This window comes from Podarcis bocagei (assembly GCF_964188305.1).
Source record: "Podarcis bocagei genome assembly, chromosome: 11".
In the NCBI taxonomy this organism is placed as follows: Eukaryota; Metazoa; Chordata; class Lepidosauria; order Squamata; family Lacertidae; genus Podarcis; species Podarcis bocagei.
In genome coordinates this window covers 62527996-62754926 of record NC_138136.1, presented here as the reverse complement: position 1 = coordinate 62754926, position 226931 = coordinate 62527996, and the positions used below count along the sequence as shown (strand labels likewise).

The 226931-nt window shown below is 46.0% G+C and overlaps 4 protein-coding genes and 2 long non-coding RNA genes across 10 annotated transcripts; 2 read left to right on the top strand and 4 right to left on the bottom strand.

The window, feature by feature from the left end:
* Positions 1-1414: 1414 nt before the first annotated feature.
* On the bottom strand, positions 1415-11627 carry LOC308597444. The gene is made up of 2 exons (XR_014012992.1): positions 11488-11627; positions 1415-2310 (listed from the first exon to the last, which is right to left on the bottom strand). It is a non-coding gene; the product is annotated as an uncharacterized lncRNA (long non-coding RNA).
* A 22789-nt stretch (positions 11628-34416) lies between these two features.
* On the top strand, positions 34417-98700 carry UBAP2 (ubiquitin associated protein 2). 4 transcript variants are annotated; one of them, XR_014012839.1, is made up of 28 exons: positions 34417-34550; positions 35755-35832; positions 36310-36420; positions 41356-41509; positions 42314-42391; positions 44581-44635; positions 47642-47742; positions 49064-49116; positions 51222-51289; positions 52900-53089; positions 54370-54583; positions 54745-55025; positions 57094-57266; positions 59503-59713; positions 61382-61421; positions 64818-65007; positions 65532-65598; positions 67146-67344; positions 70455-70546; positions 72525-72575; positions 82105-82183; positions 82918-83132; positions 85421-85520; positions 87578-87685; positions 88763-88830; positions 90439-90630; positions 90889-92733; positions 92966-98700. XR_014012839.1 is itself a non-coding variant. In XM_081212685.1 (27 exons), exons 1-27 carry the CDS (start codon positions 34452-34454, stop codon positions 90982-90984), a joined length of 3360 nt encoding a protein of 1119 aa, XP_081068811.1. In that variant the 5' UTR covers positions 34417-34451; the 3' UTR covers positions 90985-98700. The 4 variants fall into 4 exon arrangements, 3 of the variants coding, with proteins under 3 accessions (XP_081068811.1, XP_081068810.1, XP_081068812.1); XM_081212685.1 differs by having other exon boundaries at positions 72528-72575; positions 90889-98700; XM_081212684.1 differs by having other exon boundaries at positions 90889-98700.
* Positions 75126-82093, bottom strand: LOC308597343 (interferon type A3-like). The gene is made up of 3 exons (XM_081213251.1): positions 77945-82093; positions 76703-77588; positions 75126-76584 (listed from the first exon to the last, which is right to left on the bottom strand). Exons 2-3 carry the CDS (start codon positions 77083-77085, stop codon positions 76344-76346), a joined length of 624 nt encoding a protein of 207 aa, XP_081069377.1. The 5' UTR covers positions 77086-77588; positions 77945-82093; the 3' UTR covers positions 75126-76343.
* On the bottom strand, positions 84397-88752 carry LOC308597467. The gene is made up of 2 exons (XR_014013014.1): positions 88087-88752; positions 84397-84840 (listed from the first exon to the last, which is right to left on the bottom strand). It is a non-coding gene; the product is annotated as an uncharacterized lncRNA (long non-coding RNA).
* Positions 91601-148375, bottom strand: UBE2R2 (ubiquitin conjugating enzyme E2 R2; the record flags this gene model as incomplete). 2 transcript variants are annotated; one of them, XR_014012889.1, is made up of 6 exons in its annotated part: positions 91601-93115; positions 94815-99188; positions 100975-101109; positions 102132-102229; positions 103741-103827; positions 148199-148375. XR_014012889.1 is itself a non-coding variant. In XM_081213223.1 (5 exons), 5 exons carry the CDS (start codon positions 148373-148375, stop codon positions 98966-98968), a joined length of 720 nt encoding a protein of 239 aa, XP_081069349.1. In that variant the 3' UTR covers positions 91601-98965. The 2 variants fall into 2 exon arrangements, 1 of the variants encoding a protein (XP_081069349.1); XM_081213223.1 differs by having other exon boundaries at positions 91601-99188.
* An 8148-nt stretch (positions 148376-156523) lies between these two features.
* NOL6 (nucleolar protein 6) lies at positions 156524-223951 on the top strand. The gene is made up of 26 exons (XM_081213297.1): positions 156524-156635; positions 158111-158344; positions 159687-159803; positions 161111-161290; positions 162294-162462; positions 164143-164277; positions 165962-166125; positions 167008-167128; positions 167334-167392; positions 168661-168762; positions 169817-169932; positions 170923-171100; positions 173819-173941; positions 175882-176030; positions 178783-178858; positions 181397-181537; positions 186550-186667; positions 188637-188791; positions 192329-192492; positions 193932-194084; positions 195322-195419; positions 205101-205225; positions 208234-208323; positions 212833-213033; positions 221201-221302; positions 223492-223951. Exons 2-26 carry the CDS (start codon positions 158111-158113, stop codon positions 223639-223641), a joined length of 3420 nt encoding a protein of 1139 aa, XP_081069423.1. The 5' UTR covers positions 156524-156635; the 3' UTR covers positions 223642-223951.
* The last annotated feature ends 2980 nt before the right edge of the window (positions 223952-226931 follow it).

The window sequence follows — 226931 nt, the reverse complement described above, 5'->3', positions numbered from 1 at the left end:
TAGTCAGCTGAAGAAATCCACATCTTAGGCGAGACTGGCTGATGCGTCCCTCTGTGTGATTTAATGCTCTGGCCTGACATTCTTCCAAGCAGCTTCTGTTGGTTCTGGATAATGTTAGCCCCATGTCTGCACTGGGCCTGGTGCAGAGCTTTCTGCCTCTCCTATTGTAACGAAGGAGCAAGAGTATTGGCTTTCGGCTGTGGTTGTCCATTGTGTCTTCGGTTTCTTTGTTATGGAGGCCTGTGTGGAACACAGACTCATGCAGAAGAAGGAGCTGTGCTCCTCTGAGCATTGAAGGAAGCCCTTTCTCTGAATGGCATAGTCTAAAAGTCAGCCTGCTTTTACCTCTGGGGTTAGGCAAAGAGATGGATGAAATATGCCTCCAATTTCTAATTTATATGATGGGTTTTGGCGGTCTAAGATCTAAAGAGAGCCACTGCCGTGATACTTTTTTGGCAAGGGGCAGCAGCTGGCATTGAGTTGCGGCTTTAATACTGTGCAAGCTTAAAGGGTTCCTTCGAAATGCAACTGTGCTCCTGGACTTTGGTCTGGAGCCTGAAGAAAGCATATTTCATGGTAACATTAGCTTCTCTCATTCCACTTACGATCTGAGATTCTTTCCTACAAAAGGGGGAGAGAACTTCTAAAAGCACCTGTGGTGTCAAATGTTGAGATCCTTGTTAAGTCCTTATTTCATCTTCCATCTTACGATTGAGAAAAGCGGAGGCCGCAAGAAGAGCTTATGCCTCCAGACATTGAGGCTGCATCATGTGTTCCAGGGCAGCCATTTTAACAGCGATGTTTTTGATCCGTTTTATATTTGTTTTGTGGTTCTCTTTTGCAGGCTATCTTGAAAACCTAGATTAATAAAATTTAAGAAAAGCAAAAAACCACAGTGAGCCAGACACACGATGTGATGCTTCCTGTCAGCGCCAGCTCCTAGGTCTGCGTCCCTTCGTCATAAACATAGTCATAAACATGAATGGTACAGTTTTACATGTGTACATGTAAACACACTCTATAGGCACATGGCTGCAAGGGCCTTTGTTCATACATTTATGAGAGTTCGTTGAATAACTGCCCCCCTTCCCCGAATAAAACATTTTCCAAAAAATCATTTCCACTCTTAAGTGCCTGGACACACAGGAAACACTGAGGGCTGTTTCACAGATGATGTGTCGCAAAGATGGGCCTGCTAATGAAACATGGTCAATAGGAGGTCTTAGCCAGGGTTGGACCCCCAGCTAACATCTATAACGGATATACCAGTTTGCAAAGGGTCTGCCATCTGTATGGCATGTTTTGAACTTTCTGCTTCCAACATCTTAGACATAGGGTTGGGTCCAGTGGCGGTGCTCAATTGGTGGTAAAACATCTATCAGTGGAGCAGACCTGAAGCAGGGTTTGGTTTTGGTGTTTTTTTTTTGTAATTCCCCTTTCAACCCTACACTATGCCTATTAAATTCGTTGCACAGCAGTCAGGGCTCCTCTAGAGCAGATTTAGGGGAGGCCCCGCCCCCTAAATTCCACTGATGGATACCTGAGTGTCAGGTAAGCTACACTGTTAGATACATACCCTGGGAAAATTGTGAGTCCGCTCGTAAGTCAAACCAAGTGGGGTGTTTCTGAGACATAATCCCAGCAGCTTTGGAGACTGTAGTGTCCTTCCCAGCCTTTCACAAAGAATGCCGTTTCCTTCCATTCCCTTGAGGTGAAATGAATGTCATCATCTGGGTGCTGGATCTTAAGCCTCCTTAAACTTGTACTTTTAAAAATGGGCCTGTGCACCTGGTCAACTCTTGCTCATAGCCTCCCACAGTCTCAGGGTTATATGTCACTACAATTTTCATCCAAATGACAGCACACAGGACCAATCAGAGGTTAACGTGCCTTTCTCCTACGGTACCTTGATCTTTGCAAAGCTGCCTACAACAGGATTTGCTGTTTGTCACAGTCTTTCATCTGGATATTGTTTTGTCTCTTTTTCTAAAATATACATATATATATATAATGATAATGAAATGTTCTAAGCTGCAACCAACCTGTTCAGTGAATTGTAACTTTTTTAATTTGATGTTCAAGAGTGGTGTATAAAATCAAATGTGTGGATTTGTCTGAAGTGCGAGTTTTTCCGCTGCCACGCTTAACTTGTTGAGGGGACGGTGGTGCACCTCTTTATTTCCGGATGGTGGTTTGCAAACTGCACTGCTTGGGTCCAAATAGATGCTTATTCAATCCAAACAGATGGTTTATTAGGCAGATAGTCTAAAGCAAAGTCTTTTTATTTCCTCAAAAGCTTTCTCTGTACATCTGTGATGGAGACACACACACACACACACAGAGAGAGAGAGAGAGAGAGAGAGAGAGAGAGAGAGAGAGAGATTTGCAGAGTTTTCAGAAGCTTCTGGAAAAACCTGGCTTTGAACTGACATGCAGGCTTGAGAGAGAGGTAACATCACAGTTACAAAAAATAGAATAGCCCTTGACAATATATAATTTGGAAACTGCGTATTTGAAATTGCATGCAGTTTGCATTTTTAATCCTCTTGGAAGCCGGTGGACTGCGTGAGGAACCAATGCTATGGGATGCGCAGAAGACGACTTGGAAGTGTTGCTGCATTAAAGCAGTGAGTGGAGTGGGATGGCGGTAAACTAATGACTAATAAAGCCAGAATTGCTTCTGCTGCCTTCTATATTTGAAAGCACGATATGCCCCATATCAGTCAGTCTTTGTTTTCCAGGATCACATTAAACTGGCTGTTTGGTGCTTTCCAAAGTAAGGTCTGTAGCTGAGTGATAAAACACATGTGATGCATGCAAGAGTCCCCAAGTTCAATCCCTGATATATCTCCAGGTGTGGTTGGAGAAAACTTTGCTGTTTGAGGCCCTGGAGAGCTGCGGTCAATCTCTGGACAATCCTGAACTAAAGAGAGCAATGGTCTAACCAGGCGGCTTCCTGTGTTTGCATGTGACAGAAACAATAGGTTCCTGGAGTGGGTAACTTGTATGTAGAGGTGGTCAAAACTAAGCATGGCTTTTACACTGCTGGAACAGCTTCTTACTATTAAAATCTGCATACCACCCTGTACCTATAGATCTCAGGGCAGTTCTCAACATAAAATGACAATATAAAAGATACATAATAAAAATAAAACAAAGACAACCCAATAAGAATATGCACCTGCCTGGGACACGTGAAATTATTATTATTATTATTATTATTTATACCCCACCCATATGGCTGGGCTTCCCCAGCCACTCTGGGCAGCTTCCAACAAAATATTAAAATACAGTAATGCATCAAACATTAAAAGCTTCCCTAAACAGGGCTGCCTTCAGATGTCTTCTAAAAGTATGGTAGTTGTTTTTCTCTGACATCTGGTGGGAGGGCGTTCCACAGGGAGGGCGCCACTACCGAGAAGGCCCTCTGCCTGGTTCCCTGTAGCTTTGCTTCTCGCAGGGAGGGAACCGCCGGAAGGCCCTCGGAGCTGGACCTCAGTGTGCGGGCAGAACGATGGGGGTGGAAATGCTCTTTCAGATATACTGGACCGAGGCCGTTTGGGGCTTTAAAGGTCAGCACCAACACTTTGAATTGTGCTCGGAAACTTACTGGGAGCCAGTGTAGGTCTTTCAAAACCAGTGTTATATGGTCTCTGCGGCTGCTCCCAGTCACCAGTCTAGCTGCCGCATTCTGGATTAGTTGCAGTTTCCGGGTCACCTTCAAAGGTAGCCCCACGTAGAGCACATTGCAGTAGTCCAAGCGGGAGATAACCAGAGCATGCACAACTTTAAACACCCGTGGCTTCTCACCAGCATAGCAGGAATGATGGGAGTTGTAATGCAGTGCCTTCTACTTTCCTTCCTTGCACCGTGAATTTAGTTTGGATACAACCTAGGGTTGGTTCACTTCCAGACAGCTTTGTACATTTCCATGGGTACAGCCGCAATGCTTCCTAGAGGTTTGCTAAGGGCATGTTTGCTCAAAAACACATTTTGTCCTCTCCCAGTTGCCCAGTTAAAGGTAAATGACTCCTGACCATTAGGTCCAGTCGTGACCGACTCTGGGGTTGCGGCGCTCATCTCGCTTTATTGGCCGAGGGAGCCGGCGTACAGCTTCTGGGTCATGTGGCCAGCATGACTAAGCCGCTTCTGGCGAAGCAGAGCAGCGCACGGAAATGCCGTTTACCTTCCCGCCGGAGCAGTACCTATTTATCTACTTGCACTCTGACGTGCTTTCGAAGTGCTAGGTGACCGAGCAACGGGTGCTCACTCCATCTCGGGGATTCGAACCGCCAACCTTCTGATCGGCAAGTCCTAAGCTCTGAAGTTTGACCCACAGTGCCACCCGCGTCCCTGTTGCACATGCTACTAACCCCCAAAAGTCAACCGAATCCTTTCTACTGTGGCTTGCTTTATAGCAGCCTTTCTCAACCTTGGTTCCCCAGCTGTTGTTGGACTACAACTCCCATCATCCCTGACCGCTGGTCTTGATAGTTGGGGACGATGGGAGTTGTAGTCCAACAACATCTGGGGATGGAATAGTAATAATAATAATTTATTATTTATACCCCACCTATCTGGCTGAGTTTCCCCAGCCACTCTGGGTGGCTCCCAATCGAGTGTTAAAAACAATACAGCATTAAATATTAAAAACTTCCCTAAACAGGGCTGCCTTCAGATGTCTTTTAAAAAAGGCCGAGAAAGGCTGCTCTATAGAGTCATTGTTCTCAAGTGCAGTTTGTTTTTTGTTTCTCCCCCTACTCACCTCTCCCTTGAGTAATTGAAGTAGTGTGAACTGAAATCTGGTGAGGGAAAACATTTCTGCATCTTAGTATGGGTATCTCAATAAAGTGTATTTGCACCGTGATCCCAAGTGCTTTTTTTCACCTGTTTCTCTACGAATTTCCCAAGAAGCATGCTGGCCATACAGTACTATACTAGAAGATGTGGATGGCATCGAATTATTATTGTATGCTCTTAAAAAAAAGAAACACAATAAAATAAATTGCAGCAGAGCAGAATAAAACCCAGTGTGAAATAAAACTTGCACGTTAAAACGCCTGAATGGCCTTGGCAAAAATAATAATATGAGTTTTTTATCTGAGAAAGTTGGTGCCTGACATATCTTTTTGTTGGGGGGGGGGTGTGTGCAAATTTCAGAAGCAGGGCACCAGAATAGAGAAGGCCAGGTCTGCAGTTACTGCCTGCCTTCCATCAAACAGAGAGGCCTAAAACTGGGTCTGCAGAGGCTGGTCTTACCATCTAGGCAGGCTTGAGTGCTAAAATACAGACCTTCAACCTGTGCCATTTTTCTTGGCTGCGTGCATACCGTATTTTTCGCTCCATAAGACACATGTTTTCCTCTTAAAAACTAAGGGGAAATGTCTGTGCGTCTTATGGAGCGAATATGTGGTCCCTGTAGCTTAACTCCCAGAGTGTGGCATGCTCCTGAGCTGTTCTTTGGGGCTGGCGGGGAAAAGCCCGGGTGCCGGCAGAGCAGCCGGGGCTTCCCCCTCCAGCCCCGGGAGCAGCGGGCAGGCTGCACGCAGATGTGCACTCCTGAGCCGCTCTTTGGGTCTGGCAGGCAAAACCCCAGGTACTGACAGAGCAGCCCGGGCTTCCCCCTCCAGCCCCGACAAGCTCTTGCTTAGCCGCGCGCAGCCTCCCCAGCCTGGGAGAGGCTGTGCGCGGCTATCGCATAAGCCAGGACAGCAAGTGGGATCGCTGCTGATTCCGCTTGCTGTCTTGGCTTCTGGGATTCAGAATATTTTTTTTCTTGTTTTCCTCTTCCAAAAACCAGGTGCGTCTTATGGTTTGGTGCGTCTTATAGAGCGAAAAATACGGTGAATGTCACACTTATTGGATTATGGCCTGTAGTGCAAATGTAAAAGGCACAGAGCTTTTGCTGGGCAAAAAGGTGTCAGCTCTATATGGAAGAGGCTGAGAGATCCACTTCTCTGTCTCCTAGGCTGCTAAAACCCATCATTCACACTGGGTTGGGCAGGTGGCTCCTTCGTACCAGCAAGAAGCGAAGCGGTGACTCACTTTGGCACCAGTGTGGGCAGGCAACTGTCTGCTTCTGCTGATGAGCGAAGGTGCACATGGAGTTCCTTACCTCTGCTTGGCAGGCTGCTGCCCACACAGCATACAAACAGAGAGGGTGGCTTCAGGCATGACAGTCCTTTGCACCCAGTCAAACCCATGCTTGCTTGCTGCAGCTATGCATAGCATCTGAAAAGGATTTTGCAAAGGGATGTGGCTGTCAGGAATTCAGCCTACACTCGAGTAGGACCGTGGCAGAGACACATGCCTGACTGGCATGTTACCTCTCTCCTGGTCGATCGTCTGGGAGCTTCAAAAGCTTTCTTCAGCCCAAACATCACAGCGACTGATGCCAACTGACACCGGCACACTTAGAGGTCCGCAGAGTTTGTGCAGTTGCATAAGAGACCTCAGCAACTCAGCATTTTGGCTAATCTACTTTATTTACATATAAACACACATGGAGCACTGCAATAGTCCCACTTCACGGAACACAGTAACACAAACATCCTGTCTCCATCACTTCCCACTCTGGAGTCAAAACACACACTGTCATGCGATGAACAAAAATCCCATGACTGCAATCATAGATCAGGAATTCCAACAGTGGCCAAAGCTATAGGGGGAGATTCTTTAGAATTCCAGTTGTAGGATCATAGTCCAAATGGGCTAAGTAAGCTGTGTGAGGCCTGTAATAATATCATTTTCTGATTGCTCAGCTATCGCTCAGCATAATCCTCTTTGTAGCATTAAGCAAAATACGAGTTGGGCTTACAACAAAGCATCACAATGCATCCCTAACGTGTAGCTGTAGGCAGCTCCTCCCAGATTCTGTTTTACTCATGAGGAAGGAAAGGTTGATGTGCTGGTGTTTGGAGTAAAGAAAAAAATCAACAACAACTCAGCAGAAGTTGGATTTATTAGTGAATCCCTTTTGGGATTTGCAACGTCACATTCGAATCGTGTCTCTCTAGTATCAGCCTAAAGGCATCTGAAACTGCTGCCAGTTTTGCTCCACAAAAGTACCAGGTCTAGGCCTCTCCGAGACACCCTATACATATGCATATACAAATCTATGCATCACATTTGCTATGTCAAACAATTTAAAAAATGACTTTTGTTAAGACTGCACTCTTCCTTCCAATACCTGGAGCACACCCAAAATCAGTTTCATAGCCCCTAATAATTAAAATTCACAGGGCTGTCTAATTATTGTTTTTAAAAGGAAATGGCACCCCTCAAAAAAAGGAATAAAATAATTGATATGCTGCCAGTTTGCTGTTACATCACCCATACGTGACTCAACTTTTAGCATAAACTGGCCACCTGTCTTTTGTAGAAGTCTTGCACAAAATTTGGCCTGTGCAGAATTCCTCTCTGCTCCAAAGTTCTTAGGGAATCAAGGAGCTATAGGGCTTTTGTCCTGGAAAGTGGCAGCCCTGATTCACCTTTTCCAGGAGGTAGTGATGCTGCGACATGGACAAGTGACCCCCAACCGCAGCTCCCACCAGCGTGATGAAGCACTCTCCTCTTCAGCTTCTATCTTTGTTGCTGGGTGCTGGTTGCCAACAAGCCATCTTCATTAGAAGGGGGATGCCAAGTCACAATTAGAAGATGCTAATAATAGTCATTAGCAGTGCACAGATTAAGAGAGCACAGGCACTTGTTTGTGGCAAAGCGGCTCTGAGACCTGCAATTATTCCCCCTCCCTGGTACAGAGACAATGCAAACGAGTGGAGCCCGGCTCATTTAGGCCTGCGTCTCGATCAGCTTGGGTCTCCTTCGCACATCATGGAGCAAAAGAACAGGGTGTGTACAGAGTGAAGAGACACAAGATCCATAGCTTGGTAATGGAGCGTGTATGTGCTTTGAAAGCAGAAAGGCCGGGCCTCACTTAACCAAACCCATCTGCGGAAGTGCAACGCAAGGACTTCTGCTAGTGCAATGGGGTTTCCTCGTCTCTACTCACTCAGCGTCCCCTTAAATTGGCTCTGGAGGGTGTGGTGGGGCAGCCCCTGAACACTGCACATGTGGAAGGTGTGCTGCGCTGGTGCCGGTTCGCCGGAGCAGCTTCGTCACGCTGGCCACGTGACCCGGAAGTGTCTGCGGACAGCGCTGGCCCCCGGCCTCTTAAGCGAGATGGGCGCACAACCCTAGAGTCGGACACGACTGGCCCGTACGGGCAGGGGTACCTTTACTTAGCTGTTACTCAGTCAATAAAAAGATCGAAACAACTAAGGACTGCTTTATGTTACCTTATATTATATGTTTATATTAGTCTACATTTATATATCAAGTTCATATTGCATAAAGCATATAATATAATATAATAATAATAATTTTTATTTATACCCCGCCCTCCCCAGCCAAGGCTGGGCTCAGGGCAGCTAACAAGCAATAATAAAAACAAGTAGGATGAATACAACTTAAAAACAAGATTAAAATGCAACATTAAAATATTGAAACATTAAAATATTGAAATGCAGCCTCATCACAGGAGGAGAAAGGAAAAAGAAAAATATATATAATACTTTAATATTGTAGGTTTTGGTGTCTTCGGGTGTCTTCCCGTGTAAGAGTTGGGGTGTCTAGGCGACGTTTCGACGAGGTCTCACTCGTCATCTTCAGGCTGGTGCTTTCGGCTTCTTGTTACTAGAACAGAGCAGGATCTCAGTGTTTGAGTTCCTATAAATACTGTTGAGGGGGTGTGGTGTATAGCCTCCAACGTTCTGGGCAGAGAGGAAGTTCCTAGGTTAATGTGCCTTTTCTTCTTTTGTTCATTAATTACTTGAGGGATATCTTGAGTGATTACTTGAGTGATATTCTGAGTACCACTTAGGAGGGTCATTAGGTGTGGATTAGTTGCTAAAGCTTTCGTGTCTTGACCTCTTGACCTTGTAAAGAGTTTTTCTGAGAAGATGGCTGTACTGCACTTAGTTGTGCTCTGGCTTGGCTTCGTGTATAGGGGCGAGCTGTGGTTTTGTGCCCTGTGCCAGCCAGATCTGTGTAGGGATTGCAGGGGGGTGCAGCATCCGGAGGTGCCACTATGGTTTGGCTACTGGATGGTGTCTGTAATTTATCTGTGGAGAGGGTCTGGGTTTGGGTCTGGTGTGGTTGATTGGAGATGGCGTTCTGTGTGCCTCTGGTTCTGGTGTCGGTTTTTGTGGGGAGGGCTAATTTCCAGATGTCTGGCAGGCGGGACGTGTCGTCACGCTTGTTCATGTTGTGAGGGTGTTTCTCTATCTCGATGGCTTCCATGATTATTCTCTTGTGGTGATGTTCCATGTTAAAGAGCAATTTGGAATCTGCAAAATTAATTTCGTGTCCTGTTTCTTTCATGTGTTGGTAAAGAGAGGAAGTTTTTTCTTCTTTTTTGACGGCATTCTTGTGTTCTGCGATACGTGCATTTATTCGTCTGTTTGTTTGTCCAATGTACGTGGCTGGGCAGACTTTGCAGGGTATTTCATAGACCCCTTGGTTTTCTAACTGGATTTTATCTTTTGGGTTTCTGAGGATATTGGCTATTTTTTGGTTGGTGCAAAAGGCTGTTTTGATATTGTGTTTATGGAGGATTTTGCTAATTTTATCTGTAGTGCCCTTGATATAAGGAAGGAGGGCCATGCCATTGTTTTCTTCTGTGTCTTGGTTTTTGGGGGGTGTTTCTTTTTGGATTAGCTTCGTAACCCTGTTTTGCTGGTATCCGTTGGCGATTAACACATTTGAGAGATTCTGTAACTCAGTTGTCAAGTGGTCTTTGTCAGCCAGGCGTTTGGTTCTGGAGATGAGAGTCTTGGCTACGGAGTTTATTTGTGCAGGGTGGTGGTGTGATTGTGCATGTAAGTAGCGGTTGGTGTGTGTTTTTTTCCGGTAGATAGTGTGTCCTAGGGAGCCATCAGGTTTTTTGTAGATTAGGACGTCAAGGAAGGGAAGTTGGTTGTTGGCTTCTATTTCCATAGTGAATTGTATTTTGGGGTGTAGGCTGTTGAGATGTGTGAGGAAGCTATCTAGTTTTTCCTTCCCGTGTGGCCAAATTACAAAGGTGTCGTCAACATATCTGAGCCAAAGTTTGGGTTTGTGTTCTGACTTGTCTAAAGCATTGGTTTCAAAGTGTTCCATGTACAGATTTGCGATGACCGGTGAGAGGGGTGATCCCATAGGTGCTCCTTCTATCTGTTTGTATCTTTGTCCATTGTGGATGAAGTACGTGTTGGTTAGGCAGTGGTTGGTCAGGTCCAGGATGTATTCGGGGGGATTGTATTTGTTTTGAATGGCTGTCAAGGCTTCATTAATGGGCACTTGTGTGAAGAGAGATACAACATCGAAGCTCACAAGTAGGTCATCGGGATGTAGGTTTTGCTTCTTTATTGTTTCTATGAACTGGAAGGAGTTTGTAACGTGTGAAGCGATAGATTCTGCATAGGGCTGAAGTTGCTTAGCGAGAAATTTAGCGAGATTTTGTAGAGGTGAGCCTATGGAGCTGACTATTGGTCTGAGTGGTGTTCCTTCTTTGTGTATCTTGGGGAGACCGTAGAGTTTGGGGCATCTGGATGATTTTTCTCTGGGGATGATTCTTAGCTGGATTTCTTCACTGATAGGAGAGGCTTTTATTTTGGATTTGGTGGTTTTTTCCAGATAGGTGGTGGGATCTGTTTTTATAGGTTGGTAGGTAGGGTCTTGGAGTAGATTTGATAGTTTTGCTTGGTAGTCCGATGTGTTCATCACAACAGTGGCATTACCTTTGTCTGCTGGGAGAATGATTATGTTGTTGTCTTTCCTCAGGTTGGTGAGTGCTTTCTGTTCTTCTTTGTGTAAATTGCTTCTGGGTGGTTTGCTGGAGCAGAGGATGTTGGTGACTTCAAGTCTGATTTTATTGGCTTCATCTGGGTTGATTTTGGTTAGGCTAGCTTCGACTCCGCATATGATGTTTTCCGTGGGGATGCGTCTCGGGGCGACTGCAAAGTTGAAACCTTTGGAGAGTACTTTGGTTTCAGTTGAGGTGAGGATCCTGTCTGATATGTTATGTACTGTTTGTTTCATGGGTTGTTGTGGAGGGTGGCTGATATTATATATAAATATATAAATATATATTATATATATATAATTATATATATTAATATATTAATATATTTCAATATTATATATATTATATATATATTATATATATATTATATTATATATTATATATATATTATATATAAATATAAAAATATAATATATATATTAATATATTATAATATGGAACAGCAACAAACTTCGCTGCTTGCCTCTTTAAGGACTTTTAAGTATTCCATAGCGAATATAACCCACGGCGGGGCGGCGACGTCACCCTTTCATCTCCGACACGCCCCCTCCCAGGCCGCGCCCACTCATGGTGACGTATGAGGCCCGCAGCGACTACGCCACACGCGCACTCTCTCTCTCTCTCTCTCTCGCTCTCCTTCTAACCGTAATTGAAGTGCCGCTGGAGGTCACGTGCGAGCGGACGTAGCCCGGCTCCTCCTCCATCTCCTCCGGAGGTAAGAGTCACGTGGGGAGAGGAGAGCGGCAGCAGAAAAGAAGCTTCTTACGAGAGCCTTTCTCTCTCTCTCTCTTTCCCTCTCCCCTTGCTGCGATCACGTGGGAGGGAAGGAGCCGGCGTGATTGGCGGGGGTCGTCGTTGTGCGTGCATGCGTGCGTGCGTGCGTGCGTGAAAAGGGGAAGCGGCGTGAGGCTGCCGCCCGCCGTACGGCGCACGCGCGGGGGGCCGGCGAGAGCGAGCGCGCGCCTGCGGCCGCGTCACGTGGTGAGGGCGGGGCTGCGCAGGCCGCAAGGGAGAGACAGAGAGAGAGAGAGAGAGCGGGCGCGCGCGCGCGGGAACGCGGGGGCGAGGCGAGGGGAGGGCAGAGCCGAGGAGTCACGTGACAGTGGTGGGCGCCGCTGCCGCCGCCGCCGCTTTGTGAACACATTGGCAGGTAACGAGCGCGCGACCGCGGGCGGGGGAGAGGCGGATTCGGCGGGCTCCCCTCCCTTCACGGGGGAAAGAAAGAAAGACAGACCGGGGGGGGGCTAATATATTAGTCCGTGTGGGGGGGGGAGGGAGAGAAAGGAAGGAACAGGCGCGCGCAGCCTCTCAGCCTCCCCTCAGGGGCCAATGGGGGGGGGGAGGGGGGGAGACCGGAGACGACGACAGACTCCCCCCCCAGCTCCGCTTAAAGGAGGAGGGGGCGGCCTAGAAGGTTCCCTCGCCCCCTTTTAACTCGCGAGGGCGGTGGGGCCCTCACTCCCCCCCCTGAAGTGAAAACGTGAGAGGGAAAATGGCCCCCCACCGCCTGTGAGTGCGTGTGAATACCGCCCATGGAGAGGGGGGGCTGAGGGAGAAGGGTGCCCCCACTCCTGTTGTGAGGGGAAGGCGGACGGTGGAGGGGGGGTTGCTGGAGTTTCCCTCCCGTGTCGGCCACGCGCGGGCTTCCCGAAACGTTTTTTGAGGGGAAAGTGGGTGTGTGGTGGTGGGGAAGTTGGCGCGTGGGCCCTGGGGGTCCCTTTCTCCCCGCCCCCCGCCCCGTAACACACACGCTCCCAAGAGAGTCAGGGGTCGGGACAAATAAAGCTTAAAAACTCCTGGAAAGTTGCTGAGTTGTTTCTCACTCTCTCTTGCTCTACTCCCCCCCCCCATCTTTTCACGACTATTTGCTCCGTTTTGAGGTGGAAGTGGTGGTGAGGACCCCACCCTACAGGAAGCTCTCATGCCCTTCTCTCCTCCAGCCCCAGAAACCTTTTGTTTTCTCCCCAGGGGGCAAGAGAAGTTCGCAGACTGCCCCACCCCAGTGCACCGTCATGTTGGCAATGGAGAAGGAGGGGGAGCGTGGCAGCAGGAACTCTCACTGTGGAGAGGAAAGGAAAAGTTCAGGGAAAATGCCCCCCCCCCCAGTCCCCATTCCCCGGGATAAAGGCGAAATGATGGATACCAGGCCCTGGGACAGCTTCTGCCTTTCAGTATCCCTGCTATGCCAGGGACCAAAGCCAGCCAGCCTCCTCTCTTCACCCCCACAACCCCTCTAGTTTTATTTTGGGAGGTTGATGATCCCTTTCCCTGGGTTTGGTGCCTTTCTTCACTTGGACCAGCGTTGGCTGCTTTCCCAGTAGGAGCAGTTGCCAACCTGTCTCCCACCCTTGCTTCCTAGAAAAGGGTCTCCTGATACTTGAGTTTCTCTCTCCCCCCCCCCAATCTGCTTGCAGTGTGGTCTCAACTCTTCCGCCTGATCTGATTGTATCACCCTGTAGGTGCATGTGAGGGTCTTTGGTATGACCCTCTGAAAGGGGATTTTTCCATCGCTGCTTCCTCCCTCAAACAACCTAACAGGGTATGTTAGGGTCAGCTTCAATTATGCCCCCCTTTTAAGAAATCATTGATACCTGAAGGGTCTCTATAAGCAATGGCACCACCTAAGGAGCTAGAGGAGGTTACTTGAGGACAAGACCTGTGAATAGTTACCACTCTGCTTGTTGCCCTTATACCTTCCCTGCGTTGTCTCTCTCCTGTGTTTGGGCTTGTGAGGAAATGGAAGCTGGGGCAGGGTTGCGTTCTTGGAATTGCATACTTAAAAAACAACAACAAATAATTCTGTCTTACATTGCTGCTGTTTGTGAAAGAAATTGCAGCAACAATAGTGACCCATTTTCTTCAAAAAGTGTTGAGCGTTCTAAAAGAGTCACTTGCTATTTCAGGTCTGACTGCAGTGAGCTCTGGGATTCAGGGGATCATGGGAAGTTTGAGGAGTATTGCTAAGTATTGAACTAAGCATGAAACTGTTTTGGTTCGGTACATCTTCCTTCTTAGCTTGCAGGTAAACAGTTTTAAGGTCAGCCTCAAGTCTGTGTTTACAATTCACTTACACCTTAAAAAGGGTGATGATCCTGCAGAACTGAAACTAGTACCTCTGTGCTGTGAATTTCCTGGTGGTTAACTTGGTCTCCTAGACTAGTTCAGTCCTGCCCTCTTGGTGCCAAAGAGCCACCTGTCTTCCTCTTCTCTATTGTCTGTATTTGAATTAGTGATGAAAGGAGTTATAATAATGTAGCACAATTGAGGGAATATTCTTTTGGGTGGTTTAGCCAGGAAAAATGGAGGGCCTATTCTGTGTTTGGAACGGCTGCTTTTTTCACCCAGGAAGGGAAGTAGGAGCTGGATTTAAATATGGAGAAAAGAGGCAAGAAAGAGCAGACTTAGAACAGCAATGCTTCTTTCCTAAAATAGCATCATAAAAGGTGTTACTTGCTTTAGTATCCTTAGCAGCTGTTTATAGTACAGTGGTGCCTCGCAAGACGAAAATAATCCGTTCTGCGAGTCTCTTCGTCTAGCGGTTTTTTCGTCTTGCAAAGCAACCCTATTAGCGGATTAGCGGCTATTAAAGGCTTAGCGGCTAAAAGGCTATTAGCGTCTTAGAAAAAGGGGGGAAAGCGAAAAAAATCGGAACACTCGCAAGACGTTTTTGTCTTGCAAAGCAAGCCCATAGGGAAATTCGTCTTGCGAAGCAGCTCAAAAACGGAAAACCCTTTCGTCTAGCGGGTTTTCTGTCTTGCGAGGCATTCGTCTTGCGGGGCACCACTGTAGTTCCTCAAGTCACATCTTTCCCTGGAGTCTCTGTTTGCACATTTACCTAACTAGCTTTGCTTGTAAAAGCCATACATTGTTTGTCTGCTGCCTTTAGCTTTGTGTGAAACAATATACCTCCAAAGCTAAAATCAGCTTGCAGTACTGGAGTGGTCTTTTTTTACTCCAAATGTGCTACTTGAAGGTGTTGTGTTAATTATTGTAAACACATGTTAATGTACAGTCTGGGGGAAGTGAAGGTGTTTTAGGTTTAGGTTTTTGTTTGTTCTCCCAAATATTTGTGAATTTTAACTTAAGCTGTGAATGGGTCTTTTTTGTATCTGGCACGTTTTACAGTATATGTAGAAAATGCTTTTTTAAACATGCTATTTCCTACAAGTTGGGTGAAAGCCTGGAATTCAGGTTAATCTCTTTTTGCCCTTTCCACTTGAGAGATAAGTAGATATGTTCCAAGTTGTTGTTATATCTTTAAATGTATTTGAGTTAGAATTTAAGAGTGGTCTAGGCAGAGTTCAAAAATCTTAGGTTTCCAAATGTGTTTTGTCTTGTATTATCTTTCTTTAAACATAAAAATACGGCATCTTGGAAATAGGCAGGCTGAGTTTCATATTGTTTTTGCAGCAAACTTGTTCAGTTGCTGTTTAAAGGTTCTTTGTGTTGCTTTTGCTGGCAACCATCCATATAGGTTTAGCTGAATTGCTAGGCAGCCTCCTACATATCTTTATTCAGAGCTGCTGTATGCAGTGTTTGTCAAATACAGGATTGAGAAAATCTTCACTTTAAAGACTTAACTTTCAGTGTCTTCTCTTCTGGATCTCAGGCACCTCTCTCTGCAGGTCTGCCAAAGTCTGAGCTTGTGCATTGTCTGTATACTATATTAAATGCGAGGTTATAAATGGGGCGGCCAGTGTTTGGTGATAGTGCTAATACAAGAAAGTGAAACTGCCTAAATCTTGCAAATAGGAAACTGCAGAATTGGGTGGAGTAAGAATTAATATCTGAGGGCGCACTTCTTCCGAGCTCAATTTCACTCCTAATCCCTTAGATGGCAAAAGAATAGAAGAAAGGGTCATTGTTGTTGAGTGGGCAGTGGATTGGGTTTGGTGGGAACATGTGACCTCTATTCCCCCATTGCCCTCTAAGCTTTAGTATGAAAGGCATGTGCACCACTAGGCGGGAAAAGGGTGTTGTGATACGGTGCTATTTTATTTTCAAGGATGATGGAGCGTCCTTTTGGACAGGCCTCTGCAACATGACTTTTCTTTTTAATATAATCAGTACTTATTGATGTTTTCAGTGATGTTTTTATGAATACCTTTGTTAAATTTACTATTATATTCTAATGCTGAGTTTGCGGTATTCCAAGCTGCATAAGAGACCTAGATTTTCATTGTAGGAAGAACAAGATGTGTAAAATTTTTGACAGCAGCAAAAGAACTGGAGCACAGAAAACTTTAGAAAACTTGTTGCCTTTTCTAATGTTGGCAAACTACCTTTGGCCTGAATCGCTGCTTCCTCAAGAGGCTCTTCTGTGTGCTCCAGAAATATGTTCCCTCTGGCTACCTTTTTATTCCTTACTAGTATGAAAGTACCGATAAGCTCCAGTTATGTTTTTCTGAGCTGTGAAGTGGCATTGAGGCTGTGTCTGTGTGTGTGTGTGTGTGTGTGTGTGTGTGAATGTGAATCACAAATGTTCTAAATTCTTATAAATTCTTATACTGTACAATGAGATGGAAAAGCTGCAAGCTATACAATTATTATAATCAAGGCATGATTAGAGGTGACCTAGATGTACTCTATTTTTCATAGTCATTTCCAGCTTTACTTGTCCTCAGTGATTGGCTACATAATACTGTGATGTCATCCTGCCACTGATTAGCTGATAGCCAATAGCAACTGGTGGGCCACAAGTGGGGTGTGGGCTATATAAGTAAACCCAAAATAATTATTGCTTTCAATTCTTCATTGGTATGATGAACTCTCCTGCAACTTTTGTTGGCATGTTAAAACGCTGTGTTGATGTCACTTGTAACCAAACGTCAGAAAGGCTTGAGTCTTTACATTTTAACAATTGGGACCGCTGTGTGGCAGCTGATGCGAAATCCAGTGACAGTTTGTCACAAGGAGCTTGTACAGAGTGTTCTTTTGAGTGACTGTGCAACAGAGGCAAACTGTAATAATCACTCAAAACAACCCTGTACGAGCGAGCACCTTGTGGCAAACTGTCAATTGGTCTGCTGCCAGGGTTAGTTAATAGTTTAGGCCAGGGTAATTTGGAGTTTGTGTAGACAAAATTTGCCGACAGCATTTCTGTTGAAGAAATAGTAGTTTGAGTGGACATGAAACCTGTTTGCAACTGAAGTCACAAAGTTGTCTTTGTGCAAAAGGAGCAGCTGTTGTGTCCTAGGACCCTCAAAGATGAGCTTTTGGAAGTGAGGTTGTCTGAATTTTGGCTTCATGTTAACAAAATTACCCAGTTACTACTGAGTATCTTGACTTTGCTGCTGCCATTTGGTAGTACATATCTTTAGGAGACGGGTTTCCCACAATGATTGCTATGAATACATAATACAGTAGCGGGCTATGCATCCACATGGATCTGCTTGTTGGCAAAATGCGAGCTTGGCCATCCCAGTGATACTTCCCCTAATGGACTTCATTTTGAATTAAAATATTAAATATATTCCTGGTTTGTAATATCGAACAATGCTTGTGTAACATATGTTTTTAGAATAAATTCTTATAGCTTATATAAATCAGTATCCTCATTGCTTCATTTCATTTATCCTACACATTGTTTGCCCATGTATATATTGCATTGTGCGTAGTCTGTGGTTTGATCATATATCTGTTGATTGGTGCCATTCTTTGTCGTGAGCCAGTGCCCCAAGACCCGGGACACCTCCGTCTCCTTTGTTTAGCTGAGTAGCGGAACTTTGGCAGACACGTGGATTCCAATAAGACACAGAATGCAGGAAATGTCGTTAGTAGAGTTTACTAGGGCATAAATCATACAGTTCATTGCTAGATCCCTAGCAAGGCAAAACTTAGTTCATTTAGAGCAAATCCAGTTTCCAGCAGTTAAAAATCACACCACACAAATATAAATGCAAAAATGAAAGTAAAAACAGAACAGCAGTAGGAAAGAAAGAGAATAACGAAGCAGCCTTGGCAGTCAGTTGATATAGTCAACAGCCTTGAAAAATAGAGATAGCACGGTAGGAAAACAACATCTGTGCTCTTTCTGCTTTCCAGAAGACCTGAAAACCTTTTAAACCTTAGAATATACCAGAATGCTTCTGGTGGCTTCTGTACTTCATTCACTGACATTATTGTAGGAGGAGGATTTCCTATCGTGTGCTGTTGAGATTTTCCATTTGTGTCACTGCAAGAAATGCTTTGAGGAATACTGGACAGTGGAACCCTTCTTACAACTTAATTCAGTCTTCTAACAGATTAGCTGGAGGAGATGCTAACCTGCTTAAGTGGAACAGCTTGCATTAAGATCAATGGAGTATTGAAGGAGCTTTGATCTTTCCCTTTAAAAAAAAATATAACTCTAAATATTTCTTTTGAGAGGGTGGAGATTTTTTCTTTGTTCTACTTTTTTAAAAAAGTTTAAGATGAGTTTTAATCTTGTATTGTGCTTTGTGTACTGTTTTATCAATGTTTGTAGGATACAACTACTAAATGAATCTGGTTACTTGGATAGAACAAAAACATTTTCCTGATTTATGTGTCTGGGCCATTGAAATAACTTGACTTAATGAGGAAAAAGACTCATAGTTCTTTAGATAATTGGTGGTAAGATTAGCTTCATACAAGAGTGGCTGTTCTCTTTGGCAGCTGTTAAACAGAAAATCCTTATTAATGCAGTTCTGCAACAGCATTTCTCGCTGAAAATGTTTAATCTGTTCAGCACTACAAGGTTACTTAAGGAGAAGGGGGAGTTTGCCATAGGGCCCCGACTGATATTCTTTTGTGACTTACCAATTATGGAATATATACATTTTGTTGGATTAAATGGTGCTGTTGTGGTTATTAGTTTAACTCTTTACAGTGTTAGAAACTCAGATATATAAGCTAATTGCCAGATGACACCTTAATTTAGGTTATAGTCACTGCAGCAGAATGTCTAGGAGCTTTTTTTTGTAATGGGGTTTATTATTATTGTTGTTATTCATTTCATTTCTATACTCCTTTATATATAGGTTTGCCGCCTAACATCTCCATCTGGCTGGCTGGTGTGGCTACAATGCTGCAAAAGTCAGCTGGTCTGTGGGGCAGCACAGCACCAGAAGACAGTCCCCACCCCAAACATTTAAGTTTAAATCTAGCACAATACTTTACATAACAGATATATGTGATCAGTTTAGAATGTGCCTTCCAACTAAGCTAAACTAGATCAGATGTTAATGTTTAATTTATTTTAATACTGTATCAAGGTGGAACAGAGGCTAGATGATGGCTGAGTTGGAGTATAGTAAAAGAGACTTAAAGGAATAGAGTGGTATGATTTTTTTTTAAATGTTTTGGTAGACTTCAGGTTATATTTTAGTGAGTAAGATCTAATATATATATTTTAACTGCTGCTATACTGTACTGTCCCTGTTATACTGAACTGCCGATTTAAATGTATCCCTATTGTGTTTCATGACTTCCCTGATTTTGTATGTGAGCTGGAACTAGTCTGTGACCGAAATAATAAATTCATTCAATGTTTTGGTTGGAACAGTTTTCCATGTTGCTTGACCCATGTATGTAATCTGAAGTTGTTGTTTTTAAAATTTATTCTGCTATGTTTGAACACACAACAGATAATGGCTAGGAATCTTGCCTTTTTTCTGTCCTGTCTGAAAGTCTGTGATACCTTCTTGTGCATAAGATATTGTTATGTTGATTGGTGCACATTATAAAGTGGTTCACTGTTCCAGGGGCTTCAGCAGGAGCTATAGTGTACTGTATTTAACCAGAAATGGCCATTTTGTCTTGTTTAGAAAATGACTGCATCTTTGGGTAGTAATAACTGGCAGTCGTGTTACTATCTTTCTTTTGTTACCTACGAGAAGGGTTAGAAAGCTTTGTACGAAATTAAAGCTGTTTTAACTGCTGAAATTTCTGTTAAGAACCCACTTTGATACCTGAAATGTTATCAACAACTGCCTGTTTCTTTTCCAACTTATGTCTAGAGTTGCAGCAGCTAGAAGATTATGTAGTTAGATCATACTTCATCTTTTCATCCAGGTGAAAGAGAACTTAGTGTGGGATGGGGGCAAGGAGAAGTTTGTAAACCCTCACACATCTGCTTTGCGCCTTGAAAATCATGTGAATAACAAGGACTTATCAAGGTTGCTGTTGCATTCTTTATGTGCAGTGAGCCATGGTGCCCCAACCTTTTTTTGTCAGTGCAAGTGATTTTCAAACATAGCCAATGTATGTGGGACGTTTCTTCCTGCTCATGATAAGAATAGTTTTGTATCTGCATGCACAGACTTGGAACCTTTGTAATTTGTAATATAATTCAGCACCAAGTTAAATGTACCAATATATTTATTTCAATTAATATGGCTTGAATATGAATACTGAATTGTGCATAGCATCTTGGGAAATCAGCTTATGGGTTGTATCCAACTAAGTTCAACTTAAAATCAAAACACTGAAATTAGTGGAAGATACTAACTTGAGTTCATTATTTTCAGTGAGTCTGTTTCATGTACAGTACAGCTTGCTTAGATACAACTGCAAGACACTAAATCTATTTTGTAGTGTATTTCCTGGTGCTGTTTCTTTAAGTCCTCTTTACAGTTACCTATGCACAATTGAAGGACTGAGTCTCACTTTGCATTGGGCTATATATGCTAAAGTACAAAAGACAAAGCTGGAGGATGCACACATGTGCAGTTAGATGAATGGTCTTCAATAATAATAATAATAATAATAATAATAATAATAATAATAATAATAATAATAATAATAATAATAATAATAATAATAATTTATTATTTATACCCTGCCCATCTGGCTGGGCCTCCCCAGCCACTCTGGGCGGCTTCCATAAAAACCAAAAATACAGTAAAATATCACACGTTAAAAACTTCCCTGAACAGGGCTGCCTCTAGTTGTGACTGGGAAAAGGATCTAAACCTCCAGATTCAAGTCTGAGAGTTATCTGCATGCCTTCCACACTTGATAGGTCATGTGTGTATTTTGCATTGGGATTGTGTACCTGCGAGCAAAAATGTAAAATGAGAGCCACCTTTCTTGTGGTGCGTGCCACATCTTAAAGTTTTAGGGGCAGCCTGCTTTTGAAAATGTAATGAAATGGTTATGAGAGTTTGGTGCCATCCTCAAGACTCATTGAATGGGGATTATCATAGGGAAGTTGGCCTTGGATTCATTTAACTGCTTTGATATAATGCCTGAAATCCTTGGTCAATATCTATTCATGTAGAAAAACTGCATATTATTTAAATACGACATCTAACGTTTCAGAAACTTCTGGAAAGTCCTTTTTCTTCAGGGTTCCCATGGCACTTTAGTATGACTTGAAAAAAATGCTAGTACTCTGGGAGAAACAAAGTCCTGTGAGGTTCTGGATATTTTCCCTTCCAGTCAGCTGTCAGTGAAGGAGGAAAATTCTGCTGTCTCTGTATAGGAGTCAGGAAGTGATCTAATCACACTCAGAACAGATATGCTCAAGAATTTATCTCTCAGCTTAGGGAACACAGTTCTCCTCTCCCTTTGAGCCTGGGTGTCCAATTTCAATTTTCTTGTCATTTCTATGGTAGCTAAGTAGCTGTAGAATAGAACTGGAATCTTAGACTTTGAAGGGACCCATAGGGTGTCTCGTCTTTTTGCCTAAGGAAGGAAGTCTTAAGTTTACAATATCCTTGACACATGTTGTAAAGATATGCAAGTCAACCATCTCCAGGGGCGCCTCTTCATACTGAACCCCTCTTACAGTTAAAAAGCTTGTCCTTTCTAACAAATTCCCTGAAATGTACTGTACCAGTTTTTAATTTATTGTTGCCAGCTTCATTCTCTCATGTACAGTGGTACCTTGGGTTACATACGCTTCAGGTTACAGACTCCGCTAACCCAGAAATAGTACCTTGGGTTAAGAACTTTGCTTCTGGTTGAGAACAGAAATCGTGCTCCGGTGGCGCAGCAGCAGCAGGAGGCCCCATTAGCTAAAGTAGTGCTTCAGGTTAAGAACAGTTTCAGGTTAAGAATGGACCTCCAGAACGAATTAAGTTCTTAATCCGAGGTACCACTGTATATAGGAAACACAATTATATTGTGCTAGTGCTGTCATTTGGCCTGGTCAGTGTGTTCTGGTACTAACCTTTAAAGCCTAAACAGTTTGAGTCCAGTTTACTTGAAGAAGGGGGAAAGGTGTGTTGTGGCTGAAATGCCTTTTAGTATCCCATATACCTTTTGGGGCCAAGTTACAGGTGAACTGATTGCCTTTACAGGTGAACTGCCCACAATGAAATCAGTTGTGATGGATGCTCTGAAATCCCAAAGTTGGGGTGTCTAATTCATACAGGGCTTTGCAAAGAGCCTTGTATGGTGCTTTAAAGCAGTGTTTCCCAACTGGGGGCCATATGCCCCCCCAGGATATTCCAAGGGGGGCACAGGTGAAAATTACATAAATGGGGGCCCACAGAGGGAAGTGAGAAGAAAAGAAAAGAAAAATATTTTTTAAAAAAAATCCTGATTGGCTGGCTATCTGCTTGGCAAATCACAAGCAGGTAAGGGGGTGGCCCACCAGGGGGCGGCCTAGCACTTCATTTTATATTGAATTTGTATAGTCATGGTTTGTTTACAGTAGGAGAGGGCTATCACTGAGGCTCCCATTTTGACCACTGCTTGTAGCTGCCGCCAGTGCTGGGCCAGGTGGGAGCCTGGGCCTGACTCTGCAAGGCGCGGGGTGCAATCCACCCCAGCACCTAACCAAGCAGGGTCATCTAGTGCTGCTGACTTGTATCTAGTAAATAACTAAGTGTCATGAGCTCAGTGGGCCTCACTCTCAGGTAAAGGTGGAGGGCTATGGTGTTTTATCCAGGCAGCCAGGGCTCCTCCAGATGACAATATATTTTTGCACCAAGTCAGAGAGGACCACTTGTTTTTAATTCCCCCCCTCCCCATATATACAGAACTCCCTTTTGCAGACCCTCCAAGTGTCCCTATTTTCCAGGGACAGTCCTGGATTTAGAGAAGTCCCAGTTTCTGATTTGATACCAGAATGTCCCACTTTTCCTTAGGACGTTCCTATTTTCAGCAGAGAAATGTTGGTGGGTATGGAGTTATCTGACCCCCAAGCCCTCTGAAGTCAGCACTGTATAGGAAAGTTATTTCAATGTTTAATATTTTATTACGTTTTTATATAAGTTGGAAGCCTTCCAGAGTGGCTGGGGCAACCCAGTCAGATGGGCGGGGTATAAATAGTAAAATTATTATTATGGTATATGATGTCCTTATTTTCATTGGAGTAATGTTGGAGGGTATGCTTTTGGAGTGTTATTTGTAGTTTCCCCCCTCTGTCAAATAACTGGGGTCAAATAAGTGTTGTTTACATTGAAGATGGATCTCCTTCAGGAGGTTCTGGCTTCTCCTTCCTTGGAGGTTTCTAAACAGAGGTTGGATGGCCATTGGTCTTGGATTCTTTAGCTGAGTTTCCCACATTGCACTAGAAAGTTGCACTAGAAAGATGACTCTTGGGGTCCCTTCCAGCTATGTTTTTCTGCTTCAACAATTTTTTTTTATTTTTCTATCATTTTATGTAATTGTATTTTGTATAAATTATAGAAATTATGAATAAAATATGTTCTGTTAACAAACAGAGCATTTAAATTGCTACCTTTCTACCGGTAGGATGGGGTGGAAGGCCACAGGAAGGAAACAAGGTCAGAAGGGGGCCGTGATCGGGAAAAGGTTGGGAAACGCTGCTTTAAAGCACTTGAGGCTTCAGAGAACTCACTAGCAGAGCCAACCCAGCAGGCTTTGACTCTACCACCCATCAGCTCAGGGGTCTTAAAGCCAAAGCCCACTTTCCCTTGCCAGTGCAATTTTAGACTCCTGATGGTGCCTTGGCAGCCACATCTACCTTCCCCATACTTGATGACATATGATGGCAGGTGGGTGTGGTTTTGGGGAAACGGCTTTGCAGGCCAAGTTTGGCCCATGGTCCTGAGGTTCCCCACCCCTAACTGCTTTTTCAGCACCTCCTAGTGTCATTGGAAATCTATTCAAATGCTAAGCAACATTGATGGCAGAAAGTGAGCAGGAATTAAAGAACCTTTTAATGAGGGTGAAAGAGGAGAGCGCAAAATATGGTTTGAAGCCCAACATCAAAAAAAAGAAGATCATGGCCACTGGTCCCATCACCTCCTGGCGAATAGAAGGGGAAGAAATGGAGGCAGTGAGAGATTTTATTTTCTTGGGCTCCATGATCACTGCAGATGGTGACAGCAGCCACGAAATTAAAAGACGCCTGCTTCTTGGGAGAAAAGCAATGGCAAACCTAGACAGCATCTTAAAAAGCAGAGACATCACCTTGCCGACAAAGGTCCGTATAGTAAAAGCTCTGGTTTTCCCAGTAGTGATGTATGGAAGTGAGAGCTGGACCATAAAGAAGGCTGATCGCCAAAGAACGGATGCTTTTGAATTCTGGTACTGGAGGAGACTCTTGAGAGTCCCATGGACTGCAAGAAGAGCAAACCTCTCCATTCTGAAGGAAATCAGCTCTGAGTGCTCACTGGAAGGACAGATCCTGAAACTGAGGCTCCAAGACTTTGGCCACCTCATGAGAAGAGAAGACTCCCTGGAAAAGACTCTGATGCTGGGAAAGATGCACAAGGAGAAGGGGACGACAGAGGACGAGATGGTTGGACAGTGTTCTCGAAGCTACCAGCATGAGTTTGACTAAACTGCGGGAGGCAGTGGAAGACAGGAGTGCCTGGCGTGCTTTGGTCCAGGGGGTCACAAAGAGTTGGACACGACTAAACAACAACAACAACAACAAAGCAACTTCTGTGGTGTGAACTCTGCCAGGGTTTCATGCTTCTGTAGTAATTCAGCAGTGAATAGGCTAGGCTGAGTACAGTTAGAGAAAATAAGGCTTTCAGGGAATAGAACGGAAATTTTAACATCCCTGTTTGCCGACTTAAATCCAGTTGCATTTGTATTTGTATGGTCTGATTTGCAGTCAGTGGTCTCTCCTGCCTTTGGCAATATTCGGTCTTGAATTTGAAGAGTATTCTGCAGTACTGACCTTGTGCCAATTACTGTGACAACAGAATGATGTCACAAATCCAGAGTTATGGCTTTGGCATTGTGCATCAGGTTTTGCCTCAAGTAGGTCTCAAAGAATAGAAAGGAAGGTAAATGTTTTTAGTCTTCAATCTTGCTGCTGAGGAAGATGGACGATAGAGAGGTTAGGGTAAGGACTTTGGGGGTGGGGATGGGGGCTGGCTTTCAAGGGCTGTGGTGATTAGGCTGCTATTGTTTACATCTAGAGTTTGAGAACAAACAAAGGATGTTGTACTAAGTGATACTTAATATACATTTTTTTAAAAAAGTGTATACATTATTTTTATCTTTTTAAATATATATTTGGATATTGAATTGGAGCGGAATAAAAATCTTAATAGCCTAGTCCAAGGGTCAGCAACCTTTTTTAGCTGTGGGCCGGTCCACCGTCCCTCAAACCATGTGGTGGGCTGGACTATACTTTGGGGGGGGGGGAATGAATGAACGAATTCCTATGCCCCACAAATAACCCAGAGATGCATTTTAAATAAAAGCACACATTCTACTCATGTAAAAACACACTGAATCCCAGACTGCCCGCGGGCAGAATTGAGAAGGCAATTGGGCCGCATCTGGCCCCCGGGCCTTAGGTTGCCTACCTCTGGCTTAGAGCGATGAATGGGTCACCATGTGATTCAAACTTCCTATGAAGTTGCTTTTTCAACTCATTTATGATGACACCTTGAGTTACAGCAACTACCGTAACTTACAACTCATTGCTGCTCTGCCAGTAAATTGCATGAGACTGTCCAATAAATGATTCCAGGAATTTCTCAGTGTCCGCTGCAGATGAAAATTTGATCACCAAAACTTTGAAAAGGTGTAGGGGGTGATGTCTACACCTGGTTTTATATTATCGATTTTTTGTGTCAGTCCTCTCTCTCCCCAGAGCTATGTGTGAGAGAGTGAAACATGTTTACATTTATTTATTTATTTGCAAGAGAGCTTTAGTGTGAGCAATTGATTTGCTCTTCTTTATTACATTGATGCGTATCTTGCTTTCTTCAGTGATAGAACTCATACATTGTGTTCTTGGACATGCTGCCATCCAGGCAATCTTTAGGCCAGACCTGCTTAGTTTCAGCAAGGTTGTTGCATCATTTGCTTTCAGCCCAAGGCCTGGTATCTTCAGAAGGTGCCATGGTGATAAGAATGAGCAATGTGCACTGCAATGCTCCATTCAGTAGTCATAGAATCATAGAACTGTAGAGTTGGAAGGGACCCCAGGGGTCATCTAGTCCTACCCCCTGCAGTGCAGAATTCTTTGCCCAACGGGAGATTCGAATCCGTGACCCTGAGATTAAGAGTCCCATCTTCTGTCCATTGAGCTCTGTGTAAAGCAGGATGATTATGAACAACTAGTCTGGTTGAGCGCCGCAGCCGCATAGTCGCCCTTGACTATACTTAACCATCCAGGGGTCCTTTACCTTTACCTTTTAATACTAATGTAAACAATGGCTTAGCAGGAACAAGCAAGTGTCCCTTTGCACATTGAGAGCATTGCAAGCAAGCCGTTCCTTTCCTGCTTCTGCAACCCTGCCAACACCTAAACCCTAGTTTAGTTCAGCATAGATTGTGATTCAGGATATTGTCTTGAGTTCATAAAGTAAGTATTTGGATTTGGATTGTATTTGGATAAAGATCCTAGGTGGTGGTGCATGTTCTGCCTTGTATAAGGAAATTTCCAGTGGTAGCTGGAGTTTCCTAAAGATTTATTCTCCTTTGTTAGCTTCATGGCAAGGGAAATCTTTCAACTCAAAAGCATTTGCACAGGAAATGTTCTAGTGGGCATTTTGTGGATTTCAAACTACTCAGAAAGGAAGTTCCTGAGGAAAAGTGTTCCTAAGACAATATATGTTTTGATACTTTGATATTCTCTGCGGGAATGAATGGCAACAATGAGCTGTACAGTGGTACCTCGGGTTACATACGCTTTAGGTTACGGACTCCGTTAACCCAGAAATAGTCCTTCAGGTTAAGAACTTTGCTTCAGGATGAGAACAGAAATCGTGCTCCGGCGGCACAGCAGCAGCGGGAGGCCCCATTAGCTAAAGTGGTGCTTCAGGTTAAGAACAGTTTCAGGTTAAGAACGGACCTCCGGAACGAATTAAGTACTTAACCCAAGGTACCACTGTACTACATTTTGAGCAACGTGCAACTGTTTGAAAACCCCTTCCCTCCAGTTTGCCCCATTTATTCCACTGATGAATTCAGAAGGCCTGAGGCTTCGAAGCAAGACCTCATGCTTGGCAAGAGGGCTGCACCTTTCCTTTGGAATGAGCACTCTCACTCAAGTAGTGCTTATTGGTCTGTAGCTCTTAAGATGATTGCTAAGTAGTTCTTTGAGGATTGGATTTCATGCACTTACAGAGTTGCAAACCCCATCAGCACAAAGCTCATCCTAACACTTGGCAAGATGTCAGGCTGTCTGGAGTGGTATTGGGATGATTCACTGTCATGGTGCCATCTAGGCTGTGTCGTACCAAAACTCCGTAAAGATTGAAAGTACAGGTGTCATCCCACTTATGTGTGCGTCAGGTCAGGAAATAAATAAATAGAGTCAAACAAGGAAATGGTGGGAGAGAGCTGGAGAGTCCTTCCTAGTGGCTTGCGAGGAGACCCTCCCTGGAGCCCGAAGAGGACTTTTCATACCTTATTGTCTTATTTTAAGTCTTCCTAGAATATTTTATAACACTGAGTTGACTAGCAGATGACTGATTAGTCATGCCCAGCTTCCAATAACCATGGGTAACAACCAGATGCCTAAATAAGGGAATGCGACTTAGTGAGATTCCTTAACATTATACATTCTGTCGGTCATATAAAGCAAGACAGCATAAAAACATACCTGGGATTTGCTTTTGGTAGCAATAAAGCTAGAAACCCAAACTTTATTAAATTACCGTATTTTTCGCACCATAGGACGCACCGGACAATAGGACGCACTTTGTTTTAGAGGGGGGAGAACAAGAAAAAAATATCTCCCCCTCTCTGCCCAACGCCCCTTCAGTGAAGCGGCAGGAGGCGCTGCACAGAGAGGGGGAGAACTTTCCCCCTCTTGTTTTCCCGCTCTAAAACAAGGTGCCGTTTAAGGTGCGTTCAGGCGGCTACCTTGGAAGCCTGGAGAGCGAGAGGGGTCGGTGTGCACTGACCCCTCTCGCTCTCCAGGCTTCAGGTTCCTTTCGACCTGCTCTTTGGGGCTGGCGGGGGGAAGCCGGTCAGGGAGCAGCGGAAAGGCGCTATTGAGGCTCCTGCCATAGCCGGGCGTCACCTCTCCAGCCAGGAGAGGGTCGCGGGGGGCTGCTTTAGCCCCGCGCGCGTGCTCTCCCGGCTGGAGAGGTGACACGGGGCTGTAGAGGTTCCTGCCATAGCCGCGCGTCACCTCTCCAGCCGGGAGAGGGTCGCGGGGCTATGGCGTCTTCGCTCCATAGGACGCACACACATTTCCCCTTCATTTTTGAAGGGGAAAAAGTGCGTCCTATAGAGCGGAAAATACGGTAGATTGCTGGTTTCCATCAAATAATTCACCAGAGGTGTTGCCTTTAAGCTTGGGACCAGTTTGCCCACTTCTGTCTGCAGAACTGGCATTGTTACAAGTGCCGCATAATACCCGTTCCACTTGTTCTTTCATTGTGGCATCACCTACCCTTTGGAACTCCCTGCCTATTGATACCAGGCAGGCACCTTCACTGTACTCTTTTTGACACCTGCTAAAAACATTTTTTGTTTAGGCAAGCTTACCCAGATACAGTGGTACCTCTGGATGCTAACGGGATCCGTTCCGGAGCCCCATTCACATCCAGAAGCGAACGCAACCCGCGTCTGTGGGTTGTGATTTGCTGCTTCCATGCATGCACGTGACATCATTTTGACTGTCTGCGCATGCGCGAGCGGCAAAACCTGGACGTAACGTGCTCTGTTACTTCCGGGTCGCTGCAGCAGGCAACCCGAAAATACTTATCCCGAAGCTACTTCAACCCGAGGTATGACAGTATGTAGAATGCTTATGTGTGTTCTAATTCATTTTTAGTTTATTGCTGTTTTTATGTTTTAAACAGTAGTTTTTAACTGCTACTGATAATATGGTTTATTCTCTTTGCAAACCTCTTTGAGGTTTTATTTTTTTACAGTCAAGTGGTGTATGCATTTTACTGAATACTGTAAATAAATAACTGGAAAATGTTTTATTTTTTAGGGGGGAGAGGGAGCTGAGGCTCCTGTTCATTCCTGTGCCACTAACAAAGCAACAGTTCCCAAGGTTCCTTAAAAGTTTAATGTGTATGTAGCGTATACATGGCCTGCTAACCTTCCTAGCATTAGTCCCTACCTGCTGAAATCTTTTGTTCTTTTTTGACATTGGCAGTTGGGATCTCTTGGTCCCTTCCTTCTTCTGTCCTTCAACCAGCTAATGTTGCCCATTACTTTTGTGCATTAGGGGCAGATATATGCTTCTTGGCCAGGGGCATTGGGAGTCTGGTCATCTGTGATCTCCCGATTAACTTCTGAGCCCTCAGCTCGGCTATTTTTAGCAAGCGTTGCTTCTCTGCTTCTATTCTGGGGAAATATTTGAAACTTGTTCCAGGGGGAGGTGGAGCAGTTTAGAAAGTTCAGGAGAGTGCAGTGTATGAGCTTGTGTGTAAGCAGAACACACACAAATTGCCCCCCCCCCCAATCTGGCAAAAGCATGCAATGTCCTGGTCTTGGCTCACTGCACTTTGTTTCCTTGTACGTTGTTAGGTTTATAAGAATCTTGCTCTTAAATGTAAATTCCTAGCAACTGCATGTAGCTGTTGGGCCTTAGGCTTCTTGAGTAGGATTCAAAGCCGAGTGCTTCATCTAGCCTTCCCTGATCCGGTGCCTTCCAGATGTTTTGAAGAACAGCTGAATGGGACTGTTTGGAGACATGGTTCAGAACATTTGGGGGGCATCAGACTGGGGAACACTGGTTTACTGGCTCACTTGAAATCTAAAATGGTCTGGTGGATCTGGGTTCAAAATATGAACGTTAAACAATAACCACATCCACCTTCTCTCCTCACAATCTTTAGTCTCTGGCTCCATAGGCACAGGATGGGCTAGTTTGCATGTTGCATTAAACCACAGTTAAAAAACAACACATGCCCACATACACTGCTGAAAAGTTATTGTGCTCCTTGCCTATTCTTGCTGCTGTTGTGATGCTGGGAAACAAAGCTGGATTTTGTCTTGTTGTGAAGTCCAAACCTAGACCCATGGTTTAGCCATGAGCGGTTGGCTAAGAATAAACCATGGTGACTGCTCATGGCTTGTTTGGAGAACAACACACCATCAGCCTCAGCTTGGACACCACTACAAGCCAGAGTGTGGCTGGGGTAGGGGAGGAGTACAGCAGGAGCGTCTCAGAAGTGTTGCACCATCATACTGTTCGTTCACATTAAGCCAACCTATAGCTGGTTTTTTTAAACCAGAACATTTTAATTGTTTGGGGACTGTATGAAATGTTTCTCATTTCTTCACCCCACTTTTCAACTCGTACTTTTGGTTTTTCTGAAAAAAAATCCATACCATCCTTGAAGCCTAAAGGAAACAGGCTAAGCAGACCCAGCCATCTTAAAAGTATAAAATAGCCAGAACTTGAGTTCTAGCTGAGATTTTAGGTCTTAACTGATCCTCTTCTCCTTCCACACACAATGATTATCTTCTCTTCCCTCAATCTCCTTCCAGTGTGCCACCCCTCTCCAAACTCAAAAGCTCAAACCCTGGGTATAAGAACACTATTACCTGCTTATTCCTGTAGTAGGCACACTACTGAGTTGCATATTAAAGTAGTCTTTGGTTGAGTAGACATGGACCTTTAATAATAGACTTTTAGTCTTCCATCCTCTAGTAGGAACATCACAATGCCATTTATAAACATATTTTAGGAGTACAAAATGCTGCCCTCTGCCACATCACTATTGTAAAGGAATTTTCTTCCTCCAGTTCAGGAGGAGTATGTGTCTTAAAAAGAACAATGGTTATAATGTTCAGTTCTTTGCTTCTACTTGACCTAGACCTTGTAACAGGGGAATCTTCCGCAGTTGTTGTTGTTGTTGTTGTTTTTAATTCTTAAAGCACACAACTGAACTGGAGGCCTGCATTCTGAGACCTGGAGATGGTGTTATGAGTGCAGCAACCCCCATGTTCCCCAATTATTCCTCTTCATATGGAGTCAGGGGAGAGGAAGAATGCATTTCTGCGCTTCTCTTTTCTCTAAGGCAGATGTTTTCAACCTTTTTGAGTTCATGGGTCCCTTGACCAACTGCATTCTTTCTGTGGGACTCAGGAGCCCAGTTATGTCACCCTTTGCATGCAGAGCTGGCAGCCTCTCACCCTTTTTCGAACACCCCTTGTGGAGTGTGCCCTCAGCCTCCTTGCAGCAGGGAGCAGCAATGTCCCTCTGGCCTCCCAGGAGCCTTTTAGCAGTTCTGGGCGAGTCTGGACCACGCCTCCTGGACCAGGTAGAAATTGGGAAAGGTTTCTCCAAGATATTTTCATTCTGTAGAGGGAATATTTAGAGTTATTAGGAGAGCCAAGGTGGCTTTTTCTGTGTGCTGAAATTATGTGTAATTTTCCCAGGGAATATTTCCTAAAATTTGAAGGGTGAAGGATTGGTTTCTGTGGAGTATGTGTCTGCTGTGTGTGTGTACCCTAAAATTTTATAACAACCTTGTCATAAGCAGATTGCCTCTGCTCCAACCTGAATAAATCAATTCTAGCTTTTAAAGATGCCTTTCCAGTACAAAAAAGATTCAAAACAAAAGAACGGGAAAACATCCTTACAATAAGAGAGCAGACCAGTTACATGCTAATAGCCTTGGAACTGTTAGATGGTTGCAGATAACGGGTAAGAAATGTGTGGACGCTGCAGTGAAGAAATGGCACAATGAAAGGGAAAACCTGGCTCCTTGTAAGCCCTTATTGCATCAGAAATCTTGAAAGGTCTTGGATACAGAATCTAGGCATCATTGCAGATTTTTAGGGAGCAAATTTCTAGCCCTTTCAGTGGAAGGTGAAGATACAACAAAATTTATCTGTGAATAGTTCTGGCAAAAGAATTGGGGCCAGTTCATAGGGCCAGTTTAACATTCCAGTGGCGGCATAAAGTTGGTATTTTGTGACCTTATGAATGCCCTCACTTGCCTTAAAATGAGCAGTCACATTGGGTGTGCTTCATGTCTTAGATTAAGCAGTACCTCAGAAAAGCTTGAGCTATAGACTTTCTGCACATCATATTGCACAAGTAGCACTTTATGCATCTTCTTTTCCATACTGCTATCACATTATATGGCTTGTGCAAATGGGCCTCAAGTAGTGAAAAGTCTGCTGAGTAGCTGATCTTTGATCATCTTCAAAGTTGCAGACAAGCTGGGCTTTTCCAGGTTTGGTCATAATGGAATGTGGTCTTCTGGGTCAGATCCTGCAGCCATTTCCAGGTACAGGACGCTCTCTTTAGTTAACTATGCAAGAGCTCAAGGAAGTGGTGGTTTGATTGTTTTGCCATATCTCTGGAGTGATTCTTTCCTTATTGCATTCAACGTTTCAGTTGCTGGGTATATAGGCTTGGCCAGTAAAAGCTAAATTTGTTAATAGCTGGAAGAGGAGGTTAAAATTAAGACTGTGCAAAGCTACACCCAGCTTTGTCGGAGTTTCCTTCTAAATGGTTTGGGAGAAATTCTCCGGACTTTAAGGTGGGGTAGTACTTGCCTGTCATCGTATGAGCCAGTCCAATGACTTCCTTCCTTCTCTACTTCCTTCCATTTTTATTTTAAAACTGTGTGGGCCATGGTATGGATGCAGTACTATTACATAGTGTCTTCCCAGGGACATTAGCAGCTGTTAAAGTACAAAGTGTGCAGCAGCTGTGATGCCAGGGGCACTTAGCCGACCTGTGGTTTCGCTTTAAAAAGAAAAGAAGAGGAGTGGGTAACCGGGACCCAAACTCTAAGATCAGCCCATTCTAAGATATGCAGGTACTTCACTCCCACACTTTGGGTGGGGTTTCACACCCCACCTATGATCCATGAAATGTTGGGAAATTGAGGAAACTAAGGCATTTGGGTCAGCCCTAGTTAGAATGCTGGTGAGACTGCATGAGTCAGCAGTGAAATGTCAGATGACTCTGTTGAATGCTGTGTAAGACTTCTTCAGATAGCTAAAATGTTACAGGTTTGTGTTTGCAGTTGTTACTGTTTGCATATGGCAACATCCGCCAGGTTGCTCATTTCTGGTGTGTTGGTTTGACCCAAGCAATCACTGGGACCTCCTCTCTCCCAGATATTTTTGATGAGCTTGTGAACTTGTTGTGTAAGTTCAATTCCACCCACTTTGAAGATTTCAGCAGATATCCCATCAGGTCCGCTGGCTTCATTTTTCATTTGGTTAATAGCTGTACACGACTCTCCCAGATTTGGAGATACTAAGCCACTTGGTCAAAGGACCCCTGTGACCAGCCATAGCCATGATTACACCTATGTTCAGATGAATGGAGGCAGCCCCCCCATATGAGCACATGAATTTATAATTAGAAAAAGTGGAATAGGAGTAGGTAGCTCTTCTTAAATCACATACCTTTACTCTTACCTCACTTTTCTCTACAGTCATACCTCTTGTTACATTTGCTTCATGATACATTTTTTCAGGTTGCGTCCCATGGTGACCCTGAAGTATCAGAAAGGGTTACTTTGTGCAGTCACGCAAAATGATGTCATGCGCATGTGCAGAAGCGGCGAATTGTGACCCGCGCGTGCGCAGATGCAGGTTGTGTTCCTTTCAGGTTGCAAAAGGGGCTCTGGAACGGATCCCGTTCGCAACCAGAGGTACCACTGTACTTGCCATTTGAACTGATATTAAAAGGAGTTAACGCCTTGAAGAATGTAGAAACAGCGTGAATTCAGATGTGTCCCCCCCCCCCTTGTGGTGAAGAACCCTTGATGGGAGTCATCTCATTAATTCATGTGGTAGCAGCTGATATGGACCACATTAAAGGAAATCTTTAGGTACAAAAGATGCAAACAACCCATTTTCTGTCTTCATGTGGATTTTGGGCTTGCAATTTCTAGACATCTCTACTTCTGTGCTGCACGGGAAACCACTTTTAAAGTTGGGGTAGGTTCCTAAAATAGCTTGTAAAATGTCACCTGAGTCTCTTATTCAAGGAAAGGAAGTCTGAAATCTCTCAGTGTTCAAGCAAAGTAGCCTTTTGGACCCTGGCCCCGACCTGCTCTGCAGATAGGAGTTTTGAGGTAGCATCTTGCCAAACCTTTTAGGAAATGCATTTCTACTTCCCATGTGTGCTAAAAAAAAGAAAAAAAGATTGTCACATTGCTACTTGGGATATGAACATAATTAGCTCTCTTGTGTTAATCTGTATACCGTCGTTTATGCCAGTTTTTCATATTAGGAACAGTGCTTAACTCAACTGGATTTTTCCTCTCTCTTTTCAGATTTTCTATTTTGTACATACGTTGTTTTGTATATACTGTATATGATGACTTCGGTGGGCAGTGAACGTACCCGGGGCACTCGAGACAAAGCGCAGATTTCAGCCACGCAGCTGACGCAACCACAGAAACCAGTAGTACAGGTAGGGATGTGGACATTCTGGATCCATGTATCCGTAATTCTTAACCTGTAAGAATTAATCAAGATCAAGCAATGATGTCGAAAATACCATTGCTCAGTGGGTTTAAACACATGACAGCCCATAAGATTCATCTTATCTACTTGAATTAGGAGTGCTTACCATCCAACCTAGGATTGCAAACCCATAGCCTTTCAAATTTTGCTCTAACTAAAAGTTCAAATTTTACTCAAATTTTAAATGAATTTTTAAAACTTTTTTTAAAAAAAGTTTTCTGTAGCTCACATTTCAGAACTGCCAATGGTGAATGACACAATGCCCAGTAATGTAACTGGATCAAAAAATCATTATTCATTACTTACACTGGCAATATCACAGCTTGACTTATTATTTACTAGATTTTTTAAATGTGGGTTGTAAAACTGGTTCTTACGTTAGAATTTACAGTTTTGGGGGAATATTCTCTGGAGAATTTTCTAGCAGGGAATATTCTCACATCACATCACTATGCCTAACTGTTTAAAGGTTGCTTTCTTAGATGTATTGGTTAAAAGAACACCAGCCTTTATTTCTGGTGGCTTTTTCCTGTTTGGGCAGTGGGGGGAATACCAGTACCTTGCCCTATTCCACCAGCCAGAACCATGCCAGTGCTCTGAAATAAACACTTTATTGAATTAAATTGTGTGCAGAGATTGAGTGACAGAATTAGGCAAAAAAATGGGCAGGAAATTCAGGGTTTGTAGTTTTCTGATTAGGGCTCATAATAGGCCATGCACCTGAACAGTGGTTCCTTTGATAACTTAGATAAAACTTAACAACTTTGTCTTGTGTTCAATGCTAAATTATCTGCTCTAAGAACTGTTCTGTGAGGGATCGGCACTGGGTTTTTTTCTTTCTTATATTTGCCTGCAATCTGGAGTTTGGACTTGTTAGATAAGAAAGGATGCCTCCATGTTTCTTCCCCTTGGAGTTAAAAATAAAACAGGAGGGGGAACCAGTAGACTTCCATGTTTTGTTGGACTCCAATTCCCATCCACCCTAGTCAGCATGGCCAGGGGATGATGGGAGTTGTAATTCACCTGTATCTGGAGTGTCGCAGGTTCCACACCCGTGGAACAAAAGAACAAATGACGGGAGACTCAAGCAGTTGGGAAAAATTTTGGCTTTGCGTGTGTATTTCTATAACCGATCTGTTTGTGCTTCCCAGGCAACAGCGGAACAGATTCGCCTTGCTCAGATGATCTACGATAAGAACGATGCAGACTTTGAGGATAAAGTGAAACAGGTATGTGTTTTTCCCCTGTCCCTGGTGAGAGGGCGGGTTGGCTTTCATGCACTGGTGGAGAATACCCTTTGCTAATTCAAGCCTGTTTCAAGTCCACTTGCTTACTAAAACTTCAGCTTGAATAATAATAATAATTATGAACTGTATTCAGCTAAGTTTCAGTCAGAGTAGACTCATTGAAATTAATGGCCATGATTAACTTGGATCCATTCATTTAACTTGGATCCATTCATTTCAGTGGGTCCACTTGACTGAAACTTAGCTGAATACAGTGCTATAACCAGGCCCATGCAGAACTTGTCTGAGGCCTGGGGCAACTTGTATTGCTACCCACCCAGTGCCTTTGGGATGGTGTGTGTGTGTATATATAATTGTAGGTATATTTTTAACCTATTTTTCCGCTTGTTGCCTAGACTCCCTTTGTCGTGTTATCAAGGTCTTTTTTAACGTGACTCATGTATTTGTGTTTTTTCCCAGCTTATGGAAGTGACTGGGAAGAATCAGGATGACTGCATAGTGGCTCTACATGACTGTAATGGAGATGTGAACAGAGCAATCAATATCTTGCTGGAAGGGAACTCTGACACAGTAAGGACTCTAGATCCTTTTCTTAAGCCTTGAGGGTAGCCTTGCCTGAAGAGTTAAAACATGGAGACTTCCTGCTTTTCATTGGGGAATGAAAAGCTGTGGCCAAGCTAAGAAAGATGTCAAATACTTACGTTTTAGAAACAACTTTGTTATATGTAGGTTTCAAAAACCTTTAAAACTAACGAAACTCTGAAATTGGCCCCCAGCTCACTCAGTTAATATGTATCTTAACTGGAAGAAATTCAGTTGTCTATCACTGGCAAAAGAAATTATTTCTAAACAGATTTGAGCCCTGCTGTCAAGAACTTTCCAAGAAATTAAACACTGGAAAGAGCTGGTGAATTTTAAGTAGCCTGAGGTTATTTTGCTGCGTGACATCACAGTCACAAAGTGGTGCCTTGACTTGTCACAGCCATAACATCTCTGTGTATCAATTTCTGATGCTCTTTAGTCTTAGGTAATAACATTATCCCATAGCACACCAATAGAGGTGATCAGAATGGTATAAACAGTATTCTAAATGTCGTTACACCATAGATTGTATAACAATATTATAATATTGGAAGTTTTATTTTTCAGTTGCTTTCCTAACGAGCCCTGTTTGGATAGGTTCTTTGGGAACATTTCAGTCTTTTTGTTTTAATATCCCTGAACAGTTTAGTATTATCAGCAGACCTGGCCATCTCACTGCTCAACCCTAGCTCTAGATTGTTTATGAACAGGTTAAAAAGCACAGGTACCAATACTGATCCTTGCAGGACTCCCACTTTCAACGTGTCTCCTTTTGGAGGACTGTCCATTTTTTCCTACTCTGTTTCCTGTTACTTAACCACTCACTGGTCCACAAGAAAGCCTCACTTCTTAGTCCATGGCTGCTAAGCTTACTCAGTCAGGAGTCTTTGGTGAATTATTTTGTTGAAAGCTTTTGGAAAGTCCAAGTCCACTATGCCAACTGTATCACCTCTATCTATATGCTTGTTGATACGCTCAAAGAATTCTGAATAGGTTCGTGAGACAGGACGTGCCATTGCAAAAGCCGTGCTGGCTCTACTTCCTCAAGGCTTGTTCTTCTCTGTGCTTGGTTATTTTATCTTTACCAATACTTTTCACCAGTTTTCCAGTTAAGTACCTGAGGAACAAGTTACATTTTGTTAGAAGTTCAGCAATTACAGTGGTGCCCCGCAAGACGAATGCCTCGCAAGACGGAAAACTCGCTAGACGAAAGAGTTTTCCGTTTTGGAGGTGCTTCGCAAAACAAATTTCCTATGGGCTTGCTTCGCAAGACGACAATGTCTTGCGAGTTCCTGCTGGTTTTTTTCCCTCCCCCCCTTTTTCTAAGCCGCTAATCAGCTGATCTGATCAGCAGATAAGCCGCTAAAAGCCGCTAATAGCGCTAATCCGCTAATCCTTCAATGGGCTTGCTTCGCAAGACGAAAAAACCGCTAGACGAAGAGAATCACAGAACGGATTCTTTTCGTCTTGCGAGGCACCACATTTGAGTTCTTTGATAACTCTCAGGTGGATGCCGTCTAGGCTGGTGCTTTGTCAGTTTTTATTTTGTCTGTTAGGCCTAGAACTTCATCCCTCATCACCATTATCTGCCTCAGTTCCTTAGACTTGGTTCCTGCAAAAGTTTGTTCAGGTACTGGAGTCCACAGACCAGGCTTGTGAGGTTCTAATTAATTTTACTAGAACCCTGAGATCCACCAGCCAAAGCCAGGTATAAAATAGTGGCGGGGAGGGGGGCAATAACCTCATAATTCAGGAAAAGGATTCTTTGTATGGGATTCCTCATTTTGAGCCCAGGAAATTGTTTTCAGTACCAGGACTGAGCTTACACTAAAATCTCCTCTCCCCCATCAATTCACCCCCCCCCACTTTACTTCAGCTCAGCAGCCTAATTTAGAAGGGAGGAAAAGGTCTTGTTGTTCTTATTAAATAATTTGGTGTCAGAATCCTTGCTGATCCACTGCAAATCACTGGAAATTTACTGGTAGAACCCTAATCTACTTTCTGCACACCCCTGTTTTACTATCTACTTTCTGCACACCCCTGATTTAGAGTGCCACATGCTAAAAAGCAGTCCACTGTAATTATCACCTAGATTCATTTTTCTGTCCTGCTACCGGTTAGAATTTCTGATGCAGTTTTCTTCAAACAAACAGGATATTGACCCTGGATCTGGAGAGCCTGGAAGTCTCTTAAGTCTAAAGGAGCAGGTGAACTGGAGGTCTGCCCTGGAAAACTGGCAAAGCACTTAACTTGTGTACCTGCTTAGGATGAATTATCCCTGACCCTTGATACCTGCTACCAGGGTTCTGTAATGTGAAGGTGTATGCAAATAGGTACTCAAAAGTAATTTGGACTACTCCTGCATAGGACTGTGTTTGAGGTTTTAAAAAATAAGGCCCCAAGAAAACTAAAGCTTCCAAATTTATCTTTTCCTTTCTTCCCTAATTCCAGTTTTGCTAGTTATGGAGGACAATGAATTGTACGAGATATTTTAAGCTGCTCCCCCACCTTTATTTTGGGAACTGTTAGAAAGTGGAACGGACTCCATAGGGAGGTTGTGGACTCTTATTCATTGGAGGTTTTAAAGAAGATGTTGGATGGTCATCTGTCATGGATGCTTTAGTTGAGATTCCTGCATTGCAAGGGGTGGACTAGATGACTCCCTGGGTCCCTTCCAGCCCTACAATTCTGTAATTTTTCAGCCACCTCTCTGGCTTCTGAAATATTAGCAGGCATTGCCCCCACACACTCAAGTATCTGTTTGCAACATAAGGTGTAGGAACTTGCTGCTTTCTTGAAAAATAGGAGCTCAGATTCTCTGGAAGCTGAATTCTGTGTTCAGCAGCTTATACTCCTCTACTATTTCTTCTGCCCTGTAGAATTTCGATAAGAAATCAGCCCCACTTCTGACCTTTGTGGCTCACTGTGTGTGGAATGAGGGTGGAGAGCTCTCTGCCTGCTTTATTACGATAAAACAAGAAAACCTATCACTATATGTTTGTGAGGGACTGTGATGCCCTCTTGAGCTTACTATCTGCCTTGCGAATTGGGACAACAGAGACATAAGTCTTCTTCATAGTCTCATATCTGGAGTGAGACTGTACACTACCTAAATCAGGACTTTCTAGAATAAAAACAGCTGGTATTTCCTCCCCGTCATGTTCTGGGCTGATTTGCACACTGTTAGGGGATGGAACCTAAACCTCATCCCCCACCCCAACTGCTCCATGAGCCAGCGTCAGAGGGGATTCTCTTTCCTTGGAACATAAGAAAAGCAAAAGTTTTTTGGGCCTCTTAGTGGGTGCAGGAAAGATTCATTTAGGTTCTCTCTTGCTTTCTGGCAATTTGGCTATTGAGTTGGGGGTTGACATTGGTGGAAAGCATTTTGGTAGTCAAGTCACTTTGAGACGTGCATATATTTTTCTTGGTATATTTTGCTAGGATTTATGCTTTGCTCTTTGACCAGTCCTGTTTGGGCCAGGATATTCCCCTTGTAATTCAGGTTAATCTATGCAGATCAAGCAAATACCTGTATGTTACATTCATTCAGAATTAACAATTGAGTGACAAAGCTCTGGGCGTGTCTTTCTCAAGGGAAGACCAGCCTGGCACCAACTGGATTTTCAGTCGTTATTTATATACCACCATTGGCATTGTCAGACTGATCTCCTCCTTCCACCTTCTCCCTCTGCTCCCTTCTCATTTGTGTCTTGTGGAACAGCATCTCGTTTTTGTTTGAACTGATATGAGACATTTTTGGAGACAGTATTTGCCTGGAAAGTGGATAAAAATGAAGTACAAATTAGTCCAAAAAAGCAGCAAAACTCACCTTCCCGCCCGCCAATTCTTGCTGCTTAACCAGCATACGCATGTGCCACAACTCAAGAACCAATAGACAAGATATTCTGGGAAATTTCCCCCTTTATCGTTGAACATTGTGAATGTTGGCAGTTCTTGCAAGACTTGAGCAGTAAAAAAAATCCCCACTTCCACCACCCATGGGGGCCACATGAAATGAGACAGCAGAGTATAACGGTAGGGTTTTGTACCCTAATCAGTAATGCGGGAATGTCTCTCAAGACTAGTTGGGATACAATACCAAAGTCAGTCATGAGATATTAGCATAGCCCTGATGCAGGTGGGCTACACCCCCATGCCCCTTTTCCACTGGCCATGCTTGCTGGGGGATGTTGGGGGTTATAGTCCAACAATATCTAGAGACCCAAGGTTAGGGAAGGCTGATATAAGAGGGTGGGGAGGCAGATTTCAGTTCTGGGTTCCAACCCCTTTTCAGACACAGTTGTGCTGGTGATCGTGGGCAAGTTGATACCTTCTTATGAAATGGGCCTAAATATGTCCTGCCTTTGCCATTAATAGTAAGGAAAGAGGCTATGAGCCAAACACCTACATGGTATTAAACACGTGGCTCAACATTGTATGGACTTTTTAACAAAGTAGATAACCAGGCTTTTGCCAAAAAACCAACCCACCTCTGATAATATTTGGCATGAGTGATAGCCTCACTCCTGTGCCAAATAGCCATGGATGAGAGGGGTGATTTTAATCAGGACTATAGTATTTTGGGTGTGTGAGGTCTGGATCTTGATTTGCCTATTTACAGTTTAAATAAATAAGTAAATAATGTTAAGACCCTGTTTTAATGCCACAAAGTTTGTCCTGTAAAAATACTTTGCCATTAAAATGCCACAGGGATTAATTCCATTCCAAGGATGCTGGATTAGTGTTGATGGTTTCTAGGCTTTGCAGGTGCCCCCGAGGGTTTGTTTGACAATGGACCTTGCATGTCTGACGGGCTGTAAAGGGTTCCCATAGAGCTTAGAGGTTTTACACTGGAAGATATTCTCAAGGCAGTCTTTAAACCCCTTTTGAATTGTTCTGTGTTTTCCTTCTCCACCCAAATAGACTTCGTGGGAGACAGTGGGAGGAAAGAAGAAAAGTCTTGGAAAAGAGAGTTCAGAAAACAAAGAGAACAGAGAAAAGCGAGGGGACAGAGAAGTGAGCCGTGGACGGGGAAGTTCCAGCAGACGAGGAAGAGGGGGCAGCCGTGGTCGAGAGTGTAAGCGCAGGCACCTTGCTCCTAGGAACGCGGTTGCCTTAGTTTGCCTTTGCGTTCACAGAGGAGCGTGTTGTGCTTGAGTTGCTTTGTTGTATGTTTGCAGTAGAGCACTGGGGGAAGAACCACAAACCGTGCACGCAGAGCTGTTTCTCTTCAACAAAAGGATTTGCCTAGTTTGGGTACAATTTACACAGCCGTGAGAACCTGGTACTGGCTTGGTTTAATGACACTTTTCTCCTCTTCAAACAATAATAATATTGGGGGTGTATTTTCTGTATTGAGTATGGGCACATGAAAAATGTCTGAAAGCTGATCAAATATTTTAATTTTGGGCACTTATAGCCCACTCACTCTTCAACCTCAAAGGAGCTGTTAGAGCTGCTCACAAATATTCAAAAACAGCAAACGCTCATCACTCTTAAACACACACTCTAAAACAGCAACACAGTATAAAAACAAGGCCAGTGATGTGCATATTGAACACAGAGTCCTAAAATATATAGCTTGATAAAAGGAAAGACACTTTATATTCAAGGCAGGAGCTTATGGAAAGATTTAGGCATGGTATCATCAAACCATTTATCTCTGTAGGCTTCTCAGTGAACCAAGGCTTCAGCTAACAGGCAGAGTAGCACCTGCAAGTCCAAATCCTTGTGTCTTGTTAGGACCCCTCACCCTTTCCATTATTGCTGTGTGATTCTGTCTCCTGCGCAGTTGAAAAAACAAAAAATCTGATTGAATGGGCAAGCATTCATATTGTATATAGTAACGTTTTGCTTTCTGTAACTCTCCTCCCACATCTAGTTAGAGTAGAGGAGAATGGAGTGGATAACAGCCAAGGAGAGAGGCCTTCTGATCGTGGGAAACGTAGCAGAGGGAGAGGTAAGACAAACCTATGAATATTTTTGTTTTCCCTTCTCCTTGAAAAAGGAACCTTGCAAGAAATAGCTTCTGTTAAGAGCCCTCCACCCTCCAACCCCGTGCTCTACTTGCCTGATAATTCTTTTTCTTGCCCCTAAAGGGCTGCAGGACTTGTGAGCCATGCAGGCAACCATCTAGCCCAGTAGTCTGTTCTCACAGTGGCCAACCAGTGTCCAGGGGAATCCCGCAAGCAGGACCTGAGTGCTGTCTGCATTTTGTCCATGTGAATGTGGCCTAACTACTGGCATAAGCACTAGGATCTTGGTGCTTCCTGCTTAAGAATAGTCTGGGACATTGCTGAAAACCAGCATCTCCTTTGCAGTTGATGCAAGATAAGCCTGAACTACTTTCAGCTCAGGGAGTATCTTAAAAAAAAAAACATGCAAAAGAATACCATGCTGTCTTTCATAGCTGAAGCATGCCATTACCCTTTCACATGTGGTTTGTATTGTAAACCATGTCCATGTTGAGGGCATGGCCAAATTAAATGCTGAGGCTTGAAGACCGATAGCTTCTGCCTGCATTTTTAAGCTTGTACCTGCACTTTTAAACATCTAATCCATTTTGTCCAGTTTGTCACCCTTGGTTGGTGTGATGGTGGCTCTTCCAGACCACATGATTAAAAACAGTCATTGTAGAATTCAGGAAGCAGAAATGTGTTTGGTTAGGCTGTCTTCAGTTCAGTGTTTCAAAGTAGTGCAGCTGTGAAGATGTTGTCCTTGTAGACTGGTGATAACAGTGTAGTATTTTAATAGATGGAGAGATTGTTTTGCTGGAAGGCTGCAAAAAGAACAGGCAGGTGGGTGGGAGGCTTGTGATGAGATTGTGGGTACAAGAGGAAGGGGTTTGTTTGAAGTAAGACTTTTCTTATCCTTTCCTAACCTGCTCCCACCCCAGCTGGCCAGCAGTCTTCTGTTATTTTAGCTGCCTGTTTGCTCATTAGTACCAAGCTTTCATGCAAAGGGGCCAACATTATAGTAAGAGTCTGGAGAGAGTGTATAGTTCCCTAGCTATAGGACTGAAGACCACATAAGTCGGTTCTGGGGACTAAGGCACAATGGGTCAGAGTCATTGGATCCTAACCTGCAAGTTGTGGAGAGGGCCACCTTGGAAAATAGGTTTCAGGGCCTGGCTGAAATCTCATATACTTATACCTTCAGTACAGTGGTACCTCGGGTTACATACGTTTCAGGTTACATACGCTTCAGGTTACAGACTCCGCTAACCCAGAAATAGTACCTCGGGTTAAGAACTTTGCTTCAGGATGAGAACAGAAATTGTGCTCCGGCGGCGCGGCGGCAGCAGCGGGAGGCCCTATTAGCTAAAGTGATGCTTCAGGTTAAGAACAGTTTCAGGTTAAGAATGCACCACCGGAACGAATTAAGTACTTAACCCGAGGTACCACTGTATTGACATACAGTCATACCTCGAGTTGAATGTGCTTCGGGTTGAGCGCGTTTGAGTTGCGCTCTGTGGCAACCCAGAAGTAATGGAGTGTGTTACTTCCGGGTTTCGCCGCTCGCACATGCGCAGATGCTCAAAATAACGTCACGCATGGAAGCGGTGAAACGTGACCCGCAGACGTGCCATCACTTCTTGCGTTCCGTTCAGGATGCGAACGGGGCTCCAGAATGGATCCCTTTCACATCCCAAGGTACCACTGTATAACAAAGGGGTTTGTTTTCAAACTGGATCTAGCATCTTTAAAAAATAACTCTCCCTCAGTCTCCTTTTCTTGCAGCTGCAGGGTAAAAGAGTAAGTTCTGCCCCATCCCATTTTATCCCCACAACAACCCTGTGGGGTAGGTTATGTGAAGAGACTGTGGCTGCTTCAAGGTCACTCTTCATGGCTGAGTGGGGATGTCAACTCTGGACTCCCAGTCTTCTAACCACTGCACCACAATGCCACTATCTGGGTTTCCCTCTAGGTATTTATGAAGAGGATAGAAAAAGAGTTTCTTTTCTGCTGTCATGTTGTCTTGCTTCCTTGTTTAAGAAGAGAGTGTGCTGTTTCTGAAGGAAATGAGAAGAGGAGAAATGGCTGAACCCTACTATCTCAAGTTGACACCCCCCCTCCTGAAACCTTGGGAGCTGAATGTTCAGCTTATCTACCTTTCACCCTTTTAAATGAGGCTCTTTCCTTCCCACAGGATTTGGACGTGGCAGAGGAAGAGGAGCAGGGAGGTTTTCAGCCCAAGGCATGGGGTAGGTTCTTTACACCATGTCAGTGAAAGAAAATATATCAGCTAAAATAGGACCTGTCAACACTGCTTAACTTTGTATTAAAGAAATTACACAGATCCATGTAATGGAGAATCTGTTAAATGTTTGACTGTATTGAAAGGACTTATTGACTCCTTTCATCCTGATATCAGGAAACTTTATAAAAGTAAGGCAGTGGAAACACCCAAGTCCTTGTGAAATAGGTGCCTTCACTATTACAGCCTGAATAACTTCTGTATCTAAACAAAATATTATGCTATTAATATATTCATAACAGAATTATAACAATCACTTAGGTACACCTGTAAAATTATAGTGCATTGTGAGACTCTAACAAGAAAACCTCACAGGCGCTGCATTTAAGACATGTACTATTTGAGCAGCATACGCACAATTGCATTTCGCAACTTCATGGATAGCACAAAATGGTTGTGCTATATTGCTGCTAATATGGGGAGGGTGCCCTTGAAGATACTTTGTAGATATCAAAATAGCACTTGCAGGTGCCAGATAGGATTTGGAGATGCAAAATAAAAGTTAAGGGGTTTAAGTAATCTGAATGTAAAATTTAACCTGGACTGCAGTATCTGTTGGCCTTGTGTTAAGAATTTTTAGGACACCATGGAAGAAATTGACATCCAAATCAAAGAGTGTCAAATAAAAAAACAACCAGCATTGCCTTAGAAAGTATGAAGGCTTCCTAGCTTTGCTCTTGAGATATTCATAGGCACGGCTGTCGTGTTGGTAGCCTTTTTTCTTAGCCTCAGAATTGGTGACTAATGGTGGCTGTTATATTAGCTGCCCACCCAATGCACATCTGGTGAAGTGGGCTCACCCACTGAGGTTTAAGGCATGATAAATATGTTTGTCTTTAAGATGCTGCAAGACCCTTCTTTGTTTTTGGCGCACCATGCTTACCCCCTGGGAAGTCACAATCTCAGCACTGTTGGAGCCATGAGCAGAAGGTGTTTTTGCCATCTAACGTAGGCAGCAGGGCATGGCGGATAAGGAGTTAAAAGGACTACTGGCGCTCATTCACCCCAACTATACTCCAGCTGAGAGTTTCTGAAATTACATCCTCTGCTGGCAGTAGGTGGTGGTTGCTCCTTGGCACCATCTGGCAGTGTCAAATTAATCGCACATTTGCTCATTCACTTGCAACGCCTCTCACTGTGCAGTTAAAAACTTACCAACCTTGGCAGTCTTTCCTGCTTCCCTCATGGTACACTACAACATGAGCACAGTCAGTCTAAAGGATAGTTTTGAGGCACAAGCAGACATGCTTTTAAGAAGCACAGTAGTGACTAAATTGCCCCTCCCCTCCATGTTTTCGGAATGCATTGAGATCAGGGATTTGTTGGCCTCCTCACTGCGCATAGAAGGCACATCCAGCTGTACAGGTTTATTCAGTACAAGGTTGCTCGTGCTTTGTTATTCCATCCCATGTTTCCTCAGCCATTGAGTTCTCCTGTTCAGATAGCTGTGGGATCTCCCAGTTCAGATATTGCTGCCTTTATGTGACGAGAAGAGCTGGGTGGGAGTGTGCAAGGTCACAGATATTGCTGCACGCAGCGAGGAGGGAGTATATTTTATTTAAACTGCTTTATAGCCTGCTGTTTTACAGTATAGTCTGCAAGGTGGCAAGCATATATATAAAATGCAATTCAGATCAATAGAAGACCATGTGGAAACACCATTGATGTGACTATACCAAAATAAACAGCTGCTATTATTATTATTATTATTATTATTATTATTATTATTATTATTATTAAATTTATATACAGTAAGGCTGCAAATTTAACTTGTGCGCATTCAGCTTTGTATATGTGGCAAAAAAAAAGTTTAAAAATTGGAAATAAGGTGGGTTTCCAGGACAATTGACTTTGACCATCCCACCTGCTGAGAGGTTCTCAATGTTTGATGTTTTAGTATGTTCTGATGTATGCTGTGAGCCACCCAGAGTGGCTGGGGAAACTCAGCCAGATTTGGGGGGGGGTATAAATATTATTATTATTATTATTAGACTATATGTGATTTTGGCTTTAGATGTGATCCCTGGAGCATAACACTTGCATAAGTTGCATGCTTACAGTACTGCTTACATGCCCAAATGGCTTCTAAGCCATTTTATAATATAAGCAGAAGGACCCTCAAGCTGTCTCTCATTAAAATTAATTTGTTATAAATGTTTTAATGTGTCTCTGCAGTCAACAAAGTGGTAGCAGGATGGAGGGGCAAGGGAATGTCTCTAGGAAGGTTTATCACAGCCTAGGTACTGTCACTGAAATGGCCCTTCCTTGTTATCTGTCTGACCTCCCAAGAGTGGGGTATAGGATGATTATTCCAGCGAACAAGTGAACAAGTCAAATATGTTGACCATATAACCAGCCTTCTGAATCCCACCCAGAAGTGCACTGGCAGCTAGTGAAGATGTTTTTAGTTTCCAGACCATTTTATAAAACAGTACAGTGAGGTTGCTGGCCTAATGTCCATAGGCAGGGAGTTCCAAAGTGTAGGTCCTGCCACCCTGGGAGACAGGTGGAGAACAAATATTACATGATACTGGCTAAAAGTGCAAGTTCTGTACAGTCTGCACAAACTGCAGTTTCCAGACCAACCACAGGGAAACTTTGACACATTCTATTTCGTTAGTAATAACCATTTAAGAAATTGATAGGAAGCAGTTTCTTCCCATTTACCTACCTCCTAATCCAGTTTTAGTGATGCTAAGGAAGGGGTTTCTTTTATGATTGCTGGGTGTGCATGTTCATAGTGGTGCTTCCCTATTCCAGACGTCTCTGGAAGAGCACATGGTTTGCCTGCCCAAGACCCTAGAGTCAGTGCCCTCAACTTCCCAGAGAAGTGTTGCCTGTTGGAAGAGGCAGTGTTAGGCTAGAGCAGCCAATGGTCTTACTCTGTCTAAGGCAGGTACACAAGCTCATCTTTCTGTATATTTCTGACTTTCTCAACTCTCTTGACCTGTAGGACGTTTAACCCTGCAGATTATACGGAGTCTTCTGCTACAGATGGCTTTGGAACAAAAGAATCTTGGGAGTCTGGGCAGAATGAGGCAGATGATGGAACAGGTGAGGCAACACCGCCGAAGATTTGAGAATTACAAATGTGCCAGAGTTAACATTAGCAAAAATATTACTATGCTTGTTCATAATGATAATGTGCTTCACCTGGGTTACAACATTAAAACACAACATTGTAGTGTGCGCATGTGCATGTCCTCACAGGATATAGATAAGAGGTTTGGGCATCCAAAACTGAAGGCAGGGGAGTGCCTTCGAATATTGTTGCAATTGTGTTGCTGATTCTGATCCTTTATCTTAAAAAGGAGGCTTTCTGTGGCCACCTTTGTACTACAGTTGCAGAGGAAGGGATTGGGACCACCTCAGTAAGAGAATTCTGGGGGTTTGTGTGTGGGGGTGGGGGTGTGTAAAAGAAGCTCCTTAGATTTTGTGTTTGCTACACATCCCGCCCTTCCACAGTGTTGGATCGGGCTTTGCTCCTGTAGTCACACTGGGCTTCAGAGGTGCCCCAGTGCAATGGCAACCTCCCTACTCCCAGCTCTCAACTGATTTCAAAGGCTCAGGGCAAGTCATTATGAAGAAAGTAGATGGTCTGTGCTCTTTTTCTAAGATGTTGGCAACAGGTGGGACCTAGCTGTGACAGAAGACAATTTTACACATGACCTGAATAGAAACTTAGAGGGCACTGCTTGAACTGTGTGGTGCAATCTGGCCTATGTTGCTGTTGAGTTTTCCTTAAATGCAACAGTGGGGTTTTCAAAATACAGTGGTCCCTCGGGTTAAGAACTTAATTCGTTCTGGAGATCTATTCTTAACCTGAAACTGTTCTTAACCTGAAGCACCACTTTAGCTAATGGGGCCTCCTCCTGCCATTGCACGATTTCTGTTCTCATCCTGAAGCAAAGTTCTTAACCCGAGGTAATATTTCTGGGTTAGCGGAGTCTATAACATGAAGCGTATGTAATCTGAAGCATTTTTAACCTGAGGTACCACTGTAAATTGTAGGGAAAAAACGTTATGCTCCCTAATCTTTACTCTGCCAGCCTTCACATCTATCCTAAAACACTGCACCATTGATGACAGCACCAGCAGATGGATGCCCTGAGCATTGGGAGGCAGTTGTGGGCTTGTTTTGAGCTATTTCAGAAAATAATAATTCTGTTGAATTTAGACAGTGTTAATGGAGGATTCATTAGGTTGGCTGAAAGCTATCATAATAAGTATGGTAATTAATACCTTGCAAGTTTTACCCTAAACTTCTATTTCTTTTCACATGGGTTTCCAGTTAGGGATGGATCTCTCAAAGGGGATGTATGGCACCAGGAATTGTGGGTTGATTGTTTGCCTTTTCTCTCTTTTATTGCCATAGGAGCATGGAAGAACACAATAGAAGAATGGACTGCTGAAGACTGGAATGAAGATGTAAGTCTGTAATTATTGGGTAGGCAGGAACACTGAATTCATTCTCTGATCAGCCAGTGCCACATCCTTCTGAATGAGCTACCTAGAACGTTTTGCTAGTTTTTGGGGCACCTTGTCTTGAACGTTGCCTGAACTTTGACTAATTTTAATCCTGATATATTGTTCAAATGTCTCTTTTCAAAAGAACCTTTGCTGCAGCAGGGCTGGCCAAATCTCATCTAAGCTGCGTTGCAAAGATTCTTTGGAAAGAAATGTTTGAACAGTATCCCAAGTTCAATGGTAAAAGCAGGACTACACAAATTCTCTCATTAGTTCTGTTGACTGAGCTACTTCAAAGGCAAGTGTGGGATATAAACTGAGCAAATAAATTAAATGTGAGAAAAACATTTCCCACTTTGCTCCATCCCATCCACTCTACTTCTTCCTTCATGGAAAGTACACAAGTAGTGTGTGAAAGGGGCACCTACCCCTTGATCATCCTTGGTAACTGATATTCTTAGGTAGTTTGGGGCAGCGCAGAAGCTTTTTGGTTCAAATACTCTGTGAATTTGATGAATGATGGACACATTTAAATCTGCAGCCTGCCCCCGAGTTTGTTTCTGAACAGATGATTCTTGCTAAGAGGGGCTCAGTGTGGCAATGAGACTCTTGCAAAGCAACTGGCAACCACAAGTCATCATCTGTTTGTTTCGAGGAACTTGCCAAAGTGCCAGTGAGATATTTTTTTTGTTGTTGTTTGCTTTTGTGCCATGATTGGGCTCGCCCAGAAGCAGATTAAATTGCTTCCCAGAAGCCTTATTGGATTCTGTGTAACAAAAAACTTTTCAGCTGCTGGGAACATCATCTGATCTGATAAATGCCACCGTCCTCAGCAGGCTCTCTGAGCCATCACCCGTTTGAAAATTATTCCCAGTCTGTAGCATCAGTTCTGGCCACAAGGACAGTGCAGTCTGTAGACTGATAAGGTAGCTGATCTTGCTGAGAAGAGACTCTTCTGCCTTTTACTGCTTTTGGAGGGGTTGGAGCTTGCTTGACACAACCCAGGATTTATCCCAAGAGACCACTGACCCACCTATAGGTTAACCTGAGCTTCAGAAAAAATAAGATCCTCACGGGAAGCGTCCTTTGTCCTTCTAGGCTATCATTAAGTGAGGCACTTTCAGTCTTGGGAGTGAGCGGGATCTGTTGGATCCTGAGCAGGCCCCACTGCTGTCATGTGATGGCATTGGCCTGATCGCTTCAGGCTAGCATAGCATTCTGCCTCTCACATCCCTGCCTTCTCCTTGGCCGGCATGTGCCTTTGGTTCCTGTTATGTATTGGCCACTTAACAGTAGTCTGCAAACCCTCTTTACTGAGAGACTCTTCTGCTGTAACTTCCCTCGATTCTTTAATGTGTTTATGTGCACCCCTTCTTCCCAGGAGCTCAGAGCACTTTGTCATGGCACCAGACAATCTCCACCTATATATACTGTAAAAGGTAAAGGGACCCCTGACCATTAGGTCCAGTCGTGGCCGACTCGGGTTGCGGTGCTCATCTCGCTTTATTGGCCGAGCGAGCCGGCGTCCAGCTTCCGGGTCATGTGGCCAGCATGACTAATCCGCTTCTGGCGAACCAGAGCAGTGCACAGAAATGCCGTTTACCTTCCCGCCAGAGCGGTACCTACTTATCTACTTGCACTTGATGTGCTTTCGAACTGCTAGGTTGGCAGGAGCTGGGACAGAGCAATGGGAGCTCACCCCATCGCTGGGATTTGTACCTCCGACCTTCTTATCGGCAAGCCCTAGGCTCTGTGGTTTAGACTACAGCGCCACCCTCGTCTGTATATGTGTGTGTGTGTGTATACACACACACACACACACACACACTGAGAGGAGGCCAATTTTCTATCAGGCTTGAGAACCCCTTTTTTTGTATCAGTTTCCTTCCTGAAATCCGTTTGTGCGGGCCATAGTTCTGAGGCAAGCAAATTGGCTAGATGGAACACTTTGTCTTGCTCAGCATGTCCCTTCTTGTCTTTCTCGTGAATATTGTCTCCTGAAAAAGAATTGTGTGTTTAATGTGGCTAAAATTCAATTTCTTTCTCTCTCCACCCCCATGTCTCAGCTTTCAGAAACAAAGGTCTTCACTGCTTCATCTGTCCCAGTGGAGAACCACGTTGCTGCTGGCCAAAGGTATACCTTTCCCTGCGCTCTCTCTCTCTCTCTCTCTGTTCCACATCTAGATGAGCCATTCACACAAACTAGTTCCTGCCGTGTTTGTGCTTTGAAGTGAAGTAGGTCACCGTGCGCACCAGTGAAATGGTGCATATTTGAAATCCCATTGAAAAAGCCTGCAAACACCCCATTTAGCCCTCACCCACCTCTGCCCCCTCTCGCTCTGCCCCATTTTGTGACGTTTTCAGGTTACTTCTGTGTTTGGCATGTATGTGCAATCACACATACATTGAATATGCATAAATCGGGGGTTGCGTGCATTGGATGTTGTTCTAAACTTTTAGCTTAAGTCAGATAAGTTTTATCTCAGATGATGGAATAGTTGACTTACAATCAGTTTGGTCTTTTAAGAAATTGAATCTCTTTGTTGTGGTGGTGGTGGTGGGGGGTGTGTTTGTGTTTGTGTGTGTGTGATATATTACACCCACAAATAATGTGGACTTGTGAATGTACACGGATGCAACACAGATGAGAAACCACCACTTTCAGTTTGTATCTGAAAAAATGAAGGTGGAATCAGGTGTCAAGAGTGTGGACCATTTCTTGCTCCTCGTGTATGTAATTTATTTGCGCTGGCTTCAACTCTTCTTTCAGTTTTTCTGGCCATCCATCCATTATCCTCCTTTTTGCTGCCTCCTGGAGCTCATTTATGACTAATTCTAAATTCTCTGAAAAGCCGGATTATGGAAGAACAGTACACCATGCGAAGAAGCTGGCCAATTACTTGACTGTGCTGTGTTTGAGATTTTTTTGTGAAGTGTAATCCAGCTCCCCCCCCCCCAAAGATTTGACTAATTTAAGATTTCATATTTCAAATTAAGATAATGATTGAAGTGGTGCCAGTATCTGGTGATTTGTCAGCAGTCAGGTCTGCAAATATGACCTGCAACTTAGAGTAATTTACATGCTCAGAATATCCAGATTGGGATCTGCCTCTGTCCTCTTTCTCTGACAGGGCATTCATTGTTAAAACAAATCGCCTCCCTTGCATTCAGGTTTTGGGTGTCTCTCAGGCAAGATAACTTGAAACCGCTTAGGAGTAACTTCTTACCACAGGCAACATTATAACATCAGAAAATGACCTAATCTCTTTGGACGGTGTCAATAAGAATGTTGGACAAATACTTGTCAGGGGTGCCTCAGGTGTACAATACCCTAACTTGCAGCATTGAGTAGGGGTGACCAGAGCTACTTTTAAGTCAAAATATGGTTTCCTCACATCTGTGCCTCCTTTGCGTCTTGACCATGGGTAGGTAAACTAAGACCCAGGGGCCGGATCTTGCCTAATCGCCTTCTCAGTCCGGCCCACAGACTGTCCAGGAATCAGTGTGTTTTTACATGAGTAGAACGTGTCCTTTTATTTAAAATGCATCTCTGGGTTATTTGTGGGGCCTGCCTGGTGTTTTTACGTGAGTAGAATGTGTGCTTTTATTTGAAATTCATCTCTGGGTTATTTCTGGGGCACAGGAATTCGTTCATTCCCCCTCACCCCAAGGTCTGAGGGACAGTGGACTGGCCCCCTGCTGAAAACATTTGCTGATCCCTGGTCTTCACATCCTGTCTTGTAGCATCGACCTGGTGACGCTGCTTCAGAAGTCTGTAACGTCTGGCCAAGAAACTGAGGCAAACTCCTTCGAGACTCCTCAGCAGCAAGGCTTTGGTCAGGCTTTGGTCTTCACAAATTCCCAACACGATTCTCAGATGGCCTTGGGAGCAAGCAACACAAGCACTGTGAACTCCTATTCTCCGCAGAGCCTGGTAATGTTGCCCTGGACGCTATTTAAAAATGCCAGGCAGTGCTGTGCCCTGAATAATGCTTGCCGTCTTGCCCACGTATTTGCAAAAGTGAAGTTAGATTGCCCTGAAGTATGACATGGGTGCGGAAGCGAGCCTGTTCTTGCAAAGGATAACCTTAGTGTTTCCAGCCTCGCTTGGGGAGCCCCATCTTTGGTATACTGACTTGTTCCTTGTCAGTGGCTGAAGTGACCTACTTGTATTGATTCTTGAAAGTACAGCAGAGGATACTCTGTGCATATTAATTAAAATAAAGCAGTTTTGCTCGTGAAATTGAGAGCGCTTCCAGGCTGGAGGACTGTGATGCATTCTTTCCAAGCACATATCTGACTGCTGCATGTGGAAATGAAAAATTTCTGAGTCTTCTAGCTCTGTGAAAATTGCTTTGCTAGTACAGGCAGGTATCATTCTCCAAACAAAGAATGTTTCACTATATCTGGCACAGCTTCATCCTTCCCTCCCCCTAAAACTATCCCATAGGCATGAATGTATAAATTTGTTTGTATTCATTTTCTACTTTCTATGTCATATTTACTACTACAATGATTCCTATGGGAGTGTACAGAGTAATGTAAGCAAAAAAGCAGATTTCTCCTCCAGGGTGTTCACAAACCAAATACTGACAGAGAAGAAGGAAGGGAGAAAGATCACAGGGTTCTATGCTCAAGAACAGTTGCATGCGCTTAAGCTTAGTTTCTATACAGCAGAGATTGGGATCCTATAGCCTGTGGGCCAATGGCGGTCGGCTGGAGGTTCTGTTTGGCCAGAAAGACCATTTCCCCTGGACCATGTCCATATGTCCATGCCCTGAAGATACCGGGCAACATCAGCTGATGGGCAGGGTTGAGTCCTGCTGGGTGCTCCTTTGCCAGGGCATTCCCTGTAGGGAACGTGTTGGTGAAGCAGACCTGTCTCCCACACCTCCACAAGTCAACTTTCGCAGTTGGGTGGGACTGCCCTCCTGTCACTCAGCTGATGTCATGATTTACAGTTGGGCTACCCCACCTACCAAAGTTGGCCCTCTGCAGGGTTGATAATGATCTGGCCTGCAGGGCCAAAAATATTCTCATCCCCTGATGTAGAAGGTGAGCACTAAAGATATCAGATATTCCCACAGACATTTGCGTTTTTAATAACTGTGTATAATGTATTTGTATTATTCTGTAATATATTATAAAACAGGAATTGCTGTGTATTAAGCCTAGTGAACCTTGGTGTGTTTTTCTTCTCCCCGTTCTCATTAGTCTTCAGTCCTCTGTTCAGGGTTTGGAGAGCTTGGGTCTTCAAAGCTGGCCAATTCCACTGGATCTCAGATTTTAGACCAGTTGAAATCTCCAGGCTTGGGCCAGTTCCCGTCGCAAGGTTCTCTCAGTACAAACTCCCCCATTTCCACAACCACAACATCATCCTGGGATGTAAAACCGTCAGTTTCACAGCCTTCTATCCTCAGTCAGTTTGGTAAGTGTTCATTGACCCCTTGGATTAAAGCGGGATGGGGTGGGGGGAGGGAACAAGCAGCAACTTTATTGCTGTCTAGTGAAACCTGCTGACCAAGTAGCAGTTTCTGGAGCAAGGGATGATGTCATTGTTCATTTTCTCCCCTTGGTCTTGGTGCTTAGACTTCAAATCCCAGCCTGAACCATCCCCAGTTCTGAGTCAGCTGACGCAGCGGCAGCAGCAGCAGCAGCAGCAGACACTGGCAGCCCCCGCCCCACCTCCTGGATTGGAATCCTTCACCCCACAGAAAGCCCGGGAGCCATCACCGGTTGACAGCTCAATGGCTGCCAGCAAAATGCTGCACCTCCCCAACCTGTCTGCGGATAGCCAGGTGGCGCCTTCCCAGCAAACGCAGCAGAAACAGATCAAGCCGCCAAAACGGAGGATACCCCCAGCTTCAAAGGTGGGTAAAGCTGCTGAGCTCAAGCACTGGCAGTATTGCCCTTGCTAGACATAGGCGAAGGCCGTCAACCCGTGAAGGAGCTTCACTCAATTTGTTGTTGTTGTTTAGTCATTTAGTCGTGTCCGACTCTTTGTGACCCCATGGACCAGAGCACACTAGGCACTCCTGTCTTCCACTGCCTCCCGCAGTTTGGTCAAACTCATGTTCGTAGCTTCGAGAACACCGTCCAACCATCTCGTCCTCTGTCGTCCCCTTCTCCTTGCGCCCTCCATCTTTCCCAACATCAGGGTCTTTTCCAGGGAGTCTTCTCTTCTCATGAGGTGGCCAAAGTCTTGGAGCCTCAGCTTCACTTAATTACCTGCCTCCTAACAGATTAAATTCCTGCCAACCTAGCAGTTTGAAAGCACATCAAAGTGCAAGTAGATAAATGGGTACCGCTCCCGTGGGAAGGTAAACGGCGTTTCTGTGCGCTGCTCTGGTTTGCCAGAAGCGGCTTAGTCATGCTGGCCACATGACCCGGAAGCTGTCTGTGGACAAACGCCGGCTCCCTTGGCCAGTAAAGCGAGATGAGCGCCGCAATCCCAGAGTCGGTCACAACCGGACCTAATGGTCAGGGGACCCTTTACCTTTTAACAGTTTAAATAAATGTACAATATCACCAAGCCTTCATATAGGTGTCTTTTTGAGAAGCCTATTTTGGCAGTAAGCAGTATATCTATTAGTATTATTTAGGTATAAAAGTATTTATATACTCCTATTTCACAAAATATTGGGAGGTTTACAACTATATGTAAACAATAAAACACTTTAAAAAGCCCCTATTAAAAACAGTACTTTTATGTTAATAATAATGAAGGTGTGTGTATGTTCACTTAACTATTTAAACAGAAGCTGCTTCTCATGGTTGTGGGGAGAGGTGATCTTAAACATTTTCACCAGAGTCAAAATATCTTCAGAAACAAATGGGTGCCCTTAACTTGCCATCCTATAAATTAAAACATGCTTTCCATTAGCCTAATTTTGTACAGTTGCACAATGCATTTGCACTTGGGCTGTACTCTTGTTTTAGAGACAGAAGAACCTACATTGATAGCTCTTCCTCAGAATGTCCCTTAGCTGGCTGCTTGTTTTGTTTTGTGCAAGACGGTAGTTTGGCTTTTGTAGCTGGATGCTGGAGTTTAAAGTTTAAGCTGCTTAAGAAACTTAGCAGGTGTTGAGTGCTGTGCAGATCACATAATCTTCAAAACGTTAATGCAGCTGCCTATGTAGCTTTCAAAATAAGGGTAAATTTGAACAGCATGCACTTGTTGGCATTCTGTGTGCAAATCTGGGAATTCTTAAGATGTTTAGAAGGTGGGAGCTTGGTATTTTCCCAGCGACATTGTTGTCCAAATCTGTCCCAAACTCTGTTTGTGGGGGTGTGAATGCTGCTTGCAACTATGAGATGAAGTTTTTATTTGGCTGAATCTGTTTTACGACCAGTGACTGGCAGCAAATACATTCCTAAATGTCAAGGTCTCCTTAACCTGAAATCAAGTTGTTTCCCTGTTGTTGTTTTTGCATCCCATTTTGTTTCCTGGCACAAATGCTGTGTGTCTTGGCCCATAAAGCTGTTATATGGTTTGGGACCAAGGTATAAACCTGCCTGCCCTTTTTGAGCTCTAGTCTGAGGACCATTGTCCCTGCCTTTTGGAGGTCACGTGACTGGAGAGTGGGGCCTTTTCTGTGTTGCCGCTGCAGCTTTGGGATTCCCTTTCCTAGGACCCTTATATGGCACATGGCACTTTCGACTGTCAAGTTGAGACTGTTTTCTTCTCTTGAACTCCTAATGTCTGCTGAATAGTATTATTCTAGCTTTTGCTGTTAAATTGCACCACACTGTTTTTCTGGTTGTAGGGATTTGTGGGGGATACATTTAATTGCATTTGGAAATCTTTTTTATGAGCGGGATATTCACGCCTTAAATAGAAATAAAGTAAATATATTGTACAAAGCAGCATCTGTGCGGCAGAAATTATTCATTCTGGTGCCAAATCAACAGATTACCAACATGTTCCTTCATTTTCAGATCCCTTCCTCTGCTGTGGAGATGCCTGGATCCACAGACGTATCAGGGTTAAATGTGCAGTTTGGCGCTCTTGAGTTTGGGCTGGAGCCCGCCCTCTCGGAGTTTGGAACTGCTTCCAGCTACGAGAACACCAGCCAGGCACCCAACAACATCCTGTACCCAAAGCCCATAAAGTACGCACACTCTTCCGCTTCTGTCCTCTGGTCTGCTGCTCACCAAGCTTGATTTTGTGTCAGGGAAGATGTCTGACGATAAAGGCGTTTTGTTCTAGGGACTCTGTGGCACAACCCTCCGGGGGCTGAAACAGATCTACTTGTAAATAAGGAAATCCTGGGTGTAGAGTTCTAAATGTAAAGAGGTTTATTACTTGCTAGCTGCAAAGACCTGCATTGAAAATCAGGCTGGAAGTGGAAATGGATGCTGTGAATGCCTTAGCTTTCCTATGAACTCCCTAATTATGTAAACTCTCACAGCTGTCTGTAGTACAATACAAAATAATAATAATTTATTTCTTATACCCAGTGCATCCGACTGGGTTGCCCCAGCCGCTCTGGGTGGTTTGGCTTTCCATTTATTCCTTGGCAGCATTGGGCTTGGGTCTTAAAGTGCTACATGAGAAGACTTAAGAAGGGAGTAAGAGTTCAGGAAGGGACACGTTTTTATTGAAATAAGCCTCCATAGCAACAAAAAACAACATCCTTTTCAGCCATGACTGTTGCAGAGGACTTGGGCTAGAGGTGAGGAATTAGCTGACCTGAGGTCCAGGTTTATACCCTCAGTTCAAATTTTCTGACTGCCAAACAAAGCCATAAATTGCCATAAAGGAGAATGCACCGGAAGAAGAACACAAGTCAGTATATGAAGAAAGTGCACCACATCTTGTGTGCCCTGGCTCTGTGCCGCTACAAGCGTTGACAGTTTTGTCGCTCAGAGATGATCATCTTAATGTACTGACAAGAGTACTGTGCAAGAGCATTTTGTAGCTCAGGGTTACAGTGATAAAGCAGATTCGTACAGCTGTGGCCTTGTGAGCCTACTGAGTAAAATGACAGCTGAGTTTGTGAAGTAGGGAAGTTGTCCTTATGGTGCACATAGGAGTCCTGCTGGATTAGGCCAAAAATCCAGCTAGCCAGATGCACACAAAGCGGGGCATGGCAGTATCTCTTCCCCTTTTCTGTCCCCAGCATCTCAGGCTGCCTTTAACAAATGGAGGCTCTGTTTAATTAACCTGGCTAATAGCCTCAGAATAGAGCTATTTTCTGTGAATTGCCTAGCGATTCTTTTGGGCCACGATAGTGGTCATCATCGTGTCTGGTGGCAGTGAGTTCTGTTAGTTAAGTCTTCTCAGTGGCTTAAGTTTACCTTGGTTGCATATATTATAATTGCTGGTCCTCAGTCTCTCTAATTCTCAAATACAGTGTTTGCAGAGATGGGGGATCAGTCATTTTTGTGTCCTTCCTGGGAGGCCTGGGTGGAACCTACAAAGCCCCTGAAAGGGCCACATGTGAATGTCTGCTACCTCCTCCCACATTCCATTTTAAGACTTGTACCAGGTGCAGGCATGGATGTCTTGAAAAACAGCCTTTTTTCTCTCCCCTCCTTCCCCCATATTTTTTATTATCTAGTTTGATTATGAGGTTTTTTAGGGCTGAACAAACGCTTGCACACTAGTTCGGGACTTATTAATTGGCCTAATAAAGGCATTGGCCCAATAAGGTATTTGGGTTTTTCCTAATGGGCCAAGAAAGCCACTATTTGGTTTTCTGTGTTTACCTTTGGTAGCAAGCTCAGGCAAAACCAGCCCACCCATGTGGCAGGGTGAGGTGACTGCCTCAGACGGCAGGATCCACTGTGATAGCAGACCCCAATGTAGATCTTTGTTTTCCCTTGCTCCTGATGCAGATCTTCACTCACCTCTTCTTTCCTAGTGGGGAGGGGGAGTAGCATTTTGTGGTTCACCTCAGATGCCCAAATGTCTTGGGCCAGCCCTGAGCTCAGGACTGCCCAACTGGGTTTTTAATGCTGCAAGAAGGGGAGAAAAAACATTTCCCCTCTTGACACCACTCACAACTATTATGCCTTCCCTTGGACTTCTCTTAAAAGCCAGGAGTAAAGTCTTTTTACCTGGAAACAGTGACGCAGAGCCATGGGAAACAAGGGGTGTCGATTTACTTCCAAGGTCGTCTCAAATTTTTGACTTCGCCCTTGTGGCAGGACTCCAAAACCTCATTTTAAAGGCCTCTTTGTTTTTGAGTTGTGTGAGCATCCAGCATAGGCCTTTCCTTATTTTAAGCTGTTGAAACTTGCATATCTGGTTCAAAGCAGCTCTCTTGAGAGCTGTTTAACTTCATGATGATATCTGAATCCGTGTTAACCGTGATGTCAAATGACTTTTGTTTTTTCCCCCAGCGATCCTTTGAATACCTCTTTGCCAATGTCCAATACAGTGCAGGAGCCCACATATGCCACCCCTGCCATCACTTCTGCCAGCCTCAGCGGCTCCTCCCAGAGTGCTAGTCCCATAACAACCACGTCCTCCTTTGACCAGGCCTCTGTGCATAGCAGGATAACATACCAAAGTTCCGTGCCTCTATCAGAACCAATCTCAGCTGCTGTCACGGTGAGTAGGCTTTGCAAAGCATCCGTTGTGGAAATGTCACCATAGTGCAGCTTGCTTATGGAGGCCAGGGTTGAGATAAATGACCTAAGGCCTAATTCATCCATACTGCTCACAGTATCTCAGGCTTAGCTTCAGATATCGTTGACTGAAATATTTTATTCTGTTTATTAGACTTTTGTCCTTCCCTTCTTCCCAAAGGAGCCCAAGGTGGCAAACAACAAAATGATGCATTGTAAAAGAACACATTTAAGAACAAACCATATTTTATCAGATTTATATCCCACTATTCTTTACATCCCAGCTGGGCACCATCTAGCAGCAATGCCATGTTGATTGCTTTGTCTTTTCAAATGAAGCTACAATGTTTTGGAGTCGATGCAACCTGAAAGTCCTTGAGCAGTCAAAAGGGCTTTGCACATATGCTCAGTAATCTGCAACAACCCTGCAGAGTAGGCTGGCAGCATTATCAAACCAATGCTGGGAACCACAGTCTTTCCTGAAGACTGTCTAATGAGTTGGGGAGTAGCATAACTGATTACAAAACTTTAAACAGTACCAGTGATGAATTGGCAGGAACTGTTCAAACTGCAAAGGACTTAATAAGCTTAAGAGACAGTCACTTGTCATAGCAGGGGATGTTTGGAAGTCTAGGTATGCTTGCTCAGACGCAGGTAGCGCTGTGGTCTAAACCACTGAGCCTCTTGCTGATTAGAAGGTCAGTAGTTTGAATCCACACAATGGGGTGAGCTTTCTTTGCTTGGTCCCAGCTTCTGCCAACCTAACAGTTTGAAAGCATACCAGTGCAAGTAGATAAATAGGTACCACTGTGGCAGGAAGGTAAATGGCATTTCTGTGCACTCTGGCTTCCGTCACTGTGTTCTGTTGCACCAGAAGTGGTTTAGTTGTGCTGGCCACATAACTTAGAAAGCTGTCTGCAGACAAACGCTGGCTCACTCGGCCTGAAAAGTGAGATGAGCGCTGCACCCTGTGTACACTACAATGTACACAAACCAAGACATGCATTTGCAGAACTTGCACTTTAAAAGTGCCAAGCAATAGTTACTTACCTTTGAAAATCCCTGCCTGTTAACAAGCATCCTCACTAAACTCTGGCCAGCTTATCCCCTCCCTCCCTCTGACCAACCTTACATTTTGCATCACTCATTTTAATACTTAAAAGTGTAAGCCACCTTGGCAGAAAGGTGATATATGAAAGAAAGAAAGAAAGAAAGAAAGAAAGAAAGAAAGAAAGAGAGAGAAACATACATACATATGTACGTACATATGGAGGGGATCATTAATGACCAACCATAGTCTTATTTGTTTTTTCGCCTGCTCCGTCACACAGGCTAACAGAAAACAGCAATGACTTTGAAAAAGTGTTTGTCCGGTTAAAGCTGGATTTTAAAATATAACATTGCTAAAAACCTGCCACACTTTAGATGGACTACCCCCAATGTGTCGCAAGGTTCTTTGAGTTAGTAGAATGTACCCCTTAATGTACGCCCCTTACACATATTTCTCACTGTTTTTGCATGTTAGCACAAAAAAATGACCTGAGCCGAATTCCTTTCCTTTCCTGCTGTGTTAGCTGGGATTTGGCTACCTGTTTCATTTCACTTTTGGAGAGCTGATACGCTAATTAATATTATTTGATTACTCTTCCAGAATGGACACAGCAGTGTGCGAACACAGCCAACCCTTGACAGTAAGTTCATAAACCTTTGTTATGCATGGAGTTACGAGTTTTTTCTTGCTGTTAGTATGAGTTGATCGCCTTCTGCTCTCAGAGATCAGGGTGGTGAGGACCGTATTTTGTACTTGGAGCACTTATGCTGGTTTTCCATGCAGGCCTTAGTAGTTCACAGTCAAGCCAGCTGTGTGCAGCTTGCCACCTGGTGTACAGATGGGTGTTAGCAGTCAACCATATTGAGTTCAGGCCATTTCCTTCTTCCTCTGCATGCACCCTGTGCCCAAGCCCAGACTTTTGACAGGGCTGACACTGCATCCCTTTAAAAAATCATTCACTAAGAATACCTGCGGCAATCCTGCAGGGAGCTGGCATCCTGCGTGAGGCCAGCACATTTGGCGGCTCTTTTTGGTCTCTGTGCAGTTGCATATGTGAGTTCAGCCTCATTCGGGATATTTCCCAAGCTAGGCTGAAGTTTAGTCAATCCTGGACTGAGTTAGCATTCTACTGACTGCCAGCACTTGATTTGTTGCTCTCCTCTTTTGAGGCGTGGTTATCAGGTCTGATGGCAGATCGCTAGGCTAGTCTACTTCCACTGAATAACAGTTACTTAGGAGCACAAGTGGGGAGACCTCTGTTGCCCTCAGGTTCTGCTCTTGGGGTTTCCAGAGGGGTCTGGTTGGCTGCTATGAAAATGAAGCTGGACTAGATGGGCCTTTGGCCTGATCCAGCTGCAGGGCTTTCTTCTTACGTTTGCTTCAGTTTTCCCACTAATTCCCTTGTTCTCTCCCAGCATTTTGCTTGCCTGTTACTCTCAAATTCACATTCCTGGCAAGTGAAGCTGCCTGGACCAGCTCTCAAAAGGAATACATTGCTTTAAGGTCCTTTACGTAGGTCGACTAGTTAAAGCTTCAGACTAGATTGTTAGTGAAGTGTTTTGTTTTTTCTTCAAGTGCCATGAGCTCACAACTGTGAGTGCCTAATTGTTCTCTGATGTGTTTGGATGTGTCTTGCCCCCTCCAACTGTTGCTTGGGTTTTTTATTTCAATCACTTCACCTTAAATTACTTGCTAGGCTGTCTGGGGGAACAAGTCCTGCTGGAGCAACTTGGTAACCCTCTGGAATCTAGCAAGCCGCAATGAATAGACTATGATGTTCACCTTCCAAGCACATATCTGATACAATATGCTGTGGAAAATCCTGTGACTGAGTCTTTTCTGCTAACGTCTAGAGAGTTATGCTGTTACATTTTGTGTATTTTTAGAAAATAGGGCTGTTAAAATATTACAAAACCCAGAAGCAATTTTTTCAGCAGTGTCCTAGGGATGGAAAGCAAGTCAATTTTTAAAGCTTATAGCTTTCCCTTGGGAACCTCCAGACTTTTCCAGCTATTTTTGTACAAAACAGCTTTACTTGGTGGGATTTTTGTTGTTGTAATTAATGTACCAAGAGAATCTGACCAGCTGACTGACCTACAAGACACTCCTTACCCTTACTGCTGGGTAAGGAAATGGGTGAGGCTTATCAGGAAGGAAATCCACTGGGATAACATCACATTTGGGCCAAAGAATTAAGTGGTCCATTGACATCTTGGAAGTTTGCATTGCGTGAATCGTTCTGGGTTTTTTCTTTCTTTGTAGTACCCTTTGATCTTAGCAGTCATTTTTGGGAGGCTTCTAGAATTCTCTTTTAAGCAGGGATTCTTCATGAGACACATTTTGCCATAATAAAACATAGATTTATATATTAACACGTTAAAATAATTCTACTTGACACTTAGAGGCAAAATTCGTGGTTGTGATATGAGTGCGTCAGAATGCGGGTTTGAATGCTTCTATATATTTTGCCGCCTGAATAGATTGTTTATTTGCTTGGGTGGCTGAGCTCTACCTCTACCCCTTGCTTGTTGAATTGTCCTTCCTGGCCAGTAGAATCTGCCAGGACCAGGCTGTCAGTATGGACTTTGGAGATGATAAATACTTAACTGAGGGAGAAGGTAGTTCAGCCTCTCTAAAGGATGCGGTGGTAAAGATTTTGCTGTAGAAGCCAGATGGGAAATCTGTTTTGGATGGGGTTCAGTTACTCCTGAAGAATCAGGTGCACAACCTGGAGTTGCTCGTGGCTTCACCTCATTCAGTGAAAGTGCAGGTGACACCAATGGCAAGAATTCCTTTAACCAACTTTGACTGGTTTTCCAGCCGCTGACAATATCTAGAGTATATTAATCTTGCCTCTGTGACACTCAGGTTATATCCATTGTGCTTCATAGGGCTGCCTTTAAAGACCATTTGGAAACTTTAACATTTCAGAATATGGGAGCAAAAATGCCAGTAGGGGCCAAGCATGCAGAACATACGACACCAGTTCTGTAACTGTTACACTGGCTGCCTGTTTGTATCTGAGCCCAGTTCACAGTGCTGCTTGTGATCATTTGAAGTCCACAATCGTTTGGAACCAGGTTGTCTGAGGGGCTGCATGGTCCCATACAAGCCTGTCTGAAAGTTGTAATCCATCACTGAGACCCTGCTGTCTGGTCTGTCCATAAGAAATATTAGGCTGAAGAGGGCCTTTTTAGTGATGGCCCCACACTTACGGAATACTCTTCCCTGGGAAACAGGAGCCTTTCCAAATTAATAGCTGCTATTCAGTTTTAAGGGAAAGTAATACAGTGTGGTTGTACTTTGATTGTAACTTTATCATGTTTTATTGCTATTCTTGAATTTGATAAAATACCACCTTGAAGGGGCAGTTGTATGAATCTTACACAATCAATAAACTGTGTGTGCGCGCGCGTGCACACACACCTCCCATTCCCACTCCGTTGTCCTGTGCACAGATATCTGAATCGCAAGATAGCTCGGCTCTTTTAACGATTTCTAGAAAGATGTTGCTGGGGTTTTTTGTGTTTAACCTGTGCAAAGCCGTGTGGACTATTCCTGGAGGTTTGTTTGTTCTGCGCACAATAGAGAAAACTATGTTGGCTGGCTGTTGGCTCCTTGGAAGCATAGATCATCGTTCACAGACGCCACCTCTCACAGCATCATCTCTTGTTCTGCTCTTTGCCCCTTCCAGATCTCCTGGCGGTTTTCAGCTTGGCTGAAATAACACAGCCACACTTGCTTGTTGGGGAGCTGAATGGGCTGAGGGAGAGAACCATGGTGTGGCAGAGGCATTACTTTTAGTAGTAGATTTACAGCCACTGGGCAAACCAAGTCATGGTGTGTGGATAATGAGAACCGTGTGGACTTGTCAGTGCGCAGAGTTGCTGATGCTTTCCTAAAGCCATTATGGCCCAGTGATTGGATATATGTTTTTATCACGTGCGTGCCATTTTACACAAAGACCTTCCCAACCAGCTTGGTTGTGCTGTGCAGCAGGCCCCTCCTCTGAATTGCTTTTCCCGACTTATTTCAGCCACTCCATCAATTCCAGCCTCTAAGACAGAAACCTCTCCTCCGGCCCTGCCCGCCAAAGGCTGCTCCTTGCCTAGCACCACGGCCACCACAGCTTTGCTTCTACCTTCGGCGCCACCGCATACAGCAGCACTTCCCAGCTTGCCGCAGTCAAATGACTTGGTCAGCAGCTCACTCTCCCAGTTAAGCAGGTACAGCAGGGTGGTATGGGGTGGGCGTGAGTTGGAGGTGGGTGGGTGGGCAGGCGCACAAGTGGTGCTCCTCTGTGTCTCCTTAACCTGCACAAGGCCAACATACTCCAGTTTTATTTGACACACGTCCACCAAAGGCCCAAGTTGCACAATGATGCAGACACATGGCTCGCCCACCACCACTGGTTACCAAAAGGAAGCCAGTTAGACCGCTGGAAATGCCGGGTTTGTGTGGCGCTGGTGACCAGCTAACTCTTAGCACCTATATTTGCACCTGCTGAAGCTTCTGGTTTACAAGTCTAGCCTTTAGGTTACAAGACGTGGGTGGCTTTCTTTTAATGGTGAGAAGTGCCCAATGACCTACCAAGACAGCTCTTAAACCACCTGCCCACTCCAGTGCTGGTCATTGTTGCTTTGAAAAAACCCAGATATGTCCCCAGACGACAGTCTCCTCCCTCCCTCTAGGTACTCAGATGTGAACTGACCCTCAGTTATCTTATCCCTCACACTTGTTTTCCTCCCAGTTCTCTCTCAAATCATCAGAGCAGCCTCTCATCTGCCTCAGCACTGTCTTCATCTACATCGCACACGGTAAGTTCCTTGCATGTTTCAAGAGCTTAAATTATCTACCCTGACTGAAATTAGGCTCTCTTGCAATGGAACGGGTGTCTTCCTTTTGACTTGGAGTGAGGAATCGTTACCCTTATACACAATCTTTTTGTCACTCGTTACCTGCCAGAACTAATAGTTCTGAATAATTTTTTCCCTTCTCTGTGCCTCAAGACATTGAGGTTTGCCTGCTGTGTAGCTTCCACCATAATCAAAGGGGGGGGGAATGGCACAGCCTTGGAGAAGGATGCTACTTGAAATTGGTAGAAGCAGCAGCCAAGGTGATTCAGCAGCGGATGTTGTTGGTAGGGGAGATATCCAAGATCCACTTGTATGTGCCAGCTGACAACAGAGAATTTATAATCTTGTAAATGATGATGGCAGAATTTTGGTGGCAGCTGGCAGAACTTTATCTTGATGCTTTGTGCTTGAAGTAAAAACTCCCAGATGCTTGAATAGCTTTTAGATTCATATTTCACAGTAGGCTGGTCACCAAGAAGTGAGAAATCCTAGAATCCCCCTGTTGTTAAAACATACTGTTTAACATCTACATGAAACTGAGTGGGGTTATCCAGAGGTTTGGAGCATGTTGTCAGCAATATGCTGATGACACACAGCTCTACTTCTCCTTTGCATCTGCAGGTGAGGCAGTGGAAGTGCTGGACCATTGTCTCGCCTCAGTTACGGACTGGATGAGAACCAGTAAACTGAAAAAGACTGAGGCACTGTTAGTGATCAGTTCCCCTGGCTGGTTGGGAGGTGGCGTGCTCTTGGTGGGGTTACCACTCCCGCTGAAGGAGCGTGTACATAGCTTGGGGTACTTCTGGGTCCTTTGCTGTTGCTTAAGGCTCAGGTGGCCTCAGTGTTATGGAGTGCCTTCCATCAGCTTCAGCTAGTGGCCCAGCTGTGCCCCCTTCTGCACAGGGACAGCCTAACTTCAGTTGTCTATGTTCTGGATTACTGAAACACATTATGCATGGGGATGCTTCTGAAGATGGTTTGAGCATATGATGCCAATCCTGGCCCAACTGCATTGGCTACCAGTTAGTTTCCAGGCCCAATTCAAAATGCTGGGTGGCAACACAAGAAGGGGCCTTTTCTGCGGTGGCTCCCCATTTGTGGAATGTTCTCCCAGGGAGGCTTGCCTGGCACCTTCATTATATATCTTTAGGTGCCACACAAAAGCATTTCTCTTCTAATGTGACTAATTAAACAGCCCATGGCCTTTTAAACTGTGTATTGGGGGTGTATTGTTTTGTTTTGTTATTATGGTATGTATTTTTATGTTTTCATATTGATAACTGCCCTGTGATATAGGGTGGTATAGAAATGTAAGTTAATAATAATAATATACTGGAGAATGTACTATAGAACTTTAAGAATGATTTTCGGGTGGCAGTTCAAGACCCCCCTCTCCAGCTTCCCATGCTGCTTGCTTACAAAGTTTAGCATTTTTTCCAGCCTGCCAGCCCCCTTTGCTTGCTCTTTAACCCCCTTTCTTTGTGTGTGTGTTTGTCTTTCCTTTCCAGCACACTAGTGTTGAGAACTCCGCTGCGCTCCAGCCTTCTGCTGCGCTCCAGCCTTCCACCACCTTTTCCGTTGCTTCAACCTTGGCCACCACCTCTTCGGTCTCCAGCATGGCCAACTCTACCAACAGCCTTGGCCTGAATGTGACCAGTGTCTCTCTGCCGGCTCCCACCACGCGGGCAGCTCCCTTAGTGTCTTCAGGTTCGCAATATTAACCGATCGTGTGGATATAGCGAGAGAGGACGTTTGTCTGCCTGTTGAGCACCTCTTGTCCAGCCGTAAAAACTGTGTTGAGAAATTCTATGCCTTTTCCAAAAGACTTCGCCTTTGCAGCATGCTTTGCACAGTGGCCTGTAAAATAAAAGTTGCCTGCCTTTTTAACGCGTGGGAATATTTGATGGGGGAAACCGCTACCAAGCATTTAACTTGCTACCTTGTCTATATATATGTATATATATATATCTCCCCACCCCCACCACTGGTTGTAAGGAAAAACAGAAAAGTGTCAGGTTCTTCAGCCTTGCCAAAAACATTTCCAATTATCTGAAAATTTTAATCATGGAAAGCGAAATGTGTAATTTTTTTGTGGGTATGATTTTCACAATTCTTTTAACAGAAGTTCCCCTGATCTCCACCCCAGCCTTTTTGTCTAGCCAAGTAGATTCTATTTGTGTTCCAGCAGGCTCTGTTCCCTGTGAGTGCATAGAACAGGAATGGAACGGTGGGTGGGTTCATTGGCAAAAGAGACAAGGAAATACTTCCTCACCAATCCCAGGGGATCTTAATGGTCTCTTGTGCTAAGTATTACAGGGAGAGAGGGTATAGCTTGTTTCCCAGGTGCATGCATTGCCTCCCAAAGGTTCATCATCTTTCCTGGCGTTTCCCATTGAAGTGTCTTGAGTGACAGGGCTGGGAAAGACCTTCCTATCCTCCAAGACATTGGAAAGCTGCTTTCAGTCAGAGGAGGCAGTTGCGGACTGACTTTACAGCTTTAAAGGCCTCAGTCATAACCACCCTGGCCTTGGAAGTAAGACACTCTGGATTACTTCTAAGCAGGCATGGCTAGGATTGTGCCGATAGCCCTTAAATTCTTGGGCTTTAAGGAGTCAGATCTTGCATACTAAGAAGTCTCAGTTGAATGTTTCCACAAGGAATGGGAAACACAATAAATTACCAAGGGAGCTGGCAGTTAGCTTGACTGAGTCAATCTTTATTATTTAGCAGTGGGAAATCTGTGGCCCTCCAGGTGTTGGAAGCATGGAATTGTAGAATTGGAAGGGGCCACAACAGTCATCTGGCCCAACCCCCTGCAATGCCGGAATCTTTTATCCAATGTGGGGATCAAACCCTCAGACCTGGGATTAAGAGTCTCATGCTATACTGACTGTTGTGGACTATAACTCACACCAGCCCTGACTGTGGGCCTTGTTGACTGGGCCTCATGGAGGTGGTAGTCCAACAACATCTGGAACGTCACAGGTTTCCCATTCCCTGGTTTAGATGCAGACAGTTGCAAGCTTGGCTTAAATTTACATCCTGCCCTGTCACTTAAAACACTTGGCAGATCATATTTACCAACACTTTGTTGTTTAAATAAAACAGTTTAAGAAATATTGAATTGCCTCGCAGCTACCCTCGGATATTAAACACTTTCCCAGATAAGACTTGTGTCACTTCCAGAAAATTATGAGTTCTGCACTTTTCTGACTGCGCCCTCCTGCTTACACTGTCTACGATAAGAGCCCTTTTTTCTGTCCTTAGAGTTAGCTCTCCTGAGCCCTTCAGGACAGAGTTGCAAAGTGCTGGAAAGTGAAATGGAATGTGGGGGGAAAATTAAGACCTTCTAAATTGGAATGTTCTCAGTTGGGCGGTTCCAAACTCTGGCAAGAGTTTAGCCAGTCTATATTTGGAGACGTTTTGTGACCAAGGTCGATGTAGGTAGACGTTACTATGTCGAAAGGAATAGAAAATGGGTGTGAGAGTCTATCTTAAGATTCTAGCATCCTTTTGCCTGAGTAGTTGTCCCTTCTTAAGCATAAGCATGCTCTCACTGGAGACTGTGCTCTACCAATGTAGTATTGAACTGATATTTCTTAGCTAAGTTTAATAGAACATCTAAGGGTGCATCTCTAACCAGTTTAAACAATGGTCTGCTTTGCACATCATGTTCAGCCAAACCATGGCTTCGTGGGAGCATATGGGTTCCCAGAGAGGAGATTACAGCCACATTGTTCCTGGTGGTTCTAGTACAGGACTGCACTGAGCAAAGCTTTGGTTTGGCTTAATGTACTGTATTGTGCAAACTCAGTCTGGTGGTTTAGCTTTCCTGGAGAACCTGAGTTGTAAATCGTAGGACAAACCTTGATTACAGCTCATGATTAGTCTGGAGGGAGCTTAGATCACAAGCTCAGGGAACCGACAAGAGAGCTTATTGTTTCTCCCCACCAAGGAAGTGTAAAAAGCTGGCTAGCAAAGAAAACCTCTTCTTAATAACTTTTCTTGTCATGCCTGCTGGTCTCAGAATTAAACTACTGCACGGTATAGAATTCCAGTTGCAGAGAGTTTACCTCCCCGGACAAAGACAAGAAGTTGAGGAATGGGGAGGAAATGAGACTGCTGCAGTCCAGAAGAAGGCATCAGTGGGAAGATGGAAGAGGCAGAAGAACTGGGGTAGGGGTATGGGAATAAGGTGGAGGCAGCAGCCTAAAGGAGCCCCTTCCTGGAACCCTGAAGAAGTTGCTGCCTGAAGTGTAGACAAAGCTGAGCAAGATGGACCATTGGCAGATTCCTATGATAAGCGGTGACTGAAGCTTGTCAAAGGGTGCCTCCAGACTGCCAGTATTTTGCAGGAGAGATTCGGGCACCTGCTGGAACATTAGGTTTGCTCATTTAAAGTGGATTGAAGTGCTCTGCTATCCTAGCACAACAAACCCCCACAAAAAACCAAACAAACACAACCTGGACTACTTACTGTTTGGAAACGCATTGAAAAATGTTGGATAGATGAATGATAAACAGGAAGACGTGTAAACAGCCCGCAAGCAAATTGGGAGGAATGCAGAATGAATGCTGTTTTGGCATACTGTATAACCACCCCACCCTAAGATGAGAATAGTAAGAACTGAATATATAGTTATCTCCATGTAAGCAAATCAGGATGCATGCTGAGTAAACACGTCGTCTGAAGGAGCCCAAAGAGCATATTTCAGACCCCGAAACTTGTCTCTCTCTCTTTCTTTCTTTTTCTTTCTTTTTTGTTGGTATTTTTGTTTTATATATTATATATAAAAACATGTCTTTTGGTTCTGCAGGCAAAGCACCCCCCAACCTGCCCCAAGGTGTACCACCCTTGTTACATAACCAGTATATTGTTGGACCTGGAGGACTTCTGCCAGCCTACCCAGTAAGCGGTTTCCTTGTGCCTCCCGCAATGAACTTGGCTTCCACCTCCATGTTGCAGGCGTCTGGGGCAGTGTGTGTGTGTGTGTGTCTGTCTGTCTGTCTGTCTGTCTGTCTCTGTCTGTCCCAGCCAGGTTGTGTAGAATGGGCTGTCTGTGGACCACCGACTTGTTCTGTGGCTGACTTCTAAAGATGATAATGAGAGTTGTACTGCTTGGGTTGCATGCACAGCTGGTCCCAAGAGACCTGAAAGATAACCCATTTTGCCGGCCTGGGGCCTTCCAGATGTTTTGGATTGCAACTCCTGCCAGGCCCAGCCAGCAAGAGCCCTTATTCCTCTGACCTCTGAATTTCAATTGACTTAACATCTAATCTGGAGTATAGCAACAGATTAGCCTGTTTAGCCTGGAGAAGAGGAGGTTAAGGGGTGATATGATAGCCATGTTCAAATATATAAAAGGATGTCACATAGAGGAGGGAGAAAGGTTGTTTTCTGCTGCTCCAGAGAAGCGGACACGGAGCAATGGATCCAAACTACAAGAAAGAAGATTCCACCTAAACATTAGGAAGAACTTCCTGACAGTAAGAGCTGTTTGACAGTGGAATTTGCTGCCAAGGAGTGTGGTGGAGTCTCCTACTTTGGAGGTCTTTAAGCAGAGGCTTGACAACCATATGTCAGGAGTGCTCTGATGGTGTTTCCTGCTTGGCAGGGGGTTGGACTCGATGGCCCTTGTGGTCTCTTCCAACTCTATGATTCTATGATTCTAACAGTTTCTGAACTGGCTTTTTGTTTCATAGAATCAAGAGTTGGAAGGGATACTGAGGTTCATTGAGCCCCATCCTCTGCAATGCAGGGATCTCAGCTAAAGCATTCATGACAGAGGGCCATCCAACCTCTGCTTAAAAGCCTCCAAGGAAAGGGTGGTCAGGGATGCTTTAGTTGAGATTACTGCATTGCAGAGGATGGGGCTCAATGATCCTTGAGGTCCCTTCCAAACCTACAACACTATGAGTCCGCTCCGCTGTTGGAACAGCTCTTACTGTCAATTGTCCCCTGACGGTTGTCTCACAAAGTCATTCACAAGCATCTTAGAAGTACAAAGCTTTGCTTTCAAGCCATAGCCTTGGAACTGATGTTGGGAGGAAGGTGGAAGTCTTGGTTTCACTGTAGGCTCGCTCTTTCTTTTGACAGCCACAAGTTAAAAGTCCAATACAGGAATTGATTGGGGGGGGGGCGCGAAAGTGAGGAAAATTGTATGTTTATTCAGAATACATTGTCTGATCCTGGCTGTACCTGCATTTTTTGTCCCTTATAGAGTTAACTGCAGCAAAGCTTAAGAGGGCCTTAAGCCAGGGCTAGAAAACCAGTCTGATGCTACTGAACTAACACTCCACACACACACACACACACACACACACACACACACACACACCGGGGGGGAAAACAAAACATTCCTGACCATTGCCCATATTGGCTGGAGCTGATGGGAGTTGCAGTTCTCTAGATGTTGATGGACTCCACATTCCCCATTTCAAAGCAATATTCTCTCAGCCTGAGAACCCCTTCCCCCAATCTACAACAGAAATACAACCATGCTTGCTGACCTACCTTGCTGGGCTGTTGTGTGCGTTATAATAAGACTGTGTGGATGAGCTCTATAAATGCTAGGCACTTGAGAATGTGATGCTGCTTCTGCTGAATACTACTGATTGCATTTTCATTTAGCCAAAAGCACCAGGCTACTGTGCTTCACAGGGTAGTGCAATAAGCAAACTCTGTCCTTCAAAAAGTGCAGCAGTTCCTCCAAAGGATGCTGTTCAGCCAGCATGACATTTGACATAACAAAAACCTGGTGGTTTTAAAATGCTGCTTGCTTTATGAGCCTGGATTGAGAATTTGCCAATCGAAGTGGTTCCCTGGGAGTGCTGCCTTACAACTTCTTTCTGTATTTTCTCCCTCCTCCTCCTCCTCTGTCTTCAAGCAGATTTATGGTTATGATGATCTCCAAATGCTGCAGTCCAGGCTGCCTGTGGTAAGTAGAATTTCCTGTGCTCTTGGTTTTTTCAAGCTGTAACTGAGCTGGTTTCATTTTTTTGAGGTTTACACTGGTCATAGAGTAGTGAAATGTACATGGGCTCTGAGGTGTATTCTGTCTTGCTGTGATGTGTTTATTTGCTCTGCAACTGCCTGTCTCTGTTTCATTGTTTGTTTTAAACAAATTGCCCCTCTGTGATGTGCCTGCTTTTGGAGACCTGTGTATCCTGTTGGATTCCATTATGCCCTACAGCAGCCTACAGTTGTTGAACCTGCTGCCCTCCAGAGATTTTGGACTAAATCTCCCATTGTCCCTGACCATTGCCCATGCTGGCTGGGGCTGATGGGAGTTGTAGACCAAATATCTGGAGGGACTGGGTTGGAGAAACCTGCTAAGTGTTGTGGGAAAAGGAGGGTTAATCCAGGACGGGATTTTGTTGACATACTCATGCTGCAACATTATATAGCAGCGGTTCTCAACCTGTGGGTCCCCAGATGCTGTTGGACTACAACTCCCATCATCCCTGAGCTCTGGCCTTGCTAGGGGTGATGGGAGTTGTAGTCCAACAACATCTGGGGACCCACAGGTTGAGAAAGGCTGTTATATAGTATCTTGTGGCATGACCAGCCTCCTGGGAAGAGACCGTGATGCTCCCTGTTTTGAAGAAGCCCCTTTTGTCTCTGCACTGTGTAGGAGTTAAGCAACTCACAATGGTGGCGCTTAGATGGGGTGCTGGAGGTGTAAATGACTATCAGACTTTGAAAAGCTGATATCACCAGATCAAGTTCATCAATTTTCTTGAATTAATGAGAGTTTTAATTGGATTTTGAGTAAATGTGCAATGAGTTGCTGCTGCTTTGAATTTTATTGGGCGGTTATCTTCCTTAGTGGGTCATGGAAACTGCTATTCTGAACCATGCTTTTTAGAGGCTGGCTGGGCTGAATTTGGGGGGGGGGAACCGCTGTTCTAGAACTGCATCGGCTGAGGTTCACGCCAAGGTTTGGCAAAAGAATGGAGTAGCCTTGGTGGGGCAGTATTGGTCTTGAGATTGATGGGGGAGAGGATCACTCCTGGTGGGGATTTTGTCGTAAGTGATCATCGATCCCTTCTGACCTCGACAGATGGATAGATTTTCTTTCCTGGAGTTGAGGGCACATTCTTCAACAGTCCTTCACATTCTGCCATTCTCTGAAATATTGGTTCACAAAGTTCTATCTTGTGCTCACACTGTTTAATATCTTTGAGTAGCCAGAAGGTGCAGCCAGCCAAATTGATTTTGTCGCCAGCAAACACATGCCCAACTCTGTTTAGTATTTGCATCTGATCCAGGAGTAGCAGTTGGTTTCTTTTGAATGAATGCTTGAATGTTCTTATGGGCTGGCTGAGGATCAGTAAAATGAATCCTGCCAGGACAAAGTGGTTGATGGCCAACGGGTCTGGGAAATTTGGGTTGGGGGTGATATTCTGTACAAGGTTCTCCTCTTTATCACCCTCGCCCTCAAAATGATGTTCAAAGTTTAGGGGCGCTCCTAGGCACTCTTGTGCTATTTAATTCACAGTTGGTGGAAGAACCTGGGAGTGTCGTTTACTAGCTTTGGTTGGAAAGAAAAGCTGCAATCAGGACCTTGTTACTACAGTCATAAAAGTTAAAGGTATCCCTGACCATTAGGTCCAGTTGTGACCGACTCTGGGGTTGCGGCGCTCATCACTTTATTGGCCGAGGGAGCCGGCGTACAACTTCCGGGTCATGTGGCCAGTGCGTTACTTCCGGGTTTCGTCGCTTGCACATGCGCAGACGGTCAAAATGACATCACGCACATGCGCGGAAGTGGTGAAACGTGACACGCGCAGTCACGTCTTACGTTCTATTCAGGATGCGAACGGGGCTCTGGAACAGATCCTGTTCGTATCCCGAGGTACCACTGTATTCTTGTTACCTGCCTAGTTACAGTGGTGCCTCGCAAGACGAAATTAATCTGTTCCGCGAGTCTCTTCGTCTTGCGGTTTTTTCGTCTTGCGAAGCACGGCTATTAGCGGCTTAACGGCTATTAGCGGCTTAGCGGCTATTAACGGCTTAGCGGCTTTAAGAAAAAGGAAACAAACTCGCAAGAACTCGCAAGACGTTTCGTCTTGCGAAGCAAGCCCATAGGGAAATTCGTCTTGCGGAACGACTCAAAAAACGGAAAACTCTTTCATCTAGCGAGTTTTTCGTCTTGCGAGGCATTCGTCTTGCGGGGCACCACTGTACATTACAGTATTGTAGCATCCTTAACCGGGTCTACCTGTGAAGATGGCTTGGAAACCTCTGTGAATTCATAGCGTTAATTTTGCTTGCTGGTTTGTGAAAGAGAGAGTTGCCCAAGTGCATTGACTGCCTGTGAGTTTCTGGACACAATCCAAGGAACCAGTGAAAGCACCTCGGATCCTACACACTTCCTGGAGCCCCTTCTCCCAAAGTGCCTTCTGCTGCACTCAAATCATTGAGAGAAGCCTCCCTCCTTCCTTCCTTCCTTCCTTCCTTCCTTCCTTCCTTCCTTCCTTCCTTCCTTCCTTCCTTCCTTGTGGTTAGACTGGAGAGGCTGCTTGTATAACCCACCCCATATTTGTCTTCCAGCAAGTGAAGACATTTCGATTTGCAAATAAAATGCCAGGTTCTGTAATGTGTCAGTTCATGTGTTTGAGGCTGTCTGTTTTGTTAGTGTTTTATGGTGGCTGTATTATTTGCAGGTTTTTGCCCTATCAGTTTCTGTCCTTATTTTAAAAAGGACCATCTGATCTAAAACTTGTGTAGAAACCTGCCTGGAGCACTATACAGTGGTACCTTGGTTCTCAAATGCCTTGGTACTCAAACAACTTAGAACCCAAACACTGCAAACCTGGAAGTAAGTGTTCTGGTTTGTGAACTTTTTTTGGTAGCTGAACGTGCTCCGTTTTGAGTGTTAACGTTTCCGTTTTGAGTATTACACTGAGGTCTGTCTGGTTTTGCTATTTATTTTGCGTTTTTGTGGCTCTTTTTTGTGACTGTGTGGAACCCAGTTCAACTACTGGTTGATTGATTGTGTGACTGCAGTACATTGTTTATTGCTTTCATTTTTTGGATCAATGGTCTCGTTAGATAGTAAAATTCATGTTAAATTACTGTTTCAGGGGTTGTTTTTAAAAGTCTGGAACGAATTAATCCATTTTACATTACTTTCTATGGGAAAGCGTGCCTTGGTTTTGGAACGCTTTGGTTTTGGAACGGACTTCCAAAACGGATTAAGTTTGAGAACCAAGGTACCACTGTATAGCAGACTTTAATAACTAACTAACTAACTAACCTACCTTATAAATAAAGACATCTTTGTTGTGTTTTGGTCTAAGTAGTTTTAAGGGATTCAGAAGCTCTTTGTTTTATACATTTGTAAGTCACTTCAATACTTTTTTTCTAGAAAGTGAAGAAAGATGCAATAAATAAACAATTAAATACTTAAAATTGTTTTAATATAAAATTAACAAAAAATACATAAATCTGCATCACATCAAATAAATAAATAAATAAATAAATAACACATATCAAGCTTCATAAAAAAATAAAACACCTATACAAAGTCTGTACATTCAATATAATAAAGCCCCTTTAGCTCTTCCCATTTCTTTGGCAATTTAAGTGAGGTGGCTTGTAGCTTCCTTAATTTGTCTCTGTGAATGTTTCACAAATATTCGCTGTCAGTTTGTCATTTCTCCGCTCCGACGGTTCCTCGAGCGATGGTTGCAGAGGTTTGCTACCACCTCATTCTCTTTGTCAGTATGTCAACGTACATGAGTCCTGCTTGGACCTCCTGTTGCAGGCTCTTCCAGCAGCAGGTGCTGCCTCCGTTCCCTCTGAGAAAAGTTCTGATCCTTCGAAAATACTTCTTCAGCACCAGCTTGTTTCTCCGTTCCTCTAACTTCCCCGGTGTAGATTTTTTTCCTCCGAGGCAACTCTTGAGGACTTCGGTGTGCACATGCAGCATCTGGAGAGACCTGCAATAAAAGCGTGGCAGTTTGAAGAGAGGGAGCAGACACAAATCTCTCTTTCTGCTGCCCCATCCTATCCCAACCCTTACCACCCACTCCTGCATCAGGGAGAGCAGAAACCCACCTCTCTCTGTGTGTGGCCTTCCAGACAGTCTTCAGTGAATCATTGCTCAAGATGTTAAAGAACCCACGGAGAATTTCGTAGATTGCTTCCGTGGCAGGATGCGACTCGCGTATTTCCAGGATCTTTGTAGGAAAGGTGAACGTGGTCGATTTCTTCAGGCACTCTGGAGAGAACGTTGTGCTCATCTCTCGCCACAGCTCCAGGCTCTGCAGATTAAATACTTTTTGCCGGTGTTTCAGAAAGTTGCAGTCCAGCGCTGAGACTTGAACAGAAGACAGGAGCACCAGGCAAACGAGCCCCGCATGCACACGCGTTTCGATTTTCATGGTGGTTCTCAGGCGGTTTCTGCTGGGGCTCACGTAACTTATCCACTTGCGATACATCTTTGACTATGTGCTGATCCTCCTGCATCTTCTATTTATCCTGCAGGACAGCTTTCCTTTCATCATTTGGGTTTTCCAGGTTTCATTTTCACTTTCCACTTGCCTGTTCAGCCATGCAACTGAATCTAAGGAGCTGGCCTGTGGTGGGTCCTTAAGACAGTTTTTTCTTCTCTGGTAACCCAGGATATAGTTTACATGATTTCCTCCTCCCCACTCCTCAAATTTCAGGAAGACCACAGGGCTATTTGTTTGCCTAATTTGTATACCAAATACACTCCTCAGAGCCATGGAGGCTGGCATGTATGCCATCCCAGGCCACCCTACCCGCTGGAAAAAAATCGGATTTGTGAACCTCTTGTTGAAAATGGGGGTCTCATGACCCTCATTAGGTAGGCGTCTCCCAAAATCACCTATAAAGCTGAAATTTGGTGTGCACAAAATATGAAGGCTATTGGTTTACAAGGCATACTGACTTATTTCTTTAAATGTTTTAAAAACCCTTCCTTTTTAGAGTGGTGCCTCACAACACAAAATTAATTCGTTCCGCGAGTTTTTTCATCTAGCGAATTTTTTGTCTTGCGAAGCACGGTGTCGGAAAAGTTTTGGAAAAGCTTCAAAAATCACCAAAAACCTCAAAAAAGGCTACCACGCCGCGTTCTATGAGTCGCTCCTCGAAGTCAAGTCGCAACTGTATTAACGGTGTTAAGAAAAAGGAAACAAACTTGCAAAAAACGCAAGACGTTTTCGTCTTGCGAAGCAAGCCCATAGGGAAATTCGTCTTGCGAAGCAGCTCAAAAACCGCAAAACCCTTGCGTCTAGCGAGTTTTTCGTCTTGCGAGGCATTCGGCTTGCGGGGCACCACTGTATTGTTTTCTGGTTTGCCACCCTGCACATCTTTAGGCGTAAAGGCAGGATAAAAATCAAATAAATAAAAGCATGCTTTTTTGCATGCAAGTCTTCAAACCCAGCATATCATTGCCCTCTTTCTATGCCATTGAGACCTTGGCAGCATGTCTGGAAATAATCACTAAAGGTTGTGTGGTGTTAAGGGATGAGTACCACCTCAATTCAAGCAATGCATTTAATAAAAGCAATTTAAACATTTACTAAAAAGATGTTATCAACAGCGTGCATTAATGTAATGCAAGCATTGGAGGGTTGGAGCTAGTCATTCAGTCTTAACAGCTGCAAAAGGCATGGAGAAAAGGTGTGAGGCAGGTACAATGTGGTGGAACTGAGTATGGGAAAAGGGGAGGCGAGGGCAGGGGAAGACTCTTGGCTGAACCAGAGGGAGAAAGGGGGAGAGAGAGACCCTGAGTGTACAAATAAATCAGGAAGAGAGGGGAAAGCTGCAAATTCTGGATGGGATTTCAGTGGTTTGTTGGTTTGTTTGTTTTGTGGGGTGGGGGTGAGGCTTCTAAGCCTATATATCAGATGTGGTTTGAAGGTGGTTATAAAATTGTCCGGGAAGAAAAGGAAAATGTTTTGGGAGTAGTTAGTTTGTGGGGAGGGAGAGAGCAGTTGGTTCACAGCGAGGGAGAGGGAAATGAGTAAAATTCTGAGGCAAGGATAAGACCTCCTACCCAATTAAAAAGCATGAGTCAGAAGAGTGGATTGCATGGCCCACTAAGATAATAACACAATGAAATTCAAAGCATTAACAATAAATGGCACATTTTCCCAAGTAAAGCTCAACAATTTAATTAATTCAGCAACATGGATGAACTTGATTCAGTGGTCATCAGCTTTTCTAAGTCTTGATAGTTATTTCAACCTCCAGTTCCTGCCCGCTCCCACTCCCCCTCGGCTCTTAGCACCCCCAGGTGCTCCCACTGACCCCCACTTTGGGAATCAGTGGACTGGACAAAGGAGCGTTGGTGCCTCTGTGGGCATAGCTTAGAAGCAGGGTGGGTTTTTGGGCTGCTAGTGGAAGTGGGCAGGAAGGGGGGGAGGCAGGTAGTAGCCCCTGAAATTTATGGCTTAGTGGGAGCTGGGAAGGGGGGGGAGAGAAGCAGGAATGTGGCAGGGAGGAGAAAGAATTTGAACTCTCCTGCCCTCGCCTCTCATACCTGACAGGCCTTTACCTAGTAGATATCACAAAACCTTGTTCCTTGGCCTTAGCATCCACCAGTCACCGAACATTTTGACGCCGCCTCTTCAGAGTTGGGCCTCTGCTCTGGCAGCTTCCCCCTCACCATTGCTTACCATTCTTGACTGGTTAGCGGCTCTCCAAGGTTATTACTATCCTGTTCCTTTTAAGCAGAGGCGCCAGGAGATGAGGCTTGCGCATAAAAGGCACATGTTTTGTGTCCATCTGGCTGCTGCGCCCTCCTGGCCAGCGGCGCATTTGCCGCTGCTTTCCCCTTTTTTGCATTGCACCTTCGCACAGCCTTCTGCCCCTGCCTTCCTCCGCTGCCCATGAAGGCTGAATCCCACTTGCCATGCCTGGTGTATTTTGTTAATATGCAGCATTTGCACATGGAAGCTGAAATAAATAAAGGGGTTCAAGAGGAGGAGGTTAGGGAGGAGAGGGCTGCCAAAGATCGTCTACTCCACCCCTTCCGTAATGCAAGATCCTTTACTCCTACATGTGTGTTGGGCACACACAAACACAGACTTCCCCACGAATGAATCCATCTAACTCATGGGTAGGCAAACTAAGGCCCGGGGGCCGGATCTGGCCCAATTGCCTTCTAAATCCAGCTTGCAGACGGTCCAGGAATCAGTGTGTTTTTACATGAGTAGAATGTGTCCTTTTATTTAAAATGCATCTCCGTGGGACATAAGAATTCGTTCATCCCCCCCCAAAAAAAATATAGTCTGGCCCCCCCACAAGGTCTGAGGGACAGTGGACCGGCCCCCTGCTGAAAAAGTTTGCTGACACCTGATCTAACTGCAAACAGAGAGAGACACAAAGGCGACTAAGTGTCCCATGTATTCAGAGCCTTCGGTGCTTAATCTCAGGGTAATGGGTTCGAGTTCCATGCTGAGCAAAAGATTCCTGCATTCCAAGGGGTTGGACTAGATGACCCTCGAGGTCCCTTCCAACTCTGTGGTGACATTGGTGATGGTGACGCTCAGATATTTGGGGCGGCTTTCTTAAATGCGTACGCCAGATATCTTACCTGTTGTATGGGCAGTGAATAAAGCCAGGGTCGCTAGCAAGTCTGAAATGGGAGTCTGAAGCTGGAGACCAAGGCAGTATCCCATCCCTTGGTCATCTCATGAGTCATTGAGTCATTGAACATGTTTACATGTTCTCAAGGGCTCAGGGCAGATAGGTCAAAGCCCAGCTACTCTGCTCTGGAAGTTAGAAGAGGCTGTGAACCCCAAATCGAGAAGAAAGGGGTGGTGAGGGCAGCCCATTCAGGTGCAGAAGAGGAACCAGAAATCGAAATTTTGGCTAGGGAGGATTAGTCTCGCGGGCATTTTTGTAGCCGCTCCTGGGAGCATATTGCAATTGTCAGTTTCAGTTTGGAGAGCTCATGGGTACTTCCCCTCCAAAAAAAAAATTTTCCCCTCAAACATGATTGCATCATTTCAGTATCAAAATGTAGGATTTAAACAGAAACAGTGCAGACATCTGGATGACTTTTTGCACCAGCGACGTTTTTAAAAAAAGAGTTTTTGTTGACTTCCGTTACCCTTTGCATCGTGTTGGGGTGATCTGCCAAGAAACCAAAAAACCCAACCGTGGTAAAACTACGAAAGTGGCACATTTAGATGAGCCAGAAAGGAACGTTCTAATTGTTAAATAAATGCCGAAGTCGTCTTGTGACTTGTAGAAAAGTGCTAATGCCGGGTTCTTTCGGTTTACGTCCAGTCTTCTGAAATCTCCCCCCCCCCCCCGCAGTCAAAGTGTGTGTTAAAGGAGCCTTATGCAAACAATTATGAAGCCGTTCTGTATTGCTGTGGGTTGAAGCTGTGTCCCCATCCTTACTTCCTTGGCTGTGAGCCATCCTTCTCTGTTTTGGAAACCAGAAAACGGCAAGGGGAAATCCAGCTAAGATATCGAAAGTAATATTGGCCGGAACCAAAAAACAGGCAGGGCTGCTCCCAATATGGGCACAGAAGGTGTGGGCTGAGTTGAGATGTGTCGCTCCTCAAAGTGTTTTGCTGCTGCAGCCAGAGAGAAAGAGTCATGGGGATTAAAAAATAAAATAAAAAGGAGTCCATCTTCTTGCAATATTTTTGGATTGGACATATCACTAACTGTCTAGGAATCATAACCCTTTAAGAGAAGTAACAGAACTTGAAAGATGAATTATAGAAGGAGAGAAACAAGAAGTAGCAAATGAAAAGTATACCAGTGCCACTGTGGCAATGTGCGAAAATTCGGGTGGGGGGGGCAGCGGATGACAATTCCCATGTTAGAAGGATGAATGATAACCGTCTGGCACCCATGAGAAAATTAACCAATATTGTGAAAGTGAGAGAAGGCAAGGAATCTAATTATTTATTGAAAAGTGGAGCATTTTCATTATGCACTGATGTAATAAGGCACAGGAAAATATCTACATACCTTGCTGAAAACAGTTAAGGACTGGTATGGCATATTTATATTTTCTTTTTTGCTGATGATTTCTATATGCTAATTATTCACAGAAAAACAACCCTGTACATTATTATGCATACACATATTTATCTCTCTCTGTGTGTATAGATAGATATAGATCATTTTGTATCATGTATAGCATAGTATGTATATTACATTTTCTCTGCGCCCTGGAGAAGCCCACAAGACTTCTAAGAATCTTTCCAATAAGTGTGTTGCTGTTCTTGTTTCTTAACCCTTGATTGGTGCATTGTTTGTGCTTTGCTGGAAAAGACACTTTGGCCATGTTCAAAGAAATGTCTGCTTAGGAGTAGCCCCACGTGGGGCAAGATGCACGTTAAGGACACTTGTTTATTTTCCTTGCAAAGTGCTCTGGCTAGTAACACTGAACAAAAGGCTGTGCAGAGAGATCCTAGCTGGCTTCACTGTGAATCTAAACATTGCTGATGTTGGTTTCTCCTCAGGATTACTACGGAATTACATTCCCTGCTCCAGCAACCTTAACGGGCAGAGAGGGGAGCCTTGCTAACAACCCTTACTCAGGTGAGTCTGGATCCCAAAACGTCGCCTGTGCCAAGTGAAGAAGGTGGTGCTTTGCTCATTGTGGCTGCCAGGTTTGCTGGTTCCATCTTTTAGGAATAAGAGTATGTCTGCACCTGCAGAATTCATGCTGCCAGACCTATGACTTAATATGGACGTTTACTTTCACGGGGGTGGGGAGGGACATGCTTGTGAGCTTGGTGGAAGCATTAATTAATTAATTAATTAATTAAACGTATATACCGCCTTTCATCAAAAGATCTCAGGGCAGATTCACGGGAGCTTTCTAGCCAGCGTTAGGAATAATAATAATAATAATTTATTATTTATACCCCGCCCATCTGGCTGGGCTTCCCCAGCCACTCTGGGCGGCTTCCAAAAGAATATTAAAATACATCAAACATTAAAAGCTTCCCTAAACAGGGCTGCCTTCAGATGTCTTCTAAAAGCCTGGTAGTTGTTGTTCTCTTTCACATCTGGTGGGAGGGTGTAGATCTCTGGACTTGATCCTGTTTGGCTGCAGCACTAAGATGAATTGAGGGTTGAGTATAAGATGCGTACGCTTAACAAAACTCACCTGTTCTATAAATGCAATTCAGTATTGCTAAATTTATGAAAGCGGAAAGATTTGGGCTTCACCCCTCTGTAAGGTCCTCTGGTGGCCTCTAGGTCTGCCTAGATCCTTGAGTTTAGACAGCCACCCGATCTCCTAATGGGCTTTTTCTTTTTCTTCCCAGGTGATGTAACAAAATTTGGCCGGGGAGATGCTTCCTCGCCTGCCCCAGCCACCACTCTGGCCCAGGCTCAGCAGAACCAGGCGCAGACTCACCACACGGCTCAGCAGCCCTTCCTCAACCCCGCCCTGCCCCCCGGGTACAGCTACACTGGGCTGCCCTATTATGCCGGTGTGCCAGGAGTCCCCAGCGCATTCCAGTATGGGCCCACGATGTTTGTAAGTCACGGGGGGGTCGGAAGGGGTTGCACCTCAGCTTTGGCTTGGATTCCTCTGAAATGGTGCCTTGGGGATTCCACAGGGTGGGTGAACAGACTTTGCAAAGAGGGATTTTGTCAGAGTGTGTGGGTTGTGGGTGTACAAAACCACACCCTCTGTGGCAGTGTGATTTGAGAGGCACCACATCGGGCAGTTCACCCCGTAAAGTTTTCTCCCAGGAAAGCTCTGAGGATGGGATGGCCTCATGTTTGGCATGCAAGGATTCACATCGTCTCCTGGTCAAAGAAGTCCTGTCTATGTCTGTGGTCTCCTGGAGCTCTTTGTTCTCTGGTCACCTTTGGGCAAGGGATTTGCTTCTGTCTCATTCCTGCATTGCAGAGGGTTGTATGATCCTATGGTTCCTGTTTGTCTAGATTGCCTACGTTTGTGAGGGAATGTCCCTGCCAAGAGGGGTGACCTGCCATGGCTTGCAAAAAGGCATTGCCACCTGTGCTGTGAGAACCCAAGCATGTGTATTTCAGCCAGAAAAGCGGGGCAGTTGGTCAGCTTTTTCAAGCCTGGGAATTGCCTCGCACCTCAGAATGAAGCATGATATTCACTTTAGGATATTTTGGGGGGTTTTCCCCCACTGTACGCCTCCCCTCCCCAAAAAGCCCCCCAATTTTTTAACAGCAGCAGCAATTGAAATGGTGTTGTTGCCACTGGCGTGAGAAGCAGTAATTCATGGTGCATCTCCAGAGCCTGCCATTTGAAGACGAGAATGTCGGGAGATGGGACAGTATGTCACAGGATGGTTTTTGTAGAGGACAGATCTCAGGAAGTGCTGGATGAGCATGCCTGAGGAGGTCTAGAATGAGCTAGAAGCGAGTGGGAAGGCCCTGAAATGCCTGCGAAGAACACTTGGAAGTTTGAATTCTCTCAAATTTAATGGAATTCAAATTGTAATATGATAAAATGCAATATAAGAAACGAAAGAAGCAATAAAAATCATAATGCATTTAGCAGAGCATAGTTAGCAGTTCCTAAAGAGGCAGGAAAATCGTTAAATGTTCCTTGGGTGGGTGGGAGATTGGGAACCACTAGACTGGAAATAAGCAAATGAATTACGGACTCAGGAAAGAACTGAGTTTTGCTGCTACAGAAAAATAAAGCACCAGTTCAGGAGAGATAGCTCTTGCACAGACCCTTTAATTTTATGGATTTTGTGCGTGCCATATTAGGTACCTTATATTTGTCAGGACACAGGTTAAGAAAACACATCGACCCAGGTGCATAAAATGCTACGCCCGTTTTATTTGTGGTGGATGCTCAGTTCACGCAGAAAGGCAGAACAGAAGGTGGGAATAATAACTTTTGCTGGATGTTACTGGGTCCAGGAGGAAAAAAAGGTGGATCTTGCAGAATCTCCAACAAGCTCTTGATTTTAATTCTTAGGGTTTGGGTGGAGAGACATCAAGCTCCATGCTACCACTATGATAATGGTTCACACCATTTATCAGGATAAATATATTTCCGAGTCGGATCCAGAAAGATTAGTGCGCCCACCTTGTGTGTTCTTTCCTTTTTGCAAAGCTGGTTAGCAAAGCATGCCAGCACAGAGATCAGATCAAACGAACGTTGGTGATACTTCATGGGGTCCTTTCCAATGCTAAAACTCAATGATTGTAAGTGTCCTCTAGTCCAACCTGCTCCAATGCAAGGATCTCGGCTAGAGCAGATGGCCATCTAACCGCTGCTTTGAAACCTCCAAGGAAGGAGAGTCCACCACCTCCCAAGGGAGACCATTCAACAGTTGAACAGCTCTTACCTGTGCTGCTCCTTAGCTTATTGCCCTTTAGGTATACAGTGGACCCTCTGGACACGGGTTTAATGCATTCTGGGGGTCCGTGCGCACCCCGGAAAATACATAACCAGAGGTGCCACTTCTGCGCACACGTGCAGCGCGATAGAGCACTTCTGCGCATGCACACGGTGCTCAGAGCGCTTCTGTGCATGCAGTGAAATGTGGAAAAATACTTCTGGGATTGCCACTTTCACAACCCAAAGATTACCTATCCAGAGAGGTACGTGACCTGAGGGTCCACTGTAGTTTGGAGCTGCCGGCTGGGCACTTGGTCTCCTCCCGTGTGTTCTCTGCTTTCCTGCCTGGGGTGAGCTCTCCTGCTCCCTGTTCCTTAGCCAAGCGGCACGGCCCCTTGAAAATAGAGGTGCCTCTTTGACATGCCCACCAGGTGGCAGTCAAGGCTTTCAGCTGCCGCCACCTCACTCCTTTATCTGCCTTCTTCCAGGTCCCGCCAGCATCGGCCAAGCAGCATAGTGTCAGCTTGAACACGGCCACGACACCCTTCCAGCAGGCGACCGGCTACGGTCAGCACAGCTACGGAGCAGGTAACCAGGGAACACATGCTGCCAGTTCTCTAGAACAGTGTTTCCCAACCGGTGTTCCGCGGCACACGAGTGTGCCGTGAGACGTTGCCTCGTGTGCCGCGAGATGCCTGGAGGGAGGCGGGCGAGTCGGGCGGCGAGAGGCGGGGCGGCGGCGGCGAGGAGAGGCCGCGCCTCCTGCTGCTGCCTGGCGCTCCTCCTCGCAGCCGGCAGCGCTGCCTGGGCGCCTCCGCGCGACTCTGCCTCGCTGGGTTTGGTCTCCCAGCAGAGACGGGTCACACGCGCACCTCCCTCCCTCCCTCAGCCTGCGCGGAGGGAGAGCCAGAGAGAGGCATCGCTCCTGCGCGGTGGGAGAGGGAGCAGCCGGAGCGATGCCCCAAACGAACGCATGGGACCGGAGGGGAAATCCTCTCCGAGGCGGATTGAGCGCAGCTGAGAGAAGCCTTTCGAGGAGCTGCCGTGTCCCCTGGAAACCCCCTTCCCACCTCTGCCTGCCTGCCTGCAGTGGGGCTCGTATCGCCCTTTAAAGGGCGCGGGAAACTAGAAATGTGGGGACTTGGGGTTTTCCTCAGGCTGAATTCCGAGCTGAATTCCGAGCGAGGGACTGAGGGACGGCGGCAACTGAGGCGGCGGCGAGGATCCGCATCGAGCCGGGGGCAGCTCCGCGGTGGTGGTGCCGAGCGGCGGGGCAGCGCGTGCAAAAGGGAGGAGCGCGAGACAGCGGAGGAGGAGGAGGCCGGCATGTCCGGGCAGCAGCAGCAACAGCAGCAGCAGCAACTCCCGGCGACGGCTCCTCAAGCCCCGCCGCCGCCCCCTCCTCCGCCCGCTATCGCCGCCACCACCACAACAGCCGCCGCCTCAGTTGCCGCCGTCCCTCAGTCCCTCGCTCTGCTGCCTCCTCCCACCCCCAAAGCTTGGAGGTTCCCCGGCAAGGGGGAGGGAAAAAACTTTCACTTTCGTGCGTCCCTCCCGGCGTGACGCTGCGCGCTGACGTCACGGGGCGGGGCTTTAATGGTGGTGTGCCGCGAGATTTTTTTTCAGTAAACAGGTGTGCCGTTGCCCAAAAAAGTTTGGGAAACACTGCTCTAGAATGTGCAGAGCAGGCACAAAACAGCAACTGGACTTGCTGTCTCTTTCTAATGCTGCTTCTCTTAGTTATGGGGAGAGGACCCCCCTGGAATGAGATACTGCTGCTCCCACCCCCCTCTGGGATGCAAGACTTTGGAGACTTCTATAAAAACTCCATGAAGTTGGTGGGCAGGAGCCCCGTAAGAGTTTGTTGTGATGCCCTGCTGCTCTTGAAAGCATAGGGTGGGGTGAAGGGAGGCTGGAAGCTTTTATGGAACCAGAGTTGCCTATTTAGGCATTTGGAGGGAAGGCTTCTTTATTTTTCCAGCTCAGAAATGCTTGGCTCCAAGTCCCTCATAGTTCCCCGCAACCCAGTATCTTCCAGATATTTTGAACTTCAACTCCCATCCTCCCTGACAGTTGGCCACACCAGATGGGACTGATGGGAGTTGTAGTTCCAAGCCATCGAAAGATGGCGGAGACGTGTGGTGTAAGTGGGGGAGTCATCTCTGCTCATGGGAGAGGGTGGCACTGTGGGTTAAACCACAGAGCCTAGGACTTGCCGATCAGATGGTCAGCGGTTCGAATCCCCGCGACGGGATGAGCTCCTGTTGCTCAGTCCCTGCTTCTGCCAACCTAGCAGTTCAAAAGCACATCAAAGTGCAAGTAGATAAATAGGTACCGCTCCGGCGGGAAGGTAAACGGCGTTTCCGTGCGCTGCTCTGGTTCGCCAGAAGCGGCTTAGTCATGCTGGCCACATGACCCAGAAGCTGTATGCCAGCTCCCTCGGCCAGTAAAGCGAGATGAGCGCCGCAACCCCAGAGTCGGCCACGACTGGACCTAATGGTCAGGGGTCCCTTTACCTTTACCTAAGGCTTGGCTTATCTCAGAGCCACCAGAAAGCAACGCCTGCACAAGATGTGATTGTACTTTAGGCACAGATGTGGTCCTGCCAGGAATCAACACATCCCACTTCTTGTGTTTTCCTCCAGGCTATGATGACCTGACGCAGGGGACGGCAGCTGGAGATTACAGCAAAGGGGGATACGCTGGGTCGGCGCAAGCACAAAACAAATCCTCTGGCAGTGGACCAGGAAAAGGTAATGTAGCCGTTGATGTAGGTACCTTCTCTCCCTCTGTTGCATCAGGAGACCCAGAGCAGGGATTTTTATGCACATTATTACTTAATGTTCCATCAGGCTCCCCCATCAGCTGTCATCTGCAGCCACCGTTCGTCAAGCTGTGGAGGGAGCCTGATTGCAGAACCTTTTAATCGGCTCTGTTGAAAGACTAGCATCTTTTGGCTTCACCTCTCCCTGAAATTTCGATAGTCGGCCACTGGGGGAAGCCCTTTGAATGACATACAGTCTTACAGTTTTTGAAATAATTACATGTAGGCATTGTTTTGTAGTTCCCATTCAGAGAGCTTTCTCCAGTTCCTTCCAGGCGGAAGAGATGCACTTTATCTTTTCTCAACTAAGTGTTGCAAGATTAAACAAACCTCAGCATGCCTGGCCCAGAGGAAAGGGTCGAGGAAGACGACCCGGCCACTGCAAGCAGGATGTGAGAGCTGAATGGCCATTGTGTGCTCCTGTCCATGGCTGCTGAGAGACATTTTATGACGTGCATGGCCACTGACATTTTATTTTACCCTCCTCTCCTCCTGCAGAAGACACAGATATGCACATGACAGGACACATGCAAACTTTATGCAAAACTGTGTCCTCCTTTGCCAGTGGTTTGGAGGGCTCAGTCCACGTGTGGATTCTCTCTTCCCCTCATGAAACAAGTCTTGCCTCCCATCTTGGCAGTTGCATTTTGCTGCCACAGCTAGCAGTTGCCTTCCATGAGTCTGTCAACAGATATTTTAATTGCAGCTTGAAAGAGCAGCAGATCCTTCTGGGCTTTGGGAGGAAGAACCGAGCTCAGTGCTCCAAAGGGTGAATATCACCAGAGACAGTTTTTGGGTGGTACAAACAGTGCGGCGACTGCAGGGGATGCCACAACTATGCTTTGGAATGGAGCGTTCTCGCGAATTTTCGCATTGCACAGGGCACCCCTGATGCTTGAGAGCCCAAAGTCCGCCACTGACATCAACTGTGAGGCTTGAGAGATCCCGTTGCCTTTGACAGTTTTGATAACTCATTGTTCTCTTTTTCTTCCCTCCACCCCCTCAGGTGTTTCTGTGACCTCAAGTAACACAGGTGTGCCTGATATTAGTGGTTCAGTCTACAATAAGACTCAGGTGAGGAACTGCCATGTGTCCAGCCGCTTTTGTGCCTGGGGTTCTGCTTCTTTTGACTCTCCCAGCCGTTGGCATTTTGACATCCCTGTTGGTGGGTTATCTTTTGGCTCTCTTTAGGTGCTTCTGCACAGAGACCTTGGTGGGAGTCAATGCTGAGGCAGAGCTGACTTCTTTCTCTTGAAAACATCTGGGGCTCTGTCTGAGCAGCTCATCTGCCCACTCCAGCCCCAGACAAAAACACTGATCCCACAGTTACACCCTTGCCCATGTTTCTGTGCTCCACACAGGTGGGATCTGATAGTGACAACTCTTGATGGCCCCTTTCAAGCTCCATGTGCAGAGAAATGATTGTACTGTACATATACACAATTCTACAGAAATAAAGCAGAATCAGCATAGGGGTACAATTCAGCATAACAGATAAAACCATGATCAAGGTGACTGGAGTCACGTTCCTAAATTGGACAAATAAAAATGTCCATCACCAGGCACATAAATGACATCAAAGGGGAGGCCTCCATCCACAGACCAAGTGCCATTGCTTTGAATGTTGCTCTAGCCCAGAGGTGGTTAACCTTTTTTAAGACTGGGGGCTGCATGCACCCTTGGCCAGCCTTCAGGGTCTGCTTGCGCACGCCTCCTTCCTCCAGCTGGTCTCTACAGATCTTTCCATGCGCCTCCTCCACAAGGTGGCAACGCGGGAAAGGGCCTTTTCCATGGCGCCTTCATTGCAAATCGTTAGGCGCCAGGCAAAAACAGGCTTTTTAAAAACTGGGTACTTGGAGGGTATTGTTTTCATTTGTTACTATGTTATGTATTTTTATATTAAAAACTGCACTCTAATTCTAGGATGAAGGATATAGTATAGAGATTTAATTACTCTCTTTTTAAAAAATCTCCAACGGGGGTGGGTAAAGAGGCATTATTACTCACTCTGCTCATCAAATGATTGACATGGTAATTGTGGAGGGGGCAATGTACAGCACCTTTTTTTTGTTTCCCCACTGGCAGCATACATGATCTGGTTTCTCCCATAGGAGCCTTTTCACTCCCTGAACCTGGGATCCCCCCCCTCCCCAGCTGTATCTGCCCCAAACTGAGCCTTGCCAGTGGAACATTTCTGAAGTGGGGCCCTGGTTGTTCCAAACAACCTTCAAATCAAAACTCTGGTTGCAGATAGGTAAAGGTACCCCTGGCCGTTAGGTCCAGTCACAGACGACTCTTGGGTTGTGGCGCTCATCTCGCTTTCCTGGCCGAGGGAGCCAGTGTACAGCTTCCGGGTCATGTGGGCAGCTTGACTAAGCCGCTTCTGGCGAACCAGAGCAGTGCACGGAAACGCCATTTACCTTCCTGCCGGAGCGGTACCTGTTTATCTACTTGCACTGGTGTGCTTTTGAACTGCTAGGTTGGCAGGAGCTGGGACCAAGCAACAGGAGCTCACCCCATCGCAGGGATTAGAACCGCCGACCTTCTGATCGGCAAGTCCCAGGCTCTGTGCTTTAGACCTGGTTAGATCTCTGGTTGCAGATACTGGTTCTGTAATAAGGGTTCGGAGAGAGTTCCCTTTCTGTGTGTCAGAGTGCCCTTTCTTATTTCCTTCTTGTGCAGACTTTTGACAAGCAGGTATTCCATGCCGGCACTCCGCCCCCCTTCAGCCTTCCGTCAGCCCTGGGCTCTGCAGGGCCCCTGAACCCTGGTGCTGCCCCCGGCTACGCTCCGGCTCCCTTCCTGCACATCTTGCCTGCCCATCAGCAGCCTCATTCCCAGATGCTGCACCACCACCTTCAGCAGGACGGGCAGGTGAGTTGCCCTGGGGGCAGAAATGCAGTCACATCGCCCTGAGAGGCACCTGAGAAGAGAAGCACAAGACTGGGGAAATAACTCTGCAGCAGATTAATTTTGGGGGGTGGGGGGGAGAAAAAGAGGGTGTCCCGTTGCACGAGCGGAACCACGTTTGCCCAGCACGGAGTGCAGCCCCGAGGGATGATGGGGAAAAGGTGGTCAAAGCCAGAGCCCCCTCTGACCTGCCCAACTTCCCCTCCCCTTCTCTCTTTCCAGGGTGGATCTGGTCAACGCAATCCACCAAGCGCCCTGCAGCAGAAGTCTCAGGCTACCAAAACCGCCTATGGAACGTCTCCATACTGGACAAATTAACCCAACACAGGAGGAGGAGGAGGAGAAGGGAGGGAAGACTCCCACTTCTCGGACTCCCACACCTGCCAGGAGACAATCCGCTAGGAAGGGGGGTGGGCTTGAGACAAGGCAACCAAGCGCTCAGCCCAGGCAGGGCAGATCCACACCCCCTTCCTTGTGCGCGCGACTCCTTACCTGCTTCCTTTATGATTTGCTGTTGTATGTAATATATTTATGTATGTATTTGTAAATGTAATAGAGCCTAATGGTGGTTTCTGCATTTTTTGAAGCCTGTTTATTTCCTTAGAGGTAGCTTGGACACAACACTTACCCTTTCTCTGAACTTTTTGTATTTTTCTGAGGATTTTTTTACATTTTCAAAGGACACAGTGTGCCATTTTCTTTCCTTTTTTACATTTTGGAACCAGAGGCTTGATTCAAAAGCAGGTCTTAGCTCAGGCGAGTTCGTCAGACTCACAGGAAGAACCAGGTGCTGGGTTTTGTCTCCTCCTAGCTTCATACCTGACATCTTGCTTTCTGAAGATTACAAGGAGCCGCCCTCCTTCCCTTCCTGCCAGCACAAGGATTTAACATTCACAAGAAGTCCCATTGCAGGTTGCCGCATCACCCCTTTTGAGTTTTTAAAACACAAAAGCTACAGTGCTGTCTCCGCCACTGTTCGTTTTTGCAGCCACCGCATACGGATTCTCCATCACATCCCAGAACTTTGTGTCTGCCAATTGGGCACAGCAGTGTAGCTGTTCTGTAAATAAGAAGGTGCGAAATAATTGTGTTTTGTAACTTGGCCTTTGGCTTCATGCCACAAACCTGAACTGGCTTGGCAAGAAACCAGTGATGTCTCCTCCTGCCCCTCAATTTTGGGAGTGGGGGCAGGGAGATCAGAGGGGTGTTTGTGGGAAGACGCCTCATTCTTCCTGTCCTACACCAACACAAGTGAATGTTTTAGAAAATTTCATTTTTTATTGGCCTGAACTCCACCTAATAAAAGTTCTGAGCGTGTCAGTAGTGTTTGCAGCATCAGTTGTCAAAAGTCTTCCCCTCCCACCATTACCCTTAGCAGTTCTTAAGAGCAAGAGAGAACCATGACACTCTTGGCATCCTATTAAGTCTTCAAGGTGCCACAAGACTCCTGGTGGTTTTAATCTTTAGCAGTTTTTCATCCTGGGTTGCCAGTGTGGCACCAGATCAGAGTTATAGTCCTAAATGTCTGGAGAGGCAACAAATTGAACTCTGGACCCACCAAGTAAGGCTCTAGTCTAGCTCAAAATGGGCACATTGGGAGTTTATTCTACTTTGGCTGTCTGGGTATCAAAATACAATGGAACCTTTGAGCAAGGAAGGGTAAGGAACATTAAAATGCACTTAATTTTTTATCACACCCAAGTTCCCTCTTGTTGCCTTTAGGTTGCTGTATCTTCCTTCATAGCAGGTATGGCTATTAACCCATCCAGCCCATCAGTCTACTCTTGCACACTGAGGTCTTTCCCATTACTTGGCTGCCCAGTCCTTTTAACTAGAGATGAAGTTCAGCTATTCCTCCACCTCCGGGAAGGATCCAGTTCTGGAGAATGCATGCATCCCTTTACTGGGCATGTGGAACCAGTGGCCCTGCACATGTCGGGCTTCTGATCCCATCAGTCAAGACAGATTCAACAGTCGGGGATGATGGGTGCTGAAATTCAGTAACATCTAGCAGGCTGCAGGTTCCTTACCCTGCCAAAGAGGGTTTCTTTTATTCCTGTTTTGCAGGTATGAAGCAAGTAGAGAAGGAAGCTTTATGTTAAGAAAGCTTACGTTCTTAACCAGCTGTGAACTAAAGCACCAAACTCTAGCTTTTATTTTACAAAATGCATTGCAAAGTGCTTTCAGATGCTCAACAATGACACACCCACCCCCTTTGCTGGAATTAGGCTTGAACATATGCTACTGGGGATGGTGTGGGGGTCAATAGAAAACTGCTGTCAAACCTAAATAACATGAGGGCAAGGCCCCATGGGGTTGCATCCAGTCTCTGGGTCACAGTTCCTCACTCATTATAAATTAGGCCCGTCACTTCTTCCCCAGCATAAGGCTCCCTCTTACCTATGTCTTGGGTGCAAAATCATGCTGGTAAATGGAGACATCTGCAATCCTAAAATGAGGAAATTTACATAGCTTTTATTTGTACAATTTATTCTCAAGAGGAAAGAAATCGGGCTTCCTTTGCATTCTTTCTGACACGTGTGCTGTGTGACCTGCCTTCTGTACATGGATCCACTAATGGTCACACTTCAGTACTGAAATCTACTGAAACCGTTTCAGCTAACTTCTGTTTAGAATTTTAACCCACTAATGCCATCTTTAACTCCCTAAAGTGCAGCCATTCGTTTTTGTAAACGCACTGTTACACAAAAGAAGTTTTTCCATACTGTACTAGATGCAATCTCTGCCTTTCTCGGAACATAAGATAGCAAATTTCTATTTAGGGACATTTTCAATTTAAGTAATAATTTATGAGCAGATCCGCCTGAATTTATGTAACCAGAATAAGGATTTCAAATAGCAGCCTACTGGTGCCTTGTGTGGGAAAATTATCCTGCATAGGACGTTTACCTTACGAGCCATCACTTTCCCAAGTTCCTCTTTTACCTGCATTTTATTCCATAATTTTGGTTTACAGTAGTATTAGCCCTGGAGATGCTCTTATCAAAGCACACGAGACCCCTTTAATCCATCTCCTGATGTAGGTTCTGCCTTCCACAAGCTTATGCCATAATAAATTAGTATTTAAATGTGCTATGTTAAGATGTATGCAGTTGACCCAACATAATTGGTCAATACCTCAGTGGTAAGTTTAGGTGGTACTTTTAAGAAAACACATTTCTTTCACTTTGCACCTGAATAAAAGGAAAAGGTAGGATCAGTGCCCTAGGATCTCTTTTTCTGCTGTCACAGAGAAAGCAACTGTTGGGCAAAATCAGAACTTTTATCTCCTGGGTCAAGAGAAAGGCAGCATAGCCAGAACCCTCTGCAATGGTGTAATCACAGCAGCAGGTGTTGCGGACTCCTGGGCTACAAACCACGTTTCCAAAAGCAAGGCACATCCATTACTAGCCCAATATTGAGGTTGCAAAGGCATAAAACGGATCATTCATGCAGCAGAATTATATCATAGAATGGTAGAGTTGGAAGGGGCCACAAGGGTCATCTAGTCCAACCCCCTGCAATGCAAGAATATTTTGCCCCATGTGGGACTCAAACCCACAACCCTGAGTCTCACACTCTGCCAATTGAGCTATCCCCGGTAAGCTAACGACTATAAACAGGATGCACACAGGGAAACCCTAGATGGGATCTATTGCCGAGGAGAGGTTTGCAACAGAAGCCTATAGTAGGCAAGTCCAAAGTCCATTTCGGGGACCTAATCTGGCCCGCCGGTCGGTTTAATTTGGCCCCTGTGGCAGTTTATTTCTTGGGGTAAAATCTCCACGGCCCTTCACTTCCATCAAATCTGGCCCTCTTTGAAAAAAGTTTGGACACCACTGGCCTATAGGCTTCCATACAACTATACCAATTAGCAGGCCAGGTTGTCTCTATGGAAAAGGAAGCTCTATTCCAAGTATCTTGGAGTAGCTGCCAGTAAGGATGCTGGGTTCTTAGCCAAAGGCCCATAGAATCTACTTGAAAGCTTGCTATTTTTGTGGTTAAGGGAAGTAGAGGGTTATAATACTGTACCTAACCGCATGAGCATGTTCTCTTAACAGATGGGCCATTCTCAAAGATTTCTTTAAAAGACCAGTGAAGAAACTTAAAAGCTATCCACATCTATTCATTTAATTTTAGAAAAATACCTGAAGAACATGAAGAGGTCTACTTAAAAAAAAAAAAAATCTTTTATTACAATTCCTATAGGGGGTCAGTGGAGAGACTGTTCCTTCTGAAATGGCAAAAAAATTGAAAGCATGAGCTATCCTGGTGTGACTTCTTCTAATATCCTGCTATAACCTTCATGGCACTGAAACATTGCTTCCTAAGTAGAAGTTTCCCAACAGCCCCTACCCTTTGCCTATTTTTCCTGTTGTGGTTATGGCGCACATGGCAGGTGGTTTGATTGCTTCGATTTCCACATCAGTTAAGGGGCAAGGCCCTGAAACACTCAGGTAATGCCTTCTTGAGTTCAGAGAGGATTCTGGCTTATATTTGTGTGTTGGCTGTTCTGCAGATTGCTGAAACCGATGCTACCCTGCAGGCCACAAGCTGGAGGGATGGAGCCAGCTCCTGGGTTTGCTCTTACCCATTTTCTCATGAAGGCAACACCCACCTTCGGAGAGGGGGGGGAAATACATTTGAAGAGTACTGTACTATTATGGCATGAGCTAGTACGCACTGCTGCTACCACCTCATTTGGTACCCGCTCCATCAACATGCAAACCCCAGGTGGGTTCAGAATGCAACATCTGTGGGCAGGGGGGAAGCAAAAAAGGGGTTAAATGAGAGAAGCTTCCTTGTGTGAGTTCCCCTGCGTGTATGAGCAGAGAAGTGCTTCATAGACACCATACCTTAGTTTGTGTTTTAGAAACGCATGCAGGGAAAACACATGGCTGAACATGCACAGAAGAGACCTCTCCACTCCTAGTGAGACACGTCTGTAGTGACAATAGGAGCCACTAGAGAGAGGGCTCTCGTCTTTTGTCACAGGGAAGGCCACATTCTGGCTGTTTCCAGGCGATCACTTTTGCAAAGCAGTTGGAGAAGCAAATGGAGTGAGGGCCAGGGGGAGAGATTACAGGAGGTCTCGCCTCATGTGAGACAAGTAAGCCTGTGTTAACTAATAAAGGTGGCTTTCGAAAAGGGAACTAACAATAGAGGTGTACTTTATTTCACATTTTATTAGTAGACAGATGTGCAGAAAGAAAACAAAACTAAATTACCAAAGGAAAGGGAGACAAAACACAAAAAGAAAAATATGCATTAGTTAAATCTGGTCTGGTAAGTTGCATCAACCAAAGTGGGCGAGAGGGAGAGGGAGGAAGAAAAACATCCAGGATTTTAGCACTGAAAAAAAGAACATATCAAGATAGAATTCTAGTGCTCCCTGCTGGTTTCAGAAGGATTTAAGAACTGCATCTGAATTGGTTTCTGAGTTGGAAATGTAAACGCAGACACGGGTGGGGTAGGAGAGAACCAGGCGACCGACCGCTGGCTCCAGTAAACATTTGTCCTCAATCTCTTTACGTAGCTTGATAGTTGCATTTCGGTGTGTTGGTTGGATCTCAAGAACAAGGAAGCCAGCAAGTCAGCAGGCAGTGACATCGTGATGGGTTGGGGAGAGTCTGCCTGGCCAAGCAAAGAGGAGAGCACAAACTCCCAGAAACAGGTGCTCCCCACCCCACAAAAAAAGTGTTACGGCGAGGGGAGGGCAGAGGTATAACAATGCATCTCACACCACCAAGCTTGAGAATACAAGTCACTGGAGAGCATACAGTGAGAACGGTCAAAGTACAAGAGAGAAATAGCTGAAAGACGCAGTATCCGCATTTCAGGTTGAGCCAAGAGCGACAACCCACTCCTTCCTCTCATCGCCCAACTCAGGACAAGGAGCCACCCACAAGCCTGAATTTGAGCAAAAAATGGTAACTTTCATTGGCTGCCCTGTTGGGAGAATTGGTGGCTGTACTTGCAGTGCCCATCTACACACACACACACACACACACACACACACACACACACACGTCCTCCAAAGCATACACACAAACACACTCCGGATTGTCTTATGGCTAGTTGGAAGGGCTATGCATTTCAGTTCCTCTGCTTACACGCCAACTGTGCCCAGGATCATGTCCTCTTCCCATCTCTCTGGCTTCGCTCTAGTCCCCACATATGAACTCCACAGCAGCACCAACAGCTAACGCAGTCGGCCACCCTCCGATCACAGCTGCAACGGAGTTAGAAAAAGCACAGATCCTCGCCCCAGGCAGCAGGAGACTGAAAGATGAGCTGCCCGTGCAGAGGAACCAACAAGTTATCTGCTGGGTGCTGGGCCACCACGAGAGGTGCATGTGAGGCACTATTCAGTCCACAAGGCCTCCCAGAATGGCGAGCTATAAAGCAGGATCAGCCCCCTGAAGTCCCGGCAGTGGGGTCATGGTGAATACCTGGGGTAACTCATCAGACCACCTCAGATGGAACTGGCTTGCTCCCTTTCCTGTAGAACCAGAACATTCACAGCAGGGATCCCAACATTCAAGAGGCAAGCTGAGCTGGAATGGGGGCAGAGGAAACGGCCATGATGGGGGCACCACTTGGTTTCTACCTCTCTTCTTGCGGTCGTCTCTCATCACAGAGCTTCCCTTTCCTCGGTAAATTCAAGGCCTAGCAGAAATATGTCACAGGAGCACCACAGAAGCTACCATACAGCCAATCCTTGTCTACTGAACCCACCACTGTTGCAGGAAGTGGTCATGAAGCCCTCATTAATCCCCAAGGCTGTGAGCAGCTAACTTTCTCCACTGGAACACTGTTGTTGTCTGAACTGTGCACAGTCCCAGGATGGTGGGCGCATTTCAGGACAAGCATCGAAGGCAGCAGGCGAGGCTGACACAATTCTCCACAGCAACATCATCTCTCCGCTCCAAATGCCATCATGCAGCAAAGGGAATGTTTGCATGTGTCTAACTCATACTGGCTCATCCAGACATTTAATACAAGGTGTGTCTACGGCCTCTGGTATCTTTTAAGACAACCAAGGTTGAGCAATTAGAATCTGCCTTTGAGAGTCTGATCTGGGAGCCTGGAACCCCTCAGGGAATCCCCCCCCCCGACCCAAGGACTGTCCCTGCCAAGGCCCAGCCCCCCATCACCTGGCAAGAACGCTCTCCCCTAGACAGCATGACAGGCACCCATCTGCCTTCATGGCGTTATGAATGCCACCTTCACCCAAGGATCCTTCGGCATCCTGCCCCAGCTGGGGCTCAGAGAGCGCTTGCCAGGGCTGGGGCCCCTGCAGGAAAGTGGCAGGCCACAGCGGTTCAACTACCTTTGCCCAGAACTAAGAAGCTGCTGGGGCTCTGCATTCGGAGGGGCCACAGCTGCCAGCGTTTATCCCCTACGGAAGACCAGCAACTAAAAGGGCTCAGTGGGACAAGAATACAGAGAGTTTTGAAGTGTTTATTGGAAGGTTCATATCACAAGACAACCACCACCCTCTCCCCACTCCAAATCTCTGGGTGGGGAGGGGGAGCAGATCCTTCCCCCCAACCACCCGTCTGTCCCCATCCCCACACGCACTTAGCAGAACTGAAATGGAATACTGGACCTTTCAGCACCAAATCTTGTCAAGCTCAGTACAATGGAGCATAGGCTCTCTGCCCAACACCTTAGAAAGGGGGGGGGGGAGAGAGAGGAGAGAAAAACCACCACCACAAGGCTAAACAAGTGCGCACGCGGTCATCGTCAACGGAGCAGCAGCGAAACCTCGGGAAGTGCTCTGCAGCAGAGTTGCATTTGTACTTGTCCCTGTTTAAACGCAGCTCGTGGGGCGCAGCCCCCCACAGTCTCCGGCGTTAAATACATTAAACATCTTGATCAAAGACTGTTTAATTCAAGATCCTAAAGACAGAGCAAACCTGTTTTGAGTCAGGTTGTGAATGCTCCTGGAAAAGGCGGCGGGGAGAGTGAGAAGGGTGTGTGTGCAGAAAGAGCATCGCTTTCTTCCTTTCCTCGAGAGAAAAACAAAAACCCAGAACACAAGTGACGGGGGGTGGGGAAGAATGCAAGAATGGTGACGTTCTGCAGAGGGGCTTCCTTCCAAACAGAACAGGAAGGGGTGGCGGGAAAGACCGAGATCCATACAACAGGAGAAAGCAGGAGGCGCGGGCTTGGTTGGTATCCCCCCCCCCCATGTATATATGTAATTTTTTTGCTGAACTGTCACTAGGTTACCGCTGCTCCTCGCCCCCTCTGGCACAGCAGGCGGAGCGGGGCGGGGGCCGGAGGGAGCAGGTCACGACTCCTCGTTGCCAGAATCATCGTCGTCATAACAATCGGCGTCCTCCTCCTCTTCCTCATCCTCGTCGTCAATGTCATCGTCGTACAAGTCGTCATAAAGCAAATCTGAGCTGTTGTCACTGGAAGGCACTTTAGTTTTGATGCAATATTCCGCCAGCGTGGTGGGAACCTTCACCCCGTCCTTTTCCGCTTCCGCCTTGGTGGCCTGGACTTGTTTCCTGGGGGGCGGGAGAAAGGAAGGTGCCACACAGTTAGGACTGCCCACCAGGCGGCCATGGCAGGCAACCTTGTCTCCACCAGGCCTTCGCTGTGTGCACCCGAATTGCACATCCACCCAGTTGGCCCTGGGCAGAACTAGGAGCCCCCTTCGCCTGGTTGCAGGGCAGAAGGTAAGAATTTAAGCAGAGCCTGCTGGATCATCTAATCCAGCCTCTGTTTTCACAGTGGGCCAACCAGATGCCAATGGGAAGCCAGCAAGCAGGATTCAAGCCCAAAAGCAGCCCTCTCCTCTTCTGTGATTTCCAGCAACTGGTGTTCAGAAGCATTACTCTGCCTCCTACTGCAGCATAGCCACTGTGGCTAGTAGCCATCAATAGGGCTCAGCGATTTTGTCTAATCTCCTGTATACCTGAAGGAGCGTCTCCACCCCCATCGTTCAGCCTGGACACTGAGGTCCAGCGCCGAGGGCCTTCTGGCAGTTCCCTCACTGTGAGAAGCAAAGCCACAGGGAAGGAGGCAGAGGGCCTTCTCGGTAGTGGCACCCGCCCTGTGGAACCCCCTCCCACCAGATGTCAAAGAGAACAACAACTACCAGACTTTTAGAAGACATCCGAAGGCTGTTTAGGAAAGTTTTTAATATTTAATGCTGTATTGTTTTTAACACTCGATTGGAAGCCGCCCAGATTGGCTGGGGAAACTCAGCCAGATGGGCATATAAATAAATTATTATTATTATTATTATTATCATCATCATCATCATCATCATCATCCAATTTGGTGGCCATCACTGCCTCCATAACTATGTGCTGTGTGAAGAACCTGTGCAAATCTGTGCCACATTTGAGAGCACCAGACATACCTGACAGCCCCTCTCCCTTCTGTGGCTGGCCGTCTCCTGAACCCCAAAGTCGGCGTACAGGAAAAAAACAATGGCCACCGAGTCAGACAATAGTTCTGGGGCATAGCAGGTCAGGCTTTGCTGGTATTGTCACAGGATCCCTGGCTACTGCCTCCAAACTCTGCCTGTGTAAGGAAGCTTCTATAGCAGGGCTAAGGGATCTGTGTCCCGTCCCGTCCCCAGCTGTTGCTGGAGTGCAACTGCCATCATCCTGGACCACAGATTGGGGACCAGCAAAAGCTGGAGACACACAGGATCTCCACCCACTGCTCCGATATCTTAGTTTTTCCTTAGGGAATTGTTTTGGTCTGATGGTGGTGAGATTTAAGAGGTCTCTGAATCTGTTCACAGAACACAGAAAGCGTGTTAATGCTCTTGTCCATTTGCCTGGTGCCAGCACAGTCCCACTGGCTTGCCTGGACGTAGCAGCCAGAGATGGAGAGACAAAAAAGAGGAACAGCTTCCCCTTTTAGGTTTAGGTGCACTGCGACTCTCTGGGAGTTCTGCGTCCAGCAAGGAGGGGAAACTGCAAGCGAAAAGGCAGAGGTGTCACACAGAAAGGCCATGTGGAAGGAGGAGGGGAGCACCGGTAAGAGAGGGAGAGGAGGGGCATGTGAGGCCACAAACACCCCAAATGAAAATCTGGCTCCCAGGCCAGGCTGCTGGGAGAGGGACCAGAGCAGAGGCCAAGATCTTCCAGTTCATGCTCCCACACAGCAGAGGTGGGAAAGGCCTCTAAAATATTGCTGAGGCCAATGGTCTGGACCAGGAGGGGGCTTTGCTCTTCTCACACATTCCTCAAGATTTGGCCCCAGAAAGGAGAGCCGACCGCCCCCGTTGGGATATCCCACCCAGCTGGAGTGAGAGCCGGGTTCTGCTTGGCTTACCGAATGATCTCAGCATATTCTTTGTCTTTGCCTTTGCTGTCCCTCCATTTCCTGAACATGACCGAAGCATCGACGTTCGCCGGAGAGAAGGTGTTGGGCTCATTAAGCAAAGAGATGACGCTCAGTAGGATAGTCCTGGGAAAAAGCATGAGGAGGAGGAGGAGGAGGAGGAAGAAGAAGAAGAAGAAGATGGTGAAGGGGAAGGGGAAGAAGAAGGAAGAAAGAAAGAATCAGGGCCACAGCATTGGGCAAGTCTGCACCTGCAAGGATGAACAGCAGGTTGTGATTCTGAACAGGTTTTGTCACAGAGCAACCACACTGGAGGGGAATTTCTCACTGGCAGGGATCAAGTGGATTCTAGCCTGCCATTTAAAGCAAGGGCCCTTTAGGTATTGTTGGGCTGCAATCCCCATCACCTCTGGCCACCTGGTCACTTTGCCTTGAGATTGATGGGCATCTCACAACATCTTGGGGGCTCATCCCCAATTTGAAGCTTGCAGCCTTAACCCCAACCACTATTTTTGTACGTTCAGGACAGGCAAAGCAATCTTCCATGGAGACTACAGCTGAACTTCTTTGTGGGGTGCTGGCAGGAGTTCTTACACAGCAATGAGGTGATGAAAATCTCTGCACCCAGGACACAGATGTCGGGTTCCTCAGACCCGATGCTTTACTTTACTATTCTGCTGGTGCATGACCCTGTCAGCTCTCTCGTGAGCCTCACAATAAATAATAACAGCCACCACTGCCACACTAAACCCCCCATGAGCTTCTGGACTTGTGTGTGACCACAGCTCATGCTTAAAAGATAATAAATAAATGAATGAATAATAAAAAAGATGGAACCCAAGTGTCTGCTGCAGATCTGGGGTTCAGGGTTTGAAGAAGCAAAGCCAACACGATGCCCCCCCCCAGCTGCTGCTAGACTACAGCTCCCATCAGCCCTCAGCCAGCACAGCCAACAGGCAGGGAGGATGAGAGTCGGGGTCCAGAACATCTGGGGAGCATCACGTGGACAATCCAAAAAAGGTTATCTGGTGGTACCCAACACTTCTTATTTGCAGGCTGGAAAACGTAATGTCACTAGAGAAGGAGGACCCCCAGCTCCAGAACTGAGTTGTGCATTGGTCCAGAATCCTCTCTCTGAAGGGCCTTACCTGACATTCTGGGTTGGGTTCCACCTTTCAGATGGCAGCTCTCCACTTTGAGGGTCATCTACAGGTGGGTGAAGGATTGAAATACATACATCTCCATTCTACCAAAAGAGAACACACACACAGGAGGTCAGCTGATGCAACGGACAAAACACCTTCTGCAGAGTATACAGAGCAGGGCTGAGCAATATATCAATACAGTCCAGTCCATATTGCGATATTGGCTGCATATTTTTGACCTGGCAATATATCGCGAATCACGATGCGTATGTGTGTATGCTATGCAAAAACCACAATGAGGGGGAAACCGTGAAGCCAGCCATTGCTTCTCTCAATTTCTACAGCCCGTTAAGTCTGCCGGCTCAACTCTCCCCTGCCTCCTGCAGGGGACAGCAAATCACAAGAGCTTGCAGAAATCGTGATACGGGAAAAACCAGGAAGCCAGTGCTCCATCCTTATTTCAGACATCGTGGTCTAATGTGATGTTTAGCTGGTGATGTATCGCAATGCTGAAAACCAGATATCGCCCAGCCCTAATACAGAGTGGCCCACAATAATACAGAAAACCCTCGACCACACATACACACCTCTACTTATCTGGTTATGTCCTGAACTGAACCTTTTTCACTAGAGGGAAGGGTGCACTTTCAAATGTTAGCCACCAAGAAAATATACACTTCCAACCTTAAGAATACAAAATATTAACCACTGCTTAAGCAACTCTCCTCAAAGTGCTTCCTACAACCCCTTGTAAAAATATACATTTATTTCTTTAAGCAGTGTTCCCAAAACCACAGTATTCCAGAAGGGGGAGCCAGAGCTCTCCGAAAAAAGGGAATAAAGTTGCCATCCGCACTTCCTGATTTAGGAGTTTCCTGCCTAAACAGAAAAAAACCCTTTTGCTCCAATAAAAGGGGGTGAGAGAGCTACTAGAGGCCAGCTGGCAAACCTGATATTAAAGAAGAGTTTAATTCTGCCATTCTGGCTCTGCAGATGAACACCCCTTTAAAAAGAGCAAAACCCAGAGGCTCTGGTGCTCTGCCATATCCCCTGCTAGAGGGAATGGAAGCAAGAAATGCGAGACTTGTTGGGGAGATGCAGAGCAGCTGGGCGGTTGCCCTTCTTAAAGAGGCCAGAGACAAGGTTAAACATGCAAGTCCACAAGTGGAGAGTGTTTGGCCTCTCTGACCTTAAGGCTAAGTTCACACATCCAGTGCAGGTCCTTCTGACGGGCCAACCCATCAGAGAGCACACAGGTTAAGAAGCCCAGGACAGCAGAATGGATGGAAACAAAGAAACAGCCAACCCCTAATCCTGCTTTTGCAGGAGAGAGAAGAGGAAGCTCTTGCAGCAGGAGCAAGAGCCAAGTGTGTCATGGAGGAGAAAAGGACCAGGCAAGGCTACCGCTTGGATCTCAGTCTCTTTCTCGCTTCAAGTGCTCCAGATAGTCCCATTTATCTTCATGGCGGTGAAGAAGGATTAAATATGGGGAGGTGGGGAGAGAAGACAATGACTGAGAGAAAGAGAAAGGAGGAGAAAAGGGAGGTTTCAATGCCCTGGTAAGGAAGGAGGCCACAGCAGTTGAAATTTTGACACCACGAAAGACACCTACCTCATAAATGTTGGGATGCCACATTTTGGTCAGGAATCTGAAGGTAGGTGGTGAATATGGGTAGTCCATAGGAAATTTAATATGCGCCTGGAACAGAGAACAAAACCCCAAATTTAAACACTTGTTAAGCTCAGCAGAGCAGCAGCAAAAAATTCACACCCATGCTGTTCCACTACCTCCACATTTGGTGACCCTGAGTTTGGAGCTGGACAGACCGAGTGTCATGGGAGTGAGGACCTCGCCTGGGGATGGTGGGCAGCAAGAGAGAAGGCAGCTGACCATGTTGGAAGGGGGAGCTTTACGGTAAGAATGAAGCGACAACCACAAGACGTTTGCAAGCAAGAGAAGGCATAGGAGTAGTGGCTACAGAAATATTTTGCAGAGTTGGAATTAGAAAGTAAGAATCACAGGAAGAGGGGGAAAGGGGCAAGCCGCAGAGCTCAAGGGGTGAAGAGCTGGAATAAGTTGTAAATGCATGGACTAAAAACTTGAACTTGAATGTCGAAAAAGGAACAGCTTGTCTAGTCCAAGCCCTAACAAAGTCCACTATTACTGCATCCATGAAAAATGTGGGAAACCTCCAATTATTAGATAACGGAGCCTCAAGAAGAGGGGAAACTGTATCCCAACATAAGATTTTAGAAGTCATACACAACGTCCTAAAAAAAATAGGCAGACTTGGACTATGGAAACCTGGGTACAAAGTTCAGACACAAAGTTCACAGGTTGGCCTTAGGTTAGAATAAATGGTAGTGATTATTCAAGGAGGAAATGGGGTATATATAGCCTTGTGTGCCATCTCAAGTGCCTTGGAGGAAAGGCAGAACATAACAATGTAATATATGATAAATAATTTCTGGGCAAGACCAGGGAAACTAAGCTTTGTGTGAGTCCAGGGATAGAGCAATGACATTTCATAACTTTTAAAAGCATTATAATATTAGAAAACTACTGTGGCCCAATGCAGATAGTTTTGGAGACGTTTGAAGTACAGTACTGGTAATCTGTGAACCTAGCAGTTTAGTGCAGCTTCAAGCAACACCTTTATATGCAACAGCTGGTGTTTCAAAGTGGCACCACGTGGCATAACCAAATCTAGTGAGACCAACTCCATTCTGACCTTCAATAAATAAATAAATAAATAAATAAATAAATAAATAAATATTTTATTGCTTATACCCCGCCCATCTGGCTGGGTTTCCCCAGCCACTCTGGGCAGCTTCCAACCGAATATTGAAAACAATACAGCGTCAGACATTAAAAACTTCCCTAAACAGTGCCACCTTCAGTTGTCTTTTAAAAGTAAAATAGTTGTTTATTGCCTTGACATCTGCTGGGAGGGCGTTCCACAGGGCAGGCGCCACTACCGAGAAGGCCCTCTGCCAGCTCCAGGTTATTAATGGCTTCTGGAAGGTCTATGTGCTAACACAGACTTCTCATTCAGCAGCTGCCCCCAGCTGAGTTAATGCACCTCCCATGCACAGCTTTTTAAATGCACAACTATGAAAAAAGGCAAATGACAAGGTGGACAGAATTCACCAGAAAAGGCCACTACAGAAATGTTTAAAAGGGTTAGCGCAACAGCAGCATGGCCAATTCTCTGAGAACAGGATTCCCCTTGGCTTTTGCCTGAAGTAGGTTTGCATGACGGGAGAACTCTCACGTCTCCTAGGAACACACCAGCGGCTCTAGCAGGCAAGGAAAACCCTCCAGCAGGCCTGGCTCAGGAAGTGGTAGCAGCAACTAGGCGACTGCATGAAGATTAAAAAACAAAAGGTGTGTGTGTGCTTAGAAATAACATACGTGAACATGGCTTTGATATTTATAGCTGAAGGAGTTTCCAACCCCAAAAGTGGCAGATTGTGATTTGGAGTGAGCACTGGACATTTCAGCCCGATGCATTTGAAAACAAGCAGATGGTAACTTTCTTAAAAGGACAGCTGAAGAACACAGGGAGGGAGGCAACGCCTCATGCAGAGACTGGCCACCAACCCCTCCAGCACCATCCTGTCCACAATGACCAGCACCAGAAGCCAACTCATCCAGGCCCCCCAATAGATGACCTCCTTTTATTGAACCAGAAGATGGGGAAATAGGATGGGTGCGTGTGATGATGGCGGTGATTCACCCAAAGCTACCAAGGTGGGCATAACATTAACACATGATATTACGAACAGTTTGAAACAACTCACAATCACAAAAATAAGATGGCTCCTAAAAGCACAGACCTCAAGTGTCAAGAGCAAGGAGGTGCTTCACCGGAAGCTATACAAGGAAGGTGGCAGCTGCACCTCGTAGGGAGGGAGCTTCCCAGCGCAGGGACCACCACAGAGAAATGTCTTCTCCTGGGCTGCCACCTCCCTGAGCCTCTGAGGGCAGAGGAACTCCCAAGAGGGCCCCCTCTGCTGATCTCAGCACCCGAGAGGGTCCGTAGGAAAGGAGGTGCTTTTTCAGGTATTTGGGGCCTAAGCCGTTTACGGCTCTCAACACGAACATGAGCACCTTGACTTGGGGCTGGAAATGAACTGACAGCCAGCACAGCTGTTTTAAACTGGGGGTTATATGTAAACAGAACACCAGCCAGCAATGGCACATCTGTGGCCCCGTCTGAAGAGCCACAGAAGTAGACACTCCCTCGGACAGCACTCTCCATGGGCCGGTTTGCAGGTGACAAAAACTCACCACAGATGTCACGTCTCGTTTTAAATGCATGCCATGCTTTTGTGTTTTAAACTGTTTCTAATTATCTCATGTGCCATTTGCCTTGAGACGGATGCTTAGAATGCAATTAATAAATCGATGGTGGTGATAATAATAGAACCACCAACATGTTTTTCAGCGGAGGCGGTTCAGAGCGACTTGTGAGTAAAAGAGCAACAGCAGGGTGATGTAATCGATGGGTGAAGTCAGCAGGCAGTGTACAGCTGAAGGCTATTTTGAGGAGAAGAGTCCTGATCAAGCAGCTCTTTATGCAAGCAAGGGATTCTTCGTCCACTTCGCTGTCTAGGGCATCCCTAGCTCTCCCCGGGGCACCCAGGGGTGCTGCTAATGGTCACACCAGCCTGGCAGGAACATGCTTGCACATAAGCGTTCCGGCAGAGCTCCAGAGCAAGCTGCGGGGCTGATATATCTTTGCTGGGGGAAATCCTCAGGTTCCTAGAAGGCACGGCAGCAGCCAATAGTCGGTTTCACATTTGCAGTCTCTCAAGCCAGTTAGAAACTGAGCAAAGAGCTGTTTCTTTCATCTCAGAAGACACCCACATGACCTCACATTAAGAAATGTTACATAACCACCACACACACACACACAATATCAATTTAGAAGATTGGGTGTGGGTGGCTAGGAAGATCAGAAATGATTACATTACAGAAAAGGAACACAGAGAAGTATATTCAAACCATATCAAATACGGTTTTTAGAATCAATGTACCATTACGAGATGGTTGGACAGTGTTCTCGAAGCTACACACATGAGTCTGACCAAACTGCGGGAGGCAGTGGAAGACAGGAGTGTCTGGCGTGCTCTGGTCCAGGGGGTCACGAAGAGTCGGACACGACTAAACGAAAACAGCTTTCTGGAATGCACAAGCACCCCATGTTTCCACTTGCAAAAATGGCAGTGTGAGGCCAGGCGATGGTGTTGTGGTGGAGGCCCCCTCCTCCCTCCAGATAGGCTTTTCCAGCACTAAGCACAGTGGCGGTGCGTGACATCAATTGCATAAGCCGTGGGATTCCCTCTGAACTTGCAACAGCAGCAGCAGCTGGACCTTGCTGGCTGAGGACATCGTGGCTTTGACAAGGATCTGAATTTGTGAGTTTCCTTTCATTTACCAGGGAAGATTCCCCATTAATAATAAAGGAGGGTGGGAGGACATTCCCAGATTGTTTCCATGGCAACAGCTCAGAGCTGGAGGTTTCTATTCTGGTTCCAGGAGATGCACAGGAATTTCTTCCCATGAAATTATTCCTCCTCTTTACCACCTTAAGGTAACAATCAGGGCAGGATTGTGAGCCCATTTTCCATGGAGGAAGAAAAAGAGGGTAACTCTTTTCCAGACAGACATTTATGGGGATGGGTGAAGAACAGATTCCGGTGCAGCCTGATGGTGCCAGTTTTTACCCCAAAACAAATAATGCCTACAAATGCAGTTGACCCATAGGAGGGACACTCATCGGGTCTCCTGCCATTTACACCTGCCATTTCTGGATGCACGCACATCTTGTGGCACACCCAGGCAGTGCATTTGAGGCAGCCAGGCAGCTGATGAAGCTCTGGAGCGCTCACTCTTTGTCAGTCTCCTGAGTCAGCAAAATAATAAAAAAAGAGGTTCAATTAGCCTCAAGTAGTGAACAGGACACACCAAAACAGTTGGCAAAAGAGAAAGAAAAGGTAGAAAATCTCTACATGCCAACCTAGACAACTCCAAGCATTCTCCTTTTGCAATGGCTGCAAAGCTGAGCAATGCCAGATGCTGGAAAGGTGATCTGTATGTTCCCTTCAGCCCTCTGAAGAGGTTTGCATCAGGCTTTGATAACAGCCTGTTGCCCCAGTTGTGGTCTCCAGTGAAGGGTAGGTGTGAATGGTGGGGAAATCTGAACTAGTTCACAGCCAAGATGCAGGGGCACAAGGACCCTAGCTTTCACGGCCCAATGTGGACACTGTTTAAAATTCTTCTTAACACTCTCTCTTCCCGAACCAAGCTCAAAGTAAAGGGACCCCTGACCCTTAGGTCCAGTCATGGCCGACTCTGGGGTTGCGGCCCTCATCTTGCTTTACTGGCCGAGGGAGCCGGCGTACAGCTTCCGGGTCATGTGGCCAGCATGACTAAGCTGCTTCGGGCGAACCAGAGCAGCGCACAGAAACGCCGTTTACCTTCCCGCTGGAGCGGTACCTATTTATCTACTTGCACTTTGACGTGCTTTAGAACTGCTAGGTTGGAAGGAGCAGGGACCGAGCAACGGGAGCTCACCCTGTTGCAGGGATTCGAACCACCAACCTTCTGATTGGCAAGTCCTAGGCTCTGTGGTTTAACCCACAGTGCCACCCGCACCTCTAGAAGCTCAAAGTACTTCCTCATTAAGCATCCATTAGGAAATTAAAAATAAAGGAGCCAGCATATTCTAGGGGATGATACTTAGGGGCGGCCAACCCACATTGCACAATTGGCTACCCCCATTTGCTTTTCATTCTACCTACGCTACCCTTCCTTTCCATACCTAAAACTGGAGAATCAGGTGGTAGTCCAGGTCTTTCTTTCAAAGTCTGCCTCGACACTCTGAGATCTCTGCTTGCAGGATGAATTTCAGCTGTTAGGCAATCTCAGATACCGGAAGCTGGCCTGGAGCAAGCCTACCTTCTTGCCCTAAGTGCTGAGGATGTTATTTTAAAATTAAACGTCCTTATCAACATGGAAAGGCAACGTCCTGCTCAAATCACAGCTCAGCTGCAATTCAGCCACCAGGCTGCAATGAGAAGCCAGCAAAGTGGGTCACGGGGCAATGGCCAGCCTTGAAACGAACCGTGCCCAGTGCCACGGCTGGCTCATCGTTCACCATCTCTGCACACTAGGTGGTGTTTGGGCTGAGACTCTGGCAGCCAGAAGCAGAATCTCGTGGCTCCGCTTGTGCTGGAGCAGTTTTTTTCCCCTTTTCTGTAAATGGCAGAGACGTGATGAAGCAGAGTACAGCTCCTCCCTTGGCAACGGGCAGGCTGCATGTTCTGAAGCAATCCTTTCCCTTGCCAGGCAGGTTTTGCTGTCTGCTGCTTTGTCAGCACAGGTTGCCAGTGTCCGCCTGCAGCAGGGCCTGAACACCACAAAATGAGGAGGGGAAGGAAGCAGAAGAGTAGAACAACTGCTGCAATTTTCACCCTGGTTCCAAGCGGAGCTGGACCTTAGGGTGGGCTAGTGAGCTGCACCACACTCAGCAGAGAAGCAGCGGCAACACTTTCAGAAGGAAAAAGGAAGGAAGTGAAGGAAGAACGGGACAGTTCTAGGAAGAAGCTGCAGTTCCGTGTCTGATTCAGGAGCATCTTTTGGGGTGGGGAGCCTGTCTCAGCCCACATTTCATCCCGAGAAACCTCCCAGGGGCTGCACACCAGGTGGTGGGCAGGGGCAGAGCCAGGAGTGAGTGGGTGTGAATCTCTGCACATAGAAGCCAGAGGCTTCTACACACAAACACCTCCCTCCATCCAGGCAAGCAAGACACGTTTATCACGTACAAGCACACATTCTGCCTAGAAACAAGAACTTAAGGAGGGTACGGTGAGGGGTGTGGTCTGCAGAGAGTTCCAAGGGCCAGACAGAGAAGTATGGGGGCCATATTTGCCCCATGGGCTTGGGAGTTTCCCCAGCCCTGCTTTAGGAGACACTGCAAATATATTCTGCTGTCTAATGCTGTGCACAGGTTTGCTAAAGCAGGTTGGGCTTGGACAGGTGTGAAACGCAACTGATGGAGATTATAAGATTGGAAGGATCTCCCCTCCCATCTCGTTATCTCTGCCCACTTTGATGGAGGGGCCACCACATATATTTTGAGCTGGCAGAGAGAGAATGGAAAAGCAATTCAATTGTAGACTAGAGGAGGCAATAAGGTCACTGTTGGGGGACGGGTATCACTTGGTCAGAGGTACCACCTCCTGCCTCGGGCTTCTTAAAGGAGCAGGCGGGGCACAAGACCACACACCTTGCAGCGATTAGCACGGTGGGCTGCATGCCACACCACAAAACACCACCTACCATTATGCAAACCAAGAATTACTCTGAAGAATAGACTGAAACACCCCTTTTGTTGTATTTTTGCACTGGGAATATACTCTGCAGAGGTATGTATATTTCTTTCACAATTCTTTATATAAGAACTGAAGCACGCCAAATATTTGTGATCAGGATGATCCAGTGTTTACCTGCATCTAGGAAAGACACCTTCCACTCCCAACTGTCAGCGCCCCTGGAGAGTCAAGATGCGCCTCTGCTTCTGCTGCTCCCAATTTGTAATGTGGGAATAAGGAATAGCCTCACAGGGCAGTTCCAAAAAGACAAACAAAGGAGAACGTGCCAAGTGCTATACAGTTTAACAGGCTCCATCCTCGTGTTATTCAAAGGCATAAACATGTAAAAAGAGGAATGAACTAACAATTCAGGCATGGTTTGCTTGGCACAGACCAAAGCAACCTGAAACCTACACCCACATTAGCTCCCGCTCAGCAGGCAGAGGCGCCATCACTACACATGAATACTGTACGGACATATTCTATACTAGGAAGTATAGAATCTATGAACAAATGGTAGCAGAAGATTTGGCCTTTGGTTCTCCCTCGCCCCCCTTACAAAAACTCACACTATTAGCAGACTGCTAAGGTCTTCTTGAATTGCAAAAATCCACTAACACAGGTGTTTTGTGTGCTAAAATTATGGCCATGCTATTTTTTCCAGTTGTTTGCAATAAGAGAAACTCACATGCTCCTCTGCTGCTGCCTTTTCGGTGAAGCACAGACATATGGTTCAAAAGGTGCAACTTGAAAACTGGATTTCCAAGTTAAAAAACTGCAATTGAACATGGATTCTGGAGTTTCGGGGAAGCACATGTGCTTCTTGATAGGCCTGAGAAAGGTTCTCTGACGGAAACTCTAGAGAAGTACTGCCAGTCAGTTTAGACAATACTAAGGTAATGGGCCAAGAGTGTAAGGCAGCAGTCTATGTTCGTATAAGTTCAGTCTCATGACTGCCAAAGGTAAGATTCCTCCACTCAGCCATAAATTCAGTGCAGGACCTGACATGTTTTCTTAGTGCAATCTCAAGAGCATCTGAAACCACACAAAAAATGGGACCAGAGGATATACTGCTAACATTGCTTTTAGGCACGGTGGTTTGTGTGCAAAAAGGAATCCGATGACCGACCAGCCACTGAATGTTCATTTGGGTTTAACAAGAGGTGGCAGCGGCAGCAACAACTTCTGCCAGCCAAGAGCAGAGAAGTGACTCAGCACTTTGAGGTGTGTTACAATCTGGAACTTGCCCTCCTCACAGAGCAATTAGCAAGAGCCGTTGCTGCACCAGATGGAGCCGAAGGGTAAGCAGATCCTCCTTCCCCCAATAAAAAACAGCACAACACTTCTTGCTGCCGAGGAAGAATTGGCCAGAGCAAGCTTCCAATTAAGCAACTATTTCTGCTAGACTAGGAACCACTCAAGGCTTTAAGCAGCCCTGAGTATCAACAGGCTGTCCAGGTTGGGAGCCGTCCATGTCAACAATAGCAACTAAAACAACCTGGGTTGTGACCTGGGGGGCCAGCCACCGCCTCTCAGCCTAACCTAACCCTCAGGGTTGTTGCAGGGATAATAAGGGGAAGGGGAGAACCAACCTGAGGTTCCTAATAAGGAAAAGCAGGATGTGAAACATAGGGGAGGCAGCATTCCACCTACGCAGGCAAGCAGCCCCCTAGAATAAACACTGGGGTTGGAAGTGTGTGGGAAAATAATAGAATCACAGAATTGCAGAGTTGGAAGGGACCCCAAGGGTCATCTAGTCCAACCCCTGGCAATGCAGGAATCTCAACTAAAGCATCCCTGACAGGTGGCCATCTAACCTCTTCCAGGTGCGCAGCCTGAGAGTCGTTTTGGACTCACAGCTGTCCATGGAGATGCAGGTCAATTCTGTGTCCAGGGCAGCTGTCTACCAGCTCCATCTGGTACGCAGGCTGAGAACCTACCTGCCCACGGACTGTCTCACCAGAGTGGTGCATCCTCTAGTTATCTCCTGCTTGGACTACTGCAATGCGCTCTACATGGGGCTACCTTTGAAGGCAACTAATCCAGAATGCAGCAGCTAGACTGGTGACTGGGAGCGGCTACCGGGACCACATAACACCAGTCTTGAAAGACCTACATTGGCTCCCAGTACGTTTCCGAGCACAATTCAAAGTGTTGGTGCTGACCTTGAAAGCGCTAAACAGCCTCGGTCCAGTATACCTGAAGGAGTGTCTCCACCCCCATCATTCTGCCTGGACACTGAGGTCCAGCACCAAGGACCTTCTGGCAGCTCCCTCATTGCGAGAAGCCAAGCTACAGTGAACCAGGCAGAGGGCCTTCTCGGTGGTGTCAACCGCCCTGTGGAACGCCCTCCGACCAGATGTCAAAGAGAAAAACAACTACCAGACTTTTAGAAGACATCTGAAGGCAGCCCTGTTTAGGGAAGCTTTTAATGTTTGATGCATTACGGTACTTTAATATTTTGTTGGAAGCCGCCCAGAGTGGCTGGGGAAGCCCAGCCAGATGGGCGGGGTAGAAGTAATAAATTATTATTATTATTCCAAGGAAGGAGAGTCCACCACCTCCTGGAGGTGTCTGTTCCACTGTCGAACAGCTCTTACTGTCAGAAAGTTCTTCCTGATTTTGAACTGGAATTTCCTTTCCTGTAACTTGAATCCATAGGTTCGGGTCCTACCCTCTTGAGCAGGAAAAAACAAGCTTGTTCCCTCTTCTAAGTGGCAGCCCTTGAGATATGGAGAGTAGCACAGACCGTCAGCAACGGGAAGCCACAAGGGGAGCTTTACATCACAACTTTACATGAATGAGCATAAGGAGCAAACAGAAGAATTATTATATGTATTTTTAAACCACTTTTCAAAAGTATTCCCATGGTAGTTCACAAGAACTAACAAATTTAAAAAAATTTAGATACAAACAACCCTTAGACTAAAAGGCTGCAAAATTACCAAGGTAGCACGAAGGTGCTAAAAAGGAACGGTTGCTTGAACATCACCACTCTCTTCTTTTTCAGAATCCTTGAGATTCCATTTCTCTTTCTTGTTTACATCACTGGGTGCCTCCTGTTTTTTTGTGCATTTCCACAAGATAACAAAAGCAGCGTTAACAGCCACTAGGAATGAAATGTCATCTAAAAGCTTGGGGGAATTAAAGAGTTATTCTCCTGGAACCCGAGAATAAGGTGCCTCTTTGAGGGAGTGTGTTCCACTACGGAGTGCCACTACCAGGAAGGTTTCGCCTCAAGGACAGGGACATCTACAGGAGGCTGGTGGCAGAGCCAGGAACTCCAGAATTCCTGCTGGCCCTATGCGGGCTGCCCTGTAAGCTGTGCAAAACTTGTGCAAGAATCTCAAGCAACACGTTGCAGAGCTTTGGAGGGGTCTGCCCTCTGCCTGTTTTGTGGGGAGATGGGGAGCCGTTTAGGCATTCGACAAACAGAGCAACATTCTCTGAAGAAATAATCGCTTGTGATCAATGCTCCCCCCTGCTCCTCTTAAATATTTTAGGCAGCGCATTTAAACTGGAATGCCAGCTATACCCTCCAGCTAACGGAGCGCTTGTGAGCCACTGGCTGACAGATCCACCTTGATTCAGTGCCTCCTCCTCCTCCTCCTATGGAGTTCAATCTCTTATCAGCTCAGATTCCCCCCCCCCCCGGACACAAACACCCTCCCACTTCTCCCTTCCGTCCACCCCCTGCAGTCACATGCTCTGTTAAAAACACAAGGCAGTCACCTCTATCGCAAGCAGTCATCGCCCCACTGGAAGCAGCAAGGCGAAGAGAATTATTTATAGACTGGGAAGTGTAAACCAAGGCATTGCTGCAATGTTACACAACTCCCTCTGCCTTCTCGCCATCCTTCCAGGCAGCGATCCCTCCCAGAAGGGCACAGCCCAGACCCTGCCGCCTTTCCAGAATCAAGAGCGTTTTGTCTGTCAGCTGACAGGCCACTTTCTAAGCCATGCAGATGTAATAAATGGCACGGGGCAGACTCCTCTCTCCCCCCCCCCCAATGCCACCCCATCAATAAGCATGTCTATTTCTCACTGAGCCACTCCAGGCTTAGAAAAAGGATGACCAGGAAAAGACCTGGGGGGACTGGGACATTTACTGTTCCCTCCACACACACCCCTGTTTTTTTCCTGGGCCTTAACATCTCTGTTCAGGCTGCAGGAGAAAATTTAAATGACTGGGGAGTTTCTTCCACACAGAAAACCAGCATGCTGGAGAGAAGGGCACCCTAGACTCTTCCCCCAGCTTTCCATATGGAACGGAATTCAAACAGCAAACTGTCCCCTCCCTGCACGTTAGGTGTAAGCCAGTAAACTCCCTGGGTCAAGCCTCAGCTTCACCATGAAGCCAGCATCTGATCTTAAGCAAGTCACTGTATCTGTTACAGCCCTTTCCTATCGGCAACATCACCAGCTTCCCAGTTGTAGCTGTGACTGCCATTGTGGATTTTAAGTACAGAACTAGGATCAGTCGCAGAAGCTTCTCTGCAATTGTGCAGTTCGGAATCTCCTCTGCCTGCAAGTGTGGGGCAGAATCCTGCAATACCAAGAGGCCATATTTTGCAATTGAGAAATTCTGTTTTAGAAGCAAATTATAAATAGTTCCTTAAAAAACCCCAAAACCACCTTGCAGTTCTGGTGTAATTGGGATAAAAGAATCTCTCCCCTCTCCCCAGATAGTCCCCCAACTAAGCAACCACCAGCACCAGGTTTTGGATTCCCTTCTGGGCTTAATCAGTGACTCCAGTCTCACTCTATCCATGCCCTGCAAAACACAGTCCCATTTTTAAACTGCTAAATTGCAGTTTGGAGAGCAGCACACTTGGTAATAAGCAGGACGCTGACCCCAGATTCAGTTTTAACTGAAGAGTTCTGGAGGAGTCTCCATCTGTACTGGAAAAAAGTAAATCACTGCCTTTCTGCCCTCAAGTTCTTTTTAAAGGGATTTAAACTGCAGAGGATTGTGCTATTTTAAGTTGCTTCTAGGGTGCAAAGCAATTGTCTTCCTTACCTTTCTTCAGTTTCTGAAAGCCCAGATTGACTTCTTCAAGCTACACAAAGAGGGTCTCTAGTGCAGCAGCAGACAAGAGAGCTAATGGCCAGAGTGAACCACACTGATTGGGCACAGAGGATCAAGTCCCAAACATTTGGGAGAAATAGCTTATTTCGGAGATGGAATTTGGCTATTCAAAATGTTCAGCCTGTGTGCTGGATTCCTTAAGATCTGTTACCTTGGGTCTGGCTGCTTTCTTATTCTTGATGTGCCTGATTTTGCATTTAAGCCTTTAGCATTGTTATTAACGAGTAGTTTTTAAGTTTATTTTAATATTGACTTTTGATTGTATACATATATGCTGCAAGCTGCTTTGTTAAGAACGTGCCTGAAAAGCAGATTATAAATTCCTTAAAAGACCAGTGTCTTTTTATTCCTTTTTTAAAAATCAAGTTTAGTTCAGTGCAAAAGCACTTGGGGGGGGTACACACAGTACAATCCTCCCTGGATAGTGCAAAATGCAAGTGGGGCTTTGCATCTCTGGGCGTTCCCTTCACCAAAGATTCCCTTCATATGGAAAGCATAAGCTTATCTGGATGGAAGCAAGTCCTTAGCTCTGGGGGAAAGCTTGGCTAGAAAACTCTCCTCCCAACATTCTAGAAACACAGGCAGCTAGCTGTCTTACTACTGATTCACACCACAAGTCCATCTAGCTCAGTATGATTGACATTATCCGGCAGCCACTCTGCAGGAATTCAGGCAGGGCTCTCTCCCAGCCCTAAATGGAGATGCTGGGGATTGAACCTGGAACCCTTGGCACACAAGGCAGACGTGCTGCCACTGAGCTGGGGGCCTTCCACAAGCTATTAACATGCAGAGTGTATTGCAAATACTAGAGTTCTCCCCCAACTTGCAAATCTTCCCACTTATTTGGGTCACACCTGTGAACGGACACCAAAGTCAAATCTGTGGACAAGCAGTCCAAGAACACTAGCCGTATACCATTCAGTACCAAAACCATACACCATTTTGCACTTCTGCTGTACAGAAAATAGGCAACACGCAGCCCCTTTCAGCAAAAGGCTCAGGTGGGAACTGCTGCAGGTAAGGTAGCTCAGAACTCCATTTGGCATCATCAGATGAAGTTGGTGCCCAAAAGGAAAACTTGCTCAATTTTATTATTACATGGAATATCTGCATTCTCTTTTATTTACATAATTTGTGGCCATCCAAGCAACATGCAAAGCTAAAGATTACTGGGCCAGAAGCTTCCATCCAACTCATGAGAGAAGACAGCTGCACATCAAAAAGGTGGGGTGACGGCATAGCTGGAAAGGAGAGGGGGTGAGAACTGGCAGAGAAGGAGTCTTATTTTAGCAGCCCAAGGCTTAAATAAAACACTACTTACAAGACTACCTGCAGTGAGACAAATTGAAAGCTCCATTTCACACCAGCCTTAAACATCCCTAGAAATGGGACAGTGACACATGCCTTTGCGAGAAGCACCTGACCCCTGCTAACACAACCTCCTGACACTGCTCTCCGCAAGTCTACAGGACTGAACAGAGACGAGTCTTCCTAAAGTACAGAAGCTGAAACAGAAGAGAAAATCTCATGCCACCTTTCAGGCCAACAGAATTACCTATTATGGTTTGCGGGCTTCGGGTCTAGCTAGTGAATTGAGCGTTATCCTCAGTTAAAGTGTATATTCTACAGCTGATGGGAAGGAACTGTAAGCAGTGAGGTCAGAATGAAGTGCACAAAAGTTACGATGGTGATACCATATTATTAAGGATGGCCATTACATACACAAAAATTGGTTAACCAATTAACACAAGTACTGCTCCAATACTTTGGCCACCTCATGAGAAGAGAAGACTCCCTGGAAAAGACCCTGATGTTGGGAAAGATGGAGGGCACAAGGAGAAGGGGACGACAGAGGACGAGATGGTTGGACAGTGTTCTCAAAGCTACCAGCATGAGCTTCACCAAAATGCGGGAGGAAGTGGAAGACAGGAGTGCCTGGCGTGCTCTGGTCCATGGGGTCACGAAGAGTCGGACATGACTAAACGACTAAATGACAACAACAACTGTGATTAAAATTGCAGGGGGTGCCTACTCAGAGTAGACCCACTGAAGTTAATGCATGCACCTTAGTTATGTCAATTATAGTTTCAGTGGGACTACAAGCCCTTTTGCCCTGTTTCAAGCCACACTAAACTTCTTGATGGTTTCATGTTGCAGCTTCCCTTTGCAGTAAGGTCAATTAAAAAGTGAACTGGGGTGGTTGAATGTTCTCCCCCACTTGCTTTTTGGCTCTTGCTCTGCGACCTGCTAGTGAAGGAGGATGATGATGATGATTATTATTATTATTTCTGGTGTCAGGTGAGCAAGTGAAGATAAGCAAGTGATTTCCTGATGTTGTGGATGACAAGTGTCAGTGTCTCTAGAGAAGTCACGGTGACAAGTCTGGCTTTGGGTCTACCTCAGGACCTGGTCCCTGTTTCCATATCTGTTATATGGATTGTTGCTGTTAGTGAGTACCTATTTTAGGTTGGGGGACTATTTGCCACCCAAGGCCTGAGAGGCGGAAGTTATCATTGTGCAGTGAGTAGTTTCAGCTGGGAACTGTTCTGGCACTCAGGAACAAAGGAAGGCCTTCAAAGAGAAAGGTTTATGCCCTAATAAACATGTTTAGTCCTTAAGGTGCCACAGGACTATGTTGCTTTTGCTGCAAAGCCTCTGAAAACTATTACAGAGCACATCCATGAACTTCCTTTTACTAGTGCATTAAGTTGACAGTCTTGCACATCACCCATGCTCTGGCTGGCAAGGAAGCCAGATCCAATTGTTTCATTGCCAGCTTCTCCTCTTCACGGCTTTACCACGTGAATGCCACCTCCCATATTTTTGCATTCCAGAACAAGGCTTCAGGGCCAGTGAACCTGGCTCCTCTTAACTTTTGTTTTAGGAAATGGAATAACTGGTTGCTTGTGTGAGCACAAATCATGGCACTTTGTTTACCGGTTTCCACTGTGGGAGTCTTACTTACTTACAAGCTCCTTAAATAAGATAGAAAACTGTGAGACGAGTTAAGAAATCACAGTGGAGGGAAAAACTCATCCAAAGGAAAGAAATGTGGAAGCGAAATCTAAGGCAGACTTCCCCAACCAGGCACCCACCAGATGCCCACCAGGCCAAACCAGCACAGAGCTGTAGTCCAGAACATCTGGAAGGTGCTAGGTTGGGAAAGGCTGGTCTAAAGAAAAGCAGCAGCCTTAAGCAGCCACCCTTTGGGTGTGTGAGCATGCGCCTTATCAGGACAACCCAGCCATGATCTCTTGCCATGGTGTCTCAGTCTTCAGAAAGGCTAAAGAACTGTTGTTCCAGAACTACTCCTTCAGCCAAAGGGTTAAGGAAAAGGGAAAGGAGGGGTAACTCCTCATTAAATAGGTCATTTATTACTTGCAAGAATGGCATACTGCATGTACAGCTTCTACACACAAAAACCCCCATCCCCAAACAGCTAGCCCTCCGCTCCTTATTAACAACAACTGAGGGGGAAGTAGTTAAAAAGCAGCGAATGCTAGGAGCAGAGGCTGGCTAGAAATGCAAGTTCAGAAACACTGTTCAAAGCTGAAATCCTAGAAAGCCAGAATGTCTGAAGTACTTATCAGGTTTTAAGATCAGCTACATATAAGATGAGATGCAGCAAGCAGTTTTGAGGTAGGAGACGTGAATTCAAGTCCTCGCTCCACAGCTTACAAGGCTGAACCAATTTGCACCTGCAAGATACAGATACAGGATGCCGACCTTCCCTCATACTTAATGCTAACAAGATTACGGAACAGCACTCTGAATACGCGAAGACAGGTATCCTGGGGTTGCAGGCTAAGCTCTCCTGCTCCACACTTTAGCAAATATGCTGGATGCGTTTTCCCCCTTGGGTCTCATTTCAAGTGGTCTCACCATTGATGCTCAGTGTGTTTCTCTTAATTCACAACGTGCCATCAACGGAGAGAAGGTGGAAGGATCTCCCTTGCACCTAGAACACAGCACCATCACCATTCTGCTTCGTACCAGAAGGGAGATCAGACCAGACCCTGCCCACTACTGGCAGCCATCCCCACATTTCTTCTCTATTCTGAAAAGCTTTTTCCATTCTTGCTGACCTCAGCAACTCTTAACTTGTGAAATTAACAAAAGCTACGTGTTGGCAGTGAAGCACTGCATTAACACACAATTGGACACTTGTCAGCTTAGCAGGGGGAAAGGAGAGGTTCAGAGTGAGAAGGCTGGGGAATTAGAAAGTATGGCAGTGCTAAAATGGTTTCCTTCCACCGTTTCTGAGATGCGTTTGTTTTGTGGTGAACCACTTCACACTCCTGAGGTGAGTTGCCATCTGCTAGAGACAATGTGGAGGGGCACCTGGGAGATATTCCATGGCACTACCAAAACAGCAGGGAATATCCACTGGTTTGACTGTGACTGTAACACTAAACCACAGTTTAGCACTATGAGAATAAGCCTAGCCTTTACCGCTGTCACCTCCCACCCCGGAAAGCTTATAGTATTTGGGGCTTTTTAATTTAGAGAAAAGGGAAGTAAGAGGTGACATAATATAAGTGTATAAAATTATACATGGCACAGAGAAAGTGCGTAGAAAACCTCCCCCCCCTGCCCCTCATGACCCTAGAACTCATTGTAATCCGAAGAAGCTGAAAGTTGGAAGATTAAGGCCAGATCATAGAATCATAGAGTTGGAAGAGACCACAAGGGCCATCGAGTCCAACCCCCTGCCAAGCAGGAAACACCATCAGAGCACTCCTGACATATGGTTGTCAAGCCTCTGCTTAAAGACCTCCAAAGTAGGAGACTCCACCACACTCCTTGGCAGCAAATTCCACTGTCGAACAGCTCTTACTGTCAGGAAGTTCTTCCTAATGTTTAGGTGGAATCTTCTTTCTTGTAGTTTGGATCCATTGCTCCGTGTCCGCTTCTCTGGAGGAGCAGAAAACAACCTTTCTCCCTCCTCTATGTGACATCCTTTTATATATTTGAACATGGCTATCATATCACCCCTTAACCTCCTCTTCTCCAGGCTAAACATGCCCAGCTCCCTTAGCCGTTCCTCATAAGGCATCGTTTCCAGGCCTTTGACCATTTTGGTTGCCCTCCTCTGGACACGTTCCAGTTTGTCAGTGTCCTTCTTGAATTGTGGTGCCCAGAACTGGACACAGTACTCCAGGTGTGGTCTGACCAGAGCAGAATACAGTGGCACTATTACTTCCCTTGATCTAGATGCTATACTCCTATTGATGCAGCCCAGAATTGCATTGGCTTTTTTAGCTGCCGCGTCACACTGTTGGCTCATGTCAAGTTTGTGGTCAACCAAGACTCCTAGATCCTTTTCACATGTACTGCTCTCAAGCCAGGTGTCACCCATCTTGTATTTGTGCCTCTCATTTTTTTTGCCCAAGTGCAATACTTTACATTTCTCCCTGTTAAAATTCATCTTGTTTGTTTTTGCCCAGTTCTCTAATCTGTCAAGGTCATTTTGAAGTGTGATCCTGTCCTCTGGGGTGTTAGCCACCCCTCCCAGTTTGGTGTCATCTGCAAATTTGATCAGGATGCCCTTGAGTCCATCATCCAAGTCGTTGATAAAGATAATAAGGAGCACTTCTTCACTTCTTCACTCTGAGCACAGGCAAACTTACTCCCACAAGAGGCAGCAATGGCTACCAACTTTCAAAGAGGATTAGACAAATTCAGTGACAATAAGGCTATCAGTGACTACTAAGCCTGTTGGCTATGTATTCCTCCACATATACTGCTGGAGGCAATGCACTTCTGAATAGCAGTTGCTGGAAAGAATAGAAGAGGAAAGTGCTGCCGCACGCAGGTCCTGCTTGTGGGCTTGCCATGGGCACCTGGCTGGAGACTGCAAGAACAGGATGATGAAACAGATGGACCACTGGCCTGATCCAAAGGGCTCTTCTTAAACTCCTATGGTCTCTCCTCCACAGGCACAATGAGGAATTTGCAAACTTTTCACTTACACTTTTTTCAGTATCTACAGATTTCCATGTCATTTGAACCTGGACATGATTTATCTCAGCTACAGTTAGTGGGAAGAAGTTGGCTTGTTTCCAGTGAGGGTTATGAGATAAAAATCAAAGTTTTGAGTTCAGATGACATATTAAACTGTGGTTAATCTAAAATGGAAACAGAAGCATTTGATTTCTGTTTAGAGTAAGAAGGTCAGAGGAGGATAGTCTTGTTCTAGGGTTTAGCATTATGTCTAAACAGACTAGTTACCTAGTTCCTACAGCTGTTCAAGGTTTTAAGTCCCGGAAAAGCATTAAGACACCAACTTTGCTCACAAGAGACTTTTCAAAGATGCAACACAAATATTCCACATATCTGCATGTGTAGCATAAGTGTTGCATATGAACCCACTACTATGTAATGCCAACATCCACTTACGTGCCAAATAGGAAGCAGCAAGTGACAGAGGGAGAAGGCTTTATTACATAGCCTGACCTCTTGTAAGGGGGCTAAGTCATGCAGCAAATAGACTTTCTGCCCTCCAACCACAGTCTGGAGGGACTTCCGCCCCCAAAGAGGGAATTGGATCAAGGACGTTTGCAGCCAAATGGAGTTTAAAAACCTCTGTGCAAGAATTAAGGGGAAGAAGCATTAACATTAGTGAGAAATCATTACTGCCTATTGGCTCGGATCCAGACAACTGTAAGCAGAGGGAGAAAACTTAGTTGTCCTGCAACACACCTGAACCGTTCACTGAACTGTTGAGCAAACACGAGTGGGATACTTCTCACAATTGAAAATCACAATGTCTTGCAACGGTGCTACATGTTAAGAGAAACAGTAAATAAAGCACAGATTGTAGAATATAAACTGGATATGTGCAAAATATTGTCCCCAACATACGCAGCCTTTCAGAGGACCCAAGTATTCCCTCAGGCCCATTAGTGGTACTTCCCCCACCCCACCCCGGTTTAGCTCATACTGAAGACCCATTTCTCTCCAAAGTGATTACAGCCCAACAGTGATCACAAAAGTTACTACATCCTGTTGTTACATCGCTAGACTAGGCTACATGACAAAGTCACAAATCCAATCTGAAGGAAAGGGATTGTTCCCGTTCATGGCTGGTCAACATTTTGGCAAAAACACCCTCTCTTCCAGCTCAGAACTATTCAAGGCAACTACAGTGGTACCTCTGGTTGCAAACAGGATTTGTTCCGGAGGCCCGTTCGCAACATGAAAAGAGCGCAACCTGCAGTGGCGCGTCTGCGCATGCACAGGTTGCGATTCAACACTTCTGCGCATGCACGTAATGTCATTTTGCGCTTCTGCGCATGCGTGAGCAGCAAAACCCGGAAGTAACCCTTTCTGGTACTTCCGGGTCTCTGCGGGACGTAACATGAAAGAACGTAACATGAAGCAGATGTAACATGAGGTATGACTGTATCTGAGAAGGGTGTATTGACCATACAAAGCAAAACCTGAACCACCCAATTAATAGAAAAAGGGAGCCGGGGTGGGAGAAGAGATGTGTCTGAACAGAGACGGCCATATCGGAAGGTTTCTAGAGGGTACTTTCAAATATAGCGAGGGCTTATACTGTCAAGGACACCACTAGATCACTGCTTGTGGACAAATTCCAAGCTGCCCTGGTTTGTCTCACCCATGCCTCCCAAGCCATGGTTTAGCCTCTTAATTCCAGCCAGGATAACAAGGAATCATCATCTCCCTCTAGGTCTGATGGCTCATTCGACACACATTCTTTTCACACCCTGCTCCAATGTTAAGGACTAAAAACAGCAAGACACGCAGGCTTTTAAAAGCAGCATGTTGGACACATAAAGCCCAGGGCCTCGAAATTCACCCACACTTGTTCTGACGAAAGCAGCAGAAGGACACAGTTTTTCAGTCCCTGCTGATCACTTCTAGCATTTAAAGGCTTATGGGATTAATGGACCACCCACCTTTGCATTGAACAAAAGTGCATTCTCCCCACCACCACCCCTCTGAATTCAAGGCCCTTTAGACCACAGCACACATTTATGCCTTCCCCATCCTCTCCCCTCCCCATTCTCCTATGAAGTAGCTCATTTGCAGAAGCCCACTCACTCCTTGCAAAGCCTCAAACTGTAGCCCCAGCCTTGCCTACATAACAACTCCTTTGCTCCCCTCCACCACATTCCCCAACCACCGCAATGCTAGCCTGACCCTTGAGGTTGGGACGGGCAGCTGGGGTAGCTAGTCTGCAATAGACCCCCTAGCAGAGCAAAGCAGCAACAATATGGTGCACTCTCTCTCACTTCAGTGCTTAAAGGGACTAAGATGCAATACTGGAGGGCGGCGAACAACAACAATGGTGTAGGGTTTTCCCAAACTTGGGTCTCTAGCTTTTTTTGGATTGCAATTCCTATCATCCCTAACCACAGGTCCTGCTAGATAGGGATGATGGGACTTGTAGTCCCAAAACAGCTGGGGAGCCAATTTGGGAAACCCTGGCATAGAACATCTTCCCTGGGGTGGCCCAACCGCGATCATGAGAAAGTAGGCAGACAGGCAACACTGGCATACAAATAAAGATGGCCGGTCACTTTTGTCAAATGGTGCCGTCAAATTAGAGGCTCTGGAGACTCAGCTCTCCCAAATTGGTGCATGTGGAGGACACCAGCCTGGGAAGGCTGCTTTGTAGAAGAACAAAGATTTATTTACTGTATTTTTGGTTTCTATGGAAGCCGCCCAGAGTGGCTGGTGAGGCCCAGCCAGATGGGCGGGGTATAAATAATAAATTATTTATTATTATTATTATTATTATTATTATTATTATTATTATTATTATTATTATTATCTCAATCCTATGCTGGATTGAGCTATGCTAGCAAGCTCTAAACATGTATTCCCTTAAAGCAGAACAATAACCCACCTAACTGGAATACAAGGCGGAATGTGCTACGGAACCTAGTGCTCACACCAACTTTGCTGGGAGGTACGAAAAGTCCCAACGGATCTTTGGCATCCCCAACCAATATCTCATTTTCCAGGTCTTTACCGGAAGCACTACAGCACAAAGCAATAGTTAGGATGTTATTGTGATGGTTAGAACTCTTTCAGCAATCTAAAAAATAGATATAGAATAATGCTGGATTGCTGCCATGCTTCACACTCCAGGGCGCAAATGCAACCATGAAGGTTTTCCCAAGAGAGCCTGCAACCTATTTCTATCACTCATTCCATCTTCAAAGCTGATAAGCAGAATTAGCAGCTGCTTTTGGCACCAGCAATATCAATTAGGTCAGCATAAATCAAGTTTTTCTTGGCACATTAAGAAAATGCTCTCGCACACATGTTTTGGTACAACATGTTTTTAGGAAAGCCACTATTGCTGGGTGTCTTTTTAAAAAAATCAACACTTTTCAATCTAGGTTTACCTAGGTAAGAATTATTTTAACTCCAGTAAGCTGGTGAATAATGGAATGTGAAGCCTGGAGCTTACATGCCCCATTATTATTACAAAAGATGCAAAAGATAGTAAAAACTGGCCTCTATCATGGTGGTTATGTTGTAAATTCACCCCCTGAAACAGTCTCCCTTCCTTCAACCGCTTGTCGACATGAAGCTGAGGTTTTGCAATATGTAAATTTGGATTCCACTGATTAGCTGGGTAAAAGCCTGTTTAATTAGAATTGCACTTACTCATATGTACTCTGCTTTTATTTCTAATCAGCCTACTTTAGTATAGTGAGGCCTACCTTAAATTTTGCAAGCTGCACCCTTAGTACTTGGGATTTATAGCACTTCTATGCTTAAATCATTCAGCTGCTTTGGGAGCCTTTTTAGGGCCAAAAAAGTAGCTTAAATTATATTATAAATACAAAAACAAATGAGCCAAATCACTGGGGCATGTTTATGATGAGGGGCAGGCAGACCTCAAGCTTTTCAGATCAACTTTTGCTTTTAATTGCCCCAGCTAGTACCCCAACTAAAGCAAGGTGTGAAGACAGTCAAAATTAAAGAGCAGAGAGCCCTGTCCCCCCCCCAAAAAAACCCCACATTCTGCGCCTTGGAATTTATTTTCAGAAACAGTTCGCCCATGTTATATTGTACAGTATATTGCCTTGAGTTAACTGTGCAGGAGATTAATTAAATAGTAATAAATAATAACAATCCATTCCTAAATAATAACAATCCATTCCTAAATCAGCTTTCATTTCAGCAGTTTACTTACATGACAGTAATTTTACTGTTAAACAAATGGAAGTCAGAAACCCTTGCCAATCTACTTGCCAACCAAGCAAGAAACCTACCAGTAGAGTGAGTTCGGCTTTCTTCCCACTCCACTTACAGCCACCTAGCAGATTCAGGTTTGAGCGGAAGTCTGAACAAGGGGACTCTATAGCTCAAACCTTACACCTATATAGTGTCCTCTTAATGACTGTCTATGGAAGACATAACAACAAACACATTCTTTAATTTAACGCTAATAGGCTCAACTTTGGCAGAGATGGGAATTTCTATTTTTATGGTGCCTTACTCCAATGCAGAGTGACTACCTAAACTTTCTAGTGAGGACCAGACACACAAATCTGCTATGTGGAGAAGATCCTGTGTGCAGAGATGTAGCTCATCCTTTATTTCCCAGGTCACCTTTCCCCCTTCTGTGCAGGTTGGAGATAATAGAATACAGTAAACCCACAACTTACATGGAGGTTACATTCCAAGGGTTGTGCCTAAAGCCAAAATCGTATGTAGTCAAAACACAATGGGTGTAACAGCGGGTGGGATTGCCAAAGCCATTTTTCCCTAGATACCTGCCCTCTTTCCTTCCCCTTTTTATTTTATTTTAATTTTTTTGCCAGGCATGTAAATCTGTATGAGCACAAGTTAACTGCATGTAAGTTGCAGGCTTACTCTAGTTCAAAACAGCTGGAGGGTTGGCATATGTCCTGCATTTTAAGTTCCAAGCGAGAATGGCAGGCAGGATTCGCTGGTGCTTCAACTATTTTTTTTTCCTGGCTGCAATATTAATGTTCTTGTGTGGCAACACCTATTCTCTTTAACTCCCGCCTGTTAATATTAGGCCAGTGCAATTGCTGTACTGTTTTGATGCCTGCTAAATATTTTTTTGTTTAGGCAGGCCTACACAGACATGCAATTTAATTAGGTACATCTGTTTTTAATAAAGCTGATTTCATTTATATTTAGGTCATGTTACTAAGTTTTTATTGCCACCTTAATGAATATTTTATCTCATTTTATCTAAGCCGCTTAGAGATATTTTATTAAGCAGTGTATAAATTTTGCTTAATAAATATTTGGAATTTATCTAATGGTGGGCTACTTAGAAAGAATTCACTGAAAGTTCCAGGCTGCTATGCCCAGTCAGACCAGCTACAAAACACATTTTGCATTATCTGTCTCTTAGGTGAGGTAAAGCATTTACCCCACAGTATTTTAGGAAATAATCTGAACTAGTCAACTGCTGGGACACCATGTGCAGATTTTCAACGCAAGATAAGGAATCTACACGGAAGCTGCCCAACAGGGAGGTAAAGAATTCCTTGCAAAAAAAAAGGCTGCTTTTGCTGTGACACCTTCAAAGACCAGAGGCTACAAAGATGCAGCAAGAGCAAGGTGGCTGTAGAAGATACCGGCCTATTTTAGGGTTAATCACTGCTGCCTCCAGTTTTCACAGTATGTACACTTGCTAGCTTGTGTGTGCATCAAATGCCACGTGTGCTTTCCTCCTCATGATGGTAAACATCACTGCTAGAAGCTAGGAAATGGTTTGCCTCCCAAATCATAGCCAGGGAAGTAAACGTTAGCCATAGTTTACTCCTAACCATCTTTAATATCAGTGCAGCAGTAACCAGGAAAAAAGGGGGGGGCAAGCACAAGCTCTCAGCCCAATTTCTTAAGCACAGTTAAGGTAATGCAGGTTGGATGGCCACCTGTCAGGATCCTGCATTGCAGAGGGTTGGGACAAAATGACCCTTTGGGTCCCTTCCAACTACAAGTCTGCGCTGCGCTACATCTGCACCAACCCTTGGTGTTCAAGCAGTTATCCCATAGGACAAGCTGCTGTAGCCAAAATCTAATCCTACCTCAATTTTTTAATACAGCAAACTACTTATGCAGGGGAATCCTCACTTTCACTGGTTAATATTCTATGGCCTTTTAAATGTGTTTGCGGCGGGGTGTGTGTGTGTGTCATTGTTTTGTTTTAACTATTTAATTTGTGCTTTTATTCTGTATTTTTATCTGGTGAATTGCCCTGAGATCGATGGGTGAAGGGCGGTATATAAATCATCAATAATAATAATAATAATAATAATAATAATAATACAGTGGTACCTCAGACGGTTCAGGTTACAGACTCTGCTAACCCAGAAATAGTACCTCGGGTTAAGAACTTTGCTGCAGGATGAGAACAGAAATCGGGTGGCGGGGGCACAGCAGCAGTGGGAGGCACCATTAGCTAAAGTGGTACCTCAGGTTAAGAACAGACCTCCAGAACGAATTAAGTTCTTAACCCAAGGTACCACTGTAGTAGTAGTAGTAGTAGTAGTAGTAGTAGTAGTAGTAATAATAATAATAATAATAATAATAATAATAATAATAATAATAATAATATAGTAATAATAATAATGGGCTCCATTCCAGGACATGTGTGAGTGGGGATTCCCCTATTCCCTCCCCAGCCCCATTCTGTTCTGTTCCACCCAGGCCTCTTTCGGCACCGTTTACAGCATTTATGTTAGTTGGAGCATGTGTGCTGATTGCACAAAAGCGGGGAGACCCCTGTAATGTGTATGTACATGATGCCTACACCGTACAAACATCTATTCAATTAATCCTTGAGTAATGCAGCACCTCTCTGGGGGACACAGTGACTGACCACCGCAGCACCCAAGCTATTATGTGCATCTGAGCAATGACTACCTCCCACTTTTGCATTTTAGCTGCCAATCCCTACTCTTTATAATAGAGATTTTTAAACAGAGGTGTACAGAGGGCAACTTGCAGCTGATTGGGCAACCGCCTGAATAAAATGCCCTGTGTCAGCAGCTTTGTTTGGAATATTCTACAACAGGCAGACATTTAACTATCTGGTTCACAGTATCCCAGGAAACCAGAGATAGTCGCTTGCTCAGCTAGCAAACTAGGAGAGCAAGGCCTTGCAATTCTCCACTGGTTGCAACAGCTTGTCTAAAAGCCTGAGTTAAGTAGGACTCTCTCAAATGTATTTCAACACTTTGCATACCACTTAATCACACTAGTTTCTAACCGATGTACAGGAGACAAAAGATACTAAGACTAAAAAGAAACTGAAGTATAAAAGATACACCTCTTCCTAACACAGCTCCTTCATGTGAAATAAGGGTAGAAAGTAGTTTCTGCTTTATCAGTCAAGCAAGGTACAACCAATTTCTATCATGCAATAAGAGTGATTTTAGCTAGGCTACACTACTGTGGAGATACTGTCTACTTTTCACCAACAGAAACTGGACCACTTGTATACTTGCAACAACCTCATAATATCAAGGGAGGATGTGTGTCCACACATACACTGCCCTGAAACTTCTTCTCCATTCATTAAATTCATTATTGTTATTATTACTAATTAAATTTCTATACTTTATCTGAGGATAACAGGAGTTTAAAACACAAAATATATAGCATAAAACAACCCCCCCACCCTACAGTTTATAAAGCCGTAAGATTGTTTAAGTAGAATGTTTTTGCCTGGAGCCTATGTAATGAACAACAAACCAACCATAAATATATACCCTCATAAACCAAATAGACATGAAGCCAAATAGATGAATTTGGCTTCAATTGATCATTTGGCTTTGCGCTTCCAGCTAACGACCACTTGAAGAATGATTTCTGGCAACCGCTCCTACGTTTATTGCTTTGTGCGTCCAGTGAACGACTATTTGTTCCAGCTGTGTTAAGTTATATTTATCGCATACATAACCAGTACAGCATCGAGAGAGACACTGGTACATTCTATGTTTATGAGTATCTCTAGGCTTGGTTAGGCACACTGCACTTCAGTTTGCTCACTGTCTAGTTGGTTTATGAGGCTATATACTTATTCCAGTAAAATTGTTTTTTATATTCATAAGCCAGTTCTGGTGTTGTTGGTTTGTTGTTCAACTATTGTTATAACGCCTATGTAATGAAGGCACCAATTGGGCTTCCTCGGGGAGAGTGTCTAGGGCTGGGCGTTGCTAGGTTTTCAACATTGTGATGTATCACAGCCGAACATCGCAATCTGGCAATGCATCCGGATGTTTAAAAGGAAGGGGCAAGCTGCCTTGTCCCTGGCCCCATGAGGTGCGGGGATGAAACCACCTCGGCTTGGAGTTGAGGTGGTCCCACCCCACCGCACACCCGTGCTTCTCAAATGAGAAGTCTAACGGAGCCCCCACACCATCTCTGGCTTGCACAAGCCAGAGAGAGGCAAGGTGGGGACTCCTTTAAACTTCTCTGTTAAGTGGCACACGGCCGCCTGTCTGTGCATGACATGCCGTAGTAGTGTCCATGCTTGCAATACACACTGATGATATACAATAGCTTCCCGAGGGCTTTCTCCCACTCCTGCCATTTCACTCAGTTACCTGCCCCTGCAGCACGCAACAGGAAAATTAAACTTTAGACACCTCGTGGGGAAGAGCAACATGAGAGCCTTAACAGCCACCCCAAAAAATGCAGGATAGGAGCAGGGACTGCTAGAAGTCATAAGGCATATAAAATGCAGTTTCTTTCATAAGCACGATCAGCATCAGTGTTGCTGTTGGCACAGAACAGTCACAGAAACAAGATAATCTGATTCTTCTAGTCGGCGACGGAATCTGTTATGCACATCAACATCTGCCCGTCTCAACCAGTTGCCACCTTTCGACAGCACCTTGCCAGGATCCCATGCTGTTTGATGTGCAATGCATCTCATGCAACTTTCTTGACCAGCTGCTGCTACTGCAGTGTGGTAGCTGCCAAGGGAATCTCGGCACGGGGAAAAGACGCATTAGCAGAAGCTCCTTTCAATTTAAGGAGTTCAGCTCTGCAAACAAGGGCTAAACCCCCACCTGGAATATCTGAGAATTTGGCTTGCCTGCTGCTAAAGTGTAAATGATACTGGGCCTATTTTATGGTTGGCATCCATCTGTCTTGGTAGACAATAGAAGGGTGTGCCGTTGGGGGTGAAGTCAAACTGTTGGAGAGTTACAGCGCCTGTTGTAGCTGTAGACACCGATACAGGAGGTACATGTTTTGTTGAAGCTGGGGCAGATGAAGGTTTACAAGATCAGTTATGCTGGAATAAGTCAGGAGCCAAGTTAAGGAAGCGGCAGCCTGTTTTATATCTGAGCGAGCCTAGGTTGAAGGGTCAAGTATCCCTGGCAAAAACTAAAGGCTTTATTCAACATTCTTTGCTTGCTAGTGGAAGACCCCCTTGCCCTAGCGGTCGGGTGAGTTTTAACACTGCACAACAGAGGAATCCCAATGCAACAACAGCACTAGCAGAAACTCATTACATAGGGTTGCACGACAAATTGTGCAACAAAGTTATCAGGAACCTGGTTGTGCATTCCTTTGTGAAGTAAAGTCCCCCGGCACAAAACTTTTTGCCAGTGGAACAAGTACACTGCCATGTGTCTTTAACTTGGAGCTACATTGACTGCAACCCTCTCACTCATGGGTAAGCAGTCATGAAGAGTACAAGAGGGCTGTGTGTGATACTCACAAGGGGGCTGAGGCTTGAGTCACAGGCAGGCAGGTAGACAATGAAGTGAGGTGGCCAAAATGCCATGGAATCAGTGTCCCTGCAAACAGAGGTTGCCACTTCATGGAAACAAGTCCACAAATAACCTCAATTGCTTAACACAAGATCACTTAAACTGGCATAAAAACCCCCAGCTTAACATCCATTTATATCTTACAATGTTTCTATTTATGGGCCATGAAAAGTTGGAAGGATTTAAAATATCAATTCAAAACCATTTAAAGAAGAAAATACTGCCTTGTGAGAACAGTGGAAATCAACAGCATGCAATATTGTAGCCTAACATGAAGCCACAGTAAGCCTCACGGCTGTGAGATTTCCTCATCTCCTTTGGTGTGGCTGCAAGGAGGAGTTTGGAAGTGTTCAGTTCTGGTTTCAATTATCTACTGTCTATCCCAAATATAGTCAATGATAAGTATGGTTTGTTTAGGCAAGCAAACTTTGTGCCCCATTGTTTAAAGTTGGCTTGTTTCAAGCATAGTTAATATACCAGAGTTTGTCAAGTTTTGATGTGACAAACTGTCGTTGATCTCAAATGGAAGAGTGAGGTTTCCAAACTACCCCTTGAGAGGCCATGCAAGACTGAGGGCTTCCTGCAGATCACTCTCACCACCATAACATGACATCCAAATACAGCCTAGGTATCAACAGAAGTCAATCAAAATGAGGTAGTCCATCAGCATCTGCTTATGGACACAATCCAATGTCAATTCTTCATGTGCAAGACCCAACAAAACAGAATGGACTAGAGTACAATGTCATTGGATTGCTTTGGTGCCCTCAAAGGTTTCTGATGCAACTGGCATTTTATACCTTTGATTTTTATGGTTTGAGTTTTAGCATTTCAGACATTTCTGTCGAGAACACATCAGCTTTAGCTGCATTGCACACAGAGTAGCTTAAGAATGCATAGCCAAGGGTGAAGAGCTTTTGCAAACACACACTAGATAAAGTTGAGAGGGTTGTTATTTTGGTCTTGAAATGTTCATTAAGCAGAAAAAAGGCTTAATGTGAACAGCACATGAGATGATTCTGATGACATCTGTGACAACACCCAGTTTCCTATGCTACTCCAGTCACACAATTTAAGATCTATGGGATAATCTGGGAGATATATCAGGGCAGGTGGTTTGTGACTGGAGCTTGAAGCCCTAGCATACAGCAACTGCAGAACTTCTCAAGATGCTAACATATTCAGGCCTGTGGTCAGCCCAGAAAGCTTATCTAAAGCACCAAAAGCAAACTGCTGGAACATGAAAAGGCAGCATGCAGAGGACACTGAAGTCTGTGTGTGTTCACTGCCACTAACTTTTGCTTTGGGACAGTCTTAGTAAGAGAGGTTAGCTGTGTTTGTAGTGCACACAACAACCCTGACACAAACTTGATGGGATGCCAGGTTCCCAGTAGCCTGTACTTCCCTAATATGGAAACTGCAAAGTCATCAGATGTTTGGGAAATGACCTCAGGGGGTATTACAGTACGATCTGCTCAACATTTATGGAAAGGCTGCCTGATGTTTCACAAGAGCCAGCTTGCGTTTGAATAAAGGTGCTTAAAAACGTTCTGTGCAGTTTGTGCATCCTGAAAACGCTACAGGAAGTTTCAGGCACAGGGCATGGGAATTTTCAGACTCCTATATGAGCATGATAAAAAACCCTTTTGCATTAATTGCACTAGTAGAATTATTCTAGTAGGCTGGCTGGTTTCAATGTGTGGCAATCGATTATGGATGGAGGAGTTGCAGCATGTGGAACAGCCCAAAGTTTTACAGATTACAACAGAAGGCACACACTCCAACACAACATGCGTAACAGGGAGCTGTTTTTAATTTGACAGAGGGTGATATGACCTGCACTGAGTAGACAAAGTTAGGGGTGTCATTCTGCAGAGAGACAAACAGGTCCAAGGGTGGATTTGGACAGCTTAACACATTCAAGCAGCTACACTCAGCACGTGAGCAACGGCTGAGGATTTTAGATTCAGATACCAGCTGCCACATGATGAAATTTTAAACAAAATAAACTCATCCAACACCCAAGACTCAACACAATTTGTACAGGGGTAATTTAAAGCAAACGATCCTGGATCTAAGAGAGAATACAAGCATTAATATTGCTTATTTCTATGCACTCATTAGCTTAGAAGTCTGTTCTGCCTCTTCACTAATCCTCTTCATTTTTTTTTTTTAGTTTGACAGTGTCCCTTTATTTTTTTTTAATAAATATTTTTATTCAATTTTCAAACATAGAATAAGAGATCACATAGTAAACACACAAAGTCCTTTCACCAGGGAAATAACCAACAGAAAAAGACAACTACAATTACATCAACGAACAATTTTAAAAAAAGAAAAAAAAAGAAAAAAAGAAAACAAATCACAACTATTCATAACATTCCTTATATAACTAACTGGACTTCCTCACATCTCCCTTACCCTGCGTTCTCTGTAATAAAAATACCAGCAAATTATTACCTTGTTTCATTTCTTATTTTATACTTCTCAAATATTATATTTCTAAACTTAAAGTAATTTTTGTCAATTAATTGTAACTTAGATTAAACATATTATTGCTTTAAGTTTCGACCTTTTCTTACATATCACTTAATTTTCTATATCTCACAGTCGAGTTACTGGAACCATACTTTTCTAGATCGTGCAATTTCTTAGCATTCATACAGTTTGTACTGTTTTTGTAGATAGTCCTTGAACTTTTTCCAATCCTCTTCCATTGTCTCTTCTCCCAAGTCTTGGATTCTGCCAGTCATTTCAGCCAGTTCCATATAGTCCATCAATTGCGTCTGCCACTCTTCCAGTGTGGGCAAATCTTGCGTCTTCCAATATTTTGCAATGAGTATTCTTGCTGCTGTAGTCGCATACATAAAAAAAGTTCTGTCCTTCTTTAACACTTTCTGGCCGACGATGCCCAAGAGGAAGGCTTCTGGTTTCTTAGTAAAGGTATATTTAAATACCTTTTTTAACTCATTGTAGATCATTTCCCAGAAAGCCTTCACCTTTGGACAAGTCCACCAGAGGTGAAAGAATGTCCCTTCAGCCTCCTTACATTTCCAACATTTATTATCAGACAGGTGATATATTTTTGCAAGCTTGACTGGGGTCATGTACCACCTATATATCATTTTCATAATATTTTCCTTCAGGGCATTACATGCCGTGAACTTCACACCGGTGGTCCATAACCGTTCCCAGTCTTCAAACATAATGTTGTACCCAATATCCTGAGCCCATTTTATCATGGCTGATTTAACTGTCTCATCCTGAGTATTCCATTTTAGCAACAAGTTATACATTCTTGAAAGTACCTTAGTCTTTGGTTCTAACAATTCTGTTTCTAATTTCGATTTTTCCACCTGGAATCCTATCTTTTTGTCCAAATTAAAGACCTCCTTAATTTGAGCGTAATGTAACCAGTCTCGCACCTTATCCTTTAGTTTCTCCAAGCTCTGCAACACTAATCCTCTTCATTTTAGACACACTGAGGCTTCTGCCAGTTCAAGGGAACATTTGTAGCAGTGCACCGTAGTTCTCACTTTTATCCTCCAGTATTACTTCTAAATATCCTGCATCCCAAAACAAGCCATCTTAATGGCATGAATCATGAGCAAGAGAGTCCTATTCAAGTAGGCCAAGGAAGGTGCAAGATTTGCATCTGAATATTTAAGCTTTCAGATGCAATATAGCTTCTGTCCCCTGTACAGGTTAAAGTACTATTACACTTGCAATTAAGGTTGCTACTGATGTAAAAGGACCTGGCTAACAGTTCAGCTCTGTGGAACAATGTGTTCTGCTACCCAATTCAAAAACCTGTGTGCACCTCACTCAAAAGAAGGCATCACTGCAACTTTTTTCAAAACATGTTCTGCAAGGTCAGCAAAGCAACTAGACCACTATTTCCCAAACTTGGGTCTCCAGCTGTTTTTGGACTACAATTCCCATCATCCCTAGCTAGCAGGAACACAATGGTCAGGGTCCTGTAGTTTTGCAGTCCAAAAAACAGCTGGAAACCCAAGTTTGGGAAACGCTGAACTAAACCAAGAGCCTTTATCTCTAACCCACCCTCCTCCCCACTTGGTAAGGAAAGGGGGCATGGGGGAAGAGAGAGAGAGAGTACAATATCTGCTTTGCCCCCAGGGGATAAGACACAAGACAATTCTTGGTTGAAATAGTGTCCACCACCTTCATGCCTTCCATCATCCTTGACTATTGACCATCCTGGTGGGATCTGATAGGAGTTTTGGTCCAAAACATTTGGAGGGCCACAGGTTGGGGAAGGCTGGTATAGGTCAATAGAGTGGTGAATAACTTCACAAAGAGTTTTAGCATCCCATCTAACAAATGACCAGCCAATCCTTAGTGTTTTTTCACATGTGGTTGGAATTAACTTTTGCATGCACCATTGCTTGGTTTCATAAACACTCCTGCAAGAATCTTTACAAACCAGGATCCACATACAATCCTTGGAGTTGCATCACCTCCTTATCTACCTACACAAACAGAACTCAAGAGCATTTCACTTACAAGCCTCTACTGCCTAAACTGGCTGATTCTGAGAGGTATGTAAAGCCAAGGGCTCCAACAACCCAAATCCCACACACTGAAAAGAACACACAAGGGGGCCTGATGCATGCGTGTGGAGCTGTTCCATATGAGGTAGACCCCAAATGTACCAGAATCATCCCTCACATGGAAGAGCTCCATAGGTGTACATTAGAATACCTTAACATGCAGCATGGATGGCATGCTAGTTCATGCAATCTCACTACCCCTAAGCCTTCTTTCAGTGCATGGAAGCATGCGGCTCTTAAGTCCACCAACTCCCACACCAAAATGCTAGGTACAGAGGATGCTAAATGGTTTTTGCTAATAGCGCATGTACTGCAACACAAAACGCACTGGAGGAAAGAATTAAAGGAACACCTAATAGGTTTTTGAAATTAAACTTTTAGCTATTTACACAGATCACTTCCCTACATCTCACTAACTTGGGCAAAGTTAGAGTGGCTTTGAACAGCTCCCAGCAAGTTAGAGAAATGACAAAACTGCACTTGCTTTGTGCATCCCAGAAAAAAAGTTCAATGAAGATAAGAGCCTCCACTTTTATATTTGGGCTTTAGACTAACAAAAAGCTACTTCTTCATGCTTCTAAGGACAGATAGATTAGAGAGCTTTGTAATCAGGAGTGTCTTAACATCACTTCTGGCATGAAAGAGAAGGGCCACTCACTACATCAGGGGTGTGGAATCTCTACCCCACAGGCCAAGTTAGGCCCAGACAGCAGATTCTGACTGGCCATACTCACCTGATGCCATATGACATCAGGTGAGAGCAAGTGAAGCCATAGGTCACCCCATAACTTCACCTGGTGTCAAAAGCACCACAGCATAGGTGCCAGGTGAGTCTGCTGTGGGAGGACATCTCAAACCCTGGGTGTCACAACCAAAATGGTCCTCTTGGTTGCAGCCACCCACCTCACCTCATTTGGCAGGGACACCCAGAGAAAGGGCGAGACCCCATACCATTTAGAACTTAAAGGTGAGTTGTAGCACTCTTATTGGGCCTGGAAGTGGACTGTCAGTGCAAGGTGAAGGAGCAGAGGAATAATATGCCTGTGAGTGGCCAATCCCATTTAATCTTGCTTCCCTGTTATAGACTCTCTTCAGATGTCTGGACAGCTTTAAAAGGCAGCCCTGCACAAAGCACATTGAAATAATAAAAAAGGAGGTTACTGACAAACTGGAACGTGTCCAGAGGAGGGCAACCAAAATGGTCAAAGGCCTGGAAACGATGCCTTATGAGGAACGGCTAAGGGAGCTGGGCATGTTTAGCCTGGAGAAGAGGAGGTTAAGGGGTGATATGATAGCCATGTTCAAATATATAAAAGGATGTCACATAGAGGAGGGAGAAAGGTTGTTTTCTGCTGCTCCAGAGAAGCGGACATGGAGCAATGGATCCAAACTACAAGAAAGAAGATTCCACCTAAACATTAGGAAGAACTTCCTGACAGTAAGAGCTGTTCGACAGTGGAATTTGCTGCCAAGGAGTGTGGTGGAGTCTCCTACTTTGGAGGTCTTTAAGCAGAGGCTTGACAACCATATGTCAGGAGTGCTCTGATGGTGTTTCCTGCTTGGCAGGGGGTTGGACTCGATGGCCCTTGTGGTCTCTTCCAACTCTATGATTCTATGATTCTATGATTCTATGATTCTATGGAGTAGAGATAACTGTAGCAAGCCTATCTGTATGGACAGGTCACATGGGGTCACAGCTGGTAAACCAGTCTAAGCTGTTAAAAAGTATTCAGAGGCAGAGGTCACCTGTGCTTCCAGCACTAGTACGATTAAACAAATCAACACTAAGACACCAAATAATAAAACCACAGATCAGTGCTATAATAATAATAAAAAAGCAAAGCTACCTTAAAACCATGGCTTCCCAAAACTAGAGGAAAAAAGTAAATAAGTTTCAACTGATGTTGTCACCATTTGAGGTTCCAGGGGGAGGGAGTTCCACAGATGAAGCACCAGTAAGAATGTATCCCTATTGTGTTTTATGACTTCCTTGATATTGTACGTGGGCTGGAACTGGTCTGCGACTGAAATAATAAAATTCAAATTCAAGCACCAATAAGGGTAGAAAGGTCTATTCCCGGTCCCAAAGAAGTCTTCCACCCCACTGACAATCTCAGGCTGAGAAATATGGGACAACCCCATACATGCAGTCCTGGAGAAAAAGTAGTCTGGAACACTTCAAGGCAGCTTGTGCATATACTTGTGTATAATAAAGATACACCAAGTCTGGGTTTCTTGAAGTAACCAAGTTTGAAGGCAGAATATTCACATCCTGGGTATAAGTAGCTCAAATGGCACCTCCTTGCAAAACACCAAGCATCCGCGTTAATTTTAAACTGGTTGTCGTTTAGTTCTTCGGGCAGAAATGGGCTGTGTTAGACTGACAATGAAACTTAACAAAGTCACAGCTGACCTTGATAGAAACGTGAAAGTCATTTTGAGTTTCACTTTCCCTCCCCAAAACGTGAAATAATAACAGTGATAATCAGGGGCAATCAACAGCCCGCATTATGGGTGATTTTAGGAAAGCTGCTGACTATTCCACCACAGATTTGAGTTGTCTCATGGTTTTACTATTTGTGCTTAAAACAGTAGCATGAGCCTTATGAGCCATTTGGTGAGCATAAAACTTGGGAGCCAGAAACTTGCAGTACACCTCCCTTTTGCACTGCTAACAAAATTACTCAGCTGTCCATGCGATGTAAGTTTCCTTAGGAGTTCAGTCTTGGGTGGTTGGGACTGTGCCGGTAACCCTGCAGAATACAGTTCACACAGGGATCACCTATGGTTTTGCATCCTACAGCTGAGAACATGAAATTTACTTTATTTACTTAGACCACAGGAAGCTGCCTTGCACCAAGGAAATACCACTGGCCATTCTTCTTCTTTACCCACCCTTCACCCTAAGGTCCCAGGATGGGTTACCTCTCTCTAGCCACACCTGCAAAAGGCATTATTAAGAACATTCCACCCAAGCAAAAACACAGGGTCCCCCAGCCTGGTCTACACTGGCTAACAACAATTATCCAGATTTTCAGACAGGGAACCTTCCCAGTCTTTCATGGATATGTCAGAAGTTAAACCCAGTACCTTTTGCATGCAAAGCAAATGCTCTACCACTGAGCTATGACTGTAGACATCAGTATTGTCCTACCCTAGTCACACGCTGCCACCAAGATCTGCAAAGAAGGGGCAGAGACAACTCTGGCAACATAGCACTGGTGGACAGGAAAGCAAATGGTGGCCCTCAGATTCAGGCTGAAAGCTCTGCTGCCATGGCCAGGGTCAAGTCTCAGTCTCCCAGCTGCCTAGAACTGAGCAGCTGTAGCATATGATCCTCTCTAGTGAGCTGTATGGAGTTGGACTCAATCTTGGGTTTCTTCCAGCCTCGCTGCTGTAGAGGACTACAATTCTCGGGGGACAATGCGGTGGATCAAGTTTCATTTCCCAGCAACTCCAGCCTTTCCAAGATGCCAGTGTTATTATCGGTACATGCAATCTTGCACCTACAAACTACTAAGAGGGGAAAGAACGGGAGGCAAATGCTAAGCAGGAGACCAAATAGTGCAATGAACACTTGCCCTGCAGTCTGACTCCAGCCACTCCAAAAGTCATGCTACAGAGGGGTGAGAGATACTGTCTGACTGACCCCTTATTTTTATTACTTTTTACCTGAGCATTTGCACTGCTTTTTTAAAAATCTCAGTGTACCTTTAAAGCCACAGTGTGTTCCACAGGCAGAAGCACTTTATACTAGAAATACATGGTCTGAGCTTGCAGCTTATATTACTTCTCCTGACTGGCTTGGGGAGAGGGAGTAATGCTTTGAGCCATATGCCACATGTACCAAACCAAATACTGACAGTGCCAAGGAGGCAGCCTGTTTTGCTTTCTGCTCCTCGTGGTCTGGGGAAAGGGATTATGTGGTGCTGCAGTGCGCTCTGATAGACGACCTTAAAGCACTCCGCAGCCTCGCATAATCTGGCTTCCAGGTCAACGGCGAAGGGAAGGCAGCCAACAGAGCCACCTGTCTCGCCCAACCCTTAGAAAGGCTTACAGAGCAGACCTCCTCAACAGATGCCAATATCTGAATAATCCTGTTATGATCACGAAACCTTGGAATGTTTATCCACACCCCTTCATCCCCCCCCCAAATAGTATGCGAGATGTAACATTGCTCATGTGACAGGTCCCAGCCAAAAAAAGAAAAAGGAACAGCAGTGTATACTCTGTGCTATAATATTCCCTGTAGTTACATATATTTTAGTCCTCCGGGGTTTACAATCAAATTAGTCTTCCCAATTCTGGAGTTTTGAGCAAAACTCACCATAAGCACATTTTGTAGGCCCAGGAAACAAACCCCACAAACAGAAGGACACTCCTCATGGCCCCGTGGCTGAAGTGCCTGCAAGTGATTTGAGTAACTTGGACAGTTAACTTGGACCAGATCCTGTAGAATTTTATTAGTTATCAGCACAATCAGGATGAATTTCAGGAACCAAAATCCTTTTTTTCTGTGTAGCCTGAGCAGGAGCAGAGAACAATGTTATATTTAATTGTTGTAGCTTGTCTTCACTTACCCCACCTCACCGCCCTGTTCACAGTTGTGAAAAATATCCTTACGTTATGAATGGTCTCTCTATATATGGACAGTCCCTGGATAAATTGACTTTTCTTCTTTGCCTGTGTCCTTTTTAAAATGTGGCTCTTTTGCGGAAGGGGGGTGTTATTGGGTTGTTTTTATTTTGATTATATATATTGTGGTTTTTATGTTTATCTTTTCTGTGAACCGTCCTGAGACCTCCGGGTATAGGGCAGTATATAAATTCAATAAATAAAAAACTAATAATAATTCTTTAAGCTCTCAAAGTTAATAAGCTAGCTAAAGGTTGTCATCTGAACTAGCCAGATGTTTAACCGAGAATCAATCAATCAGTCAGTCCATCATTTGAAAAACAAGACTTTAGAGCCATCTTGCTCCAAAATGGCAACTACACATTCCATTTTGGCAACTGTAACCTTGGTTTAAGGAGCCATTTGGCACCTAAATTCTATTATCTGAGTCTAACACTGTTTTTTGCGCCTGAAACCCAGGTTCAGGGTGCCATGTTGCAAGCAGCCTTTATATCCCAGTTTCTAACACTGTCTAAAGGGAGTATTGTAGGAGGCAGCCTTGCCAATAAAACCACGAAAGTCCCAAGCCCATGAACACCGCCCCTGCTTGTCACTTGCAGCACTCCAACAGAAGCAGCAATTGAAACTACATCCCCATCTGAAGAGAGCTTCTCTCTTTTACCACAGTGTTCAAGGCAAGTAGTGCTTTTCAAACGTGTACTTAAAGCAAGTTAGATATTACACATTTTTTAAAGCTAGGTCCTTAAGGCAGTTGGGGGCCCTTACAAAGCATGGAGCACTCTTTTTATGCCTTCAACACAAGGACCCAGCTGCTAACCAGGCTCTGCGCTGCCACTGAGCTACAAAGAATTCATTGTTTTGATAGCAAAAACATGTTCAAATTTACTGCCCTTGCTCCTTTAATACTGTGTCTGGAGAGGTTTTGTGATCAAGATGTTAGCTCTTGCTTTAAAGGCAGACTTAAATTGCAACATACTGCGGAAAAAGGTAAGATACAAGTAAGATCCTAAACTAGAGGAAGTGTTTGCCAAAAGGGGTTGGCTGTGTGGTTGTTTTTTTGCATTTGTTTTGGTTTCTGAGGAGTTGCCATTGCAGAAGATCATGTGTTCTACCCAGTTTGTCAGTGAGTGTTGGAAGGTTAAGATTTTCCTAAAGTTTATCCCCACCACAAGGTTTTCCTACAAAAGTCAAGGAGTTATTGCCACCAACTCACTTTAAACGAGCTAAAGTAAGCGAAGACAGGAGGCAAGGGTGCTTCCTTGTTTTTCTGGACTAGGGCAGGCCAGTAAGCATCTAACTAGCTTGCTTGGTGATTTTATGGTACAGCAAACATCTAGGCATACTGTGCCAGAGCCCAGATTACATTTCAAGTAGCCATCTCCAAGTTTCCATTCCATTCATGCATAAAACTTTGTCACCAGTCATCTCTCATTAATCCTCAAGAGCTTAAAGGGTTCTGAATTGCAAACTTACCCATGATGAGGCACAAAGGAACAGCAGCACAGAAGGTGCTCCTCCTGCTCTTAGTTCTCCATTAAGGGGCAGTGTATAACAAGAGGCGTCAAGAGGTAAAGCTTTTGCCTTCTTTCAAGTGCAGGCAAGGTGTTCCTAACAGACGAAACTGCCTCTACATAGAATTTATTGGCAATGTAGAGGTCAGCATAGCCTTCTCCCTAGGGAAACATGCAACTCTTGTCACCCACAGCTTGAAGTGCTAATTGGGGAAAAGCTTTATCAAATGCCAAGTGGCACACTGACATCCCTAGCTCTGGAGCAAGAACCAAGCAATTATTCAGGCCTTGCTGCCATTTCTTTGTAGACTTTAGGAGAGAGTTTTAGAATAAAGCCAGTTTGTTCACTGGGGCAAATTGGGATTTATAGATAGGGCAGTTGGTGTAAGAGGTTTCTGCCACAGCAGCAGCACCTTTAAAAGCTGGTACCGGTAATTTGGGAGACTGGGAGTGGAAATGCATATCCAACCCATGCTTGATCACCAGCCATCAGCCAAATCCTCCTGGCACGTTACCACTTGCCAGGCCTTCTGTGGCAACTGATAATTGCTTCTGGGCAAGTGGCAGGTTTCTATTCTACTAGCTTCCTCACTCAATAAATGCTTAAGGCTCTACCGCAAGCATTCTATTTGACAGAGCCCCCATTTAGTTATCAGAACTGGGAACTGCTACTAGTTGCCATTGCCCCCAGCAGTCAGACGGTGCACGTCTACTCACTGTAACATAACACAAGAAGCCTGGATAGCTCAGTTGGTAAGAACATGGTGCTGATAATGCCAAGGTTGCAGGATCGCTCCCCATATGAGACAGCTGCATATTTCTGCATTGAGGGGTTGGACTAGATGATCCTCAGGGTCTCTTCTAACTCTACAGTTCCATGATTCTATGAAATCTATGATTCTAAGGAGCACATGGAAGCAAGGCTCCTCTGAGGCAAAACACATGCTTTGTACACACAAGCTGCCAGATTCATTACAGCAGCCCTGCTCTACGGACACATCTGGTCCAGCATCCTGTTCTCCCAGTGGTCAGTCAGGTGCCTATGGAAAGCTGAGCGAGGCCGTGATTTCCAGCACCAAGAGGCATGTTGCCTCCAGCAGCGGAGGAAGAACACAGCCCTTGTGGCTAGTAGCCATTGATAGCCTTACCCTGCATTAATTTGTCTAATCCTCTTCTAAAGCCCATTGTTACACTCAAGTCACCTTTCCAGACATTTAGCTAGTAGGAGAGAGATTTCTTCAGGTCTTTTGAGAGCTACTGCTTTTAGAGTAAGTATTCAAAGCAAAATGGACTAATGGTCTGCCTAAGCTGAGGGCAGTTTCATATGTGAGGTCAAATCCATGCAGATTAGAACTGGGATGGGCGTACAAGCAGTTCTGTCACCATGACACACTTACAAGGGCAAAAGAGGCTACCAAGTCCCAGACAGATAAATGCTCTCATGGCACAGGGCAGACCAGGGAAGAAATGAAAACAGCAAAGTTTATATCAGTGTAATGGAGCTATATGTGTGAAACCCTCTTGTGTGATAGTGGGAGTGAGGAAAAGTAGATTTTTGGGAAAACAGAAGGGCCTGCTGTGCTTAAACTGAAATAATAAAGGGGGGGAGCTTAGTTTCAAAACCCCCACCTGGCCCCTTTGTTCCAATTCAAGGGTGCGGGAAAGTAGGCGGGAAGGATTTGGCAATTTAATGGAACAGCAGTATTAAGGCCACATCCAAACAAACAAATGGCAAGGCAGTAAATAGGAACAGGATAACAAAACCAAATGGAAGAGACACCACAGATGTTCAGGCACTAAGCAGACCAGCATTCCTTAACCCAGCTGGCAGGAGCCTCCATTAGCAGCAAAGTTTTGGAATCTGTTAAAGACTGGTTTGTTGCAGCACAATGTTTGACAGTAGTCTATTGCACAGGTCCAGCTCAAATGAGTCTCCACTAAAATCTCTCTTGGCAAATTTCTCTTTGACTCTTAGGACAAAGTCCCTTCAGCTTGTGCTACGAATGCTGCCCTACAATTCACTCAATACCGTGCTATTTCCCAACTAGCTCACAGCACCAACACATCTGTTTATTACCATAGTCAGAACCTGATGTCCAAGACATCTCTAAAACTTTCTAAATCCCATGAAAGTGAACACATATTTTCCTTCAAAAGTAAACAATTACAAAAGCGCCCATTAATCCTTAATTTCCACCTACTGCAAGAACTCCAGAACTTTCTCCAAATGATCCTTTTAGATACTGAAGAAGCAACAGCATTCCCTTTCCCAATTGCCCTGGTAACTTGGTGGCAAATATCTTTAGGGGCAGAAACTGTTAAACATGGCTTGCTAAGATAGTAGTGACATGGCCTCTGACAAAGGGAAAGCTTGCCTCATCAACCATTTGTATAAAGTAATCCAGCAAATATTTGTACTTCCAAAAACCTTTTGATAAATTCACTTAAGCTCCTAAACAAACCTCAGTAGTCATAGAATAGGGTATGCATCTTGTTAAAGATGGACGATTATTACAGTATATCAATAGCTAGCATCATTGACAGCTAATTGGAACCTCCAGGCAGAGCTAGCATTTTATTTAATTCAATTATTAAGTTATCTAATTAAAAAAATCCTCTAGACAATGAAAAATTTGACTGGCAGATGCTGCACACAAAACGGGGGATGATCACATACATCCCATCCCATTTACAACCTTTCCAGAAGTATTTACTTGATAGCTATTGGTTTCATTCAGGGCAGTTATATTCTTAACACATACTTAAACCTGGAGGGTTAACTAATTCATCCACCTTACAATGCACAATTTTACCCATAAGATTCCACCCAACCAGTTTTGTATTTGGGATATAAGAATCAAAATTCTGCCTTTTAAAAAAGCTGCTCTTTACTTCTATGCTGTCCTCTCTCTGAAGTGATCAGTGCAGCATGCATGAGTTCTCCCCATGCCATTTCTGTCTTCACAACCACCATAGGGTAACCATTTGCTTCCTGCTCCCTCCAGGATGCCTACTTCTACAGTTCTGAGATAGTACACTTTGGTTATCATTCTGTCTCATGTACAGAGGCTAGTGGAACAACGTTTTGGGAATGTGCTGGGTTGTGGTGAAAGGTGATAAAATTCCAAATGTTTACACGTATCTGATCTTGAACAGCATCTTGTCCCAACCTACTTTCCAAATGTATCCTCCTTGGTAATGGGATGTCATTCCACTCACCACCGTTTTTTGCCCTCTAGTGCCAAAAGTCTTATGACTGAAAATATGACAATTCTCTAGGCAACAAAATATCTGAATATCAGATGATGTAAACAAACAAGGGGTGATAATGAAATTTGCCATTTAATGATCAATTATTCAAAGCATTTCGTAGAACTGTAAAGATATGCCAATGAGAATATGTTACCTTTTAAAAATAAACTCCAGAGTTCTCCTCTCATGATTAGTTTATTCAAAGCCAATGTTAAGTAACAATGTTATTAAAATATGCCATGGCTGCTTAGAAGAGCCAGACAAAATTAAAGGCAAGTCACTTTTTAAATGAGGCTATGGATAGTGCAAAGCAGGGTATGCCTTTTCCTGAATGGGGAATGCTTGTATACCTAGACTCCTACACAGCTGGAAGAAAGGAAACAGGAGAAAAGATTTCTATCAAGTTAACACTGATACGAGGTTTCAGACCTATGCACACTTACTAGAATTAGGTCCCACTGAATTAAGCAAGGCTTGCGTCAGAGGAAAGAGGCACTTAAGAAAATTCTTAGTTTCGTGAAGTTGGCCATGTTGCTTTGTGTACTTCGGGATCTCAACAACCAAGCATGTTGAGCATTTAACTGTTCTACAGCTCAAAGATATCCAAGGTATCCCAAATATAAGGTAAAAGGTAAAGGACCCCTGGATGGTTAAGTCCAGTCAAAGGCGATTATGGGGTGCAGCGCTCATCTCGCTTCAGGACAAGGGAGCCAGCATTTGTCCACAGACAGTTTTCCGGATCGTGTGGCCAGCAGGACTATACCGCTTCTGGTGCGACGGGACACCATGATGAGTGCCAGAGTGCATGGAAACACAGTTTACCTTCCTGCCACAGCGGTACTGATTTATCTACTCGCACTGGTGTGCTTTCGAACTGCTAGGTTGGCAGGAACTGGGACAGAGCAATACAGCATTTGGGACAGAGCACTACACCAGAGCTCACCCCATCACGCGGATTCAAACTGCCCAAGAAAGAGGCTCAGGGCTTCCAACCACAGCGCCACCCACTCCCAATATACAAAGCTCCCAGCTGAGGCTCAGTGTCTGTTACTAGAATTTGCAAAGGACCCTTAACAGCTCATTCACATTCATTTTACAGTTAACTGCAGATGCTGCATCCAACTCGTTCCAACCCTATCTAGCTGAATACAATAAAAGGTGGATCCAGGTTACTCAGATTTTAACTTGCAGGTTTTAATGGTACTCAGGGCACCAGTGGAAATAACTTTTTATTGAAGGTCTAACAGGAGATGTCTGAAATATAGCCATTACAACTATACAGCATTAGACAAAATCCCAGTTATCCCTTCCCTTCAAAATTAAATGCGCTCAATTGTTTTTCCTTAAGAAATACAATGTTTAAAACTTCCTCAAAGGTAAAACTCCAGTTTCAGAGATCTGCATGCAGGCCTGGTACATGGGTTATAGTAAAATTCACGCAACACCCACTGGAACTAAGCACACTGTCTTTCTCTAAATAGCACAATGTGGCAAGGATGATATGGGAATACTTTCCTGCTCAACCTTGAACGATGACAGTTTTCTTACACTTGGTGAAACTACTTAGTATGTAGGAGAGAATGCCCCCTCAACATTTCCCCCAGTGACAGTGATCTGGTTTTCGTATGTCCTTTAAGAGTTTGACATAAGAACCGAGGGGAAAGGGACTTTACTTCTGGTTGAGGTGTTGGACTATGTGAGGAGACTGTGCCCAACACTATTTTGTGCTTCCAGAATCATGAGGTGGCACATACATAGGACATTATATGCCACTGCTCTAAATACTCTAAGAGGAGCCATAGCCCACAAATTATGAAGATGGTGAAAGGGGCGATAAAGGGGGTGGGCAGAGAACCAAGACAACAGATAAAAGACACCACCTCTCACACTGCCATGCAAATGGGAAAAAATAAAACAGGGGAGCCAGACAGTGTTTAGTGATTAGGGGCAGGGGTTCAAGATTATGGAGAAGCTAAACCAATCCTTAGGGATGTGTGAGCAAGAGAAAAGAGTTGCCCTTAGATGAATGGCAGTGACAGGGAGCAATGTCTGGGTACTCTACTGTCCTGCATCTACTGAGAAAGTGCTTTTTAGTGGGAAAGAACAGAATGCGTCCTAGGAGACTACCCTATATAGATAGAGACAAGTTATAGAAATATGGAGGTTTTCACATGAGAAGGAGAAAGTAGGCAAGACCTGAGATGCTCAAAGAAATCTGAAGCATAAAGGAGAGAGTAGTGAAGGTAGAATCCCCAAGTGTCAGCAGGAGATTTCTGCAGACAAAGAAGCATAAACCGTGGCAGTATTGTTGAAAAAAACAGAAAGATGTAGAGCAATTTGGGGGGGAAGGGGCAATTTTGAACGGGAGAGAGAAGGTGTGTGGGATCGTGCCTGCGGTGCTGTGCTGGCAAAGACTCCGTTTAGAGCAGCGAGTTAGTTCTAACATAGAAGAAATTCACTGCTGCTGCTTACATAACAGAGCATGCTGCAAAAAAGGGGGTGGACACATCATCCTCAAATATAAAAAAGAACTTATGAGGGCAACCTCACAGGAGCTCCTACAGAAGGTTTTGAAGGCAAGGCACTTTCTAGCACCACTTGTGCTCCAGAGGTGGAGGGGGCACAGAAGTGACCCCCTCCACTCACCTAGGGGCATAGCTGTCAACGTTTCCCTTTTTTAAGGGAAATTCCCTTATTCCGAATGGGATTCCTCGCAAGAAAAGGGCAAAGTTGACAGCTCTGCCTAGGGGACTGTGTCCCAGTTAGGACTCCTGTGGGTGGGTGGTGGGGGGCGTAGGCAAGACTGGGCGGGCGAGGGGGCTATGTGTGTGTCCACCTCCCTCGCCCCCCTCTCAGGGGAAGGGGTCCCGCTCACCTTGAAGTAGCCTCCCTCGTAGAGGGTGTTGGGCGGCCCGAAGATGGCCACCTCCCAGTTGTAGAGGTCGGACTCGTCCACCAGGGTGATGCGGAAGCCCTCGACGGGCTCCTCCTGCAGCCCCTTCAGCTCCAGCATCAGCGCCTTCTGCGAGCTGCTCACCTGCTGCTGGGCCATCGCGGCGGCGGCGGGCGAGGGCGGCGGAGGGGCGGCGGCGGGGCGGGCGAGCCGCCGAGGGGCAGTCAGGGCCGGCCGGCCCGCGGAGACCCCCTGCAGCTGCCGCCCTCCGCCGCCCGCCCGGGGCCCCCGCCCGCCCCCCGGGATGCGGATCCCCCGCCCTGCCGCCGCCGCCTCGTCGGCCTCCCTCAGCGGCGGGGGCGGCTCCTCGTCGCGAGGCCTCCTCCTCCTCCTCCTCCGGAGAGGGGCTCCGCGGCGGCGGCAAGGCCTGCGGGGGCTCCGGCCAGGCCTGGGCCCGGAGGCCTCTGAGGGGAGGAGGAGGGTGAGGGAGGCCTGCGAGGAAGGCTCCTCCTCAGACGCCTCGGGACTCGGCGAGGGGGAGAAGCGGGGCCCGCTAGGCCGGTCGGTCGGTCGGCCAGCCGCCCGCCCGCCGGACGGACGGACGAACTGACGGACCCTCAGGCCTCGGCCTCGCCTGCCTCCCCGGGCGCTCTCTCCACACGGGGACAGACGGACGGGCGGAGAGACGCGCGCACGCGCACACACACGGCCGCCAGAAGCAGCAGCAGCAGCAGCCCCGCCGCCGCCGCTTCCTTTTGTGACGGCGCCGCCGCTCGGCCAGTGACCTCAGCGCGCAAGTTCCACCGCACGCCCCGCCCCCGCCGGTGTCGTCATCATCCCCCGCCGTCGCCTGCCGCTGCTGCTGCCGCCCCGACACATAAACCACGCCTTCCCTCGCCCCGCCCCCAAATGAAGCCTCCTTCTTGCGGTCCGCGACTGCTTATTGGCCCGATTTGGAACGCCCGCCTCCTCCTCTCGGCAGTTTGGCTCTCGCGCTGCCCATATAAGGCCTCGGCCATGCCTCCTTCTTGCTTATTGGCTCGATCTGCAACCCCGCCTCCTCCCAATCCCGGAGCTATTCTCCGATTGGGCGCGCCGCCGGCTAAGCTACGCGTCCTCTCGGAAATTTAAGGCCTTCCTCCCATCTCTCATGATTGGTAGCTGGTTGCAAAGCCACGCCCCAGCTCCCTCCTATTGGGTAACGTTTGCAGTTGATCCCGCCCTTCTCATCGGTTACGTTCTTCTATTGGCTAAAGGACCAACCGCATATATTATGTAGCTATCCCGCCCTCTGGGGCAGCGCCTTCCTCCTCATTGGCCATGGTGTCTCTTTTCTAACTTGCTGCCTCCCTTGTCTATTCCCTGATGCGGAACCAATCTCTTCCTTAGGTCCATCCTTTCTTAAAGGGGCAGGGTCCTTATTTCCTTCCTGCCTCCTAAACAAAGCCTTTTCCCCTCTCCCAGGATATATGTAAAAAAGTAAATGGAGAAAGTTACTAAGGAAATGGCATGATGATGGGCTGTTTGCTACAAAGTCTTACTGCACTGAGTTAGTCTTGTACATTCATATCAATAGTTCTGCTAAAATAAAATAAAAATCTATATATTTGTTTGTTGCATTTCTATAATGGTTCTCTCCCCCTCTTCACTGAATCTCCAGAACAACAGCCCTGTGAGGCAGGTTAGGCCAAGAGCATTGGCTGCTCCAGGATAGTGGAGGGCGTGTGGTCTATGTCCCATAGGTATAGTGGTAGTGGAAATGCTCTGCAAGGCGTGGGGGGGTGTCAAGGAGGATCAGTTGTTGGTGTTGTAAATAAAAATATGCCCTTTTCCCTTATGGGGTATCCAAGAGCCCATATAGAGTCCTTACATAGGTTCCCTATTGGTAGGAGAAAATAACAGAGGCCAACCAGAGAATATTGAGAAGCAAAGCAGCTAGTAAGCTTGATCTTTATTAATCTGTTGCAACAGGGTGCTCCCCTCACACGCAGGAGAGGAAGAGGACCCAGAACAATGGTGTGCAATGGCTTATAAAGACTTTTGAAATTCCCATCCTCTAGATCAAGACCACTCCCAGAAACATTATGCATACATCACAGAAGGGGTGTAACCTAAGACCACCCCTTAGATACATCTCACCTACATCACAGAAATTTAAATGTTGTTTTTCTCTTGTCCTTGTTTATCTCCTGTCTAGCAGGTTACTTGATTGGATTTCCTGGGGAGCCTGGCCATTCTTTTGTAGTGGTAAAATACTTATTTCCTGGGCCTGGTCACAGGTTCACACCTTATTCAAACAGACATATCCTTGAGACAGGATTTGTGAGGAAAGACACAATGGGGAGGCTTTTCCAGGATTTGGTCAGTTTAGGAATCAAAATGGTTCCAGGATGGTCTTCCTGTGTTGATCTATGTATGTGCAGTTATGAACATTGCCATATATCTAAAACCATAAAATTCCTATCACATTGGGAAGTGAGAAATGTCCCCATTTTCATCTGGGGAATATTGGAGGGTATTATATAGAGCTTTATACCCCAGTAGTGAAAATCCAATTTCAGGAGAAGTGTACCATGTCATCAGAACTTTGCTCCAAAATGCATTTGTGCAGCATCATTTTGCAGCTACCTGAACATTCCAGACCAAATTCAGGTGCCCCCTTTATAAGAGGTACGCAGTACAGACATAAAGGAGATGAAATTATATTCAGTTCACATTTAAACCCATCAAATTTGCACTTTCTGAAACAATATGAGATGAAGGTGATGGACTATATGGAACTGGCGGAAATGACTGGCAGAATCAGAGACCAGGGAGAAGAGTCGGTGGAAGAAGATTGGAAGAAATTTAAAGACTATTTACAGATATATTGTAAAATTAATGAATGTTAGAATGATGTTAGAAAGAAATTAAGTGGTTCTAGCAGCAATGTCATAAAGGTGTATGAAAAAATGGCCGGTTAATAGGTAAGAATCTAAAGCTATAAAATATTAAGTTAAAGGACTAAGACAAAAACAAAGAGGGAAAGGAATTGCTGAATTAACCAATTGAACTGGAATACAAAAAAGGGAGGTGAGAGGAGGTCAGGGAAGCAAGGAAATGAAATGTAAGATACAGAAGGATTAATCTCTTTTTAAGTGTTTTTTCTAACTTTTTTTTCTATATTTTGTATTTTGTATGTTTTTTTCCTATATTTTCCCTTGTCTCTTTTATTTTTAACTATGTAATTTTTTGTTTCTGAAATTTTAATAAATATCATTCCAAAAAAAAGAGAACCAAAGAACACCAAGCCGTCCAAATTTGCACTTATTCAAATTTTGCAGTGCAGTTCTCCAAACAAGGTTTACAAAAGATAAAGATATTAACAGATTTTTTTATGTTAAAAAATGCATTCTATTATGAGAAATACACAAACCAATTTGCATTAAAATGTCAAGCATTAATCTGGAGAGCTGAATGTAAGATTGGAATAATGAAAAGCTGAGCCTGCCGAAATTGATAGATCCTTTCACCCTAGTGGTGACACCCAAATTATGGAATTGACCCCCCACAAAAGAAGTCTCACCCAGCACCCATATTGCAGTCTTTCCAGCACCAGTCCAAACCATTTTTATTTACCCAATAATTTGATTATATTTCTTGTCGTTTCTAGTTCTACCCCCAGAACTCACCGTTCAGTGAAACCTGGGACACCCAACAATAATTTGTTAGGCGTCTGAAAGAAAACTTAAGTGCTGGGCCCAATGATATTAAATGGTCAGCAGTTGAGATAGCCAGAGAAAGGGATTTGGAATGTACCCACCATATTAAAGCCAGTTAATTGGACGGAACAGTTTCAGAGAGATGCAGAGCTGTGCAGTATTGTACTGGATGTACTGGTTCATTAAGCCTACAGGCCGTTCTGAATGCAAGTTATAACTTACATAACTCATGTCATAATTGACATGAGACCAAGCACTTTGAAGAACAGCAAGCCACTTCTGGCGAGAGCCCCATATTTCACTTGCGAATAAAAGAGCTTGTGATTTCTTCTTTCCCCTCCCATCTTTGCGTCCTTTGTCTTGTGGCCTTGGGGCAGAGCTCATCTCAAGAGCTTACAGCTGCTCCCTTATCAGAACACAGAAGCCTTGTTCATGTCGCCTCAAGGGCCCTTGGCTGAAGCCGAACAGCCAAAGGTCTTTTGCTGATTGCCTTTTTCTTGAGGAGCTCATCTTCCTACTCTGCAGCTCAGTGCCCAGCATGGGGGTCAATCATTGCCCCTTCCCAGCTTCAGAAGTATCCTTAGCTTCAATCTCCTGTTGTAAACAAAATCTGCCCTTTTCCCTTATGGGGTATCCAAGAGCCCATATAGAGTCCTTACGTGGGTTCCCTTTTAATAGGAGAAAATGACAGAGACCAAGCAGGGAATATTGAGAAGCAAAGCAGCTAGTAAGCCTGATCTTTATTGATCTGTTGCAACAGGGTCCTCACTCACCACACACAGGAGGGAGGAGGAACCAAAAACAATGGCGTGCAAGGCCTTATATAGACTTTTGAAATTGCCCCCCTGTAGATCAAGACCACCCCCAGAAACATCATACATACATCACAGAAAAGGCCGTCTAAAACAGAAATTTGAATGTTGCTTTTCCTGTTTGCCAGGTTATCTGATTGCCTTTCCTGATAGTCTGTCACCTGTTAAAATGCTGATTATTCAATTCCTGAGACAATGGGAGGGCTCCCTGACCCACCCCACCCCCTTGCAGGGAAAACATTTGGTCAGTTTGGGAATCAAAATGGTTTCAGGTCGGTCTTCCTGTGCTGATCCATGTACGTGCTTGGTTGGTACACTTATGAACATTACCATATGTCTAAGACCTCAAAATTCCTATCACACTCCACACATACGTCCTCCTCTCACAACAGCCCTCCTTGGATTTTGACAGTGATTTTAAACATGTTTGTCCATCAATCCTCTTCTTCAAACGTCATTTCTCCCCTCTGTGCAACCACAGATCCTTGAGCACATTCTTCCCAATGTGCCTCCCAATGAGTGTTTATTGTGCGATTGTGGTGTTGTTTTTCTGCTGGTTGTGCCTCCTACTCCCATCAGGTAGCTGATGGGTCTCAAACCCTCCATGAGGTAGGGACTTCCCCTGCATGAGAAGACAGGCTCCAACGGACTTGTCCAACGGTCAAAAATGGCGGATTCATAATGTGCTGTAGAGGGAACTAAGGGGCAGATGGGGCTTGTAAACCTGGGAAGGAGGTAAACTTCTAGCAGAAGGAAAACTTTTATCCTAAATCTCTGCTGCCTTGTGGGATAGCTTTGGGAGAAGAAAAGGCTAAGAAGTAAACCCTATGCAAATCCAGAATGGAGTCCCCAAGACAGTGGGATGGCACCTTGTGCGCCTCCTTCTGGCAACTCCTGCAGCCAACAATGTCTAGGCAACACGATGACCATATACATACATAATAGACAATCTTTATAGAAATCCTTCAAATCATAACAAGTTCAAAATGAAATCTTTTGTCTCAAAGTCTCTGAAAATCTTTAAATGAAGCAAGGTACCAAACTTTGTAAAAGCTCTGTAAAGCTTTGTGTATTCAACAATGATGTCCAACACTGAACAGTAATTCCGGATATTGACTACTGTTTCATAGAATTCTTCATCAGCGTGGTGGGTGGATATAGAATGCTTCATGAACCCATCTTATTTCGAATGAATGTATATAAATGAAAATTCTCTGGAACCTTGCTCATGTAATAATGTAGTCACTGCTCTGATGCCAAACATCTTGGTCTGCTCTCCTTTGGTTCACAAAGGAGAGGAGGATCTTGTGGTCTGGGCAGATCAGGACCTCCATGCACACTGCCCAGACTTGCACCTCAGGGAGTTCCCTTTGGTGCTGCTAGCACAGCAGTTTGACTCCATCCCGCCTGGAGGCGCACTCCTTTGTCTTTTGAGACAGATGCCAGCCACAAGGTGCCTCCTACCTTCTACCCACAATCCACTTTAAGATTGCCCCATGTTTCTAGTCCTCCATCCTTCCCGGCTGGAGAGGTTACCTCGTTCCCGTCAGGTTCCTAGTATAGACATACCTCGGATTACAGACACTTCAGGTGGTGCGTTTTTGGGTTGCACACTGCAAAGCTTACAAATAATAATTGTAATAACAATAATAATAATAATTAAGAAAACAACAACAACAATAATAATTGTTGTTGTTGTTTAGTCGTTTAGTCATGTCCGCCTCTTCGTAACCCCATGGACCAGAGCATGCCAGGCACTCCTGTCTTCCACTGCCTCCTGCAGTTTGGTCAAACTCATGCTGGTAGCTTTGAGAACATTGTCCAGCCATCTCATCCTCTGTCCCTGTTATGTATTGAAGTTCTCACCCTGGCCACCAGGAGTATCATGTATATAGTTTTCACTCAGGTCCACGTCAGTTACTTTAGCCGGGAAACCCTGGCTTGTTGTTGCTACAATGTTGACAGCCAGCTGCCTATAAAAGCAGGCCGGCTGAGCTGTTTGCTGTTCAGTTCTCTTCCAGCTTACAAATAAAGAGCTGCTTTGGAGAAATTGCTGGGTCGTCTGCTATGTCTACCCACATCGGCATCGGAACCATGGCTTCAATCGTGCCTCTACTGCCATTTGCCCCAGCCTCTGAATCTTGGGACTCCTACCTCGCTCGGTTCGACTGCTACCTCCAAGCCAACGAGCTGACAGCAGTATCAAAGGAACGGAAGCGGGGCCTATTCCTCAGCCTCTGTGGGCCTGAGGTGTTTGAGACGGCCCGAGCATTGGTTGCGCCTCTAGCAGTCCAGGCAGAGCCATGGGACACGATTCAAGAGAAGCTCCGCAACCACTACGCGCCAAAGCTGCCCAAGATTGCTGCCCGCCATGCGTTCTACCACCAGAACCAGACAGAGGGGGAGTCAATTAACAACTACACTGCCGCCCTCTGACAGGCTTCAATGCACTGTGAGTTCTGAGACTTAGACGATGCCCTGATGGATCAAATTGTCTGTGGGGTCCGGGACATCTGTCTGCAATGGCATCTCCTCGCCAAGCCAGACCTCACGCTGCAGAAAGCCATTGAGGAGACCGTGGCCTCGGAAGCTGCTGAACTCTCCGCCCAGGAAATCCGCAAGGCCACCTGGACTCTGGTACTGGCCCTCGGCGATCCAGCAGGGTTTCCAAGCGCCCAGCGTATTTAAAAGACTATGTTCACTGGACAAACTGCACATGTAAAGCTGTATGGTGAATAGGGTCAATTAATATGCTTATGTGCCTTACTGAAACCAAGAAGGGTATTGCTGTATGTAATGGAACCACTATGATTGTAACTAATGCCTTATCTCAGCGGGGAGGGGTGTTATGTATTGAAGTTTTCACCCTGGCCACCAGGAGTATTGTGTATATAGTTTTCACTCAGGTCCACGTCAGTTACTTTAGGTGGGAAAACCTGGGTTGTTGTTGCTACAATGTTGACAGCCGGCTGCCTATAAAAGCAGGCCGGCTGAGCTGTTGGCTGTTCAGTTCTGTTCCAGCTTACAAATAAAGAGCTGCTTTGGAGAAATCGCTGCGTCGTCTGCTATGTCTACCCACTATTTAACAGTCCCCTTCTCCTTGTGCCCTCCATCTTTCCCAACATCAGGGTCTTTTCCAGGGAATCTTTTCGTCTCATGAGGTGGCCAAAGTCTTGGAGCCTCAGCTTCAGGATCTGTCCTTCCAGTGACCACTCAGGGCTGATTTCCTTCAGAATGGAGAAGTTGGATCTTCTTGCAGTCCATGGGACTCTCAAGAGTCTCCTCCAGCACCAGAATCCAAAAGCATCAATTCTTCGGCGATCAGCCTTCTTTACGGTCCAGCTCTCACTTCCATACATCACTACTGGGGAAAAAATAGCTTTAACTATGCGGACCTTTGTTGGCAAGGTGATGTCTCTGCTTTTTAAGATTAAGATTATTTTTAACAATAATAATAGCAACAGCAATAACCGCTCCTTTTAGGGTCTTCTGAGCCTGGGCAGACCCTGCCGATGCCTCGTGCGACCCAATCACAGCAATACTAAAAGCAGATTTTTTGCTACTGATTTCTGTTCTTTGCGGTGGGGAAGGATCTCCTATGCGTACCCGGAATTCCCCCCGCAATCAGCGAGATGGGCTCCTCTTCATCTTTTCTTATCTCTCCGTTCCGCGTCGATAGAGACCGCTGTTCGGAAGGCGCTAGGCGCGTGCGCGTCGACCGTGGGCGTGGCCTCGCGGTTCGCTTTGTTCCAATTGGATGGGGTTTCTTTTTTCTTTTTTCCCCGCCTGCGTTTGGGCTGTTTCGTCCAATCAGGAGCCACCCGGAAGTGAGCGGAGGCTGCTCCGGATTCCGCGTGGCTTTGCTTAGTTCCACCCACGTGGAATGCAGGAGGGACCACGCAGAAGGTGGGTGCCGTGTAATGGGGGGTTGCGCGTGATCCTGAGGGAGATCCTAAAGCTGTAGAATGGGAAGCAATAACATTTTGTGTTGTGAGCCGCCCTGTGATCTCCGCGTGAAGGGCGGCTTGCAAAACTGATCAATAAAATAAATTAAGTAACTGAATAACGGAACTTAGACAGCAATCTAAGTGAAGAAGTCGGATAAAAAAATAAGATAACCTGTCCCTGGTTTACTTGGATGGCATTAAAGAGAGAGAGGAGAAAAAAATGATGCTGATTTAGTTTTTATATTGCTTATTATATTAAAACATGGCGTGCTCTGGTCCATGGGGTCACGAAGAGTCGAACACGACTAAGCGATTAAACAACAACAACATATTAAAACATTTCTCTAAGGGGTTTACAGAAAGCTGAAACAACAACAGACAAGATGAACAAAAATATTACAAAAATGCCCAGTTATATAGCATTTGGGGTTCAATGTAACTTTTTCGTTGTAGAGAGTGTGAAAGTAGTCCCATAAGCAGTGCCGGATTTACGTACAGTGGTACCTCGGGTTACATACGCTTCAGGTTACAGACACTTCAGGTTACAGACTCCGCTAACCCAGAAATAGTACCTCGGGTTAAAAACTTTGCTTCAGGATGAGAACAGAAATTGTGCTCCAGTGGCGCGGCAGAAGCGGGAGGCCCCATTAGCTAAAGTAGTGCTTCAAGTTAAGAACAGTTTCAGGTTAAGAATGGACCTCCAGAACGAATTAAGTACTTAACCCGAGGTACCACTGTATAAGCTATAGTTTGAGACCCACTCTCTTGGGGCCCCCCCCAAAAAATTAAAGGGAAAAAAACCTGGATGTATGTTTCCAGAATATAAGATAAAAACAAATAAAATAAAACCTACATACAGCAACAGTGTTTTTGTGTTGTGTAGGCTCCTGTGATGTAAGTAATGGGCCCCCGCCTGCTAGCCTGCTTGCTAAAATATCACTCGTTTGCTCATTTCTATATTAATTACTTTGATGAAATACGTATTTTGTTATGTGCAAATGGCTTTAGCTACCTGTTAGGTCCATAAATTATCATATAGCATATCTTCAACACAAAAGACAGCAACAATTTGTTGTTGACAAAGGGCAGCTGGACATATAAAGGGCCCCATTACCTTCAGGAGCTGAGGGCCTCGCCAAACCTAAATCCGGCCCTGCCCATAAGGAAGATCTTCACTCCACATTCTTATCCAGGGACTGATTGCACTTATCTTGAGTAATGGCTATAGTAGTAGGTGTCCCCAGACCCATTCTCTTCTCTTTACCCATCCGTTGGGGAGTTGGAAGTATTCTGACAAGTTGATTCATGAAAACAATACAATTCAATAAGGTCCTGCTTATTCGAATGAACTTCTGAGCAGGCTTGTACCAAAAAAATAAAATGACTGTGGGATTACTTTCAAGGCTGATCTGTTTTCCTTTGGCCTCTCTGCAGATGTCTGAAGATGCAGAGAGAGAAGCAGGTGTGGGAGACTCTGAGAGAGAAGATGGGGAGGCTCTTGCTAAGGAAGGGAGACCACGAGGGAAGAAAAGGTCTCTTGCTGCTGAGGGCGTCCTGCAACCGGTGAAGCTTTGCAAGGCTGAACTATACAAGCCGCCCACCAACGAGGAGCTGACACGCCTGAAGGAAACAGAGAGCCTGTTTCACTCCAACCTTCTGCGCTTGCAGGTCAGGCTAACTTAGCAGGGTTAGTCCTTTTGTGGGCAGGTGTTGTGGGAGAAGGGTTCCTGTAACTAAGACAAAGCCCTTCATTATTTGTACTTCCAAGCACCTGCATAGCACCCAGAATTTTGCTTCAGTCTATGGGCTTTCCAATTCTTTCTGTGTGTTCAAAGAATCATTAACTTTCTCCTCCTCAGTGCTTCTAAGATCTTACCGAGACCATATAACACTGGTCTTGAAAGACCTACATTGGCTCCCAGTACGTTTCCGAGCACAATTCAAAGTGTTGGTGTTGACCTTTAAAGCCCTAAATGGCCTCGGTCCAGTATATCTGAAGGAGCGTCTCCACCTCCATCGTTCTACCCGGACACTGAGGTCCAGCACCGAGGGCCTTCTGGCGGTTCCCTCACTGCGAGAAGCCAAGTTGCAGGGAACCAGGCAGAGGGCCTTCTCGGTAGTGGCGCCCTCCCTGTGGAACGCCCTCCCACCAGATGTCAAAGAGAACAACAACTACCAGACTTTTAGAAGACATCTGAAGGCAGCCCTGTTTAGGGAAGCTTTTAATGTTTGATGTATCACAGTATTTTAATATTCTTTTGGAAGCCGCCCAGAGTGGCCGGGGAAGCCCAGCCAGATGGGCGGGGTATAAATAATAAATTATTATTATATTATTATTATTGCCTAGCACTGGCTCCAGTCACTTTCCAGACTCCTCTTTCTCCCTCGGTTCTCCAACTACGCTGTCTTACTGAGCTTCCTGCCCTATTTTGCGTAAATGCCCGGCTTCTAGTCCTCTCCTGGGAAGCTTTCTTTCTGCTGTTCTGTTTTACAGTTGAACCTCTACTCACGACCACAATCTGTTCCAGAGGCCCGTCCTTGTGGCGAAACGGGTTGCTGGTAGAAGTGCCGTTGTGCGCAGACGCATTCAGCGGCAGCCTGCTTCTGCGCATGTGCAGACGGCGACAGTTGCTTCAGCGCGTGTGCAAATCGCGGCAAACCCAGTTTACTTCTGCGTTTGCTGTGGTTGCGACTTGTAACGGGCCAAAGTAGAGCGGGACATAAGTAGAGGTTCTACTGTACATCCTTTTCATTTCTTCTTAAGGTGTTCTTTCATTCCATCTTGTCTCACCATTAGTTATTGTTTATTTTATATATTGTATTATGTAATGCCCGGTGGGAAACCCAGCCAGATGGGTGGGGTATAAATAATAAATTGTTGTTGTTGTTATCATCATCATCATCATCATCATCATCATCTCACTTTTAGGTTGTTAGTAATAGCAATGAAGTTGTATTTTTTTTAAGTGCTAATGTGGCGAGTGGCGTCTCTCCTTTCTCCCCTGTGCAGATTGAGGAGCTTTTAAAAGAGGTGACTCTCAAGGAGAAGAGGAAGCAGAAAATCGACTCCTTCCTCCGCGAAATCAATGCCTTGCTGAGCACAGTCCCAGAGACCCCGCAGAGAGACGTATGTCCAAGATGCATGTAGTTTTACAACCCAATCTTATGCATGTTCACTCGGAAGTAAGCCCCCTTATGTTTCATGGGGCTCGCTCCCTAATAAGTGCATTTAGGATGGTGGCCTTTGTGCTTGAGCTGTAAACACTTGCTGCAATCCTAGCAGTTTTGTTTAAACCCAACAAACTGTGATGAATCCTAGCTGTGGTTTGTTTGAAACAAGCTAACTTCAGAGCACGGATCATGAAGCTGGGTTCTTTCAACACATCATACTTAAGATTAGCCGCGGTTTAGGGTATGGATGTAACATGGAACTGTAGCTCCTCAGAAGTAGGAGCTTCTAATCTCCTTGCTGCTACCCCAGTGGAGAAGGAGAGCTTAAACGTACATGTGTGCCTGAGGCAGCAGACTCATTTCCTTCACAGCAAACCATATTTTATCATGGTGTTCAAATGTGGCCACTGAAATGGACCCTAGTCCCAGCATTGTACATCATAACTGTTAGTGTCTTCTTCTCAAGGGTCTCTGGCAAAAAGAGGCTTTTCCTTTTTTTTTTTAAAAAAAAGAATAATACTTTATTTAGAATTCAACAGTAACAAAGGAAAAAACCACAAGTAGTTGCTACATCAATTCATTACAATTAACCAATTTTAACATTATATAAATAGTACTAGAAAAATTACACAACATCACTTTTAACTTGCTGGAGTTTTCATATTACACTTTTATCTCTTTATCTCCTTCTTAACATATCAAAAAGAGAAAGACCAAGAAAGGAGGCACACAAAAAAAGTGAAGAGGAAGAAGGGGGGGGGGAGGGAAAAAAGGAAAAAGAAAACAAAAGAAAACAAACACATTTATTTTGCTTCCGATAAGACTCATTGTATTATTGTTTCTACAATTTTTTCACAGTTCCAAGTTATTGTATTTCTTTATTTGTTTACATCAGATATCAAAAAACATACCGGTATTTGTTGTTGTACAAGAATCCCTCTATTTCTGCCAGGAGATATTTGTTATTGTAACGCTTTTCCAAATACTCCTTAAAGATTTTACATTCTTTCTGTACTTTCTGTTTTGGACAACATCTAATTCTCCCTGTCACCATGGCCATCTGTAGATATTCTATCATTTGGACCTGCTACTCATTTATCGTAGGTATTTTGTCACTTTTCCAATTTCTTGCAATTAAGATCCTGGCTGCCAAAAAGAGAGGCTTTTCCTAGCTCTGTTCACTGAGATCCTTTTTCACTGGCGGGTCCCATCCTGTACTCAGGATGTGCTTTAACCTTTTTCTTCTACCCTGTCTCCTCCTAGATCACCAATCAGTCCTGGCTCCCCAGTGGAGTGAAGGTCCCTCTCCAGCAGATTCCCTTCTGCGTCAAGGGCCACTTTCGCTTCCTTCCCCCCGCCGAGGTGAAAGTGGTGGGGAGTTACCTGCTGGGCACCTGCATCAAGCCCGAGGTCAATGTGGATGTGGCAGTGACGATGCCCAAGGTTAGTGGCACTGGCACAAGTGAGAAGCAGACCACGAGCTGCTTAGCTTCAGCATCGTCTTCATTCCACAGGGCCTAAATTTGCAATAGGTTTTGTGGTTTGTGTGTGTGTGTGTGTGGTGCACGCCAACAATGGCATAATAATTTCTAGATTCAGGTAGGTAGCCATGTTGGTCTGATGCAGTCGAAATAAATAAAAAAATTGTCAAGTAGCACCTTAGCGACTAACTAAGTTTGTTCTGGGTACAGTGGTGCCTCGCAAGACGAAAAGAATCCGTTCTGTGATTCTCTTCGTCTAGCGGTTTTTTTGTCTTGCGAAGCAAGCCCATTGAAGGATTAGCAGATTAGCGCTATTAGCGGCTTTTAGCGGCTGATCGGATCAGCTGATAAGCGGCTTAGCGGCTTAGAAAAAGGGGGGGAAGGAAAAAAAACCCGCAGGAACTCGCAAGACATTCTTGTCTTGCGAAGCAAGCCCATAGGAGATTCGTTTTGCGAAGCACCTCCAAAACGGAAAACTCTTTCGTCTAGCGAGTTTTCCGTCTTGCGAGGCATTCGTCTTGCGGGGCACCACTGTATAAGCTTTTGTGTGCATGCACACTTCTTCAGATACCAAAAGCTTATACCCGGAACAAACTTAGTTGGTCTCTAAGGTGCTACTGGACAATTTTTTAATAATAATTTCTGTTGAAGGCGAGTTTCAAAAAAAACGTTTTTGTAAGGGTATATATTTTATGGGGCAATCCCTCTTGCTGGCCCAACTTGGCCAGTTAGCCCTGGTGATCATTTGATGTCTACTGACTGGGTTCCCCCCCTCCCCTCAAATGACCCTTGAAGTTTAGAATTTTATTGATATTGATGCTGCATTTTATGTTGTACTTTATGCTGTTTTTAAGTCACATTTTAATCAATGTTTTATTTTGCTGCTAGCTGCCCTGAGCCCGGTTTTTAAACTGGGAAGGGCGGGGTATAAATAAAAAAATATTTATTTATTTATTTGCTGCAAGGAGATCTTCCAGGACAAGGACCACCTAAACCAGCGCTACCACCGCAAGAGGGCTCTCTACCTGGCTTGCTTGGCTCAGCACCTGGCCAAGAAGAAGCTCTTTGGGGCCGTGAAGTTTGCCTACGTCAACGGCAACCACCTGAAGCCGGTCGTGCTCCTGCAGCCGCAAGGTGAGGGTGGCTTTCCGCCTGCTCCTTGATCCAGACCCCTTTCCTTTTTCTTGGTCTCCCTGTAACAGAGCACCAGGTTTGGGCAGAAAAATAAGTGATGGGTTCTGAAGAAGAAGAAGAAGAAGAGTTTGGATTTGATATCCCGCCTTTCACTACCTTTAAGGAGTCTCAAAGCGGCTAACAATCTCCTTTCCCTTCCTCCCCCACAACAAACACTCTGTGAGGTGAGTGAGGCTGAGAGACTTCAGAGAAGTGTGACTGGCCCAAGGTCACCCAGCAGCTGCATGTGGATGAGCGGAGACGCGAACCCAGTTCACCAGATTACGAGACTACCGCTCTTAACCACTACACCACACTGGCTCTCTTCTGGTGGGCTGAGCAGGAGTGTGATGCTGCAATCTAAGAGGCAGCTGCAGTTTTCGATTGCACGAGGCTGCATCTTAAAGTGGGTTAGTGTGAGTGAGTGCTGCAAGACTGGGGCAGGTTATTATTCGTTAATTCTGGTTTGTTTATTTGTTTGTTTAGTTGCATTTATAGCTCACCTTTTCCTCCAAAGAAACTCAAGGTGGTATACAGGGTTCTCCCCCTCCTCCTTGAATCCTCCCAACAACCCTGCTGGGCAGGCTAGGCTGAGAGGCAGTGAGCATCATGGCCGAGCAGGGATTCAAACCCAGGTCTCATAGGTCCTAGTTTGATGCTCCAACCACTACCCCACACTGTCTCTGTTACTTGCATAGCTTGCCCATATCTGAATGGTCAGGCGTAAATTCAGAAAACATTACACAAGTGCAAGATTATAATGGAATCATGAAATAAAACCACAAAGCTAACCAATGATGGGGACACGGGTGGCGCTGTGGGTTAAACCACTGAGCCTTGGGCTTGCCGATCAGAAGGTTGGCAGTTCGAATCCCTGCGACGGGGTGAGCTCCCGTTGCTCGGTCTCTGCTCCTGCCAACCTAGCAGTTCGAAAGCATGTCAAAGTGCAAGTAGATAAATAGGTACCGCTCCGGCGGGAAGGTAAACGGCGTTTCTGTGCGCTGCTCTGGTTTGTCAGAAGCAGCTCAGTCCTTCTGGCCACATGACCCGGAAGCTGTACACCAGCTCCCTCGGCCAGTAAAGCGAGATGAGCGCTGCAACCCCAGAGTCGGCCATGACTGGACCTAACAGGTCAGGGGTCCCTTTACCTTTAGGTCTAAGCCACAGAGCCTAGGGCTTGCCGATCAGAAGGTTGGCGGTTTGAATCCCCGCAATGACGGGGTGAGCTCCCGTTGCTGGGTTCCTGCTCCTGCCAACCTAGCAGTTCGAAAGCACATCAAAGTGCAAGTAGATAAATAGGTACCGCTCCTGCGGGAAGGTAAACGGCGCTTCTGTGCGCTGCTCTGGTTCGCCAGGAGAGGCTTAGTCATGCTAGCAACGTGACCTGGAAGCTGGAAGCTGGCTCCCTCGGCCAATAAAGCGAGATGAGTGCCGTAACCCCAGCGTCTGCCACGACTGGACCTAATAGTCAGGGGTCCCTTTACCTTTTAACCAATGATGAAGTTAGCAGTGTAGCAGGAGGGGAGACGTCCAGTCCACCAATGGAGGGAGATGTTCTTAAAAGTCTTGGCCTGGGTGCCTTCTCCTTATCGATTCTCCTGGCTTGCCTTTTGTTCACCCTGCTTCGTGGGGTTTCCCCAGGGAAAGACATGAAGTTGGTGACTGTCCGCCTCTACGCCTGCCCTGCCCAGGGCGTCTTCAAGACCAGTCGCCTGCACCCCAGCAAGAACAACGTCCGCACGGCTTGGTTCACGGAGAAGCGCTCCCCTGTCGCTGGTATTATTATTATTCTATACTTATTTATACACCGCCTTTTCCCGCTGATGGGGACTCAAGGAGACTTACACTGTGTGTAACGTTTCCGAGCACAATTCAAAGTGTTGGTGCTGGCCCTAAACAGCCTTGGTCCAGAATACCTGAAGGAGTGTCTCCACCCCCATCGTTCTGCCTGGGCACTGAGGTCCAGCGCCGAGAGTCTTCTGGCGGTTCCCTCATTGCGAGAAGCAAAGCTACAAGGAACCAGGCAGAGGGCCTTCTCGGTAGTGGCACCCGCCCTGTGGAACACCCTCCCATCAGATGTCAAAGAGATAAACAACCACCTGACATTTAGAAGACATCTGAAGGCAGCCCTGTTCAGGGCGGTTTTTAATGTGTGAAATTTTAATGTATTTTTCATCTTTGTTGGAAGCTGCCCAGAGTGGCTGGGGAAACCCAGCCAGATGGGTGGGGTAAAAAAATTAAATTATTATTATTATTACTGATCTACACACTTAAAACAAATTAACGCACAGGAATCTTCCAGAAGCCCATCCCAAGCCCCCAAAGTCCCATGGCGATCGGCAAATGGTAAGGGGGGCAGGATCGTGAAATCTGGAAGCCCCTAGTCATGAACCGGCACATGGGCGGTAGATACAGATTCAGTCGTTCTGACTCGAGGAACGAGGCAGTTGAGGAGCTCGGCAGCTGTATCCATGACTGAGCAGCCCTTTTTAGGATCCACTCAGCTCATCCTGAAAAGGGGGAGGGGCTAGAAAAGGTGCCTTAAACATACTCTGCCTCCCTTTTTCCCTGACTGGATTACTGCGCCCAGTGGGGTCACCACCCAGTGGTCGTAATTGAACCTTTTTTCAATCTTACTTGGCTACGAGTGATCGCCAAAGAAGAAGACAAATAGGAACAGCTAAAAACGTAGGAGAAAAAGCAATCACCAAAAAAACCAAACAATTAAACATTAATAGAATTAACTATGGATAGATATGATAGATTAAAAACTTGCAGCCCATTGCAACAAAAGTAGCATGGCACCAGCCCCCTCGTTAAAAGGAAATTTTTAAAAATGTTTTTCTGGTTATTGCTGTTTTCCTTTTGTTCCCCCTGTGAACGATGCCATGGCCTTTGGCTAGCGCAATAAAGTTTATGAATTAATATACAGTGGTGCCTTGCAAGACGAAATTAATCAGTTCCGCGAGTCTCTTCGTCTTGCGGTTTTTTCGTCTTGTGAAGCAACCCTATTAGAGGTTTAGCGGCTATTAAAGGCTTAGCGGCTAAAAGGCTATTAGCGGATTAGCCGCTTAGAAAAAGGGGGGGGGGAGCGAAAAAAATCGCAAGACTCTCAAGACTTTTTTGTTTTGCGAAGCAAGCTCATAGGGAAATTCGTCTTGCAAAGCGCATCGAAAAATGGAAAACCCTTTCGTCTAGCGGGTTTTTCGTCTTGCGAGGCATTCGTCTTGCGGGGCACCACTGTATAAACCTTTGATGAACTTGTGTATTCCTGCCTAATAACCCCCCTTCTAAGCTACACAGAAAGTTAGCCAGAGTGTCTCCATTTTAGACTTGGATGTTGTGTTTCTGTTGTTGGGCTCTGGGTGGTTTTATGCCAGACAAGAAGGCCGCAGCTAACGGCGTCTGCCATATTTGTTCGACATGGACCGGTGGTGATCTCCTGTTCTGCCTTTCCTAGGAGCCTCGGAGCCACCGACGCCACACTACAACAACTCCATTTTGTGGGACCTGGTCTTGGAGTCCAGCCTGCTCTTCCTCTCGGAGGCAGCCCATGACTTCCAAGGCATGCGAGACGGGGTGTCTCTCCTCAAAGTGTGGCTGCGCCAACGTGGGCTTCACCAGGTAACTGGGCCCGGGCACAATGGGGGGAGACCAGGGCCTCCTTGCTTCCTCACCCTTGAGCAGCCTGGCTGTTGTGACAAGACCGCGTTGTCAACTGCCCTGAGATCTACAGGTATAGGGCGGTATACAAATTCAATAAATAAATATTTGGGGTTGCAATCAAATATTTGAGGTTACAATGGTGGTGCTGGCTAAGGCCCGTGGGAGTTGTAGTTCCAAGAATTCTGGAGGACACCAGGTATGCAAAATCTGCTAAATGTTGTGATCCCTTTGCACTATGCTAAAAATGCTAAAAATGTCTCGAGCAGCTGCAGGCTACATTCCTAAACAGGACCGTCTTCACCCAGCGGGGTGCAAGGGGTGCGGGGCACCTGGAGGCCGAATTCTGGGGCGCGCCTCTCAATCAGTGGAGGTGAAAAGCAATGGAGCAAAAGTCCCCCCCCCTCCTCGGTTACTCTGTTGCATTACTGCGCCTAAGATTTCAGATTAAAACTGCCACTGCTGGAATGAAAGGAGGACCGTTTTCTGCCTCCCCACTTCCAGCCACGCTCTGAAGACTGGAAAAGAGATCCTCTTAAGAATATTAGGGGGGCAGGCAGGGGGAGCGTGGCTTTGGTTTTTGCAGTCTTCAGGGGAAGGACTAGACCATGTGAAAAATGAACACAATATTTTAGCTGCGGTTCATTCAATTTCAGATTTGTATTCTCGTTGTAAAAAAGCATGCCTAGACATTCTGTTCTTGCACCCATAACCTAGGTTCAGAGTGCCATTTAGCTCCTAGCTTTCTAGCACTGGGTGGCTGGAGGATTTGGGAATCTGCAGCAGAAGAGCACCTTGTGCCAACTTTTGTGTATTGTCCATTTCTTCCCTCCCCTCCCCCAGGGCCTTGGGTGCTTCAATGGCTTCATGGCTTCTATGCTGGTGGCGTATCTCTTGGAGAAGCACAAGATCAACAAAGTGATGAGTGGATACCAGGTGTTGAGGAACAGCCTTCAGTTCTTAGGTAAGCCCAGTGCGCTTTGGCTCTGAGGTGGGAGGTGCTTCGATCTGAGCTGGTTTGTGGGGCTCCCTACCTTTCCTCCCTCGATCACAAACCAAGCCACCCATTTGGCAGAATAATAATACGATAGGAGACGATAGTCTTTATTGTTTCACAATCTCTGAGTAATTGCATGATCTTTCCCCCCACGTGTCTGTCTTCCTTCCAGCTGCCACAGACCTCAGTACATCTGGAATCAGCCTTTCAAAGGATGGAGTTTCCTCACTGGTAAGAGTGTGAGCTTTGGGGTACTTGGAATTCCTGGTTAGGGCAGAGGCGATGGGGGTTGTTTATTATTACAGCTTTATTCCACCTTCCTTCCAAGGAGGTCAAGGTGCCTTGCATGGTTATCCCCTCATCCCTTTGTATCCCCGCAACAACCCTCTGAGGTTGTCCATTCACTTTCCCTGCTAGAAGCTGCCACTCCCACCTGCTTTTCAGCCTGCGACGCCTTTTGAATCTCAATATTTATATTTTATGGAAAGGTTTTCAGTGGAGAAATAAAAGAAATGGGGGGGGGGGAACCCAAAACAAAAATGAATACAACACAATGTATAGGTATATAAGTAAGGTTATCATCCATCGAGCATACAATTATTAACACGTCACTATAGTTTTTATAAATGCACTTGTACTGTCATCATATTTATCCATACACAATCTGTGTCCAAAAGCAGTCTCTTTGTATGTTATAAGAGTTGCCGTATCTTCTATCCATTGATCAAAGGATAGTAGTAGTAGTAGTAGTAATAATAATAATAATAATAATAATAGTAATAATTTGTTTATACCCCGTCCATTTGGCTGTGTCTCCCCAGCCACTCTGAGCAGCTCCCAACAGAATATTAAAACACGATAAAACATCAAACATTAAAAACTTCCCTAAACAGGGCTGCCTTCAGATGTCTTCTAAAAGTCGGATAGTTGTTTATTTTCTTGACATCTGATGGGAGGGTGTTCCACAGGGCAAGTGCCACTACCCAGAAGGCCCTCTGCCCGGTTCCCTGTAACTTCACTTCTCACAGGGAGGGAACCGCTAGAAGACCCTCACTGCTGGACCTCCGTGTCTGGGCTGAATGATGGGGGTGGAGACGCTCCTTCAGGTATAGATAGAAATATTATCTTTCCAGTGAATCAATATCAAGTCTTTCGGCAGACTTGAGGGTGCAAAGAGCCCATCTATGTTGACCAGGTGTCAAACCCCGTATCTGAAGAAGTGTGCGTGCACACGAAAGCTCATACCAATAACAAACTTAGTTGGTCTCTAAGGTGTTACTGGAAGGAATTTATTTTATTTTGTCCTGTATAATGGGTATGTGATTTAGGATAATATGATCATCTGGCATTTTAAATTGCTCCCCTAAAATTTAGTTATACACCCCGATGCTTCTTTTCTCCAGAATTTTGCAACCATCAGCCATTGCATAAACCTAAGTTTCAAAGGAGCATTTTCCTTATTCTGCCTTTTGAATCTCAGCTTTGTCCTCTTCCTCTAGCCTACCCTGGCGGACTTCCACGCAGCGTTCCAGGTGGTCTTCGTGGACCCTTCTGGGTTGGTCAACCTGTGCGCAGACATGACGGCCTCCACATATAAGCAGGTAAATGAGGTCGTGGTTTAGCCCAGCTTTCAAATGTGCCGTCCAAATTTTTCCTATCAGCCCCAGCCACTACAGATTTACTGGAAGAGAGGAGAGGAAGTTTCTCTGTGCAGCCAAAAGGCCTTGTTACTAGCAGAAGAAATTCATTGGAAAACCGCCCCTTGTATTCATGTCACTTATACCCAGCTCTTCGCCGTTTGCATAATCCTGTAGTGAGAAACAGAATTAAAAATACAACAAAGCAATATTTCACCGAAATTGAACACCCTCAAAGGAAGAACGGTTGATAAAAACGAGGGGGTTTTTCAGCGATGGCAAAACTGATGGCAGTGATAAGAGACACAAATTTAGAATCCTTTAAAGAATTCTGGAAACTCACTCTAATCTGTTTAAAAACTTATTTCCCCTATGCAAAGGCCAAAGCAGGGTTTGAAGCGTAAGAAAATAGCAGGATATATTAAGAAGCGGGTTAAAGAGGATGAAATTAGATAAGACAGAACCTTAAAAAGCAATTTTATGTAATTTGAGTTAGAAATATTGATGTTGGGTGAGTGGAAGTCACTAGTTTGTTGAATTGGAATATAACTTGAGTAGCAGATTTAACTTTCAATATGGAAAAAGAATTATATATATATATATATATATATATATATATATATATATATATATATATATATGAAATTCAGCCTAGTGTAAAAACAGACGGCATGCCAGTGTTTTCACCGTTGTTGGCACTGCAGACTTGTTGGGGTAGGCTGAGAACGGGAGAGTGACTTGGGCGAATGGGGAATTCGAACCCGGGTTTCGTGTTATTGTCTACCTGCTGCTCTGCTTTGCTCTTTGCAAATGGACCAGGGAAGCGAACGGGCCAAGAGTGTTTGCACCGGCCGCTGGGGGGGGGGGGTGGAGTGGTTTTGTAGGGTACCCCCAACCAAGATGAGTTGATGCCTCGAGAGAAAAAAGGAGGCAACTACATTGTGGCCTGGAATTGACACTTGGGGTGTTGGCTTGTTTCTCGGCTTGCCTAAATATGTGCGGTTTTGCTCTCCCTTAGATCCAGTTCGAAGCCAAGCACTCTATGGAGATTCTGGACGACAAAACGATGGATGGGTTCCATTTGCTGCTCATGACCCCCAAGCCTCTGATCCGAGCCTTTGACCACGTGTTCCAGTACGTTCTCTCCACGAGAATATTTCTTTTTTTCTTACATTTACACACTACTTTTTCTTCGAAGGAGCACAAGGGGACCTGTCTGGTTCTCCTCTTCCTCCTCATTTCTTCCTTACAACAAGCATGTGAGAGAAGTTGGGCTGAGATACGGTGACTGGCCAAAGGTCACCCAGTGAGTTTTGCGGCCGCATGGGTATTCGAACCCCAAGCCTCCCAGGCCCTAGTCCAACACTCTTTTAAAAAAATGTATTTTGGTAAAAACCAGAGCCCTTTTGGGGGCGATAATTTAGACGGGAAAAGGTCAAAAAAAGGTTATTTATGTGTGCCATTACGGCTGCCTATGTTTTGTTAGCACAAAATGGAAAACGAGCGAGGTCCTAACCAAAGAAGAATGGCAACTTAAACTGATGGAATTTGTGCAGCTTGTGGATCTAACAGAATAAGAGAACAAGAGCAACATTTGTTTAAAGAAGATTGGAAAATGTTTCTTGAATATATGGGGGGAATTGTGTACACTTGGAAACGTCGGCAGCATTAAGATAAATTCAACAGTTTTGATGGAAGTAATAATGGAATACTGAATGGTTTAATTTATATAAAATATGTGGGGATTTACGCTATGCAAAATGAACCATGGGAAGAGAAGAATGGAAGTCATTGATATTTTAAGGTTGTTTAAATGAATGGTCTAAATTGTAAAACAGAAGAGTTAATAAAAATTATATACAAAAAAAGAAAATAAGTAATACGTAACTAAATAAATAATCATTAATAATCTGACTTGATGCTATATATAAACATCCAAGGAATGGGTCGACTTGCTCATACTGGGCTGCCGAATCGTGTCTTTCTTGGAGAAGAACTTGAGTTGGTTCAGCACCGAGAATTTATTTCTCCTCCACTGCTGTGTTTGCCCAGCTTGGGCACAGTTGCTTATTTGTGGACCCAGCAGTGACTGCACTTCCCTCTCCCGGCCCGCTCTCTCCTCAGCCTCAAGCACGTCTCCAAGCTGCAGGCGGCCTGCAGGAAGATGCAGCTGCTCAACGAGCTGATGGATCGCGGCGGGAATTACGTGGCGGCAACTCTGCCTTTCCTCATCGGCTTGCTGGAACGAGGGCTGTCTCGGAGGATCCTGTTGCTGACGCATGCGCTGCCCCAGACTCAACCAGTAAGTTTTATTTCAGACCATGGTGGTGGTGGTGATATTTATATTATATTTACATTCAAAACCTGACAGTACCAAACTACTGAAGGCTTTTCACCAAAGCCAGACTAAACGTCCTTCCTTCTGCAGTGTTGGATGGCAGGTTGAGATGAGTCCCCTACCAGGACAGACTTTGCTCGTGTGCTCAAGACATCGATTCTATAAAACATATTTTGCTGCACTGTGCAAAATATGAGCAAGTCAGGGCTGAACTGATATTACCCTTGCTGGTACCTTTCCCGGGAAAATCAGAGGCTCACTATGTCAGGTTCCTATTGGAAGACCGGACAAAGGCTAGAACATTAGCAGTGGCAAAGTTTTTATCAGTGGTTGCAAGAACCAATGATCCCTATCTTTAAGTCTGAACAAAATGGTAGTTTAACCTGGAGGTAGACTGTCTGAATTGTGCATTGCTTTGTAACGATTTGTTGGGTCTCTGGACCGTAATAAAGATTGATTGGGCAAGGTGATTGAGCGTGTGGTTGCTGAACAACTCCAGGCACGCCTGGAGGATGCGGACCATTTGGATCCCTTCCAATCAGGGTTCAGGCCTCATCATGGGACTGAAACTGCCTTGGTCGCACTGGTTGATGATCTCCGGCGAGCTAGGGACAAAGGTGAGAGTTGTTTCCTAGTTCTGCTGGATCTCTCAGCGGCCTTTGATACAATCGACCATAACATCCTTCTGAACCGTCTAGAGGGGTTGGGAGCTGGGGGCACTGTTATACAGTGGTTTAGCTCCTTCCTCCTGGGCCGTGTTCAGAAAGTGGTGGTGGGGGATGAGTGTTCAGACCCTTGGGCCCTCACTTGTGGGGTGCCTCAGGGTTCCGTCCTCTCCCCCATGCTTTTTAACATCTATATGAAGCCGCTGGGAGAGACCATCATGGGGTTTGGACTGGGTGTCCATCAATATGCAGATGATACCCAGCTCTACCTTTCTTTCAAATCAGAACCAGTGAAGGCGGTGAAGGTCCTGTGTGACTGCCTGGAGGCGGTTGGAGGATGGATGGCGGCTAATGGATTGAGGTTGAATCCTGACAAGACAGAAGTACTGTTTTTGGGGGACAGGGGGCGGGCTGGTGTGGACGACTCCCTGGTCCTGAATAGGGTAACTGTGCCCCTGAAGGACCAGGTGCGTAGCCTGGGAGTCATTTTGGACTCACAGCTGTCCATGGAGGCGCAGGTCAATTCTGTATCCAGGGCAGCTGTCTACCAACTCCACCTGGTACGCAGGCTGAGACCCTACCTGCCCGCGGACTGTCTGGCCAGAGTGGTGCATGCTCTAGTTATCTCCCGCTTGGACTACTGCAATGCGCTCTACGTGGGGCTACCTTTGAAGGTGACTCGGAAACTACAGCTAATCCAGAATGCGGCAGCTAGACTGGTGACTGGGGGCGGCCGCCGAGACCACATAACACCGGTCTTGAAAGACCTACATTGGCTCCCAGTACGTTTCCGAGCACAATTCAAAGTGCTGGTGTTGACCTTTAAAGCCCTAAACGGCTTCGGCCCAGTATACCTGAAGGAGCGTCTCCACCCCCATCGTTCTGCCCGGACACTGAGGTCCAGCGCCGAGGGCCTTCTGGCGGTTCCCTCATTACGAGAAGCGAAGCAACAGGGAACCAGGCAGAGGGCCTTTTCGGTGGTGGCGCCCGCCCTGTGGAATGCCCTCCCATTGGATGTCAAGGTGATGGACAACTACCTGACATTCAGAAGACATCTTAAGGCGGCCCTATTCAGGGAAGCTTTTAATGTATGATATTTTAGTGTTTTTGGGTTTCTGTGGAAGCCGCCCAGAGTGGCTGGGGAAACCCAGCCAGATGGGCGGGGTACAAATAATAAATTATTATTATTATTATTATTATTTATAAACCACCTTCTGGCGAACCAGAGCAGCGCACGGAAATGTCGTTTACCTTCCTGCCGGAGCGGTATCTATTTATCTACTTGCACTGGTGTGCTTTCGAACTGCTAGGTTGGCAGGAGCAGGGACCGAGCAATGGGAGCTCACCCCGTCGCGGGGATTCGAACCGCCGACCTTCTGATCGGCAAGTCCTAGGCTCTGTGGTTTAACCCACAGCGCCACCCGCGTTCCTTAATAATGTCTTAATAATAATAATAATATTTATTGTCATTGTACAACCTGTGTACAATGAAATTAAACAAGCCTTCCTCCCCCCCAAACACTCAATCTCTTATCAAACAACACACCACCTTGCAAGTCAATTTCGCTGTTATTTATGTTATGTCTTGCTTCAACGTCGTTTTTATGAGGATATACGCTCGGTCTTTATTACCCCTGTCATACGGAAAATTCCAAGTGGGTTTGAACCTAAATGCTTAAAATCCTTGTTAGAGGACAAGGATCCAGAGATCACGCTAAGGGTGGCCAAATTCTGCGCGGCTGCCATAAAACTCAGGGAACAAGCTGTGCAATTACAAAGACTTAAGACCTCCGATGCAAACCCTAGATAATATTTTAGAGACCTAAACCACATTTCTAACTGCTGCCGTATTTGTATTGTTTATTGTTATATTTGATTGTTAATCCAAACTTAATTCTATTGTGTTTTATGCTCATTTAGTATGGTATGTAAAACTGGTCTGGGACCGTAATAAAATCTATATATATCTTTCCAGTGTGGCCCATCTAATTTTGCTTGTCTCATCTTTTTCGCCCAGTGGCCAATTGACGCTGATCCCCCAAAACACAAAGACTTTGGGTCCCTGTCATTTGGACTTCTGCTGAACCTTGAATTTGCAGGCAGCATCCTAGAGAGGGGACCTGGAGGGGACAGACCAGAGGTAAGACTGGAAGAGTGCTCTGGTCCCCATTATTGGGTGCCCAAGAGATTTTCTGCCTACGCTTTTGCCAAGCTAAGCTAAGCAGTTGGCTCCTTATCTCTCTCGCCCTGACCTAGCCACTGTGATCCACGCGACAGTCACCTCCAGACTGGATTATTGTAACTCGCTGTATGTGGGGCTGCCCTTGAGACTGACCCAGAAACTCTAGCGGGTGCAGAATGGTGCGGCGAGACTCCTTACAGGATCACATTTGCCCGGTGCAATACAGTGGTGCCCCGCAAGACGAATGCCTCGCAAGACGAAAAACTCGCTAGATGAAAGGGTTTTGCGGTTTTTGAGCTGCTTCGCTAGACAAATTTCCCTATGGGCTTGCTTCGCAAGACGAAAACGTCTTGCAAGTTTGTTTCCTTTTTCTTAACACCGTTAATACAGTTGCGACTTGACTTCGAGGAGCAACTCATAGAACGTGGCGTGGTAGCCTTTTTTGAGGTTTTTGGTGATTTTTGAAGCTTTTCCAAAACTTTTCCGACACCGTGCTTCGCAAGACGAAAAATTCGCTAGACGAAAAAACTCGCGGAACGAATTAATTTCGTCCTGCGAGGCACCACTGTACCAGCTGCACTGGCTCCCGGTGGAGTACAGGGTCAGGTTTAATGTGCTGGTTTTAACCTTTAAAGCCCTATACAGCCTAGAACCCTAGTACCTACGGGACCGTCTCTCCTGGTATGTCCCACGGAGGACCTTAAGGTCTTCAAACAAAAACATCTTGGAGATCCCAAGCCACAGGGAGGTTAGACTGGTCTCAACCAGAGGCAGGGCTTTTCGGCTGTGACTCCAATCTGGTGGAACGCTCTGTCACAAGAGACTAGGGCCCTGCGGGACTTGGCATCTTTCCACAGAGCCTGCAAGCGGAGCTGTTCCGCCAGGCCTTTGGTCAGGGCGCAGCCTGACCCCCTCCTTTTGTAATCCTCACAGAACTCTAGCCCAATGGTTGCCATCAATTTGATTTGAACTGATTTTATAATGAATTGATTTGAATGCTGTATGACTTTACTGTTGTTAGCCGCTCTGAGCTCTGGGGAGAATGGGATATATAAAAAAATAAAATATTATTATTAGGCACAACCCATTGGTGGTGAAAGTGCTCGCTTTGATTTCAATGGGACTTTTTCAAGGCACAATTATTCATGAAAGAAACTTCCTTGTCCTGTTTTGCACACCCTTTTTCCTTGCTGAAAAATGGTATTTTGGACCCATGGAACTCTCCGCCACTGGAGATTCAGCAGGCACCTTCTGTGCCAAATTTTTGCACCTGCTAAAAGCTTTTCTATTCTGCCAGGCCTATGCAGGCGATTAAGAAGACGTTCACAGTGGCTAATGCATGCCTGTTTTTAGATTTTTCATGGTTTTATTGTATTATTTTATGTTTTTTATTGCTGTACACCACTTTTATGTATTTTTATGACATAGTGGTATACAATTTTTTAAAATAAATGAATTAAATAAACCTATTTATTGCCGCTTTTGCTTTCTTGCTAATTTCTGAAAAGTTAAAACTCTTTTTTATGCAATTTATTTTTAAAGAAGGAAGGTCAGAATCACTTCCTTTTTTCTGCATCCTTTGCAAACAGGATTAGAGTTACCTGTGAAGACAAATTGGCACCTAATGCCCCATTTATATTTGTTTTGGTTCTGCTTTAATTGTTTGGCAGTGGTTGAAAAACACAAACCAAACCCACAGAAGTTAACTTGTATCTGTGCAAACCCAGGAATTGTGGGCCTGGCCTGCAGAACGTTCCTCTATTTTGCTTTTTAAAATGTCTTTATGAGTATATAAAAAATGAATTAAATTACATTCATTTTACTATAAACAAAGCAAGCCTATGAGAAAGAGAGAGAAATGCCTTTCATTTCCCCTCTCTCGGGGTTTGATCCTGCAGGCGCTGGAGTTTCGGCAGTTTTGGGGGAAGCGATCGGAGCTAAGGCGTTTCCAAGATGGCGCCATCTGCGAGGCCGTTGTGTGGGACGCACCAAACATGAGCCAGAAGCGACTCATTTCTGAGCAGATCATTCGCCACCTCTTGCAGTTGTGAGTAGCATGCGGGGACTCGGTTTTGGGGGACCCAGAGAAGGCGAAAACGGGGGTTTGTGTGTGTAAGACCATTGGTCACTGGAACACAACCGGAGTGTTGCTGTTGGAGCACCTCTTCCTTCTCCAGGCAGATCAAGAGGAGAAGATGGCTGCAAAGGTTGCAAGGTTTCTAGCTGGGGCAATCAGAATAAGGTCCACTCTTTGACTGCTGATTCGGGACCCTAAACTGTGTTTTATATAATGGACTTTTTATTTTGTTCTGTGTATATCGCCATGTTTTTTGTGTCGCTATGGCCGACGGCTGATGCAAATAAAGCTTCATTCATACATTCTTTGGGGAGAAGCTAAAACGTTTGGAGATTTCTAACTTCGAAAAAAGGCAGGTGGGCAGTGGCCCTATAAAATTATGGACAGCATGGAGAGAGGAGATAGAGGAAAATATTTTGCATCTGCCATGCTTGTTAAGCACGTAAGAACAGGGGTCAGCAAACTTACTACGCCTCAGGCCGATGTCTCCAGTGCTGATTGTGTGGAGGGTGGGGGAACGCGTGCACACACGTTATTTCCAGCGCACTTCCATGTCAGAGGAGCACCAGAAATAGCTTGTGCGCATGTGCATGGGCCTCCAACCCGGATGTGCACCGGAAATGTGCACAAGCTATTTCCGGTGCTCCTCCAACCCGGAAGTGGGCAGCCGCACAGCGCAGCGCTGGTAAGAGCGGGCGGTGGGGTTGTCACGGGCCAGGTGAATGAGTCCCTCGGGCCTTATCCGGCCCATGGGCCTTAGCTTGGGGACCCCTGCATAAGACAATCCTGCTGGTTAGAGTGAACAATAATCATAGAATCATAGAATCATAGAGTTGGAAGAGACCACAAGGGCCATCGAGTCCAACCCCCTGCCAAGCAGGAAACACCATCAGAGCACTCCTGACATATGGTTGTCAAGCCTCTGCTTAAAGACCTCCAAAGAAGGAGACTCCACCACACTCCTTGGCAGCAAATTCCACTGTCAAACAGCTCTTACTGTCAGGAAGTTCTTCCTAATGTTTAGGTGGAATCTTCTTTCTTGTAGTTTGGATCCATTGCTCCGTGTCCGCTTCTCTGGAGCAGCAGAAAACAACCTTTCTCCCTCCTCTATGTGATAGAGGCTATAAATAATGATATCATCAGTAACTAGCCAATGCACTGCCTCCACGGTCAGAGGCAAGATGCTTCTGAATACCAGTTGCTAGAAAATGGAGGGAAGGGTGGTCTTGGGTTCAAGTATTGCTTGCAGGTTCCCACAGGTGGGAACAGGATGCTGAACTAGAGAGGCCATTGGCCTGTTCCAGCAGGCTCTACTTACTTTCTTACCACGTTCTCGTGTTACGAATGCAAAATATATTTCCTCTGTCTCCTCTCTTCATACTATTCATAAAAGGTAAAAGCGGGTGGCGCTGTGGCCTAACCACTGAGCCTTTTGGGCTTGCCGATCAGAAGGTCAGCAGTTCGTATCCCTGTAATGGAGTGAGCTCCCATTGCTTCATCCCAGCTCCTGCCAACCTAGCAGTTCAAAAGCATACCAGTGCGAGTAGATAAATCAGTACCACTGGGGCGGGAAGGTAAACGGTGTTTCCGTGCGCTCTGGTTTCCGTCGCGTTGTCCCGTTGCTCCAGAAGCGGTTTAGTCCTGCTGGCCACATGACCCAGAAAGCTGCTTGTGGACAAATGCCGGCTCGCTCGGCCTGAAAGCGAGATGTGTGCCGCAACCTCATAATCGCCTTTGACTGGACCTAATGTCCAGGTGTCCCTTGCCTTTACCTTTATCTTATACTACAGTCATACCTTGGGTTACAGATGCTTCGGGTTGTGCATTTTCGGGTTGCGCACTGCGCCGAACCCAGAAGTACCAGAAGAGGTTACTTCCGGGTTGCAGTGCTCGTGCATGTGCAGAAGCGCTAAATCTCACTTTGCGCATGCACAGAAGCGCTGAATCGCAACCCGTGTGTGCACGGACGCGGTGCTGCGGGTTGCGAACGTGCCTCCCGCACGGATCATGTTCGCAACCCGAGCGTCCACTGTATTCATAATTTCATAGATCCACTAACTTCTCCCACACTAGCCGTGGCAATGGAACAAAAGTTTTTTCTGAAGCAGTGTACCTTTAGTCTCGGACAAACCACAGGGTGGGCCTGTTGCTGTCAGCGGCTGTACTCAGGGCTATTCTTCTAGAAAAGGAGGTGCCAGAACTCACCGCGAACGCCCCCTTTGTTTTATTATAATGCCGCCCACCTGGAAGATGCTGGAACTGAGCTCCTGCAAGCTCTGGCTGAAAAAACGCCCCATCTGTACTCATGGGCTGTCCACTGTTGGCAACAGGATACTGGGCCAAATGGTCTGAGCCCACCAAAGAAATTCAGGCGGCAGCCTTGGCTGGTCCCAGAGGAAGCTGGTTCTCTTTTGCCTGTGCCACCGCAACAGTTGCTGATGCCACCATCATCCTGTGAAGGCTGGCGAATTATCTGTCCTAACAGAACGTTACGTAAAGAAGCCCCCGTGTTCTGCAGGCTCTCCTCACTGGGTGCATTTATGACTTTTGTGGTTTCACCAGGCATTGAGCCCACATAGGCTCTCCCAAGCTTTTATCAAAGTCTTTGAAAAAACACTAGAAACTTCGTTTTAAAAAAAGAAAAGAGAGTTGATTAGAAGAAAGGAGCGCGTCCCCTGTTTAAAAGGCTTTCATGGTTTGGCACTCTCTTATCTCTCTGCAGACACATGGACATTCCGGAAACATCCATCTGCTATACAGGTGCCCTGCTGGAGCCTGTGATCAAGCTGCGGCGTGAAGTAAGCAGCCTCTTTCTCCTCTGTGAATTCATGTCCTTTGAAATGCGGTGGAACCTCCCCTTCGTCTCCTCTCCCCTTGTCCCCACCCCCAGGAAATCTGTTCCATAAGGCACAGGGAAAGCTGAGAAAGTCTGTTTTGGAAGCACAATGGCAAAGTGTGTGTGTGTGTGTGTGTGTGTGTGTGTATTAAATAAAAAAGGACGCGGGTGGCGCTGTGGGTTAAACCACAGAGCCTAGGACTTACCCATCAGAAGGCCGGTGGTTCGAATTCCCACGACAGGGTGAGCTTCTATTGCTCGGTCCCAGCTCCTGCCAACCTAGCAGTTCGAAAGCACCTCAAAGTGCAAGTAGATAAATAGGTATCGCTCCGTCGGGAAGGTAAACGGTGGTTCCGTGCGCTGCTCTGATTCGCCAGAAGCGGCTTAGTCATGCTGGCCACATGACCCGGAAGCTGTACACCGGCTCCCTCGACCAATAAAGCGAGATGAGCGCCGCAACCCCAGAGTCGGCCATGACTGGACCTAATGGTCAGGGGTACCTTTACCTTTACCTATGTATTAAATGTGCATACCGTCTTTCATCTGAAGATCACAGAGGGCTTCCCAACACAAAAATGCAACATGAAAAACAAAATACGTAACGAAACCAAAGCAAACCAGTTACCCCCCTCAAACACTTTTAAAAAGCCATAGATTGTTGTGTCCTTCAAAAAATGATCGCTGCCTCCTCTGCCCTGTTAAGTCACATCCACACCATATGTTTACCATTGATACCACTCGTGCCTTCCCCCAAAGTACTCTGGGAGCTGTAGTTTAAGGGTGCTGAGAGATGTTTAGCAGATTCCACAGAACTACAATTCCCAGGGTTCCCTGTGAAGAGAGACTGACTGTTACAGCACTATTGAGAATTGCAACTCTCAATTCTGTGTTGTTGTTTTCCTGGTGTCTGCCTTTTTTCATTAAGAGCAGCTATGAGAGCAACTTCCTGGAATCACTAATTGCAGGTTTTGGATGAGAGTTTTTGGGGTATCAATGTGGTGATGGGGAATGGTTAGCCCAGTTCCCCTCGTTCCATGGTCCTCATTCTGATCAGAGAGGCCCATGCAGCTGCTGTTTCAGGAAAACCCAGAAACCAGACTTGTTAAATGCATTCACAGATTGAACATACAGTCGTACCTCTACTTTCGTATCCCCCTAGATACAGAATCTTTGGGTTACTCCCACGGCAAACCCGGATATGTATACTTCTGCGTGCATGCGCAGAAGCACTCAATCGCTGCGTGCACGGAAGTGCGTCTCTATTTATGTAATTTTCAGGGTGCAAACGGACCCCCGGAATGAATTAAGTTCTTATCTGGAGGGTCCACTGTATTCTCTAGTTTGGTAGTTATCCTCCTGTAAAGGGCAGTGTCTATTGTGCCAAAATAAAAAGGTCAGGTGGTTATGTCGCATGGCTGCGTCCAGGCTGGTCTGCAGGTGGCACCCTTCAGCTGCGATATTTCGGACGGGAGTGCGTTGCAATCTGCTTTAGATCTGCTTTCTTTAAGGGAGCGTCAAACCGACTGCCAAAATCCAGTTTCTCCTAAGAAACCGGTGGTCTCACGCTGCAAGCACGCATGGGAGACAGTCTCTTTCCACATGTGTTGTGCATGGTCTCCCCACACGTCTGGGCACTCCCTGTGGGACTGGCAGACTTTTCCAGATCCCCCCCCCCCCAAAAGTGGAATGTTGAGGTTTCGGACTGTCCATTTGGCTAACTTAGACAAAAAGCGCCTCTCATATTCCAGCTGATTCACACTTCTCCAGATTTTCCCCAGCCATAAAATGCAGATTTTGTATGCCATGTTTTATATATTCATGTTCTCCCAACTAGGCCCTTTTGAAAGATATCCTGCTGCAGATTGAGAGGGACAGACAAGATGGATGTTTGCTATGAGCTGGATGAATACAGTGGTGCCCCGCAAGACGAATGCCTCTCAAGACGGAAAACTCGCTAGACGAAAGAGTTTTCCGTTTTGGAGGTGCTTTGCAAAACGAATCTCCTATGGGCTTGCTTCGCAAGAGGACAATGTCTTGCGAGTTCCTGCTGGTTTTTTCCCCTCCCCCCCTTTTTCTAAGCCACTAAGCCGCTTATCAGCTGATCCGATAAGCAGATAAGCCGCTAAAAACGCTAATCCGCTAATCCGTCAGTGGGCTTGCTTCGCAAGACGAAAAAACCACTAGACGAAGAGAATCACAGAACGGATTCTTTTCGTCTTGCGAGGCACCACTGTATAACCAGTCTTAAATGTTTTGGACCACAGTTCCTGCCTTGCCACACTCAGCCAGCTATCTCTCTTTAATTTAGATGGATTTCCTCCCTAAATTGATTTCTGAATTCTGAATTTATTGTTATTCACATTTTATACTTTCTTTTATGCTGGTTTTTTGTTGCATCAATTAAGTGTTTTGAATTTGTTGTTAGCCGCCCTGAGCCCGGTTTTCTGAACCAGGAAGGGCGGGGTATAAATAAAAAAATTATTATTATTATCTTGAACAGCCGGCAGGTACTGGCGAGGAGGCCATGTTGAGCGTTGTCCGCTCCTACGACGACCTGAGCCGCAAGCTGTGGAAACTGGAGGGGCTGCCGCTGACGGTGACGTCCGTGCAGGGAGCCCACCCTGCCCTCCGGTATACCGATGTGAGTTTGAGCCAACAAAGGGGGGCTGTCGGAGGACACGCTCGGTCTGTTTAGACGGGTCTCCTGCGCCGTAATGCACGCTTCTGTGGCAACGGTTTTCGTGGCAGGGCAGATTGCGAGGGAGGCAGGTGCATGGGGAAGATTGTGCATTAGGATTTGGCCACCCCGTGGTGGTGGGGGGGTCTGTTGGGATACTGCCAGGGAGACGGGGGCTTCCCCCAGCTGGCTGCGGACGATCACCGGTCTCCCATGCAGTGGCGTAGCGTGGGTTGTCAGCACCCGGGGCAAGGCAAGTAATTTGCGCCCCCTAACCCTAACCCCCAGATGTTGTGCCCGGTGCAGCCGGCCCCCCCTGCACCCCCCACACTACGCCACTGCTCCCATGGAACAGCATCAGTCAATTAGCGACACGAGACTCAGAGACGTTCCAAGACCCATGCACACCCTATCAGCAGAGAGTTTAATCATCCACAATGGAAGATGCAGACAGAGAGAGCATATTAATAGCTTTATTCAGCGTATTCGGGAACAAAGCAAAAACATGACTGCATCCCTTCGTCTCCAGCGAAAACAGCAAAGCAAAAGCAATATTTAAAAGCAATGTTATTTTTTTGATGGAGGTTGCCTATTTTAAAGTTATGTTTTATTATCACATTTTTGTATTGCATTAGATTGTTATAAGATGTACGGTACATTTTTTGTTTCTTCAGCTTGTAAACCGCCTTGCGTATTCTAAGATAGAAAGGCGGTATACAAATTAAAAATGATGATAATGATGATGATATACAACAGAAGTTCCCAGAGAGAGCTGGAAGTAAACAGGCATGTGACACACAACAGCCTGTTCCCTTTTAAGGTGGAACGGAACTATGTCCTAACAGAATCCTCCTGAAATGGCAGAAGTCATCCTAGAAAGCTTTATGGGGAACATCCATTGATAAAAATGCAGAGCTGTCTCCTGCTGGGTCCAACCCTTGGTCCCCCTAGCTCAGTGCTATCTAATGCAGGGGTAGGCAACGTGGTGCCCTGCAGAAGGTTTTTGTACTACAGTGGTGCCCCGCAAGACGAATGCCTCGCAAGACGGAAAACTCGCTAGACAAAAGAGTTTTCCGTTTTGGAGGTGCTTCGCAAAATGAATTTCCTATGGGCTTGCTTCGCAAGACGAAAATGTCTTGCGAGTTCCTGCGGTTTTTTCCCCTCCCCCCCTTTTCTAAGCTGCTAAGCCACTTATCAGCTGATCCGATAAGCCGCGAAAAGCCACTAATAGCGCTAATCCGCTAATCCGTCAATGGGCTTGCTTCGCAAGACGAAAAAACCGCTAGACGAAGAGAATCACAGAACGGATTCTTTTTGTCTTGCGAGGCACCACTGTACAATTATTTATTTACATACATACATACCCCGCCCATCTGGCTGGGCTTCCCCATGCACTCTGGGCAGCTTCCAACAAAATATTAAAAATACAGTAATGCATCAAACATTAAAAGGGACGCGGGTGGCGCTGTGGGTTAAACCACAGAGCCTAGGACTTGCCGATTAGAAGGTCGGCGGCTCGAATCCCCGCAATGGGGTGAGCTCCTGTTGCTCGGTCCCTGCTCCTGCCAACCTAGCAGTTCGAAAGCATGCCAGTGCAAGTAGAGAAATAGGTACCGCTCCGGCGGGAAGGTAAACGGCGTTTCCGTGCACTGCTCGGGTTCGCTAGAAGCGGCTTAGTCATGCTGGCCACATGACCTGGAAGCTGTACGCCAGCTTCCTCGGCCAATAAAGCGAGATGAGCGCCTCAACCCGAGTCGGCCACGACTGGACCTAACAGTCAGGGGTCCCTTTACCTTTACCTTCAATGCATCAAACATTAAAAGCTTCCCTATACAGGGCTGCCTTCAGATGTCTTCTAAATGTCAGGTAGTTGTTTATCTCTTTGACATTTGATGGGAGGGCGTTCCACAGGGCGGGTGCCACTACCAAGAAGGCCCTCTGCCTGGTTCCCTGTAACTTGGCTTCTCGCAGTGAGGGAACCGCCAGAAGGCCCTCGGAGCTGGACCTCAGTATCCAGGCTGAACGGTGGGGGTGGAGACGCTCCTTCAGGTATACTGGACCGAGGCCATTTAGGGCTTTAAAGGTCAGAACCAACACTTTGAATTGTGCTTGGAAACATGCTGCAACTCCTGCCTGTATGGCCCAATGGACAAGGACGATGGGATTTGTAGTCCAGCAGTTCTGGAGAGAACCATGTTAGCAACTCCTGCGGCCTGCTGTGGCTGGGAGCCACAGGATCCTGGCCAGAGGAGGGTCGTAGAATTATAGAGTTGGAAGGGAACCTCAAGGTCATCCAGTCCACCCCCCTGCAACGCAGGAATCGCAACCAAAGCATCCTGGCGGGGGTAGACCTTGGTAATATGCTGCCGTTTGACACCCCCCTCTGCAGTTCTTGCAGCGCTGTCGTAAGCCCGGGGTGCACAGTGAAAGCGGCAAAGGTGGCCCCCGCAACTGTGGGAGAGGGGAGACTTGGCATGAGAGCAAGTTGAAGGAAATCTCCCCCCCCAAAAAAAAATATGGACTGTCCCCGGGAATCTGCAGCATTGAGGGGTCCTGAGGCAGGCAGCCACCTCCCTCAGGACCTTTGCAGGCTGTACCATTGCAACGTTCAATCCGCCCCCCCGACCACTGGCGGAGGAAGAGGAGTGCGGGGGCAGCGCACCGCCCCTGGTGGGCTGACATCGCGGCTGCCCACCGCGGCTGCCCACCAGCCCTGCCCCGTCTGCTCTCCGCCCCCCCCGGTGCCAGAGCATGAAGCTCCGCCACTGCCCCCCGACCCCCATGACAGTCACCTCTCCCATCAGGGCCTAGGACCCACGTACCTATGGGACCGCCTCTCCTGGTACGCCCCGCGGAGGACCTTAAGGTCCACAAATGACAACACTTTGGAGGTGCCTGAGCCGCAAGGTGGTTAGATTGGTCTCAACTAGGGCCAGAGACAGCAGTCACGAAATTAAAAGACACCTGCTTCTTGGGAGAAAAGCAATGACAAACCTAGACAGCATCTTAAAAAGCAGAGACATCACCTTGTCAACAAAGGTCCGTATAGTTCAAACTATAGTTTTCCCAGTAGTGATGTATGGAAGTGAGAGCTGGACCGTAAAGAAGGCTGATCGCCGAAGAATGGATGCTTTTGAATTATGGTGCTGGAGGAGACTCTTGAGACTCTTTCGTCGGACACGACTAAATGACTAAACAACAAAGGGCCAGGGCCTTTTCAGTACTGGCCCCGACTGGGAACGTTCTGTCACAAGAGACGAGGGCCCTGCGGGACTTGACATCTTTCTGCAGGGCCTGCAAGACAGAGCTGTTCCGCCTGGCCTTTGGTTTGGACTCAGTCTGACCCTTATGTCTCCCTCCCCTTATGGTTTTGAACTATGGGCTACTATTAAAATGAGGCTGCATTTTAAATTGTATTTTAACCCGTATTTTAAATTGTTTTTCCCCCTCCCCTGTTGTGTTTTTATTGTGATTTTACTGGTGTTAGCCGCCCTGAGCCCGTTGTCAGGAAAAAGCAGCAATGCAAAAGCCAGCTGCAGGTGGCTGGAATGCAAAACAGGATGTTGATGTCTGGAACTGTACTGTTGGGAAAAAGGGGCAGTCCATTCTCTGTACTGAGCACCGGATGTTAGCTCAGAGTGTCATCTGACCTGTACTGGAAGTACAGGGGTGGAGTTGTGACTCTATTGCTGGAGTCTGGAAGGTACAGACACGTTTCTCTGTACTGCTAAATGACAGGAATAAAGACATGTAAATAGGACTCCTGTCTGTCTCCTTTCCCCTCCCTGGGGGAATGCAGGGAGGGAGAAGGAGGAGGGTGTGTTCTTCTCACGTCTGAGAAGGATCTCCGATTTATGGCCTTGCCTGCCGGGAGACGCAGACGGGAAGGTCAACAAGTATCTCAGTCGGTTTGCCCGTGGGAGGCCAGTTACCTCTGACTGCGAGCTGAGATACTGACACCCGGCTCTGGCCAGGGAGGGCAGGATATAAATAAAATTTTATTGTTGTTGTTTAGTCGTTTAGTCGTGTCCGACTCTTTGTGACGCGTCTTCCACTGCCTCCCGCAGTTTGGTCAGAATCATGCTGGTAGCTTTGAGAACACTGTCCCACCATCTCGTCCTCTGTCATCCCCTTCTCCTTGTGCCCTCTATCTTTCCCAACATCAGGGTCTTTTCCAGGGAGTCTTCTCTTCTCATGAGGTGGCCAAAGTCTTGGAGCCTCAGCTTCAGGATCTGTCCTTCCAGTGAGCACTCAGGGCTGATTTCCTTCAGAATGGAGAGGTTTGATCTTCTTGCAGTCCATGGGACTCTCCAGAGTCTTCTCCAGCACCAGAATTCAAAAGCATCCATTCTTTGGCAATCAGCCTACTTTATGGTCCAGCTCTCACTTCCATACATCTCTACTGGGAAAACCATAGCTTTTACTACACGAACCTTTGTCCGTATTTCATTTTATTTCTTTCATTCATATATATATATGAATGAATATATATATGTGTGTGTGTGTGTGTGTGTGTATGTATATGTATGTAAAATTTATTATTTATTAAAAATAAAAAGATTCCTTCCAGTAGCACCTTAAAGACCAACTAAGTTAGTTCTTGGTATGAGCTTTCTTGTGCAAGCACACTTCTTCTGGCACACGAAAGCTCATACCAAGAACTAACTTAGTTGGTCTTTAAGGTGCTACTGGAAGGAATTTTTTTATTTTGACTATGGCAGACCAACATGGCTACCTATCTGTTATTATTTATTATTATTATCATCAGCCCCCAGTGAATTCTGCCTTTTAAATGTCATAACAAAGGTGTCCCAGAGAGCCATTGGCCAGCCAGCATCCTTGCAGCCCTTTGCAATTGGAAACAGGGCTTTTTCTGCCAGGGGTGTGTACCCTGAGGATGTGCTGCTTCCTTGAGATCTTGTGTGGATTCCCCCTTTTCTTGCTCCTCTTAACGTGCCTTCCTGGTTCTTTCTCAGGTCTTCCCTCCGGTGCCCGTGAAACCAGATTACGCCTACCACACCAGGACCGAGGGCCGGGAGTCTCTTCTGCCCTTGGCAGAGAAGCCATGCCCAGCGTATTTAGCACCAATGAAAGGCAAGGATGGGTAATGTGGGTGAGACTGTCTCAAAGTGGGCAAGGGGCATTGTGAGTCCCCCCTGCTGCTACTTCATTTTGTAGTAACCAAACAAACCCCTGTGTTGCAAAGAGAACGTCAACAATGTCTAGACAATCTTTATAGAATTTCTTCAAACCATACCAAGTCCAAAATGAAATCTTTAGTCTCAAAGTCTGGAAATCTTTAAAAGAATCGAGGTACCAGACTTGGTGTGACGCGGGTGGTGCTGTGAGTTAAACCACAGAGCCTAGGACATGCCGATGAAAAGGTTGGCGGTTCAAATCCCCGCGACGGGGTGAGCTCCCGTTGCTCGGTCCCTGCTCCTGCCCACCTAGCAGTTCGAAAGCACGTCAAAGTGCAAGTAGATAAATAGGTACCACTCTGGCGGGAAAGTAAACGGCGTTTCCATGCGCTGCTCTGGTTCACCAGAAGCGGATTATTCATGCTGGCCACATGACCCGGAAGCTGTTCAACAGCTCTCTCGGCCAATAAAGCGAGATGAGCGCCGCAACACCAGAGTCTGCCACGACTGGACCTAATGGTCAGGGGTCCCTTTACTTTTACCAGACTTTGTACGATGAAAGACAAGCTGTGAAGCTTTGTGTATTTAGCCAATATGATGTCCAACACTGAACAGTTATTCCGGATATTGACAACTGTTTCGTAGAATTATTCGTCAGCATGGTGGGAGGATATAAAATTGCTTCATAAACCCATCTTATTTCGAATGAATGTATGTAAATGAAAATATCAAATGCTGTGGAACAGTTCTCATGTAATAATGGCACTGTTCCACAGCATTTGATATTTTCATTTACAGTGGTACATCTGGTTGCAAACGGGATCCATTCTGGAGCCCTATTCGCAACCTGAAAGGAATGCAACCCGCGTCTGCGCACATGCGGGTCGCGATTCGCCGCTTCTGTTCATGCGTGTTACGTCATTTTGCGTGTCTGCGAGTGCGAGAGGCAAAACCCGGAAGTAACCCTTTCCGGTACTTCTGGGTCGCCGCGGGATGCAACCTGAAAAGACGTAACCCACAGCGTTCGCAACCCGAGGTATGACTGTACATACATTCATTCAAAGCAAGATGGGTTTATGAAGCAATTCTATATCCTCCCAATTAAAATCGTTAGTAGGATTGGAATATCACTTGTAGTCTAATAGTGAGTTTTGGAAACAATGGAGAGGTAAAAGATTTGGATTATTATAAAAGATGCGGGAGGAAATGATTATAATAATAATAATTTATTATCTATACCCCGCCCATCTGGCAGGGTTTCCCCAGCCACTCTGGGCGGCTTCCAACAAAATATTAAAATACAATAGTCCACCAAACATTAAAAGCTTTCCTAAACAGGGCTGCCTTCAGATGTTTTCTAAAAGTCTGGTAGTTGTTGTTCTTTTTGACATCTGGTGGGAGGACGTTCCACAGGGCGGGGGCCACCACCGAGAAGGCCCTCTGCCTGGTTCCCTGTAATTTTGCTTCTCGCAGTGAGGGAACTGATTCACAATTGGACCCACAAAGGGGAGGAGGGGGAAATCCAGGAGATTCCTTGGAATCTTGTTGGATAATGTGAATGGAAAGTTTCAATTTCAAAAACCAAAAAAATGAATTGAGAAAAAGAGAAGAAGTTAGGTTATCCCTGTCCAGACTGGAGCGCAGCTGGGCCACCAGCCAAAGCTGACGGAAGTCACCCCACGCTTCCAAGGCCACCTGGGCTTCGGGCAACAGCAAGGGGTCCAGGCGTAGCCACAAGCTATGTACCCGCTCCTTCAGAGGAAGTGTAACCCCATCAACCTCCCGGCCATCTGCTCTAGGGAACACTGCTTCAGTCTTATCTGGATGGAGCCTTATCAGGATCTTTGCCTGCCCTTCTCCTGCTACCATGCTGATGCTTGCGCCTTCCGTTAACTCTTTTGCCTCCTCCTTCCCTCTTGCACCAGTGATCTGCCACATGGAGGGCAGCGGCCAGTGGCCTCAGAGCAAGGAAGCCATCCGGCGGGTCAAGGCCGCCTTCCAGCTGCGGCTGGCAGAACTTCTCCACCAGCAGCACCATCTGCTCTGCAGGGCTTCGCCCGCCTACACAGACGTGTATAAGGTAATTGTGCCGGAGGGTGGGTGTGTTCGTGCACATTTGGCCCCCGCAGATGCGCAGGAAGGTGGAAGCCACTGCCTTGCGAAATATGACCAAGGGGTCTGCTATCTTGAGAGAGAGAGAGATGGGAAGTAGGACTCACTCCCATCAGTTCCACTGTGACAGGCCAGTTCCATCAAGTGTCCTCTCCTGTCACCTGGGAGAGATGGAAAGCAGAAGGCTCAGCTGGTCAGCTTTGCCGAAAACCCGGCTCCACCAGGCTCCTCCTATGCTTGAACTATGCAAGCTGGCCGTTATAAGAACAAAGATTAATATAGTCGTGCTTGAGTTTGATTTCTTCCTCTGCCCTCCTCACACCTTTTCCCTTGTGTGATGTGTTTCTTTAGAACGTAAGCCTGTGGGCATGGGCAAATAAATAAATAATAATAATAATAATAATAATAATAATAATAATAATAATAATAATAATAATAATAATATATTTATACTCTGCCCATCTGGCTTGGTTTCCCCAGCCACTCTGGGCGGCTTCCAACAGAATACAGTCATACCTCGGGTTACAGAGCCTTCAGGTTGCTTTTTTTGGGTTATGGACCAGCGAAACCCAGAAGTACCGGAATGGGTTACTTCCGGGTTTTGGCAGTCGCACATGCACAGAAGCGGTAAAACGCGCTTTGCACATGTGCAGAAGCACCAGATCGCAACCTGTGTGTGTGCAGATGCGCTGCTGAGGGTTGCAAACGTGCATCCCGCACAGATCACGTTCGCAAGCCTAGAGTCCACTGTATTAAAAACACAATAAATGTCTTCTAAAAGTCAGGTACCGTATTTTTCGCTCTATAACACGCACCTGACCATAACACGCACATCGTTTTTAGAGGAGGAAAACAGGGGGGGGAATTCTGAATGAAACAGTGGATGTATCATTTTTGTGCCTCATGCTGTGGCCACAGACATGTGATCTGATGGTGAATTTGGGGTGACCCAATGCAAAAATCCTGAGAATCTCTGTGGATCTGTGCTTTGTAACCACGTTTTTGAACCATTGCAGCCCCAGGCAACAGTGGGTGCGTGATTTTTGGGGGGCAGGCTGTAGCCATGGACATGCTATGTGATCTGATGGTGAATTTGGGGTGACCCAATGCAAAGATCCTGAGGATCCACGTGGATCCATGCTTTGTAACCACGTTTTAAGTGGGGAGGGAAGGAAAAACACAGAAGGGACAAGGAGCACGAGAGTGCAGAGAAGCAGCTGGCTAAGAATGAAGGAGAGGGGTTTAACGGGAGGGAGGAAAGGAAGGCAAAAGTTTTCCCCAAGCCAGCCCCCCCTCCCACCTGCATGTTTTCCGGCTGCCTGCGAGTCCCTAAAATGCTTCCCTGGGCACAGCAGCACCGGAGCACGGAGAGGAATTAGAAGGAAGGACGCGATCCTTTCCTTTCCCCTCTGCTTGCCTAGAGGGGAGGGGATTTGCCTGCTCTTTGTTCCGTTTGAGCAAACAGCAACCGAAACAGAAGAGGGTGGGCAGTAAGACCCTGAGGCAGAATGCAGGAAAGCAACAGCTTCCTCTCTCGCGCGATCGGATTTTTGCCTGATTTTTGCCTCTGCACTCGGGCCAGTCGGCTCCAGGGACCACACATTCGCTCAATAACACGCACAGACATTTCCCCTTACTTTTTAGGAGTTGTTTATTTCCTTGATCTCTGATGAGAGGGTGTTCCACAGGGCGGGCGCTACTACCGAGAAGGCCTCCTGCCTGGTTCCCTGTAACCTCACTTCTTGTAGGGAGGGAACCTCCAGAAGGTCCTCGGAGCTGGACCTCAGGGTCAGGGCTGAATGATGGGGGTGGAGATGCTCCTTCAGGTATACCTGGCTTTTGAGGCCGTCTAGGGCTTTAAAGGTGAGCTGTATTGTTTTAACATCACTTTGGGAGCAGGGCTGAACAGGTGTTCTCAATACACAGTTTTAACAATTTCAGACGCAGACTCCTCCCGATAAATCTGAAGCAAATTCAGAATATTGCCCCTAGCTTTGGGTGGTTATTCCACCCTGTTCTCCTTAGCAGCGCCGAGCACCACACGTTCCATAATCTTGAAGGGATTTTGGCTCTCTGGGACCCTTTTCCTGCCACAAACTTTGCTTGGCTTTGTGGTTGGTGGACTCATCTCTGAGCCTCTCGCACAGAGAGGATGACTATCTAAGGGCTGAGATTCAGGACTTCTGGTGTGCATCTCGCACGACCCTTGTGTAAAGTTCACCATCAGGTCCAGAAAGGCCACCTTACCCTGACATTTTGGTGCAAATTGGTCTCTTGACTCCTAATTGTATTTATTTATTTATTACCGTATTTTTCGCCCCATAGGACGCACCGGCCCATAGGATGCACCAAGTTTTTTTGGGGGGGAAATAAAGGAAAAAAAATTATTTCCCCCCCAGGCGCTTGTGGGGCCGGCAGCGGGGAGAACCGCTCTTCTCCCCGCCGCCCGCCTGCAGACCAGGTCCGGGGACAGCGGGAGGACGCGCTGCGCCTCCCAGCTGTCCCCGGAGCTTGCAGGGCAGGCAGCGGGGAGAAGCACGTGTCTCCCCGCCGTCAGCCTCCAAACCACATCGGGAGACAGCGGGATGGCAGTGTTCCGCCTCCCCACTGTCCCCCGACCTTGTGGGGCTGGCGCTGCGGCTCTCCTGAAGCCTGGAGAGCGAGAGGCGTCGGTGCGCACCGACCCCTCTCGCTCTCCAGGCTTCAGCGAAAGCCTGCATTCGCCCCTTCATTTTTGGAGGGGAAAAAGTGCGTCCTATAGGGCGAAAAATACGGTAAATTTGTTTACCCATCGTAGTTGTCAACTTTTCCCTTTTCTTGCGAGGAATCCTATTTTAATAAGGAAATTTCCCTTAAAAAGGGGGAAACATTGACAGCTATGATACCCATAGGTCTCAGGGCAGTTCACAACATAAAATTACAATATAAAAAACACAGAATACATAATAAAAACAAGAAGCAAAGACAACCCAATGATCTTCCCTTCCACAACACATTCAAAAGGGCACCAGGTGTCCATAAGCCAAAGGCCTAGTTGAAGGGGAATGTTTTTGCCTTGAACTTATGCTGTTCCTTCGATTTTATTTACTTTTGCACTTTTAATTTGACATTTCTAATTTACTGCACATGGCTCTGAATTGCGGTATTTTATGGAACTCACCCTGGGGATATTACGTGAAGAGCAGGAACTCCCTCCCACAGGAGAAAGTGATGATCACAAACTTAGATTAGGGAAATGTATGGAGGAGAAGGCCAGGAATGGCTGCTAGCCGTGATGGCTGGTCCCTGCCCTCCACGGTCAGAGGCGTCAATGCTTCAGAATCCTGGTTGTTGGAAACAGCCAGATGGGAAGGGAGCTCCTGTGTTCGAATCCTGCTCCCTGTTTTCCCACAGGCATCAGCTTTGCCCCTGTGAGACCAGGATGCTGGGCTAATGAGCCATTGGCCTGTTCCAGCAGGCTCTTAAGAAGCAAGTAATTTCTCCTCCTGTTCCTCCTCTTTCTCAGGACGGCTATGTCTTCCGCCTCCAAGTGGCTTACCACCGAGAGCCCCAAATCCTGAAGGAGGTGGTCACTCCCACAGGCATGCTGAAACACGAGGTCACGGAAGAATCCGTGCAGCTGGAAGTGGAGACCCTGCACCTGCCGTTCTTGACCAGCTCACTTCACGGGTAAGCGGAGAGAGGTCTCCCCTTCTGAGAATGATGCCTGCGAGACACAATGGCCGTGGTGTTCCCCTGAATCCCAGTTGATGGGAATCACAAGGGCAGAGAACATTGCTTGTGCACTGCGGTCCTTCTTGTGGGCTTACAACAACAACAACAAATATAATAATAATACAGTGGTACCTCTGGATGCGGATGGGATCCGTTCCGGAGCCCCGTTCGCATCCTGAAGTGAACGCAAGCCACGTCTGCGTGCGTGGTTCACGATTTGCCACTTCTGTGCATGCGCGTGATGTCATTTTGAGCGTCTGCACATGCACGAGCGGCGAAACCGAGAAGTAACCCGTTTCGTTACTTCCGGGGTCGCTGCAGAACGCAACCTGAAAACGCTCAACCTGAAGCTATTTCAACCCGAGATATGACTAATAATAAATAATGCCACCCATCTGTCTTGGGAAACAATGGAGGAATGTGCCTTTGGGGGTGAAGTCGAACTATTGGGAGATGCAGAGCCTGCTGTGGCTGTAGAGACCGATGTGGGAGAGACATGTTTTGTTGCAGCTGGGGAAGATGAAGGCGTCCAGCTGTCCATAGCATTTCTTCTCTCTGTGCTCCTCCCAGCACAGAGTCATCCCTCCTCTGGTCAATGCTGCTATTATTATTATTATTATTATTATTACTACTTATTACTTTTACCAGCCCTCTTTAGGGAAGCTTTTAATGTTTAACAGACTACTGTACAGTGGTACCTCGGGTTACATACGCTTCAGGTTACAGACTCTGCTAATCCAGAAATAGTACCTTGGGTTAAGAACTTTGCTTCAAGATGAGAACAGAAATCGCACGGCGGCAGCAGGAGGCCCCATTAGCTAAAGTGGTGCTTCAGGTTAAGAACAGTTTCAGGTTAAGAACGGACCTCTGGAACGAATTAAGTATGTAACCAGAGGTACCACTGTATTTTAATACTTTGTTGGAAGCCACCCAGGATGGTTGGGGAAACCCAGCCAGATGGGCAGGGTATAAATAATAAATTATTATTATCATATTACTACCCTGCCCATCTGGCCAGGCCTCCCCAGCCATTCTAGGTGGCTCCCAACAGAATATGAAAAACACAATAAAATGCAAACATTAAAAACTTCCCTAAACAGGGCTGCTTTCAGATGTCTTCCTAAAGTCAGGTAGTTGTATATTTCCTTGACATCTGGTGGGAGGGCGTTCCACAGGGCGGGTGCCACTACCGAGAAGGCCCTCTGCTATGGATGCACGACTTAACTTTCTGTCTCCACTGCGGTCGTCTGCGAGGGATTCTCACCCGGCAAAGCTGATGTCACCAGTCATCATAATAATAGCTATTTTGGTTTGCTTTCCGTTGCCTTCAGATTACGGTGACGTTGCCGGCAGACTTGGCAGCAGGTCTCAAAATGTTTGCTTCCTCCCTACAGCCTCCAGCAGCAACATTCTGCTTTCAGCGGCTGCTGCCGTATCGCCAAGCGCTGGATCAGCGCTCAACTGCTGAGCGACAGCGTCTCTGAGGAATGCGTGGACTTACTGGTGGCCTCCCTCTTCCTGTCCCCAGCACCCTTCACTGTGCCCAGGTAAGGGCCCAGCCAGCGTGACATCTGCTTCACAACTTCCTGAGTCTGTTATGTTCCTTTTTTAATTGCTCCTTGGCCAGGTTTCTACATCCCTTCCATGAATAGGAGCAGTCTACCTGGGAGTGCTGGGGGCAGCACTACCTTGCATTTTTGGTGTTCCCAAAATACGAACCTACCCTGAATGTGCTCCTTGCTGGATCAGACCCCACAGCACTGTTTATCCTGAAAGGATAAGGTCCCGGGCCCTAAGGAAGTCAGACTATCCTCCACCAGGGCCAGGGCCTTTTCAGTGATGGCTCCGACCTGGTGGAATGCTCTGTCCCATGAGACTAGGGCCCTTCAGGATTTAACCTCCTGAAGGGAAGGAAACTGCTGAAAAAGTTTGCTGACCCCTGGTCTAAACCACGGAGCCTCTTGATCAGAAGGTCGGTGGTTCGAATCCCTGCAACAGGGTGAGCTCCCATTGCTCTGTCCCAGCTCCTGCCAACCTAGCAGTTCGAAAGCACACCAGTGCAAGTAGATAAATAGGTACTGCTGCAATGGGAAGGTAAATGGCATTTCCATGCACTCTGGTTTCCGTCACGGTGTCCCATTGTGCCAGAAGCAGTTTAGTCCTGCTGGCCGCATGACTCGGAAAGCTGTCTGTGGACAAACACCAGCTTCCTCGGCCTGAAAGTGAGATGAGCGCCGCAACCCCAGAGTCACCTTTGACTGGACTTAACCATCCAGGGGTCCTTTACCTTTTTAAAAAAGCCTTTGAAGTCAGTTTTGTTTCAACAAACCTTCCCAGTTAGGTGAACAGACCTCCTTTGCCTGGGCTGTTCGTTTCGTGTTCTTTTTAAACATCTGCTGTTGGAGTTTCTTTTAAAATTATTTGAGCTCTTTAGAAGATTATGTCTTTCAGCTGGCTTGAGACCTGTACAGTGGTACCTCCGGATGCGAACGGGGTCCGTTCTGGAGCACCGTTCGCACCCTGAGTAGAACGCAAACCGCGCCTGCGGGTTGCGTTTCGCCGCTTCCACACATGCGTGTGATGTCATTTTGAGTGTCTGCGCATGCGTGAGCAGTGAAACCCGGAAGTAACTCGTTCTGTTACTTCCGGGTCGCCACGGAGCGTAACCTGAAAACGCTCAACCTGAAGCATATTTAACCTGAGGTATGACCGTATGTGAAATTAATATAATACACAATACAGCTAGAATAATGCTCGCCTTTCGTGACTCTTCTCTCCCCGCAGCTCCCCGCAAGTGGGATTCCTTCGGTTCCTTTTCCTGCTCACCACTTTTGACTGGAAGAACAGCCCCCTCATCGTCAACCTGAATGCTGAGCTGAACGGTGAGAGAGGTGGAGGGAGGGACAGTAGAAACAGAGAGAGCCTGCAGGATCAGGCCCGTGGTCCCTGTTTCCAGCACCGTTCTCACAGTGGCTGATGAGATGCCGGTGAGAAACCTGCAACAGGATCTGAGCACAAGAGCCAAAACTCTCCTTCAGTGGTTTCTAGCACCTGGGATTAATAGAATCAGAGAATCGTATTAATAAATAATAATAATAATAAATCTTTAATTATATCCCACCCTTCCCGGTTCAAAAACCGGGCTCAGGGCGGCTAACAACAAATTTAAAACACTTAATTATAAAACAGCATAAAATACAGTATAAAAACGTGAATGACAATAAAATTCAAAAATCAATTAGATAGTCACCAGGGCTAGCTGGCTGAATTGGTCCTACTTGGGCCAGTGAGGAGACCAGGGGAGAATTAGCTGTGGGGTCTCAGGGCGGGTGATCTTCATAAAAGGGGAGTGGGAGGGAAGAGAAGGGAAATAAAAGATCAGGCTGAATTCCAATTAAAGGCCAGGTGGAATAACTCTGTCTTACAGGCTCGACGAAAGGAGGTTAAATCCTGCAGGGCCCCTGGTCTCATGGGACAGAGATTTCCACCAGGTCGAGCCATTACTAAGAAGGCCCTGGCCCTGGTGGAGGATAGTCTGACTTTCTTGGGGCCCGGGACCTCTAAACTATGGTTATTCATGGACCTTAAGGTCCTCTGCGGGGCAGACCAGGAGAGGCGGTCCCGTAGATACGAGGGTCCTGTAGATACTTGTAGAGTTGGAAGGAACCGGGGGTGGGTGGGTAATCTAGTCCAACCCCCTGCAATGCAAGAATATTTTTGCCCAGTGTGAGTCTCGAATGCACGACCCTGAGATTAAGAGTCTCATGCTCTACTGACTGAGCTGTTCCACCATATTTTAAAATTAACAGGATGAACAACTACAGTGGTGCCCCGCAAGACGAACGCCTCGCAAGATGAAAAACCCGCTAGGGTTTTCCGTTTTTGTGTTGCTTCGCTAGACGAACTTCCCTATGGGCTTGCTTCGCAAGACGAAAAAGTCTTGCGAGTCTTGCCATTTTTTTCCGCTCCCCCCTTTCTCTAAGCCGCTAAGCTGCTAATAGCCTTTTAGCCGCTAAGCCGCTAAGCCTTTAATAGCCGCTAAACCGCTAATAGCGCTAATCCGCTAAGCCGCTAATAGGGTTGCTTCGCAAGACGAAAAAACCGCTAGACGAAGAGACTCGCGGAACGGATTATTTTCGTCTGACCCTGAGGGTCATCAAGTTCAGAAGCATCTTTTCCTCTGACTGGAGGCAGAACTGAGGAGCCACTGATAGCCTCTCTTCCTCCATGAATTTGTCTGTCCTTTCAAGCCGTCCAAGTTGGTGGCCTCCTGTGGAAGTGAGTTCCATAGTTTAAGTGCTGTGCACCATATTTTTCGCTCCATAAGACGCCCCTTTTCCCTCCTAAAAAGGAAGGGAAAATGTGTGCGCGTCTTATGGAGCGAATGCAGGGGGGAGGCAGGCAGGAAAAGCCCCCAAGAGCCGCACACAAGCTCCGCACGGCTCTTGCAGGCTTTTCCCCAGGAGGGAGAAGGGACAGACGCTGCCAGTCAGTCCCTTCTCGTAGAAAAGCTCGCAGGAGCTGTGCACTCCTTAAAGGGTGTGCGGCTCCTGCGGGCTTTTCTACAAGGTGGGGGAATTCCCCCACCTCCCGCAAAAGCACACAAAAGCTAGGGCTGGGGGTGAAATAATATTTTTTTTCTTGATTTCCCCCTCTAAAAACTAGGTGCGCCTTATGGTCAGGTGCGCCTTATGGAGTGAAAAATACGGTACTTCCTTTTATATTGGAATCTCCCAACTTCCAGCTTCACTGAGTCTTCCTTTCCTTAGGGAAGCCTCTTTGCTGAGCAGTCTCTGAGGTTTCCTTGCCATAGGGCTCGTCTTGGAAGAATTAAGAGGCCAAACCTTCCTTGTTAGGATTAGTACGATGATTTCCTGGTTTCCTTTCGCCTTCCTTCCAAGGAGGGCTTAGCAACCTGATCCCCGCAGTGAAGCCAGGTGCTTTTGCAATTGCAATCCAGCTTGCCAAACCTCCCTGCTCCTTTTGTTGCAAAGAACATTCGACTTTGCTGTGTTAACATCGCCCAGAGCGTGCTAAATCGCTCTTTTCTTCTCGTTGTTTGGAACATGAGAAATCACTTGGCCGGGCCCTGCATTCCATCTCCTGCCAGTACCCCAGAGAGATGCCACTGGGACAGGGGTCTGCAACCCGCGGCTCCAGAGCCTCATGTGGCTCTTTTACACCTTTGCCGCGGCTCCGGGGCGGATACTAGCGAGGGGAGGAGGCGCATTGTGCACCCCGACACTCCCCACTGTGGCGGGCGCTGTACTGGCTGTGACGTCGCATGGGGGCGGTACGTGCATTAGTCACGCACCATCCCGACGTCACCTTCCCGCCCGCTGTCAGATCGCGGCTCCGGAGATATATTTGTTTTAAATGTTGCAATGGTTTTGCGGCTCCCAGGTTTTTTTTCTTCGGAAAAGGGTCCAAGTGGCTCTTTTTATCTTAAAGGTTGCAGACCCCTGCTCTGGGAGGTTGCAGGCAGAGCAGGAAAGGAGTTGCTCTCATTGTTGTTGGCCCCAGCACCTTCTATTCAGAGGTATACTTCCCTTATATATGGAGGCTTCATTTTCTTGTTGCGGTAATGGCAGCAGATAGACCTCCTCGTTGAATTTACCTTGGCTTTTCCCCTTCATATATATTTTTTTTAAGGGAGGATCTTGGAGTCCAGCAAGACATGGGTTGAATTTCTCGTGGCTTTTTAAAGAGATGTCTGATTTGGCCACAGTGATACATGCCTTAATTGCTTCCTATTTGGATTACAAGAACATGCTCTTCCTGGGCTGCTGCCTTTAAAAAGTGCTACGAAACATCAGCAGACCCAAATTGCTGCAGCCAGACTATTGACTGGGGCTGGTTATAGGGAGCAGGCGACTTCCTTGTTACAACCGTTCCCGTAGCTTGTTGTTGTTTAGTTGTGTCCGACTCTTCATGACCCCCTGGACCAGAGCACGCCAAGCACTCCTATCTTCCACTGCCTCCCACAGCTTGGTCAAACTCATGCTGGTAGCTTCAAGAACACTGCCCAACCATCTCATCCTCTGTCGTCCCCTTCTCCTTGTGCCCTCCATCTTTCCCAACATCAGGGTCTTTTCCAGGGAGTCTTCTCTTCTCACGAGGTGGCCAAAGTACTGGAGCCTCAGCTTCAGGATCTGTCCTTCCAGAGAGCACTCAGGGCTGATTTCCTTCAGAATGGAGAGACTGGATCTTCTTGCAGTCCATGGGACTCTCAAGAGTCTCCTCCAGCACCAGAATTCAAAAGCATCCATTCTTTGGCGATCAGCCTTCTTTATGGTCCTTTATGCTCTCACTTCCATACATCACTACTGGGAAAATACCATTCCAGTAGCTACCGATATGTTTTTGGCTCCTCATTCATCTGCAAATCGGTTCCTGTAAGACCTGCCACCCCCTTCTGGTCTCTTCTGGCTAATTTAAATGCTGGGGAAACCTTGGCAAAGACACTGGTCAATTTAGACAGTTTCCCCATTCCTTGCAAAAATAAGATAGTCAGTCTTGGCTTTCTACCGAGTTCTTTGCAAAGACATTTCCATCCTTAGTATTTTACCTTTCCCACCACCTGCTTCTGTCCACACACAGCTCACGAAACCAGTTAGTTCCCTCATTTAGAAGTCTTGTCTAGATAAGCTTGGTTTGCACCTAGTACCTATTCTAGATCATCATTTTTTTCTAAATGACATTAGTGAATGTCAACAGTGCAGAAACTGGGAGGGGGAGACCAGGCTGTCCACTGATTCAAAGGTCTAGTTGAAGGAGGTACAGTGGTACCTCGGGTTACATATGCTTCATGTTACATACGCTTCAGGTTACAGACTCTGCTAACCCAGAAATAGTGCTTCAGGTTAAGAACTTTGCTTCAGGATGAGAACAGAAATTGTGCTCTAGTGGCACGGCGGCACAGGAGGCCCCATTAGCTAAAGTGGTGCTTCAGGTTAAGAACTGTTTCAGGTTAAGAACGGACCTCCGGAATGAATTAAGTACTTAACCTGAGGTACCATTGCATAATTCTCTGTCTGCTGACCCAAACCACCTCCTTATTCCAAGGCAAAAATTATTCTTCCAACCCCATGGAGTTGAGACAACTTATATCATTTACGTACTGTGCGGTTCTGCAATAGGCATTCTGTTTGCTTGCCGAGTTTGAAAAGCAGCACATGCGTCGAAGCTCGTAAGCGTCTCGAGAGTGAGTGCCTGTTATCTATAATATTTGGATCATTCAGCCTTGTGGAAACACAGATGGCTCATTAATGATATGGGAAGCAGTTCTGAGCTTTGATGTGCCATATGTCATAAAGCCTCGCTTAAGACTGTCTCCACCAGAATTAAAGCTTTCCCATGACTGGTGCTGCCTTCTCCCACTTAATCTCCGCTGCACATATAAAACACTCTCAGCATGCTTTTGGCAAGAGGGTCGAATGAAAACGCTGACATGTGGGAGATTTGTGAGGTCATCCCCAGATTTTGGACGCAGGAACGCTAAGCAATAAGCCAGATAACAGGGCTCTCCTCTGCCAGTGCTGCCTTCCATGGGCACATTCCCCAAAGAACTGAAAATTTTAGCATGCGGACAGTAGACAATACCTTGCTTTACTGCCTAGCCACGGAAAACTGGGGGTCTGTTTGCTCTCGTTACAATACGATAATCTTTATTGTCATTGTCCCATACAGAACAACGAAATTGAAAAATCTACATAAGACATTCAAAAACCAACAAGCCTGCTATCCCAGCTATCCCAACCTGGTTAGCCCCCTAAAAACTCTGATACCCCATTTTTAAATACAATATACTCCTGCAAAGACTACCTTAAAGGTAAAGGGACCCCCTGACCATTAGGTCCAGTCGTGACAGACTCTGGGGTTGCGGTGCTCATCTCGCTTTATTGGCCGAGGGAGCCGGCGTACAACTTCCGGGTCATGTGGCGAACCAGAGCAGCGCATGGAAACGCCGTTTACCTTCCCGCCAGAGCGGTACCTATTTACTAGCACTTTGACGTGCTTTTGAACTTCTAGGTTGGCAGGAGCAGGGACCGAACAACGGGAACTCACCCCGTCACGGGGATTCGAACCGCCAACCTTCTGATCGGCAAGTCCTAGGCTCTGTGGTTTAACCCACAGCGCCACCCGCGTCCCTAAAGACTACCTTACACTGTGTTTAAAACCAAAATCACATTTGGATAGAAACTGTTTATCCGGCGGCTAGTCCTAGTCTTTATAACCCTGTACCTTCTTCCAGAAGGCAGAAGCTGAAAGAGATCATTTCCGGGGTGCGCACTGTCCTGCGCTATCTCTGCAGCTTTCATATGGTACCTGGAAGCGTAGATTTGATCCAAGGTGGGAAGAGTGCACCCAATTATTCTCTCCACAGTCTTTACAACCCTGGACAGCATTGTTTTTTTCCCTGGCCGTGCAGCTCCCAAACCACACACTCAGACTTAAGAACATAATAAGGGCCTGCAGGAACAGGCCAATGGCCATCTAGTCCAGCATCCTTGATCCCACAGGGGCCAGTCGGATGCCTGTGGGAAACTCGCAAGCAGGATTAAAGCACAAGAGGAACTTTCCCCTGATGTGACTTCCAGCAACAGGCACAGTGGTACCTTGATTCTCGAAACTTAATCCGTTCTGGAAGTCCGTTCCAAAACCAAAGCATTCCAAAACCAAGGCATGCTTTCCCATAGAAAGCAATGCAAAATGGATTAATCTGTTCCAGATATTTTAAAACAACCCCTAAAACAGCTATTTAACAAGTTACCTCTACAGTGGTGCCCCGCAAGACGAATGCCTCGCAAGACGAAAAACTCCCTAGACGAAAGGGTTTTTCGGTTTTGCGTTGCTTCGCTAGACGAATTTCCCTATGGGCTTGCTTTGCAAGACGAAAACGTCCTGCGCTTTTTTCTTAAAGCTGCTTGAAGAGGCGCAGTTGCGACGGACCGTGCTTCACAAGACGATAAACATCGCAAGACGAAAAGACGCGCGGAACGAATTATTTTCGTCTTGCGAGGCACCACTGTATTGTTGTTCTGTTAATGGTTCTCTTGGCTTTGCAGCTTTTATCCGTTTCCGCAGTCACACAATCAATCAATAGCTGAACTGGGTTCCACACAGTCACAAAAACAAAAAATTCAATAAAAATGCAAAATTAATAGCAAAAGCAGACAGACCTCAGCGTAGCACTCAGAACGGAAGCGTTGCACTCAAAACGGAGCATGTTTGGCTTCTGAAGAAAGTTCACAAGCTGGAACACTTACTTCTGGGTTTGCAGCGATCGGGTTCCAAGTTGTTCAAGAACTAAGGCGGGGTCAGCAAACTTTTTCAGCAGGGGGCCAGTCCATTGTCCCTCAGACCTTGTGGGTACTGGCTGTTCGCAGATTAGTTGCGCTGTAGAGAGCTTGTGCTGCAGAGACCACACATTACAAGGGACGCAAAATAACCTTTTGCTAGGTTTTAATAACAAAAACAAAAACTCATTTTACATTAATTATAATATATCAATAAGCATGATCCAACCACCAGGTACTGAGAGAGCTAGGTGCTGCTCTTTATATACTATACCCAACAGCTTAATTATCACACCTTAACAGCACCTGCTATACTGCTTCACAGCTGTAAAACTAGGTCACGTTATTTGCTCTAGCCCTTAAAGACATACACGTCTTGTGGAACAATAATGAACCTTCAGATTTAAAGAGACCATTCATCGGTGGGGGGCCGGACTATATTTTTTTTTGGGGGGGGATGAATGAATTCCTATGCCCCACAAATAGCTCAGAGATGCATTTTAAATAAAAGCACGCATTCTACTCATGTAAAAACACCAGGCAGGCCCCACAAATAACCCAGACGTGCATTTTAAATAAAAGGACAAGTTCTACTCATGTAAAAAACATTCTGATTCCCAGACCGTCCGTGGGCCAGATTGAGAAGGCCATAGGGCCGGATCCTGCCCCCAGGCCTTAGTTTGCTACCCATGGACTAAGCTGTTCGAAAACCAAGGTACCACTGTATTCAGAAATATTGCTGCCTCTGGCTGTGCCTGTTTTGACTTGACTGCAAGAACGGAGCGTGTCCCCAGTTTTAACCCGAAATAAATGAATGTTCCCAACCAATATAGAAGGACAGAATATTTCTATGGCTAATGAACAGTGTGGTCAAATGAACAATACTGGGCTCAGAAAGCGGCTTCAGCTTCCATTGCCCGCCCCAACCTTTTCCAACCCCTTATTCAGCATGAAGTCTCAGACAATCCACTCTCTGCCTCTCCAGCAGCGTAGATCTACTCCTGTAATCCACCGCCATGCAGCCTAATCGAGGGGCAGCTAGATGATGGGAAGAGAGTTGGTTTATTTTTTATCGTGGCGTTTGGAGGAAAGTCTCTCTCTGCCTTGTGTGTGGATCAGAGGCTCAGGAAGCAGCATCACTGCCTTTTTTCAGATTTGCAGATCCTGAGGCAGACAGGAGCAAAGGTTATCTCGTTCACCTCCTGACTCAGAGAAAGGAGTGTCTCCTCCCAGTGCTCCAGAGCCTGACCTCTGCATGCATGAAACCAGAAGCCCGGGCACCATTTTGCTAAAGAGGCCTGCAGTCCAAATATTTCCTCGTGAAAGAACTCGACAAGATTAATCCTCGCTTTTCTAGGAACTTGTAATTGCCTGCCTTAAAGGACCATTAAAGTGTAGCACAGCAGGAACACCCCCCCACCTTATCTTGGTGCAGTACATTGTTGTTGTTTAGTCGTTTAGTCGTGTCCGATTCTTCGTGACCCCCTGGACCAGAGCACGCCAGGCACTCCTGTCTTCCACTGCCTCCCGCAGTTTGGTCAAACTCATGCTGGTAGCCGAGAACATGTCCCACCATCTCGTCCTCTGTCATCCCCTTCTCCTTGTGCCCTCCATCTTTCCCAACATCAGGGTCTTTTCCAGGGAGTCTTCTCTTTTCATGAGGTGGCCAAAGTATTGGAGCCTCAGCTTCAGGATCTGTCCTGCCAGTGAGCACTCAGGGCTGATTTCCTTCAGAATGGAGAGGTTTGATCTTCTTGCCTTCCATGGGACTCTCCAGAGTCTCCTCCAGCACCAGAATTCAAAAGCATCCATTCTTCGGCGACCAGCCTTCTTTATGGTCCAGCTCTCACTTCCATACATCACTACTGGGAAAACCAGAGATTAACTATACGGACCTTTGTTGGCAAAGTGATGTCTCTGCCTGCCTTAAAGGGCCATTAAAGTGTAGCACAGCTCTCCTTATCTTGGTGCAGAGCATAGCATTCTGAAAAAAAAAGCTTTCCTTTTTTTTTATAAAAAAAAAAATATCTATGTGGCAGGTTTCTAGCTCTCATGGCTGTGAAGATGTGTTTTCAAAGTGTGTGTGTGCAATAGGCAGCGAGGTGTCCAACTCAGATTTCTAGACCTTGGGTTGGAGTGGGGCTCAGTGCTCAGTTTTTCTCATGCCTGGAAAAATCTGGATAAAGAATTCTGGTATGCCGATGTGATCTATTTGCACCTTTGATGCAGATTGCAGAATTCATCCTGTTCTCCAAAACTTCTCTCCATTTTTTTTTATAAAAACTGCTTCATCTCCAAGATGAAAAGATCCTGGGTTGGCTGGTGCTGGGGCTCTGTAGCTTTCTTATTTCTTCATATTAATTTTATTAAAAGTTTTCAGCATACAGTCATACCTCGGGTTGAATATGCTTCATGTTGAGCGCGTTCGAGTTGTGCTCCGCGGCAACCTGGAAGTAACGGAGCACGTTACTTCTGGGTTTTGCCGCATGCGCAGATGCTCAAAATGACGTCATGCGCAGAAGCAGCGAAAAGCAACGCGTGCGCATATGCGCCATTGCTGGTTACGTTTGCTTCTGGATGCGTACAGGGCTCCGGAACGGATCCCGTTCGCATCCCGAGGTACCACTGTATAATGCAGTAAAAACCAAATAGAAATACGACCAAAAAAATCAGAAAAAGGAAGAAAAAGATATAAAAGCAAAGAAATACAACCACAACCACAACAAATCTATCCATCTATCGTCCTCTATCTCTGCTATATCTTAACCCTCAATCCGCATACCGAGAAGTGAATCTTCACAGCTCTCAGTCGGTGTCCATATTGTCGGTGTGCATATATTTCGCCTTTACATCCTCCACCATGGGTACAAGGCTTCCCAACCTGGTGCCCTCGAGGTGCAGCGCCACCCTATGTGGTATATGTGACTGTAAAATTTTAATCTGAAAAGCCAAATAAATACATTAATAAAAATAAATAAATAATCGTGATCTGGGAACACGAGGAACTGCCTAGTTTAGAATCTAGCCCTGTGATGTCTACACTGGTGGGCAGCTGCAGCTTCCCTAGGCAGGGGACATGCCTGACCAGCCCTACCTGAAGATGGCTGTGATTGAACCGGAGTCTTCCAGTGAGATGGTCCTTCTTTTCTCTTGTCTCTTGCATCGAGTGTTGTAACAGGAGGGCGCCAGAGAAACTTTGTCCGCTCCCCCCCCCCCCGTTGCAGCGACTTCTGCTGTCTGACGCCAGGATGTTTTTGCATCCAGATGCAGATTACGTGGAGATCAGGAACCATTTTGTGGCCGCCCGGCCGCGCCTCCCCGTCATGTTCATCGCCACCCCCAGGGACCGCCGGGACTCGGCGTGGACCAAGGAGAAACCTTCTGCGCAGGTGAGCCCAGCTGCAGCCTTCATCCCCTGGTTGGGCAGGTCAAACCTTTACTTCTCGGCCTCTTCCGATCTGTCCTCTCTCATTGAAGCCTTTTCAACACTGCTAAAATTGAACACAGCAAAGGATGTTTGAGGTGGCAGTGCGTGGGTTCTCCCCAGTGCTTTTTATCTGGGGGGGCTGCAGGGGCATGCATACTGTCAGGGGTTCAGGAGCAGAGGCAAGGGCAAGGGAGGAAACAGAGAGCGAGGGGGAGGAGGCAGAAGAAAAGATGAGTGATGACGACGACCCGAGATCTCCGAGTCTTTCCAGTGAATCGGAAGATTCACAGAAAGGAGCACCAGTGGCCAGGGCAAGGGGGGAGCCTAGGGGGGCACCCCAGGAAGATAGAGCCAGAGGGGACTCAGAGGAGAGCAGTTGGAAATCGGGACCAGCGTCACCGCCAGAGAGCAGGGAAGAGGAAGGGAGCCAGGGATTAAGCGCTGGCGGCTCACAACAGGGGGGAGGGCATGAGTCAGGAGTGGCCACACCTCCATCGGGGAGCGAAGAAACGGTCAGACGGAAAGTGGAAGGTTGGGCGCGCGCGCCAAGTTCAAATGCACAGGAAAGTGACGCAGTAGGCAGCCCTGAAAGAGAGCCAGGTCCTAAAGCCCGGCGCAAGGAGACAGGGGGGTCCGGGGGGTCGGCGTCAGAAGAATCCAGGAAGGAAGAGACCCCGGGGGGCAGAGGGACCCAGAGGAGAACAGTCAGGCGGAAAAGGTGGAGCAGGGCTAGGATATTAAGTTGGTGCACAAGGGGCGGAGACTCAGACGGAGCTTCGCCGATCTAGCTAGTAGACGTAGAGTTGCACGCAGCAGCTTGAGAATGGAAACTGTAACTCAATAAAGACTTTTACTTAATGATCGCTGGCTAGCGTGATCCTCTGTGAGCTAGGATCTTCAAGCAACTCTGACACATACGCTTAAACATTTTGTGAACCTAAGTTTGGCCTCAAACTCAGAGTGGGCAATATGAGTAAGAAAATGAGAGAAGCCCTAAACATTTTTTTTTAGAAAAAAAGCACTGGTTCTCCCCTCCCTCATCTTTTTTTTTATATACAGTGGTACCTCGGGTTACATACGCTTCAGGTTACGTACGCTTCAGGTTACAGACTCCGCTAACCCAGAAATAGTACCCCGGGTTAAGAACTTTGCTTCAGGATGAGAACAGAAATCGCTCTCCAGTGGCGTGGCAGCAGCAGGAGGCCCCATTAGCTAAAGTGGTGCTTCAGGTTAAGAACAGTTTCAGGTTAAGAACGGACCTCTGGAACGAATTAAGTACTTAACCCGAGGTACCACTGCATACCGTATTTTTCACTCCATAAGACGCACCAGACCATAAGGTGCACCTAGTTTTGGGAGGAGGAAAACAAGAAAAAAAATATTCTGAATCCCAGAAACCAGAACAGCAAGAGGGAACTGGCTTCTGGGACAGCCTCTGGCTGTTCTGGCTTCTGGGATAGCTGCGCCAAGCCTCCTCAGGGCAGCGGGATGAAGGCTTCCCCTGCCCGAAGAGGCTGCGTGTGGCAGAAGCCAGGAGAGGCGCTTCGCTGAAGGGGCACTGCGCAGTTCTCCCTCTCTGCGCAGCGCCATTTGCTCCATAAGACACACTCACATTTCGCCTTACTTTTTAGGAGGGAAAAAGTGCGTCTTATGGAGCGAAAAATACGGTATCCAAATTTTTTATTAGTTTTCTGACGTATCATTTTCAACAATTAAACATACTTTTATATCTTATACAATTTTTTGACTTCCATCAATCACATCTGAAATTTTTTACAATCTATTCATTTAATATACATTTCTAGGTTAGGCGGACTGGTGCAAGGTCACCCAGTGAGTTTTGTGACGGAGTGGGGATTTGAACCCTGGTCTCACAGGTCCTAGTCTAGCCCAGTGGCTCCCAAGCTTTTTCAAGCCCCTGCCCCCTTGGTTCTATAAACTCATGCCCAGTGCCCCCTACCGCACCCTATGAAAAAGCCTTTATTCATAATGGCACACCCCACTCAGGAAGGTAAAAGGTAAAGGTAAAGCGACCCCTGACCATTAGGTCCAGTTGTGGCTGACTCTGGGGTTGCGACGCTCATCTCGCTTTATTGGCCGAGGGAGCCGGCATACAGCTTCCGGGTCATGTGGCCAGCATGACTAAGCTGCTTCTGGTGAACCAGAGCAGCGCACGGAAACGCCGTTTACCTTCCCGCTAGAGCGGCACCTACTTGCACTTTGACGTGCTTTTGAACTGCTAGGTTGGCAGGAGCAGGGACCGAGCAACGGGAGCTCACCCCGTTGCGGGGATTCGAACCGCTGACTTTCTGATCGGCAAGTCCTAGGCTCTGTGGTTTAACCCACAGCGCCACCGGCGTCCCACTCAGGAAGGTAGTAACACAATAAAATTCAAAACAGTAGCAGTTACACCTTCATTTGGAATCCAGTTTAATTCAACTTTTTAAATATTATTGTTTTATTGAAAGAATTTCCGTTATAAAGAAATAAAGCGGTACAGAGGAAAGGAGGGGGAAAAGAATAAAGATGTTAGACACACACACACAAACACACACAATGTAGTTTCTTTAATTCAACTCGATGATCCAGTGCTATCGGCTTTTCCGAGTCTGATGGTCATTTACACTTCCTGCACCTCTTTACCTCTTGGCGCCCCTCTAGGTTATTCCCCCCCCCCCCGCCATAGGATGGTACACCCCACTTTGGGAACCCTGCTCTGACCTCTACACCGCACTGGGCCTCTCCTTTTGAGGAAGGGTCTGGAGGCAAAGGCACCACCTCGGGCCGGCTGCCTCCGAACGTCCTTCGCTCTCCTGCAGAATCGAGCCAGGCCTTGCAAAGGTGGTGGTGGGGGGGGGTCCTTCCAGATACACCTGCTCTTGCCAAGTGCCCTCGCGTGCCCACCGGCGGCGCTGGCTGTGAACGGTTCTTAAAACCTCCCCTTCTCTTCTGCCTCTTCTTCTCCCCCAGGTCCTGCAACGCCTCTTGGTTTTGGCTCAGGAATCTCTTCAGGTTTTGGAGAAGCAGCTCATGGACCCTCTGGGAAGCCATGATGTGAAGGCAAGTTTATTTAGTCATTTATTCTATGTAATGAAAAGTAATAATAATAATAATAATTTATTATTTGTACCCTGCCCATCTGGCTGGGTCTCCCCAGCCACTCTGGGCAGCTTCCAACAAAGATTAAAAATACATTAAAATGTCATACGTTAAAAACTTCCCTGAACAGGGCTGCCTTCCGACGTCTTCTAAATGTCTGGTAGTTGTTGTTCCACATGGCGGGCGCCACTACCGAGAAGGCCCTCTGTCTGGTTCCCTGTAGCTTTAAAACATTAGACATTGTAAAACATTAGACATAAAAAATTTCCTGATACAGGGCTGCCTTCAGATGTCTTCTAAATGTCAGGTAGTTGTTTATCTCCTTGACATCTGCTGGGAGGGCGTTCCACAGGGCGGGCGCCACCACCGAGAAGGCCCTCTGCCTGGTTCCCTGTAACCTCACTTCTGGCAGGGAGGGAACCGCCAGAAGGCCCTCGGCGCTGGACCTCAGTGTCCAGGCAGAACGATGGAGGTGGAGATGCTCCTTTGGGTATACTGGTATTGATTGATATAACAGACACAGTCTGTCTATCTATCTATCTGTCTGTCTATCTATCCGTCTATCATCTATCTATCCATGAAATCATAGAATTGTAGAGTTGGTTGTCTATTCCAACCCTCTGCAATGCAGTCAACAAAATAGCCTATTCAAAGCTGTTCTGTAGGCTTGTTGGCAGATCTGGACCTGTCAAGGAGTGACAGACTTGATTGGGAGGGGGTTGGCCAGTGAAGCAAGCGGCAGGAGGGGCTGATAACCCTCCTAATGTTTAGTGAAAATCTACCCTCTTGTTGCTTGTCCATGAGATCTGGTCAGCAGAGAAGACGCCTTTGCCCTCTTCCATTCAGCCATTCAGGTTTCTGAACCCTCCCTCGTCCTTCTCTTTCCCACGGCAAACACACCCAGTTCCTTCAACCTTTCCTCTTAGGACTTGAGTTCCTCATTTCGTTTCATTTTTTAAAGGTAAGTTTCTAGTCCTCGTGACAGAAGGCTTGTAAATGACCGAATAAGAGTCCCAGTAGAGGGCTTGGACGTGGGGCTTCAGTGCCTTGCAATAGCTGCTCCTGCTTCCCCGTCACTAACCAAGCCGGTTTAAATGCACCATGGATGCTTTAGCAGAGTTTCCTGCATTGCCAGGGGGTTGGACTAGATGACCTTTGGTGTCCCTTCCAAATCTACGATTCTGTGTACTGTATTTTTCGCTCTATAGGACGCACCGGACCATAGGAGGGGGAGAACAGGGGGAAAAAATTATCCCCCTCTCCACTCAGCGAAGTGGGAGGAGAAACGGAGCCCCTTCCATTTCTCCTCCCGCTTCGCTGAAGGGGTGCTGCGCAGAGAGGGGGATAGCAAAGCGAAGCCTGGAGAGCAAGAGGGATCGGTGTGCACCGACCCCGCTCGCTCTCCAGGCTTCAGGCGGCTATCTGCAAGCCTTCAGAGCGCAGCGGGAACTCCTGCTGCGCTCTGAAGGCTTCTGGATAGCTGCGGGAGTTCCCTGCGCTCCGGGGGCTTCAGGCGGCTTCAGCAAAAGCAACGCAAAGCCTCCGGAGCGCGGGGGGAGCTCTCCCTTTGCGCTTCAGAGGCTTTGCGTTGCTATCGCTGAAGCCAAGGAGCCTGCATTCGCTCCATAAGACGCACACACATTTCCCCTTGATTTTTGGAGGGGGAAATGTGCATCCTATAGAGCGAAAAATACGGTAATTACTCAAAATGATTTTAAAACTGCAGAATGAAATGTCACAAGTCATCATTCTCTTCATTTTTCATCGTCGATTCAGTTTCCAGAGGGGCAGCTGCAGTAGTTTATCTCTGTGACTGCTGCAAATCAAAGACCATTTGTGGCACCTTAAACACTTAACACTTTTTTGTGGCACAATTTTTTGTGGACTCGAGGCCACTCTGTCAGGTGCGTCTTAGTTGATGGAGGCTGCGGAATTGAGTTTATCTTAGCTCTGCACTTCTATGGCTTTTGTCATCAAATTTCAATTCGTCATTTTTTTGGGGAGAGAACAAAGAGTCAATTCAGATTCCACCCCCAACCGGCTAAGACTCTTCTGCTGTGTTGCCAGTTTGTTTTTGCAAAGCTCAGATGTGTCACCATAGCTGCCCAGAGTACCGCACTCATGATGCATGATATTGCGCACGATATGGTTGTTGTAGAGCTGGGCGTTTTTGGGAGGCCCGCGTGAGAGTGACAACCACTTCCTGAAGCTGCCATGCCGTTGCAGCACCTCTTCCAGAGCTCTCTGTTCTTATTTTGCGGTTTGCGTTGCAAGCCTGCGAAAGTTGGAGCTGTGGGTGCTCCTTGGCAGGGAGAAAGCTGGTGAGCAAACCCGAGAAACTCAACTCACGGTGATTCAGCATCTCTGCAGATCCAGAAGTGGAGCACTGTGCTTGCATGACTTTCAGCTGCTGAGATCTGATATTTTTAAAATATATATACTATATATATATATAGTATTTTCCAAAAGACCAGCTTACTGCAGACATGGCCAGCTTGAGGCCTGCAAGCCAAAGGCATCTTCTGCAACCCCCACAGCTTTATGTCCTGATCTGGAGATTATCTTCAGTCACAGTGCTAGGCATCACAGCACCAAGATAATAATAATAATAATAATAATAATAATAATAATAATAATAATAATAATAATAATAATAATAATAATAATAATAATAATAATAATTTATTTATACCCTGCCCATCTGGCTGGGCTTCCCCAGCCACTCTGGGCGGCTTCCAACAAAATACTACTACTACTACTAATAATAATAATTTATTATTTATACCCCGCCCATCTGACTGGGTTCCCCCAGCCACTCTGGGCGGCTTCCAATTGAACACTAAAATACAATAACCTATTAAACATTAAAAGCTTCCCTAAACAGGGCTGCCTTCACATGTCTTCTAAAAGTCTGGTAGTTGTTCCCTTTGACATCTGGTGGGAGGGCATTCCACAGGGCAGGTGCCACTACCGAGAAGGCCCTCTGCCTGGTTCCATGTAACTTGGCTTCTCGCAGTGAGAGAACCGCCAGAAGGCCCTGGGATCTGGACCCCGGTGTCCTGGGTAGAGATGCTCCTTCAGGTCTACTGGGCCGAGGATCGCATCTAAAGCAGGGACGTTATCTTTAATTCGTTCCCTACTGCTGGGCAAGTTAACCGTGGTACCCTCAAATCTCTCAGTGCCACGAAAAATAAACAAGCACCTGACTGTCGGCCACATGCAATCCAGCGAAGGTGCCCGGGCGCCAGGATGGTGCCTGACGTCTCCACCATCTGGAGGTTTATGTCCGGGGAACCAAAAAGTCGTCTGGTCCAAAAATGGCACCTAGGCATTCCGTCTTGGCGACTGTAACCCTGGTTTAGGGAGGCATTTGGCACCTGGCTTATATATCTGAGTTTCTTTATACATTTTTATTAATTTTTAACATATTAATTAACATGCATACAACAGAACTTCTCATTTTATACAATATTTTTTGGACTTCCGTCAACACCGCTGATGATTTTCCGTACTTATCACTTATTATGCATTTCTTAATTTCATATTACCTTTAAATATCTTTAACTAATAATTCTCCTCATTATCTTTTTTTTTGTTTTGCAATATTACTAATAATTCACCTTACAAAACTTCTTGCAAACCTACTAGCGTAATCTGTTCATCACAATTGCTTTTCAAATAGCCTGTAAATTTACTCCAGTCTTCTGAGAATCTCTGGTCCCGCAGGTTTCGAATCCTTCCTGTTAGTTTATCAAATTCTGCATAGTCCATCAGTTTCATCCTCCATTCTTCTTTCGTCGGTAATTCTTCCTGCTTCCAGTTTTGTGCCAATAGTATTATTGCTGCAGTCATTGCATAGAAAAACAACTTACAACCCTTTCTATTTATATCATCTCCTACAATGCCAAGTAAAAATGCTTCTGGTTTCTTAATAAATATATATTTCAACATTTCTTTTCATCTCATTGTAAATCATTTCCCAGAAGTTTTTCACTTTTTTACATTCCCACCACATGTGATTAAATGTTCCTTCTTTTTCTTTACATTTCCAACATTTATTACTAACTTTATACATTTTAGCTAGTTTCACAGGCGTAATATACCATCTATACATCATTTTCACCACATTTTCTTTTAGGGCAGTGCATTCACTAAATTTTAACCCTTCTTTCCACAGTTTTCCCCAATCTTTTAACTGTATATTATACCCAAAATCTTTGGCCCAATGTATCATAACCGACTTTACCTATATATCTGAGTTTGATACATATCTGCAGGAATCACAGCTCAGTCCGTCACTCTTGCACTGCTAACCAGAAAGCGATGTGCAGCTGTGGTTTCTGAGACCCTAGTTGGGCCTGGGTGAGATGATGCTAGCTGGCAAAACTTCCTTCTCCCCCTCCTTTGGGACTCGGCTCCACATTTCCCTTGCCGCTGAGCCCCATTTTAACGTGGTTTCCCCCTTGGCAGATGGTCTTCCGCCCTCCTCTGGACTTCTACGATGTCCTCATCCACCTGAACCCCAAGCAGATCCCGAGGCACCTGGAGGCAGTGGACCGGCCGGCCAAGTCCTTCTTCCGGGGAACGTTGAAAAACAGTGCAGCTGTCAAAACCTTAGCTTTCCCGGTGGTGGATTACGACCCAGCTCAGCTGTACCTCCGAGAGTTGCAGGTAAGCAGGAGCTGGGGGAAAATAACGCAAGCAGATGTTACGGGCTCACTGTAATCATACAAGAGAGCTGCACCAAATTGTTATACGTTTGCCAGGACTGAGTTCGTATCAGAAGCATAGCTGTCAAGCGTCCCTTATTTGGCAGGACAGTCCCTTATCCCAGCGCCATGTCCTGCTGCTGTCCCTTATTGATGATGTCCCCTAAATTTCCCGGGTTTCAAAGGAAGCAGCTCCTCTCCCTCTCTCCCTGCCGGCCAGGGAGGAGGGAGGCTCCAACTGTGTTGCTTGGCTGTGTTGCTCACCCAATAAGGACTCTAAGAACGACTGGGGGTGTGTGTGGAGCTTGCATGCCTTGTGCCTATCAAATCGGCTACATTGCCTGGGGACTCGCCTTTGCTCAGCGCTTCCCAGCGGAGAGGGGACGGTGGTTTTCCTTGCTGCATCCCCTTTGCCGGGTTGCTGCGCTGTGGGAACCACCGCTTGAGGCTTCGTTTGGCTGCTGGTTGACTAAAATTTTGGCTGCTGATCCCTTATTTTCGAGGCTGCTGGTCCCTTATTTTCAAATCTGTAAGTTGACAGCTATGATCAGAAGAGAGGGATCATAGAAGCCTAGAGTTAGTAAGGGACAATGAGGATCATCTGGTCCAACCCTCCTGTGATGTAGGAATCTTTCACCCAGCGCGGAACTCGAACCCACCACCCTGTGATTTAGAGTCTCATTCTCTACCGACTGAGCTATGTCTGGCCTGGAGGTCTTCTATATTCTGTTGGAAGCCGCCCAGAGTGGCTGGGGAAACCCAGCCAGATGGGCAGGGTATAAATAATATATTATTATTATTACTATTATTATTATTATTACTACTACTATTATTATTATTAATTATTATTATTCTGTTTGGTGTGCCTGCTGGCCATCTCCTCCTGCAGGATACTCCATTCCATCCCCTTCCCCACGCAGTTTTCTCCTTCACAAGAGCTGGCCAGGATTCTGTTGCCGCTGAGCACCCTCAGCCAGGTTTTACTCAAGAGTAGACCTGTTGAAACGAATGGACCTAACTTGGTCATGTATTTTATTGGATGCACTCTCAGTAAAATTTAGTTGACTCTCACCTTCAGTTCCTTCTTGGGCTGCTTGGCACCTTCATTAGACACCTTCTGGCAAATACTAAATGCACCTTATTTAACATGGCTTTTGACACTTGAGCTGTGCGTGGTTTTTTGTTTGTTTGTTTATTTTTTTTTATTTTCAATGCAAAATTACAACAAAAATTACAAACATTGAATCCAAAATAAAGCAGTACAAAGAAGTAAAAAAAGAAAAGAACATGAGAAAAAAACAAAAAACAGACAAAAAACCCAAAAACACACATCTACAAATAAAACCATATCATCATTCTAATCGTTACGTATGTATTCACATAATGATTTCCTTCCTTTGTTCTAAGACCTCGAAATTTTTACTCTTTCTAAATTGTTGTGTAGATTACCTCTATCTTTATACTTTTTACACCATCGAGCTGTGTGTTTTTAGGACCCCCCTTATTTCTGAGACGGGAAGCTGTTTTAAATATTGTTTTTAATACAGTGGTGCCCCGCAAGACGAATGCCTCGCAAGACGGAAAACTCGCTAGACGAAAGAGTTTTCCGTTTTGGAGGTGCTTCGCAAAACGAATCTCCTATGGGCTTGCTTCGCATGACGAAAATGTCTTGCGAGTTCCTGCTGGTTTTTTTTCCTTCCCCCCTTTTCCTAAGCCGCTAAGCCACTTATCAGCTGATCCGATAAGCTGCTAATAGCGCTAATCTGCTAATCCGTCAATGGGCTTGCTTCACAAGACGAAAAAACCGCTAGACGAAGAGAATCACAGAACGGATTCTTTTCGTCTTGCGAGGCACCACTGTACTGTGTTTTGATGTTGCAACCTGTCTCTGCATCCATGACAGTTGGCTTTCCGTAGTAAGTGGAAGACCTTTGTTGATTGATTGCATTGATTGATTGCATTTATATCCAACCTTTTCCTCCAACGAGCTCAAGCTGATGTACATTGCTCTACCTCCCCCCTTTAATCCTCACAATGACAGCCCTGTGAGGGAGCCTCAGGGATGGTGACTGGCCTGAGGTCAGTCATTGTGATTTATTGGCTGAGTGAGGAGTCCAGCCAGATCCTAGTCCAACACTCTTAACGGCTACACCACACTGTCTGTCAGTAGTGTGTGTGTGTGGTGTTGGACTGACATTCTAGCAGGGCCAAACTTCACAGCTGCCTTGTGGGAACGGATGCTTGCCTACCAAACTCAGCAGACCTCAATCTGCAGAGCCAGCCACGCAGTTCCTGTGTTCTTAGAATGGGTCTCCGTCCGCAGAGCAGTTGCAATATAAAAATTAGATGGCAGGGAGGGTGCAGGTAAAGGGACCCCTGACCATTAGGTCCAGTCGTGGCTGACTCTGGGGTTGCGGCGCTCATCTTGCTTTACTGGCCGAGGGAGCTGGCGTACAGCTTCCAGGTCATGTGGCCAGCATGACTAAGCCGCTTCTGGTAAACCAGAGCAGCGCACGGAAACGCCGTTTACCTTCCCGCCGGAGCGGTACCTATTTAGCTACTTGCACTTTGACGTGCTTTCGAACTGCTAGGTTGGCAGGAGCAGGGACCGAGCAGCGGGAGCTCACCCCGTTGCGGGGATTCGAACCGCTGACCTTCTGATCGGCAAGCCCTAGGCTCTGTTGTTTAGACCACAGTGCCACCCGGGTCCCAGGAGGTGTGGGTGGGTGAGAACAAATGCGATCACATAAGGGGGTCTTCTTCTCTCTGCTGGAACAGGCCAATGGAACAGTGGGGGAGGGAATAATTTTGGTGATTCCCCCTTCTCTTCTTGCCCCCCACCAAGCCTCCCAAAATCTGCCCTGGCTTTTGGGGCAGGGCACTGGGGCTGTGGTGGGGAGAGAGGAATTGCAACAGATGACCTCCTTTTCTGGTCGCTTGATAGATGCCTTTTTGTCAGTAGAGGAGACGCCATTGGCTAGCCTTTTGGTCTAGGAACCAAAGGTGCAAGGAGATGCACGTATTAAGGATGGGATTTCCAGAATAAGGGGAATGGGCGAGGGGGAATTAAGAACATAAGAGCTAGCTGGATCAGGCCAATGGCTTGCCCAGTTCAACATCCTCTTCTCACAGTGGCCGATGAGTTGCACAGGCGAAACCCACACGCAGGATCTGAGCATAAGACCCTCTCCCAACTTGTGGTTTCCAGCAGCTGGTATTCTCAAGCATTGCTGGTCCTGGCCATAGAAGCAGTGAATAGCCATTGTGGCTTGTTGTTGTTTAGTCGTGTCCGACCCTTCATGACCCCATGGACCGGAGCACGCCAGGCACTCCTGTCTTCCACTGCCTCCCTCATGCTGGTAGCTTCGAGAACACTGTCCCTCCATCTTTCCCAACATCAGGGTCTTTTCCAGGGAGTCTTCTCTTCCCATGAGGTGGCCAAAATATTGGAGCCTCAGCTTCAGGATCTGTCCTGCCAGTGAGCACTCAGGGCTGATTTCCTTAAGAATGGATCAGTTTCTTGCAGTCCATGGGACCCTCAAGAGTCTCCTCCAGCACCAGAATTCAAAAGCATCAATTCTTCGGCGATCAGCCTTCTTTATGGTCCAGCTTTCACTTCCATACATCACTACTGGGAAAACCATAGCTTTAACTATACGGACCTTTGTTGGCAAGGTGATGTCTCTGCTTTTGAAGATGCTGTCTAGGTTTAAGATGCTAGCCATCGTGGCTGGCAGCCATCAGTAGCCCACTCCACAAATGTGATTAATCCTCTTTTAAGGCCTTCCGAGCTGGTGGGCATGGCTGCCTGCTGTGGCAGCGAGTTCCGCAGTTTAACAGTTCAAAGATTTCCTCTTCTCTGCCCTGAATTTTCCAATGCGCAGCTTCGTTGGAAGTCCATGGATTCTGGTGTCACAAGGCAGGAAGGAGAACTTAACCCTACTCCTTTCTTCCCGTGCCGTGCTGAGCTTTAGAAATCTCTATCTGCAGCAGAAACCTAGGCAGAAACTTATAAACGTAAGCAGCAGAGCTGCTAGCTCTCTCGGCTGGGACGTAGATTGCTTAATGCAGGCCGCAAAGTTGCCTCAGAGGTGTTGCCGCTGCAAACTCCAGGAAAATAAGATAAAAAAGGAGGGATTCGACGTGCAGGCAAGCAGCAGCTGCTTTTGGAGAACCCGGTGACACCCGGGCCATTCCCAGACCCAGCCAATTCTTCGACAATCGCCTTGCAACAGAGCGAGAGAACAGGTTCTGTCCTGATCTGTGCCTCCGCTGACTCCTGGCAAAAGGGAAGTTTCCCAGGCAGCGCGTAACCCTTCCTTGTTATTATTATTTTTTAAAAGCATCTGGGTTTTGTTGCTTCAGCAGCTTCTGAATCACGCTGCGGTTTTTAACAAGAAGGTTCAGAGTCCTGGCAGGGCACATAGCAATATTCCTCCTGACATTATTAGCACACACGGCTTCATTCAGCAAGCGTCCGTCATGAGAAAAGGCGGGGGGCCCAATTAGCACCCCGTATATTCCTCTGTTAAAGCTACGGTTTAGCCGTATAGTTCAAGCTCTGGTTTTCCCAGTAGTGATGTATGGAAGTGAGAGCTGGACCATAAAGAAGGCTGATCGCCAAAGAATTGATGCTTTTGAATTCTGGTGCTGGAAGAGACTCTTGAGAGTCCCATGGACTGCAAGCAGATCAAACCTCTCCATTCGGAAGGAAATCAGCCCTGAGTGCTCACTGGAAGGACAGATCGTGAAGCTGAGGCTCCAAGACTTTGGCCACCTCATGCGAAGAGAAGACTCCCTGGAAAAGACCCTGATGTTGGGAAAGAGGGCACAAGAAGGGGATGACAGAGGACGAGATGGTGGGACAGTGTTCTCAAAGAGACCAACATGAGTTTGACCAAACTGCGGGAGGCAGAGGAAGACAGGAGGGCCTGGCATGCTCTGGTCCATGGGGTCACGAAGAGTCGGACACGACTAAACGACTAAACAGCAACATATTCCTCTGTGCGCAGATATAAACCGTAATCTCTCAGGCTTATTAGTATAATAGCATCATCATCCGCGTGCGAGTTAATGCAGTGAGGCAGAGGTTTTCAACCTGCGTGTCTCTGCAGCCTCCTCCTCTTTCCCCCTATTCATATTAGCCATCCTTGCTGCAAATCTGCAAATCTCTCTCTTGATCTTTCTCTCTCCCTGATTCTGGCCTGAGTCCTGCTGCCGCTGCTGCTGCTCCCACTTATGTGCATCACATCCTGTAATTAAACCCCACAGGGGAGCCACAGAAAATATGCAGTGGGTCAAAGGCACCGTGGGCTCAAAAGGGTTAGAAAGCCACTGCAATGTGCAGTGGTTTCAGTTGCACTCGGTCAACTGTTTCAGTTGCACAAACTTAAACCTGGCCTCCCTCACCCTTTGCAGGGGCAGCCCGAGATTGTGTCCTCTTTACGGTTAATCTGTGGAACTCACTCCCACAGGAGGCATGGGTTTTCAGTTGTCCCTTGAGGTGCCTGGGTGGCCTAAATGGGGCATGGGCCTGATCCGGCTTTTTTTTTGCACGTGCATAGGCTGAGTTATTAATCAGGCCATGTGAGGTTAGTGGCTGAGCCAACGACTGTGCAGACTTAATATAGTATTAATTAGTTATTAATATATATTAATATATTAATAACTTGCTGCATGCAAATAAAAATATTTGTATACCGATGTTGCATTACACACACACACACAATTTACAGCAATAAAAACATAAACTCATACAATAAAACCATTACAAAATTAAATAGCAGGCATCAGTTAATCACTGTGGAAGAGTGTACTCTTAATTGCCCTCATAGGCCTGGCAGAACAGAAACTGTTTCAGCAGGCATTTTTAGAGCTAGCACAGAAGGAATCTCTTGTGGCAGGGAGTTCCATGGGACCGGGACGGTGGTGCTAAAGGCTCGGTTTCTTGGTATCAAACGAACCTTGCCAACTGTGGGAACGATTTAATAACGCAAAGAAACCTGGACCCAGAGGAGGGGTTTGATGGAAGTGAGATTTTGACACGACTGCAGTGGTATACTTTGAGGGCAGAGCTTCGTAATAACAATAACAACAACAACAACAACAACAACAACAACAACAACAACAACAACAATAATAATATTAATAATAATTTATACCCCACCCTCCCCAGCCAGAGCCGGGCTCAGGGCGGCTAACACCAGTAAAATTACAATAAAAACATAATGGGGGGGGGGGGAGAGAAAGAAAAAAAAAATTAAAATACAGGTTAAAATGCAATTTCAGTTCCCCCTTCTTGTGCAGCAATAAAACTGCTAGCACATTTGCAAAGCTAAGCAGGGTCCGGTATGGTTTCAAATTGGATGGGGGACCGTGTGTTGAGATCCCTGCTTTGCAGGGGGTTGGACTAGATGTTCCTTGGAGGGGGCGTCCCTTCCAACTGCAGTTCTATGATTCTATGAGTGAACGTTACCCATTCATTTATATGGAAGGAGGGTTAGGGCAGATTTCCCCAACCTGGCGCCATCCAAATGTTTTGAGTTGCAATTCCCACAAGCCCCAGCCTGCAAAGCTGAGCTGTAGTCCAATACATCCGGTGTGGGTTGGGGGAAATCTCTGTCGCAGTCTCTGAGCCCCTTGGGTGCATTATGCGCAGCAAGCTAATCTCGAAATCTGTTTCCCGCCTGCATTGCAAAACAAGCAAGCAGTTTGCAGAGTCAGTTTACTGGCTATTTTCCAGGAGTCATTGTGACACAAGAGGGTCTCTCTGCGTGGCCTTGGGACATCAGGGACTGCGCTGAGCTCTTTCGGAAAGAAGCTACTGGTCTCTCTTCCTCTCCCCTTAAAACAAAAACAAAATTCAACAGGAGCTCAGCTTTATTTTGCCCATGCAATGATGCCTTAGCTTTATGTCAGGGTAGGTCATATATATATATATATATATATATATATATATATATATATATATATATATATATAAAAAATAATTTTTATTAATTTTAGTATATTAATTGTCATACATACCACAAAACTTCACATCTTATACAATCTTTTTGGACTTCCATCAGCACCTCTGATGACTCACCATTCTTATTATTTCTTCTGCATTTCTTAAATTCATATTACCTTTAATTCTCTTAACTAACAATCCTCCTCTTTATCCATTTTTGCAATAATTCAAATATTTCACCTCGCAAAACTTCTTGCAAACCTACAAACGTAATCTGATCATCACAATTACTTTTCAAATATTCCGTAAATTTACACCAGTCTTCTGTGAATCTCTTATGTCAGGGTAGGTCTTAACAGAGATAAAGATTGACCTGTGTGTGACCTTGATGGGCGTTGGGCAGATATATGGGTAGGTAATGTTGAGGCTTTGCTCAGTTCTAAACAGTTTTAGAGTCATTTGTTTATTTGCAACGGCTGATGGGGCAAGACGTGCCCAGCTTAAGTCTTATGTGAATTCATTTCCCCTTATAGGAATGTATTGGCAAGCTTCACCCAATCTCCATCTGTCAGTCTGACCCTCCTCTCAGTTTTCTCCCTAGCCAAAATGCGACAAAGAAGCCAAATTCAGTCTCCCCCTGGGGCAGGAACGCATTCCTCCGCCGTGTCTCACACCAACCATCGCCTTTGAGCGCCTTATTTTTTGAGTTTCTGTGCAATCTGCATATCAGAGACCAGGTGTTAACTTGCAAGTGCCAGAGATAATCAACATACCTAAGATCTGGAACAAATCACATAAACAACTTTTTATTTCTTCTTGGTTAAACCCAACCTGGTCATATCACAGGAACGAATAACATTACATAACCTATAAGATGCTGCGAGGTGGAATGGCTTTGAGGACAACGCGTCTGCATTGAGAATCCCTGGGAATAATTGGAACCGGTGACGCTTGGTTCGAGTTTTAAATTTGTTGCTTTCAGAGTCCTCTTTCTACACCTTATTGTAGTTTTCGATTGTTCCGTTTGTGACATAAACATTAGTGATATGTTCTAACTGTGCAATTTTTGGAGAAGTGTCCGCTTGGCACCTCTGTATCAATGCAGGTTTAGATCGATGTTGTCCTTCCAAAACCATCAGCTTAACCCTGGTCTCTTCCAAACCTCTCTCCTTTGCAGGCGGCATTCGGTGACCTGGCGATGTTTTTCTACGACAAGCATGGAGGAGAGGTGGTGGGCGTCCTCTGGAAGCCTTCGGCCTTTGAGCCACAGCCTTTCAAGGTGAGGCGGTCCGAACCCTGGGATTTGGACCATGTGTATTTTTGTAACCTGGGTTCTGGGTCGCATTTGCACAGGGTGCAAGGCGCTGGGCAGCAAATAGAGGTGGCCAGAGAACATTCTGCCTGCCGGAATGCTTAGGTAAAGGTAAAGGGACCCCTGACCATTAGGTCCAGTCGTGGCCGACTCTGGGGTTGCAGCGCTCATCTCGCTTTATTGGCTGAGGGAGCCGGCGTACAGCTTCCGGGTCATGTGGCCAGCATGACTAAGCCGCTTCTGCCGAACCAGAGCAGCACATGGAAACACCGTTTACCTTCTCGCCGGAGCGGTACCTATTTATCTACTTGCACTGGCGTGCTTTCGAACTGCTAGGTTGGCAGGAGCAGGGACCGAGCAACGGGAGCTCAGCCCGTCGCGGGGATTCGAACCGCCGACCTTCTGATCGGCAAGTCCTAGGCTCTGTGGTTTAACCCACAGCGCCACCCGTGTCCCATAATGCTTAGAGCTGATGTTAAGTGACACAGGGAGGGATGGCTGAGGGAGAGGCTTGCAGAGAAAAGGGGTATCTTGGCCGATGAGCGAGGGGCTGCTGTTTTCGGCCAGCGACATGGCGAAAGGTGCAGAGGAGCAAGCTGGAAGATCGAGAGAGCAGGTGCAAAAGAAGATGAGGAACGAGAAAGGACAGAGCTGATTGATGAAGGGCTTGGCAGTGAGCTCACATAAGAAGCCACTTTGGAAGTGCAAGATGTATGGTAGCTGGAGGGAAAGATGACTTGAGGAGAAGGTGGGGAACTGCTGGCTTTCAGCCAAAGGATAAATAAATCTACATGGCTGCTGCTTTGTAACTGCAACTGCTCATGTGGATAAAAGAGTCAGAGGGTGTTGGAATTTGCGTGGCTTGGCATTCCCAACTGGTTGCAGAACAGAGCCGGTCGAATAATCAAGCATCCTTTCCCCACCCCCACCCCAACACCACCACCCTTTTTTACTAGCAAAATACTGTATTTTTTGCTCCATAAGACGCACCTAGTTTTTAGAGGGGGAATGCAAGGAAAAAAATATTCTTTAAAGGGAGCGCAGAGCAGAGTCTGTATGCATCCCAGGCTCTGCTCAGCGCTCCCTTTCACAAGCCACGTGGAGCATGTGTGTTGCGCTTGCAGGCTTTTCCCCGAGGAGGGAGAAGGGCAGCGTCCGCGCGGCTCTTGGGGGCTTTTGCAGGAGGTGGGGGAAGGGACAGAGGGGCTAAGCCAGAAGCTAGAACAGAAAGAGGGAGCGCTGCGCAGTGCTCCCTCTCGCTGTTCTGGCTTCTGGGATAGCCGCACAGCCTGCATTCGCTCCATAAGACGCACACACATTTCCCCTTACTTTTTAGGAGGGAAAAAGTTCATCTTATAGAGCGAAAAATACGGCAAGTTCCTAGCCATCATGGTGGCAGGTGCACCACACTGACTGCCCCTGTGCTGTTGCGTATGCATTTTGTGCATCAGCTGGCGTGCTGTTGGCAGACAGATTCTGCTCAAGTGGCTCAGACCGGCTTTCCGTTTCAGAGGCTAGCAAGGCCTAGGGAGTGGGGCTCAATTCAAGCATCATGCCAAACCATGGTTAAAGAAGAAACCCGAGTACCGTTTAGCAAACCATATCGCTTAGCAAAGGTTTCTTCCCCGCTCTTTCTTCCAGAGTAACTGGAAAGTGTTAGGACAGTTTTCCTGCTAAAGCAACAGATTATTTATTGCAAAGCATGGAATCTATACCAGTATGATAGAAACGGTATCAGACCGTCTTAAATTGGCCAGATAAGTAAAAAAAAGGTATTTTTTCGTTACCTTTACAACCTGGCATTGTAAAGGTAAAGATCAGCTCTGTGCAAGTTGGTTTGGGGAAGAAATTCCAAGTACTGGGTGTCACCACTGAGAAGGTGGTGTTTTGGAAACCATGGTTTGTGCTAACCAAGGTTTGTTGCGGTACCTAAATGGGAAAACCACACTCTCTGCACCCCTGGAAGCTCTTGTAGGACAGAAGTAGAAATGCTGAGCGGATGGACGCTGAAACCAGACAGGCGAACTGCAAACCATGGTTTGCCCGCCTGTTCAGAACCTCGGTTCAGATTTTGGGTTCTAAACCCGGTTTTGGTACAGTGTTTGGATTGAGCCACGGTCTGAACTCACTTATTATATCTGTTCTTTCCGTCACAGGTGCTAAGCATGAAAGGAAGAATGATGTCCGCCCTTGCCCCTGAGCCCCTGACAGTTCCCAATGTGGAGGCCATTTTGGAAGACTTCAAGATTTTGGGAGAAGGATTGGTCAAGTCAGTAGAGGCCCGTACAGAGAAATGGTCCATTTAGAACCTTTTGGAACTTTGTGCTGCATGTAAAAAGTGTCGCCCAGGCTGTGTTCTCACCCGTAACTTTTTCCACTTAGCACTGTCTTATAAGAAAGGTATTTTTATTACATACAAACTTCTCTCGATCCTATTTCCTCCTGTAGACTCATCCAGTTTAGAGAAACTTGACCTCCCTAATAAAGGACTCTTGTTATTGTAGAAACTCTTATTAAATTCTCCTCCCGCCAACTTTTGAGGCCAAGGAAATAATTGGAACATTTCCCTTTATTCGTCCAGTGGAATTCTAATTAAAACATCACACCCTCTTAAAACCGTCAAGGTGTGAAATGCTGTTTTTTCATCCAAAGCTTATTTTACTCTACATACATACAGAACTCACTATAGGAGTGTTTTCTCTCCCAGGCATTAAATCAATTCAGGATGCTTATATCTTAGAATCATAGAATTGGAAGGGTCTCCAAAGGTCATCTAGACCAACCCCCTGAAGTACAGGCTTCACAGCTGAAGACTCTCTGAAAACAAATTTGCTCCCATTTTCCATGTCACATCCCTTTAGCCTGCAGAAATAATAATGATAACAACAACAGCAAATTTTATTTATACTATACCCCACCCTCCCCAGCCAAGACCGGGCTCAGGGCGGCTAACACCAGATATAAAACAATTAATTGAAATACAACTTAAAAACAAGATTAAAATACAACATTAAAATGCAGCCTCATTTCAGTAGAAACTCAAAACGTCAAGTCTTCACCAAGGCCAACTATCCAGACTGGTCCTACATGGGCCAGAAAAAAGCCAGGGAAGTCCCCAAATAGGAGTTCCATCACAGAAGGAGAAAGGAAAAAGGAAAGAGGGGGAGGAAATCAAGTTGATTCCAAGCCAAAGGCCAGGCAGAACAACTCTGTCTTACAGGCCCTGCAGAAAGAAATCAGATCCTGCAGGGCCCTGGTCTCATGAGACAGAGCGTTCCACCAGGCCGGAGCCAGTGTTGAAAAGGCCCTGGCTCTGGTTGACACTAATCCGACTTCCTTAGGGCCCGGGACCTTTAGGGTGTTGCTATTTATGGACCTTAAGGTCCTCCATGGGACAGACCGGGTGAGGCGGTCCCGTAGGTACGAGGTGCGAATGCACTTGTACTCAAGTTTGTTTTGCCTTCTTCAGTCTGATTTTCCTAGCTATGGTGGGGGTCAGCCACCACTGCATGTCCTCCTGAACTCCCTCCTGTTACCTGTCCACCTTGAAAGCCATATCCACAGCCCTAAGGACTAGAAACCTGTCTCCCACTTTTATATTAATAATAATAGACAGAGGCTTTCAAGATGCAGAATGTTGTGCTGCTGTTAATTCATTAAAAAAAACCAAAACAAAACCCCAAGCTCTGGTTAGGAGCCACAGCACACTCATATTGCAGCCTTGTGGTTGATATTTTTGCAACATGCTGCAGTTGCGACATCAGTTAATGCTTTGCGGTTCCACCACTGCGTTAGTAGAAGATGAGTAGAAATGAGGAACGCTCAAGGGAGTTGGCTATGCTTAGCCTGGAAAAGAGAAAACAGAGAGTCGTCTCCAAATATCTTAAGGGCTGTCACACAGAAGATGGGGCAAGCATGTTTTCTCCTGCTCCAGAGGCTAGGACCCGAACCGATGGATTAAAGTCACAAGGAAGGCGACTCTGATTAAGCATCAGGAAGAACTTTCAGAGCTGTTCAACGGTTAGAACATCAGCAATGTCTAGGCAACACGATGACCATGTACATACGCAATAGACAATCTTTATAGAATTCCTTCAAACCATAACAAGTACAAAATGAAATCTTTAGTCTCAAAGTCTCTGCAAATCTTTAGATGAAGTGAGGTACCAGACGTCGTATGATGACAGACAAGCTGTGAAGTTTTGTGTATTCAGCAAATATGATGTCCAACACTGAACAGTGATTCCGGATATAGACTATTGTTTCGTAGAATTCTTTGTCAGCATGGTGGGAGGATATAGAATTGCTTCATAAACCCATCTTATTTCGAATGAATGTATGTAAATGAAAAGATCAACCAATCAATCTTTATTATGGTCCAGAGACCCAACAAATCGTTACAAAGCAATGCACAATTCATACAGCCTACCTCTAGGTTAAACAAGCATTTTGTTGAAAAGATAGGGATCATTGGTTCTTGCAACCACCGATAAAAACTTTGCCACTGCTAATGTTCTAGCCTTTGTCATGTCTTCCAATAGGAACCTGACATAGTGAGCCTCTGATTTTCCCAGGAAAGGTACCAGCAAGGGTAATATCAGTTCAGCCCTGGCTTGCTCATATTTTGCACAGTGCAGCAAAATATGTTTTATGGAATTGATGTCTTGAGCACAGGAGCAAAGTCTGTCCTGGTAGGGGACTCATCTCAACCTGCCATCCAACACTGCAGAAGGAAGGATGTTTAGTCTGGCTTTGGTGAAAAGCCTTCGATAGTTTGGTACTGTCAGGTTTTGAATGTAAGATGTTAACTTAAAGACATGCCCATATTGTACTCCTACTGCCAGCGGACTTCAGACTGCGTGTGATCGAGATCGCAAGTCACTGTGTGCATTATCCCATAATCTTTGCTTTAACGTCTTTAGGGCGCCTTCATAACCCAGGTAATACAGTTGGGGGGGGGGTGACAGATGATCGAAGTGGCTTTTTCTAGCCATAGTTTTCTGTCATTTGCTGACAAACTCCTCATTGGTCAGGTGTTGGTACAAACCCTTCCCTAGATCAAACACTGAAATCCTGAGCCAAAATATCAATTGCTGTGGAACAGTGCTCATGTGATAATGTAGTCATTGCTGAATGGTAGAACAGACCAACTCAGAAGGTGGTCGGCTTTCCTTCCTTGGGGGTTTAAAAGTTGGGTGGCCATTTATCACAGATATTTTAATTGTGATTCCTGCATTTCAGGGGGTTGGACTAGACAACCCTTGGGGATCCCTTTCAGCTCTTGTCCCTGTGGGTCTCTAGAGGATTCTCCCAGGTCTTACTGCTGTCTTCTCTTCCCGTTTCACACACACACACACCTTGCCACGCAACGCCTCCCTGCAGCCCATTTGCCCCAGTCTAGTTGCCCTGCCCTCAGTTATTTTGGCAAGGCAAGGGTGGGGAAGCTTCCTTAAGCCCAAGGGCCACATCCCCTCCATTCTGGGCAACCTTCTGGGTGGCCACATGCCCCTTGTGGGCGGGGCCACACACACAAGTGGGCGGAGGAACAAAATAATAATAATAATAATAATAATAATAATAATAATAATAATAATAA

Coding starts and splice junctions, on each gene's coding strand:
- UBAP2 (XM_081212684.1), top strand. CDS start 34,452: ATGATGACTTCGGTGGGCAGTGAACGTACCCGGGGCACTCGAGACAAA. Junction 41,510..42,313: donor GGGCAGCCGTGGTCGAGAGT/GTAAGCGCAGGC, acceptor TCCCACATCTAG/TTAGAGTAGAGGAGAATGGA. Junction 65,599..67,145: donor CTTCATCTACATCGCACACG/GTAAGTTCCTTG, acceptor TTTCCTTTCCAG/CACACTAGTGTTGAGAACTC.
- LOC308597343 (XM_081213251.1), bottom strand. CDS start 77,085: ATGTATCGCAAGTGGATAAGTTACGTGAGCCCCAGCAGAAACCGCCTG. Junction 76,585..76,702: donor AAGGCCACACACAGAGAGAG/GTGGGTTTCTGC, acceptor CTTTTATTGCAG/GTCTCTCCAGATGCTGCATG.
- NOL6 (XM_081213297.1), top strand. CDS start 158,111: ATGTCTGAAGATGCAGAGAGAGAAGCAGGTGTGGGAGACTCTGAGAGA. Junction 162,463..164,142: donor CGTGCTCCTGCAGCCGCAAG/GTGAGGGTGGCT, acceptor GGGTTTCCCCAG/GGAAAGACATGAAGTTGGTG. Junction 194,085..195,321: donor GCACCCTTCACTGTGCCCAG/GTAAGGGCCCAG, acceptor CTCTCCCCGCAG/CTCCCCGCAAGTGGGATTCC.